This window comes from Amphibalanus amphitrite, unplaced genomic scaffold, assembly GCF_019059575.1.
Source record: "Amphibalanus amphitrite isolate SeventyFive unplaced genomic scaffold, NRLGWU_Aamphi_draft 000417F_arrow, whole genome shotgun sequence".
NCBI lineage: Eukaryota > Metazoa > Arthropoda > Thecostraca > Balanomorpha > Balanidae > Amphibalanus > Amphibalanus amphitrite.
In genome coordinates, this window is record NW_024881911.1 from 763 (window position 1) to 242872 (window position 242110).

At 50.7% G+C, this 242110-nt stretch overlaps 12 protein-coding genes across 35 annotated transcripts; 5 read left to right on the forward strand and 7 right to left on the reverse strand.

The window, feature by feature from the left end:
- Positions 1-19083: 19083 nt before the first annotated feature.
- LOC122390989 (prolow-density lipoprotein receptor-related protein 1-like) lies at positions 19084-72138 on the reverse strand (the record flags this gene model as incomplete). The annotated part of the gene is made up of 7 exons (XM_043384497.1): positions 71949-72138; positions 29061-29421; positions 27062-27194; positions 26491-26648; positions 25741-25917; positions 20274-20426; positions 19084-19197 (listed from the first exon to the last, which is right to left on the reverse strand). Coding segments are annotated over exons 1-7 (1159 nt in total), but the record flags the coding sequence as incomplete, so codon positions are not given.
- A 6843-nt stretch (positions 72139-78981) lies between these two features.
- Positions 78982-81463, forward strand: LOC122390970 (WAS/WASL-interacting protein family member 3-like). Its single transcript, XM_043384445.1, has 4 exons — positions 78982-78997; positions 79362-79492; positions 80039-80639; positions 81064-81463. The coding sequence occupies exons 1-4, from the start codon at positions 78982-78984 to the stop codon at positions 81186-81188; spliced, it is 873 nt and encodes a 290-aa protein (XP_043240380.1). The 3' UTR covers positions 81189-81463.
- Positions 81464-91332: 9869 nt separating this feature from the next.
- Positions 91333-102057, forward strand: LOC122390974 (formimidoyltransferase-cyclodeaminase-like). Its single transcript, XM_043384448.1, has 11 exons — positions 91333-91508; positions 91871-92054; positions 95138-95228; positions 95456-95722; positions 96152-96314; positions 96636-96743; positions 97187-97275; positions 98913-99054; positions 99984-100145; positions 100564-100746; positions 101200-102057. The coding sequence occupies exons 1-11, from the start codon at positions 91455-91457 to the stop codon at positions 101380-101382; spliced, it is 1626 nt and encodes a 541-aa protein (XP_043240383.1). The 5' UTR covers positions 91333-91454; the 3' UTR covers positions 101383-102057.
- A 627-nt stretch (positions 102058-102684) lies between these two features.
- Positions 102685-122052, reverse strand: LOC122390978 (cyclin N-terminal domain-containing protein 1-like). Of its 4 annotated transcripts, XM_043384458.1 has the most exons (7): positions 121864-122052; positions 121473-121665; positions 108067-108236; positions 107572-107752; positions 106945-107113; positions 106547-106657; positions 102685-104298 (listed from the first exon to the last, which is right to left on the reverse strand). In XM_043384458.1, exons 3-7 carry the CDS (start codon positions 108149-108151, stop codon positions 103882-103884), a joined length of 963 nt encoding a protein of 320 aa, XP_043240393.1. In that variant the 5' UTR covers positions 108152-108236; positions 121473-121665; positions 121864-122052; the 3' UTR covers positions 102685-103881. The 4 variants fall into 4 exon arrangements, with proteins under 4 accessions (XP_043240393.1, XP_043240396.1, XP_043240394.1 ...); XM_043384461.1 differs by lacking the exon at positions 121473-121665 and having other exon boundaries at positions 121864-122047; XM_043384459.1 differs by lacking the exons at positions 121473-121665; positions 121864-122052 and adding an exon at positions 111783-111886.
- Positions 109652-131901, forward strand: LOC122390976 (tripartite motif-containing protein 2-like). 2 transcript variants are annotated; one of them, XM_043384450.1, is made up of 10 exons: positions 109652-109861; positions 124235-124344; positions 124777-124881; positions 126481-126635; positions 127268-127435; positions 128375-128515; positions 129018-129125; positions 129633-130674; positions 130948-131033; positions 131350-131901. In XM_043384450.1, exons 1-10 carry the CDS (start codon positions 109731-109733, stop codon positions 131500-131502), a joined length of 2199 nt encoding a protein of 732 aa, XP_043240385.1. In that variant the 5' UTR covers positions 109652-109730; the 3' UTR covers positions 131503-131901. The 2 variants fall into 2 exon arrangements, with proteins under 2 accessions (XP_043240385.1, XP_043240387.1); XM_043384452.1 differs by lacking the exon at positions 109652-109861 and adding an exon at positions 113892-114001.
- Positions 131902-132308: 407 nt separating this feature from the next.
- On the reverse strand, positions 132309-136701 carry LOC122390977 (probable serine hydrolase). Of its 5 annotated transcripts, XM_043384453.1 has the most exons (5): positions 136540-136645; positions 136082-136102; positions 135276-135410; positions 134981-135112; positions 132309-134135 (listed from the first exon to the last, which is right to left on the reverse strand). In XM_043384453.1, the coding sequence occupies exons 3-5, from the start codon at positions 135400-135402 to the stop codon at positions 133372-133374; spliced, it is 1023 nt and encodes a 340-aa protein (XP_043240388.1). In that variant the 5' UTR covers positions 135403-135410; positions 136082-136102; positions 136540-136645; the 3' UTR covers positions 132309-133371. The 5 variants fall into 5 exon arrangements, with proteins under 5 accessions (XP_043240388.1, XP_043240392.1, XP_043240389.1 ...); XM_043384457.1 differs by lacking the exons at positions 136082-136102; positions 136540-136645 and adding an exon at positions 136656-136701; XM_043384454.1 differs by lacking the exon at positions 136082-136102 and having other exon boundaries at positions 132318-134135; positions 136612-136646.
- On the forward strand, positions 135314-143959 carry LOC122390980 (ribonuclease P protein subunit p25-like protein). 5 transcript variants are annotated; one of them, XM_043384467.1, is made up of 5 exons: positions 135314-135336; positions 137759-138077; positions 138479-138598; positions 138854-139021; positions 143699-143959. In XM_043384467.1, the coding sequence occupies exons 2-4, from the start codon at positions 137803-137805 to the stop codon at positions 139014-139016; spliced, it is 558 nt and encodes a 185-aa protein (XP_043240402.1). In that variant the 5' UTR covers positions 135314-135336; positions 137759-137802; the 3' UTR covers positions 139017-139021; positions 143699-143959. The 5 variants fall into 5 exon arrangements, with proteins under 5 accessions (XP_043240402.1, XP_043240398.1, XP_043240399.1 ...); XM_043384463.1 differs by lacking the exon at positions 135314-135336 and adding an exon at positions 136965-137098; XM_043384464.1 differs by lacking the exon at positions 135314-135336 and adding an exon at positions 137005-137488.
- Positions 139060-143691, reverse strand: LOC122390975 (uncharacterized protein K02A2.6-like). The gene is made up of 2 exons (XM_043384449.1): positions 142582-143691; positions 139060-142063 (listed from the first exon to the last, which is right to left on the reverse strand). Exons 1-2 carry the CDS (start codon positions 142675-142677, stop codon positions 139331-139333), a joined length of 2829 nt encoding a protein of 942 aa, XP_043240384.1. The 5' UTR covers positions 142678-143691; the 3' UTR covers positions 139060-139330.
- Positions 143841-149067, reverse strand: LOC122390981 (MOB kinase activator-like 4). 9 transcript variants are annotated; one of them, XM_043384473.1, is made up of 7 exons: positions 148173-148198; positions 147033-147212; positions 146792-146873; positions 145915-146078; positions 145481-145690; positions 145156-145267; positions 143841-144494 (listed from the first exon to the last, which is right to left on the reverse strand). In XM_043384473.1, the coding sequence occupies exons 3-7, from the start codon at positions 146840-146842 to the stop codon at positions 144372-144374; spliced, it is 660 nt and encodes a 219-aa protein (XP_043240408.1). In that variant the 5' UTR covers positions 146843-146873; positions 147033-147212; positions 148173-148198; the 3' UTR covers positions 143841-144371. The 9 variants fall into 9 exon arrangements, with proteins under 9 accessions (XP_043240408.1, XP_043240412.1, XP_043240406.1 ...); XM_043384477.1 differs by lacking the exons at positions 147033-147212; positions 148173-148198 and adding an exon at positions 149046-149067; XM_043384471.1 differs by lacking the exon at positions 147033-147212 and having other exon boundaries at positions 148192-148224.
- A 2946-nt stretch (positions 149068-152013) lies between these two features.
- LOC122390983 (adhesion G protein-coupled receptor L2-like) lies at positions 152014-172633 on the forward strand. Of its 2 annotated transcripts, XM_043384481.1 has the most exons (22): positions 152014-152183; positions 156883-157074; positions 157341-157535; positions 157791-157847; positions 158447-158583; positions 164516-164684; positions 164987-165124; positions 165364-165524; positions 165639-165765; positions 166028-166252; positions 166451-166569; positions 166803-166890; positions 167112-167318; positions 167659-167776; positions 168548-168761; positions 169003-169152; positions 169440-169555; positions 170020-170276; positions 170576-170667; positions 170941-171183; positions 171378-171615; positions 171884-172633. In XM_043384481.1, the coding sequence occupies exons 4-22, from the start codon at positions 157826-157828 to the stop codon at positions 171892-171894; spliced, it is 2832 nt and encodes a 943-aa protein (XP_043240416.1). In that variant the 5' UTR covers positions 152014-152183; positions 156883-157074; positions 157341-157535; positions 157791-157825; the 3' UTR covers positions 171895-172633. The 2 variants fall into 2 exon arrangements, with proteins under 2 accessions (XP_043240416.1, XP_043240415.1); XM_043384480.1 differs by having other exon boundaries at positions 157341-157847.
- A 781-nt stretch (positions 172634-173414) lies between these two features.
- LOC122390982 (probable ubiquitin carboxyl-terminal hydrolase FAF-X) lies at positions 173415-210627 on the reverse strand. Of its 2 annotated transcripts, none has more exons than XM_043384479.1 (52): positions 210475-210627; positions 200500-200675; positions 199720-199933; positions 198094-198206; positions 197473-197585; positions 196462-196596; positions 196001-196157; positions 195460-195644; positions 194854-194992; positions 194465-194556; positions 194144-194309; positions 193721-193927; positions 193269-193438; positions 192611-192711; positions 192174-192274; positions 191675-191889; positions 191260-191374; positions 190897-190992; positions 190321-190532; positions 189844-190084; positions 189372-189554; positions 188935-189067; positions 188483-188601; positions 188128-188282; positions 187870-187975; positions 187231-187305; positions 186717-186891; positions 186254-186380; positions 185877-186030; positions 185498-185599; positions 185018-185125; positions 184710-184826; positions 184192-184318; positions 183694-183917; positions 183305-183459; positions 182917-183090; positions 182622-182763; positions 182080-182233; positions 181734-181884; positions 181273-181390; positions 180714-180876; positions 180129-180304; positions 179619-179815; positions 179037-179197; positions 178036-178211; positions 177618-177773; positions 177174-177274; positions 176670-176898; positions 176187-176399; positions 175718-175861; positions 175304-175455; positions 173415-174344 (listed from the first exon to the last, which is right to left on the reverse strand). In XM_043384479.1, the coding sequence occupies exons 2-52, from the start codon at positions 200572-200574 to the stop codon at positions 174314-174316; spliced, it is 7545 nt and encodes a 2514-aa protein (XP_043240414.1). In that variant the 5' UTR covers positions 200575-200675; positions 210475-210627; the 3' UTR covers positions 173415-174313. The 2 variants fall into 2 exon arrangements, with proteins under 2 accessions (XP_043240414.1, XP_043240413.1); XM_043384478.1 differs by having other exon boundaries at positions 180714-180888.
- A 15014-nt stretch (positions 210628-225641) lies between these two features.
- LOC122390984 lies at positions 225642-227549 on the reverse strand. Of its 2 annotated transcripts, none has more exons than XM_043384483.1 (2): positions 226904-227549; positions 225642-226525 (listed from the first exon to the last, which is right to left on the reverse strand). In XM_043384483.1, the coding sequence occupies exons 1-2, from the start codon at positions 226985-226987 to the stop codon at positions 226022-226024; spliced, it is 588 nt and encodes a 195-aa protein (XP_043240418.1). In that variant the 5' UTR covers positions 226988-227549; the 3' UTR covers positions 225642-226021. The 2 variants fall into 2 exon arrangements, with proteins under 2 accessions (XP_043240418.1, XP_043240417.1); XM_043384482.1 differs by having other exon boundaries at positions 225642-226530; positions 226903-227354.
- Positions 227550-242110: the final 14561 nt, after the last annotated feature.

A 242110-nucleotide genomic window follows, 5' to 3' on the forward strand; every position in this document is an offset into this window, starting at 1 on the left:
TCTTTCAGATAAATATTACTTGCCTTACAATTTATGTAAAAACGTTTCATTTTTTATAAGCCGACCTTCAGAGTCCTAAAAATACATCAGCACTACAATCATTGTAAACAAACAAATGGAGCACCACTTGGCTATGTTCCAAGGCGCTTTTTAAGTTTATCTGGTGGTTTCCGTACTCTTGTACAGTGGATCTTATTAGGATCTCCAGACGTAACTAGATGGTGTTGAGCCTTAGTCGAGTCCATGTCAAATTCAAGGAGAGGTCACTACCGAGCTGGGCCCGATGGGGAGGTGGGCGGGGAGGGGGGAGGTGGCGAGGTCACGGTGCGGGTGACCTGTCAAACAGCCCCGGCGCGGTGGGGCACTGCCGTAGGCAAATGGCGAACTCCAGTGTTGTTCCATATCGCGGTGGTGGGCCGGGCGGCCGGTTAGCTTGGCAGCTTGGAAGGAAAGGATAATGAGGCATGGTTTTGCTGTGGCCGGTTCACCTACTGTTACTTATGATGCACCCAGAGTAATGCAAATGTGGCGTTGATAATGCAGCTGGCAATGGAATGCTAGCGAATGCTCCGAGCGCCTAGCTATAAGGATTAAGATTATTTATGTCTCCTGAAATTTTCGTTGAATATAATTCAAGCACTAGAGAGATCGTATTCGTTCGCCAGTTTTTTGACCGGCTGGCGTTTCTTGCGTAGAGCGCGCCCTTGGGCAAATATTTAGGTATAACGCAGGTGATTTTTTTTTTTGCTGGTAAGACGCCTTTATGGTCAAATCAAGCAGTGGCGGCGGAACACCTTTAATGAAGTGGGGGCACTACCGACTTTTGGTTCCATTCTTTCCATGCAACGCCCATAGGGCTAATGTTACAATGCCAAAATCAAACGGGGGCACGGTGCCCCGATTCCCCCCTCCCCGTTCCGCCACCACATGAAATCAAGTCGCTAAGAGACGATGAGGAAAAGTGGACGAACGCCTCATTTCTGTGCTTGAAGTGTTGAGTTATAAAAAGCTAAAAGATATTTTACGTGTAAGCTAAAAAACCAATAAGATCAGTTAATAAAATATTTGACCCGAAATTAACTTCTGTTTTGTCTGACCATGATTGCATGTATGACCCCGGTCCAGCCTGGTTCAACTCGGCCCAACCTGGTTCGGCTCCCCCTATGTTAATATAAATTTGGCCCGAACCTTTTGAATGGAAGGAATCACAAGGACAGAGTCCCCGCTAAGCTGAGCTTGTTAAGCGTTGAAACCTGCCATCTACCCTCCGATCAGCAATTCCTGGTCTATTGCAGACTATGGTTTTGAGGTTTAGTCTATGGCAAAATGGTCTGTGGTTTAGAGTCCAAATTTTAACCCGCGCACCGACGGGGGTCTGCGCCAACTTCGCACCGACGGGGGGGGCGGATGACCGCCCCCCCCCCCTGAGATCTCGAGAACGAAGCAAGATAGCGACAAGCGGTAAACGCCATCGGATACGCACGGCCAAGATCTACAATTTTTACTCAGTTCATTTTCAGGTCAGGTCAAAGATGACGTCACAGGGGTCGAAAAAGTCAAAATGGCGGCGCTAGATATGGATAGAGCTTTTCTCGAATAACTTTCGAATTAGTCAAGATAGGAACAAACTAAGGGCATCATCGTGATCCTCTCGTCAATCCGCATCGAATGATATATATGGTGGCCTCGAAAGGTCAAGGTCAAAGGTTGACCTCAGGTCACGTGACCTCGAGGTCATCATGTATATCATTCGATGCGTCTTGACGAGCTGAACACAATGAGACCATCCACGCGTCTGTATCTTGTTCCTGTACGGAGTTATTGGCCAAAAACCTTTGGTGACCTTTGATGACGTCACATGACCTCACAGCTGCCCAACAGCAAAACAGACCTCAAGGTAGTGAAGGTTGATCGTATATGAAGTCATGTATGGTATATGGGGCCATTCCGATCCGTTTAAGTGGTAAAAACAGGGAGTTGATTTTTCCCCCATTGACTTATAATGGGGAGGTCGCGAAATTGACCTGACCTTAGGTCACCGATATCAAAATTCCGAGATAGACAAATTGTAGCTACTAATGACCTAATAATATCCTGCGACTTTCAAATGCCTCCGACATCTACTGTAGCTCTGGCACGGTGACAAAGTTGCAAAAAAGTGACTTGAGGTTGGGTCATTCAAAGTGACCTGGTGACCTGACCTTAAAAGGTAGGAGGTTCAAACTTGCACACCATGTGTAAAATTGATGAGGTTATAGTCATACCAAATTTCGGTTTTCCCGCTATTCGCGAAAAACCTCAGGGGGGGGCGGATATCCGCCCCCCGTCGGTGCGCGGGTTAACCCGGCAGTTGCTGGGGTATTTCGCCACCCACCGTTTGCTGGGGGGGGGGGGGGCGTTAAACGCCCCCAGCCGATAACTCGAGAACCAATAGGCGCAGCGAAACGCACGAGGCGGCAAACGAAAGAGCGCGACGAGACGCTTCAGATGAGTACTTTAAAGTTGAATTTTGAGGTCACAGGTCGGGTCAAGGTCAGGTCAAACACCCAAAATCGGGCTTTCAGTAGCATGGACTTCAGGACTTCGCAATGGGCGCCTCTCGCCATAAACTCTGTCAGAACGGTGCACAATCCATCTTATAAGGCCTACAAGAGTGTCAGCTCCATGTAGGGGTCAGTCAAGCATAGGTCAGGGTCAAGGTCAGGTCAACCGGGTAGGCACATATCCCCGAAAATCAAAACTGATATTCGCAGCCTGTGACACATGTTTTATAGGTAATTTGGGGCGTAGAACACGATGGTGACATTCATTTTATCATATGTGTACGTGTTTGGCTCAAAAAGTTCAATTTAATAAATTCATGTATCATGGTCGTGAAGTAGTCACGAAAAATTGCCAAGGTTCAGTTCAAGATTATGGAAAATGCGGAACGATAATCAATAATCGAAGATAGCCATTTGATTGATCATGGTATTGGCAGTCTAATGGCGTTTACGGAATGTCTGTATGTTTATTCTGTGATTTTATATGATTTTTTGAACATATGCCGTTTTTGGTCGAAAACTCAGAAATCATGACGTCACTAAAACCTCGATATCTCAAAAATTTTCCTGACCGATTTTTTTGAAACTTTGTCACAATAAGCTTCAATCAATTCCCTACAGGTACCCAAAATTTGGCGCGCCTGCGGCGCGCCGTTTTTATGCTATGGCCCGGCGAAAAAAGTGGGGGCGTTTAACGCCCCCCCCCCCAGCAACTCGCGGGCGTGCGCACATAGCCGCGCACGGCCGGTCACCTCGCTGACTTCGCCCGGCAGCGGCCTGCCACCAACCACAACCATACCCGTCAGGAGGCTGAAAAACGTCAAGCACACGTCGTGTTTCGAACCCGGACTTTTGTAACCGGGACTTGCGCCTTCACCACATGGCACATGGAGTCCAACGCTCTACCGACCGAGCTACCGGGACGGGCATTTACCTTGGGGTTTCGCCTCGTGACATTGACAGACGTCAGACACTTTGGCCGAACTTTAGCCGAAACACTGAGCAAGCTGCGCAGGGCGATAGGTGCTCGTAGCGTTGAGGTTGGGTAACCTGTGAGCTGAACGCGATGTCGTGAGTTCGAGCCCCACTCCCGGGTCTGGTTTTATCTAGACACAACCAAAACCTTTCCTTCTGCAACACAGCTAAGCACGATGACATCTTTCCCCAATATCTTTCCCCAATATCCTCCCCAAAAGTCAAAATTATCGCTTATAAACGTTTAGCTAAGTTTCAATTTTAGGAAAATATTTTTGGTCATTTGTCTGGAGCCATTTCAACTCTTTTTTCTTTCTGATTCTTTTCGACCCGATAAAACCCACCAAAACGGAACGTGCCAAATGAAAAATATCTATCTCAAATAACAGTTTAGAAAAGCCTCATCATGCATCATGAAAAGCAGCATGCAACTATCGACTGAAAAGTTGCATGCTATGAATACGTCCTAGATTGTTTCAATTATCCTTGTTCAACATTTTGGCTGGAACTGACGCTGCCTTTGGCTTGCCCGTTTGTTTGAGATAATGATTCCCTTCAGTCGCGTTCTTGCCGGTTCCACATGAACACTGAACAGGATACCACCATACCGGAGTGAACGCACCCGCAACCATCATCCTGATCCCCTCCCCTCAGCCTCGGCGCAGTGGCGGGCGGCCCTGGGCGGCCCACTCCCGGCGCTACGCACGCCCCATGCGCCGTGATACCGCGTCACTCCCCCTCCCTCCTTCCCCCACAATGACCGGTGACCTCACTTCCCTCGGGATTTGGACTCGCCCTACCCCGACCGTAGCGCCACGTGGTGGCTCTGGAGATCTTAAATAGACCCACTGTACGTCGTTTTGTTGGATGTTTTGAATCCCTTAAGATTGACTTATATCATATTTAATAAGCATGTGACTGAAAACAATCCGAAGTATCCAGGACTCAGGAGGCTGACAGAGGTCCTGACTGACTGCTGATCAATATCAATATCAAGTTGAACTTGAAGTTATGAAATTTTGGTTGATAAACGCAAGTTGATCGGTCTCATAGATCAGCAAGAAAAAGTAAAATTAAAAGAGCTTATTGGCCGAAAACAAGCTATAATATTGCAGATCTTTGAGCAATACTGAAGAGCGCGCTGAGCAGGATCATGCCAGAAAATGTTGACTGATGAGCGCATATTGATGTATTGGTATGAATATTGAATGATAACTTACAACAGCAAGATGAATTAGTGCTAACTACCAAGTTAAAAATCTAGAATGAATGGACTTTGGCAGCTTTACTATGCTTAGATGCGATGCAGATTGTAATGTGCATCACCAGCATCATGTACTCAGTGTCTGCCAAATGAAACATGCAATCATTCCATTGCTACTGGAGGAGAAAGCTTGGATCACTAAATCCACTTTATGTTGATTTTGATGTTAATCATTACTGTATTTCTTGAAAAAAGGATTGTTATAAAATTGTCAATGTGACAATCCATGCAACGATGTGATCATATAATTATAATGTGTTCATAGTTATTCGTGATAGTGATTGTTGGTCCATACAATGGCAAAGCTCTCAGTCTTAGCGTTTCTTCCTGTGATGGCCAGCAGTGACTCAGAGCTTAGAAGTATTAGTTTTCTTCACAAGGCTGGGATAAAAAGTACTGAGGGTAATCTTCCACCAAGGAACTCTACTTTGACATGTTATGAGATGTAGGCACTAGGTAGGTGCTTAGTTCCTATAGTCAGCAGTTGAGTAGGTTTAGTCGGGTTAGCTTAGATTCGGTTATATTATGTTTTTTAATTTGCCAGGTGTCCATAAAAATGTGACCTGAGCAATAAGCATACACTGTAAACCAAATTGACAAGTCTTGTGTAATATAACCAATCATCTCTTGGTATGTTTACCAACTGATACTTTTCAAACAAGCCGTTGTCTGGTGCATTGCTTGTCAGATGACAACTACGAGTCAATAGTTACTATGCACACCAACTTCTCAGTATCCAGACCAACTCTACATTTGTTTCAACGTTTGTTTCTTAACCAGTTTTGGAAACTTGTTGCCGCATGGTTATTTAACCGGCGCCTAACTTGTACTGGTCAGCTGGTCAGCATACACATGGTCAGCTGCGCCCGTGACGTCAGACTTGGCGGACCAATCAGCGGTCGCCGTCCGGCCCCGGCGCGGCGGTTTCAAACCGTTCAAACCAGCAGTTGTCGCGCGGCCGCCGTGCAGCATGGATCAGCGACGAGGGCTGTTCCAGCATTTGTGCAGTAAAAAGTGAAATCTGTGAACTGTGGTGTTCGTGCTGTGAGTGAGGCCCGCTCTGGCCTGCGGGACGCACTAATCGTGCCTATACCCGCGGTCGAGACGCCTCCCTTCCCCTGCGCGCGCAATGTAAGTGGGCCAGACCTTTGCATGCACATGTGAGCAGATGTTTTGCGGTCGGTGTTTTTTTATATATAAATACATTTATTTGCCTTTAATTCAACTCTTTGTATTTTTAACTTAACTGATGGACATATATGGGCTGTAAAAGCTAATCTGGTTGGCGATCATGCTTTATTCGAATTATCTGCGTGATCGTGCAACTGCCATGATTGTTATGGTCAATGTGGAAATATTCGTCATACGGGCATGTTATACTTCTGGCTTGATGCGATGCACAAAACCATGTTCTTCCACATACGCAGCAGTTCTTGCTTCAAAGACTTATATGCTGACGGTGCACGATAGGTATACCTTATACCTCATGCATTTACCACATCCATTCGAAAATATGCACTTGGAATTGTCTCCAGTCAATAGTATTAATTACATACTACGTGATGTAGGTACGTGACCGTAATAAATACTAATGATTCCAGAAACTTCCGAATGGATGTGGTGTATGCATTCATCGATTATATAACCCATCAGTATTTCGTTTCTTGTCAGCGCAAGCCTTTGAGCAATAACTGATGCCAGTCATGATTTTGTGCACCACTTCCAGCCAAAAAATGACCTGTCCGTATAGAAAATATTTCCTGAATCAGTATCGTGGCAATTGAAAACGAACGCGAATCGTAAGTTCTTAAGGTTATCAACGCAAACAAAGCGATTGTAAGGAAGAACAAGTTCGAACTGAGCGTTAGTACACTTACTTGTTGACAATTTGTAAACTAGCAATGCCCAGTCAAAGGCTAGTTCATCAACAAACCAGGGGTTGTTGAACCGACAAGGAAACGGCTATGCCTATCCAGAAGTTGGTAGGTTCACAAGGCCCAGACTAGTACTCAACAAGGTGACGCCTATGCGAATTGGAACCAAACTTGTAGACAAACTGTTAGTTTGTTGGCCAACACGCCTGGGGTTGGTGAATCGACAAGGTGACGCCTATGCGAATTGGAACCAAACTTGTAGACAAACTGTTAGTTTGTTGGCCAACAAGCCTGGGGCTGGTGAATCGACAAGGTGACGCCTATGCGAATTAGAACCAAACTTGTAGACAAACTGTTAGTTTGTTAGCCAACAAGCCTGGGGCTGGTGAATCGACAAGGTGACGCCTATGCGAATTGGAACCAAACTTGTAACAAGGAGCCAACTTGTAGATTTGGTTTACAGTGTACCTGAATAACATGACAGCTGACCTAACCTCAATCATCACACATATTTGCAGCCTACCCAAGACCTGCATAGCAGTAGCACCCAGTTATACGGTAGGTACTCACCCTAACTCAATCTTACCTGCTAACCTTCTACTTGCCAATAGTTAGCTCACCTTGCCAAGCTGCATCCAGGGAAACAGTCAACTGAGGAACTGGCTCATTGGGTGGCTGGTGTGAGTCTGTGCATTTAAAGTGTTTCTTCTCTGAAGCTGCTCTGCACTGCTGTATGTCATGTTAGATTAGGGGGCTTATTGCCTCTGTTTTCAGTCGCCGGGGGATCGTGTGGTGCCGCAAGGAGAAGGGTGGCTCGAATTTACGTGTGCAAGATGCCGAGAGCCTCCACAGGATCCTGGGCGGCCGGCGCTTTCCCCCGCGGCCGCGCGATCGGGGCCGGCCGGCGCCCGCCGATGCGGTGGGCGCGCGCCGGCGGACGGATCTGTCGGCGGGCGCCGGGGCGGCCGCGGCGCCGGCGGCCGGGCGGGCTCCGCCGGGGCCGGCCGGCGGCGGCGGCGGGGACTCGGGCGGCGCCTCGGTTCCGGCTGCTGTCTCATCGGGGATGGACTCCTGTGCGATTGCACAGTCGGCTGGCGGGGGCCCGGAGGCGTCAGCCGACACCGGACCGGCTGGTCGGGACTGACGCCGAGACGATTTCGTCGAGCTGCTGACACGTTCTAGTGGTAAGCGGTGATTGCGCAGCTCGCGTGATGTCGATGACTCTTTGCCGGGCGCGCGAGCGGGACAGAGTCCGTTGGCGTTGGACATGGGTCTCGGCAACGCCTGCTCTGGTGTTGGTTCTCGCGGCCGAGGCTTCACTGCCGCGCCCTGAGGCGAGTGACGGCGAATGTCCCGGTGCGGCCGGACTGGACGGCTGCCGGGTTGGCCGACGGGCGGCACAGTTTGATTTGCTGGCCAAGTAAGTGATTTTCTTAATGCAAGGTAGTCAAAATGTTTGTTTCACGCCTATGCTGTGTTAGATGCCGTATTGTTTGTGTTTAATGATCGCGGAAAGGTGTGAGCTTTGGAGGACGGAACTAGATAGTGGAACCAATGCCACGTGGTATTGTTTTTTTTTGTGTTTACCCATTAAATGGAACAGTGCGTTAAGGTATTATCGGAAAGGTCACCATAGACAGTGGGATGTCTCAAGGGATGAGATGGATTTGCACTTGTACGATACATGATAGAATAGCGGTGCGACCGCAATGTAAGCTGAAACTGCTGGTGTATGTGTTTGTTTGTTTTTTTTTTCTCAAGTACATATTTTCGTTAGCCGCCGCCCAGGGGCTCATGTGTGAGTGTGGTAGATTAGGGTGGGTATGTCGTGGGAGATAGTTTACAAGGAGTTGGGAGTAATGGGGAGAACGGGTGATAGTCGTTTGCTCTGGAATGAGAGAGATGTTATCAAGTTGATTAGCCTACTGTTCATTCGTTTCTGGACGCCGTGCCGTTTGACGAGATTACCGCTTGACACGCAGATTTGCCGATATCGAAATGACGGCAGACTTTAGGGGAATAGAGCGCATATCCGTTATAACATTCAATGTACGTGGGCTGCGTAATCGTATAAAAAGGCGAGCCTTGTTTAGACATGTCAGAATTAAGTACAAACATAGCATTATCGTACTTCAGGAAACACATTCTACAGCAAGTGATGAGCTTAAGTGGAAGAGTGAGTGGAAAGGTGAAATGTGTTTTTCACATTATAGTGAAGGTCAAGCGGGAGTAGCAATGCTCTTTCCAGTCAGTTATCCCCATACCATTTGTAAGCTGTTTGGAAACAATGGTCGGATACTCGGCGTGCAGGTAGAAAGTGGAAACGTTAGTGATCCTGTTGTCATTGTCGGAGTATATGGGCCTTCGGCAGACATTCAAGCAGAAAAGTGCAGTTTTATAACGGAATTGCGTGAACTATTGCTAGGTGTCGAAAGTAGCGTCCTTTTGCTAGCAGGCGACTTTAACATTAAGCTTAGTAAATTGGATACCGATAGCGACGTATTCCGTTGCACCCGAGCGAGTAATAAGTTACAAGATTTGCTATCCGAATTCGGTTTAGAAGACACGTGGCGTTTCAAGCATCCGGCAGCTCGTAATTATACCTGGCGTAGAGCTAATCCGATGCAACAATCGCGCATTGATTATATCTTCGCAAGCAGTAGCCTTATTGAAAACAACGTAGCTGACGTAAGAATTGATACTGGTGTTCTTAGCGACCACAGTGTTGTGTATATTGATATTCAACTCAGTGTTGAGCGCCGCGGTCCGGGCATCTGGCGATACAACAATTTGCTTCTGAGCGATGAGAGCCATGTTGATGCGGTCCGGGAAGAAATTAGTAATGCTCTTCGAAATCGTGGCAAATATTCTGATGTCGCTAATAAAGGATTAAAGATAGAAATGCTGATGAGCAGTATACGAGTTATAACAGTAAAGAAAAGTAAACAAGTGGCATATGATCTGCGGAAAGAAGAAAATCGCCTGTATACCAGAGCGAATGACCTAGAAAATACCGTTGCAAAATCGCCCACGGTTGACGTACTCAAGGAGTACGAAAAGGTAAAGGCTGCGTTAGACGACATCAAAGAGCGAAGGGGCAGATCAGCAATCCTGCGGTCTCAGGCTGCGTGGATTGAAGAAGGGGAAAAATCGTCAAAATATTTCTTGAGAATGTGTAAGCGTCGTGATGCGCAACGACATATTACGACGTTAATTTCGGATGACGGGAGCATTATACGAGGAAACAAATTGATTTTGGATGCTTGTGTTCAACATTTCAAGGCGCTGTATGAGTCCAAGCGTGAAAGGACCCGCGACTTAAATTCATTCTTTTCAGGAGTTGATATTCCCCAATTATCCGAAATTGATAGGATGGAATGTGAAGGGCCAATCACAAAACAAGAGTGCAAGAATGCGTTGGAGAAAATGGCACGTAACAAAGCTGCTGGAATTTCTGGGTTCACGGCAGAATTCTTTAATTTCTTCTGGGAGGATATAGGCGATTTAATAGTTGATTATTTTAATGATGCATATGTATCAGGAGAGTTATTTATCACTCATAGAAGAGGAGTATTAACGTTGATACCAAAAAAAGGAAACCAGATGAAACTCGCAAACAAAAGGCCAATTTGTTTACTTGATGTGTTATACAAGATTATAGCAAAGGTGATGGCAAACCGGTTAGGCAAAGTTGTCGGTAAACTGGTTAATAGCAGCCAAACTGGATTTATGAAAGGACGTTACATCGGAGAAAATGTAAGGCTGATATCTGATATCATAGATTATTGCACAATGGATGATACTGAAGGAATTTTATTGGCGCTGGATTATCATAGTGCTTTTGATTCTATTGAACATGATTTCATTTTTCATACTCTTAAGTTGTTTAATTTTGGTCCTCAGTTCCAATCATGGGTCAAACTTCTATATTGCAATGCACTGCTCACAGTTAAAAATAATGGTTGTACGTCTAACTGGTTTCAGTGCAGGCGCGGTACATTCCAAGGCTCACCGCTTAGCGGACTGCTGTTTAATCTCGTTGTTGAGCTTCTAGCAATTAAAATTAGGTCTTCAAAAAATGTAAAAGGGCTTGTCATAAGTCAGTACGAAGTGAAATTAAGTCAATACGCTGATGATACGACCTTGTTTTTGAGGGATTCAGCATCGGTCAATAATGCTATTGAGATCCTAACAGCGTTTAGTGTATTGTCAGGATTGGAATTAAACCTGAAAAAATGCAATCTCTTGTGGTTAGGTCCACTTCGTCATAGACGAGATTCATTGAACGGTATAGGGGCGGTTGACAAAATTAAGATATTAGGAGTATGGTTCAGTGCGTCTGAATCCTGCAACGAAGACAATATTGCTCCTGTTCAGAAAAGGATAAGAGCCGTCGTGAATGAATGGTCAGAGCGGAGCCTTACGATAAAGGGAAGAATTGTTGTTACGAAAATGCTCTTGGTTTCTCAGCTGGTATACGTTGCTTCATGTTGTCCGATTGCACGTGTAGATTTACATGAGATACAAGGTCGCATTATGAAATTTATATGGCGAGGGAGACCGCCGAAAGTTGCCTTAGGTACCCTATGCCAAAGTATAAGTCATGGCGGGTTGAACGCGGTAAACGTAGCACATTTTTATTCGGCTCTGAGACTCACATGGCTCACTCGAATGGTGACGTGCACAGAATCTACTTGGCGTGCTTTGTTGCAAGCTCGTTTAGGTAGTTTTAACTTGAATGATGCGCTTAGAATTCGAAAGGGCAAATATTACATTGATCATTTAAGGATACCAGAGTTTTATAGGGAAATAATGTTATCTTATCAGGACCTCTGCCAGAAAATACCTATTAGAACCTCTTCAGAAGTTAGAATGCAGAGTTTATGGAACAATGACCAGATCACAGTTGACAATTTACCTGTGTTTAGAAAACATATGTATGATGTTGGCCTAAAAGTTATTAATGATGTTTCGGACGCGAATGGAAACATACTTAGCGTTAATGAAATTAAGCATAAATATCCGGAATTAAAAGCAAACTTTTTGGCCATTAGGAGCGTCTTGAGTGCTATTCCAACGGAGTGGAAAGTCGTTATGAGAGAAGGTGGAGGTAGGCACGATATTCGTTCAGAGTTAAGTGAAATCTATCTGTGTCAAAATCAAAAGTATACAGAACTGAAGAACTGCAAAAGCAGCCAGTTTTACAGTTGCTTTATTGAACAACGTGAACCAACAGCTATACGAAGGTGGGCACACTTTGATATTAACCCTCAATGTTGGAGGGAAATTTACGAACTGCCTTATAAGTGTACCAGGTCGACGAGATTACAAGCTTTGCATTTCAGAATCGTTAACAGGTATATCCCAACCAGGAAATACTTGTGCACAAGAGGCGTGGTCGGCAGCCCGATTTGTCTCAAGTGTTTTGAAGTTGATGATTTGCAACACTTTTTTGTGGAATGTATGGATGTAAAAGAGCTGTGGAAGGTCGTTGTTTCCAAACTGAAAAATTTATTCAGACTTTCAAGTAATTTTGGCTGTTACCAATCATTAATATTAGGTTCCCCTGCAGCCCCACCCATAGTAAATCTGATAGTGTTATTAACAAAGCAGTACATTGTTAACTGCAAATTAAGTATTAATGACACAGTACAGGAGCCCGGTGTTTTGCGTCTGTTGAGTGTTATAGCAGGATATGCGCAAGCGGAAAAAAACATAGCCAGGGATCACAACAGATTAAATGATTTTGAAGAAAAATGGAAAGCATTGTTAGACGGAAGTGGCAACGTGACATTTTAGTGATGGCAATTGGCGGCTCGGCTCCGAGCTTCGTTCGCCGCTCATGAGAGTGATGCGCCTCGTCTCGCCGAGTGCATGATGCTTGTCTGTTTGCGGCGGATTGCGGGTCGAAGCGTTATGCCGTGTGATTGTCATGGTTAGTGTAATAAAACTCCCAACTGAAAAAAAAAATGTCATGTTAGATGCTCAGAAAATGTGGGAAATGATTACTAAGCTACTTTAGTGCTTTGTTAATGCTCGAGACATGAACAAGTACAGATCCTGCACTTGCAGGGTACAGCTATGAGTTAGGTGCTAGGTGAGTATGTTATGTGAAAGTGCTGTTCCCTGTTTGACCATAGCAAGTATACCAACAAGCACAGGGTCACAGTTATATTCAATCTCCAAATAAACATACAACAAAAGCGGCCATATATCCGAACACACCACAAAGAACTTAAGCCTTTGCAGGCACAAAAATGCTTTGATTTACAGGACAGGTATACAATATATCCTCTGTTCTTGGGGATCTTGCTGCCAAGTTGAGGCACGATGACTGAACTTCAGAATTGATCAACCTTTTCTTCTTAGCCACTGCTAGTTATATACGAGATAGACCAAATGCTTGTTTGTAAACTGCCTTGAAAATTTAATGATCCACCTTCAATTCTGACATGAAGGCACAAATAAAATAGTTCCCTCTCCTTTTGGAATACACAAAGCAAAATATTTAATAACTTCTAGTGGATGGACAAGAGCAATTAGCATACACTAAAAAATATTGACGAGCTATGTGTCAAAACAAGGGTCTAGAAACAGTCATCAGGTTGTCAATGCTTCCGGTACCTACCACTTGACTAGTTACCGCTTAGTTAGCTTACAGGCTGAGAACTATCCAGATCGTTATGATCCGGTATTGTAATGATACCCTAGGTGTACCTTTGTTTTGAAGTGCCGAATTGACTATCAAGGTTGTTTGACGTTTGTTTTCGCCTCAATCCGAAACGAGGAAGACCCTCATCAAATTATTAGGTGAAAGCCAGCCTCAGGATGATCAAAATACTAGGGGTAGTTTTGTCATAGTAATCTGTGAAGGGTGAGGAACAAGCCGTAGCAATGCACTCGTCACTAAACCAGCCTGAGATTATTCTCCAGGTAGCGGCTGCGTTTCCCTACTTGCTGAATCATGTTAGCAACTTTCCATTTCCAGACACTTTTTACGGCAAATAAATTGTTGGGTTATTTGGAAGGTGAATGACAATTTTATTTCTATAAGTCAATACATTTGTATTTCCGATTGCCCTAAAACTTTTTTTTTAATCGTTTGCGGTAGGTTTTTATTGTTCGCAATAAAGTTGCGCACCTGTGAATCCTTCACTTAATGCGTTCCCGGCTTCCCGGCGCCAGTTGCGCTGTGCCGTGCCGCGTTCGGTCGGGGGTGCGTGCGTCTGTGAAGTGCGAGTGTTTATCACTGGGCAAACCTGTATCGTTTCCATTTGTGCAGTGTCTAGTTATGAAGAATTGCTTGTCGATATATGACCTGCAGTGATCGACGTTCTGATTCAATAACTTGCCATAAGCCATTATTCTCAACTAAATCGCGCAGAGACGTTTGCAAAGTTGTCGAGGGGGGGGGGGGGAACAAGAGCGATTTTAAATGAATTGCTCTCCATGCAGTGCAATAGGACTTAGGTTTAATTTTTCGAAAGTTGTGGAGCCGCCCCCGGTGTCCGGCCTGGCCAACTCTCTCAAGAACCGACAGCTAACGGAACACTGAAGTTTCACTACGACGATTTCCGCCAAAGTTATGAAGAAAAGGCAAGTGCAAGAAGTACATAACTTCTCTTGGTAATCAAAACTTAGGTTTGGCAAATTCCAAACCCTAAATCACTACAACTGTGGATATAAATAAGCTGGTTATTGACGGCCAAGCTCTGGCCAATCTGAGGTTCAGACCTATCATCAAGTTCATGAGGCAGCTGCGGTTGGGCGGCTCACGGGCTCCACTGCATAGGCTCAGACAGGTACTCTGCAAAATGTCTTCTGTGTTCTTAGGTTCAGATCTATCGATATGTGCATGCTTCTGATTCGATTGATAACTGTAAACGGGCGCTGGAAGTGAAAGGTTCGCTTGATATACGAAAGGTGCATTGCAAGAAAGCACATTATTTCAGAAATACACTTTCATTTTATCTTGAGCGTTTTTGGAATGGGCTGGATGAATTCGTCATCAAACCGGTAAGGGATTTCGTTTGAAGACCACCGATATTTAAGAATATGATGGTCTTCAAACGAATTCGCTGGCAAATTCCATGACTGGATTGGGCGGCGTAGGATCTGCTGGTCATTTGACTATGGGTTGATTAGGGCCTAGTTTTGACCTAGTTTGAGCTTCATTCGTTAAGTAGAAACAAGACGATGCTTCTTTTTAACATCGTCACTGAACAAGCCGCCCTCGTTTTGACATTGTTTTTCGTTATTATTGTTACTAGGTACTTTGTTATCATACACAGCATTAACGAGGACCTGCTTCCAAAACAAGGCAGAAACGCTCCAGCTATTTTTGGGACGTGGTAAAAACTAACCGACACCTGGTAACTGTCATCTGACGAACACAAAACAAGCCAGGGGCTCGCAGCGTGTGTCAAAAGTAGGATGCAAAACTAGTCTGTACCCCCGACATTTAGCGTTGAGAATCATTTGACGAGGGGCTAGTCAATATTTTTTACAGTGTAGCTTCCCTCGAGTTTTGCTCAAGTTAACTTCTGGCACTGATGAATTACACTGACGCTTATTCGCTTCATATTTTGTAACAAACGCGCTAAAACTGCAATATAACAACACTATATGCTTCTTGACAAAATGCAAAAGTAGTAAAAATTTAGCCCTGGTGGCATTCATTCTTGGTGGAAACGTAATTACAAAATATTTTATATGATTTCAAGCTTTTACGACTAGACATCTTAATTCAAGGAAGGTAAGTTTTTCGGCTACTAGTCGTTTATTGTTTTCGTTTCTAACGAAACGAACGTTCAGAAACGAAAACAATAAACGACTAGTAGCCGAAAAACTTACCTTCCTTGAACAAAATATTTTGTAGCAACTATTGAATTCCGGCCGAAAACAGTGCACGGTTTAAGAAAGAATCATTCCAATGACGGTCCATTCTTGCGGTCCTGAAATCGCCACTATTTCCGGCCTCTCCAACGCAACTCGTTGTCCAGACGTAAATATGCATTATTCGTTAGCTCAGATTTTCGTCTCAATCACCAAAAAGGAAAACGTCCATAAGACCTAAAAACGTCGATCATCCTTCATGTAACACAAACATGAATAAGGGATTTTCTGCATCGCGACAGCATGATAGATGTCCGATGAATGCAAAACGACCATGCAGTCATGTACTTACATGGTCGACAATGAAACATGCCCGTCTGTCTGTGAACCAAAGCAAACATCCTTGCGATCTCCACAGCGCGTGCAAATAATACAAACGTAAAACGAGCATCACTGAAATGCTCCTGGTGAGTCATGCGGGGAACTCTGTCAGATTTCAACTGAGACGAGTCGGGCGGACCGATGGACCGGGCCCGTAAGGCTTGGGTGACGAGTCTGGGTTTCAGAGTGAGGCCTGTGTGACCCGTGCTCGGTCGGATGGCGGTGGTATCATATATATTACACACAGCCGGTAGTGCATGAGGTCCTTCGAGCATGGTCAGGAAAGCTCTCTTCGGCCGGCCCGCCGTCGTAAGGTATTATCAACACCCGGGGTTAATGCGTGTTGCTATCCCCCACTTCGACAAGCCGCATGACCTCGCCCTTCCAGAATCACGGACTTTACATGAGTAAATGTGAAACTGATCGTGAAACTATAGGAAGTCCATGTCATTTCCAGCACCCCGGATGCATGACTGGTCGCGACCTCTGACCAAAATCCCTACTGCCGCTTCAGACCACCAGGATGGTTGACGTGTCACGGGTCAGCTCGCTTGCGCTCCGATCAGAGACTGCTGATGTTTAGTCTGTCAACGGGGGCTACTGGGCGAGCGCCGCCGCCGTTCGCGGACGTCGCATTGCCACTGGTTGCCGTTTGTCGCACGTCGTTGTGGGTTATGGCAAACACCGCTGTCCAAACGTCGTAAGGTAGTCAGCGGTAGATCGGTGCGCTCCCGCACGGCAAACGAGGGCGCCACTAGGTGGCAGGCTCCCCTCTGAGCCCCCAGTGGTGACAGCGAGTCAGCCTTAGCAGCAGAGGTCGCTTCGCTGCAACGTCTCTCTTTCACCGGTGCAGTGTTGGCGTAACAACAGCTGCAAAAATAACAACTGAGAGAGTAGCACACACGGTTGACAGGTGACTTCACCAATCACCGTCCATCACACTTTGAGCAGATGCCGTCACCTTTTGACTCGTTTAGAAGCTGAACTCAGTGGACGTTGCACTGAGGCAACAGGCTACCCCAGTTCCCCAGCGGGCTGTCTGAGCGTTGGATCGTCGGCCGCAGTGTCAGATGCCACTCAGCCGGCCGGCGGCCGCTCTTTACGGCTTCACTTGAGCTCGTGTCACACAATCTGTGAGGGCCAGTTCAGACCATCAGCGGTGATCATGGCAATGGCTGGTGGCAGCGGGCCGGGCGCCACTGGAGGAGCGCTTGCAGCGGCCGCCGCCCACACCAGCAGCGCCCGGGGAGCAGCTGTTCTCCATGCAGTGCAGTAGCCGGCAGGAGCTACCGGCGGCGGCCAGTCGGCGGCTGCCCACGCCAGTCCCAGACGATGACACAATCTCCGCCGCCGTAAAACGCTCGTAACATTTGAAATAGTGGGACTGCTCCATCTAAAGCATGGCCTCAATGTTTATTTCACTTGCTCCAAGGACTCGGAGATTTGCTTTTGGGCATATGATATACGGTATTCGTACTTGGAGGTGATCGTTCAATGCACCAGAGCCTGCAGAGTGCAGACTGTGACATACAATTCGAACGATACGAGTAGGGCGCCGGTGAAGCCAGTTTCGGCTCCCGCTAGTGTGACAGCAGGTAGAATACCACACCTTCTGGCAGACCTAGGCGGATCATAATGAATGTGACATGACTTACATAATGACAAGGCCACAGTTGAAATCGGCTGAGCCGGCCAAACGCGCACAAAATCTTATTCCGCCCTGACAATAAAAAAGTGCAATGCTCAATTTCCAAGCTATTAAGCGCAAAAATACTTCGCACACAGGGAACGACGACTTCAAAGCTTAGCGTGCATTTTAATCGGTCGCTGAACCATCACAGAAGCAAGTTATGTTCTTACGTCACCCTGCAGATGATAATTAAAGTCGAGAGCGTCATGAATTGACGGGCTTCGTAAGTGTTATGTAAATTTCCAGACCAGTAGAATAAGTCTTTTTCATGATGCCCTACACATTAGAGCCGTCTCTGCGAAGATGCATTGGATGATTGGTGAACAATATTGGTATGCAGTTTATTTGTAGTTTGAGGCATCCACGTAAAAAAAGTCCGCGACACGCGCGATGGCACGAAGTGATTGCAGCGGGCAAACTTTGTGCATCATTATAACATTATTATAAAGGCTCTCTGAATCACTACCCGTGTGTGCCCGGCTTGATGCTGCTGTCACTATCATCATCAGAGATCTTCTGGTCAAATAACTACCCCTTTATATGTATAATGCGCCCCTTGAGGGCGCAATCTACACACATTACGGCCATTAAATCTGGTATGTATCTGTCAAGTTAAAAAATGATGTCCATCTCCGTTTGGCTTGTAGCCGTGACAAAGTGGCGCCCTCATTAAGTGGGTTCGAATTTCTTGCCCGTGCGAACTGCGCACGTGAGCGTTGGTACACTTAATTTCTAGAGGCATTCGGTTACACATAATTTTTGTAGCCCTGATGTGCTATCGTAATGCATAGCTACTTCGCCATCCTACAATTCTGGCAAAAACGCAATGACTGTATCGAACATTACCAGTACAAACTCCATAGATAAACAACAACGCGTGCAACGATCATGATAAGATCGGTCGGTTTATTTGTAAGTTGCAATAAGACAAGTTGGGTTTATGCAGAGCCGGTGGCTGTTTAGACTGCTCATTTTCATGATGACGCCATTGCTGCTGGTTAATCGTTCGGTGTCAGCAGTATCAAGCGCCACTCGCCGCCGGTCCGGCCGGGCGCCATAGCCCTGAGGTCAGCGGCGACAGACTCCGATCGCCTCCCCTCCCAGCCACCCCCGCCCCCGCCCCCGCCCCCGCCACCGGACACCAGCCGACGTCAGCTGGAGAGGGGGGGGGGCACTGCTGCCACCCCCACTCGGCACAGGGCGGAACGGTGCAGCCAACGACGAGCTCCTCATGACTGAGTGCTGACGGGATGAGGCTTTTCCCGCTGTGGATGGATAAGTCCTGAAATGACTCGTGAAACAAACCCTGAAACCCACGCTGGGTCGGCTCGTGTGCTCAGTGCCCGTGTGTGCGTGGGTGCGAGTATGGGACGGTTTGGGACCGTGGTAAAATGGAGGACAAGGATTCTAAAAGCACCTCTAAATCTTCAATTCCCATGCACCCCTCATGCACCCCTCCAGACAGCACCCTCAGACAGCACCCCTCTCGGCGAGCCCGTCCGGCGGGCGGCCGGGACTCACCTGGCGGGCAGTTGCGCTCGTCGAGGCCGTCGGCGCAGTCGTTGACACCGTCGCAGCGTTTGGAGGAGGGCACGCAGCGGCTGACATCACAGAGAAGCTCGTCGGGCCGGCACACTGCGACCAGAGACCGCCGCTCTCAGGGTGTTGCCGGGAGAGTGGGGCACCGCCCTCATATCACCGTTCACAAGTCACTGATCAGTTGTTCCGGTGGTTAGGCGGAGTGGTTACTCTGGTTGGTGGTCACCGGTCATAGGTCATAGGTCACAAGGTCCTAACTAGGTCAACAACTACATACAGGTCGCTGGTCGGTGGTCACTGGTCAGAAGTAACCAGTCATCTGTCATTATAGCGGAAGTCATTAGTCGTCGCAGTAGCACCTATCTGGTATCCATCCACCACGGCACGTGCCACCGTTCAGTTGCCGTTGCCACTAGGATCATGCAGCCATATCGCAGCTCAGTGCACATTATACCCTATACCGCCCGCATCACAGCGTCCTTGCAAAGCATTTCATTGCACCAGATACTGCAAGCAAAAAAGCAACTAAAAAAACAAATATAAGCACTAAGTCTAAATAATGCTGTAAAAACGTACTTAAATAAAATGAAACAGCGCATGCAAATTACTATCTGTTGCAGTGATATTTTATGCAGACCTACAACATTTACAAATATATGCATCGAAGACACCTGCCTACATTTTTAATATAATCTATGGTCTTCACTGGACAAAGACGTCCATTTGTAGTAAAATTACGCAATAGTGGTGTGTGGGGAGGTGAACAGAAAATGTTAAAGAAATAACGAGAGTGAACAAAAAGACTAAAAGTGAGTGAGTTGGAATGGGTCTGAAGACCAGTAAAGGTGTCATTTTTAGCCGCCTATCCAAAACAAGAGAGAGAGAGAGAGAGAGAGAGAGAGAGAGAGAGAGAGAGAGAGAGAGAGAGAGAGAGAGAGAGAGAGAGAGAGAGAGAGAGAGAGAGAGAGAGAGAGAAAGAGAGAGAGACGGAAATGGAGACATAGACAGACAAAGACAGACGGGGAGACAGAGACAGGGACGGAAACAGGGACGGAGACGGAAACAGGGACGGAGACGGAGACAGAGACCGGGCGAGACAGAGACAGAGATAGAGACAGACAGGTAAAGAAATGGGAGATAGGGAACAGGGCAGGGGAGCGTTGAGTTCGTACCTTCCGACTGCGGACAATTGAGCTCGTCCTCGCCGCCGGCACAGTCGGGCGTGCCATCGCACTGCTGCACCTCACAGATGCGGCTGCCGTCGTTACAGACGGCCACGTTATCGCCGCGGCACATGGAGCCGACGCCGCCCCCGATGGACGGCCCTGCGGGCACCGCGGCCGCTCAGAGCCCAGAGCGCGAGCCGTGTGCGGACGGACGGACCAGGACGGCAGAGCGACCGAGCTGCGGTCCTTGAGACGGCAGGTGCAGCCCAGAGCGACCCAATGGCCTCAGCCCACAGCGACCTAACGGTAACCGAAGAACAGAGCGCCAGCACCGCGAGCAGCGGCGCTTCTGCCATCTACATTTGAGCCAAGTGTTCATCACTTGATATCTTTGCCTTTTAAGGCAAGGATGTAGTGATAATATAGAGATGCAATAAGGAATGCATACCTAGATATATTTTTGGGTACTGCAAACATAAAATATTACTCAATATTGAATTTATGAAAGGCTTGGGCCGATCGAATTTTAATTTAGGCGATTGCTTATAGGGCTATATGGAGATTGCTTTTCAGTGATATTTTCTAAAGGAACTACAAATCCAAAATTTCAAGAACTGAATAAAAGTTGACAAAGATTATCATCGTAAAAGCACTACGAAAATATCGAACTTTCATGTTTAAAAATGATTTTAGGACTAAAGTACGTATCGCTAAAGTACGTAGGACAAAAGTACGTATGCAAATGTTCGTACGCAAATATACGTAGGCGATAAAGTTCGTATGCCAAAAGTACGTACGCAAATGTTCGTACGCAAAAGTACGTATGCAAAAGTACGTAGTGCATAAAGTACGTATGTCAAAAGTACGTACGCAAATGTTCGTACGCAAAAGTACGTATGAAAAAGTACGTAGTGCATAAAGTACGTATGCTAAAAGTACGTACGCAAATGTTCGTACGCAAAAGTATGTATGCAAAAGTACGTAGTGTAAAATGTACGTATGAAAAAAGTACGTACGCAAATGTTCGTACGAAAAAGTTCGTATGCAAAAGTACGTAGTGTATAAAGTACGTATGCCAAAAGTACGTACGCAAATGTTCGTACGCAAAAGTACGTATGCAAAAGTACGTAGTGTATAAAGTACGTATACCAAAAGTACGTACGCAAATGTTCGTACGCAAAAGTTCGTATGCAAAAGTACGTAGTGTAAAAAGTACGTATGCCAAAAGTACGTACGGTTCGTATGCCAAAGTACGTAGTGTATAAAGTACGTATGCTAGAAGTAGGGTATAGTAGAATAAGTTGAGCCACTTTTTCTTTATTGCTGCTCTGTTGCCATACTACAGGGAAGTCATGATAAATTCATATACCAAATAATATAGCTTTGTCCATTTCGCCCATTTACTCATCGAGAAATTTTGCTATGCCTTGTAACAAGTGCTCATTAAATAAAGAATAAGAAAGGTATTACACATTGATCAACTTAACCCAAGGGTGGGGTACGTACTTAATACCCTGCGTACATTTGCTATACGTACTTTTGTCCGTGACGTACTTTTGTCCACACGTAAGGTAGACCGGGGCAAGTCTCCCCGCCGAGGTAAAACGCCTCACCGATGTTTCTCGGAACTGGCAGGGTTCTGGGGAAAGATCCTCTCTTCTGTTAACCCGGCCGGGCCCGGGGGGTAATTCCAACCACGGCAGCCCGGGGAGGGGCGTTTTTCGCCCCCTGTCTAACTCCGTAAATAAGAGAGCTACGCAAACAAAAGCAATACCAAACGAAAGGTCCTTATGAGACGCTTCTAAAGCACCCAAAATTTTTGACCTCAGGTCAATTTTCAAGGTCAGAGGTCAAGGTCAAAGACAAAAACCGGCACATGTGTAGTGATCTCAAAGTGAGCGTTCTAGAGGACGGCAGGATGCATAAAACTGGTAAAATTGGGTGAAACGAAAGAAGGGAATCATCTGAGAATTCCGAAAATGTGCTCAACATCAAAGGTCAAGGTCAAGGTCATGCTCAAAATTGACCTCAAACTTACACTTTTTCGTACATCTTGTGTGTCAACTTCCAAGATGTTTTGAAATGTTTTGAGGCTTATCAGGTCCCTATTTGTGGTTCATCTCACGATACAAGGCTGCTCAAAGGTCAAGGTCACAGAAGAGAGTCCTTGCTAGAGACTATTTCACTGATTCAAGTTATTAACCCGCGCCCAGATGGGGTCTGCCGAGCAACGCGGTCTGATGGGGGGGGGGGCCATTTTGGCCCCCCCCCCTCAGATCTCGAGAACCACGCAACATAGCGACAAGCGGTAAACGGTGTTGGATAGCCCCAACGGGGAACTACCTTGTGACCCAATTTCATTGACCTCGGTCAAACCGATGACGTCACAGGTCAGGTCAAAGGTCGAATTTTCACCGTTTACAGGCATTTCAAGAAATGCGTTGTAAAATCGTGTAAAATGCATTTCATTGAAAATCATCGATGGGGAAATGTTCTTCAAACACATATTTTGCTATTTGAGGTCACTGATACCAGGTCAGGTCACAGAGGTCAGGTCACTGGGGGGTCACAATATGAAAGTGTCGTGTGATACATGTTTTATGGTCCATTTTACATGACAAATGCGATTATGTGGGTCAGACAGACTTTAGGGCCAGCTTAGGTCACGTTTTGGTCAAGGTCAGGTCAAGGTCAGGTCAAGGTCAGGTCAAATTAGGTCAAATTTCAAAGTTGATATTTTTGCATAAAATGGGTATCGATTCGATGCAGCTCGTCACGGGGAGTTCAATGGTGGTCTCCGTTTTGCGCTACGAGGTCTATAATTGCTAAAAATTGAGTTCAAAAATTTGACGTCATCAATTTTTAACAGTTTTTTCGCTATAACTTGGCCAAAAAAAGAGGTATCGATCTAAAATTTGGTATGTATATCGAAGAGCGCAGGGACTATCACATATATTCCGGTTTTTTCGAAATTCGAAAAAATTTTGGAAATTTTTTGAGTTTTTCTAAAAAAATCAATTTTTTGATTTTTGGGGGTCAAAATCCAAAAATTTCGAAAATCCGAGATAGCAGTTTTGTAGCGCCGTCTTTTCTCTACACAACCACATAAAGAACTTTAAAATTGCTTGTTAACTGTAGAATTGGTGAGCGTTTCAAGATGTCATGTTTTTTGCTCATTTTTACTCGAACATGACCTCAGTTTGACCTCAATAACTCCTGACCTGAGGTGACCTGTGACTTGAAATTTTGTGTGAAGGTGTCAAATTGATGTCCGGAAAGGTACCCAAAATTTGGCGGCGCTGCGCGCCGCCGTTTTCTCGCTATTTAAGAAAAACCACAGGGGGGGCAAAATGCCCCCCCCCATCAGGGCGCGGGTTAATAATAAATAAGACAATTTTGCCATCCGGAGGCTCTAAATAAAGGCTTAGAGGAAAATAGATGCCAGATTCGTGATCAGCGGGTACGAATCCATCATAAACGACTTTTGATGTGTCAAGGTCAAACAAAGGTCATTCGAGGTCACATGAGGTCAACATAAAACTTGCCCTTTTCCAAACAAAATATATATCATTCGACGCGGCTTGACAAGACAAATGCGATGGTACCACTGCCGTAGCTCTAGGACCATTTTTGTCGAAGTTATTTGCGAAAAACTAAAACCACAGCTCGGGGTCGTTGACCTGACTTCTGATCTCAGGTCACTAAAACTATTTTTGCATTTTTTTCTAGGTCAAATGCTACACAACCGTGCTCGTAATTTGTCTTTATCTTTAAAACTCTATTTTTAGCAGCTATTTGAAGTTCGCGTCTGTGACACCGAAGTTTGCCGTGCAGGGGTCTAGAAAAATCGACTTTGTGACGTCATCAATGGGGCTAGGTCCAAATTTTTTATTTCAGAAGATGCCAAATTGATGATAGAAAAGGTACTGAAAATTTCGCTTTCCTATCCCTAAGCGTTCGGGAGCTATCGCAAATATTCGCCAGGAGGGGGGGCGAAAAACGCCCCCCCCGGTCCCGCGAGGGTTAATCTAGTGTATGGGGCTTCTTGCCTCAGGCCGTGGGGCGTTTTGCCCTGGGGTTGGGGCAAAATGCCCCATTTGCAGTTGCTTCACAAAGCACTTCCTAGCTGGGAGTCCGATCATGTGAATGAATTTGAGGGATGGAATTTAAAGTAAAATGTCCAAAGAACACATTGAGCACAAATTTGGCCTTCCAGGTGATGTAGGACAAAAGAAGGTACCTATGTAGCGAAATAAATTATCTGGGGCGTCTTGCCCAAGGCTACCCTACTTTATACCCTACGTACATTTGCTATACGTAGGCTTTTGTACGTGACGTACTTTTGTCCATACGTACTTTATACCCTACGTACTTCTGCGATACGTACTTTTGTCCGTGACGTACTTTTGTCCATACGTACTTTTTACCCTACGTACATTAGATATACGTACTTTTGTCCGTGACGTACTTTTGTCCATACGTACTTTATACCCTACGTACTTCTGCGATACGTACTTTTGTCCCTGACGTACTTTTGTCCATACGTACTTTATACCCTACGTACTTCTGCGATACGTACTTTTGTCCCTGACGTACTTTTGTCCATACGTACTTTATACTGTACGTACTTCTGCGATACGTACTTTTGTCCTTGACGTACTTTTGTCCATGCGTACTTTATATTGTACGTACTTCTGCGATACGTACTTTTGTCCCTGACGTACTTTTGTCCATACGTACTTTATACTGTACGTACTTCTGCGATACGTACTTTAATCCTACGTACTTTTGCTTACGTACTTTTCTCCTACGTACTTTAGCGATACGTACTTTTGTCCGTAACCCTTTAAAAATGTAGGCATCCGTTGAGTCGGTGGTCGTACTTAATCTGCCGTCCTGGTTCGCTCGAGGCCGTCAGACATGCACTGTAGCGCCACCAAGGCAGCCAAGGTAAGGTTAGCTTCTATCGGCGGCCAGTCACAGCCATCGTGCACCAGGCCATCGTCCTGTGACAGTTAGTGCAGGTGAAACTGTACACACTCCAACGTGCGGGCGGCCTGCCGGCGCACTACGCACAAACCAAACCTACAGCACATCAACCAGTCCATTAGGCGCATGCAAACTTAAAAAAGGTAAGTAGCGATCGTCTATGCAAAACAACATTCCCATTCAGTTGGCGTTAAGCGTTCGTGCCGGTCAGCTATGTAAACTGGGCGCTGTGCAGGCTCCGTCCATGACCTTAGTGGCTCTCCCATGACTTAGCACCGAGTCCTGTCAACACTGCCGGTCCCGTTCCCGTCATACACCCGCTAACGGGTTATGCTCCCCAAACAACGTGCTTTCGGGCCCTCTCCCCATCGGCCGACCTAGCCTCTTTCCCCTGACCAGCTAGTACACCCAGTGGCCGTCTTCTAGCTCTCTGAGCTGGCCTGGCCGGGGCCGGGGTGGAGCCGGGACCGGGACAGGGCCTTACCTCCCGGCCCGGCCGGCGCGGCCGTGGTCAGCGGACAGCCGAGCTCGTCCGAGCCGTCGGGACAGTCGGTGCGCCCGTCGCAGCGCGTCTCCTGCGGCAGGCACTCGCCGCTGCGGCAGGCCAGCTCGAACTCGGTGCAGGCGCGCGGCGGTGCCACCGACGGCGCCGTCGGCGTGGCTGCGTGCAGAGCGACGCGACCCGTCGGCTCCAACATAGTCGCCGTATAGGGGACGCCACCATGCACAGGCGACCACCGCACGGAGCCAACGCCACACAGCAAAACTACCAGGGCAACTGCTACTGCTACTACTATGACTAGACTCAACAAAACAGCGCTAGTGAACACTAGTTTGCTGGAAACATTAAAGAAATGCAAATAAGACAGCCAGAAAACACAAGAGCAAGCATCACGTCTCACACGCAAGGAGGGAGCTAAGAATCAACTAAAAGTTACAGCGGATTTAATTCAATAAAAGAACAGACGAAATCTCGGTTTATCTTTTTGTTGCTGGTGGCGTGCATTCTATGTAGTGCAACCACTAATAACATGCACCTGCCAGCCGAGAAGAATGCTTTCAATTTTCCTTCAAACTTCAATGAAATAATACCATCAGTGTTTCTATACGACTACCACGAGAACCAGCGCGGCTACGTCAAAAACGTTTCCAAAATCTACTATATAAGCACATAAAAGCACAGCCGAAAAAGAAGTGCGCGAACTACCGGACCGCGAAGTCACCGACTGCTCACTTCCGAATCGGCGCAGCTGGAAGTCGATGAATGCCTTTCCGCCGAGCTGGCGCCGGTTTCGCGCCAGCTGCAGCAGCCGCTGGAACTCTGTCTGGTCGTCGAACGCCTGCGAGGTCAAGTCGACCGTGTAGTCGCACGAAGAGGCCACGTAGCCCGGACTGCCGCCGAATAAGTCTGTCAGTTCGTCATGGCCGGGGGACCAATGCTCCTGCGGCGCTGCTAAACGCACTGGACGCTCCACTGGTGCATCCGACGGTCAGTGGGAGTCAACTCAGCAGGCATTAATTCGGCACTGGAACAACCCATTGACATCATCGGGGCACAGTAGGAGTCACCTCGCGTCTTATCAACTCGGAATATCGGACAAAGTGAACAGGGGCAAATGGTGGACCGTTTTGATTCTAACTCCAGCCATCCTGCACCTGATACAGAAGTCATTGAGAGTTGATGCGCATAACTATGATAGGAGGATGTGGAACCAGAAAGGACACGCACGTCTAAAACCAGCCCCAACGCCTCGATAGATGGCTGTATACTGCGGAGAGTCGTCTGTGTGTTACTGTTGACCCACCTGGCCTGTATGACGGTGGCCAGCTGACGTCCGGTGGTGTCTACGTAAAGCTGCTCCACGGCCTCCCGCAACCAGTCGGCCTGTTCCACCGATAGACACTCCTCTCCTACCGTCAGCGTCAGCCGGTAGTATACTGCCGGAGGGGTGAAAGGAGGCACGGTCAGTGTACCGTCAGTGGCAGGCGGTAGAACAATGGCGGAGGGGGAGAGAGAGAGAGGGAGAGAAAGAGAGAGAGAGAGTGTGAGAGAGAGAGAGAGAGAGAGAGAGAGTTGCCATGGTTAAATCACTGCTCGCATTAGACGGTACCTAGGTAATAAACTTACGCATCAGAGATATAAGCTCTGATATGGGGAAAGCTTGAAAAGATGTTAAAAAAATATGCACTGTCGGTGTATAACAAAAGCAAAGAAAGTGAGTAGGACCTAGGGAACTGGAAAACTATCAACTAAAGCGCGTCCGGTGTCCCCCGTACTCAGTAGGTAGGTAAGCGAACAGATCAGTTTAATGCACGAGTCAAATATTTGATCTCTATTTTCAGACTAATCTGTTCTTCAGCATCATTGTGTTTCGCGTGAGTTTCCACGGAAAATTGCTGAATTTATAGCAAAAGTTAAAGAGGATCAAACTATGTCAGGGGGTCGGACGGGATTAGCAAAGACCGTTCGAGAATAAACAAGTCATTTGTATTCGAGCTGTCCCAGTTAGAGCTAAGCCGTCAGCGAGATGGCTACAAAACTTGGCCGTCCTCCCCCCCCCCTCTGGCTCCTCGGTGCTCCGCAGTTGAAGTCTACCGATTACGGAACCGAGCTGGCGGAGACAGCAGATCGCATAGGTCGGCCGTCCACGGCTGCTGGCGGCTACAAGTTTAATCCCGAATGTACTCACGTGTGCAAGATCGAATATCATTATATGCATAAATGTTCACATGTTCTCTATCTATGCTACGCAGATGCCACTCAGACACCTAACGCGCCACTCGCGCCTCCCGTATCATCTGTCTTGCGGTGCAGTCTGCTTTCAGGCGCTGACTACTAGTGCCATCTAGGAGCAAGGCTGTAAGTAGGGATAACGTATCGAGCCGGCCGCTTTCACAACGCACGCCGATACGAGAGAAGTTCTGAAATCGTGCTGGCTAGTTGCTCAAGCTTTACGGTGATATAATGAGTGTTTTGTATGCGAACCTGAAGAGCCTACGATTCAAAAAAAGCGTCATCGATGCGATTTTGATGGCTGTGCTGTCTGTCCTTATTTTCGCTTTTGGCAAGTCAAGAGCATTTGAATTTGTTTGTTTGCCATCTATGGCAAACAAACAAATTCGTAAGACCTATAGGTCTTACGAGTAGATGCACATCAGTCGCTTTTACATTTTGTTCGGAATTACAAAACCATAGTAATCGCTAGTTATAGGCCTGGTGTCCGTAGGACTTTGTAGGTATTCTTCTTAGGTACTTTATATGATTGAAGCCTTAGGCACATCCAAGTTAGGCAAAAAGAAATCGACCCCCGACCAAATTTAGTTGGCAGGTTATGGAAAATCCCTGTTAGGAGTAACTTCTAGCGCTCTGTCACCTGACTTCCCTATTCACCCACAGACTCTGTATGATAAAGGGCAGACTCTTGGGAACCGTCATCTCGGACACCATCCGACCGATCTCCCTCGATTCGGTTTCACCCCTCCCCCCCCAAAGATATTGCTAATTTTTGGCGAACCGATATATTTGTCAAGTTCGCCTATTCGATTGGCTTTCAGGACACAGTCTTCTTCGGCATCTATTGCGTTCGGGATCGTGTTGCCCGATCAACGGATGTCAGCCAAGTCGCAGAGGCAAAACTTACCCAGCCCGGTGGGGACGGGCGGCACTTACCCAGTTCACTCTGTTTTACTGTACCCAGCCCGGTGGGCGCCGGGTGACACTTACCCAGCCCGGTGGGCGCAGTGGACACGGGAGGCTTACCCAGCCCGGTGGGCACCGTGACTGTGGGCAGGGGCGGCACTTACCCAGTCCGGAGGGCGCCGTGGGCACGGGCGGCTGCGTGGGCCGCACACCGACGCGCGGAGTGACACCGGGCCCGGAGCCCTCCACCAGGTCCTCGTCGTCCGTCGGCATGGTGGGGTCCGGCTGCTCGGGCAGGCCGTCCCCGGAGCCCGGACCCACGCCCTCGCCACCGTTATAGTCATTGTAGTCGCCGTAGTCGCCGTTGTAGTCGCCGTTGTAGTCGCCATTATAGTCGTCTGGGTATTCGTAATCGTCTTCGTCGTCCGGGCCGGCGAGATCCCAGAACTGGCGTTTGTGTCGGGTCCGCACTGGACTGAAGGAGAGGGGCGCCGCCTCATCGAACGTCAGGTCACTGTCAGCGCGCTGCAACACAAACACACGGGGTCAGTGTCGGCCCGCAGCAACACAAACACACAAACACTCAGCTTAGGTTTATACTTGGTGGTAGTGTGAATTGACAAACAGGTTCAATACCGATGGCAAAACAATCAATTGATCTGACATTTTCACTTTAGCACCGAATGCTGACTTTGTTTTTAATGAACAGGCGCGCACACGACACCTATTTCTCGCCCTTCGTGAGTCACACTCGGTGACCGCGCGGCGGGCGGGCGGCCATCGAAGCCGGATCGGTCGTATAGAAAGGTCACCTTCGCGCCCAAGTGCCACAACGTCTCCTAGCTGCGACAGCACAGCACATGTACTAGCTGCACAAAGTGCACGGTGATGGTGGAGCGATGGAGCGCGCGTTGGGTTGGGCTGTTGGGTGGTGGGGCGGTGTGGCGCCCTCCCCATGTCGTATATCAGTGTGCAGGTGTGTGAAAAACCGGTGCCTGATGGATGTCTGAGGAATAAGGGGACTCTCCCTGATACACGAGAGAAGCTATCCGCCAGCAGTCTGAGAGCTCCACGATCCATTGACACTAAAAAAAAACTCGTCTTTTACATACACTCTGTTCTACAATCCACCATACTCTCAAGTGGCTCTCAGTTATCAACACTCTTGGTGCCTCTGGGAGCTCCCATCTACACTCAGAGAGTTCCTACGGGCTCTCCGAGAGGTCCCACCGACACTGTGAGTCCTAAGGTGGGAGGGACGCCGCCGTCCTGGCGGGAGTGCCTTGGCAAATCCCGGTGACAATGCTGATGGGAGCCGACGATACGACGCTAGAAGTCCGGACAGCCAGTTGGCTGGCGCGAGATAACACGTCTCTGCCGCGCCTCTCCGGGCTCGGCAGGCAGAATGGAGCGAGCAGCGGGGATACGACGGGGACGAGACACAGAGAGTGGTCGGAGACAGCACGGTGGGGACGGCCAGCCGAGAGAGACTGTGGCGGTCGGCACACGGTTCCACGCCACGGCGTAAACAGCGACCGCAGCCAGCCCGACAAAAGGCCGGCAACACGTCACGGGTCAGCGCTCGGCGACGGCAGAGGTCAGCGATGTCAGAGGTCAAGGTCGTCCGGGGTGAAGTCGAACAACAGAGTTGCCAGAGGACATTACCTGCCTACATCACTCGGACGTCTGAACGAAATCCTTGTTCGTTCGATATTTCACACAGGCGTATGTGTTAAATCCATTCGTCGTTTAATGCATTAAACGGTCAAGAAAACAGAATCCGGGAGAGGACATGATTTCTGATAAGCACTTCGGTGGTAGATAAGATAAGCGGTGAGTTTGCAGTTAAACGTTACCTTATTATGAAATCAAAGTGCCATCAATTAGCCCAGCAAAATATTTGTATGAGTAGCTCGAGGCAACAAATAAAATCGATAGTGATGGGCTAATTGATGGAGCAGCACGCTATGGTCGGTGCTTTAACACTCGGCCGGCCATCACAACATACGGAGCTGACCGAGTGATGGCGGAACCTAGCGTGTCGCCGTGCACTCGTGCTACTGCCTGTGATGACAGCGGTACCATTCAGCGTGCAGAAACCGTCCGATATACTGCGCTTGCCGTAACGCCCTCGTCACTTAGCTGCACGCGATGAGCAGGGGTGCGTACTGATAATTGTGATTTGACTGCGACGTAACGGCAAAAAGAGAAATGTTATCCAAAATAAATTGCAACCATGGTCAACAGTGGCCCAAATTGATCCCGGGGATAGACAGGGCCAAGTGATTCGGGGACGAAACACAAGGACCCTATCGACACCACACAACTGAAGGAAAGAGAGGAGAGCCTAGCAATACTGAGCACGATGCACAAGAGTCTAGCAAGTAAGTAAGGGCCTGATCGTGACAGCCTAGCAATTTATTGGCGGAGTACGACAAGCCTTAGCTAACGAACCAGAGATGGATTTCGAGGGCCCAGCAATCCAAAGTCGGTGCACGAGAGCCTATTGCTCCACAGTTGGTGCTCCAGAGCCCAGCAATCCCAAAGTGCTCAGCGGATCTACACTACTAAGCCGCAGTGTAGCTCAGCAGTCTCGCTACACTGCAGGGTGTCGATCGCGTCGGCCTGTCGGCGGTGGCCTGTCAGCGACGATGGCGCGGCGGTCCGTCGGCGGTGGCGGTGCGCGTCCGTCGGCGGTGGCGGTGCGCGTCATTAGGCAGCGCCGCGCGCCGCGACTCCGGTCATTTGGCAGGTCATGTTTATGAATGACGATAGCCGCTGGAGCAGGGTGAACAGGCTCCCTCAGACGGACCAGGGCCGCCTATCGGCCGGACGGCGCTCGGTACCCTGCAGACCTGCAACCTCGTCTGCACGGCTCCGTTAGGACTGCTGCCGTCCGGACAGCTGTCCCTTCAGGACTGATGTGCTGCACTGCAGCAGCTACCCCGTGATAGCAGCTGCTAGTTCTGAAAACGGCTGCTCTGTTAAAGCAACTGCCCTGTGGCTGTGACTTGTGAGAACAGCTGCTCACTGAGAAATTCTTTTCCGCGCGAAGATAGTCATGATCCAAATAAGGGCTGTTCTCCTCTGAGAGAATTGCTGCCCCGCCTCTCGTGAAAACAGCTGCTCTGCGCGAGGACTTCTCCGCTATGTGGAATGCATCCACATCCCGTTCCATCTGAGGTGCAAGGACGGTAGCAGTGCCGATTAGCTGTCCACATGGGACCACGCCACCCACGTCCCAGCAGCCTCCAGGGTGCCTACCCTACAAAAGACGTACCTCAATTCATTACTTGTAAACACACACCCACTAATCTCCTACCGCTCTGAGACGAGGACCGGCAGCCAGCCGTGTAATATCCATATGACATCAGCCCATTACACGCTGACGGGAGCACAATCGACGACGTGAGCTCGACGGAGAGACAGCCGAGCCTCCACAGCGTCAGCGGCATCGATTTTACCCGAATCTCTGCAGACACCCAGTTTCAGCCGGCAGACACTGGGTTTCAGGGTGCAGACAGGGTGCGTGGACACGCTGTGTAGGTGTCAGTATCCGCTGCATGCGCGTCCGGTGGATACGTAGCTGCTGCAGGTGTCCGGTGTGTCCGGTGGACGCGACGTTTCTAGGTGCGTCCTTGCCGTGCTGTCCGCCGGGCGGTGACGCGGGAACTGACGTGCAAGAATTCAATTGGTAAATGAGCTATGGCCTGTGGTCCATATTTCTAGTCGAGCTGAGGGACTGGCCGCTGCCAAAGACAGCCCGCCGACATCTCGGTAAATTAGCTACAGTACAGCCACTGCCTGTTAGTGGCATGTGCAGCATTTATACAGAGTTTAGATAACCTCTGATCGCCTGCAGCAGGTGATAGGCGAAATGTGCCCAAATATGAAGTGAAAATAAAAATGGAAATTAGGATATCAACCAAGTACCCAGTACCTACGGAGTGCTATTTAAACATCCTCCCATCATCTCGCAGTCTTGCCTAAGAACTCCTTCATTGTAAGACGTTTTAAATACAGGTAAATATATCGTGTCGTGAGGCTGAGTTTCAGTGGTCCGTTGCAGAAGGCGTGGGGAAGTCGGTGCTGTGTGTGCGGCTCCCACCTCAGCGGCCGGTGCTCGGTCCGCGCAGAGTCCGTGATCCCCATACAGACTGATCCCTCCCCTTCCCGCCCCTCCACGGTCAGACAGCGGTTCATTACATGCTGATGAGCGTCTGGTCTGATACTGATACCGGTCGGCGGGCCGGCCCACCCCTTCCCTGCCCCCCCCCCCCTCCGACATCCGCGGACGGCCGCGAGGTAGGTCAGTACCAGCGGGTATCACTGCTGTCTGGTAATAGATGGCACATCTTATGCTCAGGGCTCGCGTTAAATTGGTTAAACTAGCTAGTATCGATTTATTCTGATTCGTCTGGGCGTCTGACGCTGAATTTTGCATCGATTTTCTTTTATTTCGTCTGGCCCTCGGACGACGAAGATGAAGTCAGCCAAGTGTGCCTATATCGCGAACAAAGCCCGTCGAGCCGTCTGGTCTCCCTGTGAGGCGACTTCAGACGCAGTGTGACATTAACGCCGCAAAAGACAACAGTGGCGCATATCGCTGGGCATTATGTAAATGGCAGAATTATGCGTATTCATAGCGCAGTGAGCCGTCGAGCGACGAGCCGCCGCCGCGCCTCTCGCCGTTTGTCATAGTTAGACTCGCGCTACCGAGGCAAAGCACGCGCCGACAACGCCCCCGGCCGCCCTTGGTCGGAATCAACGGATCACTGTCAGCAGAGGGGGGAGAGGGGGGCTGACACTCGGCGGCTCGCACCTCGCGGCCCATTGAGGCGGAAACGGAGCGGCTCACAAGCCGTAACATTGAGTGAGGCGGGAGTCTGAGTCCCTCAATTACACTGATGAGACGGAGTGAATTCCCTAGTCTGAAGTGGAGTGGGATTCCGTCCCCCTCCTTTATAACATGAAGTGAAGAGGGAGTTATAGTCTCCTCCCCAGACAGTCAGGGAAGCGGAAGTCGAAATCTAAACAGGTCCGCATAGGCACTCCTGCATCAGCCGCCGGGTGAGAAGCCTCGCAGGTCAGAGTAGATGAATTCACGAGCAGCAGTACTGTGTTGATACGCCAACATACACACCGCATAGTGCTGGTGCAGGAAGTGATCAATCAGGTAGCTTGCATAGTACGGTTGCATCTGAGTGACTGCTACCGAAGTTCGTGGACCACCAGCATTGTCGAGGTGACCCGGCGGACCCAATATAAACCGACAGGCCAGCCGGGGAGGCGCGGACAGTGCGATTTAATCGGCCGGATTCGGAGGTTGCACAGTTCCCAAGGCTTCCTCTTTGGTGTCGACCGGGTCCGTCCAACGGCGCAGAATGGAAGAAATGAATTGGTCGGCGGGAGCTCCGAGAGGTAGCCCCTTAGAGTCTCACTGCACTGGCAGACCCTATCAGTGGAAATTCCATGGAGACCCAGCACTGGGGCATCGGGCCATTATTACGACAAGGAAGCCCTCTGACGGATCGCAACCGGCAACCGAACGAAACGAATAGGTACCGGGACTCGACCGCATCGCCACCGCCAACTGGAGCATAATATGATCGTTTTGCGACTGATCACTGAGTCATGCCGGCTCTCGGATGCTATGGATGATATCAGCACTAGACACAACACAACCATGCATCATCATCCATGAATCATACCAGGAACACGGTTCTCCGAAGCTGCTTACTGGATCATACCAGCTTCAATAGCATAGTGCGTGTAGTACATAGCTATTGTGATATTTAAACCAGTATAACGCCTTTTGTGGCGACTAACGGAGCGAGCGAGAGGGTGGGCCTTGCACGTGCGAAATTGCGAGGGGGTACCTCCAACTGACCTTGTGCACGGCACCTTACTAACCGGTCTCTAGCGATGTGCCAAATTTGAGCACAATCGGCCCAGCCGTTCTCGAGATCTTGAAGCGGCACCCTGCACGTGCGCACGTGCAAAATGGGTCCCAACTGACTTGTGCACGGCACCCTACTAACTGCTCCGTAACCGTGTACCAAATTTGAGCGCAATCGGTCCAGCCGTTCTCGAGATCTGGAAACGACCCCTGCGCGTGCGCACGTGCAGCAGCACCCCAACTCTGGCACATGGATATGCATTGCCTAGTGGGTGCCTACCTATGTACATGCCAACTCTCAGCGCAATCGGCCCAGTAGTTACCGAGATATTGCAACAATTACAAAAGTGACACCTCTTCGTTTTGCACGTGGCACGTGCATAAGGGGTCACCCACATGCATCGGGAATAGTGCAATACTTGGTAGAAGGAATGAAACTACCCTACAAAAATCCGCGTGTAAATCGGTCAAGTGGTTGCTGAGATATAAGCCTCGCAAAAGCGTGACCACGGCCGGCCGGCCGGCCGGCCGCTCATACTCAGAAATTTCCGTTAAAGGGACCCTCCCACCTTCAAAAAAGTTAATGAATTGGCATGAAAGTGATGTCGCTCGGTTCAGAAAGAGCAAAAACGAATATCTACCAAATTTCATCGAAAAATATTCACCGGTTTTCAAGATATTAGACTTTTACTTTTGTTTACTTTTTGGGATCTCCTCTGTTCCTAGCGACTTTATTTGAAAGTGCGGCATTTGTTGCGCGCAAAGCAGCATATACCACCGCGTGCTACAAAACGTTTTAGTCAAACATTTAACGGACGTTCGAAAGCCTGATGACGTCATCAGATTCCCGTAATGGTTAAGAGATAGGGACCACGCTGGTCCCACCCTGCAAGTAAAGGGAAGACATTTCTTGAACACCATAAAGCTGCGGGGTTTGCGACCAGGATAAATGGTGGTTTCTGAGCCTGGCCGCAAACTTGGCTATCTCAACTCAAAACTAATGTTAAGGTGGGAGGGTCCCTTTAATCTAAGGAAAGACTACGCTCGCTTCGCTCGCTCCGTAAAGACACCCTGACGCATTTGGTTTCGTTTAGGAAGCTGTGTTATATATCCTGTTCGCAGCACACATCCGACTTCATCTGAACTGTAACAAAAATCGTCACTAAACACGGGACATCCCCGTCAGTACCGGTAGTGAACTGCCGAGGCTACTTGATCCGGGACTTTTACCAGTAGTCAGCTCAGGAGTCGGAGGAAACTCTCCTCACTGAGCAGCTGGAGCGGAACGACGAGACGATAAATGAGACGAGAGGCAGCGTTTAAGACAAAACATGTTAATAATTATAATCTCCCAAGCATTGATGATAAGCAAGCCCTAATCCCTAGTCCATTCATTCTCCCTCCATTTACACTCAAAGGGAACAAATAGTTCGTCACTCACATATAGGTACACCAAAGTTCAAAGCTGCGTTGCATGGATGTTGTAAATTCAAAGCAATATCTTGCAATACAATATCAAGCAATACCTAGGGCTAATAAATCAAGACAGCACGTGTTCAGCCTCTGTGACGTCATGCAGTGGTCCAGTCGTCAGTGGCCAAGTTGTGAGGACTGAATGGTCCTGCATAGTCAGTGTTTTTATGGTTAGTGGTCTGTCGGGCGGGATCCAGCGGTCTCGGTACGGTCGCGGCATTCCAGCAGTCAGTGGTCCAGTGGTCAGTGTCGGGCGGACGGGACCCTGTGGTTTAGAAGTCAGTGGTCCTTCAGACGGGACCGGTGGTCTCGGTCCGGTTCTGGTCCGGTCTCAGGCGCGCCATCAGTCCGAGTGCCCGGGGCTGGACGGGAGGGAGCCGGGCCGCGTGCCGACACGCCAGCACACATAGCTGCACACGGGAGGAGCGCGACGCGCTGTCAGCTCGGCGGTCTCCGGGACACGCCCCGCTCACTGTCCGGAACACGGTGACGTCGCAGCTCAGCCGGCCAGTGACGTCATACCTAGCCATGGACTCACGGCTCAACGAGGACCACTTAGAGCGACTTCATTTATCAGCCGTAGACACAACATCTACAATCGCAATGTCTCACTAATTGACGTCACACTGCCTTACTGCCCGTCATATGTATGACATACTGCACGTTCGCGTATACATGGGTAAGCGCAGCAGCCATGTGCTCCCTCTGTGTCCATACTGCCGACTGGGCGTCACCCACAGGACCTCTCGATGAACGAGACAGTGAGACACATCAAACGGTTCACCAACACGAGCTTTCATCGAATTGCTTAACTTGCCTCCTATTGTACTTGTTGCACCCGTCTCCAACCCAATCACCGATGGGGAGATAGATCTCCAGTTCTCCACAAAATTCCAGCATATGCGATCGAAGGCCGAGCAGTTTAACTTCCCTTACGTAGCGATATGCATCGTGTAGTGTGACGTCATCCCAGTCCACTGATCTCATCCGTTTATCTTTGCTCGTAAACAGCGCCCAGTGTAAGAATGATGGGATAGCCAAGCATATTGTTTAGCTTGATGCAATTACGTTTAGCCGGTATTTATCCAATTAATCAACGCGTAAACCATGCATGTTAAGCGGCAAAAGTCATGGGGTGTGTCCTTCGTTCCGTCATTCGCGGGTGTGCGCTCGCATTTCAATGAGGCACATTGAGGTTCTGCAGCGTCACATTCATCCAACTGCAGTGCGGCGGTGGTCGAGCTGCACGACCACGCACGTGCGCCGTTCTCAGGGCCGTATCGCCGTACCGCCCACACAGCAACGGCCTGCACGGCCCTGCTTCAGGCGCAGTGTGTGCTCCGGAGCCGCCGGACGGGTGGGATCAGCGCCGGTGCAGTAGCGTGGCAGATAGGTACAGGTCACAACCGCTCCGGTAAGCTGGGAGGCAGCTCAATTCATGAGTTCAGAGCCGTTCCAGAGTATGTAAGTACTGCGGGACAGATCAGTGAGCACCTTCATCCTAGAACCACGTAAACATAAGTGAATATCATTCCTAAAATTATAGGTACGACGTGCGCCATAAACTAATACACATATTGCGGTCTATTTTGTGGTCTACGAATGCACCAAACAGCATCGCAGCTCTGGATGTTTTCTTGAAGCAGGAAGGAGGGAGTGGGGGAGGCGGCGCGCGAGGAGCAATGGTGAGATGGGTAATGGCCATCCCGTGGAGAGCGGCCATCGCGCCGAGCCGCCTCGCCCAGGGTGGTCCTCCTCTAGACAGAGCGGCGGACAGTGGGCAGAGCAGGGGAGGCGTGTCGGCGCCCTCCCCGCCGACGGAGAACCCCCTCCCACCGTCCAACGGGGAGGGGGGGGGGGGGAGAGGCGGGGGAGGAGAGTGGTAACCTCGGCTCAGCCACAGATCGCTATAGCCCGTCATCAGACTTCTGTCGTCTGCATAACTATGTACCAGTGGGTTTAGCTGAAATTGACAGCGCCGGCCAGCCGGGCTGGGACGCCTCAATACAGCACAAACATCTGCAGATGACGCACTCGCCCATTTCCAGGACAAACACGACGGTCAACCCTGTCGATTTCCCGGGCAAACACCGCGCCACTGATCCACCAAGCAAAAAGGAGTTATAAATAAAACATGGTAAAATAATCGTGCATATTGCAGCAGACGGTCTTGGCATGGCCGGTCACCTCACATTGCTCTGATTACTAAATAACTTAAATAAAATAAACATTTTAGCGTTTAAGCAGTCCTTCCAATATAAAACCTCTTTCGCAGGAGATATCAGTCGGATAGAATAACACTGAAAAAAACGTAAAACAAAACAGTGTAACTTTCAATATCATCCTACAACTGAAATCGAAAGAAATCGAAAGTGTGGAACACAATCACAATGTTGACGTGGCCAGTATGGAATAATGTATGGCGAACAGACTGAATTAAATTCATAGTTCATGACAATTTATAATTAACTGACATGTCTGCATGCAAGGGATGTTAATGAAAAATGCAGAATGCACCACCACCTAATCAATGCGTCATGAAAGCATGGATCTCCATTTCAACGTAGTATAAGCCTGATACTTTTAAGCGATCCAACAGAAATCCCCGTAAATCCCACCAAGCCACCGTTGCTTCCAAGCGGTCATCATCACCGGGCTCAAAGCACCTTGGAGAATCCGGCCAGCACAGCGTAAAGATGAGCCGGGCCGGGCCGACCCGGTCGCGCCGTCCGCGGTGCAGCCATTTGGCTGGCATCGTTTATGTAGTGGTCGGTTAGCCATTTCAGCGGCGATCGTCAGCCCCATCCCGATGGAAATCGACCCCGGAAACTCGACCACTCTCCGAAATCCACTCAAACGCTAAGCGCTCTCAGGGGTGAGTCGGCAGAGGCGTCGCCGGAACGATCAGTTGAACATGGTGTAGGTATATACTTTAAACGGTACCGTAAACCGTGGGGAGCCGCGCGGTCAGCTGTACCATGAGTTATGCTGGATATAATAAGCCGAGTCGTAATGTTAGCCATGCACGCACACGCACAACGCATACACATAAATCACACGCTGTGTCTAAGCTGAGGCGCCGGCACCCATCGTCTGCAGCATCAGCATTTCCACTTCCCATTTCTTGTTTTTATCTCACAATCACGGAGTGGATCCGATCAAATTACACAGTCTTCCAAAACTGCAGTATATCATCCCGTCTCAGCGGAAAACGATGCCGTTTGAGCATCAATCATCATGAAAGCTGTCTGTGTGGACAGGCGGGTAAAAAGCTGCGCGGCACGAGGCTGCCCGGCCCGGCTGGACAGTGGACAGCCGAGGGAACAGGCCCGGCTCGGCTGGGCGCGGCTCAGCTCAGCTGGGTCTCTCGAGTCCAAACTCACCCGGCTGGGGCTGACTCCCGCGCTGCATGCAGCGTGACACAGACGCGTGTCCCAGGGCGGATAAAATGCCGAGAACAGATAACCGAGGTATCGGCAGCCGAGGATAGAGAAGCCGGGGAAGAGGTGCAGGGTAGCCAGAGACTTAAAGCCTGCAGAAGACCGCTAATGGAGGCTGCCGATAAGCCCAAGGTCCCAGTGCGAACTTAGATGGGTCGGCAAGACCGAAAGTGTGGCATCACGACTGCACTGACAGTCCCGACGGGGGCTGGCTGAACCAGGGAGCTTTTGTAGCACTCCAGCTAAACGATCTCCATCCTGCATAGCGGACAGCACGGCGCGGATGTCCGCGCTGTCGCCAGCACGACGCGGAGAGCACGGCAGTGCGGCACGACCGCCGTAATAGCTGCGGGCACGGCGCGACACAGGACCGCCTGGAGCGCCCGGGTCCACGAAAAACACGACCATTCCGCCCCCCGCCCCGGCCGAGTCCGGCAGGGGAGCTTCCGGCGGCAGACGCGGCCATTTTCCATCGCTGTGGCCGGCAGCAGCCAACAGCCAGAGGACAGCAGGCAGCAGGCCGCAGCTAGCAGACAATAGAAGCTGCCAAGTGTCAGCAACCAGCGACCACCTTAAATTGTGTTGAACTTGCATGTTTTGAATTACGAACAGATTAGTGATCTAAACGTTCAAATGAGCCTCGTTAGCATGCCCTATGCTCTCTTTGCGAAATAGGTTATAGGTAGGTACCTATCACTGGTCGACGTGTGCAGTTAACCCCTCAAGATCCTACAGATTTCAAGTCACAAGAGTCACAGTGACTTATCAGATAACACACCCAATATCATAGTCGTCTCAGTCATGTAAGCTGTTGTGCTGTGCCTACATACACAGAACGGACACAGAGTACAGACTGGTAACGCACTCCAACAGCCGGGCAATGAGGCTTGAGCGTGCTGCCTCGTCGGTAAAAGCCGACAGAGAAGGACACGTGGGGCGGAAACGGCCGGCCTCCCGCCGAAGTGGTCCGACAGGAGGGTCCCGGTCGCTCGTCTGTGTAATGACGTGGCCACCGCGACGCTTACGTAGTCGCGCAATCCTGCCGTGCGGCTGTGTGTTCTTACAAGTGCATATCTAGGTACGTTGCGCTGCAGACTTTGAAACATGCCGTTTTGTTTATTCAGCTGCACGAGAAGTCCAGAAAATGCATGCAAAGACTCTAACTAGTTTTCATTCAGGATTCTAAGCCAAAAGAGAGGGAAACATTTCAGACGAGATTATGGAATCCAAATAGGTGCAACGGAATGATAATTGGATCAATAGCGCCCAACGACAAGTATATAAAGATGACTAAGCATACGTTCTAAAAACAGATTTGTCTATCTGAGCCGGACACACGGTCGTGTGATGGGTCTGTCAGAGGCCGCCGCGGAGCTCTGATGCCACCCCCGTCTGTCGCGGCCGCTGCCCACCGCACCCACCGATCCAGCGTGCCCATCTGCATGCTGCCGACGGCACTGGGCGTCTCTGCCGGCCGCCGGTCGGAGGTGCGCGCGGAGGGCTCACAGGGCGGCTCAGCGGCCGGCGCCGGCGGCATACTGAGCCCGTGTGCCGGCGTCAGCGCGCTCGCAGTTACAGCGCACTGCAGACGGCCGCTGCAGCCTGCACAACGGCTGACGATCTGTCATGATTCGCATGCTCAGACGGTCAGACCGCGCCTCTCAATCGTGCCCGCCGGCCCTTACGGAGGCGAGGGGCTGGGCCCGCCGCGCGTCGAACAGCCTACCAGCCGCCGGCCACCGCACGAGCCAAGGCCCGGCGCGAGCCGCCATTCAATGTGCCGATCACCCGCCAGTGAAACGCTCGTAGCTCGGACCACGCACTTCAATATTTGGCAAGCCGGAGCTGCGCTGGTGGAAGTAGTGTGCAGTTCGGGGATAGACTTATCGTAGGTACTCATTTTCAAGAGATGATAATGAGCGCTTCGATTAAAATAACATTTTTCCGATCTTCCCACAAAAAGACCGGAAAACTCGGGTACTGTCAGACCTTTTTTGACAATATAAATAGTTAGAGAAAAGCAAATCGAGGTCTCACGGTGCAAAATGACTCAATTTTGGTACCACTTGCATAGAAAGTACAGGCATTGAAAAATCCGAGTGGCGAGTGCCGCCTGTTTACTGCAGGATCTCGACTAGCTGAATCGCCTGTAGCCTGTAACTGGCACATTGCATTACGCCAGTTTCAGAAAAGAGCGACCCACTCTCCCTGTGGTCCCCTCCGTAGGGGAGAGTGGGGTAATTTGGCCGGTGGTGTAAATTGGCCGCCCCACCTGTACGATGTCTAATAAAAGTGAGTGAAATAACTCTAGTCTCTATTCATTTGTCATGGGTAGAAATAACTGGAGGACAAATGTCAAAACTTTACCCCTCGTAGTTTTATTCAAAATTAATAAAACGTTAATTTCATTAGAAAATGGTAAATTTTACTTCTGTTTACAAAGTTGTATAACATGTAGTATTTGGGCTCAAAACGAATTCAGACATTATAGCGCCACTCTTGGGAGTGTTTCGCGGTTCCAAGAGCAATTTCATCTAATTCCGTACAGCCGTGATGACTTTATACACAAAAATTTTCAGAATGGCAATATGGGGTAATTTGGCCGGGACTAGCGGGGCAACTTGGCCGGTGCGCTCATGGTCACTATGCTGGGACGGCCGAGTTTTCATGGTCAATTGTACCATAAATGACATGATTCATGACCAACTTTGACTACTTTGATGCCTTACTTCCGATTGGTCAACTGTAAGAGCATGTGACGTCATCAAAGGTTACCAAACGTTTTTTGCTAATAAATCCTTACATAAAAATGGTACAGCCGCACAAATGGTCTCATTCTGTTCAGCTCGCCAAGGCGCATCGAATGATATGCATGATGACCTTGAAATCACGTGACCTTGAGGTCAAGCGACCTGAGGTAACGTGACCTGAGGTCAACCTTTGAGCTTGACTTCTCGAGGTCAACACATATACACGGGCGTAGGAACGTCATGAAAAGTGGGTGGGCCACCCTGTCAAGGGGCCTCCTTTTCCAGGGGGCCTCCTATTTTCAGGGGCCTCCAACTTTTGCCTCGTCCTGCTGGCTGCTTTCAAGTATGACCTCTAAATCTAGCTTCTGAGATCGGGCAGATGTACCCAGGGGCGTAACCGCTTAAGCGAACAGTGCGGAAAGTCCGCACCATTTTTAAAACTTGTTCTCCCTCCGATTTTTTTAGAATCTATTTGCCGCAAGCGGCGCATGACCCCTGAAAACCCTTACACAAATGTCTTCCTCATAGGCGCCCTCTTTGGCATATAAGCGCCCTATGTACAGTCATCAGAGACATCCCTATATGTCCCACAGTCGCCCCGTTGTTGCACACAATGTGCGCTTATCATAGGCGTCTCTCTTTTATGGACACTTGAAGGCGCCTCTCTTTGCCATGCCGGCGCCCCTGTTTCTTATGAATGCACCCCCATGGCATTGATCAATTGCATTTGCAGACCTCTATTGCATGTGGACGCCCATATATGTAGGCCTCAGAGGCGCCCCTCTTTCGCATTGAGGCGCCCCTATGGGCTTCATAGGCGCCCCCTCTATTGCACGTAGGTGCCCTACTGTCTCAGAACCGCTCCCCTTTGGCATGCCGACGCCCATCTTTCGTACGGAGGAGCCGCTGTGGTTCTTAGAGGAGACGGCATGGTGCTCCCAGACGCAGATGGGGCTCTCGGAGTCGACAGTGTGGGACCTTCAGTCGCTGATGGGTGCCCGCCAGATGTGGACCCTCGAAGACGCCGGTATGGGGTCCTCAGAGATGCCGGTATGTGGCCCTTAGAGACACCGGTGTGAGCCCTCAGATACTTCAGTGTGAAGCCCTTACAATTGCTGGTGTGGAGCTATGAATGCGCTGGCTTAAATCCCTCAGAGGCCCGTACATGGACATTAGAGCTCAGTGAGAGCTTGTGTGGTGCCTTCAGTGGCCTTGTGGAGCCGTTAGACATCAACATGGTGCTCTCAGGAGCCGGTGAGTCCTCAGAGTCACCAGTGTGGGGCCTTCCGAGCTCCGAGATACTGGTGTGGGGCCCTCAGAGGTGTCGGTGTGGGTCCTTCAGCTGTACCTATAGAGCCTTGAGATGCACAGGTGTGATGGCCCACAGAGGCGCCGGTGTGGGACCCCCAGAACCACCGATATATGGCCCTAAGCGACACTAGTATGACCCTCAAAGGCGCCGCTGTGTGGCGCTCATAAACACTGGTGTGGAGCCATCACAGGCGGGTGGAGCCGTTAGAGGCCGGAAAGGGCCCTTAGATGCCTACAAGGAGCCTTCAGAAGCCGGCGTGGCACCCTTATGGGGATAAGCGTGTCTACTTAGGAGCCCTTGAGGTGCTCTCATGAGCTCTGTGGGGCCCTATCGAGCCGAAATATAGTCACGGCCAGTTGCCGCCGCATGGCTCTTCGGACTATCATTCTCAGGGGCCTCATCTGCCTAGTTTGAATGGAAGGGCCTCTCAGACCATCAGTCTCATGGGCCTCCTCTGGCTAGCATAAATAGAAGGGCCTGTTAGACCATCAGTCCTAGGGACCTCCTCTGGTTAATATAAATAGAAGAGCCTCTCAGACCATTAATCTCAGGGGGCTCCTGTGGACAGTATAAATAAAAGGGTCTCTCAGACCACCAGGGGCCTACCTAGAAAAGTGTAAATGTGGATAGAGGGCCCCCTCAGATTCATTAGGAGTGGACTTCTCTATCAGTCTCAGGGGCCTCTTGTGGCCAGTATGAATATAACAGCCTCTCAGACCATCGGTCTCAGGGGCCTCTTCTGACTATTGTGGATAGAGGGCCCTCCCAGACTACCGGTTTCAGGGGCCTCCAGTGGCCAGTTATATGAGCAGAAGGGCCTCACAGCCATCATCACAGCCATCAGCCTCGGGGGCCTCTTCTGACTGGTGTGAATATGAGGGCCTCTCATACCATCAGTCTCAGGGGCCTCCTCTGCCTAGTGTGAATATAAGGGCTTCCCTGGCCATCAGTTTCAGGGGACTCTTCTGACTGGTGCCGGATTGAGGGACCTCCCAGACCGAAAGTTTTGGGGGTCTCCTGTAGCCAGTATGAATAGAAGGGCCTCTCAATCCATCAGTCTCATGGGCCTCTTCTGCCTGGTGTGATTATAAGGGCCTCTCAGGTCATCAGTTTCAGGGGCCTCCTCTGACTACAGTGTAGATGGATAGACCTCCCAGACCATCAGTCTCAGGGGCCTCTTCTGACTATTGAGGATAGAGGGGCCTCCTCTGACTAGTGAGGGTAGGGGGCCTCGGCTAGACCGCCAGTGTCAGGGGCCTGTTCTGACTAGTGTGGATGGAGGGGCCTCCCAGACCACCAGTCTCAGACCTCTGACCAGTGTGGATAGAGGGGCCTCCCAGACCGCCAGTGTCAGGGGCCTCCCCAGACCAGTGTGGATATTGGGGCCTCCTCAGATCCACGAGGGCCTCTCAGCCCTCAGGCCATCAGTCTCAGGGGCTTCGACTGACAAGTATGAAGAGGGCCTCCTTGGATCCATCGCGGCCCCTTAGAGTCCGTGCGTGGGGATTCGTGGAACTTATTTTTACCGAGTTTGCTTATTCTGGAAGGTGACGACGTCCTCTCAAATCGAGACGAGGGGCCTCGAGTAAAAAGTGGGTGGGCCAAAACACATGGTTGGCCCCCCCACCTCGAAAAGTGGGTGGGCACTTGCCCACCTGGCCCCCCCTGTTCCTACGCCTATGCACATATATGTTTCGATGCGGAATGACGCGAGCATTACGATGGTACTCGAAGTTTTGGCCTAGCTTGATTACTTCAAAAGTTATTCGTAAAAAAACTGTCTTCGCATCTAGAGCCGCTAATTTGGCTATTTTGACCCCTGTGACCCCATGAGTCAACCTCCAAAATGTGGTAAATGCGTCATAGGACACACGTCATTGCTGAATCTGAAGCTGACTCGCAATATAACAGAAAATCCCGACCGCAAACTAACACCGGCCAAATTGCCCCACACCCCCGGCCAATTAACCCTGCTAGTGGGGCAATTTGGCCGCCTTGCAGACCTTTGTAATACGTCACAATTTCAATATAAGTAATTACTCCATCATTTCAAGGTCACTGTCCAGTAAAGTAAAATGAATGCGACACCTGCCAGCGTTGAGAAAATGCAGAAATGTGTCGTCAGTTTTAAGTTACATCGTTTTCTAAAAAAAGCGGCCAAATTACCCCACTCTCCCCTACCTCTCCCTGTGGTCAGTCTGTGCGCGGTCCCCTGTATAGCTCGAGTCTCCCCATCCCGCTGACACGGGCCCTCTGCCGTGTCTCGGCGCCTGGTCAGCCGTCGGGCGCGGTGGCGGGACGTGGTCTTTTTATCTGTCACGGCGCGATATTAATGTGCGCCCGGCCTGGCCTCTATGCGCGCCGGCCGGACCTGACCCAATCTGGGCTGATCCGTCGCCGAGCTCATTGTGACGCGCAGCGCGCCATCTCCGCCCTCTGCCACTGGGCGCCAGATACGACGCAGACGCGCCGCCCTGCGCCTCAGAAGACGCAGACGCACCGGGTCAGCTCAGGCTATATAGGGCTAGGTATGGCAGACACAACAGATTAGCCACAGATCGGCTCGGCTGTTCAAGATTTTAATATTTTTCTTTAAGGTGTGAAAATGTCTTTATAAGGTGTGAAAAATAACGAGCTGACTTCACGGCTATTGTATCCTTGTTTCATGCAAACATTTCTATAGCTATACTTTGCATTCATTACTTGCTGCAAAAGCATAGAGGAACATAGCTTCTAGCAAGCTTCTGTCTGCATTTCGGCCATCCTGATAAACTATCAATTCAGAGCGGGCGGAGCTGTGCAGCGTGCAGACAATAGATGCACAGCAGACCGCCTCTCTGGTGCAGCGGGTCGGGGTCAGACGGTGAGGTCGGAGGGAGGGGAGGGAGTCTGCCGTCTGCCCGGCCGGCCGACGGCGGCTGACTCAGGCGGAGCAGACGGTGGCCGGCGGCGCGCGGTCAGCAGCAGCGCCGGGGTCCGGCTGCACCGGTCTCCCTGTGACCCGATCCGCCGCCGCCTCCGGTGGCTGCGGCCGGCCGCACCCCAGCTGAGGCCTGCAGCATCCCCGCGCGCAGGCCGCAGCTCCCACACCTATAGATGCAGCCGGGCACTCCCCCAGCTGACTTCATCCCCTCAGCAGGGTCCGCAGCTCCCCTCTGCAGCTCTCACAGCGCTGCGGCTGGGCTAGCAGCTTCCCAACTGAGGTCGGTCACTCCCCCAGCTGGGGAGAGCCGCTCCTCCAGCCGAGGCCACTTGTATTTCAGTCAGCTGGGGCTGAGTTGTCTGAAAACGTCTGGAGCCGACTATTGCCCATGCCCATGCCCGGAGTCCATGCCCACGCCTATGTTGATCGGCCTGCACCGACCATACATATTTAGTACGGTGCATGTTCGCTGTGCACAAAGTGCAGTGAGGAATATAGCGTACATGCACAATGTACACATTGTAAGTAGGTACAGTATACGGCATATTTGCAGTGTCCCCAGCCGGCCGATGGCCGTCCTCCCCAGCTGAGCCACTCAGCAGCTCTGAGCCTTTGACAGTCTGCCGGCGGACGTACCGGTCCAGTTGTCAACGTGCAGACGAGATCGAATGGCACAAAGGCGACCGATACCCTATCGGCGCTTCAAACACACACGCCCATCGCGCGTCAAATTTCGGCATCGCACTTCTATATCGGCATCGCACCACACTACATCAACACTCCAGTTGCTATGCAACTGTGAACAATGCAAGAACACAAGCAATGGTTATTGAACGCATCAATGCGCTTCAGTTGGAGATAAAGTAAACAGCATTTCCCTTCGTTCAAATAGTCTTAACCCTCGCCCGCACATGCCATTTTCCCATCCTAAAACGCACATGGGGGGGGGGGGTGGTTGCCACCCCCCGCGCCATTTCGTTCCTGTTGGAGATAGAGCTTAGCGGTAAAGACCAAAAAGATTCTTTGGGAAGAGACGAATCCAATGATACCCAGTTTTACCTTCTCAGGTCAGTCATTGACCTCCCAGGTCAGGTCAAACTAAAAAATGTTGCTGTTTTGGGTCACCGTTGGATATCAAGTGCGCTGCTTATCAAATACCGATGACGATGCTGTTTTCTGGTGCCAAGCCAGCTAGAACCTCTTTGTCACACTACCCGACCAGAATTTTGCTGCTGAGGTCATTTCAGGTCAAGTTAGGTCAAGGTCAATTATATGTGTATGTATGTCTGTGTGTGTCTGTGTGTATACTGATGTGTGCACCGATTGTTTTTGGGTCAATATTACATGAAATCATGATCTGAGAAGCTTTTACCAAAAATGCAATCAAAAAACTTCACAAAAAGTAAATTCGGCTTGCCTAAAACGCAATTATCTTAGATGACCTAGGTTGACCTTGACCCTGACCTTGACCCCTGTACATCGTCGAACAACATGTTCCATGATAGGTGGGAGGTAAGACTGGCAAAAAAGGCCGAAATCAGGGTGTCAAAAGCTCACAAGGCCCATGGCAAACGCAAGATGTTGAGAATTGGCCATTTGGGTCATGACATGACCTCAAAAACAAGGTCATATCTCCGTCGACAGACTTGTAAGCGATTCAAAAAATTCAATCAATTCAATCACGACTCACTTGATGAAATGACCGATTCAATCATAACTCAATCAAACAGTCTGATTTTCCAAGCGATTCAATCACGACTCATGGACCTTGTGATTCAACTCAATCGCGACTCATCCCATTATCAGTGATTCAGGGAATGACTCAACTCATGATTCAGCTCAACGCGATTCAATCAACATGTTATATATAATATATACATATGTGATATCAATTTAAGAAATTTTTGGAAACTGATAGCAAACTGATACCAACCAAATACACTGGGAGAATACCAAAAAACATAGAAAAGTACTAAGTCTATACTGAACTCAACAAAATTGTAGGTATTGATATAAATATGGTGTAAAGATGATAATTTAAGTACAGAATACACAAGTTCTGTTACAAATGAAGCTACCAGAGGACTTATAAATTTATTCATCTGCCTGACGCTTGCAAAAGGAAACATATGCAAAATTTCACAGAACACTACAACATATTATTATCAGCATCTTCGAAAAGGACCATAATTTGCAAATCAACTGTGATACCCAAACTAAAATAGCTGGTGATCAGCCATATCAAAAAATATTGATTGATACTTTATGAAGCAGTGGTAAAGCCGGTTAAGTATTACACAGGACTAGACATTTTCGGCGCGCTACAAGTTTTCGTAACTAGGTATCAAGACTACGGATTATGGACACTTACGAAGCTATTCAATAGTTACGTAATAAAAATTTGAATGCTCTCATGATAAAACTACCTCAACCATCCATATCTTCAAGGACAAAAAACAATTCCAAGCCCCCCACGACACTATAACTTCATACGAGGCGGAGATTTGTAATGGCCTGGCTACACTATGCGTTTTTTGCGTGCGTTTTTTGCTTTTGCGAGTTTGCATGATTTGCGTAATATGGTTCTAGAAAGAAACGATATTACGTTTTTGTTATATTTTTTTTATAAAAACTTTTAATTATCATAAAGGCCTTATTAAGTTTTATATAATATACGCAAAACACGCAAACTCGCAAAAAAAAAAAAAAAACACGCAGAAAACGCATAGTGTAGCTAGGCCTTTATACGCATGCGCTAAGTGGGCAGCCATCTTTTATTCAGCAGCAGACCTATATAAATGCATAGTTTATATTTTTCATTCAATTAAGCATATTTATGTATGCGTGTAAGTGTAAAACAGTTTTTTATTCTGTCCAATCTATTAAAGAAAAAATTATCGAACCCAGTACTAGGTAGTTGTAGCGTATATTGACGCAGCTGCGGCCTGCGACATAAAAGCATATTCTGCGTGGTTTGCATGTGGCAAATATTGCGAGCAGTCTGGCAAATCTCAAATCCAAATTTAGCATCGAATGCAAAACTGTTAGCGGTCCTCAAAATTAGAAGGCGAAGAACATCAAACGGATCAAGATTGTTTGTTCAGCTATGAAAACAATAGTTTTTGGGTGATAGTGGAGGTGAAGTGAAGGTGGTTGAGTTTTTAATACCTAGTAGGGTATGTATCTACTTTTCGCCATTGTATCTTTACTTTTGTGTAATTGAGAGCCACAGCAGTATGTGACAGATCCATTAATGCTCGTAAGCCAAGGTATTCCAATTATTTATGTTGATAGGTAAACGCTGATTCTGCTGGGAAATGTAAGGTGAGTTAGAAGACCATGGGTTAGATCAAGCAATTTGTGACCCTTAGCCCAAAATCAAATCAGTAACTAAGGTTACCAAATTATAATGTGAACATGCATTGTGTATTCATCAATATGCTTTGCCTGCTCACAAATGTCCTGATGAAACAGGGTATTGTAAATATAAAGATTAACATGATATCTTAAACATGTGTGTTGAGCAATGTGCGCCTGCTTACTGCTATTGCTAACTTGATTACTATACTGATTTTAGGGCAATGGAAAAAACATGCATTTTTTCATCTTCATGCATTGACATGTATGTATAATTTTGTGCTTACAGTTTGATTAAAAACTTAAAACAAAATTTTTATGTTTTTTTTTCAATTATGATAGCGGTGCGCATTTATAATACTGACAAAATACCTAAAAATGTTGCAGTGCATTGTGTGTGTCTATGATGCAAATGCCACATATATTTCTACATAATGTAGTACTAAATATGGTCATAGCTTCAATTTCCAGTACATGCTGATTGAATCATTTTGTTGATTCAATCAACTTGAATACATGAGTTGCCGACTCAATCACTTGTAGTTGCCATGTGTGACCGATTCAATCACAACTCATATGGTGACAAGCGGTGATTCAACCGACTCAATCACAGTGAGTCGGCATTTTCAAGCGATTCATAAGAATCGATTCAATCAGAGTTGAATCGCTTACAAGTCTGATCTCCGAAACCAAAAATCACAGAAACTTGAAATTTTTAGTGGACATCAAGAAAGGATAGAGGAGCAGCTATACGAAAAATCAGCCTTCTAGCTCTAAAAATGTTAAGTGCAGAGCAGAAAGACTGCCTGGGGGGGGGGGTGGCAACCACCCCCCCCCCCATGTGCGGGCGAGGGTTAATTGAAAGGCTGCGTTCAATCTATTGACTCGATATCAATAAGATCGACTGGCTTTGGGTCATGGCGAAAGTAGCGCCAAACCCCAGCAAATTGTCTGTTCTTACAAACCCTGCAATGCATACGGTGGGGAAGGAGGCGATTTGGCGGAATCTTCCGAGTTTCTCCACCTGACTCGGCTGGGCGGTTGGCATCGAGAGCCGTTTGGATTGGCCGTCTAACGCCCATCGGCATGTGCCTCCTGACTACGGCGGGTGCGGACTGCGGGCCTTAGGTTTACCTGTACCGAGCTAACCGATACTGATACCGACCTTCACCAGTGACCTCTCCGTCACAGACCTATGCTCGGAGGAGCATAACCGGTCAACGGTTGCCACCCAGTCCCACCCCCATAACGGCGAATTCGCGACGAAGGTTTCTAATAACCCATCCACCGTCCGTACTTTTTGACCAACCATCAACTCGCCCCCGGGCCGCGGCCAGCCGGCCTGCCGAGCGCTGTCTGTCTCTGCCGCCGGCTCGGACCAGGTAAGCACACGCCGGTGCCAGACCCCATGGACGCTATATACGGCCGAGACGTTACGACTCGGCCTAGTGCGGTAATCTTATCAGCGAGTCGCTGCGACACTGAAGGATCCGCCTCGCCCGGCGCGCTGCGACTATCGGCCCCGCAGCGCCGCGCCGGCCGGTCGCGGCGCGTATACCCGCACGGCGACAGCCCGGCCCCGATAGCTGGCTGCCGCACTATCGGCCCGAGACCGAGCGACTCCAGCCAGGAGCGGCGACACGGTGACTCCAGCCCTGTGAGTGACGACAGGACCCAGCGACTCCAGCCCTGTGAGCGGCGACAGGATCACCGGCTCCAGCTCCGTAACTGGTGACATGCCAAATGGGAGACTTTAGTCCTGTCAGTGGCGACAGGACAGGCGACAGACTCGAAGACTTCAGGATGATTCCAGTTCAGCACCCCTCTCTTCGTGACTGACGGCGGGCGTCGAGCGGCTCCGGCCCCTCCCCCTGTGACTGACGGCGGGAGGTGCTGGCCTGTGACTGACGGTGGGAGCAGGCAGTTCAGTCCCCTCCCTCCCCTCCCCTGTGACTGACGGTGGGAGCAGGCAGTTCAGTCCCCTCCCTCCCCTCCCCTGTGACTGACGGTGGGAGCAGGCAGTTCAGTCCCCTCCCTCCCCTCCCCTGTGACTGACGGCGGGAGCGGGTAATCCCTCCCCTGTGACTGGCGGCAGGAGCGGGTAGTTCTGCAGCCACCTCCCCTCCCCTGCGACTGACGGCAGGAGCGGGGGTAGTCCCTCCCCCAGTGACTGACGGCCGAGCTGAGGTGGGCGCGAGAGCCGCACCCTCCAGCCCGCTGTGACGGATCGACGCCGACCGGAAACGGGAGCAGCGGCAGACAGCTGGGCCAGACGCTCACAGAAACACACGGCGGCGTCCCAACAGCCCGCCCTCGTCAGAACAGAGCCGCCGCGAGCTGGTCGGACCGCTGTAGACGCCGTTCGCCGCCAGCTCCGAGCACAAGCATCGTTCCAGAGGCAGGTGTACCCTGTTTTCAGCGAGTCGCACCGAAAATGCGTGCATAATATTACGAATCGCGACATGTCACGGTTGCACAAATGTGCGTACACGTACATTCATGCACACTGCTGCATTAGACACTATTCAAAGTTCAGCCCTTGAGTTCGCTCCACATCAGGTGGCCCTGACCGTTCCTTCTGAACTGCGACTCGAGCATATGCACTTGTTTACTGTTGCTGACTGTTCGGTCGAGTTGGGGCGGGCCCCTGTATCAATATCAGTATCAGTAGTTGACAATGGTGTCACTCTCAGGGGGCAACTCTCGACGTTAGGTGACGGACAGACAGTGTGCCACGGCTGACCTTGGCTATCGATGCTGGGCGGCACGTGTAGGTATACATATACCGCAAGCGCGGCAACATTTCAGTGCCGGGGACATATTGTCGGTGATGCGTGAGTTGTTATAAGGGGTAGAAGAGGGAGGGAGGGAGAGAGAGAGAGAGAGAGAGAGAGAGAGAGAGAGAGAGAGAGAGAGAGAGAGAGAGAGAGAGAAGAGAGAGAGAGAAAGAGAGAGAGAGAGAGAGAAAGAGAGAGAGAGAGAGAGAGAGAGAGAGAGAGAGAGAGAGAGAGAGAGAGAGAGAGAGAGAGAGAGAGAGAGAGAGAGAGAGAGAGAGAGAGAGAGAGAGCGTGCTGTGCGACTGACTGTATCGAGGCGGGCTGAGGAGGCGCCGGCCAGATGAAACGAATATTGACATCACCATAAGTTGCCGCCGCCCTCGGCCGCGGGGCTGATGACTGAAACCAGTCAAAAGATCGCCAACCAATACCCACAATCCCATCAAACCAGTCGTGGGGTGGGACGACGGTCCCTCCACGGGCCCTTCTTCTGCTTGCCCCTCTGAGGTCGCCAGTCTAATGACTGCGCACTGAGCTAGCTAGCCCCCAGCGCCACGACAACGCCCAGATCAGTATATCGGATAGCCGGATCGCTGGGCGGTCGTCTGTCCGCCCCGCTCACATACTGTGGGCGTAGTGAATGGGCCAACTGAGATAAAGGTGACGGAGCACACGCACACCTGCAGCCTCCGGACACCCCGGAAGGCTATCAGCACCAGAAACATACGCCGGGCGTTCCGCTGTGGCAGATAAAAGCTTCCTCGAACCGCGGTCTGTGCTTGAATCGGCTTGGTAAACGGCTTACGAATTACCGGTATCTATTGTGTGCTCAATAGTGTAAAGGCCTCTCGTATCAGCATTGCTCCATGGTATTTGTAGATGAAGAGAGGTTCACGTCGATGAGTGGCAATTATCTTCCCGATTCTATGAGCGTTCCGCAGTATCCGATGATTGAGACGGGACTTGGAGTGCCAGACGGTCAATACTCATATAGTTCTTCTGAATGCTTGAGACGAGGTGTTAGTATCACTGATGTTAATTGTCGGACTTTCGTCCCCGTCTTGAGTTGAGATGTTAGTTTCACAACGTTTCGGCCAGTTACTTCTCCGGCCGTCGTCAGGTGTTCTTTTGGCCCTTAGAAGGACCTGGATGTTGGTGGCGTTGCGCCGTACGCGTCATACCGTTCGAAAGCTCCTGTAGTCAGCGGGAATCGAACTCGGGTTTCCCCGGTGATAGTCCACGGTTCTAACCACTCCACTATCGAGGCAGACATCGTTATGGAGCTGGAAACTTGGTGTCATTTATCCCCCAGATGTTTTTGTGATTTCCTTAGTAGTGGGAGCCATATTGGGCTGATGTCAACGCTTGGCTTGCTGATGGGGTTGCTAGCCAGCGCCATGTGTGCGGCTTCCTTGATTTTTCTGATTTTCCAGTGTGGCTCCTTGTCGATGATGGTGGTATCATCCCAAGCAGGTCTGTGATCTCCTTCAGACCATGCATGCTCCGCCACACCGGATTTCAGTGTTTCGCCTCGGATGGTGGCCTTCCTGTGTTCTTCGAGCCTGACCGCCAGTGGGCGGCCAGTCTCGCCCTTGTATGACCTGCCGCAGCTGCACGGGATGTCGTATATGCAGTTCTTTGTTTTTTCCTTGGTGGTTGGCGGTCTGACCTTTGTGAGTGACCTGCGGAGGGTGGTGGTGCTTCTGAACACCGTCCTGATGTTGTATGCTCCGCAGATTCGCCTTAGCTTCTCTGACAGTCCTCTGTTGTATGGGAGGGATACTGTCGCGATGGGCTTATCCCTTGGTTGTTGTTGGGATGCTTCCTTGGGTTTGTGTTTCATGAAGCTCGTTGGGTATCCGTTTCTCCTGAAGGTGCTGGTAAGGCGTGACATTTCCATCTTTCTGGCTGCTTCGTCTCCACAGATGTTGGTGGCTCGGGTCTGCAGGCATCTTACGATACCTTTCTTGACTGTGTCTGGGTGGTGTGACTTGAAGTTGAGGTAGCGGTCGGTCGCTGTTGGTTTGCGGTAGACCGATGTTCTGAATGCTTCCTCAGATTTCTCCACTATCTCAACTCAAGACGGGGACGAAAGTCCGACAATTAACATCAGTGATCGGTCAATACTCAGTATCACCGTTCCGTGCTTCTATCCTCAGGATACTGAAATCCTTCTCCTCCACGCCGCAACCTCCCTCCGGGCTGGACAGGCAACTTTATCTCATGCGGGCTGCTCCCTTGGAGCGGCACCGCTGCTCCCGAGGGAGCGCACCCCGTAGCCGGGTGCAGTGAGTGCCTTGGGGCTGGGTGGCCTGTCCTCTGGACGGGCTCAGCTCCGGCGACTCACTACGGTGCCTGCCCAGACCAATGTCTCCCCCTATATCCTATCATCCTCCCGGCTCTGAAATGGTCTAATTGGACCGAAAGGGCCTAACCCAACAAAACAAACAAACAAACAAACAAACAAACAAACAAACAAACAAACAAACAAACAAACAAACAAACAATACTCAGTATATGTAGTTTCCCTGCCTGGCCTCTGAATACGCCTCAGAATCTGAGAAGACATACCCATCCGACCCTCGCGTGGTCGGTGACAATAAACCCTGTTCGGTGACACTGTCATTGGACCAGGAAGAGTTAACAGCTGAACATGCACATCAGCCGCTTCGGTGATGGCAAACAAAGCTCAGCAACTCAGTACCCGTTAGAAATGCATCTATCACTATTCATTAAAATCCATCAATCACAGCATTCGTAATACATATACGTTACAATTACAAACCAACAAAGGATGTACGGGTATCTAACTACCATTTGTCTACCAGTGCACCGTGGGGACTTATGCCATCCTAGCACGCATTAAGTGGCAAGTTAAAGTATTTCGATTTCCACTTTTTTGTTATTCATTCCACGTAGAATTGTCCAGCGCATCCGAATCACACCTTAAATCGTCTGTAAAATGATTGTTTATGCCTACAAAAACTCTCAAAGTGTAGCTTCGTCCTGACCAGCGTCGTGCTACCTGCATACAGCGAAAAAGCACACTACAATAAAACGCCCTCTCACTCGTTTTCCTGAACAGCAGGTTATAGTTGCGACATGTTTTCATTATCTTTGACTTATAAGGAAGATGATGGTATGCACGAAAATTTCCAAAATTCATCCAAATGTATAATTTTTGACCGAAATGCTAAAAATGTTAAAATGCTTCTTGATTCAGAGAGTTGACAAGCAAACTATTGCCTTACAAAGTTTGATACGCGGTGGTACGCGTGGAAATGTATATCAAAATGTTCTCCAATGATTTCTGCATCGGGGGCAGCTCTCATTTTTTGCCGAAATTTGCCTAAACCAGTCACTATGAGACGTCAAAGCAGACGGTGCCGCGTGGTTTCTTACGCCCCGCCGGGCCGCGCCGCGGCGGGTTACCCGACCGCAGCACACCGCCTGGGGGTTTCCGGTCAGTATAGGAGTTGGGAGGAGGGAGGAAGGGGGTGATACCATGTTGACATTATTTTTCTATCGCCAAATGTTCTTTTTGAACAAAACAACAACACCCTTGCAACGCTGCGTCCATTTTATTGGCTATCGCCACCAATGTTCACCTTATTGAACTTCAGTACAGAGCTTTGATGTAGGTAAATCGAAAAAATGCTGTAACTTTGTAAAGTGAGGTTGGAGGTTTTTGGGTGCTAATCACGAATTTCAAGCTAGTTTTGATCAAGGATGATGTTTTCATGCTAGGCCGGGTCAGGTCAGGCCCGACCAGTAGGTGTCTTGCCGGCTATCCATAGAAGGTAGGCGTCGATTACCTTTGACGGCTTCGTAGCATGTTCCGTTAGGCACCAAAACTACTTAAATCTTCAAATGGGTGTTAAGTTCGAAATAAGCTCCAAGCACTTATCTAGAAAAATCGTATAACTTGAAAAAAGTCAACTAAGGTCATCTAAAGTAAATGACCTTGATTTGACCTTAACGTGACCTTAAAATGCAAAGAACAAACAGCATTTCATACCTTGGAGAGTTAACAACCACAACAAGACTGAAAACGCGCCGATAATGTGCGCTGATAAGCGCCAAATCGATAACAGCCTGACATGGTCTGGTGAAACAGGTCACAGGTCAAATTTTTATTAAGGTCAAGGTCATGAAATTTTAAGTGTGTGAGTAACATTGATCGAATCGAAGGTATAGAAAGTTTCGTCGTGATCCTCCACGTTTTGCTTGAGTTAGTATGCGAAAAGTCGAGGACAGAAGTCTGTGCGACCCCCTCCCCCTTTAAGTGCAAGGACTAACAAAGTGCAAAGGCTAAGCCCGAAATGCCTTTTTGGTGATTGGGCTAGACATGAACAAATATCTACTTCTAAAACGATTGTAGTTTCGTTCTACTTTTTAACGCTTCCACGCCCACGATGCATTGCTAGCCGAAAACGCTTCAGTGCTAAGTCCGTGGGGAGGGGGCGGGGGAGGGATGGGGTCAAGCAGGAGAGCCAACCATGTTGTCAGGGATCATACACCCTAAGCCTAACCATTTAAAGGTGAAATAAAATTAGTTAAGGTAGCGGAGGATGCGATATAAATAAATTCGTGCTAGGATCGATAAAAACCCCACAGTGCAGTGTCCAGTAATACCAGTGATGATAGAATAACCACGATAAAATATGTTTTCCATTTTCACTGTTAATACGAATCGTAGTTCGAACGCATATTAACATGCAATATCCATTGCACATCAGCGAAATCAGGAATCGGTAAACGAACCTGGTATAATCTCAACAGAGCATCAGCTCCAAAACGATCCAACACATTTATCGCAGTCGATAGTGAAGCACTAGGGTTACCCGCGTGCTCCGCAACGCGAAGGGGGATTTTTTGACCCGTGGGTATTGGGTTGGTCTGTGTCGATTTGGTTGGTAGATATCCATTTCGTTCGATTGCTTTTTGACGGCCAAGCATTTTGTAAGAAAACAAAAAGATACATCGCATCGAGGTGCCCGTGTCGTATTATCATGCGTTCTACTTTAGAATGATTCGAAAACTGGCGTGAAGTCTTTTGAGGGCCATCGATGAATTTCGCTAAAAATGACAATGTAATGGTTTGGAACATTTACATTTTTAAGGATACTGTTGCTAATCATGCAAAAATGAAGAGTGAATATTGGACAGAATTGAATGCTCTATCCAATGGTACCATATTCAATTGCCAAAGGTATCAGGTTATGCAGCAAACCCCGTGTGATTAATAAAGTGGCACAAAATTGACAAACACCATTTTCTCCTGTGATTTGCACCACCTTGATTTGGATCAATCAGCTTTTCACAATTTTTATATGAGAGGCGGTACCTTTCTCTTGCAAATAGGCGTTGATTCAACTCGCTCCATTTAACGGTCACCTAAAAATAAAATTAATTCCCAAATCCCTCAAAAACCGCAATTTTTCAAATAAAAGTGCCCTCTCCGGTGCACGTGGCGCGTGCTATCCTCTGCATTGCACACCATTCAATAGCCCGTTCAATTCTGTACACGATGCTGTTTTCCCCATGCCGGTCGGACCCCTGGTCACCAAGATATTGCACGGGAACTGGACCCGTGTCGGCCAAAATTAGTCGTTTTCGCCCGATTTCGCACGCCGATTTATACATGTAAAGTCTATGACGCGAATTTGCACTTTTTGAGCACGCGCCACGCGCTCCCTATCAATCCGATCGAGCTGAGACCCCTCAAAGGCACGTCGCGCATCCTTGATCTATAAGTTGTGCAAATTTCAGGGCGCTAGGTGCAACGGTCTGGCCTGTAGTCCACGCAAAGCACGACCAAGTCGGGACCTCGGTAACGGACAGACGCACCCTCCTCAAATAGTAATATAGACAAGCGGCTGCGCCACTTGCTTTGCTGCGTGGTAGAAAAATTGCGGCACCAGCCAATTTGCTTTCGAATGGTGTTTGATTCATGTCGATGTGTCGTCTAGAAGCATAGATATGGACGGAAATGTGAAGAGAATTTAAAAAGAACTGTTGGCAACACCCTGAACTGAGGGCGTTGTTGGATGAAATTTGGGTGATATGGGGTCAAGACGGGTCAAAGGGGTCAGCCCCGGTCACTTTGGGTCAGGCCAGGTCACATAGGTCACCTCTCGTCCGCTGGGATCAGCCCGGGCCACTGTTCTGCTTTTGCCTCCACCACTACCCCTACCCCTACCACTACCCCTACCACTACCCCTACCACTACCCCTACCACTACCCCTACCACTACCCCTACCACTACCCCCACCCCTACCCCTACCACTACATCTACCCCTACCCCTACCCCTACTACTACCCCTACCACTACGCCTACTTCTACCCCTACTACTACCCCTACCACTACTACTACCACTACCCCTACCACTACCACTACCCTACCACTACCACTACCACTACCCCTACCACTACCCCTACCCCTACCCCTACCACTACCCGTACAACTACCCCTACCAACACCGCCGGGTCATGTCAGGTCACAGAATAATTGGATCCAATCAGTACTAAAATATCAGACTTAAAGTGTTCCCAGCCCTGCCCCTATTCGTGCCATTCCATTACGCTTAATCGTATTTGTCGGAAATGGCGCTTTGTGGCATATGTGGCGCATTGCGACAAACGCGGCGCATTTTCACCCGGCGATTGAGCATGCATCTTGGCACCAAATTGCACCCATATCGGACTATATTTGACAAAACTGTGCGATTTGCGACGAAGATGGAGCCTTGGGACAAATGTGACGCATTGCGGCAAACGCGGTGCATTTGTAAATACCTATCAAAAACTGCACCCATTTAGCAACAATCAACACATTCTCTCGCCACTTTTTATTCAAATTAAAACTTGCCCATCCGCCAATGCGAGGCACCCGCCGCCGATCGGCATGCATTTAGTCCACAAAGTTTGTCGACCCCGGCTCTCAATGAAGATCTACGAACCGATCAAAATTTCATTGGCGTTCTTCCAGCGCGCGCCACGTGCCAACCGTGCACCCCAGCGAGTCGGAACCTAGAAAAGGCGCTGACCCGCTCTGTCACCTAGAAGGTGTGCAAATTTCAACCCCCTACGTCGTACCGTCTGCCCTGAAGCCGTAACAAATTGAACCCACTACACGGCGTGGCGGACACACACACACACTCACAGACAGACGGATTCTGTTAGAATAGTAAGTTAGACAAGCGGCTGCGCCACTTGCTTTGCTGCGTGGTAGGAAAAAATTGCGGCACCAGCCAATTTGCTTTCGAATGGTGTTCGATTCAAATCGATGTGTCGTCTAGAAGCGTAGATATGGACGGAAATGTGAAGAGAATTTAAGAAGAACTGTTCTGAGGCCTTTGTTGGATGAAATTTGGCTGATACGGGGTCAAGACGGGTCAAAGGGGTCAGCCCCGGTCACTTTGGGTGAGGCCAGGTCACAAAGGTCACCTCTCGTCCGATGGGATCAGCCCGGGCCACTGTTCAACTTTTGCCTCCACCACTACCCCTTCCCCTACCACTACCCCTACCACTACCCCTACCCCTACCACTGCCCCTACCACTACCCCTACCACTACCACTACCCCTACCCCTACCACTGCCCCTACCACTACTCCTACCCCTACCCCTACACCTACCACTGCATCTACCACTACCACTACCCCTACCCCTACCACTACTACCCATACTCCTACCCCTACCACTACCCCTACTACTACCCCTACTACTACCCCTACTACTACCCCTACTACTACCCCTACTACTACCCCTACTACTACCCCTACCACTACTACTACCCCTACCACTACCCCTACCACTACCCCTACTACTACTCCTACCACTACCCCTACCCCTACCCTTACTACTACTCCTACCACTACCCCTTCCCCTACCCCTACCACTACCACTACCCCTACCCCTACCTCCTACCACTACCACTACCCCTACCACTACCACTACCTACCACTGGGTCATGTAAGGTGACATAATAATTGGATCCAATAATTTTTTTAAATCAGACTTTAAAAGATCTTCTAGCCCCGCTCCTATTTGTGCCATTCCAATACACTTAATCGATTTTGTCGGAAATGGCGCTTTGTGACAAATGTGGCGTGTTACGGCAAACGCGGTGCATTTTCACCCGGTGATTGAGCATGCATCTTTGCAGCAAATTGCATCCATATCGGACCATATTTGACAAAACTGCGCGATTTGCGGCAAAAAAATGACGCCCTGAGATAATTGTTGCGCATTCCGGCAAACGCGGCGCATCTGAGCCTGTTGGTTTAGCATGCATCCTGGCACCAAGTTGTACCCTTATCGGACCATATTTGACAAAACTGTGCGATTTGCGGCAAAAATGACGCCCTGAGACAAATGTGGCGCCTTGCGGCAAACGCGGTGCATTTGAAAATTCCTATCACAAACAGTACCCATTTAGCGACAATCAACACATTTTTCGGCACTTTTCATTCAAATTAATAACTTGCCCATCCGCCAATGCGAGGCACCCGCCGCCGATCGGCATGCATTTAGTTCACAAAGTTTGTCGACCCCGGCTCTCAATGAAGATCTAGGAACCGATCAAAATTTCATTGGCGTTCTTCCAGCGCGCCCCACGCGCGAACCGTGCACCCCAGCGAGTGGAAACCTTGAAAAGGCGCTGACCCGCTCTGTCACCTAGAAGGTGTGCAAATTTCAACCTCCTACCCCGTACTGTCTGCCCAGTAGCCGTAACAAATTGAACTCACTACACGGCCTGGCGGACACACACACTCACACACTCACAGACAGACGGATTCTGTTCGAATAGTAAGTTAGATGTGCTGAATATTGCCAGTCGCACCTGCAGTTCGAGTCTGCTCGATCGCATCCGACTAACGGTCGTCAAGTTAGATGTAAGTGAATCCTAATCTATAATCTAAGATTCGGAATCAGGTGAGCCCCTACGATTTGGACCAAACTTGGTCAGTGGATATAGTTCGTCTTTTTTTAGTTTGACCCTCACTGTAAACGTCTTTTTGAACATAGCACGAGAATTGCTAGCTGAATTACTGAGAAAACTGGTTGGCGCACACTGATTTAACCAGATTTCACAGACGATCAATTTCATCAAATTTATTTACTATTTCACAGACTCGTAAATCGTATCTGCCAATACCTACAGCCTCACAGGGATAGACGACTTCTCAGGACTTATGTCTGAACTAATAAATAAATTGCACGGCGCTTAACATAACGTTAAATCGTCGATGTTCAAAACTTATTTTTGAAAATATTATTCATATCTACAATACAATGTGCGCTTACCAGTTTTCTCAGTAATTCAGCTAGCAATTCTCGTGCTGTGTTCAAAGAGACGTTTACAGTGAGGGGCAAACTTAAGAAAAACGGACTATAGTACGTAACGTCCTGATTACGATGCACCCAAAATCTAAGCTCGGCCCGCCATATTTGCGAAGTTACGGATGTTTGAATTTCAAGGTCATTCGGGAGAGCCCCTACGATTTCCGTCAAAATTTGTGTACGGACACTCTATATGCTCCTCATTACGAATATCACAAAATTTAGGCTCGGCCCGCCATATTTACGAAGTTACGGAGGTTTGAATTTCAAGGTCATTTGGGTGAGCCCCTGCGATTTCCGTCAAAATTGGTATACGGACATATTACATCTTCCTCATTACAAATATCATAAAAGTTAAGCTCGGCCCGCCATATTTTTCAAGTTACGGAGTCACAAAGTTACGGAATTTCAAGGTCATTCGGAGAGCCCCTCCGATTTTCGTCAAAATTTGTATGCGGACACATTGCATGCTCCTCATTACGAATATCGTAAAAGCTAAGTTCGGCCCGCACTATTTCAAAAGTTACTGACGTTTGAAACTCACTGAAATTCAAACATCTCTAACTTTTGAAATAGTGCGGGCCGAACTTAGCTTTTACGATATTCGTAATGAGGAGCATGCAATGTGTCCGCATACAAATTTTGACGAAAATCGGAGGGGCTCTCCGAATGACCTTGAAATTCCGTAACTTTGTGACTCCGTAACTTGAAAAATATGGCGGGCCGAGCTTAACTTTTATGATATTTGTAATGAGGAAGATGTAATATGTCCGTATACCAATTTTGACGGAAATCGCAGGGGCTCACCCAAATGACCTTGAAATTCAAACCTCCGTAACTTCGTAAATATGGCGGGCCGAGCCTAAATTTTGTGATATTCGTAATGAGGAGCATATAGAGTGTCCGTACACAAATTTTGACGGAAATCGTAGGGGCTCTCCCGAATGACCTTGAAATTCAAACATCCGTAACTTCGCAAATATGGCGGGCCGAGCTTAGATTTTGGGTGCATCGTAATCAGGACGTTACGTACTATCCACTGACCAAGTTTGGTCCAAATCGTAGGGGCTCACCTGATTCCGAATCTTAGATTATAGATTAGGATTCACTTACATCTAACTTGACGACCGTTCCGACTATCCACAGACGTGCTCACTGTTCAAATATGCTGAGTGTTTTTCTACGACCAATGATCCATGAATCAATGACATATCACCTGGGCTGCCGGAACCCAGCAGGTTGACTGACCTATAGACACGTTATCTACACACATCGTTGTCAGAATCCGCGGCAATCTGCCGATAACGACTCGCTGAGGTGTGCGCACAACGGCCGACCTGCGCTGTGCCGGGGCTCCGACCGGCGCACAGCACTATCGCGGTGCTATACTTTGACCTGCGGTGGCGGCGCTGAGCCCCGCGCCACTCGAATCGCGGCACATGTGGGTACAGTGAGCACTGAGCACAGTGAACCACTCGATGTGAACACGTGCAGACATCAGTCACCGAGACCGGAATTCCTGCCGGCGTCATTAGTAGAAGCAGAACAGCCTGACAGGTGTTGCAGTTGGAAAACAGAGGACTCTTGATTGAGGAACAGCTGAGAATTGCGACATAAGCTAGCTTGACGGAAGTATCATAAGCAGCGGCGCCTCTTGAAGGTGCCGGGTAGATAGATACGTCTGAACTGAAATTTCAGACCAAGTATCGCCGAGCGAGAGACACCAGCTCAGCTCAGGAGCGAGACAAACGGTGACGCAGTCTCTGAGACAGTGGAGACGATGGGCGCCGGTCTGTGGGGATAGGGCTGAAACGGTGGGCGCCCCAGGGATTGGACAGACGGTGGGCGCCGCCTATGAGACTGATTGGGCGCCGTCTCCGGGACGGGGCAGACTGTGGGCGCGCCGTCTCTGGGACAGTGTAGACGAGCGGCGCCGTCTGGGGACCGCCGCAGACGGCCGGCGCCGACCGGTCACTATCGGCGCAGCCAGCGGGCCGCGCCGCCCGCAGTGGCCCGGTCCCGGCGGCGCTCCGAAATCGGACAGCAAACACCCACGCGGTCGGCAAACAGACAGAGCCAAATAAATACGGCGGCTCGGCGGCGACCGATCTGTCAGCGGCGGCCGGACGACGACAGCTCGGCGGCGCCGGTGGCGTCCCGGCTACCCGGCGCCCGCCGCCCACCCCGCATTGGCCCGGTCTGGCTGTCCCGGGGCCGCCAAGCTGGAAAACTAACAGCATTGCTCAGCGATCACAAAGTGGAGTCAAGACCACCATTCGTCTTGGCATTTTCCAGCGGTTAACATTTCGTTTCCAGAAGACGCTGCACCCGGCACCACCGCCTCTTACGTTGTCCATATGAGCATTGTGCAATTGCGATGTGCTGAGCTACTGCCCGCACAAACTGCAAGCAGCTGCGACTGGCGACTGCAGGGGCAATTATCAGCAGATTGCCAGATTAATCATATCATCGGACATGGCCGTCTGAAAGGCACCGACTCAGTCCGGACAGCTGACTGTCCCTCCCACATCTCCGCTAAGAAGGCTATGCGGAGTGCGTGACAGGGCGGATGCGGTCTAGGGACGCCCTGCCCCTGTCGCCGGCGGGCCCCGCTAAGGGCCGGCGCGCTGCCGCTGCCGTTTACGGTGAGGCCCGCCCGCGACGTCAGAGGCCGCCGCGCGAGCTCAAGGCTGCCGTTAGCGCGGCGGCTGAGCTACGGCGACGTCGGGCAGCCGCCGCCGTGAGAGTGAGAGCTGTTGCTGCCCTCTGCCCAGCTCGGCAGACGGACTGCTGACCGGCGCGCGACCTTGGCCGGCCGCTCGGGACAGCGGACCGCCAGTAGCCGACACGGCCTGCACTGTGCCCCCCATCAGACCAAACCAGACATGAGCGCTGCAGTCTGCACCCACACACCGCATTCCCAGCAAAGTAGGCTTTCCACTAACACTCTGGACACTGTCATTGCACGCCCACACACTAAAAGCTACCATCACAAATCACTAACACTGAACACAAGCGGGCCACTTAGCTTCCGCTCTCGTTTTCGATGCGACTGCACTAAACTACTCTGTAATGGAAAGCCTTGCGCCGGTCCTTGACTCCTTCCCATCCCCAGAAGACCGCAGTGGCCGAGTACGCGTGGGTGTTTGACGGACGCACGTTCCGCGGAGGGGCCGGAAGTGAGGGCTGTCGGCTCTCTGACTTCGCGCGTATCACCAAGCGGCGTAACTTACGCCGGGTCACGCCCGCGGGCCGGCCGTTGGCACAGAGGCCGCGGCGCGGGGCGTCGGCCCCACAGTTCAGCCCGGCCAGCCGGCCGAGCGCCGCTACACATGCAGTGGACGGACGATGTGACCCGTAGGTACAGAGGAGGGCACGTGGGACCGACAGGCCGGGATAGGGGTAGGATTTGACAGCCCTCGATTGGAGATTGGATGACGATCTGTCCTTGCCGTCCTCAGTATCAATTATTTGCATCCTTCCTTGCAAACCCATTGGCTGGCGGTCACCTCCACCAAACAACACATGGTGACGCTGGACCGGCACGGCGGGCGGTCCCCAACGGACGCTTCTGTCCTCCTACCGCGGCCGGGCGGTCTCTGCCGCTGCACGGCGCACCGTTACTGGTCCACACAGTCTATTGTCCAAGCTCTATCCCAAACAATCCAACCTCTTTAATGATCTTCTCAACTGGTCCTGCGACTTTTGAATGAAAGGTGGAAAGCAGTGCTGAAAAAATTATGTCATGCATTAGGTGCATGTTTCTTGAGTCATAAATTGCTGCACCTAAGAAGTAAACGTTCCGATTTTATAACGATCTGGTTGCAAAGCTTATTTACCAATGTAACAAAAGTCATGTTTGCATTACCGCCACGGGTATCGAATAAGTTGCTCTGCCAAGCAAATTAGCCATGATGTTTATCTAACCACTAGAGTAGATATGTAAACAAAAGCTCATGTTGAATTAGCCATCCATGGCCCATCACCATTCCGGAGAGGGGGAAGATATGAAGGAAGGGGGGGGGGGTAGCGGAAATGGTCGTGGGCACGCGTTTCTGAACTTACGAAAAGCCAAAGGCTGAGGGGAGGGCGAGTGGCCAGGGGCTTCGGCGTCCCAGGGCTTCTCTGCTGGCCTACAGAGGACAACACGTGACACTCCGCTGCACCCCCTCCCCCCTCCCTCCCGCGAAATGGGGCAACGGAGCGAGGCCAATAGATGACGGTCACTCCACACTTGAGCAAACCTCACTGCATATGCATTGCTTAGGTGAGATCAGGAAGCATCTATACAGCATGATTCATGATTCTATAGAAAAAAGCGTTTCGCAGTTTGCGGTGCCATTTTGGCTCAGACAAAAATTTATTTTGAACAACAGTTCGAAAGACGGTTATCATTTCGGTTACAGCTCACCCTTTTGATCTCTGCTGTTTCAAGTGCTCAAGTGTTAAAGTGGTTGTAGTTTCATATTTCCCCTCCTTAACTTCCAGTGCCCCGTTTAACATACCCTAGATATGTGCCCGTCTAATGTTGACCCTGCATAGCAGGGCGGAAACCACCGTGCGTCATTGGACATGGCTCATGACGGCGGTGGCCGTCTGTCTGTTTGTTATTGTTTGAGCATGATAACCGTATGGTGGTCACTGGTCACCCCACAGCTCCTGAGCCGTGGGGTTCCTTGAAATGGCTATGGTAGAGAGTAACGGCAGCTCCGGTGCCAAGGCTGAGGGCTTCTGGGTCGGGTATATTGGCCGCAGCCCGCCCCGCGGCAGCTCTTGAAACCAGTGCTGGTCGCAGCTTGTCTCTCCGCAGCTCCCCAACCATGGGTATGCTTATAGGAGAGCGGGGTGTCCCGCGTCAGCTACTGAGACCAGTGTCGGCAACAGCCCTTTTCTCGGCAGCTCTTGGGCGGAATGCTGTCCGCAGCCCATCCCACAGCAGTTCCCTTGTCGCGGGTGCACTGGGGGAGCGGGGCAGACCGGAGATGGCAGCGCCGGCGCGCAGTGAGCCGCCTCCTCCCTGTTCCGCCCCGGGCAGAGGGGGCGGCCCGGCCCGCTCTTACCAGACGCACCCGGCGGGGTCTGAGTCTGCAGCCTGGGACCGGCAGCCGGGACACCCCATGACGCGCCCCGGCGGCTGTGTAACCAAGTCAGATAACTTTGACTTACGACACATCCAAAAGGCAACTTTTGGCGCCTCGCACTACTGGTCTTCGGGGATGCAGTGTTTCGCAGTGAAGAAAATGCTCGCAGTTTTCAGAATACCAGATCGGACCACCTGACGAAACTGATCATTGTCTAATGCCTTTATAGCTGCTAGATGGTTCACAGGGACGTCAGAAAGAGAGGAAATGGTGACTCTCTTAACTGATGTGTCTATAGCTGTCCTTCGCTGAGTTCCTTCGAAAGTCCGGGAATGTTTGCCGGTTACTTAGAGCCACTGGCCAGCTCAACGCCGTGTCCCGATTCAAAACGAATATGGCGGCCCTGGAGGAATAAAACCGAGTCCATCGAACCCAATCGAAACCACCGGCAAACTGACCTTTACTCAAGGCAAGCAGCTCTTCTGCGCTTCAGGAGGCAGAGGTAGTTATATTAGAACTCAGCTCAGGTACCGGGTGGAGCTGCATTATTGGGAGTCGTATGTAAACCCACGTTGCATGCACATAGCACAAGTAAGAGTCCTGTAATTAATTCGGCCATAGAAGTGAGAGACCGAGTCATACTCAGTTGCTGGGCAACGCTGAGCTGATGACCATTTGCCATTCGGGAAGATAAATCAAAGTCAGTATGCCGGCAGTACTAAAGTTATTAATTAACATCAGTGAAGACACGATGCAAATTAAAGAGCCTAATGTGCAGAGACTCATTCACCTTGATCTTATGTCCGGTAAGAAAGCCTTTAATCGGTAACATCATATAGTAGGTATATACCTACCTCAAAGATAGTAGGCTGGTATACCTATCTTGTTCATTCATTTCATTTTCAGCTCGGCTGAAAAGCCACGAATTGTGTGGATGCCGTTGTACCTTCATATAAATGCTGTAAGTTAGTGGTAAGATTGCAAAGCAGGTCCATCATCGCCGATATCACCAAGATAAATCGAGCATGAGCACTTTCATGGACATCATCTATGTCAATACCTACGCTGCAGTCTGGTATCCGATCTCATTTCCTCTGGTATCGGATTAAATGTCACAGAAGCCGGACCTCCCGAGAAAATTTGATGGCAATGTTGTAAGTATTGGCTGGCATTCCAGACTTATTCTTGGTGGAGGCCTTAGGTATGGCATCTGCCGACCAGAGCTTAGAGAAATATTACATTGCGACGCCCACATCAAACGAGAGCTGCGAGATTGACACTCTTGCAATCCCGCAAACGCCTCTGGAAATCATTCCAGTGACAGAGTTGCGACACTATCTCGAGACGGCTTGTTTTTACCATCTGACCAACGCGACGGCGTCATCTCAGCTATGAGCTCCACCGCCACACGCCAACCCTCCCCTGCCGGCGCTAACCTCTCTCACCACAGCGGCGGGTGGGCCGCCGTCGCTTCCTGTGTGTGCATAGCGGGCGGCGGCCGGCGCACGGCGGGCCGTGCGGCGGCGGCACCTGGCGCCGGGCTCTCCCGGCCCAGACGGCGGCTCCCCAGACGGCCGGCGGCGCCGTGCACAGCCGCTGCACCGTGCACGGCGCGGCCTGCTTTTAGTCCAGTCACTGGTGTAAACTGGACCGGCGTCATTTGAGCCGCCGCCGAGTATACATCGTTAATGACGAGCCCATTCATCGTGCGCCTGGACTGCTCTGAGGTCTGCGCGGTCGGCGCGGTCAGCGCGTGGCGCGCAGCGCGCTGTGGCCCGACAGACGGCGGAACAAACTGCCAGGGAATGACGCGGACGAGTCCTGAAGGTCGTCAACATGTAGCCAGGCGTCTTGCTAAGAGCATTCTATACGCCATCGCTTCATGAGTAACCGATATCTCCCGCCAGGACAAGGCATCCCCTCATGGGTAGCGGGAATCTCTCACAAATACACAGACGCAGCACTGCTCAACATCGGTCCGAGCCCCACGTATCGTGCCGGGCACTGATGTCAGATAGCCAAACAAGGCCGTTGGCGCGGGCGGACCGAGTGCGATGGCAACTAACAGTCAGAAGTCGGTATGTAAAGAGGCTGATAACCAGCAGGGTTGAGTGGTTAGGGATGCAATATTCCCCCAGCAACATCCACAACAGACAACAAGACAACGGGCTGATACGAAGCTCTCGAGTCGCTGCAGCACCACTGCATGAGACATGGCAAGCTCTGGCCTCTAACCCGGCATGAATATCATCAGCTGGCACAGGGTCTACATCGTAGGCATTTCGGATTGCAGTGAGACACATTTTTCACGATATATTTGTGAAACGTTTCGCGTGCTAAACCGTGTGAAGCTCCAGGTCACGTCCAGTGGGACTGGACTTCGGAATCCATCTCAGACCCAAGGCGCACGCATAGGTGCCACCGCCTCACTCGGGAGGCAGATCAGCAGAAGTGGCTCGGATCCTCGGCCCACCCCGCGCAGAACAATCGGGCGGATCATCGCCCCCGGGGAGAGCGATGGGAGCGCCGGCCCGCGGCAGAGTGACGGGAGCGCCGCCCCCGCCGACGGGCGCGGCTTTATCGGCACTCGTCCGTCGGTCGCGGCAGTCCAGTGGCATTTACACCTCCCGACGGCACTGGAGTCAATGGTGAGCGGAGATTTACTCCGCCGCTCGGTGTAAGCCAGCCCATACCCCAAATGGCCGCTAACGAAAGACCGTAAACCAGCGCACAGCCAAATATGGTGTTACAAACGGCAACAGATTCCAAGTGAGCTGTCATCATGCATCGGTCTTTAAAGGAGAACAAATGGGGAGGCGAGAGAGGCATGCTGAACACATGAGGCAGCGAGCGACGGTTGATGATGTGCTGACAAGAAGTGATGGCCCACTTGACCCGGTCAGCCGCGGGTGTCTAGCGCTCCAGCTGGATGACCTGCAGCCTCTGCAGCTGCCCAGGGATGGCCAGCGAGCGATTCTGCAACTTATGACCTTATGGGACATGGCGCGACAAGAGCGTCGTAATCCCACATTTTAATCAAGTTGTCATATTACCTCTTATATTCGCAAATATAAAGACAGTTTCAAAGTGATCGAGCATTCGTGAAGGAGCGATCACACCGGACGATTTCACAGCACGGTGTTTGGGTTTAAGAATGTCCCGCAGTGATTTCCGACCCCATAAGGCCAGATGTCCGGCGTTGTCGTCGCCGATCGCCCGCGCGGCCACCTGCAGTCACCGCCTGCTGCGCTCCAGCGGCGACGTTTATTAGTGTTAGCATGCTTAACTGTGTTATGACGACCTGTCAGCCGTCGCTTATCTTTCCAGAAGCTGAAATGAGGCCGCCCCTACCGGAGCGGTCCTTCTGGAGCACTGGACAGGGCGGCATACATCCGCCGACGTGCTGCGTCCTGCGCCGGCCGGATAGTTTTACAAGTGGCCATGACCGGCCTTTCAGGGCACATGTGGGGTGACACCAGTCGTCCCTCGGCACAGCCGATACCTACACCGGTCCTGGTCAGCAGTCTCTGATCTGTCCTCCGGGTCCGTTATCTAATCTTCACAGATGTAACAACTGACCAGTTTCTTAATCTACAAAACACAAATTTAGATAAATTTAGATGTTAGTTGCGAATTTTGCAAAGTACGGGAAAATGACGTTCAAATAAGCCCGTTTCAACAGTAACGAATAAATAAGCATGGTAGATAATTAATTCATTATAACATGGAAGGAAAGGGTAGAAACAACCCGCGAAATTACTTATCCATGAAATGCAATAAGAAATATGGAGAGAAATATAGTTGCAAGTCTTCATAGAGGCACGTGAGACGTGACTGAAGGCCTATACCTATATCTTAGCAGTTAGCTCGACTTCAATGGATACTGGATAGCCCAGCAGGTAATCGACCCTGTAAGATTAAGCGTGCTTCTCAACTCTACAACGTCCGAGACAGACCAGCCTAAAACGCCGTCATCTACCCACATATCACTGACCACCGGTCTCCTGAGCTGCTGGTCTGACTCTGTCTTCAAGCTGCTTATCATATTCGTTCCTCAGCTGCAGGTCTAGCTCAGTCCCCAAGCTTCTAGTCCCCGTCTTTCCCTTCAGCTGCAGATCTAGCTCAGTCCCCAAGCTTCTAGTCCCCGTCTTTTCTTCACCCGCTGGTCTCGCTCTGTGTCCCCATTGAGCTCTAACGCTAGCCAGGTCGGTCGGCCGGCGACTTCAGCTGGCCGGGGACGGTAACACCCCAGTTCGGTCCGCCGGTCGCCGCTCCGTCGGCGTCGACCGACACCGGAATCGGACACCGCCGCCGCCGCCCCGGGGTGACCCTGGGGTGACCGGGGGTGCCAGGGGGTGCGATCCCCCCTCCGGGCCAACTGCGCCCGCGACCGTGGCAGAGCAAGGGGTCGACGACCGTGACACATAGGGGGGTTTGCAACACAATGAAACGGCGACACAGCGATGTAGAAATCAGCAAAAGATACCGACGTCCTGAAGAGAATGACATTGAGATAACCGGAGAGGGCACAAGATTTGAAGGGTCGAGTGCGATTGTGTAAGACTATCGAGGGGTGACTGACCGCTGTCAAAGTGGAGAGGTGCCCTTCGGTACCTGATGAGGTCCCAATTTTGGTAAGCGTAGGCTCAGAAAGCTGTCGGGAGTGTTGCTGTGATGTGGTGACATGGGACTGACCTGGGGCGTCCGAGCAGCGAGCGCCAGGCCGGCGGCCAGCAGCAGCAGAAGCGGCCGCACCATGGCCGCACCGGAGAGGAGCTCTCGTCAGGCGGAGCGTCTCTGAAGAGCAGCAGAACAGTGCAGTCTGAACAGTAGTCGGCAGCGGCGCGGCGCGCTGCCCGCCCTCTCACTGTCGGCCGCGGACTGCTGCGGACTGCCGCCGCCCCCGCCTTCCTCCTCCGGGCGCCGCCGCGCTCAGCGCCATCTGCCGGGCCGATTCTGCGGCGCGCACGGGCCCGCCGGAACAGCTGCAGACGTGACCTGTCACGGCGGCCGTGTCACGGGGCGGTCACGGGTCGCGGGCCGCCGCCGGCGCCGTGTCCCGGCCGCTGATGACGCCGGGGACGCCGCGGGCGCGCCGTTGCCGGGCGGCCGGCACCCCGCCGCCGGGCCGGCCGAGCGGCGCCGACATTAGCTGGCCGATCGATGCGGACCGCCGAAATTCCGGGTCTGGCCCGGGCCAGCGGCGGGCGAGACGGAGGCGAGAGGCCCGGCCGCCCGTCCTCCCCGCCCCGCCGCCGACGCTCCCCACCGAGCCGCCTCCGGGTCGAAGCTGCCGGCCAGATCGCTGGCGACCTCACCGACGGCTTAGCACTCTGATTCATATCAACAATAAGTTTGATCTTTTGTGCAATTCTTATTGATTGAAGACAACTTACGAATATTAGTGGTGCATTACCAGAAAACCTTCAATGCTGCCTAACGTTAACCTTATCAAGAGTTATTCTGTGTTGGACACTTCTTACTAAGACAAGTGCCCTCAGCGGTGTGATGCGCTATGCTCGTGCATGTGCACCCATGGATCTAACTAGCCAATTGGATATTTGATGAACCAGTACAATGACATGGTGTAGGAAAGTGTGTATCAAACTCTTTGGGATCCAGGGGGTAGCATTTAGGGCAAATGCTATCCCCCGACGCAGTGTCCTAAATCGATAAAAACTTATTTTCCTCAAATAAAAAGAACATTGATCAGCTTTCGAATCGAAAAAGTGTGTTTTGAATTGCACACCGACGAGTAGGGAAGCGGAAACCAAGGAACTTCTTTAGGTTATGCTTTCTTTCCCGCAGCGTCCAAGACCACGATTCTAGATCCACCATTGTATCAAATATTATCTTTATATTTGGACTTTGGACGCATGAATATTGACAACGATCCATAGACCTGGGAAAGGGAGAAGAACATTTTCCGAGTCCATAGGAATGCCTACGGTTTTAAAAACTTAGATATATGTCTATGCTTGCTTCATTATTGACAGTTCACAGTACACACACTTGTCAACCACCGAACTTTCCAACCACGGCATACGGTATTTTGGAAGTGTATTTATGCATAACACGTTTTCTAATCTCGTTCAGGCGTACAGGTCTCACGGGTTTTAGTTTAGCGGTAGGTTTTGCACTAGAAAATCTGGTGTACCTACTTCAGGCTATATCTTCGTCGTCTTAAACTTTTAACCCGCGCCCAGATGGGGTCTGCCGAGCAACGCGGTCTGATGGGGGGGCCATTTTGGCCCCCCCTCAGATCTCGAGAACCACGCAACATAGCGACAAGCGGTAAACGGTGTTGGATAGCCCCAGCGGGGAACTACCTTGTGACCCAATTTCATTGACCTCGGTCAAACCGATGACGTCACAGGTCAGGTCAAAGGTCGAATTTTCACCGTTTACAGGCATTTCAAGAAATGCGTTGTAAAATCGAGTAAAATGCATTTCATTGAAAATCATCGATGGAGAAATGTTCTTCAAACACATATTTTGCTATTTGAGGTCACTGATACCAGGTCAGGTCACAGAGGTCAGGTCACTGGGGGGGGGGGGTCACAATATGAAAGTGTCGTGTGATACATGTTTTATGGTCCATTTTACATGACAAATGCGATTATGTGGGTCAGACAGACTTTAGGGCCGGCTTAGGTCACGTTTTGGTCAAGGTCAGGTCAAGGTCAGGTCAAGGTCAGGTCAAATTAGATCAAATTTCAAAGTTGATATTTTTGCATAAAATGGGTATCGATTCGATGCAGCTCGTCACGGGGAGTTCAAGGGGAGTTCAATGGTGGTCTCCGTTTTGCGCTACGAGGTCTAGAATTGATAAAAGTTGAGTTCAAAAATTTGACGTCATCAATTTTTAACAGTTTTTTTCGCTATAACTTGGCCAAAAAAGAGGTATCGATCTAAAATTTGGTATGTATATCGAAGAGCGCAGGGACTATCACATATATTCCGGTTTTTTCGAAATTCGAAAAATTTTTGGGAATTTTTTGAGTTTTTCTAAAAAAAATCATTTTTTTTATTTTTGGGGGTCAAAATCCCAAAATTTCGAAAATCCGAGATAGCAGTTTTGTAGCGCCGTCTTTTCTCTACACAACCACATAAAGAACTTTAAAATTGCTTGTTAACTGTAGAATTGGTGAGCGTTTCAAGATGTCATGTTTTTTGCTCATTTTTGCTCGAACATGACCTCAGTTTGCCCTCAATAACTCCTGACCTGAGGTGACCTGTGACTTGAAATTTTGTGTGAAGGTGTCAAATTGATGCCCGGTAAGGTACCCAAAATTTGGCGGCGCTGCGCGCCGCCGTTTTCTCGCTATTTAAGAAAAACCACAGGGGGGGGCCAAAATGGCCCCCCCCCCATCAGGGCGCGGGTTAAGTGTTGAAGATGCGATCGACTTGTTGGTTCACAAGCCGGCCATGATCGTGTAAAATGGCTTCATCGTAGATCGATTAGTTTCGAGATATAACCGGAAATGTAAAAGCACAAAACCTACCGCTTAACCTTCGCCCCAGTGGGGGGGGCATACTTACCACCCTGTCGCGTTTTTTGCGTATAAATAAAAAACCGCGGCGCGTAGCGCCGCGCCGCTTCGGGTAGCTTTTGGTACATCAATTTTGGACAATGTGTGAAATTTTTGACCCCAGGTCATGTCAGGTCAGGTCACCAGGTCAAGTTAACTGACCAAGCCTAAAAAAAGTTTGCAATCATGTCCAGCCTGCAGTGTTTGTCAGAAAGGTTTTAAACTTAGTGGATTGTATGATGTTATGGGCGCCTACAATTTGTATATCTCGGATTTTTTATATCCGTGACCTAAGGTCAGGTCAGTGGCGTGACCTTTCCATTACAAGTCAATGGAGAAAAATGAAAATGCCTCTAGATCCGTGTGTACGCATAGGAAAAGTCCAAATATTTCAGAATCACAATGATTTGGACCACCCGTGATGACCAAGGTGTCATTTTTGCTGATAGCCTCTAGAAAGATCATCCGAGGTCATTTGAGGCTACAAACAGATTTTTGCCAATAACTCGCGATTGGAAAGAGAGAGAACGCTGGGGATGGTCTCATTGTGTTTTTCTTGCCGAGACGCATCGACTGATATGCAACATGACCTTTTCCGGTCAGGTCATGACCTTGACCTGAGGTCAAATTTTCAAGTTGACCTTTCAAGGTCAAATTATAGTTCATTCGACGCGTCTCGGCGAGAGGAACACGATTCTGGCAATAGAAATGTCGTGGCTTTTTGTTGTCGAAAGTTATTGTCGAAAAACTCTTTGTAAAAACAGCTATTTTTGGAGTTTTTGCCCTCTGGAGGCTAAACCCGTGACCTGAGGTCAATTTTGATAATGATCTTTTCAAAAGAATAGTTCAAGAGCTATCGATTGCTTTCCCATGCGTTTTTCTAGCTACCATAGTTCCGGAGATAACGGCATGTTTTCTGAAAAATATAATGACAATTCGCAAATTTTGACCTTTGATGACCTCTGGTGACCCCAATATTGCTCTAAGATGAAAAATGACTGAAATCATCATCATCATCATCATCATCATTTATTTAGCATCGCATTGTGCGACGTACGCAAATACTTTCAAACGTACGCATTGAGAGCTATCGACTGCTTTTTACCGCGTCTTTCTAGCCCTCTTAGTTTTTGGGTTAGAGGTGGGTGGTAACATTTGCCCCCCCCCCCCCCCACCACTAGGGCGAAGTTGGCCGAGACCGCCACTGGGGCGCGGGTTAATCTCGCGAGAGCCGTACATTATGTAAAAGTGCAAAAGCTACCGCTTAATCTCGCGTGAGAGCCGTACATTACATAGCTATATAAGTAAGACCAACGCACTTGTGTCAAGGCGCGTCAACTGATATAGGTGCTTTCTGTTTGATCACGGTCAAGATTATATTATATTATATCTTATGTTAGTGATTATGATCTAAATATGATACATTTAGGACGTTTCGAGTTTCGACAGCAATTTACCTTTGTCAGCAACTGCAGATACAAAATGCAAAGTCACAAATCACAAAACAATTGTGGTTTCATTTTGAAATGAGATTGGAGACTTAAGGTAAGTACATTTTGTATTAGTTACTGACGATGGCGCATTGTTGTCGAAACGTTTAAAATATATCAGTCTTATATTTTGCTTATTATGTTTTATTTGTAACTCTTGGTCATCAGATTTAATACATCAGGCATCATTTGGCTCTAAACGTTCATTTCGAGCCTCAGAGAATAGCGAAAATGGCTGAAGTAAAATAGCATATTTGAATCAGTGAAATGCCCTCTAGCAGGATACTAATTTACCTGACCTTGACCTCGGGGACTCCCTGCATCGTTACATAAACCACAAACAGGAATATCCTCGACTGCCCAGCCAGGGTATGGATTGGTCAGCGATAAAAGTGAAGTTACGAAAAAGTATTGTTAGCCTAATAGTGCCATTGGTACAAGGATTTAAACAACAGTCATTTAAGTTTGTGTTGTGTTGTTGGTGATCATACAGCCTGTCACATCAGTATAAACGCGTATTAACATAGTAAACGATATCGAGGTCGTCATTTTTTTTAGTTTTGTTCTCGTAAACTGGGTATGAAAAATAAAGGTTTTAAATTCATTCCATAGTGTTGTTAAAACGAAGAACACCAGATCATGCAAAAAGTGTTTCCGATTTCGACATTGTAAAGCTCTTTTACGCGTGTGTTCTGTGTTGAGTGTCGCCTGTGATATCGGTCGGGGTGTCGCCTGCGATCTCGTTGGGTGACGTCTGTCACCTCTGGTAGCCCACTCTGATCTGAGTGCGGCTGGCGCACTGTCTCCGCTCGCTGCCAGTCTCGATAAAGGCCGGAGCACAGGACACGGTGCCGCTGCAGGCTCACCAGACTGCCGGAGAGCGGTGCCAAACGGCGCTACTGCCGCCATCAGCCGGCGCTGCGGCCCGCTCCGCCTCGACACAGGACGCCAGGTCGTCCCCCATCGATATTCATCGCGAGAGGAGCGACACTGAACGGCGGCACGGTGTCAGCGAGACGAGCGAGACGGCCGACACCGGGCGGCATCACTATTCAACGCCGGCCGCGGCCCGCGACAACAGGCTATGGGATGGCCTCCGAAATTGACAGCCATGAACGCCCCGATGGAGGCCCAGAAAGCGCCTCACAATGCCCTGAGAATTACATTATGTTGTCACCGCTTAGCAGAACATTTTGCGCATCATTCATCGTCACCATGTATATCAAAATGCATGCATGTTGCGAAGTAAAGGCATTAAACCTGTGATAAAATAAGGTACCGCATCGAAAAAAAGATTTATGCCTATAATATATAAGTAATCTAATATATAAGTACCTAATCCCCTAACAATCCCTCGAGAACAAATAGTGGCATCGAGTCTCGTGAGACAGTGTTCGAAAGCTTAAAAGTTTTCAAGTGCACTAAATAGGTACCCACCTACAGTCATTCGATACACTCCAGTCCCCAAGGAGCTAAACACGATGATAAAATCGGTTTGCATGCAAGCATCATATCAAAAGCTTTAAAGGGACTATCCCACCTTCGAAAAAATCCCGTTTAGGATTCGGAAATGTTACTTAGGGCATTGTGACGAATTCTGCAAGTTTTTACGCGTTTTCATTGTATACTTTTTGAAATATTGCGACTTTTATATTTCATCGTGACGTCATTTAGATCGGATCTGTGACGTAATGAAGGATTTACTTCATGCCAATGAAGGGGGAAATTTGGCAGCAAATATATTTGCTTTCAAATATGACGCGGCTCATACAATAACAAAAGTGTCTGATTGTGTCTGATTGGGCATTTTGTAGTTGGTGGTATGATAGTCAATGTAAGTATGTTTGACTTCCTGCATGTAAAATTCAAATACTAACATCACAATTCACATAGGAAAGGAACATATTTTCACCATAACTTTTAAAAAACTTGTGTCAATTTGGAATACAATTGAAGTGAACAAGTGTGAAATTTGAATGAAAATAACCAACATTCCTGACCTAACCTTACCTACTTAGACTTTCCTAAAAAGTTTGTAATACCCTTAATACCAACCTAAAACCCCCATGCCAGATGTCTACAACATACAAACCTTTCAACCAGCCTACTACAGTAACACCTCACAACCTATTCCATTCTGAACCTATTGATTGGGATTTTTGTATACCTACTTTTACTCATTGCATCCTAGCTTGCTATTATAGCAAACATGCAGGTATTTAAAGAAATGTTTTGTTTTTCCTTCTTAGCTGTTGAAATTTCTTGAATGCCAACACAACACAACACACCATGCGCACATGACAGAGGTCTCCGTCACTGCGGAAGGAAGATCGCAATGCTGCTTGGAGGCTGTTGACAGAAAGTGATCAGTAAGTTATGACCCTATGCATAATGCTACAATTTTTTTTTGTATACAGGGAGTTGGTCAGAGATTGAACATGTCTCAGCATCATATATTTGAATGCTGATAATTATGTATACGAGCATTGACCAATCAATTGAAACTAGAAAAGTAGATAAGTGCTTAACAAAATGGATTGGTGAAGATTAGATTGCCTATATAAAGCATGCAATGTTGACTACATAACATACTGCGTAAAATGTAGTCTGTTCCATATTATGTTTGCGCCTATGGTCAAAGCTGCTTCTTCAATTTTCTTCTTCGTTCAATGTAGGGATGTAGCCAAGGGGGTGGCCACGGGTGTCATGGTCTCCCCCAAAGGCGAGAAATAAAATAAAATAAAATAAAGATAAATAAAAACAGCTGTACCATACCCCCAAAAATAGTGGGCCAAATCCGAGTTTTCCTTTTTTGGAGGGGTACGACACTAGGCCGCGACCTGTGGCCCCTCCCTCAGTAAAATCTTGGCTATGGCTCAATAATTTGAGTCTATGCTTTGTCTATGACTATTCTATACAGGAGCTATGCAATCCTGTTTTCTTTCTAGGTTCATGCTGTTCTGAGGTGAAACATTTTCCTGGCATGGTGGCACTTTGTCAGTGTGGGGTGAGGTAGGCATCCACTGTGATGTGGCTGACCCTGTCGGCTCCCACTCCCCCTCTGACCCGGCCATGCGTCCCGCCAGGTTGTCGTGTTCCGCCAGCTGCTGCGCCGGCGTTGGCAGCGCACAGCCGCTACCAGCTGACACGCCGACCGGTGCGCGGCGCGCGTGCGCCGGGCGCCGACGGCCGCCGTCTGGCAGCAACAGCGCTGCCAGTGACTCGCGCTGCTGCTGCAGAAACTGGACAAGGATCGTAGAATCCTGGCGTGTTTTTGTAACGTCCATTAGAGTGATTTAGACGCAGCGTGTAGAAAGGACTCGTTTATTGACGTGTGACTTTCTGACAGCTCAGTCACCTGTTGACGGCGGCGCACAGCGTCACCTACCCGCCCTACAGCCGGCCCAGCAGGGTGAGTAGTGAGTACCAATACCCGCCCTGCAGCCGGCCCCAGCAGGGTGAGTAGTGTGTACTGAGTAGCGCTCAGAGTTAGCTTGAAGTTGTTTAACATGATGCACTGTTCTTCATGAGTCGTCCCCATCGCTGCTTGTGACTTGCAAGTTCCTTCTTTTTCGGCAGTGCGTCCCAATTATATCAGCGATTTTCACCTCTGAGAAGTGTAGTTGCCGTACTAGTGAAAAAGCGTGTATCTTTGAAATAAACATTCCGTTTCATCTGCCCACTACCACTAACGCCCCTCTGCCCTCTCCTGCAGCGGACGGGGAGACCCACCTGACCGCTCCTTCCCCCTGTTTTGCTGCAGGCGGGGAGGCCCGCCCTGCCGCCGCCGCCACTGCCCCAGCCGCCCGAGCCGCCGCCGCCGCCGCCGCCGCCAGCGGAGGACCGGCCGTCTAGTCGCTCCGGCCGCCGCTCGCCGGCCGTGGAAGTGCCCCGGCCGCACGGACACTCAGGTACCTCGCGATCGGCACGGAGCCACACCACGGAGAGGAACCTACCTGCAGTGTCATCCAACACCCCCGCTGCGGCGGCCGTCTCCCCCACTCCGCCGGCGCCGCCCGCCGCTCCGACTTTGGCCTGGCTGCCGGCCCTGGAGCGTCTGGAGGTGCGCCTTCAGATCAGCGCGGTCACCGTCACCGTTCCGGCCGGTCCAGAGAGCGGCGGCGGGGCGGCCGGGGACGCGGAGCGGACGGCGGACCCGCTCCCGGCCGCGGCCGGCCACCACCCGGCGCCGGTACCGGGCCGGGTCCGCAGCAGCAGCGACTCGGGCCACCGGTACTGCCTGCACGGACAGCTGGTCTCTGTGCTGCCGTCAGTCCGACTGGACAGCGCTGCGCTCAAATCGGCCGCCCTGCCGACAGTGCCGGAGGTGCCCGTCCGACTCACCAGACCTTCAGCGGCCGCAGGTCAGTCGCGGCCGCCGCACGGCCAGCTCATACCGGCCGCTGAGGAGGGCTTTTCCATAAAACTCTCAGTGCTAGTGATTTTGGCATTGGCATGGGGGCGGGTATTAGTACTCACTACTCACCCTGCTGGGGCCGGCTGAAGGGCGGGTAGGTCACGTTGTGCGCCGCCGTCAACAGGTGACTGAGCCGGTGTACCGATCCAGGACCTCAATTATGATTATAAGTAAAACGGGATGTAGGGATGAAGTCAGCTTGTGCTCAAGACTGACGTCATGAAAATCGACACGTGAATATAGCGGGCATGTTTGCTCCCTGCCCTGCTGCCGTGCGGGCGTTCGAATCTCTCCCAGTTTGTCGGCCCGTGTGTGTCTGTCCCGTCCCCCGCGTGTCTCTCCGCCGGGTGACGCCGCTCTGTCTGTTCCAGCCGGCTCCCAGCTGCGCTCGCCGAGCCAGACGCAGCAGGTGATGTCGCCGTCGGTCGTGGTGCGCGACTGTGCGCCCATGCCGCGTCCAACGCCTCCCCCCCCCCCTCCACAACGCGCGCTGTAGCGCCTGCCGAGCGCCGGCTGCTGCCGGGCCCGCCGTCGTACTTTTATGGCCTTGCGCCGTCAGTCGCCAGCTGGTGGTGGCGACCCGTGATCGCTCGCGTACGTTCGCCGGCGCGCCCATTGCAGAGAAGGGGTTCGCGCATGTCCATTATAGAGGGGCGCCCTTGCGGAGGCGGTACGCGCTACGCTGTAGACACTACTGCTTGTACCTGGTTGGGTAGCTCCTTAGCACATTGTTTGTTCATGGATGTAAATACAAGTTACATGACTGATGAGTGTAATGCTTACATTTTTGAACTAAGAAATGCCACAGGGCAGGTTACCTCGGTGAGTTTCTGTTATCAACATACTGAACATAAGAGCAGAATAATTATCCATAGAGCGTTAAGGATTTTAGTCACCGAATTCACCTGTCAGTAATTGCATATGGTGGCACCATGAGCATGAGTACCTTGCCTTGTCCGATCCTTTTCACAACAAGCAAGTAGAATCTGGGAAAAGCAGTGCTCTAAAATTGGATATTGGTTGGGTGTGCCGATGAAGAAAAAAATCCTAGGATGAGAAAAACAGAAAGAAAATAACTGCAGTATTTTTGTAAAATGGTGTAATGCCAATTTTTATGCTAACTGATAAACCAGGATTTCATGTCAGGATCTTGACAGGGTGTGGAACAAAAGGATGTGGGTGCATCAACTGTCAAGTGACAAGTGAGCTGGCTGTTGGGAATACATGAAACTCTTTTCAGAGATCAAGTAAAGTCGGTCATTCATATTTTAGGGATAAAAATATTTCCCCATTAGGTGTGATTTGCCACCAAAAAGGCTGAAAAATGAAACACTGGGGAAAAGGCAGGGAACTTACAAAGCATGCGCATATGTAGATAACTGATGATTGTCTCTGTTCAAGCATGATCTGAGTCTGCAGCCTGTTCTGTTCCACATGAGTTACCGGGACAGCATCACACATGAATTTCTGCGTGCTTTAAACAGAAATGCCTTCATTTCCTTAAAATATATTCATTTTTCACACAAAGACAACAAAAATGTACATCTAGGTGGGTGCTGTGGCAAGAAATTACATACAAATGTATTTTGCCATGTAGGTACCCTTCTTTCACAGCACAATCATCAATCATAATTAAGAGCACCAAGACGTTCTTTGCGACTTGCGAGCCCAGCCGTGTCAGACCAGCTGATGCAGGGGCTCTGTCACAGGGGGCACAAGGCCCAGTGGTTATGTCACAGCACAATGTTGTATAACCTGCTATTCAAGAACACTTAAATCTTGAAAAACCTGTAGCTCTCTTTTGTCGCCTCACTTTTCGCACTCTTGACAAATCAGTCGGATCAAGACTGAAACTTGAAGAGGATAAGCTCTTTTGTGGGATGTACTTGAAGTTTTTGGTAAAAAAAGTACTATTGACAGCTTTAAGATGAAATATGCAAGAAAACTAAGCCATCTATAAAATCTAGCATAAGCTTAAAAGCACAACAGAGCATTTCTTATTCAACATGCAGCACTTCCGCTTTCATCCGCCATCAGCAACTCAGTTCAAAGAATGATACATTACATCACTAAAATTTATTTCAAAACACCTCTGCATGGTGTTTACACAAACAACAGTTCTTTACTAGGCATGGTCGACCTCAGGCCACCCACACTTCAGCATACAGGGTATTATCAATGTTTAACGGCTCAAGGTTAGTCGTCTTGGATGCTCAGAAATAAAAAGGTGAACATTCATTGTCTCTTCCTTAGTTGTCACCATCAATAGATTGTGGACTCCTCAGAGCATGTCTTGATTATGGAGTTGAAACAGCAGTGAGCAAATCATTTATCATTTTGATACTATGATTAATTTTACAGAGTTGCACACTTGAACTTGACACCTGCCATTGATAAGTTCATGGCTCTTGCATTCTTCAGTCACATTTAGGACGGCCTCTTAACTATTTAAATACAAAAATAAAAATACTACAAGAATTAGAAGACTATTAGAATTAGTTTGGCATATCAATTTATTTCTCCACCTCGTGGCACCGGAACGAATGGGCGCTGTTCCAAGAGGCGTTGTTATTTTTCAAGGTTTCGATAAAAACAAGTCGACAGATACAGAAACTTCGGAAAAGGCGGAAACGTCACAGGTTTTAAGTGCCAATACCAATACATTGTGGCACTTATTTGCACAGATGTCAAAATCAAACACAAATTTCTTTGCGATGAAGTAATTGCTGGAGAAACGGTTTTCACGGCTCTGATTTTCAAAGAACGCCCATCAAGATGGCTATCTCAACTCAATTCTAATGTTAAAGGGACCCTCCCACCTTAACATTAGTTTTGAGTTGAGATAGCCAAGTTTGCGGCCAGGCTCAGAAACCACCATTTATCCTGGTCGCAACCCCCGCAGATTTATGGTGTTCAAGAAATTTCTTCCCTTTACTTGCAGGGTGGGACCAGCGTGGTCCCTATCTCTTAACCATTACGGGAATCTGATGACGTCATCAGGCTTTCGAACGTCCGTTTAATGTTTGACTAAAACGTTTTGTAGCACGTGGTGGTATATGCTCCTTTGCGCGCAACAAATGCCGCACTTTCAAATAAAGTCGCTAGGAACAGCGGAGATCCCAAAAAGTAAACAAAAGTAAAAGTCTAATATCTTGAAAACCGGTGAATATTTTTCGATGAAATTTGGTAGATATTCGTTTTTGCTCTTTCTGAACCGAGCGACATCACTTTCATGCCAATTCATTAACTTTTTTGAAGGTGGGAGGGTCCCTTAAGGTGGGACAGTCCCTTTAACAAAAGAATGATCGTCTAAAGAAAGTTTATTCCATGCTTCGATACTTTGGGGATCAAAATGTTGACCAGGGCCCAATCTTACCAAATGCCGTGAATGTGCATTCACGGCATTTGGTAACTTTCAGAACTATTCCACATTCACTAATTCATTCGTTCAGGCAACATTCATAATCATTCACGCTATCAAAATAATTAGCCAAGATTAGCTGAATGTAAATAAAAAGGGTGTCTTTGATATCAGTGCCGTTAACTCCACCCAGTGCTGCCAAATCCTATTCACGGCATTGGTAAGATTGGGCCCTGGGAGTCACTACGACGCGCGAGGTCTTTAACCCGTGCCCCACTGGGGGGGGGGGGCTATTTATAGCCCCCCTCCCGTTTTTCTGCAATAACTTCCAAACCGCTTGACGTATCGACGCCAAACTTTCAGTACCTTCGGCTGCATCAATTTGACACCTTGTGTCAAAATTTGAACTTCGTAGCTACCATAGGTCGGCCGGAAATGACGTCAGAGTAACGTCATGTTCGGCCGATTTCGACGCAAAACATCGAACCACGGCAATCGCTCTCAAGGGCTCAGTTTTTAAGCTAGATCCAATTTCTTTGCATGAGAGGACTCAGAATAGACTGTGCTATCAAACTGCCATCTCGGATTTTCGAAATTTTGAAAATTTGGAAAATTTTATATAATAAAATTCAAAATTTACATTTTTACATTTTTTTCAGAAAGTTTTTGACTTTTCGAAAAAAACCGGAATATATGTGATAGAACGCGTTATTATGACTAACTCTAGCAAGTTTTAGCTAAATATCTTCAAAAATGGCTAAGTTATACGCATTATTGCAAAAAATTCACAAATATTAATTTTTCAAATCAATTTTTCACCACGTATTTGACATCGTACGCCAATATAAATAGCACCATCGTGTTCCTGAGCTCAAACTGCATCTAATAGCCACTTTTTTTTGTTGAAAAATTTAAACTTCAAAATTTGACCTTTTTTGACCTGAAAGTGACCTGACCTAAGCTAAATTCGACTCAAAATGACCTCGAATGACACAGACGACATCAAATCCGAAATCTTTGGCCTAAATGGACCATAAAACATGTGTCACGTGACCGACGCATGATATACAGATACAGATACAGATACAGGGTATCTAGAGCATCTGTTCATGAGTGTGTGAACCAAAAATGAGCCTAGCGGCCTAGCCTGATCTGACTTGTAAGACGGCGGCCAGAGCCCAAAACGTGAACAAGCCAAAATGCTAATAATTTTTACTTTGACCTGACCTGTGACGTCATCGGTGACCTCGAGGTCAATGAAATTAGGTTTCGCTCGACAGTTTTTCCGGGGCTATCAGACGCCGTTTGAATTTTGACGATCAGCCCAGTAGTTTCGGAGTTAGGAGGGGGGGGGCTATGAATAGCCCCCCTCCCCCCCCCCAGTAGGGCGTGTTATACGCAAATCCCAGTGGGGCGCGGGTTAATCCTCCGCGCCCCGCGGCCGAGAGGGGCGGGTGCCGCCCCCTACTTTTTTGCGATTGCTCGGAACGGGCTGGCGAAAGTGAGTTGTGAATTGGCATCAGACCTTTGTTTCAAGCCGGATCTTGGGACGCCAATTGTACATTTGCAGGTCAAGTCACTGAACTTCGACGTCATGAGTGAGCGTGCGCGCAGCTCTAAAATGTCGCATCTTTGCAACGACTTCAATGCCAGGGGATATTTCAAACTTACAACTTACAAGACTTTGGAACCTCTCAAAACCTTAAAACTCGTATACCTCAGTTTTTGTTTTTGTCTTGAGGTCACTTGAGCTCAGGTCGATCACCTGACCTCATCATTATAAGTAAGTGTAGTAAATATAGAAACCCTAGGCCTAATTTTGGCGTCGGAAATGATTTAAAACTACCTCAAGTAAAATGAAATCACAATGTCATACACTCCTCCCTGCAAGGTCCGATGCTTAGCTTTCTCACTGGTGGCTTTGTGGCAACGTCAAAGTCACTACAACAGCTATCGGAGCTCAACGTCAATACGAGTTCAGCGTTCAACTCGTAACTCCTAATAAAAAACTATCAAATCGGAAATGCTACCAGTGGACTCAGAAGGCCTGCCGAATCGAATGATATGCAATATAGCCTGCTTTGATAAGTTCTGTGACCAGACTTTGACCTGGCCTTGACCTGAGGTGGCTGACCTCATTCAAACGAAAGGTATACATCATCCAACGCGCCTGAGCATGACAAACACGATAATGTCCAAGTCGCAGCACTACGATCATATTTGGCCAAATCATTCGCAACAAACGACACCCCATCTCGGAGTACCTACCTACTTGACCTGACCTCAATGGTCTCCGGTTGACTTAAGACATCAAAATCGGGTGTTGCAACTTGCAAGCATATACATAAGTGGTTCATTATGAGCGGAGTCGGTAAATCACATGCTCAAGTCTCGATTCCAAGAAACACCCGAAACTGTGGATAAACAGCACTGAAAAAAAAATTTACTCAGGCCTGGCATTACTCAGTAATAACTCATGAAGAAACTCAGTGAATACGATAGTGGTGCTCACTTATTGGCTGATCTAACTCACATCACCAGGGTGACTTCGTTATGCGTGATTTCTGAGTGCTTAGTTTCGTGAATTCGAACTGAGTCGGAAATGAGTTTTGCTTGGGCAAATCTAGTTTCCTGCGCAATGCATGAGTTCTCGCGAATTCACGTGCAGTTGTGCGTGAGGTACCCCCGGCTTGAAGATGCGCGCATGCGCGGCAGGGTGAGTGTCCTGCGTGATGCGTGAGTTCGCGTGATGAGTATTATAGCCGTTGCGTTCGAAAACCGCGGCGCGCGCTTCAGTCCGTTGTGGCGCGGTGACTCGCGTAGTTCACGTTGAATTGTTGAGGCTATTGTGAAATTGTGCGGGAGAGTGCAGGAGCGGGGAAGGCGTGCAGCGAAGGATGGGACGGGTAAGTTATCTGTGAAGAGCTCGGTGATTGTCGATGAAGCTTTTATCAATCGCATGCGCCGCGGAGAACAGGGAGGTGAACTGATGGACCAGCAGACATTCCCCGCCGGCGTCAGGAGGTCGGTGCCAACCGTGAACGGCGGAGCAGATCGATCGAGAAACTGAGGGATACCTACCCGGCATAGTTCGAAAAAGAAGAGGTGAGTTATGTTATATTTAAATTTAACCCTTGCATGTGTGCGGCGTTTTCCAGCTTCTAATGTGTAGGGGGGGGGGGGTCGGTTGGACCCCCCCCCCTTGCCGTTTAGCCCCTGATCGAGCTAGAGCTTCGCGGAAAAAACGAGCGTGTTGCCCGTGACGAGAGGAAGCCGATGATACCCAATTTTAAGGTCCTAGGTCATTGGTTGACCTTCCAGGTCAGGTCAATGACCCAAAGTCGGGAAAATCGGGACCTATTAGAAAGTCGTAAAGTGTGGCTGCTAAGGGGTTTTTCGGGGTACTGATCACGAATATCGTGTTAGTTTTGATCACAGATGATGTCTTGAAGCATTTAGACCAGGTCGGGTCAGGTCAGGTCAGGTCAATCAGTAGGCGTCGTGACGGGTATTCGTAGTACGTGTCAACCGCCTCTGACAGCTTCGTAACATGTTACGAAGGCACCAAAACTACTTCGTAAATGTTCAAATGGTTGTTAAATTCGAATTCAGCTCCAAAAACTAGCCTAGAAACATGTAAAACTCGAAAAAGTGAACCGAGGTCACCCGAGGTCACCAAAGGTCAGTGACCTGACCTGACCTTCAGGTGACCTTGACACCCACCCTAATGCATGGGAGCAACATCAAATCACATGTTTGAACGTTTGAAACCACGAAAAGCTTGCAAACGCGCGGCTAATGCGAGCCGACGTACGCCGAATCGCGATTCCGGCCAAACATGGTCTCGGAAAAGAGGTCACAGGTCAAAGGTCATTTGGGTCAGGGTCATGAAAGTTTCAGGGTAGGTGTAAAATTGATCAATGCGATGGTATTGAAAGTTTCGTCGCGATCAGCCGCTTTTTACGCGAGTTATTCGCGAAAAACCATGGGGAAAGGGGGTCAATCCGACCCCCCCCCTACACATGCGAGGGTTAAAAAAACATGTTTGTGGGATAATGTTGTCCTTATCCTAAAAGAACGTTCATTTGACCCTTTTTACTTCTTTAAACAAGAACTCCGTCACGACCCGATGTTTTTTTTTTGGGGGGGGGGCGAAGGTGGTTTGAAGTCGATTCTTTCCATGCAGCACCCATAGGCACAATGTTAAAAATGTAAAATATTGGGGGACACGTCCCCCGTACCCTTCCCCCCCCCCCCCCGGTGGTGGAGCCCATGGTCTTAATTCCGCTCGCTGAACCATTTAAGATTCTTTTGTCTCGTTTGTGCTTATTATTTTTCCACTGTTATTATTTTTTCCGACTGTTTTTTTTTTAATGCCTACACACATATTTTCGTACACTATTCGATTTCAGCGAGCATTTTCAACCTTCCTTACATATTAGATTATTAGATACCGCGGCGAGACGCGTTTGGACGTGACATGCTTATTTCCATTACTGTTAAGTATAACACATTTTATGTGATTGTTTCAAGCTGATTTTAATATTGGACGCCCATGGAAGTGTTTTGCGAGACTAAAACCCGACTGTTAAGGTGACCATCCGACCTTGACCCGCGCTGTGCTGGGTGGCGTTTTACGCCCCCCACCCCGCCCCCTCAGGTTTTTCGCGAATATCTAAGAACGGCGGCGCGCAGCGCCACCATTTTCGGCACACCTGCTCATACATTTGTTTCTCCATGTGAAGAAATTTTAGACCCAGGTCGTTCAAGGTCAGGTCACGTCAAATGACTTAACATCGGAAAAATTTCAATGGTCGCTGACGATCGCACCGTTCGCAACGTGCCATGGAAACCGTTCGATATTTTTGTCATTTTCGCTCAGGGAATTCACCGCTCGATTTCACACCAGTTTGAGGTAAAATGTCAAAAAAATATCGAACGGATTTCATTGTATAGCGTTTTTGATACTGTCCCATCACCATGTCTCAAGTATCAACCTTACGGCATGTACATATAAAATATATTTGCTAGTGCAATAAAACACCTCATATGTGTTCAGCTTGACGGTTTGGATCGACTGATATGCAACATGACCTGGTCAGGTCAACCTAAGGTCAAGTTTTAAATATGGCCTTTCAAGGTCTAATTATAGTTCATTCGTCCCGACGAGAGGAACACTATGCTAACGGCAAAATAAATGTCGTGACTCTTGAGTGGAAAGTATTACAGAAAACATTTTGGTAAAAACGGCTTTTTTAGAGTTTTTGCTCTCTGGAGGCTTAATTGTTGACCCTGAGGTCAAATCTGAGATCAAACGCCAGCAAAAAAAAAGTCGAAAGGGCTTTGACTGCATTTTTCCGCGGGCAGCTCTTTTGGTTCCGAGTTAAGCACCAGTTTTTCGAAAATATTGAAATAAGCAAAATTTGGCCTTTCCTGACCTCTGGTGACCTGGCACTTGACTTGACCTTAAAATTACCCAAGTATTTCCTTAAATATCTTTAATGCTTTTTCGAAAGCCGCTTACGGCGTGTTGCTACGTGGCCCAACCCCAACAGCCGAGTTAGAAGAGGGGACGTGAAGACGACCCCCTCCCCCCAGTACATCACGGTAAACTCAGAGCACCAGCACGGCGCGGTTTAACATTAATTTTGAGCTGAAGTAACTTGATAACTTTTGATATTTCAATCACCTTGCATGCCCTATAACTTCCGTTTCTCTTACTGGCAAAAGAAAATCTGACTTTTTTTATTGTGTTTTCAGGGAACGGCCCATTGAGCCTCCTCTGCATCTTGGCGGAGAAGGCGTCAGTGGTGGCGTACACGGGTGACGAAAATTTGGATCACCCCTATCATAACAAGTCCGAAGAAAACGAACGGTGCCGCCTCATCGTGGAGCGAACGGAAGTCTTGTGGGGATCCATGGTTTGGAAGGGAGTCTTTTGCTGTGGGCGACGGCGCACTTTGTGCTCAGTCAACAAACGGCGCACAAAGTGCGAAACACGCTGTGGTTTGTGTGTATCCATGTGCTCCACACACCATTCAATGCTGAGCGCCAGCCACCTGTAGCCGCGAAGACTGAGGTCGAGAAGCTGGCAAAAGAGTGAAGCTGAGCTGACGTGGAGTCGATCCCCCCCCCCCCCCCCGACGCAGTTTGGCGTGTGTCAGAATTGAAATACAGCGCAATGCGACCGTTTCTACAAACATGTATTTCTTGTAAGGGCTGGGGCGAATAGTGCAAGACTAGACGTTGGTCGGGCATGGTATAATACAGATATGTATGCTGGTTTTGGGCAATGATTCGTTATATATTGGCCAATCCCAATATATAGACTAGCTGCCTGGTAGTGGCTGTTGTATGAGCATCATGCATGCATATTGCATAATGCTGATGTGGCAGCTGTTATCATGGGCGGCGAGCCTATACATTGGCTTGAGCCAATATAAAACGAATCAGATCAGCCGTTTCAGGCGGCGCCTGAGTAACACCCGAGTATCGTATGAGTTATCGACGTGAGTACGTCCTGAGTACAGCCCTAGTTTTCACTGAATAACCGATGAGTTCCAACTGAGTTATGGCCGTACTACCACCTGAGTTATACATTAGTACCAGCTGAGTTACATGTGAGTTACTTCCTAGTTTTTCATGAGTAATGACTTACTAATACCTGAGTTTGGCCTGAGTTGTCTGAGTAGGACATGAGTTACGCATGAGTACTTACTGAATTTTATCTGAGTTTTACCATCGGACAAAATGGCAACTCACTTTGTTACTCACATGCTACTCACTTGCAATGAGTTTTGCCCGAGTTTTACCTGCGTTCCGCCCTGAGTTTTACCTGAGTACGCGGATTTAGAGTGAGTTTTACCATTGGACAAAATGGCAACTCAGTCATTACTCAGAAAAGTGAGTAAAAATTTTTTTCAGTGAGTCGCGCTGAGAGGGGGGGAGGTGTCCGCGGCGGAGCGGGGTCTGGTCGCCACGGAACCAATCACCGGGCAGCTAGCTGAAGGCACCGCGCCCACACCTCCTCCAGATGGCCGGCGCTCGTCCAAATACGGACAGTGGCGGCTCCACGCCACTGCCCAAACGAGGGGCGAACTAGGGCCTTTTATCTACCTGGGCAAGCGGTATTTTCGCTAACTAGCCTTCTGTGTACAACAAATAACCATTATAAATTTTACATGCTTCAAGGTAATAAGATGATTTACGCGAGAGCCTGTCAAGTAATGGTAATGTGGCTTGAATCATGTGCGCGTCTGAGCGAGCTGGCGACGCGATTGGTCCTGGTCCGGAGAGGGGCTCGCTGGCTGATTATGCGCCTGGCTCGGTGGCGGACGGGCAGAGAGCGGACGCAGTTCACCGGTCCCGTGCAGGTTAGACGGTGTGCGACACGCAGCCGCCATGAGCAAGATCGTGGAATGCGTTCCGAACTTCTCCGAGGGGCGGGACCAGAAGGTGAGTCAGTTACACACGCGTACCAGTGCTCGAACCCGCGCGAGATCTTTCCATGGATGAAATATTATTTTGTTCCCCACTGAATCCGTACAAAAACTTCGCTATTATTATGGCAAAGAGATAAGCCAAATCGCTTATTTGTTGCTATAGTGCTACTTTTCCGACAACCTTTTCGACTGATTATTTCTTGCAAACAGTTTCAGATGATGAGTGCTTATCTGCTTAGACAATGACCCATTTCCTCGACTATTTTACCGATTCGATCAGCAAACTGCATGTCCGTCTATAGAGAGGTAAATAAATGAGCTATAGTTTCATGGTCGACTGCTGAAGGCTGCGGTCTGACACGCGCCGTCCCGCAGGTCATCGACGCCATCTCGTCAGCCATCTCGGGCACCGCCGGCGTCACTCTGCTGGACGTGGATCCAGGCCGCTCCACCAACCGCACCGTGGTCACGTTCGTGGGCGACCCGCAGTCGGTGGTGGAGGGGGCGCTGAACGGGGCGCGCGCCGCCGCCCGGCTCATCGACATGACACGGCACAAAGGTCAGCCATAGGGGGACATACCAGACCTGGCGCCGGACACGACGGTACCGACTCGCGTCTGATGAAAATGGCCAGAAGGCACCAGATCCAGATCACCTGATGTTGCGGGACAATGCAGGATTAATTTGATGGCACCAAATCTGGTGGTGATGACCTCAAGGTACTGGACTGTCGGATATTATTGTGAATTGAACGTGCGTCGTGTGGGTATCCATCCAGAGACGATAATACTGGAGCTCACGGGTAAAGAGTAGGATATTACCAAGATGATGTCGACCTACTGGTGGCTGCCTTGTGGTGCACAACCTGCAGCCTCGCGCTCGGATTTCAAGCCGTGTGTTACGTAAAACTGCAATTTCCCCAATCGATGCATTATCCAGCTCCTGCATAACTATCATAGCTTTAAATAGGAAGATAAAAATTCATGATTGATGGTTGTACTTGTACCTAAGTGGAGCGGCCATCCTGAAGCCTCCCCCGCTGATTGAACCAACTACCGCCTAGTCATGAGACCGTCATCTCATCCACTAAATACTAAAAGGTCCTTTATAGATTTGGGTGCTTGTTGGTCAGTAACATACGAGTACTGGCCGGCTCAAATGCTGGCATCGCCGAGATTAATACAGTCATCATAAGCAATATGTCTGAAATGTGATCCGAATGCATTACAGAGTAAGCCAGCCTACTCCTTACTTTCTTCTTATCTACACTTCAGGCTGCCCCGTTACACTTAAACGGTCGTGAATTAAATGCACTGTTGATGCGACACTAACCGCATGGATTAAATCCTTTAACTCGGACTCCGGCCAGGGTATTCAGACTTTTGAGAGCCAGTGTCATGAATGCTGTTCTTGAAGATGTGCCCAGTGCCCACGATAGTTGTTCAAGCGAAGGCTGCACAGTGCACACTGCACAGTTCACAGCGCACAAGCGATTAGCGAAGGTAAAACATGCTTGCTTTTTCGACGATAAACGTATAAGAAAGAACATACGGGTAATGCATTTGTCTGTGTCTGTGTTTAGGTATCCCCGGCCTGCGGTGTTGGTCGCCTGCCGATGTGTGTCGCTGCCTGGTCCCGGGCCGCCAGGCTGACTGTCCCCTGTGACCACACCCCTCCCTGCTCCCCCGACCCACCGAGACCAGAGCAAGGACCCGCTTCTGGGAAGCTGATTCGGACAATCAATAGTGGGTCGCGACGGCGGCTGGCGGCGGAGGCGGCGGTGACGTGGCCGCGGCCGCGGCCGCGCTCCGACACTGACCCTGTTGGTCTGTCGGTCTGTCGGTCTGAATGTCTGTTGGTCTGTTGGTCTGTTTGTTTATTATCCTGTCGGTCTGTCGGTATGTTGGTCTGTCCGTCTGTATGTTTGTTTATCGGTCTGCCTGTCTGTCTATTGGTCTGTCGGTCTGCCGATTCGGCGAACTGTCGATCTGTCTGTAAGGCGGTCTGTATGTTTGTTTGTTGGTCTGTTGGTCTGCCGGTCTGTCTGTCGGTATGAAGGTCTGCCGGATTGGCTGACCAACTGTCTGTCTGTCCGTCTGTCCGTCTGTCCGTCTGTCCATCTGCCTGTCTATCTGTTTGTCGGTTCATCTGTCGGTTTGTCTGTCTGTCTGTCTGTCTGTCTGTCGGTCCATCTGTCGGTCTATCTGTCGGTCTGTCTGTTTGTCTGCCTATTCTATTGCCTGTTTGTCTGTCCGTCCGTCTGTCTTATCTGTCTGTTTATCGTTAACTTGTCGGTCTGTCGGTCTGTCTGTGGTTTATCAATTTTCTGTTTACCTTTTTACGTGGTAAACTGAAAATGATTTTTTCTATATGACCTTTTTACGACGTTCAATGTCAACGGATAAAAAGGAATGAAAGCCTTGCGTATTATTTCACTCTCAGCTTGACATGATCACAATGATTGAAAGAGTTTTCCATAGACACGACGAAAATATCAATGTTTGTAGCAAAACAGACATTTGCTATGAAAAGTCGTTTACTTTTGTTGCGAGGGAAACGGCAAATTTTAATGAATTTCGGTCACTGCGGGGGGCATATGCACCAGCTGCCCCCTGGAACCGTCCTGGATAAAGTCAACAGGCGGGAGCGTCGATCCAGGACGGTGCCAACAACCACTCGCTGATCTCCAGAAGTAATGCGATCTCCCTTCAATTCCATCCCCAATTTGATTATATTTCCCATGTTCCAAACTTCCAAGCCGCCTCCTTTATACACGTCACTGCTGAAATCGCTGTTCAAATCGCTCGCGACTTCCCCATTACTTATATGCGTCAGAACAATCGCCAGATCCTTTTGTCCGACACGCCCGTTTCTGCAGAGACCACTGCAAGGTCAGCGCATCTGCTCCAAGCAAATGGAACTCTGTGGGGAGCATGTGATGTAACTCGTCAGCTAAAGAACACGAAACTCCAGCTGGCTGAAGGAATGTATTAGGCATCATGACATATGCAATATTCATGCATGCATTTGCTTCAAACAAGTAACGATAAATTCTGAGCGGTCATGAATTCCATGGGCGGTGGGTGATGTATGCCGTTGGGCACAGCCGACCATCCGTCTGCGGAGGGCGGGTCGCCTCCAGGAGTGGTCGGTAATGCGCGCTGTTTTGTCGGACTCGCCGGCAGAGAGCAGCGCTGAGAGTCACTCAATCACGGACGGTGCGCATCGATCACAGCACCAGCCAGCCACCGACAGAGCGACACACACACATCGGCCCGTCAGCGGCCGTCATCGGCGCCGGCGGCTCTGCGGCCGCCCGGATCGGGGGAGGGGGGCTCGGAAAGACACTGCGGCTCGCAGGGGAGCCCTATGACCAGTCCAAACATCAAATACATAGTGTGAATGCTTCGACCAGTACCTAATGATCGTGTTAGGAGAACAATCAATTAATGTGATATGAACACACCACTTGTTTCGTAATGTATGTTCTTGAAGCAGCAGATGCTGCTATAGTGATTTTAACGCCAGAATCCAACTCTCCGTTTTCTCGAATCCTTTTAAAACATCACCATACAAAGATACCACCCCTAGCCTAGTGGAGTGTATCGGCTCCTCTGACGAAGTCTGCTGCCTTGTTTCCAGGTAAACACCCGCGGATGGGAGCCCTGGACGTGTGCCCTTTCATCCCGGTCAGAGGAGTGACTGAGGACGAGTGCATCCAGTGTTCCAAACGGTCAGCAAACTATACACGCATTATCCATATATGCTGCATAGTGCATAATTCTGGAAAGTTTACGATACTCCCCTACAAACTGACCGAAAGTTACGATGAGAAGCATGCGGAGAAGTAATAAGGATCGACTGACGAGCCATGGTTAACATTCAGATGGAGGATATGAAGACAATAAAACTGCGTGTATATGACCATCGTAAAACCATGAGGCGCGCGTGTGTCTGCAGATTCGGTGAGCGGCTGGCCGCAGAGCTGGGCGTGCCGGTGTTCCTGTACGGAGCGGCCTGCAGCCGCGGCGAGTACCGGCGCACCATGCCGCAGATCCGCGCCGGGGAGTACGAGGCTCTCTCTGACCGACTGCAGGACGAGCGGTGGGCGCCCGACTTCGGGCCCGCCCAGTTCGTACCGAAATGGGGCGCCACCGTCACCGGCGTCCGAAAGTTCCTCATCGCGTACAATGTCAACATCCTCGGCACCAAGGAGCAGGCGCACAGGTTAGCGGAGCTCGATGGACGAATGTGTCTATCTTCAACAATCACCAGTCTAAAGGGAACGTTCAGATCACCCTTTTGCTTACCGATCGCAAGGGTCACACATATGACGGCATGACCGTTATTGCACTGCATTTCCCATCGCTGTCTGATGATTTCTCTGATCTAATTATCGCACAGTGAGTGACATTGGACGCTGTTGCTGCTCTGTGGATAACAGGGTGAGACTGCATTTCATCTGCATACCAAATGGAATAAATCACAAGTCGCATTACTGCCCAGTTAATAGAAACGAAGCTAAAGCGGCGCTCGATCGCTTTGGCAGCCAGCATGTCGCGTTCCAATCGGAAACGACCAGCGCGATGTGATTGCATGTATTGTAGGAATGTATACTGTATAGTATGTGTGTTATATGTAAGTCGTTCTGGCCAGGATCGCGCTGAACATCCGTGAGGGAGGTCGCGGGCCGAGCTCGCCCGGCCGTCTGCGCTGCTGCCAGGCCATCGGCTGGTATCTAGATGAGGCCGACATTGCCCAGGTCTCCATCAACCTGACCGACTATCAGGTCACACCGCTGCACGTCGCCTTCGAGGAGGTGCGTGTACCCGTCGGCCGTCGGTATCGGGCCAGTCTACCGACAGACAGATGTAACAGATACAAATTGTGAGTCATTGCTCAATGCTCAGTGAGTCTGATCAGTGCACTGATTACGGCACATGCACATTGCACAAATTATTATGAATGATTACGTATGTGTCTTCTCAGTGTAAAATGAGCGACGTCGCGCTGAAAGACGCCGGCTTAACATTGTCTGTAGGTATTTGTGCGTGTGTCACGGATCTGTGTCCTTTGCAGTGTAAGACGGACGCGGCGGCGCTGAAACTGGTTGATTTTACGCTGTCTGTGTCTTTTGCAGTGTAAGACGGACGCGGCGGCGCTGAAGCTGGCCGTGGCCGGCTCGGAGGTGGTCGGCCTACTCCCCCTGGACGCTCTCCTACAGGCTGCCGACTTCTACATACAGCGGGTGAGTCAGTGACACAACAAAGTGAGAAAAAAATAAGTGAGGTTGAAGGACCACCGCAGTCGCACCCTGATAGCTCGAGTGGGTGTATGAGTATTATCAGTCTGTTTCTAGCCAAACTCGTAGATTATGTAAAACGGTGACTTGTATGAAGAGTAGCTAGACCGACCTTTGCTGCGGAAACAGTGGATGACTCAGAGAGAGTTATCATGGGAGTCGCTTCTTCAATGAAACCATGAGATGGGTAAGGGGCATCGGTTTGTCTTTACCCAAACAATAAATTTGGAACCGGACAATCGAAGGCATCAAAATCCAGGTATACAGAGTTAAGTATATCAGCTGTGACACCACGTTGTCGCAGTGATATGTTTTATTTTTCACATTTGTCCCGCTGCCGCGTGCAGAGCTGCCCACGCTGACCCTCGTGTTCATACGCCCGTCTACAGGAGAACCTGTTTATCCTGGAGGAGCGGCAGAAGGTCCGGCTGGCCGTGGAGCGGCTCGGTCTCAGCTCAGTCTCTCCGTTCGACCCAGAGTGAGTACCCGATACCCCCCCCCCCCGATCCCATCCTGCAGTGTTCATTAGCGCAGCCAGGGCAGCCGGCGGCCAATCAAGCGGGGTGAGGGTGGAAAAACCGCCGACTGGTCATGCTTGGCTGGAAGGGCTAGCAGGAAGCAACTGTACGAGGAGCTCTAAATAAACTTCCACCCTGGCATCTGGTGCAAGTCAAAAAACAAAATAGTTCCCGATGTCACTGAGTTTTATCCGCGCCCTGCTCGCAGAGGGGTCGTGCATGAACGTCTCCCCTGTTCGCGTGTTTTGGAGCACGGCTAAAAACAACACCGCTGCTTTTTGCAATGTCCATCTCCCTCTGCACATTGCATGTGTCCACGAATGACGTGAAAAAATCGAGTATAAACTGTGTCACTTACAAGGCCAGTTAATCAGACTAGGCACTGCGCAACGTGACTGATGATGGCAGAATTATTAAACAAAGCAATCATCATAACTGCAGCGCTTTTTTTAATTTTACTTCCGGGGTATTGGGAAAGTTACAAGCTGGCAATTAGCCAGATCTTCGTTTTACTTTACTTAAATGCCGGCTATGTTATTCCGGCCCAAGGCAATATCAAGAACAAAGTTTACGTTAGACCGGCTCATGTGAAGACTGATTGAGCTGCTTTGGAGCGTTCCATACTCACGATTACGAAACGGCAATACCTATGAAACACGCACGTAATGATTCTGGCATATCGGACAAACCATTCAAATGAAACGAATCCATAAATTTACAATTGTTCAAAGTTCGCCTCGAATCGACAACTTATGTCTAGTGGTCGACCTTCTTTAGATCAAATGATATTTGTAAAATATGTCTTTCTGTGAGGCCGATAAAAAGCAGCATGATTGTGAACAGTTCACTGGCGTAGAATCAGTTGACCAAAAGCCGTGGCAGATAAACATTCGGGTAAAAATCGGAAGGCTCTAAGTGAAAATACGTACCTAAACTGATACGAAAAGCAAAAAGTCGGGAAGATTTGGAACATAGATGAAGAGTACAGCTGAAGCTAAGATGACCTTGGACCCTGGATAGCAAGCAGCTCAGTACCTCTGGCACCTACGCGACCTGCCCTATGTAAGAGCGCACATATATCGTGTGATATCCAGAGCCATCCCCGCTCTCTGATGCTGTACGTTTAACTTGGCGCGATCTTCAGTGACCCACAGCGCCACCATCCCGAATATCGGAGACTCGACCCAAATGACCGATGACCGAAGCCGTTCTGACGCCACATTTGTTCGAATGTTTCTGGCTCTGGTCGGGCAAAGTTGTGTGATGGCCTGTCAAAGAGCGCCAGTTTCTTCTGCGCCAACGCTTAGCTCTCTACATACATTTACGCCGCAGCTCTCAGCCAAAAATCTTCCACCGACGAGGCTTTGTCCCTGGTCGTGACGATACCAAAGTGGGGTAGCCGTTCTCCGGATTACGATGGCAGTTTGAGTTTGATGTTATTGTTCATGGTCGTGTGTGTTTTGTTAGCGCCAGTCTCAGTGTCGATGCCGGTGGTCAATATCGTTGTCGGATAGAGGTCAGTCCGCCCGGAGCACCCCCTCCCCTCCCTCGCCCCTCAGCAGGCTCGCCCGACACTGATCTCAGTCCCTCCCGGCAGTAAACGGATCATCGAGTACTGCCTTCCGCCGGCGAGCGGCGGCCGGCTGGCCGCCCTGCCAGTTTCCCAGTTTGTCCGAGAGGTGGCAGCACGCAGCGCCGCTCCAGGGGGCGGCTCGGTCGCCGCCCTCTGCGCAGCTCTGGTGAGTCACCTCAGTGGATCATAGATGTGGAATTATTTAGTGCACTATCTTGAGCCAATCTTCAGATGACAGATATTTCTACAGTTATCAGAGCTCCTTTGCTTTAACAACGATAGTATGAGTTGCATGGGAAAGCGAGAATGGTGAATAAAATACCCAAATGTGACGTTGCGTCAATCAGCATTTGGGAGGTGTCGTCAGTCGTCACCTTAATAAGTGGACGGGTGTGGGCTGCCCGGGCTGCCGGACAGATTCAATAGCGACAACTGCGCCCATCACGTCTGGTCAGAGCAGCCGTCGCAGAGCGCCTGAGCCGGGTGATCTCATCTCAATGTCCACCCCCGACACCCCCATCCGTGCAGGGAGGGGGATGACGCGGACGGTGCGGCGGTCATGACAAGACATTGACTGCACGTCACAGCCAGACATACACTGATCTCACCCCACCCGAGCCTGCACGTCACGGCCAGATATACAGACACTGGTCTCGCCGGGTGCCTGGAATCGCACGTCACAGACACATGTTTACCACAAACTGACCTACATGTATGCATACTTCTACATTACAGCAGTGCCCTGATTACAGTCATGCAAAGGCCGGCCTCAGCCGTCCAGGACTGCGCGTGACAGCTAGACATGCATCACAAACATACATTAATACATTCAGCAGTCTCTTCATCCGGAATTACAATTCAGATTTATACCGACCTCAGACCACCCTGTCCGTTCGACCGTGGCTGCTCCTTTATTATAAACTGTATCGCCAACGACAAACACTTTCTGGATTTTAGCAATGAAACCCGAGCTTTAAATCCACAACCTTGACACTTCACAGTCCTCCCAGTAATGTATATTGATCCATCACACTAAGTCATTGACCGTATCCGAATTGTGAACTCTCTCCCTCACCCGCTGTCGTTATCCGCCAGGGGGCGGGTCTGGCCAGCATGGTCGGTAAGATGACGTACGGAAAGCGCCAGTGGGAGCACCTGGATGCCGACATGCGCCGGCTCATCCCCGTGTTCCATCACGAGGTCGACCAGCTGGTGAGGGCCGTGGACGACGACACGGACGCTTTCGGCGACTACATGGTGAGAAGACTGAGACGATGACAGTACGCGAACGGTGCACAACGTAACGCTGTCACAGGGGTGGGTGGGTGGGTGGGTGGTTTGACGCCCGGTTGGTCCAGTCACGGCCCGATTGACCCAGCCTCGTTATGGCTGTTTCAATGCGATTCGGTTCATGAGACCGATTGGATATAAAATAAACGTAGATCTGGTTCGACCAGAGAACAGCAGGTCAGGACCCGGAAGTTTTGTGGTCAATGGGTTGAAACCAGACGAATCGTGACCAAGTAGGCCTAGGTCTTCTTTGACTTGGACCTGCTGGGTCAATGGCTGGTTTAACTGTGATTGGGTGGGTACAGGCCCAGTTCGATCGCGTCCGGTGCTCTGTGACCATCACAATGGGTCAGGGTACTGTCTGACCATGGCCCGGTACCGACAGGCGGCGCTGAAGCTGCCGCGCTCCACCGAGGCGGAGGCTGCCGCTCGCCAGGCGGCGCTGCAGGCGGGTCTCCGCTCAGCAGTTGCCGTGCCACTGGGCCTGCAGCGGCGCGTGGACCGGCTCTGGGAGCCGCTCTCCGAGCTGGCGCCGCTCGGCAACATCGCCACCAAATCGGACCTGCAGGTTAGTTACCTTGCCGGAGTCCCGGACCTGCAGGTCAGTCACATCGCCACCAAATCCGACCTACGGGTCAGTCACATCGCTACCAAATCGGACCTGCAGGTCGGTCACATCGCCACTAGGTCCGACCTGCAGGTCAGCCATGGGTACAGCAAACATGGATACCAATTACCAAATATGGGGATACCTCCAGAGAAATTTTATTTGTGTGCTGAAGTCGTCAGAGATCATGATTAAAGGGAAAATATACCGGCCATGAGACGGTAACTGCCGAATTGCCGTATCATTAATGGCTGTTCACCCCGAAGGAGAGTCTTAGCGAGAACCTGCCGCCACCTGGTATAAACGGACATTCGAAAGAGGTTCGGTAACTCATCTCATCTGTTACGTGTGATACCTAATTCCGGAGCCCTTTGTGACCGTGACCGTGACCGGGGCCGGCTCTGGGGTTGACAGGTAGCGGCGCGGTGTCTGGAGACCGCCTCCTGGGGCGCCTTCCACAACGTCTCCATCAACCTGAAGGAGATCGAGGACGCTGCGTTCCGGGAGCAGACGCTGCAGGAGACGCGTCAGCTGGCCGACCGGGCCACCGCGCAGAGTCGACAGGTGCTCGACACGCTGGAGAAGCGCAGCGAGTGACCTGGCCTGGGTCAGCCAGCGGGCCGAGTGATCTGACCTGGGTCAGCCAGCGGGCCGACTGACCTGGCCTGGGTCAGCCAGCAGGCCGACTGACCTGACCTGGGTCAGCTAGCGGACCGAGTGACCCGTGACCTGACCTGGGTCAGACAGTGGGCTGAGTGACCCGTGACCTGACCTGGGTCACAATAACCCTCCGGTGCTAGTGACCTGACCTGATCTGGGTCAGCCAGCTGACCGAGGGGCTCCGTGACCTGACCTGGGTCAGTCAGTGGCCTGAGTGACCCCATGATTTAACTTGGGTCAGCCAGCGGTCCGGTATCCTCAGAATACACTGCCACTGGGTGTTTAGGTCAGGTTCAGCTCAGTCGGGTCTGATCAGGTGCCCTCACGTGTCGTACATCATAAAACAGCGGACTGAGTAACCCTGTGACCTGGCCCTGGGTTGGCCGGCGGTACTCGAACGCTGATCTAAGACGACGATCGCTTCGAGCGGTGGGCCGATCCTCTACGGTATGGGCTAGATCGTGTTAAATATTTTCTTGCTTACATTATGTATTCAGAGTGGAATTCGGTGAAGAGTATGGGCTGAAATGTGGAGCACCAGGGCGGCGCATTTATACCGAGTGCATTTATGGAGTGTGCGTTCAATACAAAATGCGAGTCGGGGAGATCAAACTTTTTATTTATCGTCTGAGATGACAAGCAGCAGCCTTTCCTCTACCGTCCAACAGCCATTTGCCATCGAGAAAACCGCGAACCTTTCAGTTTCCTATTCTCTGGATGCCAAGCGACCGAAAAGACCGACTTGGCAGGTAAGTAGACTGCACATTGCACAAGGTGTCCTCAGATTTTGTGACTTAAGCGAATTTGTGGATTTTGAAAAACGGTTCACCAAGCACGGCACTATCCACAGTTAGATTAGGAAAGCATCTTAAATTGATTAATGATTCGTCTCTTTTGTCCATAAATTTCGACGTTGTCGCTTATTTCAGTTTTAACTGCACCAGCAAAACTACAGTACCTATTCAATATATAAAGCTCAAACACTACCTGGATATCCGACTGAACTCAACGGGTACCTGACATTCGATGTAAAGTAGAAAAGGTCATCGATCCCTATAAATAGCTGTTGAACACCAGCTCACGCTACAAAACTGCTACTGACATTTGTGGATACGACGCATTTACCCAGCGATGGATGCCAGAGCCCGAGCCCGGGCTTATAAAAACGTTTAACAGAACGGACTGAAATCGTTTGCGATTCGAACAGAGCTCGACTGTAAAACACACGACAGGCATAAATAGCCGGAAATAACATTTATTGATAAATAAGGACTTTTTAAATAATATGTGAACGCTTAATAGTGTGTAAACATTCATCATTGTTCTAAATCAGAACACAGCGCAGATCACAACGAATCAACATTACAACAAAACAACTGTTACCTATGATAGCGGCAATAATGTAAACAACAAAATCAAAGCACATCACCATAGCCAAATCGAAACGAGTGTGTGCATTGTGCAACCTGCGGCGGCTTGCTGGGCATAATAAAGTTTCATCACTTGGCACACAAAATAAGTAATACATGCGAATAATCTGGGCCGACAAGATGTCGTCACGGAGGTAATCGTTTACAACTGTGAGTCTCAACAACTGAGCGACGTCGGGAAACGGGGGTCTAACACTGCACAACCCGATATCACAACCGGGAGTCTTTTTTCCGAGATCAGTGGGACCGTTCTCCATTATCACGCATAGCGACGTCAGGAGACGTCGACAAGTCATAAACACCGGAAAATCACGGAGACACAGGCATCATCACGGGGACACATGAAAATCACGGCGACACGGGCAAATCACGGAGACATCGGCAAATCACGGAGACACGGGCAAACCACGGAGATACGGGCAACTCACAGAGACACGGACGTATCACGGAAATACGAACAAGTCACGGAGACAAGGGGACGGGCACATCACAGGGACACGGGTTGACGTTATATCACAGACGGAGTCACATTGGAAGCATATTTTTCAACTACAGCCGACAAGTGTTCAGATGTTATCGGATAACTCACGATTTAAGGCCTATACAAACGCCTAAAGAGAATCAGCCATAGCCGGTATCATCATCAGCACGTAAATAAATGGTTATCTTGCATCGAAAACAGAACAGGCAATCACCGCCATTCAGTTCAGAACACAATGTAGCGAGATCAGCCCTTCGCTGATCTCGCTTCGGCAGACCTGAGACCACCAACTCGCTACCGCATTCAGGTTCGCACTCAGTAGTTCTCACGTTGTTAATATCCGCTCGCCAGCCGCCCGTCCGCCCGGCCGGCTGTCGTGCTGCCATACTACCAGCGGCGCAGAGCACTGGTCGGCAGCAGGTCGGCCGGCTGCCGCGCTCACGAGCTATCGCACCGTGCTGTCAGCGGCGCAGGGCGCTGGCGGGCGGCAGGTCGGTCAGCTAGGCTGCCGTTCTGGAGGCAGTGTTAGCGCTGGCGGAGGGCGCTGGCGGGCAGCAGGTCGGCCAGCACCACCTCCGTCAGCTGGCGCAGGTCCTCGGCCGGGATCAGCGTCAGCTCGGCCAGCAGCACCAGCACCGGCTCGCTGCTGGCGCGGCGCACCAGGAAGGTGGCGGCGGCCAGCGAGGCAGCGGCCAGCAGCGGCGCGTCGGCCAGCACGGCGGCGAACTGGCGGCGCGCCGGCCCGACGCCCAGCTGCGCGCGGCCCGTGGCGCGCCGGTAGACGGTCAGCAGCAGCTGGTCGCGGCGCGCGCAGCAGGTGCGCAGCAGCCGGACGGCGGCTGACGGCAGCGCCGGACACAGCGGCTCCAGCAGCGCCGGCTGCCGGCGCGCTGACGTCGCCAGCAGCGTCTCCAAGGCCTCCAGCGCGGTGGGGCCGCTCACCTGCCGCACCGGCCGCCCCGTGTCGGTGGCCGCAGCCGCAGGCAATCATACATTGCACAGTACTGTGAAGGACTCATGCGAGTTGCCACATCACATTGGAGCATATACATTATACAGTAGGTACGGATTTAGGAAAATGAACTGGCCAACGCATGAACTCGTTTTCCAACCGATAAATATCGTTTTCCAAACAATAAACCATTATGCTGCTATGCAGGTCGAAATCAGTGGTAGATGCCGACTTTCCAAAGAGGCACAGCATGCACGAAGAATGTCGATGCATTCTCCCCTAGCGATATTTTTATAACGGCATCCATCTCTTCTCTTTCTTCATCTCCCACTACAGCGTTTCCGTTCTAGTGGAATCGTCTGATCTCATTTTTTTATATAAAACGGCAAAATCGGACAATGCCATGGCTTATTACGAGCGAGCGAGCGCAGCGGGCGAAGTGAGTCTTTTCAATATAACGGAAAAATCTCAGTATGAGCGGCCCGGCCCGGCCCGGCCCGGCCTGTAACGCTTTTGAGAGGCTTATATCTCAGCAACCGCTGGACCGATTGGCCTGCGGTCTTTTTTGCTGGGTAGCCCCATTCCTTCTACCCCGTAATTGACTACTTTTGATACATCTTAGTGACCGTCGTGGCACATGCCACGTGAAAAATCAAGGGTGTTCAAGCTGTTTTGCAAAACTAGTGATTTTGAGAGGCCCATATCTCAGCAGCCGCTTGGGCGATTGTCTTGCGGTAATTTTTATAGGGTAGCTGCATCCCTTCTACCAAAGGTCGGATATTCTTGATCTATGTGAGGGACCCCCACTGCACGTGCAAAATGCAAAAAGAAGAGGTGCCAAATTTGTTCCCATTTCAATAACTCGGTAATTACTGGGGCGATTTCGCTGAAACTTGGCATACAGGTAGGCACCCACCAGGCAATGCATTCCCATGTGTTGCGGTTAGGGTGCTACTGCACGTGCGCACGAGCAGGGAGCGCTCCAGATCTCGAGAACGGCTGGGCCGATTGCGCTCAAATTTGGTACACGGTTGGGGACCAGTTAGTAGGGTGCCGTGCAAAAGTCAGTTTGGACCCCTTTTGCACGTGCGCACGTGCAGAATGCCGTTTCCAGATCTCAGGAACGGCTGGGCCGATTGCGTTCAAATTTGGCACACCGCTAGCGACCGGTTAGAATGGTGCTTTGCACAAGCCCGTTGGAAGTACCCTCTCGCCCTTGCGCACGTGCAGGGCTCACATCTCGCTCGCTCGTTCTTCGCCCAAAAGGCGTTTTACTGTTTTTTTACCAGTAGCATATTGGAGTACGCACTCCAAAGATAAAGGTAAAACTGTCGAAATGTGTGCCAGTAGGTATCGAGAACAGCCTCTCAACCGAGGCTCCCGCAATCGCAAAAAAAAACGGTTCCTTGTTACGGCTCATAACAAATTGAATTGAACGTGAGCTTTTCATAACAGTAGTCGGCCCCGGGTCCACTATAACCTCATACCCGGTCAGCATTGACAGTACCCGGTTATAGTGACCTCGGGAGCAGTGAACAGCAGCTGTCTCTTAAAAATATATCCGGCCAACTTATGTATAGTCAACAAAATATACTGGCCAATCATTACGGTCAAGATGATCGCATTAGATATATTCAACGCATTTTTTGTATAGACAGAGACATTGTATAGTTACAGCGTATAGTTATATATTAGTGTTACTAAATGCTAGTTAGTTATAAAGTCAAGGGCGAACATTTTATAGTACCGTCCAAGTTCAATCTCAACAACATTTATCGTATACTGTAGCATTTATATAAAACATCCATTGACGCATCAGACGTAACAACTGGGCGTTAAACGTCACATTTGGAAGGCTGCAGCAGCGTCCATACCGGTAGTTTTAACCTTCATTGTGATGCATAAAGTTAAGCCAATTACATCAAATTCACTTATCGAATTTAATATTTCATTGACATATTTAGTTGAGATTTTCCTTTCATGGCAGCAGTATTTAGCGTTCGATTTATTTTTCATGCTTCGCTTTTGTTCCCGTTTCAAAGCATCCAATGTTCTTCATGTTTGGTGCTTGGAAGTATAGGCATGCAAAGCTTCATATGGTTCCAAGAGCCTATTTTTATCACTCCAGATTAGTCGCCGTTTTTCTTATACCACCCGTCAACCGCGAACTGGCTGGCAAGGAACCCGGCGATTAAACATAATCAACCGGGGGATCTCGTCGGGACAACGAGAACTTACCTTGTACTTCAGCGTTTTGAGGATGCGGACCTCGGAGTTCACCACGCTCTCCAGGCTGTAGCAGTGCTTCACCTCTCGCAGAAGGCTCTTGACTCTCTTCGTGGTAAGGATCTGTAACCGGCCACAGACGCAGACATATGACATAAATGGCGGGCCATGATCAAATAAGGGACCATAGCGGGAATTAAAGCCCATTGAGAAAAACACCTAAGCCACGGTTAGAGTTCCAACTGTAAACTTCAGTTTCGCTATACGACGTTATTGAATTAAAGAAAAAGGCCCGGTCTTTTAATTTCACATTGACGTTGCATCATATGATACCAGTTTACATTATTAACGTTCCCGTCAACCAGCGTTCCAATGACCCTGTGATTGCATCGGTACATCAATATCCGTACCTTGTAATGAAGAGCCAGCTTAGACGAGATTTGTATGCATGAAAGCATCCTCAGAATGGCCTGGCTTCGTATGCGTTCCAGCAAGTTCTTCCACTCTTTTTGCCGGCTGTCCCGTTCCACCTTGGTTACGATGTACTGGTGCATCTCCGCCATATGTGTCTCCATAAACCTGGGGAACACACAAGCACACAGCCGACCGTTATATACCGCCTATTCAGACTGAATGCAAACGAAATCTTACTTACAAATTATTATCACTAAAGATAAAAAGTCAGGTCGACCACATCCGCAGCTGAAACGACGTAAGAGCGACTTCTGAACTACATATTCAACCAAAAGTTATCTTTACATTTTCCCGTTTATATCACCGCTGTAACTTCCACGAAAGTTCGACGCGACAATTGAACCGGCGCGTTATGTGCTCAGTCTCAAAGCAGAACAAGGGATCATCATTATCATTACAGGCCAGGATTTATCCATAAATCGTCATACATAACTAAATTTCGTACCATTTTACTATGAACTGATTGAACTTGCCGAGGTGGTCGAACTGACTGGTCTGACTGAACCGACTGAACCAACTGAATGTGCTGATCTGCCCACTGGCCGAATGGACGGCCCACTCACCGCTCGAAGAGCTGCAGCGCGCGGAAGAAGACGGAAGGGGGCTGCCCGAGCCGCCGAGTAAAGTACAGCAGCAGGTGGCCGGTCTCCGGGGCGCCAAACACCCCGTAATGGGCCAGCAGGTCATCGGCAGGCAGCGCGGCCGGCTGGCGCAGCGTCTGACCCCACTCCAGTAGAAGCACATCTGGGAGAGCGATACAGAGATCACGGTCACTGTGTCTGTCACAGTGGCCAGTCACACATACAGACAGGTCACAGTAACACACAGACATGGGTACAGACACACAGACACAGCGTTCACAGTTACACCAACACGGCGGTCAACCACACAAACGCAGGGGTCGCAATCACACTGACACAAATGTCACGGTAACACAAACACAGGGGTTACAGTCACACAGTCACAGGTACAGATACACACACACGGGTAACCTTTTCATCGTACGGTTTAAAACGGTATAAACGGGCGACTTTTCGAATTTCGAGCGGTCCACTCACCCAGAGCCGAGTCGTCGATCAGTTTGGAGTGATCCAGGGAGTACTGCGCCGCTCCGTCGGTACTGCTCTGGGCCGGGTCGGCCATTGTGGCAGTCGGGCACTTCCTGAGCTTGGTGGTTTGGCAGGTCAGGTCAGGTCAGCAACGCACAGAGCGATCCGTGACCTCAGACCTGGAAGACAGAACGCGACGTTTAGAGTATGTGCTAAAGTTCAAGTCCATGGGATATGTTCTAGATAAACAACAGTCCTATTTTATCCCATATGAACCCTCGTGCTCTTAGCTTTTCCGATCTACCGTCTAGCATTCAGCTAAGCTATTGTGGCAAAGTAAGGCTGAGAGACGCTCAAGTTTAACCATTGCTGGTGCAGTGGGAGGGTGACATGACCTCCCGGCTCCCATGAGGCTTTTGATACCGTACCGTTTGCCAGTGCCAGCTGAAATATTCAGAATCCTTCGAAGTAGGTACTCTTTGCCGTCACTATTGTGCCAGATTAGGATAACATAAATGACATAAGTCACGTGCTTTAGGAAAGAAAATGGGACTCGATGTACAAGGTTATTACAAATCAAAGACAAAATGATATTAGAGATATGACTCGAGATATGGAGCCCTATTTTTTCCTCGGCACGTGACGCACATTTAGGGATGTCTTTTCATTTGATGGACACGAGACATATCGCAACGGTCACTTCCACTTACACAGGTCACGGAGCTACAACGTCATGAATGGCCGACTGGCTTCAGAACAACTTTGTCATCAATAACAGCCTGAATGGCATTTGATCAGCAAAAAAGTCAAGATGGACAAGATGGAATGGAAAGAAGATGGACGGGTAGTCATCATTATACCGTCCATTGACATCTTTGATGGATGGATCCTTTTTTTGCCGCCCTGCTGCGAATGGCTGGCGGTCTGCCCGGACACTGGAGAAGTGGAGATGGTAGCGTGGAACTGGTGGTCATGGTATGGTTCTGATGCTAGTAGGCAGGTATAGGATGGGTATGGAGAAGATACCGACGGTCCAGCCGGCTTAGAAGATAAGTGGCGGTGGGATGCAGATTAATCCCATTAGACGACCCGTGCTTCTCTCGTAATCGTCAGTGGAAGGGTAAGGCGTAAGGCCGGCCCGGAAAACGGTTTGAGCGATCGCGATGCTGACTGCAGCGACGAACAGCGAATTCACACCTCTGGCACCAGACACCTGCTGGTAGCAACCCGAACTAGGCCTGGGCGGCCACCGCCTCCCAGCACACTATTTGTTTACGCTCACCCAAGGGAAGCTGACAAGAAGGGAGGGCCGGTGGGACCATGACCTGCTCTGTGCTCGGTATTCAGCCTGAGGTACGGTACAAAGCAGCCGGTAAGCGTAGCGAGAGTGGAGCCGCGACTTCCCGTCCACATTTCTCACGTGGCGCCGTCCCGTCTACGGTCGGCGCTGGAGCGCGGCCCGTGTGTCCATCTGAGCTGTCTGTCCAGCGGCGGTCGGCGCCGGGCCCGCTCCAGGTCGGCCGCTGACGCCGCCCCTGGCACACCGTCAGCTGATGGCAGCGGCTCGGCGGCGCTCGGCGGCGGCCGGCGCGCCGCAGTATTGACGCGGCCGGCGCGCGGACGGACGAGTGCGGCTCGGTGCGAGCTGAGCGGGCCCGGTGCCGGCGGGCGGCATGGCCGAGCGGGGCGACCAGCCGCCGGCGGAGAGCCCCTCTTCGGAGGAGGGTGCCGCGTCCGAGGCGCCGCCGGCCGCCCGGCCCATCGAGGACCTGCTCAACAAGATACGGCTGGCAGAGGAGGAGAGGTGAGTTACGCGGGCCGGCGCGGGTCTCCTTCCGCCGGGCGGCGGAGCTGGATCACGGCGCCAAGATGCCAGAGCCGCGATGTCCCCCCTGACCCCCCCCCCCCCCCTCCTACCCGACGCTGACCGGAGGGATCCATAATTCCACCCCGACCGAAAGGGCTAGCTTGACCACATGGTTCGGGTGGTCCCATGCCCGATTACATTGATAAGTGTCTCGTCTCACTCACCAACTCCTTTGTCAACACCCTGATAACCAACACTCGCGCGAGAGAGACTCCAGCGAGCGTGGAATGTGAGCGTCGATAAGCAAAACAAACGAAAGGATCGGCCCAAACCTCGAGATAGGAAGGTTCCGTCTCGAGAGCATCAGCATCGATTCACTGGGGACCAAATACGAGCACATAGTGTTGGCTGATAGCTAGCACGTGTATTGACGGGCTAGTGTTTACCTTCCACTCGCTGGACCCTCGAGAACTGGACATAAGCCGGTCATGAGTCACGAATACGGAAAACGGTCGCCGCGCGGCCTGCGTCACGCCGCGGTGTGAACGGGACTCGAAGGTGAGGAGCTGAGGGACCGGTCGGACATTATTTGCAGAGAGACGGACCGGTCGTCGTGCCCCCCCCCCCCCTCACCCCCGTCCTACCATTAGCCTCCTCAATCGATGTAGCCCGTGAGGAGTCGCCCTGCACCGCCCTCTGACCACTGACCGTGCGGTAGGGGCAGCGGGTCTGTCTGCTCCGCCTGCTCTCCCAGCCTGCACAGTGCACAGCGCCGCACTCCCGGCGACTTCACGGTCGGCCGGCGCGGCGCGGTCCGACGGCATGACAACAGTCCGGCCGCGGGCGCTAATCGTTCCCCGAGCCAGCACCGTCAGCAGCGCCAGCGCCGTGCCGTGACCGGCGGATCGTGGGCCGCGCCGGACTGGCGGGAGGGGCGAGCACGGACTGCTGAGGTCGAGATCGATCAACTGAGCAGACCCAGTCACCATTACACCCGCCTCTGCCGGCTAGTGCTGAGCAAATGTTGACCGAGCCTCTGCCTGACCGCCGCTCCTTCAGCGCCGCGAGCGCCCCCTCCCCGCTCCCAGGCCCAGCCGTATGGGTATGCAACAGTGGCTGCTCTGGCTGGCTGCACTGCAGATTATATCAGAGATAAGGCGACCAATCAGCAATCGGAGACGACGAAGGAATGTAAGGAAAACAACACTTTGTCACGGATCAGGAGTGATTGACGCGAATGGGAAATAGGTACGTGAGTTCCCACGACCAAAAAGGAGCAGCTCGTTTTTACCGTCAAATCGTATTTCTTACGGTGCAGCTTTGTCGTCCATCCAGTGAGCTATGCATTAGACTGCACGAGAGACCTATGCAACCGCGTTATAGGACACACGCACGCATAAATCAAGGTTTTATAAGCATAGCCCTGATAACAAGGTAAAGAAGACGGCATGCGGCCAGTCAACACCGTTTGGACTGGCATGCACAAAACAAAGAGTGGTGGACCGCCTGAGACGGTCTTTGTCTGGGCTGTCTTTGTCAAGCAGCGTCGGATGCGCAGCGCGCCGGGCCAAGGCTGTCCGGCACAGCTCACCCTGGACGAGCTGATAGATAGTGGACGCCGCTTCTCACTTCCGTCGCCGCCAGATATCTGTCCGGCACGCATTTCCGGCGCCCAGGATATAGAGAATGGACTGTCCGAGACAGTCTAAGGAAGACACAAAAAGAGGAGGGACCGACAGAGACAGAGATAAGGACTGACGGACGGGAGGGACGGGCGGGGACGGCGCATCCGCCCCGCCGCCCCGCGGGGTGGACCACTTCAGACACCAGTACAAGTAGCGCGGCGGTGACTAGCACTCACTCGGGACACTAAGCAGTCTCACAGCTTCCAGCGGACCGTACCGTGAATCTTACTCACCACACGTGTCTCCTCAGAGGCAGCAGCCCCCTGCCACCGTCAGTCAGCAGCACCACAGACACGGACCACGCCGCCCAGCCGCCAGGAGTCTGACTCCACGCAGCGGTCAAGGTCAGGCCAGGTCACGTGACCTGGCACTTGGCCATCTGCCAAAACGCACACAACAGCGTGTGGCTGTTATGCATTCAAATCGCTGTCGTCATGTATTCGAATAAAAATAATGCTAGCTAGTAGCTGGGTAGGAAGTATAAAGATGAAAATATTTTGAATTGCCATGAACAGTCATTCCGTGAGAGGTTACCAATAACCCAAATATATACATTATACAAAGTCATTGCAAGGCGGCAGGACGGAGCCTCCCCACTTCCAGTCGCCAAGCGACGACCGGCCGTCTAACAACCGGTGGCCGGAGCAGCTGTAGTGTCCGACAGTTGCGGACGGTGTCTGTGACACGCCGGTGACCGGCAGCTGCAGCTGCATATTTCGTCCGCCAGGCGCCACCTGCAAGTGGAGTCACACCACGGGCGGTCGGCAGCTGTGGAGTCGTGGACAGAGGCCCGTCCCGGTGAACGGTAGCTGGGAGCGGAGAACGAGAGCTGGGTACAGCGCCGTACGCTCCAACCGTGTGGTGGGACGGAGCTCACATTTTCTCAGAGCTCACACCAGGGCTTTCCTAGCTCCGGGGGAGGCTTCACCTTTGTGCCGTTTGAGAAACCTGTGGGAGCTGGCAATTCGGGGCAAAGGCATGTCGTAAAATTGCATCCAAGGCCCTATCTGCGATGGAACTAATTGCGAAGGATCATGTCACTCCTAAGCAGGACAGCACAATCATCCCTTTGCCATGTCTGCATTGCAATTTATCGAAGCAGCGTCACTTCTCTGTTGTGGCAGTGTGGTGTGGCAGAGTCGCCATATAGTGTCGCAGGTGATCGGCCCGACCGCCCCTCGGCCGCCGCCCGGCTCGGTCGGCCGCCCCAGTGCTACGTCCAGCGCTCCGCGCTCCCTGTGTCGCCCGGTATCACAGTGACACTATCTCGGAATACTAACGGCGCCGGCCGCCGATCCGGCCGCGATAGCAGCGTATATTGGGGCCGGCCAGCGTGCGCCACCCGCCGACTGGCACGGCACTAAATTAAATAGCCCGTCACGCCGTGCACGAGAGACGGTGGGTAGGGCGGCCGGCGGCTCTTGGGGCGGCCGGCGGACGGCCGAGCCCAGCTCCAGCGGCGCCTGCACGTTCTAGCCTCGCCTGCACGTTCTAGCCGCGCCTGCAGGTTCCAGCGCCGGTGCCGGTCCGTCGTGAGGCCAGTGGCTGGCCGGACTGCGGCTGGGAGCAGCCGGTAGTCACGCCGTCCGGCTGGAACGCTGCGTCAGCGGATACTGAGCCCGATAGGGCAGACAGGTAATGACGGAGGCGTGGAGGAACGTCGCCGACGGACGCACGGCGGGCATCATACGAAATGACGCACGGATTACCGAAAGCCAGTGGCCGCGACACTGACAGAGCGATGGCTGAGCTGAATCCGGCGTTTTTACGTCTGTATGATTTAGCTGCATCAGGCGCCGATACGGCGGTGCTGAGCTGGGGCCGGCGCTGGCACGGGGGCGGTCTAAGGACCGAGAAATCAGCTACACCTGATTTAGCTGAGCTGGATCCTACATGATATCACACTGGATCCAACGCTGACACAGCGATAGCCCGATAAGCTGGCGCAGCCAAGCACCCTGTGTGAACTCACGCCTTTCACAGCTGCAAAGACATTCCCCTAAATAGAGGGTGACTGGTAATCACTACAGGTTCCTTTGTGAGGGATAAAAGCAAGGCCATAGAAACTACGATAAAGACCCAATGCAGTGTGACTGCTGTGTGGGTGTGACCCGCCATACGACAAAGGCTGTCAGGGGACCAAAGTGCAGGCCCCGACTGCGCGTGTGCGTATGTGTGACACCGGCAGTGGCCCTGAGCTGTCAGCCGGTGTGTGAGGTCAGCTGAGAGGCTTGGAGGGCGGGGCGGTCCGTTGGCTGACCGCCGCGGTCGGCCGCGTCGATCAGTGACCACGGAGATGTGCCGCTGACTGCGTGTGTGTCAGTACGTGTGACGAGCGTCTGAACTGTGCGGCAGCGATGCTGACCGACTGGTGGCGACGCCCGGGGACTGTCCCAGGTCACCGGCTGGCGCCGACCGCCTCCGTCCCCGTCTGGACACCGCCTCTGCCCTGGTAATTTTGCTGTGCAGTGTGTAATGCACCCTCAACCCCAGCCATTTAACCCTCACCATTTGGACATGGCGGATCTTTCTATGGGTTCCATTACTTCATCATTCACTTTTCGATTCCCTCGTAATCAGCTACCACGTGGGTTCCGGAAGTGTGAAGCCTCACGGACACCCGGGGTTCCCGTGGAGCTTCACTTTTCACCCCTCCACCAGCCGGGTAATTCCACAGCCGACACACCTATTAGTAAGCCTCAGCGCGGCCCTGTTGTGTGCGTGTCCTCTGCTGTGTGACAGCTGCAGCCTCTCGGACTGGCCTGCGTTAGGCTGGCTGGCAGCCCACACTCGATGTGTTATGGGAGGCGCTAACGCTGCTGTTTGCCTCTGCCAAATGGCTGCTAATGACATCAAGCTCAGTTCAGGACTCTGCCAGCGATAGCCCGTGATTGACATTGCAGTGTGAACAAACTGACGTGTCACGTAGTATGAGCCGGCTCAGGACCACAAGGCCATTCTGAATCACCTTCACCAGGTGTTGAAAATGAAAGGTGCGTTACTGCGCACATGTATCATTCAGTTTGGACGTTTTGTACCCAGTCACGTAGTGAACGCCGCGTTCGGGACATAAGCTCGGCCGTGACAACGACTTAGTCTTGGGTAGAGCGGAGGCCAGTACGCAGTTGGCGAAACCCGCCGGCTGTGACCTGAATAACTCCCTGCTATCCGTACCGAGCTCCATGTATCCGAGATGATCTGGCATGGGCGCGCAAAGTCGCCGGCTCAGCCGGGTACCTTGCGACACCTTGTTTGTCATCCGGCTTACCGGTCCCACTGCCGCTCTCACACTCACTGCCCTTCCTGCGGGACTGTTAATCCCACCGACCAGCCGGGCCCCCTGGGACAGATCTCAATGTCCCTTGAGATAGCAGATCCAACTGACTGGGCAGGCTCCGTGGGACAGCAGATCCCACCGACCAGCGGACTACCGTGGCCCGTGGGACAGCAGATCCCACTGACCGGGCTGCTGCGGGACTGTTAATCCCACCGACCAGCCGGGCCCCGTGGGACAGCACATCCTAATGACCGGGCGGGTTCTCATGGGACAACAGATCCACCGACCATCGTGGGACCTCCATGGGACAGCAGAACCCACTTCCACCCGGGCGCTCATGGGACAGCAGATCCCACTGTCCTATGGGACTGGAGATCCCAATGTCCCATGGGACTGTAGAGTGTAGATCGCACTGCACCGTGGGACTGCAGACCCCATTGTCCCGTGGGACTGTAGAGTGTAGATCGCACTGTTCCGTGGGACTGCAGACCCCACTGACCCGTGGGACTGCAGACTAGGTCCCACTGACCGGGTTCAGCGGCATGCGCTAGCATCAGATGGGAGTGACTATAATAGACGGCGGCTCTTACAGTTATAGCCTATATATTACAGTTATAGCCTATAACTTATAGGTCGTCACTCATTAGCCGGGACATGCAATGAGCATCAGGCCGGGCGATAGGCTTGAACCAGGAAATAGAGTTTCAAACCAAACCGGCAAGGTGTCTGACCAGACCAACACGAGTTGCCATACCGGACCTGGACGGGGCAGCGTGCCTGGGAGAGTCGACACTGGCGTCGTGCTGTGGCCCCGACACCGTCCCTGCCGTCCGGGAGAAGGCAGGGAAGCCTAGCCGGGCTAACACCGGCTGTATATTGCCCGAGAGATGACATCTTCTACGACAGATGCGTGAGCAAAGTAAATGCGCATTGAAAACGGATTGGTGGCCGATTGGCGATACTAAGGCTGGGGGGATCCAGAGCGTCGTAAGCCTCGTCGCAGCTGCGACGTGTCGCAAGTTGTGTAGTAAGTCGTTTTGGAGGGATCAATTGATGAGTAGCGTTACTTAAGAAGTAAAGTCTATCGCAAAGTGCCTGATTTACGACACAACTTACGAATTTGAAATAGCAGTCGTAAGTTGTGTCGCAAGTTGATATGGCCTTGAGGGAGAGGTCACAGGTCACAGGTCATTGGGGTCATGGTCACGAAATTTGCATGGTACGTGGAAAATTGTTGAAACTTGAGATCCTGAAAATTTCGTTGCAATCCGTTGCCGCTAACGCGAGTTATAAAGCAAGAACCAACGGTTCGTCTATGAGGCCTCAATCCGCGCCAGCGAGAGTGTGAACATGGTGCATAATATGTTATATTCACATTTATTGGGGTATTCATGGATATGAAGTAGCCTAACACCATTCCAGCAACTACTGGCGAATCCAGAAAGGCGGTCTTGGACGTTGCGAGGGGCATCCCCCAAAAGATTCTCCAAATTCTAAAAACGATGTGTCCCAGATGACCCCCATGACCTCGAATTGATCTCTGTGATGACCCCAAGTTGACCTCTGTGACCTGACGTGTCCCAGATGACCTCCAATTGAGCTTTGTGATGACCCCAAGTTGCCTGACGTGTCCCAGATGACCTCCGTGACCTCCAATAGAGCTCTGTGATGACCCCAAGTTGACCTCTGTGACCTGACGTGTACCTTGATGACCCCATGACCTCCAATAGAGCTCTGTGATGACCCTAAGTTGACCTCTGTTACCTGAAGTGTTCCAGATGACCTCCGTGACCTCCAATTGAGCTCTCTGATGACTCCAAGCTGACCTCTGTGACCTGATGTGTCCCAGATGACCTTCAATTGAGCTCTGTGATGACCCCAAGTAGACCTCTGTAGCCTGACGTGTCACAGATGACCTGCGTGATCTCCAATAGAGCTCTGTGGTGACCCCAAGTTGACCTCTGTGACCTGACGTGTCCCAGATGACCTCCAATTGAGCTCTGTGATGACCCCAAGTTGACCTCTATAACCTGACGTGTCCCAGATGACCTCCGTGACCTCCAATTGAGCTCTGTGATGATCTCAAGTTGACCTCTGTGACCTGACGTGTCCCATATGACCTCTGTAACCTCTAAGTGACCCCTCTGATGACTCCAAGCTGACCTATCTGACCTGATGTGCCCCAGATAACCGCCATGACCTTCAATTGGGCTCTGTGGTGACCCCAAGTTGACCTCTGTGACTTGACGTGTCCCAGATGACCTCCGTGACCTCCAATTGAGCTCTTTGATGACCTCAAGCTGACCTCTGTGACCTGGCGTGTCCCAGATGACCCCATATTGAGCTCTGTGATGACCCCGAGTTGACCTCTGTAACCTGACCTGCCCCCAAGTTGCCTTCTGTGACCTGACGTGTCTCAGATTACTTCCGTGGTCTCCAATTGAGCTCTGTGATGACCCCAAGTTGACCTCCGTGACCTGAAGTGTCCCAGATGACCTCTGTAACATCCAATTGTGACCTCAATCTCCAACTCTACTAACTCTCTGTGACCTCATACTCTCTTAACTCATTTCTTCTAAAGCATCGCTTCTAGATGCCCTATAGCGCCACGAATCTCCTGTGATCGATCCCAAAATTCATGGCAACTCACGTGAGCGTTAGCAACCACAAGTCACCCAGTTGAGACAAAGCTTCAGAATCAGAGAACATGCTTGAACTGGCTGTCTCATAAGCTCGCAAACCAGAAGGGCGAATGTTCCTTTATGCTTGATAGAGTTTTCGACCTTACTGACGCTTACTACGGGATCAGCTGATCGTGTAGCCTTTTAAATTCTCGAGTAAAGCGGGTATTTAAACCTTGTCGCAGCTACGTTCTGTCGTATCCTCCGACAAACCCCTCTTTCCTCAACATCCCTCCTTTTTCGCTACGACACAACTTGCGACGGGACATGTGTCGTAACTTGCGACGTGTCGTAAATGGACTTGCGACGCCCTGGATCCCCCCGGCCTAAATGTAAAATCCGTGCATATCTCATGAACATTTCCTTGTTCATGCATGAATTTGCGGCAATTTTGCATTAGCCGGTCGATGACGGGGTTGTTGGTGAAGCCAATCATTCAAGCTGTTTTTATTGCACCAGTCATTACTGAACCGTTAACTCCAGGTGGACCGGACCGTCCATCCTATAGACAAACACCCGATCCCACCACCAGGTCACCCAACATCTCTCAGAGGTATGGGAGAAGAGAGACGCGTCGCGTCGGTTCGTCCTCGAGCTCCAGCGTCTCAGACACAACTGACTGACTCAAGGAAAGGCACCGGGCAGACAAACACTCTCGAAAAACTGTCGGAACAGCCGAGAATAGATCTCCCTGGCGATAGGTGGTGAGCCACAACGGCCGGCACGGCGAGCGGTCCGTGCCGTCCGTGAAAGCAGGGCACCGCTGAACGTTTGCGGACAGCGGTTTCTGATGGGAGCCACTGAAAGGAAAACTTGTCTGGTCTGCATTACCAATCAAAGTGTGTCAGAGGTGAACGCGAGACGGATGATGGATGGTAGGCAGATAGCGATCCATTGAGAACATGACATTACACCGTGGCGGTGCTTGGTCCGGCTGTGCTCTCCCGTCACACTGGTGACTTGCCATCTCCGTGACACAGCTGCCTGTGCTTGTTTGTTTATATGTTGTTTAGGTGTTTCGGACCTTAGGTACGGACTATTGCGCAGCTGCCTGTACTACCCTGGACGCTGGTGCCGGTCGGACCGGACGGTACGGTGTTATCCAGGGCACGGGGACGAGGTGCTCAGCGGGCGGGCATCTGCTGAGCCCGGAGCTGTTCTCGGGACCGATCTCAGCAGGAGAGACAGCGGTGGAGACAGGGAGAGACAGTGGCGGAGACAGGGAGAGACGGAGAGAGAGAGAGAGAGAGAGAGAGAGAGAGAGAGAGAGAGAGAGAGAGAGAGAGAGAGAGAGAGAGAGAGAGAGAGAGAGAGAGAGGCGGAGACAGGGAGGGACAGGTTCGGAGACAGGGAGGGAAGACCGAGAGGTGATGTGACGGAGACGGAAAGTGACCGCACTGAACTGCTTACTTTCAAAGTGTTATAGATGCTCACATGTGTGCACTGTGCGGTGTGTAGCGTGCATGTATGTGGGGTTATAAATGCAGTGTCGACTACCCACCGATGCCGATGTAAGAATCCAGCTTCAGTCACGGGTGTCACTTTCCGAAATTTATTGGTAGGGCTATAATGGTTAATTTTAGGATACCAAAACCATTCTTAGCATGCAGCGCCATGGGGTTAATGTTAAAATTCGGAAATTATTGGTAGGGCTCAGGCCCTACCAACTACCAAGCCTATACAAAACCCATGGCTTCAGTGCCACACCGAGTTTTGAACAACTCGCACCAGACGGCTGCAGTTCAGTCATACCGAGGTGGGTGTTTGTGGCGGTGTGGGGTGGCGGTTGCCGCCTCCGCTGAACTCTCCGCCCCCGTGGGAGGCGGCGTCACCTCTCCCACGGCTCGGCCGCGCCCCCGGAGGTGAGCGGCCTCGCGGCACCCGACTGGACCGGCCTGGCCCGAGCATAACTCCGGCCCGGGTCGAGCATAACTCCGGTCCGGGGCCCGAGCCGACCATGGTATACGGCCACCGACAGCCCGGCCCGCCGCTCCGCCGCCACCATTGCATTGATCGACTGCGGGGAGCACGGACATGTGACGTGACGCATTCAGAGCGGCTGCCGTACTGCAAACAGGGGAACGTGACGAGTTTACCAGCTGACTCAGCCCTTATGGCGCAGTGTGGCGCCGGTACTGACACCGGTCTGTGTGTGTCCGGAGCGGAGCAGGTAGCAGTGTGTAGTGCCGGTATACACAGGTCACAGATCTGTGTTTGTCAGCACCGGTCACACTGGTACCGGTACAGGCCCGTAGTACCGGCAAAAATCCCACCGTCTTGCCGCCGCTCCCGGGCGGAACAACTCCGCAGCGCGCAGGTGGGGGCAGTAAAGAGCGCCTCAGCGCCGTGTCCGGCCGGCCGGCGGCACTGCGGCTCGGCGGGAGGACCGGGTAGGTACCGACCGGCCCCGGCGGCCCGCCTCCTCCCGTCACCTTGACTGGTGGGAAGGTGACGCCGAGCGATGGGCGTGGTCGGGCCTTGGACGGCAGCGGACCACCGCCGGGCCCGCGGAGCGACGACGAACGACAGCACGCCGGCAGCTTCCCTTAGCCACAGCGCATCAGAAAATATTGGTATCTCGTTGATACTATTGCAATCAGGCTTTGCTTTGTCTGGTTGCCTCCTATCGCGCAATATATGAGAGTGCACCTCGCCTAAAGCGTGGCTGGTCACTGACCAAGAATCACTCGAGCAACGGCGGAAATTTCCGGACTTACACCAACCGTGTGATTCAGAAACTGGACCGTGCGATGCGGCGGAGGTGATGGCCCGTCGATCCGTTCATTAGTTCATTTTCACACCTCGACCCAGGGCCAGTGAACACTCGACAGTCAACCTTTGTGAGCTAACTCTTCCCGGACGGAAGTACGATGCGAACTATCCATGCGGTGGATATAGGAACACACGCCACGAGGCCAATCGACCGGCCATCCTCGTTGTGTCGTGCGGTCGAACCTGGCCGCCGTCCAGATGTCACGATAAGTGGCCAGCTGCTCCTCGATCCCGATATCGACCGACATCTGAGAGAAAAGTTGCGATGAATCCGGCTGGCGGAGAGAGCTCGTCGCTTTGTTAGGCTGGAATATGTGCGTTCGCTCTGTGCTGGCATCAGGCGATGCTTATTGGTTTCAGCGATGGGTCTCCAGTCGTCGTGACTGTGCATTGTTTGAGGGCTAATCACCGTGACTGTGGGACTGCACACTGTCCAGTCGCACTGACTGCGGACTCTGGGCTGTCCAGTTGTCCGTGGCCGTAGAATGTGCTTTGTGCACCGTGCAGCCGCTGTGGTCCGTGGACTGTCGGGTGCCCTATACCGCCGTAGCGATCACGATCTACCCCTCGTGCTGTGCCGCAGCGGTCGATAGAGACGCCCAGCCTGGGGCGGCGCCTGTGCGACCCACCCCGTCCGCACTGACCCGCGCCACCGACCAGCCGGCGCCGGAGCCGGCCGCCGAGAGATCACGTGCGGCCCGGGCCGTTAGAGACAAGTCGGAGATGACGGAGCGATCATTGCCGGATCATCGCATACTGCACTGCGTATCAAGACAAGTCTGGATGGGCTCCACACTCCAGTCCACTTTGTCCGAATCCGATGCATAGCTGCGGTTTCCCACTTGGACAGCTCACAGCAGTTGTCCGTTCAAAATGTGTGGCTAGCTGATTGGTTTGATTGGTGGGCGGTACCTACTCGAGAATTCGACCTGTCGAGACCGTGTTTGAGTAAGTAGCTGAGCACTGCAGTGAGCACGGAGCTCAGCAGCGTCCGCCTAATGCCGATTCATCGCTGGATTCACTTGACTCAGCACCGGTTCATCATCGTGTCGGCAATATTCAGCGATAATCTACCACTGATTCGATTCGACCGGACAGTATCGGACGTCGGTTCAGCAATCGACCCTGAACCCAAACCGCGACCGACTGAGCTCAGCGCCGAGTCGGTCCTGAGCGCAGCACTCGCCACTCACTTGGCCACAACACATTGATTTTCCAGCCGTGCCAATAGTCACGCCGACTTTGACCTTGATTGATCGCAGTGGTTCGTGAGTCCGTGACAGTGGCCCGTAGGAACACTTTGACGTAGCGACCGCCGGTAAAATTGACATACGAATGGGGCCTGTCTTGTCGGCGCCACCGAAGGTCCGTGTCTGGTGGCACAGCCTGGAAAATAGGCGGGAAACATAAGTACCTACTCAACAGTCAACAATATTGATATGTGTGTGGGGGGGGGGGGGGGGCGTCGTGATTGCTGATTCGTGGGGATGACGGTTTATATAGCCTTGGGGATGACGGATTCCATGGTATCAACATCAACATGGAAAACTGAAATAATCGATTCGACCGATTCGACAGTCTTACCTTGCAGCTGAGGCTTACGAAGAGCCGGTGCCCATTCCTGAATCCAAAATTTATGTTTTGGTATAGGTATTTATCTATTGCGTAGACACCATCAATTTTCTTCGACTTGACCAAGGCCATCAGACCTATAGCAAGGCCCTTTCAACTTGACCATAAACATTCTGAGACGGATCAGGGAACTTTTGAAGTGCTTCCAAGTTCCATCGGGTTGATGAAATGGGCGTTTGTTTTCCCTAATTTGATGACGTACGTGTTTTATCGAAAAATTTGAGATTCTTGCATATCTGATAGTCAAATATTTCTTGCCAGAAAGTGCTTATTTTCTCAATTTTTGTTAGCTTTTATGACAAATGAATGCTTCTTTCCAGCCCAATATGTTTGTGTATTTCTTGCAAAATCGGAAATGCCTGTTCCTCGAAACGAAAAAAAAAACTTTATATGGTAGCAGTAGCTAAAAGAATATGAGGCCAGATTCACTGCGCTTGGGCTTGTTTATGCACAACCTTGAACGTCTGTTGTCAACAAAGCACATCAAAAACCCTGCATCAAAATGCATTAGAAGCTGCATTTTGCAGCATTTTTACATATCGTGAGATTTTGATGTGTTATTGATTAGGTCGTTGGCATTTTGATTAATGTCAATGTTGGGTGATAAATTTTATGCAGGGATGAAGGAGCCCCAAGCTTTAATATGAATTTTGCAGGGCATTGCAAAACATTTTCATGTCACTTTATTTTGTCTTCATTGCATTGTCAATTATACTTGTTAACATTTCTTACAAAGGTTCTTTCATGATCATCATGCACAGGCAATAGGCTTACAGTGCCTAATCATGTTGTACTGCCTCTCTCTGACAGTAGGCCACTGGGCACCGAGTGATCTCCCTTGCTGGCCCTGCTGAGTCTCCTGACCTGTATATCATTTTGGATGATAGTTTGCAAGCACTGGCACAGCAGTTCAGTACAGTATCCATCAAATTGGGGCCTGCACCGCTCTGGGGCCATTCGGGAGAGGTGCCCTCCGGGCGTATTTTGCTACCGTAACGAGTGTCACTGCATCACCAAAAAATAGATAATAGAAATTGCCAAAATAATAGTCTATAATTTCCTAAATTTTACAAGCTACAAGACTTGGAAATAATATTATTAAAAAGTCCCACAGTTTGTGTTGCAATCTCCAAACATGCACCCTGATGCCACCTCTCCCTAATGCCCACCCACCAGTCATTACTCCACACCAAATCTGCACTGGCAGATCCAGCCCAGAGTTTTGGGAGGGGCAAACAGTAGCATTTTAGTGGCTTTTTCCATGCACTGTATGATAGGCATAATAATGCTAAAATTTTGCCATATCAATTTGGGAATTGTCCTGTTTGCCCTCCCCTGGATCTGTCACTGCAAATCTGCATCACAACACTGGGAACTAACGCTAACACCTCACTACTTACACTGGCCTGAATGACCCTGCACTGATGAGATCTTGTTGAGATTGTTATGCTTTGCCATTCAAATGATTTTGCACAACAATCAAGAAAGCAGGATAACTATGTAGGTGACTACCTAATGCAGACTTCACTGTGGGGATTTTGCATGGGCCATAGTGGATGGATCCCAAGATGTTACCTAATGTAATTTGTTCCATTCAGCCATGCAATGGCTACTCCATGCTTCATCGATTAGATACCAATGTAATTGAACTAAGTTCAGCAAACTTTAATTCGACATTTGGTCCTCTGTTTGTCAGCTTGAGCCCATCCTTCATATTGGAATAGAAGTGACCATGATATGCATTCAGTGGACATTTAATTATTATGGTACAAGGACAAACTGTGTGGTAGTCATATCAATGCAGAGGAGCATGTCAGTCTCAAAGTAATTACCAAAGGGTAGAAGCCAGTCAGACTGTCATTGGTTGTCACTGGGCTAAGTAGGCCTAATAGTGTGCTCTCTCCAGAACCCAATTTCAAACCCTCTGCAGTGGCAGACCCAGCTCAAGCTTCATGTTTTGCAGGACCAACTCATGATCGACCCAGGCCAGTAGCTGTTGTCTAGCAGTAAATATTGTGTGGCAAAATGGAGCTTGCATATTTTTTACAAGCTGCATAGGTGTTAAGAGGTGCTGTGGCTGACTACCTAATGACTACTTACAAGTTGCATCATGTTGGATGTCAAAGGAGACAAATCTTCTGAAATTTTAAGAAGCTTTGCCCTCATTGACCCCTGAATCCTCTTAGTTCCCTTCCAGTTTCTGTCTGGTTGCTAACTAGACAGACTTAAGTAAGTTAGATCAGTCAATAACAGATAATCTGTTGAGTTGATATTGGTTGTGTTTGCTGTTCTGTTTTCCTGACTGTTTTTCTTTTTTACCCAGGTACAGACTTGGAAGGAAAGTAGCCAGTATGAGCTCGACGCTGGTGGAAACGGTCTCCATCAACTATGACGATTTCAACGAGAGCTTCCTGACGTGCGGTACCTGCTTATGTGAGTGAGCTGGTGACACAGACAAACTGATAGGCTTTGAGTTCTCTATGATTAAGTGTATACTTTTTGGGATTGATTGTCATTAATTCAGTATTTCTTTTGTTGACGTTTTAGATAACAAGGTAGTCATCCACGAATAGTAATACTCCAACTAGAAGGAGAGACTTTTCATCGAGTATTGAAGAGAGGTTTTGGCATCTGTCGTCCTAAAATTCAGATAGTGATTCATTCAAACCACAGAGATCTCATAATATTATAAGATCTCGGTTCAAACGATCCCCCCCCCCCTTTGGCCGACCATATTCTGCGCTGGCCATGTTCAGTGATTTTGCGATCGACCACCATTACTAGCGTGAGCTGAATGTTATAACATGTGGAGCAGGAGGACCGGGTTATCCACTGACAATTACGGACCTATGCCATCATTTTCAGGTACTTACAACGGCGCCGAGCACACGCCCAAGCTGATGCCATGCTCGCACACGGTGTGCCTCGAGTGTCTGTCGCGGATCGTCACCTCCAACACACGGGAGCCGGGTGAGTAGCCAGTGAGACCGGACTCGGGGTGACCGGGGACGCGGCTTAGGGCTAGACTGGTGGGCTGAGGGGTCAGTTTCACGAGAGTGGAGTTATTGGGTCAACTGGCTGAGGGCTTGGTGGGACAACCAGTGGAAGCTGAGGGCTCTCTCAGTGAATGATCCAGCGAAGTGGAAGACTTGTGTCTTTGAATGTTATTTTTGTTCGTTCTTTTGTGTCGCTTGTTCGTTCCTTATTTTTCCGTACGTTTTTTTTTTGCTCTTTTTTCCCTGGTGCATTTTCTTTCTTTGCTGTTTCTTCTTTGTTCTTTTCTCTTTCCCCACGTGGATTTATTACCAGGAGTGGCGATGACTGAAAACCATACGCGCTATTGCTGTGGCCTGGGTCTATTATGGGAGCTGGACCACCCGAACCGATCCTTTGCTGTCTCTTTGTCCGGCGACTGATCCCCCCCCCCCCCCCGGCCGGAGGGGTGGTGACTCCGCCCCTGTTGGCTGTCCCGTCTCGTCCCGTCCCTCCCACCGCGTTCCATGCTCGCTGGTCCACGGGTCGGGACCGGTCGAAGTCCGCTCGTGCGCCGCTGAGCGCTAAGCGACGGCCCTAGTCGATACAGTCCGGCCGCCGCTGGCCGTCTGCCAGCCCCGAGCTGACGTCAGTCAGTCGCCCCTCCTCCTGACGAACTCACCCGCCGGCAGGGTGCACTAAAACGCCGACCGGGTTTGCTAAAATAATGACCCGTGCCTCATTCACCAACACAACTAACTAGGAACTGGGTTCTACTTAAATATCGAACATATTCTATCAAAACACCGACTGAAAAATACTATAACAACGCATACTGCCCCCCCCCCCTCCCTTCGCCTCCTCCCCTACACAAACACCCTTCTGGGGTTCTGAAGTGCACACGGTTTCTCCGACCGGCATATAACGGATGGTGCTAAGTAGTTACAACTTCGATCAAGACGCATCCACAGAGTGCGCTACAATTACACCGCCCGGCATACCAGGGATATGTGCTTTCTGCTTTGCGCCGTTATTTCTAGGCAGTAAGCACCTATATGCATACACCTGACTCCGGAAGTTTTCAGAGAAATGCCTACACCGCTCCGGGCCGATCGTAGGCACCGTGTTTCCTCCGCCGACAGACTTTGGGCCACCATTATCCGCTCGTCCGCACTGTGTACACACTGTTGGCGCTGTCAGACGCGGGCGGGGCGCCGTGCGAATCCGCTGCTCAGTCGCGTCCTAGCCAGAGCTGGAAGCGCGCTGCCGCACCCCGGTCTAACGTCCGACCATGTACCTTGCCGCCGGACTCGGTAGTGGTTGTGTGTGGTGTGTTGGTCGATGGCGTTTTCCCGCCATGTCTCGGCCGGTGGTATTCTGCTGTCCTATTAACCATTGTTGGCCGATGGTATCCTGTCATTTTGTCAAGTATCGAACGATGATGCTGGCTCGCTATGCATCGGGCGATGTTGTTTTGCCTTCTCACCCGGTGATGCTGTCCCGTCCTGTATCGGCCGCTGTTCCCCTGCCATCCCGTCCTGTATCGCCCGGCGCCTCTGCAGAGCACTCTGTCTGACCTGAGCCCCCCGCCAACAGGAACCCTACGCTGCCCGATCTGCCGGGCGCTGATCACCCTCCCGACCGGCGGGGTGGCGGCGCTGCCTCCCAGCTTCGTCGTCAACCAGCTGCTCGATCTGATGTCCCGCCAGCGACGCGAGGTGGTCCCCAAGTGCTCCACTCACCAGACAGAGGTCAGTGGTAGCGATCACAGCAATCGGCACGCCCTAAAGCCCCAATAAACAAACAGGGAGGAGGGTGGCCGCTGGGCTGAGGTCACGTACTCTGGGTGACCGTGTGGTATATGTACGGGTTGTGGCATCGTGACCGATTCCGTCCTGTGGCGTGGGGGGGGAGGGATCAGTTGTTTAGCGGCTGGTGTTCTTCGGGAAATGCTATGACCAAGGCCCGCTATAGTTACTCTTGTTCTTTGGGACTTGTGCAACATTTTTTTCGCAAATGCACAGGATATGCTTGTTGTTCTATGAATATAACGGCACAGGACAAAGGGCCTGCTCTGTCTGTGGGATACGTGGCGCAGGACATCCTTGTTCTGTGAGATCTGTTTTGCTATGACTGCGGGACGTCCTCTTGTTCTGTAGCTGAGTCCTGCAGTGACATGATGCTTTGCTTTGACCAAAGGACCCTGCTATTCTTTGAGACCTGTGACACTGTTTTGCCGTGACTACAGAGGCACAGGACCTGCCTGTTTTATATCTAACTAATTGTTCTGCTGTGACCACTCAGAACCTGCTGTTCTGTGAGACTGACACCGTGTTCTGTGACCACAGGACCTGTTCTATGACTCGTTCTGTGGTGATTACAGGACCTGCTGTTCTGTGAGACCTGCGACACGGTGTTCTGTGCGCTGTGCACGGAAACGGGCCACGGCGGCCTCAGTGACTCCTGCGAACACACCATCGTACCATTCTCCATAGCCATCAAACGGATGTCGGAAATACTCCTCTACAAGGCAAACGAGTGCATCTCAAAGGTCAGTCAGCTCGGAGAGACAGATCGACTCAGCTTTGTGAGAGCTTATTGGAGCAACTGTAGTGTTAACTTTCTTGTATTACCACTCAGGAATGTCCGGATAATACGCTCATTTCGTTTTCACCCATGACATGCTCTTTTCCTATCAGACCATACTACCATGGCTTAGAACAGCTGAAGCATGTTTGCTGCGACACACCTGTGTATCCTGTCTCTAGACAGCTTGATCTGGTGTTACAGCTCCAAAAGGTTCATCTGACGGTCACGATTTAACCCGCGCCGGGCCGGGGGGAGGGGTGTTTGAACACCCCCCTGCGGTTTTTAGCACACCTGCTCATGCATCTTTTCCACACATGTTGTGAAAATTTCAGACCCAGGGCTTTCAATGTCAGGTCAGCAGGTAAGGTCAAGTGACCTCACCTCAGAAAAAGTTTGAATCCTCGTCATAGCTACACCGACAAAACGATCGCCTCGAAACTTCCAGCGATTGATAAGAGTAACAGTATGTACAAAATGTATATCTCTGGAGTTTTGATATCGGTGACATAAGGTCAGGTCAGTTTTGCGACCTCTCCGTTATAAGTCAATGGGAGAAAATTGAAATGCGCCTAGTTTGGACGAATGATGTTAAAAACCCTCACAAACATCGGTTTATAGGTAAACATGACACACTGAATCGGAAAAATGCACCTGTGAGTTGTGACCCCTCTGTGTGCCCCTGAGGTTAAGAGGTATTTGTTGAGGTATCGCCCCCCCCCCCCCCTGGCCAGGCGCGGAAGTCGCGGAGCACCGGCCCGACGCGGGTTAAGAGGTATGTTGTTTAACGCTCATTTGGCACTCCCCACCTGTCTGACCTATGTCGGGTAAGTTGCAGTCCTGTCTTAAAGTCATGTTGTGTGTCGTTCGTGCGTCCGTAATGCTAACGGTCTGCCTATTTCAGCTGGACCGTGCCAAGACGGCGGTGCAGGCCGAGATCCACGAGCTGGAGCACGGCGTGGACGCCACGTTCGAGCAGATCAGCACCTCGTTCCAGGAGGTGATCGACAGCCTCGAGCGGCGGCGGGCACAGCTGCTCAGTCAGGTGAGTCGAGTGGAGGGTCCAGCAGCTGCTGAGTCAGGTGAGTTCCGTGGAGAGTCCAGCAGCTACTTAGTCAGGTGAGTCGCAGCGGGTGCAGCTGCTCAATTAGGTGAACCGAGTGGACCACTCAGCCACACTGAGCGTAAGCAGAGCGGTGAGCCAAACCAAGTGAGCTGAGACGGGCGCCGGTGTCGAATGGATGGTTTAAGGCGCAATTTGTGATAAAAACTATATCGATTCCTCGATTATTGTTTTCTCTCTAATCAACTGTTATATCCTGCTGCTACCGTAGGACCAAAATGGACTCAAACTTCATATTCTTTACCTTCCATATTTATGTTGTCGGGCAGATTGACTTATAGGACCTGGTTTCGTCATGGAACTCATCAGTTTCATTGGGGCCCAGAGTGGCTTCCGTTTCTGTCACAGCTGCTTGCCTTTTCAGCCCGCGTGTTCAGTCTTCTACTGAGACGTGGTCCTTAGTGACGCTGTTCTTTGTCTTCAGGTGAAGGAGACCCGTGACGAGAAGAAGACTGTGCTGGAGGACCAGTTGCGGCTGATCGACTCGGAGCGCAGCAAGGTGCAGAGCCAGTGCGACGGGCTGCAGTACCAGGTCAGTACCAGTACCTGTCCCACGGGTCAGTACCAGGTCAGTGTTGGGTCAGTGGGCTAAAACACCAGGCGCAGAGCCAGTGCGACGGGCTGCAGTACCAGGTCAGTACCAGTACCTGTCCCACGGGTCAGTACCAGGTCAGTGCTGGGCCAGTGGGCCGCAATATCAGGTCAGAGCCAATGCGACGGGCTGCAGTACCAGGTTAGTACCAGTTACAGGGTTACTTGGCGGCGCTGAGTTTACGGATCAGAGCCAGCTTGCGACGGGCAGCAGTACCAGGTCAGTAGAAGGCTAGTACCGAGCCAGTTAGTCGGTTGACAAGGCTAGTGGTCGTTAAATGTCACATTGCGGACGATGCGTCGTTGTTCGCAGCTATTTTATCGTCCCGTAAGCGACCTATCCTGCTAGGACATTCAGTCCTGACTATTACGTGCATTACATCGCTCGTGGAGCGTCCATTGACCTGTGATTTCTCCACTCCACTGATATATTTTTCTCTTGTCTCAGGTTCAAGTCCGGAACATCACACGTCAGATCAGTGAGCTCAATCAGAAGCTCGACTCTGTGAGTCGCCTGAGCGAGCCCCGAGAGAATGGCTTTGTACGCTACGAGTACCAGCACAACTCGAGTCCCGGTGACCTGGCGGCGGCTCTGGCCGCGTTCGGCCGGGTGCGCACCTCGCGCACGTTCCCGGGCCTGTGTCAGCTGGGAGAGGTGCACGCGGCCGCCCACCTGCGGGCCACGGTCCGTCTCACAGCGCTCGACTACCACGGCGAGCGGCAGACGGCCGGCGGCGACCCGTTCACGGCGCGGCTCACCGATCCGGACGGCCAGGAGTCAGCCGTGCGCATCACGGACCTGCAGGACGGCACGTACCAGCTGACGTTCCGGCCGCGGCGCGCCGGGCCGCACGCGCTCGACGTGCGCCTGTTCGGCCGGCCGGTGGCGCGCGCGCCGCTCCAGTTCGACGTGTCGCAGCACAACGACCCGGTGCGCTGTGTGGGCGCCCGCGGCGACGGCGACGACCAGCTCTGCCAGCCGGTGGGAGTGGCCGTCGCCTCCGACGGCTCCGTGTACGTCACTGACACGGGCAACTCGCGCGTCAAGGTGCTGGACCGGGAGCTGCGCGTGACGCAGCACATCCTCGGCTCGGGTCTGGAGGAGCGCGGTGCCACCGGTATCGCCGTCACCGAGACGGGCTCGCTGGTGCTGGTCAACTGGCGCTCCCGGCAGCTGACCGAGGTAATGCCCGACGGCCGGCTGGTCAGCCAGTTCAGCCACGACGCGCTGCAGGCGCCCATCGACGTGGCCGTGTCCCGGGCCGGAGAACTGCTGGTGGCCGACAACGGGCTGGATCAGGTGCTGGTGTTCAGCAGGGACGGCCAGCTGCTGCGAACTGTCGGCGAGCGCGGCCAGCGGCCCGGCCAGTTCCGGCTGCTGTCGGCCGTGTGCGTGGCGCCCGACGGCTGTCTGGTGGCGGCCGACTCTCGGATCCAGGTGTTCTCTGAGCAGGGCCAGCTGCTGCGGGAGATGATCGCCGAGCCGAGCGGTGAGTGGACGACGACCGCGCCGCGAGAGCAGTTTAGAACCAATCTTCTGGCTGCTGAGCATTATTGGACTTTGTGTGGTGTGCATTTTTACATTTCTAATTTCCAATGTAAAAATCAGTGATAGCGCTGAAAGCATCATCCACCTAGTGACCTAAGTAATCAGTGAAGATAGGTATGGAGCAGCTAATGGGCAAAACAACTATAGGTGATATGCTGATGACTGATGTACGGTAATGGTATTGTTTATAAATGTGCAATATGCTGTGTTGCAGTTCGCGGGTATTACGGCGGCGTGACCTGTGACCTCCTCGGCAACGTACTGGCCACAAGGACCGAGAAGTCTCGGCATTACGTACAGGTAAGCCACACGAGCATGCACAATCACATGAACTCGGCAGCTCGCACCAGCCAGTCTGCTGTGTCAGCGGAGAGCGGAATTACTATAACGGAATGGATTTGCTCAACAAACATCTCATGAAAACTGGCGTGTTTGGAACCCTGACCAAACTGACAAATATGTTCATCGCCCACGCCCCTTGTGTACCGGCTCTTCGTCTGTACGCCCTCTAGTGGCGACCCCCGTCCGTCCGTCTGCTAGTGCCCGCTCCCCTCCCGTCCCCCGGTGGCCTTCCGCCCGTCTCGTCTCTCACTAACATCCCTGGCCTGCCCATCAGGTGTTCTCCCTGGACACGGGTAAGCTGCAGTTCTGGATCGACTCGGACGGCAGCCGGCTGCGGCGGCCGGCCGGTCTCGCCTGCTCCGACGACGGCTCCGTGCTGGTAGTCGACCTCGGCAACAACTGCCTCAAGCAGTACCGCTACCTGTGACTGGGCGAGCCCGGCGCGCCGCCGCCGCCGCCGCCGCCGCCGCCGGACCGCTGCCCGCCGCCCATCCTCGGTCTAGTCTCCAGCGTACTTAACTGTGCCTGTTTCCTGTAGAGGCGGCGCCGCGCCGCGCCGCCCCGACTCTGGTGACGACAGCTTTAACGTCGGCCGCTGGCGCGACGGCGTCGCCGGGCGGCCGGCCGCTCTGTACTTACTGGCGGTGCCGGACCGCGCACCGCCCGCCACCAACAGCCATCGAACTGCACGCCACGTTGTGTTTGTATGTTGTGTATACTGTATACTGTTCATTTCATGATCCGGTGGATGTTTGATATAGCCATTCTGTTTTCTGTACGTGCGGCAATGTGAGATTGGACGCAAATAGACTATGCGCATTATGAAGGCGGTCGGATTTCGAGTGCTCTACTGGGGCGGCGGGGTGGTGAAGGACGGTCTGGGTGCAGCAGAGATAACCCATCGTTTGGGAGAGGATGGTCTCACTCTCGACTGGGCTGGGGCCGTGGGTTTTTGGAACACTGACTCGCGGGCCACTAACTGCTGGGCTTGAGTTATTCGCAGGCAGGATTATGGCCCACGCCCCCACTGCAGTTACCTCGGTAAAATTGATGCAATTGACGATCACAGTTCACATTTTGCACGATTTGTCGTTATTACGCCAGCGGTCGTGACTTCATTCGGGAATCAATGGGCATCTAAACTGGATATACCAGGTGGGCACTCAGTTTGGCACAGAGTGCCACTGGAAAACCTCTGAGCAGATACTCGTGGGACAATGAAATAAGCAAGGCATCATGCTGGCCGTGACACTTCACGTGATATATTGGACCACAGCTACACATACGGTTGGCACAGAACCACATTGATAAATATTCCATTGTGCTTCGACTTTTGTGAGACATAACGACATGGAAAACATGTACCGAGGTAAAAGGATAATTAATCAGAACACATGCTGCTTGGCTGATGCTGATGGACTTTGTCACGAAAGTATATAATAAAACACTGGGAAGGAAAAAGTACTTTTAAACGGGCCGTTTAGCGGCGTGAGGGGCTTGCCAAGGCCGCAAGTCCAAAATACTCGAAACTCCTGATTTTCACATCGCAATCTGTTCGACTCTAAGCTCCCTGAAAATGACCCAGGAATGCACAGGGACTCCATGCATACTATAACTGATAGCCATGTCTGAACTGGGAGACACGTAACACGGAGATGCCGGGTGACCCGTCTCAAATGGCACACGTAAAATGCGCCCATCTAACCTGACATCTTCACAAGACGCAAATCTAGCGCGTCATACACCATCACAGAACAGTGGTCCGTGGGTGAACACAGAACGATAATAAAACAGACCGAACGAAACGAACAGCGTCCGTCGAAAAACAGTCGTGCCCGCGCATCCACCGAAACCTACGCCTAATGTGACTGACCAACAGTCGATCGCGGTGACGACTGTACGTAAAAATGTTGTGTCATCATGAACATACGATTTACAATAGTGACAACTCACTAACGTATGGTGTGGTCTGAAATTAACATCAATTCAAGCGGTACAGCGCGGCGGTGCGATTCGGAGCACACTATCGCCATCCGATCACGAGGGAAGTTCGTAACCATTACAAGCTATGTTCGTCCATTACTTGATAAAAGGCCGTGCGGTGTGCGGTCCTTAAATCTAGTCCCTGATGGCGCAGCATTACACAATCGAGCAGCGTGCGATAAGTATAACCATCTAGAGTCATCTTCATATAAAGAGGCTCGAGCGTGTCACGCACAACGAGCGAGTCACGACGAACTTCTATTGGTGCCTATCGGGCCGCCAGAGCGACCGGCCCATGTCAGCTGCCCACTCGTCAGAGCCCGCTGCGGCCGGTCGCTGCCGCCGTCGTCACCGCCGCCGTGTCCGGCTCGGCCGTCAGGAACTCGTTGATGATGGGCAGCACGCGCTCCGGGTGTGTCAGGTGCACGTGGTGTCCGCCGGGCAGCCGCTCCAGGCGCAGCTCGGGCACCGCCTGCCGGTACGTCTGGATCGCCTCGGCCTCCTCCTCCGCCGAGATCCACGTGCCGCCCTGTTCGGCCAGCACCAGCAGCAGCCGACAGCGCAGACGGCTGGCGAACTCGCGCCAACCCACAAAGTCCATCGACTGGAAGGTGCGCGTGCGCAGCCGCAGGTCGTAGGTGGACTCGTAGAGGCCCGTGTCGGGGTTGCGGCGCGCGCCCCTGGCCAGCAGCGCGTCGGCGGCCGTCGCGTCCACGTCCCCGCCCAGCACGCTGATCAGCCGCTGCTGTAGCGCCTCGTACGTGTACTGCGGCCTCTCGTTGGTGGTCATTTTCCTCTGTACCTCCAGGTAGGAGAGGACGGCCTCGCGCGCGTTGGCCGGGTGCTGCTCCACCGGCCGCGTTATGAACTTCACCAGGTCGAGGATGGTGAGTGAGGCCACGTCCTCTGGGAAGCAGGCGGCATACAGCACGCCCACACCACTGCCCATGCTGTGACCCATGATGGAGAACCGGCTCCAGCCGTAGTGGTCGCGTACCATGCGGACCACGTAGGTGCCCAGTGCGATGGCGCTGCCGATCATCGGTCCGGGAGGCAGGTGACTGGACCGACCGTGACCTGTCGGAGCGCGGAGAGGTCACAGGTGGGACATAACGCACAGAGCGGTCACCAAAACAGCAGAGAGCGGTCACTGCTAGGGCATCTTTACACAACACAGACTAGTCGAGGAATGATCGGCATCGTCCAACAAACGGCATCCCTTTTTATGTACTTAAAGGGACCCTCCCACCTTCAAAAAAGTTAATGAATTGGCATGAAAGTGATGTCGCTCGGTTCAGAAAGAGCAAAAACGAATATCTACCAAATTTCATCGAAAAATATTCACCGGTTTTCAAGATATTAGACTTTTACTTTTGTTTACTTTTTGGGATCTCCGCTGTTCCTAGCGACTTCATTTGAAAGTGCGGCATTTGTTGCGCGCAACGCAGCATATACCACCGCGTGCTACAAAACGTTTTAGTCAAACATTTAAAAATCGTTAGATATCTGTGATGACGTCACACATTCAGAGGGGTATTCCTATGCATTAGCCCCTCTGAATCAAAATGCTGCAATTTTGAAATTCAATATTTCCGATTTAAGGCATTTCTCGATGTTGTGAGTGCCGAAACCGGTAATTGTGAGCCAGGGACCCCATTTTGGCTATCTCAACTTAAATCTAATTTTATGGTGGGAGGGTCCCTTTAATAGTGTATACGTCAGTCACGAAAGACATAGACTAAAAACGAAAACGCACAAAAAACATCAACAAAAGATAGGTATACACACAAGAGCTTCCTAGAAAGCTGTTAGCATAAGGTGGGAATCTAAATAACGCATCGTTGGGTACAGTGCGGTGATAGGCCGCGGTTGTCGGCTGTGACCGTTCTGCCGACAGTGCCGACCGCGCGACGGGCGCTCACCGGGCAGGTCGATGTTGACGCAGCGGTAAGTGGGCGGCAGGTGCGTCTGGATGGCCTCATAGGTGCCACAGTTGTCGAGCCAGCCGTGCAGCATCAGCAGCGGCCGGCCGTCGGCAGGACCGCTCTCCCGACCTGCCGGCCGAGGTGGAGCCAGATAAAACATGCCAGCCATAAATCGATCAAATCAAACCAATCCTGTGACTTTTGCATTTAGAGCTTAACAATAATCACTCAGTGTAAGCAAAGTGAGTCACATATTGAACCTGTTACTAACAGGTATGCAACGATATCTCACCTGCAATGTGGCCCCAAGGCACTGGTATTTCAATTTCTCGAATGGTACTCATCCTTCTAATGTAAGTTTTAATTTGCAGTGTGCGTACAGGTGCAAGCCTGTAGAAGCCGTTAAACAAATAGTGCATTAAATATCCTGTAAAAGAGAAGCAGAGTTGGAAATAGAGCAATGCCCTAAAACAGAATCCACATCACACAAAAGGTTGAGGCCAACAGAAGACCATTTAAAATGTTCAACAAGTTCTATGATAAACCGACCCTTAACTAAGCATTCAGCCGCATGCCATTGACATTTTACCACATTATTTCCAAAACTAAGCACTGTAGGGTGACACCTGAATCAGCGTGGAAGGGTGTCGCCAAGAAACATCAGAAGCAGCTCTGAAATTTCAAATTTAATGTCACCTGACTTGTCAGGGTTTATGCCTTGCTTGTCAGCATCAGGTAAAGGCCAAAATCAGGGATCTTCACATTTTGATTTAGGGCTCCAGTGAATGCAGTGTCACAGATAAGGGGTCAAGTTTTGGCTTGAACACTAACAAGAGGTTTCTGAAGCTACTCCAGCAGTGTTGATGTCATTTAAGGAAGTATTTAGCAAGGTTCGTGCCAGAGGAACTGACATGCCAGTGAGTTGTGAAAATTTAACTTGAAGTGAAATAGGTCCCCTCACCTTCTTATCAGATACCTAACAAAAAAATTGTACATTCAATGGGGGTATATCCCATTTTATAATAAGAAAAGTAGGCTGCCTTCTATAGGTAAATTGAAATTGGAATAGGAATACTATAGCGGCAGCATGGAGAGCACCTTCTATTCGTTGATTCTTAAAGGAAATAGTTCACTTTTAACATGGGGTTTGTAACTGGAATAGCAGTTTTGTTGCTTGCGCTGAGACTAGCACAAATCAGAAGCTTTTACGGCCCAACGATCACCCTAGACGAAGATATTCCATTTTTTGTTTCGAAAAGAGTGCCTTGCAGAGGAATGCGTGCCTTGCTGAGGAATGCAGTCACGTCATCGTCAGCCAATCAGAATGCTGCTTACAGCCGATGGGTTTGTCCTACGCAATATGATTGGTCAACGCGTAATAAGCTTCCGCGTCAAACATTATTTTATATAGAATATAGTTCTTCTTATACTAAAATATAGAAAATAATCTTTTTTTTTACAAAAACGTTTGGTTTTATTTTCTGATCATTTTGAGCATAAAAAACATAAATCCATAGCAAAATACTAATTTCAGGAAAGTGAACTATTTCCTTTAACCGTCTCGCGTGTTAGCACCAGGGTACACTAGGGCCAAAAATAAAGCACTTCAATGCAATTCAACTTCGCACGATGAAGAACAATTGGCCATCGATGATGCAGCCAAGATGGGTACCTAGCCTATAAGAAACGGTGCGATGCAGCAGTCACCGTGATGCAGCAAATCAAGTAACCAAAAAGTTCCTCTTCAAACAGGAGCCCCATATGATATATGCAAGTAAATAAAAAGAGTTTTACCCAAAATCTATCCTAGGGTGCCATTCATCAGCCAGTCTTAGCTCAGCTACATTTTAGCCAAAAAATTATATTTTTCATTGCTTGTTTCATTGCTTTTTTGTCTAATCCGACGTCAGATATTCCTATTGCTGTGTTTTAGATGTTGTGGTTTTGAATGAAGCAGGCGCGCTATTATTGTAGCTATGCATGAGACCATTGAGACGTATCGTGATCGTACGAGACGCCCACAGCAGCGCGCGCGCGTTGGGTGCTTGAGAGGCAGTTAATTATTGATTTGAAATAATTTATGAGAGGAGTTGGAGAGGTGATCTCTGATTGAAGGTACTGTGAACGGTTAAGGGTAAAATTATAGGAATATAATGTTAAGTGTAGTGGCTGACAAAAACACTATGCAGGAAACTCCAAAAAAATGAGTGACTCTCGTGGCTTTTGGTGCGAGATGATATCTTTTGGTTCTAACGGACCATCTCGGCTGGCTGTCCTGTCAATTACCACCCAGGTTTTTCTTTGATATAAGTATACTATTGGGCACAAGCTGCAGGGGGTGGTCTCGTGAGTCGTGAGGACAGGCAAATTGAATAGGTAGGTATCTAATCACGGACCGGGAGCAACTAGCAATAATAGCTATTCATTCTGTGAATTTTCTTAAGATGTCAGATTGTCTGCAACTACAGCCAGCTACATTTTTTAGTGCTACTTTTCACAGCTAAGGTAGGTAGCAGTGTAGTATAGGTACCTGCTATAACTACACGCATCCGTGATCGGTGTACATGGTATTAACGATACAATGTCCAGGTGCTATTTATGTTTCAAATGATGTTCTATGTGCCTCTCTAATCAGCTCTGCAATTATTATTCCAGTATGCAAAGGTGATCAAGATTATTCTAATGTTTTTACTGTTTTTGACATCTTTAAAGATGAAATTCAAAATGTGCCATATATGAGCCAGAGCCTCACACATCAATTTATCACATTCCCAGTTCCCAGAGGTCAGAGATCAGTACACCGAGGTTGGCACGCGGATATGGAGCACTACCGTCGCGCCGAGGTGGTGGAGCAGCCGCTGGAGCCCGCCCAGCTGCCGTTCCGCCATCTCCCCGACGACCTCGTCTGGATGAAGGTCAAGGCCACCAGCCGAGTGGCCAACATGGTCGGCTACGTGCAGACCCAGCTGAAGACGCACGACCACGTGTTGTGGAGCGGCCGCGGCCAGGCCGTCTGCAAGGCGATCCAGAGCGCCGAGCTGCTGAAAAAGGCCGTCGGCGAGCTACACCAGGAGACACACTGCTGTTACCACAGGTTAGTATCGTGACTTCTGGTGAGGGACTGACTGGGATCGGGACTTAGAACGATTTCCATTGAATGTCAATTATCTCAATCATTAAATTATTTGTCTGTCCTAAAATATTCGCCGAAAACCTTGTGGAGGTTCACTGTTCATCCCCCCCCCCCATCTGTTGCTGTTCTGTTGCTGCCAGCTGTTGTTTGGCACCATGCCAGCGTCTGCTCTTTCATTAAAAAGATGCCGAACTGCCACGTTACTGCCATTAATAATACGAAGATGATGGACAAAAGTTAATCGTTTGGGATAAACGATAAATGTCGGCCTCCCAAAGCAGCATCATTGCAGCATTACCGTTTGATCTAGTGTGGACGGCGACGTTCAAACACGCCGTATAACCGTACATTTTGTTTCACAGATCTACAGAAGTCTGGAAGCCAAAGGAAAATGAAGCGCTTGACACGTTGAAGGTTAATAAGGACATTCCAGCAATTCACATACTGCTATCCAAAACTCCACTTAACCCAGATAGCCCCAGGTATGTCATCACCCATCATTGCTTTATTATTCATACTTTCTGAACACGTAAGCTAACAGGATTTCCTTTAACACGATTGTAAGAAGTTCTCACACTCTGGAAGCTGGTGCAGCAAACTTTCAGGATTAATTTTGTGTCCTTTTGCATCAGTAGTGTGTGGGCACTGTGCGCTGACCGCCGCTGCACTAGACGTTGACCGCTGCATCAGTGGTGTGCGCACTGCGCGCTGACCAGTGACCACCGTCTCGCTGGCAGCTACCAGCCGCCGCACCAGACGGCGCCCTTCTGGTCGGCGGCCGGAGCCGAGGAGACCACGACACAGACCAAGAAGCCCAACCGGACAACACAGGAGGCGGCCGGCGGCGGCGACACCAGCCTGAAGAAGCGCCGGCGCAGAGGGCCGCCGGGAGCGCGGTGACAGTGACAGCTGTTGTGTTCTCGCGTATCAAGCAACAGCTCACTTTTCTTCCTGCTTCCTCGTGTATTCATTGTAACGCGCAATTCCCCCAATACCAACTCAGTGCCGCACCATTCTCCTATCTCCGGCCAACAGCTGATCGCAGTCAGCTGCTCCTGACCCCTAGTGCCATCTAGCGCAGCTGATCGCCATCAGCCGGTGCACACTGCCGGTGCCAGTGCCATCTATCGGCAAACCCAACATCGTCCCCCTCTGAAATATACAATGCATAGGTACAGTACAGAACGCAGCGCAGAACAAACACATACAGTCGCTCAGTGATAAGTCAGCCTATCGGGCTCCCGTCTGCTACGCTCCGGGTACCGACGAACTGGAGGCACCGCCACCGTCTCCGCCCGGCTCGGCCCTCCCACGTCTACAGGCCACAGAACATCTGCATCCTCATTTGCTGGTAAGGACCGCGCAGTCACTAGTCGCCGGGCATGCACCCGCTGACCGTCCGACAACTGATAGCTCACTGGCCCTGTGCGCCGCACCACACGAAGGACCTCACCATACACACGCGCCTTGGCTACCGGATCTCTCACACGCACCAAATCTCCGACTTCCCATGTGGGTAACAGAGTTCGCCGACAACGTGCATTGTGCCTGTTTACATACCGGCTTTGATATGCATTCACACGATCCCGCACGCGAGCGTCGTTCACATGTTCAGCAGGCACTACACTCGAGTCTACACGCGTACGCATTCGTCTGCCCCCACGCATCGCCTCGAATGGCGAAATACCAGTAGCAGAATGAGGCGTGCTCCTGTACACCTGAAGGAATGATCGGACATGAGCAGCCCTTGGCTTTCCCATCAGGCGTGCCGTCGCCACAGACTCCTTGATAGTGCGATTTAATCTCTCGACCATCCCACATGTCTGCGGTGAGTAGGTAGAGCTACGTGCATATGTAATATTGTAAGAACGCAACCAGTCCTGAAACTCCTTAGAGCAAAACTGAGGTCCATTATCTGTCTGGAGCTTGGAAGGTACTCCTTCCCGTGAGAACACGGCTTCTAGAAACTCAATCACCTGGGTAGATTTCACCTCGGAAACAAACGCCACTTCAGGCCAACGACTATACACATCGACTAGAACCAGACCAAAACGCTCACTAGCTGGACCGGGCAGGGGTCCAATGATATCACACTCTAGGTGCTGCCACGGCCCGGGCGGTAGAGGTATTGCCTGCAGAGGAGGACTACAGGGCACTGCCGACTTTGAATGAACCGCACAAAGCTGGCAAGACCGCAGCGCCTCATCAACCTCCCGGCTAGCACCCGGCCACCAGTACCTGTCACGTAATCTACGTTTAGTTCGCACCAAGCCCTGATGCGTCTCGTGGGCGAGCTGCACCACACGACGTCGCAAAGTCGTCGGCACAACCAGTCTGTCACCACAAAAGATCAGCGAACCCTGGCAACTCAACTCCATTCTAACCGAAAAGTATGGCTGCAGCTCGGGTTCTGCCGAGCATCGGCGAGGCCATCGCCCTGACTGTATATGACCTCTAAGCAACTGAAAAGTACTATCATCTGCACTATACTGTCGCCATTCAGACTCTGATATGGCGTTAGGAGCACCATTGTCACTGTACAGCGCTGCTATCTCAATACTATCGTCATCCTCCCACTCAGAGTCCCTAACAGGTAGGCGGGACAGACCATCCGCCACGCCGTTCTGGGCCGATCGCACATACTCAGTGTCAAAACTGTACGCCAGAAGCCTCGCTTCCCAGCGCGCGATACGTCTCCCTGCACGTGTTGAACCTTTGGGCCCAAATATCGTACACAACGCCTGGTTATCTGTACGAAGTAGAAAACGGCGTCCCCAGAGAAACGTGTGCCATTTCTCTACCGCCCATACACAACATAAGGCTTCCTTCTCCACTGTGCTGTACGACCGCTCCGCTGCAGAGAGCGAACGTGAAGCGTAAGCGACCACACGCTCCTCACGACCCTTGAACTGACTAATGTAAGCCCCGAGGCCTACGTCACTTGCATCAGTAGTGACTACAGTAGGTAAGCTCGGATCAAAAAGTGCTAATGATGGGGACCTAATCACCGCCTGTTTGACCTCACTGACCAGTCTAGACAGATCAGTGGACCACTCGAATGGTTCCCGCTGGACCGCTCGCCGTAGCGGTTCGACCATCGTGGAAAACTGCGGTACGAATTTAGAGTAGAACCCGACAGCGCCAAGGAATGACTGCAGTTTGGCAGCACTGTCTGGCTCTGGTGCCTCAGTCAGTGGAGCAAGACGCTCAGGGTCCAGTTCAACCCTGCCTTGAGAGACGATGAAGCCCAAAAAATGAATGCTCCTAGCACTCTGCACGCACTTCGCATGGTTCACTTGTACGTTATGTCGCCTGAAAACCTCCAGCACCTGCGCTACTCGGCGATCGTGCTCTACTTGAGTCGCAGCATGAACTACTACGTCATCAAGGTAGACCTCTACTCCATCTATACCGCGGAGCATATCGTTCATGATCCCCTGGAATGCCGGTCCACTGGACGCGAGACCAAATGGACACCTCACGTACCTAAACAGCCCTTCGTGCGTGATAAATGCCGTCAGATCCCGCGACCTTGGGTGTAATTCCACCTGATGGTACGCATCCTTTAAATCGAATACTGAGTACACAGCAGACCCATGAAGACGCGAGAGCACATCATCCATATGTGGGATCGGATACGCATCAGTAATGACAGCACGGTTGACCTGTCGCATGTCAACACAAATCCGAATAGACCCATTTCTTTTCTTTCCCACTACAATCGGAGAGACCCAAGAACTCGCATGTATACGCTCTATCACCCCTTGTGATTCTAGTTCTCTGAGACGAGCACTAACCTCATCACGAACCGAGAGAGGAAGGCGCCTCAGGCCCTGTCGTACAGGTGGAATCGTCGGGTCGATCGTGACCTCATGCTGGTACCCACTGATCGGTGAGCTGACACTGTCTCTGTGAGCCGGCTCGGCTGTCTGACTGGAAACTCCACTCTGTTTTGCAGACACAGCACACACTTCAGTATCTACGATATTGACACCAAACTCTCTCATAAGGTCAAGTCCCATCAACGGCCTACCATGTGGCACCACATACACTTTCACCATCTTTGTGACGTCACGGCAAGTTACATTTACACTGCATGTACCCAGCACCTGCAAGTATGCACCTCCATATGACCTTAGTGGGGTGTCACTCCTCTCCAGCAAGGCATCCTTGACCAGGAATTTAGGTACCACAGACACTGGAGACCCTGTGTCCACTACCATTTCACCTGACCTGCCCTCAACAGACACTGGTATTGTCAGCTGTCCCCTCTTTGTAGCACATATAGACATAAGTGTCACTGCATTTACACCAGCCACTGTTCGACGACCTCGACAGACACCTGCCAGATGATTACGCTTCCCACAGTTCTGACAGATGTGCCCCCTAGCAGGACAAGCGGGGGACTTAGCATAGTGTCCCAACTGCCCACAGCAAAAACAAGTGGGTTCCCTCTCCCTCAAACCTGGCTGAGTAGCAGGCAGAGTAGATCTAGTAGCACTAGCGGGCTGATTTGCTGTAGAAGCTGCCTGCCTGGGCGGTGCTCGTGCCGGCTGGGCATGGAGCCCAGGTCCAGGCCGTCTCGCTGAAGCAGCTGGATGCACTGGCCCAGCTCGGGCACCTGGACCGGAACCACCCCGTCGACCACCAGGTTGCTGGAGAAGCCGAACTTCTGCAGGAGACCTGTGCTGCAACGCCTGGGCCTCCCTGTCAGCTGTTTCGACTGTTTCCGCCAGCTGCAGAGTTTTGGTAAGAGTCAAATCACTCTCCATCAGCAAGCGTTGACGTAGCTTGCCAGATACTGTTTTCTCCACGACTTGATCACGGATAAATTCATCAGTTTTGTCACCATAGTCACAGGACACAGCCATTTGTCGTAGTACACTGACCCACTGGGCTGTGCTCTCAGAACTCAACTGACCTCTGCTGCGGAACCGATAACGTTCTGCCACTATATTTGTCTTGGGCACAAAGAACTCTTGCAGCTTCCTTTTCGTATAAGCCATTTCAGTTTCATTCTCTGTTTTTACCAGTTCAGGCAAATTCTGGTAAATCCGTTGGCCCTCAAGGCCTAAGCAGTGCAGTAAAATGGCTTTCTGGCGCCCTGGGGGAAAGGTATCACCCCCCATTGCAAGAAGGTAATTATCAAAAGCAGCTATCCACTGCACCCAGGGCACTCGCGGCTCACCTGGGGTGGGCAAGAAGGCAGGTGGGGCGCCAGCCAGTAGATCCATATCAATATTCGCACCGAAAAATACAGATCTTGAGAAGCAGGAGAAATATCAAGGCACACCAGCAGAAAGTAGTGCCACAGTAAAGCAAAGGCAGTTCGATCACTCGTCGCCACTTTTGTTGTGTTCTCGCGTATCAAGCAACAGCTCACTTTTCTTCCTGCTTCCTCGTGTATTCATTGTAACGCGCAATTCCCCCAATACCAACTCAGTGCCGCACCATTCTCCTATCTCCGGCCAACAGCTGATCGCAGTCAGCTGCTCCTGACCCCTAGTGCCATCTAGCGCAGCTGATCGCCATCAGCCGGTGCACACTGCCGGTGCCAGTGCCATCTATCGGCAAACCCAACAACAGCTGCTCCCGAGGGTGACGGGACAGAGCAGAGGGCCGTCTGCCGGGCCGAGCGGCGGCGCGCCGGTCGACCGCAGCCCGGATGGTTGGACGATCGGGGTGGGGGCTGCCAAACGACTGCCGACAATACCACAAACTGGCGACTGTCTTTGTATTTATTGGCGATAGAAGCCACGAGTGAAAAGGATCTTATGTTCGCAGATGCACAGAAGTGATACGAAATGACAAGGTGTGTTCAATAAACGATGAAGTAATTTTTAGCGACGCGCTTAGAACAGAAGATGGCAGTTCACGAATAGGTTGGGAGTTGGGACCACACTTTGCCCAGTCTAAGACGACATACCACATATCAACCAAGTACAAACCACATAAAACCCCGACAAGATGCTCACAATCATTCAATCTCGCTCTTCAACGATCGCAATGCCGCTGGTAATATAATTCATACGCCGGAATCGACTTGGCTCGTCACTAGAGCCGGGGAGAGCCCACCTTTTCCGAGTCCGATCGGGCGGCCCGTCTGCAACACTGTCGGTTGCACTGAGGCCAGGGTCGCGATACCGCCGGTCACACCTCTGCCGGCACCAGATCAGCCGACACGGGAGCAGGTCAGCGGCCCACATCCCGTCACCAGCGGCGCGAGGAGCGCCTCCGCCGTCCAATTACACCGCCTCACGCCTCCGACTCCTCAGCGGGCGCCTGGTCCTCCAGGATGGGCACGTTGAGATTCTCCTTGGTCATCAGGCCGTACTTGGTTACGAACGTCGTGAAGCGGCGGCACAGGTGCGTCTCGCTCTGTAACGTCGGGTATGCCGTCAACATCAGTCCCGGGGGGAGGGAGACGACAACTCAAGAAAATGACTGGCGTATGTCATTGCTGTGGACGGTCGGAGAACGAGAAATATGCCGATAAATATTGAGTCTATTTTGCATTCGGTAAGTATCACCCGGTTTTTGCTGTGTCAAGGAACCCCAGAGTAGGAACACTATGCAAAGTCGCCGGCAGTACTGGGCAGGAAAATCATTTCAAATGTATAAAATCGTACTAATTAGATAGATCTTCGAAATTTAGAGAGGTGTTTTAAACACAAAAGCAATAAAATCGAAATCGCTAGCAACAGTCAAACCGTGATTTACAAATTGCAGATGACAAACTATAATGTTTTCCTGTCGTCGGAACCCGTAAAATTACTGTAATTACTGTACAAATAACATATGTATTATGTATTTGTTGCTGATCATAAGTGGCACGAGTGATCCTTACACGCACTCTGTATATTAGAAAGTTAGGAATGCTTCTCAGAGAAGTAAAAAAAAAAAGAAAACAATGTAGGGCAATTATTTCTGAAGCGATAAAAATATGTATGGTACACGCTAATGCTATTTGTAATCCGTTTGACAGCAGTGTTTGACAATATTGCGACGAGTTGCGTTCAGTTAGTTGGCGGTTCGTTACCTCGAACTCGTCGAAGAGCTGCCGGTGGTGGAAGTAGGCGTGCGCGAAGATCCGGTACACCCGGCGGCAGACGGAGCCCAGCTTTGACACGGACGACTCGCGGATGCTTACCCTGCCGCAACAGACCGGGGGATCGGATAGGTCATACCAGACGCTCACACCATAACCACAGACAAGCACTGAAAGCTCGTCTTTGTACTGAAAGCGATAACACCGAACACGTTATCGGTCAATTTCCGGTGTCACCCGAAGTAATCTCCAGCGTACTGGTAACTCGGCTGTAACGCCCGTTAGCAGCTGTTTCCGGGGCGCCCCGGTCACCCACCTGCTCGGGAAGTACTTGTTGCTGTTGAGCAGGCAGGCGGCGCCGTCGAGCGTGTGGCGCGTGTAGTCGATCGCCGAGCACTCCTTAGGTGTCTTGTGCGCTGCGCAGAGGAAGATCCACTGCTCGGTGGCCGTCATCTGGGTGCATGTGTCCGGCTGACAGCCGAGCTGCAGCTTCACCGCCAGACCGTTCAGCTCCATACAAAACTGCCTGAGGAGGCGCGCAACACGCTGTCATACGGCTGAATCGTAGGTGCGAGAAACGGGCTAAAAACATCGAAAAAGGGATCAGACACCGAGGACGAGCCGCAGCCCGTCGTCGATTTTTACGGTAGCATTACCAATGTTTGTCGCATGGGGGAAGTCGGAGCCATAGCACTCGGCATTGGGCCGACAGCCCGGCCCCGCGCGGCCGGTCGGTGCCTGCCGACTGACCTGAGGTGTTCGTACTTCCAGACGCCCTCGTCCTGCTGCTCGGGAGCCGTCAGAATGGCATCGACGGCGGCCGGGTTTCTGCGCACCATCTGCTGGATAAACTGCTGCACGGCCAGCGTGCTGTCCATCTCCTCAAACAACTCATCCGGCCAGCCGTAAAAGTCCTGTGGAAATCCAGAGCAGGGAAATGAACAGCCTATTCAGATCCGCTTGACACCTGATTTCAGAAAGCAGGTATCAAAGGACCCTCAAAGCAGAGTATAACTTTGACTTTCCTACTGCTGGGATATGGTACAAATGGTCAGCTCTATTCCCAGTAAAAAAGATACCCATTCAAATTAGTGCAAGCAAAAGATGCATTCCAACACATTAGCTATTGAAGCTCCAGAAGCATTATGTTGAAAGTTTCAGATTATCTGCTTTGGCAACTGCTTTACAAAACTGCTACTAAAATGATGTTTTACATTACATGTTACTTTTTCCTCCTTCACTGCAGCATCAACTTCACATGCCTTGTGCATGTGAGTGCACATATCAAGCTGACAATATCAGGCATCCAATGTCAAACAGCACTTTATTATTCTTCTAGGATGATAAACTAAATTTTATGACGATTTCTCAGACCATTTTATGACAAAAAAATTATTATGACAAAAAGTCAGAAAACAGTAGCAACTAAAATGATTCTATTCTATAAGCCTTCATATCTAGTGATTCAACCAAGTCTTTAAACCCAATTTAAAGATTGGCACTTAAAAATTATTAAACTTTCTATTTAAACAGATTCCTCATGGCACAGATGCAACTACTGACAAAAAAGTGTTATCTAGTTGTTTGTATCTATCAGATGAGTGAACTGTACTACACAAAAACTTACTGCTTGTTTGGTTCCAGGTCGATTCCTTCTGATGATTGGTGCCTCAGTCATAGTGATAAGATCCTAACAATATGATCTGAAACTTTTGCACAGGTGTCAGCACATTTGGCATTATTACCCATTCCAAAATCAGTTCACTCTATCAAAATATCAACCAAAGGCAACTCATTTGTTATATATTTTGGTGGGATGTGGGCGCTGATCAGCCATCATTTTTGATCAGCACACTGCCAACCTGCACCTTCTGAAATTACTTAGCTTCCTTGGCTTCTCATGTCAGAATTCATGGTGCATGCTGTGAGACATAGCAACGAGAGGCTAACTTCTGCCAGAAAATAACTAACACTTGCAGGGAAACTAGCAGCATGCTAATACAGATTAACAAAAAACAGTGCTCTGGTGCTTCCCTGTAGTAACACATCTGCCAATATGAATAGGTAGGGAATGAGGCCCTTCTCCAAATATGAGATATTGTTGATCATCATCATTATAACACATCAACGTTACATACCTACAGTAAAGTTTATAGGGTCAGGATGTGAAACATATCCATAACAAATTCACTTGGTTCCTGAAATATATCTGGATCACAAGATTTAGCATCACATACTGAAATGTTATGCCTTTAATCTTAACTTGTCTGCAGTATTATTGAAATTCACTGCCATAATACATATCAATATTGATATCGCAGAAGATCCTGATCCTACACTCTGCAGCAAGCCCTTAAAGTGACCATCCCACCTTAACATTGGTTTTGAGTTGAGATAGCCAAAGTGGTGGCCATGGCCTGCAAATACCGGTTTGGGCACTCACAACATCAAAAAATGTTTTAATTCGGAGATATGGAATTTCAAACTTGCAGTTTCGGATTCTAAGGGGCTAATGCATTGGGATGCCCCCTTAGAATTTGTGACATCAGCGGTGATCTAACGATTTTAAAACCTTATACTAACATCTTTGAGAAGCAGTGGTGGATATATGCTATTTGCACGCAACATCTGCCACAAACGCCGCACTTCCAAAATGAAGTCGCTAGGAACAGCGGAGCTCCCAAAAAGTAAACAAAAGTAAAAGTCTAATATCTTGAAAACCAGTGAATATTTTCCGGTGAATTTTGGTAGATATTTGTTTTTGCTCTTTCTGAACCGAGCGATATCACTTTCATGCCAATTCATTAACTTTTTTGAAGGTGGGAGGGTCCCTTTAAAGCATTTCAACAAAGAATGAGATTAATATGTCCTAATGCCCCAATACCGAAACAGACAATGTAGACCTATATTTAGCTATATACCCTGATATTTAGGGTCAACTTGTTTATATAGCCTTGGGTCAACTTTACTTTAAAATGGAAGAAAATGCTCTTAAAAATAAACTCAACCCAGCAGCAGCAAACACACCACAAACGTCTCAGGCCACACCGAAAATGTAACAAAACAAATGATCAAGGACAAAGGAAACAAAAAGATTATTTCACTGCCAACTTTACAGCTGACCTATTACTCAACTACTAGGCTGAGGAAAAAATGACACAAGTAGGTAGGTATTGCAGCATTGCCAGCATATGATATAATCTTAAGGGAAATCTGGAATATTCTGACCTCATGTGACCTGCATAGCCTTAAGAAGTAAGCCGAATTCGCCAACCCTATTGGTTTGCTACAGGGGGCGTCGAAGTCTAGTATGAAAATCTGGCAATCCCCGGCGTGATGTAACGTCGGGGATGACCGACGGCACCTGGCAGTGAAAGATACGGCAGAACAGCTATTTTTGAAAAATGATTAAAAATACTTGTGTGCTGTTATGACACATAAAACACTTATGTGTCATAAAACACTTATCAGCATGTTCCTCATAATGTGTAGCGCTATGATTTGTATCGGAATTGTTTATGCATAGCTGTGATTTGTATCGGAATTGTGTCGCGTCAGCCAGGGGCGTCGCCACGGATTTTTGACTGGGGGGGGGACGGATTGGCTGACTAAAAACCCAAAAGTTAGTTAGTTTACCGCACAATTTCAGGCCTATGCACTACTTGTAACGCATACACAATACACATGTTCTCATGTTCTCGCGTGGATGCGTTATTAGTCACACTCTTTTCTAACTCTGCATGAATTGGCGGCGCGAAGCGCCGCGAAAATTGGCAAAAACTCTCGGCAAAACAGTCCCAAAGCGCATAAATTTTGCATCCCGCGTAATAAGTTTGATACCAGGACAGTTAGGGTCTGGTCACCAAGTCCAGCAGCCCTGCCTCTAAAAAAATCGTGTGGTCCACTGTAAACCGGATACAGATAGGTACAGCTTTTTTCCAACTTCTGTGCAGTGTAGCTGCAGGACTGCGGGGTCGGAGTCGACTTCGGTCGTAGTCGACGGTTTTGGTCGGATACGGAGTTGGAGTCACCAAAATCGTAACAGACTTCAACTCTGAAGTCAGAGTCAACGTCATCCCCGAGGATGGGTCGAATAAGAGCTGGAGATTCTGTTGGCTGTGATGATTGTAGGGGTCATGGTAAGACCAATGTAGGGGCATACTGAGCATTACGTCCTCCTGGGCTCTCTCAGACCAGGACGAGGTCCTCTCACCCTCAAGCATCAAGCGTTCAAACTAAGCATCACATCACATTTTTTTCACTCCGATGCGGGCCGAAGGAATCCCGTGGTCGGAGATGGAGTGGGGACTCCGAGCGTTTTTTTTTTAAGCCGGAGTCGGAGTTACCAAAATCATCTACTCCGCAGCCCTGTAAGCAAGGGTACAGTGTCAGCAATTCACAGGTTCAACTTGTATACGAGTAGGTATCCGCAATTTCATCCCAAAACGACAATACACCAATGTCGTAGGTCACTTTTTAAATCATTCATGGGGATATTTTTGCGGGGGACGTCCCCCCGGATTCCTCGACTGGGGGGACGCGTCCCCCCCGTCCCCCCCCCCGGTTTCGACGCCCATGGCGTCAGCGGCCACCGGGTCGGCACAGACGGCACAGTGCAGACTGGCTGTGAGCCGGCGGCCCGGCGCTAGCGTGTGCTGCGCATTGTTTTTGTGCGGGTTAAGGAGGCGCATAGGAGGCCAGCGAGGCCGGAACCGTGCGCCGCCGTCAACCGATTGGTTTAGCCTCGGACCGGCTGACGGGGGCGTATCCGCCTCGAGCTGGTATGTAAGGCGGCGTGGAAGCAAACGGGGGCTTAGTGCCTGCAACCCGAAGTGGTGGCAACACTGGGCACCCGACCGCTCTTCACGCTACTGGCATCTGGCTCGAGGTAGGTTCCGACCCCGCAGGGATTGTCGCGGGCTCACGGACATCCCTTAGCTAGGTTAGGAGCATCCGGGAGGAGGGTTAGGTTAATTCGCGTGGCGTAGGGTAGCGTTAGGGTAAAGAGTCATGGTTTACGAATATATCACTCGGCAGTCTTTTATCTTGATTTCGGCAATTTGATTAATGTGAATAAATGAATCGATAGCGTCTTTTGATAATATGAGATGAGTCGAAGGAGAACGGAGTTTGAGCGGAGTCAGATTCATTCGGTACCTTAGTTAGTCATCATGGCTCAGGAGCTTAGCTCCAAACCCACGAGGGTTCGCTACCAACCGCGTGTGCCCCAAAATGGCGGAGTTATTCACCTGAACCACGATGCATAGTTTAGTTCAATTAGTGTAGAGGACAGTGGCCCGGGTGGCAGACGGGTAAAAGGCTGGGAGACGTCCCGGCCGACCACTGATCCCCTCTGCGAAAGATGAGGGCACTGAGGGTGTTGGGAAGTTGCGACATTATTGAGCTGTGCAAAGGCTCACTTATAATGTCATAGGTAAGTGACCTGATCAGGATCTGACCAGGATCTGACCTAAAAATGTGCTAAAAATGTGGTTGAATCACATGAGCTCACTGAGGTCATCATATTTGAAACCACGTTGGGTCTTTCTCCATCAATGGCCAGGCAATAGGCATGTCAATGTGTGCCTGCGCCAGGGCATATAAAAAAACGACCTGATAAATTCGACACCAGTCTGGTCAAGCGTCTCCAGTGGCGATCATACCGGGACGCATGGGGCTGCGGACGCGGCATAGCCGGACTGTAGGGGCCCGTGTCGTCCGGAACGGTAAAGATTCGGTCCGGGCCGTAACTACACGACGGCCGCAGTCAGGCACGCGCCATCGATCCGGGCCGCACCGACCGAGGTTGCAGCGTCGATCGCACCGCGGTAACAGTGAACTTGGAGCGCGTGTTGCCCGGCGCCAGCCCGGCCAACAAACCACTCGACCGAGCCAGCGGTACCTCCGCCGCCGTTCGGCTCTATACCAGGATCCTATACGGTTCTCATACACATGTTCGAAGACTCATTGGCGGCGGAACGGGGAGGGCACCGGGGCACGGTGCCCCCTTTGATTTTGGCATTTTAACATTAGCCCTATGAGCGTTGCATGGAAAGAATGGGACCAAAAGTCGGCAGTGCCCCCTCCCCCTTAATTGAAGCCTGAAGGTGTTCCGCCGCTTCTGAAGACGGGGCATTGTTCTTTAAAGTTAAGACGATCATAATTATGACAAAACGGGTCAATCGCTGCCGTAGAAGATGCAGGTGATGAATCTGTTTACGTAACATAAGGATTTTAATCAAAAACCTAATGAACAGGCCATCAAAACACATTTATGACTCTTCGGTAATCGTTTCGTATGCCTACCAATTATAAGTTCTCCTCCGAATTAAAAAGTGGCGCATACATATTCTATTAAGTACAGCCCACCGCTAAAGTAATGTAGGGTTTCACCAATCTCAACGGTTGGTTTTGACTGGCGATTGTTTAATGCGGAATGATCGAAAAGAAGATGTCAATAGCTAAAGTTGCAGCTGCAAGGGTGACGATACATATAAGCTACATTCAAAGTTTCATTGTAGTCTGGCTAATCGTTCCTAAGCTTCAGAAGCAGAACAACCCATGACTGAAACCCCACATTACTTCTGCTGTGGACTGTACGTTTAGCAGCAAAAGGAATACTCTCGCGATTATCCGTCTCTTATTTACTATCCGTCCGTCCCCTGCCGTCGTCCCCTCCGAGTCCGACCATCCCGCCCGGTGTTCCGTCCGTGCGGCACCCAGCCCCGCCCCGCCCCGCCCCGCCCCGCCCCGTGCCGTGCCGTGCTGTGCCGTGTCGTGTCGTCCCGTTAGGTCACGGTGGCGGCGACACGGCCGCGGAGCGGTGACGCCTGTTTGGCGCGGTAGCCGGGAGACGGCCGAGCGGAGCCACAACACACCCGCTGTGTTATGGTGCTGCCCGGGTGACCAGGCCGGCCCCGCGACGGCACCGGCCCGCGGCCCTCACACCGCCCGCCCGACCCGACCACCTCGGCCCGCGGCACCTCGGTCAGCGGTCTGCCCGACGACAGAACCCACAGGTAAGTCAGCAGACGGCGCGACAACTGCAGGAATGGCTTGTCTATATTGATCAAATTCAAATGCGATATGGTAATTTATACCAATTCATTAACGCACGTTGTTCGCGCTTCAATTTGACCCGTTCAAAAAGCTTATCGATGAATACTTCATTATGATCCTGTATTGTAAAACTCAGCACACAAACGCAATGTCCAATTCCATAGTCCATAACACCGAGCACATAGGTGCCCTCAAACGTAACGTCGTCAGCGAGGCGCGAGCGATAGTATCGGCGGCGCGAAGAGCCGCGACTGTGGTTAGACTGACCCGCATAACACCCGAGCACTGCGGGTAGCCTAACGCACAGGCATCGGCCAGCCGCGGCTGCGGCGAAAGGCATTAGGGGAAGGTGGGGTAAGACGGACCAGCTAAGGTTTAAGGCCGCATATCTTGCTACACTGCTCTCGTAATTCATATTATTTATAGTCTTCGGAATGCTCAATCCTTCCTCTGTTGATATGTGTAAAGACTAGATTTCAAATTAAAGACATCTAGGTGGTGGATGCTCTTAAAGAGGGACATCTCAAAAACTCAGACAAGAAAAAACGTGGGGTAAGACGGACCACCCAGCAGTGCCTGCTATCCGTTCATGTGTGTTACACTTCTGCTCTCTACTCTTGTAAGAAAAAGTAACCAGAATGGTAAAATAACAAAATGAGCCTTTATTCTTTACTCATGTGTGATGGAAGTGCAGCTAAAAGCTGGGAACATGTGTGTTGATTGTCGTTTGGCATGAATGCATGCTAACTGAGCACTTGCATGCATGGCTCACATGCAACAAAGACTCCTTCCTGAAAAATTAGCTTACTTAAACTTGTGTCAATGTTTTGGAAAAGAACTTTCCATATGCAGGGTACAATGGACCACCACAGGGTAAGATGGACCACAGTGGTCCGTCTTGCCCCAAATCTAAATTCTGTCATTATCATGACGTATATGTCAAATAGCCCAACATTGCAAAACCTTGCCTTTCCTAAAGTGTGACTATTAGAGGTGGAAATGAATATTAGTCATTAGTCAAAAATTAGTCGACTAACGTTAGTCAAGCACTTTTTTAGTCAGTCAAAAGTCAGTCAACCAAAATGTTTGTTAGTCATTAGTCAGTCATTAGTCAATGATTTTGTTGCATATTAGTCGACTAATTTGTCGTGGTTCGTGAGGTGACTTAACCCTCGCCCTGGCAGGTGAGGGGTCGATGCGACCCCTCCCCCAAGAGTTTTTTTGCGATGCGCGCTGAACTATTAGTCGGATCGTGCTGAAATTTTCAATAGTCTCTGGGGTATCCTTTGCACAACTTTTGCTAGACAAAAAAAAAATCGGGTCATGTCAGTTCACCGAGCTATGACGTCATAATAAGTACAACCTCCAACCGTTTCTAACAAAATCGTACATACCGTAACTGGACGTGATCTCATCGACAAGAACGAAACTATTCCGTGTGGTTTATGATGTCAGAATTTGACTGGACATGATCTTTACATTGTATATTGACCTTTCTAAGGTCAACCAAGATGATCTCGCATGTCCACACGCTGACCTCAGTGATATGAGCTGTGTTTAGTGTCCGTAGTGAGGTTTCTTGAGGTCCTGAATCCGAATCTGCGGTTCAATTTTCACCTAAACGCCTTCAAAACTGTTCCTACAAGTGGCAGTGAACTCCCCACTTCCCCAGGTCTCCGGTTGACGGGCGGCCGCTGCTGCTGCCGGTCAGCGAGCATAGCCTTGCGGCTTTTTGGGCCAGGTACCGTGGTACGTGACGTCATTGAAAGCCTTTTTTATCACCATAAAAAGTCATAAAAAAGTCAACAATATGTAATTTTGCAGCTGAGGAATACGCTGTTCTGAGGAATACGCTCTTCGAAGTTGCAAGTCTTTATCTTTCATAGATGCACCAATGTTGACTCGATTAGTTGGAAGGCTCCCGATATTCGCAAACGTCCTCGCCGGCGGCGGGCGTGACCTCTCGTGTTCCCGGGGAATACGTCACGCCAGTAATGACTGAAATGCAGTCAACTATACCTCATTTTGTTGGTAATTCGTTGCGAAACGCGGTCGTGAAAGTTTCATGTCGCTATCTTTCATAGATTTGCCAATATTGGCTAAGTAATTTGGAAAATTATAGTTTTTCCACGAAATTTGACCTTTGACCAATGACCTGTCATAACTGGGTCAAATATTGACCTATGGTAAAAATATATCGGCCAATCGCGAGTACTCGTTGCGACCAATCGACTGGTCTTTGTTGCGAAACGCCACGACGCTTAGTTTCGAAACGCCAGAAGGGTCGCATCGACTCTCTCCCCCCCCCCCCCCCCAGCCAGGCCGCGTTACGAAAAATGCCCTGCCAGGGCCGGGCGAGGGTTAATCCGCGCCCCACTGGGGGTCGCCGGCCGAACGCGCCCGGCTGGGGGGATAAATTTTACCCCCCCCCCCCTCCCCGCCTGTTATCTCCCTAACCAGGCGTCGTAGCGGCCGACAAGATAGGTATCTTGCGGTGGCTTCGCATCGCGTTGGCCATAACATGATTAGGAGAAAATTTGAGATCGATTTGTGTTTTTCCGGTGTCGATCGGAATTATTTACGCAGTGCTAACAAATTTCGAAATTTAGTCAAATATTAGTCAAAATCAAGAAAAATGGCGTTAGTCATTCATTAGTCAGTCAAGCCTTTTGAGACCAAAGATTAGTCAGTCAAAAGTCAGTCAACCAAAATTGTCATTAGTCATTAGTCAGTCATCAGTCAAGATTTTGGAAAACGTTAGTCATTTCCACCTCTAGTGACTATAACTAAGTTTATAACTTTGTTCTTCACAGTTAAGTGCAAAATAGAAACTAATCATGCAAGAAAGGCGCCGTAATTGAATCACCCGTAGATCTCTTATATTAGATCGGTTTGACGAAAAACAACATTTTTCTCAATAACTCAAAAGCTATGCATCCTAGCAGCATGAGCTCAAGGTGGCCATTGTTACGAAGGAAAACAAACATAGTGAGTGCATAAAGCAGTAGATACCAGCAGCGGTTCAGCCGGGAGGGCTGATGGTCCGTCTTGCCCCGCTGGGCCGTCTTACCCCACCTTCCCCTACCTGCTGTTTCTTATCGCCACGCCAACATAGACACAGGAACGGGGGGCACTGGGCAGGGGTGGAGAATTAGGGGTTTCGGGGGTGCTCGAGAATTCAAAAGTCAACATATAATAATGCTCCAGTGGTTGCTTAAATTACGTTTGAGACACAAACTGCTTTGCGTAGGTCGCGAGGAGAGTGATGCTGTTGAGAAAACGTACCCATATATGCTTTTCTACACAAGAATTCGGCGCTTCCATTAGCCAGGTGCGAGAAAAGCACCCCCTGGGATTATGACAATTCTCCGCCCCTGGCACTGGGGCAGTGGGGGCAGCTTGCCTCCCCCCCCCCAACTCTGGGGCCGTGGGGGCGGTGCCCCCACAACTTTGAGACCGAATAACGTACTTTTTATACAAATGTTTCCTTTTTTGTTGAAAAAGTCAAGAGATGAAAAAATAAGTGGCCTAAAACCGTTGGGCGTTGAGAAAGCTAGATTTGGAGGTACCGTATGTTGAACTCTATTATGGTGTGCCCCCCCCCCCCCCCAGTCTGAAAGTAGTTCCCGCGCCCCTGATCGCCAATGCCTTTTCCGGACGTCAGTTCGTAATGGTCTTTGATGCAGCATGTAGATATCGATTTCGCGTCTCCATTCCATTCCACCTTGTTTCATTTTCAAATATTATCCGACTTAACACAACATCACGTAGCAGCATGTTAATGCTGCTCGTCAATGACCGTTGAACGATGTTGGCATGATTCCTAAAACTGGACACATGCAGACTGACGTTCATTAGATACGTCGCCGATATTATATAGCTATAAAAGGATCTAATTTAACAAAGTTGAAAGTATTGACGAAGTGTCATTTCTAATCTTCCTCAAGTAAATGATAGTCATTCGTATTCGTTTCGGGCTACACTGAGATAAAAAATTGTTAAAAACCAAATATTTCGGCTTTATTAACTGCATGGTTCAGTGGTTTTGAACCAAAACCAGTGAACAAGGCTACTCAATAAAGCCGAAATATTTTGTTTTTAACCATTTCTTACCTCAGTATAGCCCGAAACGAATACGAATTACTAAAGTTGAAAGTGTCTGCTAAAAAGCATAAAGATGTTTAAAGAACAAATCGACATGAAGTCTCTTCAAGATGCATAATTTTTGTCGATAGGTAGAAAAGCTATATTTTTTTAATGATTAGGTATGGACTGCGCCAAGTATAGCGTTAGGTACGAACATCACGTCCTGGCTTAACTCAGATTTGTTTTTCATTGGAAAAACACAATTCTAAAGAATAGTGTTTTACCTAACTATTGACAACAAACCTTCGGTTATGTTTGTTGCATGTTACCGATGTAACATCACTCTTCAGAGTTCACACCGCAGGATTTAGGTACAAGCCCGAAGCAATAAAAAGGTAAACCGAGCTGCAGAAGCTGGTTTTCCGGTCCTTTCGTCTAATATCTGTAATTGACCGCAGAATAATGCGTTATAGCTACATATATTGGACCTGAAAACATTCCCATTAAATCGAAATGATTTCCGGTGTGCCTGTGTTACTGCTCTCAGCAGGTGGCATTTGCCCGGTCTTTCAGCACCGATGGGGACGAGTCCCCACCGTTTGTACTGGGAGGGTCTGACGGTTGACTACCGCCTTCTGCCTATACGGCTCCGGCCAGCGAACGGCACGCTGCCTCAGATGAACTCCTTTCGAAGGTGAAGTTAGCTCCTCTGTCAGTCGGAGCCATGGACGTTCTCAGGCTTCTTAGACGGAGAGGCGTTTTCAGGTAGTGTATTACGCTATTTAAGAGGAATAGCGAGTCATGCAAATGGCGCGCAGTCGGTATGGTTTGTTTCGGTGTCGGACGTCGGTGTGTTTGTGTGTGATGATGGATGAGTTTGTGTGCGTGGCGATTTGTGAGATGAGTGCTGGTATAAAAGATGTCCTTCACTCCATCCCTCCCAGCTCTTATCCCGTGCCTATCATATTGCCATGGCTGGCTGTAAAGTGCCGGACGTTTTCGATCCGCCTGACGTCGTTCACCCATTACAGACAGCGTTTCGTCAACGACCAGCAGTTGCGGTCACACCAACTCAGCACACCGCTCCGTGAAGTGATGCTCCCGCCATGAGCCACGAAGACTCCACTCCGTCACCGGCTCACCGTCCCAAGACTAGCTCGACCGTTTGTGGCGGCGACTCGACGTCACCTAGCCAGGACTGGTTGGTCCGTGTTTTCGGACATGAGGTAGGCAGATTCTGTCTATTGAGTGAGAAAGAGAGAGAGAGAGAGAGAGAGAGAGAGAGAGAGAGAGAGAGAGAGAGAGAGAGAGAGAGAGAGAGAGAGAGAGGCGATGAATCGTGAGCCAGTGCATCAGATGGAGTGAGAGTATCCTTGATCCTGTCCCGAACCATCCTAACCATCACCCACCGTGCGTTCATCGTGTAAGACCTAAAATGCTCACTAAAAGTCGTGACACCCGTCCCTTCTTTCTGTATTTAGTTGTGCCGACTCCTGCGCCGACCGACGAGGTTACCATGGCCATCAAAGCAACATACGGTAAGTGCAATGCGATCGAACGGCGGGCGGCAGCACGGTGCGACAGCATAGCACGTCCAGTAACTCAAACGGAGCACACAGCAGTAACACAGACGGAGCACACAGCAGTAACACAGACGGAGCACACAGCAGTAACACAGACGGAGCACACCTACCTCAGTAGGTAATTTAAACACAGATCACACAACACTTGCCGGTTATGCACAAATCTCTATGCCCCAGCTGACACTGCTAATCCCGTTAGGATAAGCACATTGGCTGCATGTAACACCTGTGTGATGATTTTGGACGAGCCCGAATGCGTCATCGATTTGCCCTCGATAGCAGAGTTTCGGACCTGAGTGGACATAACGAGATGTTTCATAATGCATTAAAGTGGTAAATGGTAATTGTGAATGCATAAAATACGCTATTTAGAACTGTCGTTGTCAGTTTAAACCCCCTGCACGTATTGAAACTCCACCGTTTAGAGCGCAATGTGCGTGCTCAGCCCGCCGATGCATCGCGGTGGACCCAGTCATTGACCATTTACATCGGAAACATCCGCCCGTCTGACTGCGTGTCTGCGGCGCTCACTGTCCACCGGCCACTCTCCGCAGACGACAAGTATCCGGTCACCACCAACTACTACTGGGCCAACATCGACGTCAACATGACGTCCACCCAGGGCGACGACACGTGGACCACGGGCCAGGGACCGGCCGGCTTCGAGAACTCGCTCATTCTCCAGCAGGGGGTCAGTCGGGAGGATTGGAGGACGGGAGGAGCCGGCTCCGGCTGTGGGGCGAATGGGGAATAGGGGATACTAGGGTGACCCGCGTGCTCCGCAACGCGAAAAAGGGGTATTTACGATCGGCGGGTGTTTGGTTTTTCTTGTGTCGGTTGGGTTATCTATCCATTTCGGTCGATTGCTTTTTGATGGCTAAACGATTTGGTTTGGAGAAAAAATATCCATCGGATCGAGGTGCCCGTGTCTGATAAGCATGCTTTCTGCTTCAGAACCTGTCAATAGTTCAGGGAACCTGTCAAATGTGCTTTATAATTGAGGTGCGTAGTTTTAAGACAAATGAAAGGCGTAGATAATTTTCGCTAAAAATCGTTTTGCAGAGGTTTAAAACATTTATATTTTTAAGAATACTGTTGCTTGTCATGCAAACGTGATGATTGGATCTTGGAGAGAATTGAATGCTCTTTCTAATGATAGCATTTTCAATTGTCAAGCGTATCAGGTTAAGCAGCAAACCCCGTGTAATTATTTAGTGGCACATTATGGACAAATGTCATTTTCTCCAGCAATTTGTTCCACCTTGTTTTTGATCATTTAGCTTTTCACAATTTTTCCATGAAAGGTGGTACATTTCCCTTGCCAATAGGCGTTGTTTCAACTCGCTCTGTCGGGCGGTCACGTAAAAATAAAATGAAATCCAAAATCCATTTAAAACGCACTTTTTAAAATGAAATTGCCCTCACATGTGCACGTGGCACGTGCCATCCACTGCACCGCACACCATTCGATAGCCCGTTCGATTCTCTACACGATGCTGTTTTCCCCGTGTCGATCGGGCGCACGGCTACCGAGATATTGCACGGGGAACGGACCCGTGTCGGGCAAATTTAGCCATTTTCGCCCGTTTTTGCCAGCCGATTTATACAGGTAAAGTCTATGACGCGAATTTGCACTTTTTGGGCACGCGCCACGCGCTCGCTATCGATCCGATCGAGCCGAGACCGCTCAAAGGCACGTTGTCCATCCTTGTTCTATAACTTGCGCAAATTTCAGCGCGGTAGTTGCAACGGTGTGATCTGTAACCCGCGCTACGTAGCACCATGTCGCGACCTCGGTTACAGACAGAAACTACGTCACCTCAAATAGTAATATAGACAAGCGGCTGCGCCACTTGCTTTGCTGCGTGGAAGGAAAAAAATGCGGCACCAGCCAATTTGCTTTCGAATGGTGTTTGATTCATGTCGATGTGTCGTCTAGAAGCATAGATATGGACGGAAATGTGAAGAGAATTTAAAAAAGAACTGTTCTGAGGGCGTTGTTGGATGAAACTTGGGTGATACGGGGTCAAGACGGGTCAAAGGGGTCAGCCCCGGTCGCTTTGGGTGAGGCCAGGTCACATAGGTCACCTCTCGTCCGCTGGGATCAGCCCGGGCCACTGTTCTGCTTTTGCCTCCACCACTACCCCTACCCCTACCACTACCCCTACCACTACCTCTACCACTACCCCTACCCCTACCACTACTACTACCCATACTCCTACCCCTACCACTACCCCTACCACTACCCCTACCACTACCCCTACCACTACCCCTAGTACTACCCCTACTACTACCCCTACCGCTACTACTATCCCTACCAGTCCCCTACCCCTACTACTACTCCTACCACTACCCCTACCCCTACCCCTACCACTACTACTACCCATACTCCTACCCCTACCACTACCCCTACCACTACCCCTACCACTACCCCTACCACTACCCCTACCACTACCCCTACCACTACCCCTACTACTACCCCTACCACTACTACTATCCCTACCAGTCCCCTACCCCTACTACTACTCCTACCACTACCCCTACCCCTACCCCTACCACTACCCTACCACTACCCTACCACTACCCCTACCACTACCCCTACCCCTACCCTACCAACACCGCTGGGTCATGTCAGGTCACAGAATAATTGGATCCATTCAGTACTAAAATATCAGACTTAGAGTGTTCCCAGCCCTGCCCCTATTCGTGCCATTCCATTACGCTTAATCGTATTTGTCGGAAATGGCGCTTTGTGGCATATGTGGCGCATTGCGGCAAATGCGGCGCATCTGTACCTGTTGTTTGAGCATGCATCTTGACACCAAATTACACCCATATCGGACTATATTTGACAAAACTGTGCGAGTTGCGGTGAAAATGACGCCCTGAGATAATTGTGGCGCATTGTGGCAAACGCGGTGGATTTGTAAAATCCTATCACAAACTGTTGCCATTCAACGAAAATCAACACATTTTTCGCTTTTTTTATTCAAATTAAAACTTGCCTATCCGCCGATGCGAGGCACTCGCCGCCGATCGGCATGCATTTAGTCCACAAAGTTTGTCGACCCCGGCTCTCAATGAAGATATACGAACCGATCAAAATTTCATTTGCGCTTTTCCAGCGCGCCTCACGCGCGAACCGTGCACCCCAGCGAGCCGAAACCTAGAAAAGGCGCTGACCCGCTCTGTCACCTATAAGGTGTGCAAATTTCAACCCCCTACGATATACCGTCTGCCCTGTAGGCCGGCTAAATTGAACCCACTACACGGCGTGGCGGACAAACAAACAGACAGATGGATCCTGTTCAAGGGGCATTCCACGTCAAGTGGGACAAAAAATAATCATTTTGAACCTCACCTCCTCCGATTTTTGCGAAACTTTGTGAAACTACTCATCTACATGTGAAAAGAAAGGAGACATATTTTTGTCAAGATATGACGTCACGTTTCCGAGATACACGTCATCAAACATTGACTTAGGCAAGGCACATTATCATCTTTAAAGCGTCATAACCATTGAAGTTTTAGACATATCACCACGAGACAAAGTGTGAAATGGAGGGGATAGGTCAGGCTTTAATTTGAGGATAACAATATTGACGTAATTAACTAATTAGTAAACTTAATTAAAATTCAAAAAACAAATTTAGGTTTTCTGAAAAATGGGTACCCTTCGATTTTGCTGATTTTTACATATTTCATTCTCCTATACATTAGCTACATCATATAAAAAATCCAGAATGGGCCGACGTCTACGTAACTGTCTTTTGGACTTCGTAATGTCTGGCACTCGCGTGTTTCGTTTTAGCAATCAAGGAGAGGCGCTACCCGGAGATGCTTCTTTCTACCCCAAACCAAAGCAAACCTAACCTGACCTGACGTGACCTGACCTAATCTAACACGCGTAAATATGTACAGCCCTCACGGTAGTTGCCGACTGGCCAAATGCTACCTAGATACGAACATTAGCCCTCACGACAGTTGCCGGCTGGCCAGATGCTACTTAAAAAAACAAATGCGTGTTAAACACTTCAGGCTGACCCGCTGCGAGCCAGCGACCTTTAGATTTCGAGGTAGGTACACTCGGCACACTTACTGCTAAGCCACGAAGATAGCTGGTCATCGTAAGCCAGTTTTTTATGATGAAATTGGGCATTCTCCGGGCAGCGCCTCTCTTTGGTTGCAAAAAGAAAATACGCCTGACTCTCCCAGCGCTAGGGAAGAAAAGCCCGGTTTAGCCAAAAAAGGTAGGTACAAAAAAACGGAATTTGAATTGTAGGTGGGGCGGCGGGGAACTTTCTCGTGTGCCAATTTCATGGCCCTAGATCAATATATTCAAGATCAAATGAGGTTAAACGTGATCAAATTTGCTATAGTGACTATTTTGCGTTTATACGCTCATAGCTCTAAGAGATACTGGCCGATTTTCCTATTTCTTCCTTTATACGGCATTTGTAGTGTTATGAGAATCTCTAGCTAATCTTACCATAAATTTGGCAATTAGTGACCTGCTAAGAGTAAGATGTCGCCGGCAGAGGCGGGGATCGGCCGACGCGGGAAACGTCATAGTCACATATTGTGTTTGCACCCTAATAATTTAATTTTACCAGTTGATTTTCGTATTTATTTGACCATTAGATTGCCTGTACATTTTTAAGCCTTCACACAAAATTTGACACAAATCGATCATAATCAGCGGTAAGAAGCGCAGTGCAAAGCTGGAACCGTCCCGCGCCGGCACAGTCTACCATTCAGGCGACAACGGCCGGCGCCGGCCGCCGAGCCGCTCCGGCAGGAATGTTTGACTTTACACCGCTAATACTTGAAAAGTTGTGGACCGATTTACCTGTTTCTTGCACGGGAGGATTTGCAATTCGAGTCTGGACAGATATTGAAAGTTTGACGTTAATATGATAATTATGGCGTGAGTTATTGGCGATAAACAGGTGGAGTTAGCGAAATCGGCCCCTTCCACCGCCCATGCTACGTTGCACTACTTGTTGCTATATCATCCAAAGTTATCGTTGGCCCACTCTAATTTTCTCAGCACGTGTGCCTTACGTGTAGTGGAAGACAATATCTAAATTTGAGCAAAATCGAAGGGTACCCATTTTTCACAAATTACATTTTAAGAAATTAATTCAAAATAAAATAAATTCAAAATCACCAAAAAATGTTAAAATTGTCAAAATTTACTAGCATTACTCCTTATGTACACGTTTCAGTTTGTTTGAAATTAATAGCTTCAAAAATGTTGAAGCTATAGATCTTTCAAGATTGCAATACACGTCCAATTCTGCTCAAAAAGCAGAAGTTTAGCGACTTGTATCTCTGTAGCCCGAGGGCATATGACAAAATCCTTTCACCCTCAGAGGTTTCACCCAATAGCCAATAAGTATACCAAGTTTGAGCAAAATCGCAGAGGTGGCCGATTTTGGCTGTCCCGGTTGACATGGAATGCCCCTCAAATAGTAAGATAGATACCGGGTGGCCCAAAAAAAACGTTCCGAACTTTGGAGGCCTATATCTCAAATTCGAGTGCAAATACCGAGCCAAAATTTTCATCACGTTTGCGTCACTTCTTTGCGCATTGGTATGCCAAATTATAACACTGTACCATCATTTTCAAGCCAGCAATCTTATGTTGAATCAAGTAAGACGTTTTTGCTTTTTTTGCCGTTGTTGAACGGAAGTAATGATTGGCTTAGACGTACCATGTTAGAAAAAATACAAAAAAAAGAACGGCTTGAATGATACCAGCACGTGTGTTGCTATTTTATATATTTTTGTCACACTTATGTGCCAAATATTCAAATACTACGCCAAAGTTGTGTTAATGGATGCCATTCGTTTCAACACAAGTCCTGTTTCGAGGCGAAGGAGTGGCACGGTGCATGGGTTACTGCTGATCGCCCTCCCTTTAAGAAGATCATATAGTAAATCGACCGAATAAGGAAAAAAGCTAGAGGGAATGTGTCAACCTGAGGCCTGAACCACCAATGAGACTAGTTGCCAGTAGCAGTCATGGCTGTAGGTCGTGGTGCCGAGATGGAAGTGGCCCGTTCACTCACATTTTTGGTAAACATCAGAGCAAAAAAGTGATTTTTACATGGCATGCTTGAAACACGAACCGTTTAAAAAGTGATTGACCGAATAACATAAAAATCATACCATTCACTGGAAATATATGTCGCATTGACTATTGGAAGTTTCAATGTTGTATCTTTATCACTTTCTGAGAAATATTGATTTAAAATTGGGAACGTTTTTTCTGGGCCACCCGGTATAGGGCCTTGGAATATGGTAAGATGATGATTTATGTAAAAATCAAGTAAGGCCTGTGGCCGATATACTTGAAAACGCTAAAACAATATAATTTTGGCTCAGCATATTTTTGAAAAGGAGGAAAGGTCATGACAATAAAGAAATACTTGATTTTTACATTAATAATGATCCTCCAACAAGCACTAAAACAGATACAACTCAAGATGATGATTTAGTTGATTGGATGGGATAAGTGAGACAGGGCTAGGACGGCGAGGGAACGCAGTGGGGCCGGCTGAGACGGTTGCTGGGATGGTGACCGGCCGACCGGTTCTGATTCGGCCCTCCGCCGGCAGTGTATGTCCCACCAGAAGTGGGCCAACCGCCGGGAAGCGTGCGCCCATAACCCCAACAACTGCACGAACGGCTTCTCCTTCAGCATCTGGGCGCGCATCGAGATGGAGGCCATCGAGACGCTGTTTAACGGCACCGTCAGCACCCACCGGCGCTACATCCTCAGCACAGGTCAGATAACTACAGCGCTATATTATCCTCAGCACAGGTCAGATATACACAGCACCCATCGGCGCTACATCCTCAGCACAGGTCAGATACCCACAGCACCCAACGGCGCTACATTCTCAGCACTGTAGTCAGATAACTACAACTCGCTCGCATTTAGGTAGTTAGGTGTTTGTAAGTTCACGCTGAGGATGAATGCATATTTGTCTTTACCCCAAAGTCGTAAATATCTACGTGATTACGATAGTCATGTGACGTTACTCCGTTTGGGAGGGAGTTGTCTAGCCCCGGTCGACTGTCGACAGGCGGCGACGACCAGGGCTCTCCGGGAGTAGCCATCTACGTCGAGGGCCACTCACTGCACGCGCTGGTCTCCACGGGCGCCGAGTACTGGGACGTGTCCGTGGTCGGCCAGGTCATCTCGCAGGAGTGGATCAACATCGGTGAGAAACGGTTTGCTTTCGGTGAGAACCGGACTGTTTTCAGTGAGAACGAGCTAGCCTCCGTAGTCTGGGCCCTGGGGCCAATATCCAGAGGAAGCCGGCACTTGAACACATTGTTGGCCCTAACAAGCAGGTCTCCGTATACGTAAAGTTTTTTTTTAGTTTGCCCGCCAAGACGAGTGTTTGGTTTAGCCTCAGTCGGTCGCCGCCCGCCGCTGACCCCCGCCGTCTGTCCCCAGGTGTGCGCTGGAGCAAGACGGAGCCGTTCGAGGTGCCCGGCTCCACCAAGACACTGCCCGGCCTGCAGCTGTACGTCAACAGCGTCCCGCTGGCGCGCGTGGCGGTGCCGGCGCCGGCACAGGCGGCCGTCAAGGCCATCCTCGATCCCGTGGAAGTGATGGTGAGTGAGATGGTGAGGTCTGGGTGGCCGCAGACGGCCAAATAGGCGACCCCGGACCAGCGAACAGTCCCTCCGCCCTAGTAAACGTGCTCTGACCGCTGACTGAACCTCCAGGTCGGCTGCCACCGGACCAAAGACAACTTGGCCTACCGCGACTTCTGCAAGGGCGAGTTTGACGAGCTGGCCATGTGGACGCGCCTGCTGCCGGCCAACGAGTCCATCTACTTCCTCGGCGGATACGGTGAGAGAGAGAGAGAGAGAGAGAGAGAGAGAGAGAGAGAGAGAGAGAGAGAGAGAGAGAGAGAGAGAGAGAGAGAGAGAGAGAGAGAGAGAGAGAGAGAGAGAGAGAGAGAGAGAGAGAGAGGGCGACTCGCGTTCTTCGTGACTGAGTCGGGAGTGTCGCACATTGGCTCATTACAGAGTAGTTGTGTACCAATTTCCGAGATATATGAACGTAACCGTGCTGACACTGTGCCCATACCGTCTCTCCGTCCGACTCACAGACGAGCAGGACAAGGAGACCACGATGAACTCACTGCTGGACGAGTTCCAGCGCTGCCCCAAGTGCCGCACCGACGCCAAGATGTTCCGCGCCGCCATCGACCGCGTGGAGAAGGCCATCAAGACGCCGCCGCCGACCACGGCGCCGGTGGGCAGCACGGCCGACTCCGGCGGAGCGGAGACGGCCACCGCCGAGGAGGCGGCCGCCCCGGCCGACCTGCCAGAGGGTGAGTGATGGGCCAACGCTGACCCGATCGGGTGGAGCAAGGGTGGGTGCTGGGATTGCACTGTTGGAGCTGAAGGAAGTCCTCTACAGCACGGGTAACTGGGTGATTGACAAACGCCATCAGTTGGGGTGGGAGCTCCCCGCGATCAAGGCTGCTTGGCTGTCGAGAGGCAGGGTCTGAAGCGGGCCTGACCGCCAGGCACGCCGCTGGCCAGCCCGGAGGAAGTGAGCAAGGTGCGCACGCTGGTGGACCTGGTCAAGATGATGACCTCGGAGGCCAAGGACCCGGTGACGACCGAAGAGCTTCCCCTCTTCCTGGTGAGTGCAACGCCGTCAGAGGGTCATCGTGGCAGCCGTAGTTCGTGGCCATCAGTGCGATCCGACCCAATCGTTTCAGTGTATTACACCGTGTTCTGTCAGGACCGCAATATTCTTATACTCACAGGCAGCATAGTTCCTGTTAGGTCGGTCGGTAGTCATTGACCACCCGATGACTATCACTGAGCATCCGATGACCGTCACTGTCCACTGACCGGTGGTATTTGCCGCAGTCTTTGAAGCAGGTGGTGGGAACCGCCCTCGATAAGGAGACGCTGCCCCAGTGGCGCAACATCGAGTACACTTACAAGGAGGAGGGAGGTGAGACCTCGTGCTGGAGTAGCCAGCAGGGCCCTCGCCCAGTAATGTACGGCCAAGGGTCTCCCAACGTGGCACCATTTAACGTGGTATAAAGTATTACGCATATAATATGCATGCCTTGGCAACATTCGGTTGTTTATTAATGGTCGTACTCCGTGTGTCATTTTCGTACGATGTACCCGACTGTAGCGTGTATTCTGTACCGTCAATGTCACCGACAGGTGCCGCCTCGGTGGTCACGGGCTTCGAGGACTGGGCGCTGGAGCTGGGCAGCAACACCGAACTGAAGAGCCTCAAGGATAACCTCGTTCACCACGAGAAGGCCAACAACATCGAGATGGTGCTCCAGCGCACGGCTAATTTCCAAATAAGGCAGAAGCCCGTCCTCAATTACCCGATCGGAAAGACAGGACTCAACAGCGTCCGATGTAAGCACTGCTGGCTGGTGCTCGGCGTACAACAGGCCTTAAGTTTCTAGTGTTTACAAAATATTGACTTTTTACAGCCTGTCTGCTTATTTGGCTGCTAACTGTAGATTGAAGACTCATCTATCTCCGTTTGCGTTTTCGATGTTACCCGGTCTAGGCATCTCCGTTTCCCTTCCGTATCCATCCTGACCGAGTCGCATCCATCGACTTCGCAGCTGCTTCCTCAGAGTTTCATTGATCGTGTCGTTCCGTGACCACATCCTCCCGTTCCGATCGTTCATTCTCGGTAACTGATCTAGTTTCTGATCCTACACCCTCTCGTCCGTCTCGTCTTTCTCAGTGGCCAGCGAGCTGTTCCACAACCCGGATATCGACGCGTGTAAGTTTGTCGGAGTGACGGTGGTGTACGTCTTCTACCCCACCCTGGGACACGTCTCACCGCAACGCTACAGCAAACTGTGAGTAACGCCGCAACGATACAGTAAAACTGTAACCCAGAGATCCTCACTCCGTGTTACTTGTACAGTAATTGGGCACGGCTCGTTTTAAAGGGACTATCCCACCTTCTAAAATGTTGTTAAAACCAGTTGAATTGTGCCCGACTTTATAGATTGGATGACCAGGAACACGGTTCTGGCATTTATTTTTCATTAAACATCTTAGGCTTCCCATATTCCAAACACAAACTTTCAAATATGTGACGTCACAGCCCAAAATTACCTCCTTCCCCAGGCCACATTACTGTCATAAAGCTGATTCTTTTTACTCTGTAGGCACCACAACAAAGTTCAGACCAAATTTTAAGCGATTTTTCAACGAACAAACCCATTTAAATCAGAATGACTAAAGGAGGTGACGTCACACTAACGGTCGCTCCATGTTGAAGATAGGGCCTTGTACAAGGCCCATTTTCAAATGAAGGGAACGAATTTCTTCAACACCCAGAGGCCGCGGGGGTTGCAGCCTAGATAGATAGTGGTTTCTGAACCTCGCCGCAAACTTGGCTATCTCAACTCAAACCCCATGTTAAAGGTGGGATAGTCCCTTTAAGCCATTCTAGAAAAATGACCACCGAAAGTTTGGTTAACAACCAGCTGTTACCTCTAAACAGCTTCTCTGCAAGCTATCGGTCAACGGCCGTCGTTGCTCAATGCATCGGCTGTTAAGGGCAGGAGGCTACTGGTTAGTTCAGTGGCCGTCGCCAGCTATTGAGTCACGCTCTCGTTCAGGGACATCAACGCGGCCGACACGGACCTGGAGCTGGAGGGGGGCGTGGTGTCGACCAAGTACGCGCTGAGCTCGGATAACCCGGAGCTGGTGGCCAACTGCAGTCCGACGGCCGAGCAGCTGCGCAAGTACCCCCTGCAGACGTCCATCAGCCACACCAACCCCGTCAAGGCCAAACGGGGCATCCTCTTCCACGAGGGAGAGATCGACACCGGGGTGAGTGCCGAGTGCGAGCGATAAGCGGCGGACAGGCTGGGACTTGAAAGTGATAGCAAACCCAATCTGAGTGAGCTCGGCACGTAAAATTCACACTGTCCGGGTCAAGAAGAAAGAACAGAATCATTTGGAATAAAAATAAATACGTGACCTTTTACATGCCTACCACCTACTAAATGAGCATTTGAGAGACAGCTCAAGAAACGTTGATGCCTGCTAATGTCGTTCCTTTTTGCGCCAGATTCTGCGCCGCGCCTGCGTCTGGTGGAACCCGGACCTGTCCGACTACGGAGGCTGGGACACGGACGGCTGTAAGGCCGTCGAATACAGCGACTTCCACACCCGGTGCGCCTGCGCCCACTTTGGCCAGATGGCCATCATGGTGCAAAAGGTACGTCACAACTCACAAGAAACGCGGCACGGAGACGGTGTACTATTGTGCCAGTTATGATGACGGTAAAATACCTACCAGTTGCAATGTCATATGAGTTCAATAAGTTGATTGATATCGATTCTCTTGAGCATCAACCCAATCGGATAATTTTCCAGGGAAGACGTGCTTAGCGCAAATAACATAGACATAAACATTAGACTCATAGACGGTAGTGAATATGTATCTGTACCTTTCATACAAAACACAGATCATTTATGCTTATCTTGATTATTTGCCTTCCTCAGGAGCCGCCGAAGATCGTTGATTTGGAATTCCTATGGCTGAAGATAATCAAATATATCTGCTACACGATATCAGCACTACTTCTTATTATATTTATTGTCGTCGTAATAAAGATCAAGTAAGGCCCGCAACAGACCGAATCACCGCCCGATGTTATGGAATATGGTTATGGAACTTATATTCCTGTTATAATGGCTGAAAGAATCAAAAGATTCGCTTCCAATCAGTTTTAACTAAAATTAGGAACGTACCCACAAAGAAGCATGGAGTCCTTAATTCCGTTCATTAGTGCCCGAGTAGGTATGTAGGTATGCGTAAAGTACAATCATCGCAACAATTTTAAATGTCATATTTTGATACGTTTAACCAACATTTCCTTGGGAAAGACGTGTCACCCACGACACATATATTTCCTATTCACAAAATATGTAAATCAAATCACCTTTCTGTCATCGTGGACTCTTTCTCGTCGCCCTCTAACGGCGCCACTGAGCGGTATACTGCGCCGCGCGGCTCCGGAGTGTTGCGGCACAGCCTACCCTGCCAGTGTGTGTGACAGCCGTCCGTCTCGGGCGCCGGCAGGGCGCTGCACGAGATGTTCCACCTGATGCGGCTGAACACGGCCATCGGCCTGCTGTTCGGCTCGGTGCTGATGGTGCTCACCGACATCCCGGAGATCCGCGCCGACCGGCACACGTGTACCGGGTTCGCCGGCGGCATCCACTTCTTCTACCTGCTGGCGGCCGCCATGGTCACCATGGAGGGCATCGCCGACTTTATCTCCGTCACCAGCGGCGCCATCGGCGGCAAACTCAAGTCCTACGTGGCCTTCTCGTGGGGTGAGTGAACCCACTGACCACCGAAGTATGCAGTGGTCCCGCATTACAGTTAACGTGTTGCTATAACTTAAATTATTTTACGGTTCATCAATCGTCTTTCGTCATTCTCAACCTGACTGAAATTAAATAAATAAATAAATATAATGTGTCCCGATATTCCTATCGAACACCACTGCTCGGTACTCCTACTTGAAAAAGCAGCCTCTATATAGACCACACATACAAATGACCGATCGTCTTCATATGACATCCAGTCGTCCGGTTATTTTATGCAGTAACCCATGACCCTGTGCCGCCAGGTATACCGTTCTTGTCACTGGGCTATGCAATGCTAATGCATCTGATAGACTACGGCACCGACCCGCGGTGCATGCTCGGCTGGCCCGATCAGGTATGGTATGGAATAGCGCAGTCGGATCAGATGGGTGGGCGCTGGACAGTGGGCAGCCCGTGCCCCGTGCTGCAACCCCTTTGTGTTCAAATTTAAGAGCTCAATTTTTAAGATGATCTCTGTTTTTAACAGGCTTCGATTTTTTAAGGTAAATGTTAAATTGTTTACGCCGATTGGAGCCGCTTCACTGCGAAACGTCATTACGAAACGCCCAGTAACCTGTCTGCCATTAACCGTCCGTTTTAACCCGTCCTTATGCGTTCTCCGTCTCAGGTGAAGATGACCATGTTCCTTCCGATGATCGTGCTGCTCGTCTTCACCTTCGTGATGACGTGTCTGGTGAGCTGCAACATGCAGGCCTCCCGGCTCAGGAAGGAGAACATCGTGGCCGAGCAGCTCACCGTCTGCAAGGGCTACGTCTTCTTCTCATTCTACTTCTTCTGCACGTGGATCGTGGGCCTGATAGCCTATCTGCGGCTGGGCCTTAGCATCCCCAGCTTCTATCCACTGTTCCAGGTGGGTCCTCAAGACAGTGCCGACAAATTGTGACAAATGGGGTGGTATCGAATGTAGCTTGTGGAGTATGTGTGTCGTACTTGGGCAAGTTACCATAAAAGCTATATATTCCATGCATCCATATTCCTCCATTGTTGCCAAGTTCTCGCACTGGCAGAACCAAGCCCTAAATTCCCGCGAACCGTGCCCGGCAGATACTTAACTCCACGGGAGGTATTATCTTCTTCCTATTCTGCGGTATTGGCTCGGAGCGGTTCCGACTGCTCATCTCGGGCAAGTCGGACCTGCGGAAGAAGATGCTACTCTCGTACACGGTGTCGGAGCAGCTGAGCGAGTCCCAGCAGAACCTGGTCGAGAAGGAGCCCAGCCGACCGGCCACGCCCGAGGACGACGAAGAGTTCGACCCGGAGGCCATGGGACCGCGAGGACCCAGTGAGTGCGCGGCGGCACGCCCGGGTGCCTCATGTTTGAGTCGAACGTTAGGGCGATACCATGGGCTGCATTTAGAGCGCTTTGGGTGGTGAATGATGGCGGGTTATATCGTGGCTGTAGGAATGTTACCTGGACTCTGTATTTTGCTGCTTATGTTCGCTTCCGCACTGTTGAACTCTCTGATTCACTCGGTCAGTCTATTTTCCCATTTCCCTCCACATGACCAACGCTGTCTGTCCCCCACGCTAACATCTCTGTTCTGTTTCAGTTGTGGCGTAACTTGACGTCAGTTCGTCCTACAACTGACCAACGGCGACCTGCGATAGACCGGACCCGTGCCTCGGCCATCGACGGCTCGGGTTATTTGTGTGTGCAATGTGTGTCTTCAACGTGACTCAACGCTCCACGGCACGCCACGCCACACTCGAAAACGAGTAGCGTGTGGCGCTGCTGTGAAATCGAAACGCTTTACCCGTGCTGTTTAGTATCTATTGTATGATTTTATCCGTAGGATTTCATCGGTTTCGCTTGCTCTTTCCTATTTCAATATGACTGGCTGTATTATCAGTATTGTGAGCGCACCGTTCGGACAGCGGCGGTTATCAGACTCCGACACTCACTGTCAACGTCATCGGATAGACATGCGGTCAGACCGTCTCGAACGGTTCGCGCGTTCAGACCGTCTCGAACGGTTCATGCGGCCCCCGTCCCCGTTATCAGCTGGGGGTCCTCGCAGTCACTGTCACTGTCACCTGGCAGTGAACGCGCACTTGAAACGGTCCGCGCGGCCACCGTCACTTTTATCGGACGGTGAACGAGGTCTCAGTCATTCGTCCTCGGCTGTCTGTGGTCGACCATTACGCAGTGTTTGGCGCAGTGTCTGAGCCGTCACGACCACCCCACGGCTGACCGTCAGCAGCTGTCCGTTTTCAGGAGACGGTGCTAGCTCGGCATTCGCTCAGTTGTTTGTTGTAATTGTTTCAGAGGATAATATAGTTTTATTAGCAGCAATGAGAAATGTTTTTTGATCTTTTACGCTCGGACCAGAGCAGTTTGTTTGCCCAGGCAGCTAGAAGAATGTGTGGATCTTGCGCTCATTAAAACTATGTTTTTGCTGCTACACGCCCCGCTCCGGCTTGTGGTTTTCCCAATCCCCTGGACAATTGATCACCCAGTAGGATCACCCTATATATTGGTCCTGAATAACGAAGAGTCGAGGAGCGGCGGTGGCCTTTGGAAAATCGTCATGACATTTGCATGTTGGGTGAAAATAAGGTCGCCAGAGGCCGCATCTACGGAAGTTCGACGTAGTTGAGGATAGGCGCCGCGGACCGTGAAAAAGGCAAATGCGATGATATTTCAATAGACTATCAACGGTGTGACCTAGACGGGTCATAAAACGCCAAAATGACCCTTTTCTGGTAGAGCCGTCATCCTACCGAATTTCAACAAGCCAGATTAGCGCTCGCATCATCGACACTCGCATAAAATCTGCGTCCGGTGCCGATTTACGACCATGCAAGCGGTTTTGTGCTTTTGGCGTGTTTCCTTTTCCATCATCGATGTAAAGCTAGTCCATTTAGCCATGGCTCATTAGGTCGCTTATTTACCGAGCCATCCATTAATTAGTTAGTTCAGAAATGAATGTATTTTGGCGTCAGACTGACGCAAATCATCGAGATAAAAGCGAGCGGTCCACGACCATCCGTTTGCCCAAAAACACTCCTCAGAATATAATAATTACCGGGCAAAACTCAGCATACGCCAGCTTCTTATCGGCCACTGTACAACGGCAAGTCTTCGTTTTGCGCGTATCTAAATAACACAGACTTTATTTCATTAAGAACAGCATTTTCACTCATGGAAAATAATTCTTAGAAAATCCACGGACAAGCGGCCATGAAATTAGCGTCACATCGCGGCTGGTCTGCCAAACAAAACTTCATGTCGCGACCGATGTGCGCCGCGATCGACGAATCTCCCGGTTATCGACTAAAACAACAGAGGTATACTACGATATTTATCATAATACCACAACTCATGTTGCGCGGGCAGCGTCCGATGCGGCACAGCCGCGGCCGGCGGCCGGCGGCGACCACTGCATCGCAGTCAGGCGGGCCGCCGCCACTGTCTTCAACACACTCGGTCTCTGGTTCTCTCTCTCGCTCGCTCTCGGCTGCGCTCCCTGTCACTCCGGTAGGGCGCGTCGCCCGGCCGGGCCGCGCGGGCGGCGCAGCGCCGCCCTCTCTTGCTCATCGCTCTCTGATCACAGCACCGTTTGCGCCATATTGCAGGCAAACAACACTGCTAATATATTACTCCAGTCGCAATAAAACCACTGATAAATAGTAACTGTTCGACGCGCTCTCTCTCTCTCACTTATGCTACCGCGCGTGGACTAGAAGCGATCGGCACGGCGCCGAGCGGTCCGGGGGCGAAGCACGACTTACAAAACCGTCCGCCAGGTGTCGGCGCTGCGCCGCTCGGTAGTAAGGCATAAATCACAGTAACGCTTCGCGGTGCCCGGGCCCCACTGGCGGCGCCACTGAGAGGGCAGACGTGCCGAGCGTCCGACAGAAAGAAACGGGGGGCGGGGCGGGGCGGGGCGGGGCGGCAGCGCAGAGGAGAGGAGAGCGGCGAGCGTGGGGCCCCGGCACAGTCACGGAAATGCCTGCGGGCTGGCGGCGGGCGCGTGTCGTCAGTTGTCGTTCGCATCGGGTGACTTGAAGCTGAAACGGGGACTGGGCGTCACAGCGGTGCCAGCTGGGGCCGCGGCTAGTTAGCGAAACGCGCAGTCAGTCACTCCGCGGCGGTGACAGCATATAACGCCGCTCTGGCCTCTGTGTTTGGCGGGGTGACGACGGTAGGAGACAGGCCGGAGGACAGGATGAACGGGGCCTGAGTCACGGCCGTCCGCGCCGTCTGGTCACCAGTGTCATCCATACTCCACTGTTCCTCAGAGCGGAATTTGACGCTCAACTATGACACTTAAATACATTTACGATTTACGATATAGCTAGCTGCTTTCACTCATCAGTTCAGCCACGATTTAGAAAACATGCATCTAAGCTAGAAACACTTCGGTCATATTACATTTGATTTAGTAATCTCATGTAATTTAGTAATCTCATAACCGCTTAACACAAGCGGCTTCATTAAAAAACGAGAAAAAATCACTAAAACTTACACATACAAAGCCCTGAAGTGGTAATGGATGCATAAATTGGTAACCCGTGACAGTAAACATGCATTTCAAACGAATTTAAGGACTGTTAGAAACGTTGATTGGTGGTTAATGAGCTGAAAACGATGCTGTTGCGAGTCCCAATATTTGGCGAAAAAAATCGTTTCAGATTCTTTCAGCTAAAACATGACCCTTTTAACAGGCGATCTGAATCATATAATAATTTCGTCCCATACCAGGCTATGTTGGAGATGCAAGCAGTGCAAATCAAACAGATCACGAAGTCATCAATTGACAGAATCGAAGTCATCACGAAGTCATCAATTCAGTCTTGACGAGGTCTAGTCAATATGTCAATGTAGGCAACCTTACAGTTTATCAGAATCAGAGCACCTGCAGCCGTGAGGCAGCCTGTTACACCAACCGCGCCAGTGGGTGGCGACAGCTCCCTCGCTGACCCCGCCGTCACATCCCCGGCCCTACCGCCGCGCCGCGCGGACTCACCTGGCTGGTTTGGGCGGCTGCGGCTGCGGCTGCGGCGGTACGTGACCGGCGGCCGGCGGCGGCGGCGGCGGCGGCGGCTGGGGGCCCCCGGCCGGGTCGGACGGGTCGCCGGCCGGCCGCTGAGAATCCTCCTCTAGCTCGTCACCCTCCGGCTGCCGCGGACGGTCAGACGGTCAGACGGTCAGGGGGTGGGGGTCAGAGACGTTTTCACACACAAAAACAAAATCAAGCAATTGGTAGCGTCGTGTCGCAAAACGGTAAATTTCGGTAATTCACTCGAGCTCATCCAATGTCAGGAACACATAAAGCACGCAAGGCCTATAAATAAATACACCATTTATATAAATGCCCGCACCACAAATCCATCAGCCTATTCATCGGCCCTCCCAGTGCGAGCCGTCGAGTGCAACGTACCTCTTCTGGGCAGAGTTCGTCGGCCTTCTCGAGGCACATGAGCGCCGAGTGGCTGCGCTCCAGGAAGTACCCGTTGGACGTCTCGTTGCTCTGTGTGGGCGGAGACCAGGTGTAGCCGTACTGCGGAGTCGACTGGAACGGCCGCTAGGGACGGGAGCACGGGGGACGGTCAAATGAGCCACTTAGTCTTGTGCGGCTGGCCGGCTGATTCTAGTTGCCAATTGTTAATATGTGAGTGAATTAAAAGGGTGCATAGCAAAACGTACCCACTTACCATTATCAGATCACTCTAAGGGGCCCTACCAAAAACACAGCTAACATACTTCGCCTCCACTATGAACGGCATATAAACCTGGTAATTGGCAAATAATAACAAATAAGGCAACGTCCAGGTCTTACAGCACGTTAAACCCCAGGATCACCTCCAGGCCGTCCCCGCTGCTGACCGGTCGCTGCGGCGGACACTCACCCTGTCCAGCTCCTCCTTGAGCCAGTCGACAGCCTCGTACCACTTGCGCCGGAACTCGGGGCTGGCGTGCAGCACGCGCTGGCCGACCGGCGAGCGCGAGAACAGCTCCACCAGACACTTGATGCACTGGTAGGCGCGCTTCTGGTAGTGGTTCTTGAAGCGCTGAATCGTGTCGAACAGGCCCTCGCGGCCCTCCCGCTCGTCCTGAGTGCCCTGTCGCAGACGGACGCGTCAGGCACACAGCAGTGGTCGACAAGGTTCGGACCGGGGATGTACAGTGGATGGAGTGTGAAAACTTTCATATTAAAATTGCAACACAGCAGCCGCTGCAGTGCGACGAACTACAACGTCACTTACCATAGCCAACTTTCCGCATACAGTCATCCCTCCCCTGTTATCCAGCAGCCCGCCTCCAGCCCTGAATTCCCTTGTCCCACTGTCCGCCGTCAGCCCTCCCTTCCCACTGCCCAGCTATCCGCCCACCTTGAGCGCGTTGAGGATGCGCTGCGTCTGCCAGCTGTCCTCGACGAGCAGCAGCTGCAGCAGCAGCTCCAGGTAGGGGCGCAGCTCGTAGTTGTAGCTGTACGATATCTGCCAGAGCAGCTCCGTCAGCGCCATGCTGGAGAAGGCCGGGTTCTCCCAGGTGCAGTAGCGCAGCAGCTGGCCCGTCTCCTCCACCGTGCCGGCGTCCTCGATTATCTTCTTCAGGTAGCTGCAGGGTAGTGGAGAGAGCCGTTACTGGATAGACTCAGATGACAGTGTGCTTCTCATACAGACAGCCCAACCAGCCCAGTGATTCATTGCCTAACAACGCCAGCCGACAGCCGACATGAAACCAACACCCCACCACACAACAGACACTGGAGGACACCAACCGCGCGCTGCCCGGCCGCTGACGCCGTCAGTCTCTGCCTGCGGTACTATCAGTCACGTCCCGACCCCACTCAGCGGGGTCGCCAGTGCCGCGCCGCCGGGAGGTACTCTCACCTGGCGCGGGTGAAGAGGATCTCGTCCACGGCCGGCTGGATGGGCATGATTGGCGTCGGGCAGTCGGGGTCGCCGTGCGGGTTCGGCAGCGGCGCCACACCCTGAGCGGCGAGAGTCAGCGGTCAGCGGTCGTAAAAAGGATGTATAATGGTACAGGGAACAAGCATGCATCGTACAGCGAGCCTGTATTAATAATTAAACAGGCAGCTTTGCTTTCCTGAGTGCTTGATTGTTCAACATTAGCCTCGACAGACATAAATACAAAAATATTGCGGATGGCATTACAGCTGGTTCAGATTAAATATTCATTACCAGACAGAGAACACTATTCCAGCTCTAACGTGTCTGTTATATCACGGTATCGGTAATTATCAGTGCCCGTTCCCTCCCCTCATCATCCCTAGTATCCACCGTGCGGTGCCCGCGCCGGGCCGGGCCACTGACCGGCTGAGAGGAGGTCATCTTTGAGCTGATGTCGCAGCAGCGCACCAGCAGAGCCACCGTCTGGTACAGCTTGCTGAGGTCGGCGTACTGGAACTTGATGGGCGGCCCGGGGCCCTCCTCCAGGGCCACCAGCATCAGAGTGGCGGGAATCTGCAGCTGTGGGACCGGACGAGGACACAAGGGGTCAGTACGGCACACACACGGGCATACCGCTGATCAACAAAGGGTCGCAGCTGTGGGACGGGCCGGAAACACGTTACACCGCAGACACCAAGAGTGAGCAAAAGCAGCCGTGGTGCAGTGATAGTTAGGAAGGATCGGCGCCAGACAAATGGTTCTTGTGAAAGATTTCCACTACGAGTGCAGTAATGCCAAGAAATGGTTCGCATGGTGTCGCATCCAGGCCCCGGCTACCTACCTTGAGCAGGTGGGTGCGCTCGCGGATCCCGCACGAGGCATACAGCAGGAAGAAGCTAAAGTACTGCGGCAGGTGGCGACCGTGTTCGGCCACGTCCTTCTTCAGCAGGCCGAGAACGGCGTGCACGACTGCTTCTGAGAGGGAGCCGACGCCGCCATCCGGACTGCCGCCGCCCTCTGAAAAACAGACAGACAGACACACAGTCAGACACGGTCAGCTTAGACCGCTTCTGAGAGGGAACCAGCGCCGCCCTCCGGACTGCCGCCGCCCTCTGGAAAACAGACAGTTACACAGTCAGCACAGTCAGTCTCTGAGAGGGGGCCGACGCCGCCCTCCGGACTGCCGCCGCCCTCTGCAAAACACACAGTTACACAGTCAGCACAGTCAAATACAGTCAGCCCTGACTGCTTCTGAGAGGGAGCCGACGCCGCCCTCCGGACTGCCGCCGCCCTCTGGAAAACACAGACAGACACACACAGTCAGACATAGTGACGGCCCAGACTGCTTCTGAGAGGGAGTCGACGCCGCCCTCCGGACTGCCGCCGCCCTCTGGAAAACACAGACAGACACACACAGTTCTGACATAGTGACAGCCCAGACTGCCTCTGAGAGGGAGCCGAGGCCGCTCTCCGGAATGCCGCCACCCTCTGGACAGCAAACGGTTACACAGTCAGACAAACAGACGGACCGCCTCTGAGGGGAGCTGACGCCGCCCTCCGGACTGCCGCCGCCCTCTAGAAAACAGACAGACAGGTCCAGACGGACAGATCAACGCTAAGTCCTATCTACCTTATGTACTGCACGCGTTGTCGCGTTCTAAATGAAGATCCCGCCTCATTCGAACTGACCCCGCCCTTTCACCACACAAAATCATATACAGGCAAGATACTTGGCTGGCTCTCTAGACCACGTAGACACACATTAACAGGTCACGCTTCCGTCCACAGCTCAGCTCCCTCCCCCAGTCTTCACCGCACACAGCACGGCGCTCGGGTCCCCACCTGATGTCGACAGGCCGTTGGTCTCGGGCGCCACGGTCGGCGTCTGGCAGAGCGTCGGCGCCGGCTGCTGGGTCGAGTGACGAGCCAGCAGCACCAGTAGCTTGGCGAACGTGGAGCGCACCTCCGAGCTGGGACACTCGAGCAGGTACTCGCAGAACCGGCTGCGGCGGGACGGGAGGGCGGTCAGTGGTGCGAGGAGATGGGGACAGGTCAGCGTGTGAGTGTCACGGCGATCGGCAGTCGCCGAGAGGGGAAGTTAGTGTTGGACTGGAATGAACCATACAATGTAGTGCTGGACGTCTCTTACACTTTTTAAGGCCCTTGGACCTTATCCTGTAGCAATTTCATTTGAGAAAAAATCAATCATTCACCCTGGACCTTCAACTGAGCGAGAGAAAAAACTATTTGCAGATGATGATGGCGCTGCGCTCTAAAACAACATCATAGACGCGACATGTTGCACCGAGGGTGGTCATGCATTTGCAGCACTTAGGTACATCAACCATCCAAGTGCGGGTGCTGATTATGGTTTCAGTGAAGCACCACGTCACTCTCTGCCGAGAACGGCCGTCCCTTCCCCACCTGCCACCGTTGACGAAGAGCACGTGCTGGGCCAGCCAGGAGCGCGCGGCAGCCGAGTGGGTGAGGTGTGGCAGCAGCGCCTCGTACCACTCGCACGTAGGGCCGCGTACGGCCTTCTTCATGTGCAGGCCCACCGTGAACAGGAAGCGCGCCGCCAGCTGAACAGACATGAGCGCCATCTGCTCCGAGTCGGAGCTCTGCGGCACGAGCGGGGCCGTCAGGGAACGGGGGCGGACCAGCCGCGGAGGCACACACAGACAGTCAGTGAACGACACGGGACCGAGTACCAGGATAGTGGTAGGAGCGGGCTGAATTACTGCTGGGCTGTGGCAGTTCTTTAACTTCACCATATCGACTCACAGTTCGACGTCACGTTTTCCAAGTTCTGGCACTAAATAAATGAAGACGCAACGTGCATTTAACCAACCGCGCAAGTAAGAAATGCTGACCTTTTTGGCGTGCTGCGGCAGCACTGTGAGCATGAAGTGAGCGTGTGGGGAGAATTCTTACCGGTTTGACGTGCTGCGGCAGCTGTCCGACGCTGTTGCAGCCCACCAGCTTGCGGATGAACTGGACAAACTCGCCGAAGAACTGGTTCTTGGTGTGCAGGAAGCGGATGTTTTGCCGGCGAATGCTGCGCTGTATCGGCGCCGGCATTTTGATTTGGCTGACGGAGGCCATGTCCGCTGTAACACAGTCGGCAGCAGCGTCAAACATGGACAGTGAAAGGGCCTGCGGTAGGGCAAAACAATATGGAGTGTGTCTCAGCATGTCCATCAAAAAATAAGCGCACAGACGATAAATCCTCAGGAACATCAATATTTGATGAAAAAGTTTGCACCATGCCAAATCCCAGATCTACGTCTCCTACAATTCATTGCGCGGATCTTAGATACTTTAACGAAACAACTAAGCGAATAACCTTAATTTGAGAAAAAGTCAAACGATAAGTCTCAGTGATAATAGAAAGACAAATTTATTGTGCTTAAATTTGTCGATAAGTGATAAGTCTTCGCCAGCCCAGCTTCGGACGACTACCAACTACAACCACCCAGCAGGCCGACTAGGCGCCCATCGGACCGGGCAGGTACTGACTGATTGAGAGCTGCTTCATCTGGGCGGTGAGCTGCGGTCCGCCGTCGGCAGAGGCCGAGCCGGCGGCCGGCGGCGGCGGCGCGTCCGTGTCCGTCCGGGTGTAGAACAGGATGTAGGCGTTCCACCAGCGCTTCTGGCGCCGGGACGACATCCTCTTCATCATCTGGTCAAACACCTGCAGGTGTGACGGGTCATACTAACAGCTGGCGCGCCGAGCGGGAACGGGCGGACAGGGAGCCGCAGAGCCGACTCACATAAGGACCGAAGAGAACTCGGAAGCATGGCGCGAGGCCGGGAGCTAGGCCCAACAAGCTTACATAAACCAAGCAGTAGGTATAACAGCTCCGTGCACAGTCGCACAGTGGGCCTCACTCTCACACATTCGACAACCGTCGCAGCCGTCAGACATATATTAAAGCTTTCGTTTCACGACGAATTCTTATTTTGATAACTATTCTAGCCTCTAATATACGGAATAACTCGCCGACGTCCCATCCACACATTATTTCGACACCAAACCAGCGCGGCGGCGGGTCGCGGCGCCGGACGAGCGACTCACCTCGCCGACGTACTCTCCGCCGAAGCACTGCGTCTTCATCTCCTCGTCGTCCTCCATCCGACACTCGGACACGTCGTAGTCGTCAAACTTGTACCACTGCCGGCCGCCCTCGGCGTTCCTGCAATCGGCGATATGTTAGACATTGGTTACGTAGTATGTATCTTTAGACGTACGAGTGTGTTACCTGTGTATTACGTAGCTGGTGTGCAATGTGCATTACCTGTGCAGTAACAGTATGCATGCAGCAGTGTAGTAATTGCCTGTGCAGTATCACATCACGTAGCTGTACATAGTAGTGGCCGCCGCTGGCCTGGCCGCTGTGCATTACTGGCTGTCCAGTATGTAGTCTGCTGTAGGTGTTATTACCTGTGCAGTATGTAGCTGTAGTAGTGGCCGCCGCTGGCCTGGCCGCTGTGCATTACTGGCTGTGCAGTATGTGGGTCTGCTGTAGGTGTTATTACCTGTGCAGTATGTAGCTGTAGTAGTGGCCGCCGCTGGCCTGGCCGCTGTGCACCACGATGCCCGTCAGCTCGTAGGTGGAGCACACGGTGCGGGTGAGCTCCTCGGGATCGCCGTCAATCAGCTCCCCCTCGATCCGCGCCAGGCCGCGCACTGCGGCAGACACACGGGGTCGTGTCAGACCGACCACCGGTGGCGCGGCGCCACACAGTCACTGAGCAGCCCAGAGACCACCGCCCCCCCCCCCCCTTCCCTCTCCTCGACCAGTGTTGGACTCAATGTCCAGCTGCCCTCACCCTCCGCCCTCCCTCGCCGTCCATCATCACATATCCTCTCCTCCTCACTCACCGGTATAAGGCTCCATGTCCAGCTGGCGCGGGAACTCAAAGTAGTCGTTGAACTTTATTGCACACTCCCGCTCCCAGTCGTAGTCGAAGCGCTTCAGCTGGATGCACAGCGTCGGCGGCAGCTTCTTGATGCAGGTTCGCTTCACAGTGTCCACCTGGCGACGGCCGAGAACGGTTGGTCGTTAGACGGCAGGGGACCGAAGGTCACAGGTCGAGGGACGGTGTTCAATCGGCCTGGAGGCTTTCATGGTCAGATACCAGCCAACTGTCGTCCAAATACTCTGCCCTGAAGAGCGGAAAGCGGGCGTTCTGTGTCGATGCGTACACACCATCAATAAATGTGGGCCTAGATCACGAAGCAGGGGCTGGGTCTGATATTCGGAATCCGTACAAATTGCTAATCCCGCATACAAAGAATCCCTGGGGTTCGGAAAAAGACATTTTCAGTAAACAAACCCAAAACGCCATCGCCTGCCCCGCCTTCGTCCCAAGTACGGTGCACGCGACGCAGGCCGACCAGACGGCGTAAGGTTGGAGGCTCACCTTTCGGTTGCACTTATCACAGTGGTAGGCGTTGGCGCCCTCCAGTAGATCACCCTTGACGTACTGGTCCAGCGACTCCGTCAGGCTGGTAAAGTTGCGAATGTCCACGTTCAGAACGGTAAACGGATCCTCCTTGGAGTACCTGGCAGGACGGAGACGCTGTCAGTGAGCCGTAGCACTCTCGCATAATACAATGAGGATGTTAATGATTTAGAAAAACACAACGGCGGTCATTGAGTGCTCACAGCCAACATAAGTATCGCCATCGAAGGGAGGGAAAGGACACGACACGTACCTGTGCGGGCACTGTTTGCAGATTTTCTGATCGGAGAAGGTGCCACCGAGCACGCGAGACATGACCAGCGGCTGGGAGAGCGCCTTGAGCGCCTCGTCCACAGAGTCCACCAGCGATATAAAGAACTCGATGGCGTCGTGCTGCTCTCTGAGGTTCACCGGCTCGCCCTGCAGTCTGGAAACGGATAGCGGAGATGTCTCAGGGAAGTGCACGTCGATACAAGAGTACACGTCTGGTAATGTGTGTGTGGGGGGGGGGGGGGGCATGTCAGCATACAGGTAGTCCATGCAGATCAGCGGCCCATCCCCGTCCCGTCCTGGTTCGGAGTATTGATACCCAAATCGCCCCGACACTCGACTATAGCTAGGCTGCCCGGCACCCCACTCACTTGAAGTGTTTCCAGAGTCCGCGTGGGATGTAGTACTGCAGCTTGCTGCCGGCCAGGTGGCCGAAGATGGCCTGCAGCCACTTCAGGATGCCGATGTTGTAGTCGCGCTGCGTCTCGGTCCGACGCTCCTCCGTGTCCGTCTCGCTGAACTGGATCTGTTCGGCCCGACAGACAGAAAGGTCAGCAGATCGGTCAGCATTGTCCACACGCGGCTACAGAGCCAACACGCACACTGTCCGGCGGACCGGAACTGTGGCACACGACACACAGCAACAGCCAACTGCAGGTCACACAGCAATGCAGGTGATTCATGATACACCATCATCCACCCAACTCACACTACATAAACAGCATGTCGGAACAGGCTGGCGAGCACCCTCAGTTCTCACCTCGTTATCGGCGCGCTCCTCGCCGGTAAAGTCCTCGTCGGGGTCCGTGCACGCCCCCTCGGCGGCCAGCACGCCCGTCCGCACGCGCTCGATCATGTAGAGCTGCTGCAGCACCGAGTTCATGTAGCACGTGGCGCCGGCGTTCTTGAGGCCGACAAAGCCGCCGGCGGGCCGCTTGCCGACGGGCGGCGTGTACTCCCACTCGGTGATGGGCTCCTCGCGGTCTGAGGATGCGGGCAGCGCGTTAGGTCACTCTACAGACTGTCCCCGGGTGGCGAGTGGGCTGAGAGGGCATGGATTACTAACGATTTTGAGACTGGCCCAGTAGACATGAAGACCAGGCGCCCTGGGACGCTCGAAATGTGGCAGGTCAACCAAACTAGGGTCTCAAAACCAACTCCAATGCGCCGGCAGCAGACAGAGGCACACAGCGTTGTAGAGAATCCACATCTCACGACACCGAGAGACCGAACGGGGGACGGCATTATATCGACTCACCGCTGTAGTACATCTCGATGAGAGTGTCGACCACGAGACGGAGGTTCTGCACACAGCCGGTACACAGCGCCACCAGCACGTCGAACGCCGCTACGCCGGTGGCAGCAGAGTAGCAGATGGGCGTCGGCTGGCGGACGGGGAGGATGTCAGCAAAACCCACATAGGGTCGGGGACCATATTCGCGGTCACAGAACATATTTTTCTATGCACTGATGTAGCCAGAGAGCGTCGTGTACACAACAGTGCGCTCGACCTGGTTGAGGCTAATCTAACCAATGTGATTGAACCATGAACCATTCCACTCATAAAAAGCCACATTCGAAAGTTCGTGGTCTATCATTTTCTGTTTATTCTTCAAACCAACCATTTCATGCGTATAGGACATTAGCGGATTTCAGATCCACAACAATCAGGAACGGAACTGAGAGCAATTTGGAAGAATGAGGAACGGACATTTCAACAAATCCTCAGCATCCCAGTCGTGCTGGAGCGGTGAGCGGAGGTTCACCGTGACTCACCAGCTGGTCGGGCAGCTCGCCCGTCGTCTCCAGCCGGAGCAGCATCACAGAGTTGGTCAGCAGGAAGTTCTCCAGCAGGTCCGTCACCAGGGTGCCCGGGTCGCTGCCCACCGCCAGCTGACGGAGAGGGAGGGTAGCTCGGTCAGTCGGGTAACGGCAAGTACCAAATGGAGCCAGCACGACGAACCTCTGAAGGACCATACCATAACCGGCACCACAACTCTTCCTACCCTTCCCGATTACAGTTCGGGTAAAACAACTGAATCACTGTCTGGCAGCGCGCTCTATGCTGCGCCGGCGACGCCCACCTTTTGTTCGGGTGTGAGGAAGGCGAGCAGCTCGCGTGTGACGCGCAGGTGCCCCTCCATCAGCAGCTCATCCACCGGCTCCGTCACAGACGGGTCACGGTGCCGCTCCTGAGGTGAGGTTCGGGCGGAACGTCAGTCAACAACGCACACAGTAGGAACACAGCGAGCACACATTAGGGTCGGACGGGACGACACGGTGCCGCTCCTGAGGTGAGGTCCGGGCGGAACGTCAGTCAACAGCGCACAAGAGTCTAAACACAGATCTACAGCCGCGTCTTGCCGAGAGCAGGCTGCAGCACATACAACGCGCACTTCTCACGCCAACCAACAACAGATCGTTAACTGACGAGCAGGGGTACCCGCAAACCCAACATTGTCTGACCCAGGGCACTTAAGGTCTGGCCCATTCCGTTCCTCTAGCTCGACTACCCTCCACACGCCATCTGCTATGCGTATGGTCCATGCCTCCCGATAACCCACCTTGACGTGCTGCAGCCAGGCGATCTCTGCGTGCAGCAGTTTGTCCACGCCGGGCACGGTGACTCCGTGATGGCAGGCGCACTCGAGCAGCCGGCACAGCAGCTGCGGCAGAGACGGAGAGGACAGTCCAGTCAGTTGCACGGGCTGAGACGTTACCTGCCACTCGCCAGTCACCCGCGGGTAATGCCAGCGGAACAGGTCACCAGCGCATGAAATACAAATAGACACTCGACCCCCAGCGACGACTACCAGACTGTCAGGCTGTGCAGCCTACATTGTATGGATATCACGGCTTTGGACACCCCAATTAATGTAGAAACACTCTGATAAGGCGATGCTGTATAATTGGATCAATACGCATCGCACTGTGAGGCCTCACCTGAAAGTACTCCTGAGAGTTGGGTGCATTCTCTTTGGCTTTGCTGTTCAACATAGAGAACAGCAGGTTGATGAAGAAGATGAGCCCGCTGCTGTTGTTGCTGCAGCGCATGGCGATAAGGGAGAACTGCTCCGCCGCACACACACGCACAACGCTGCAACGGAAGCACGCAGTCAGAGAGGCATTTCTCGAGCACGGCCACATCCAGGCCTGAACAAACACCTCGGGAATAAAGCTGCATTGAAACAAAATGTTCGCATCAAATCCTGACCATGATAGCAAGTTACCCAGCGGCACCAACAGCGATCACTTCAATCAGTTAGACTTGTTTTCACAGCAGCAGGGGGCAGACAGGGATATGAGGCGTTGCCACTGACCGGTTGCGGCAGATGAGCACCAGGTCGACTATGAAGTCCTGGAAGTAGGTCTCTCTAGTGAGGGCCTCCAGGATGTCGGGCCGCAGGCACAGCGCCACAGAGAACGTCTCCAGACCCTCACGGCACACTGCCAACACGGAACACAGGGGTTAGTAATCAGAAAACAGAACATCTCCAGACCATCCTACAGATCCTCCTGGCATACTACCAACACAGCCAGTGTAACATTAGAAAACAAAACCCAATGTTCGGTAATATGAAGAATTGTAACACGCAATGACCCCTTACTATTGAATCTTTAATTATATTTTTGTATCGCGGATCTGAATAAATCTCCCAAGGTACTCCCTGGTCAACGGCTGTCCCTGTTCCTGTGTTCTCTTCCGATCCCACCATCAGTAAATTCTCCCCATCCCTGCTATATCTCCGCCCCGTCCCCATACCCTCTCCCCGTCCCTCTCACCGTCCAGGTCATGTCTATCGCTATCGGCCGGCGGCGTCTCGGTGTCCACGGCCTGCAGCAGCTGGCGCAGCTCGGTCGGCTGTCGGTCAGCGGCCTGCAGCTGCTCGCAGCTCGACGCCCACACCAGCTTCATCACCAGCTGGATGTGACCCAGCTCCGGGATCACAGACGTGATCTGGCGACGGGAGCGGCGAGTCAGCGAGTCAGCGAGTCAGCGAGTCAGTGAGTCAGTGAGTCAAAGGCCAGCTGCATCGCTACCCAACAAGTAACGAAGTTCCTGAACGGGACTGAAGGTTTAGCACTTGACAGACTGTTTCGTCGACATTTATGACTGAACATGTGACAAAAAAGGGTTTTCAGCTGACTCTGAGCAAGCTATGACCCGATCTGCGAAATGCCCGACTGTGTGACCCTTGGCCGTGGCCGTGGGTTAAGTACGGATAGAGCGGGAGGATATCTTGAACCTGCTGTGTCCTTGTGATCTCCACCCTCACCGCCGGCTCCGTGCACTTACCGTGTCTCCCATTTTCTGTGCCACCGTGATGGCCACATTGCGCAGTGTACACTCGGAGCCGGGCAGGATCACCGCCTGTCGGCAGCAGAGCGCACACTGAGCGGGGCGGGCGGCGGACGGACCAGCGGGGTTAGGTACGGACCGAGCAGCGCCGGCTGGGTTAGCGCGGATCATAGCGAGACATTCGGACGGCGAGACAGGGCGACAGTAGTCAGCAGCGGGACACATACGAGACAGAGGCCAGCAAAGGTCGAGCGCGGCACTCGCAGGCATAGTGGTTGAATGGGACATTACAATCACGGGATACGGGGAGGTCGTTTAGGAACCAGAGCAGCCGCTGGTCAACCGTTCATCTTAACCAGGGGCCGAGCAAAAAAAAAAGACTCGTTAGGGACAGTTTGTTCCAAGCTTCAGAACCCGGCAGTCATGATCTAAAGCCTGGAAACATATCTATCCTTGCACTAAACTGCAAAGCATCAGTTCAAAAGTCTATCCGGTCGCCATCTCGGACTGTTTGTTGTCCGATTTTTGAGTGGTAGCTCAGGGGCGCCGGGCAGTCTCTCGGTCCCCGGCCATCCTCGGTTAGTTGACGGCAGGTCACACAGGTGAACTGGAGAGAGCAGACAGACACACACATACCTGCTGCAGAGCCGTGTCGCCCGTCTCGCCCGTCAGCTGGGCAGAGGCGAACCCCACGGTGGAGAGGACCAGCTTGGTGAGACGCAGCACCGTCAGGAAGGCCAACCTGCCGACGGAACGACGCCAGTGTTACCATAGCGGAATTACAACACTGAGCGGTAATATTGCATAAGTACTGTCACAGCACCCACTAATACGCCCGCCACCAAACAAGCCACGGGAAAAAGAGGGACGCTTGGGAAAAAGAGAGACGCTCACCGTCGCGTGGCCAGGTCGGCGCCCGACAGGAAGTTATTCTTGTTCAGCATGTCAAGGACGACTGTTCCGCCGCCGCTCTTGAGAAACTGGCGGTGAAACTCACAGCACTTGTCCGAGAGGGGCCCGTCGGCGGGCATCAGAAGACTGTAGAGCACCTGAGGAACGAACGGGAGGTCACGGATCGAACAGGGGCGCAGTGGCGTCAAGACAAATTACGTCAAGAGAACAAGTCGACCCACGACCCGTAATGCATAACTATATGCAGCTTTCCGACTTTATATTCATGGGTAATGCACAGCTCAAATTATATAACTCCGGTCATCAGTCAGTGGTCAGGGACAGGAGTCTGACTGACCTCGAGTGAGTAGAGAACCTGCGCCGGTGACGGCGAGAAGAAGATGCCTTCCAGTGAGCAGACGGGCGCGTCGGGCCGCCGCTCGCCGGCCTCCTGGCACGCCGTCTGCAGCTGGTCGACTGGCGAGGGCGGAAAGCGAGCGGTTAGATCGGGACACGGCACATGAATTACAGGTGGTCTAGCATTGATATAGAAAGTCATCCTTCGACGAATGCCCAAATATCGCTACACGAAATGCAGAACCATATAAGTTGGACGCGAAAATCCATAGAACTTGCGAGCATCTTAATTCCCACCGCAGTTTGGCTGTGGACAAAAAAAAAATCGACCCGCCAGCCCTCTTCTCTCTAATTCAACTCTTCCTAGCTCCGGACGTGACCTTACTACCCTCCCTGGTCTCCGGCTACCCTGCCGAATCCCCGCTGCTCCCCGCTCTCCGGCCGCCGCCTTACCGGTGCTGCGTCCGGCGGGCGCCATCTGCAGCACGCTGCGAGCGGCGTCCCGCAGCGGCGCGTGTCCCACGCGGCAGCCGAGGTCGGCCAGACGCAGCAGGAACTCCACGTACTTCTCCTGCTGAGACAGGATCTGCCGAACATCAGCGAACGGAGACGGTCAGGAGTCTGGCCGAGTGGGTGGTCAATGGCCGTGGACAAGTCATGGTGGGTGTTCGCAGTGCAAATGACGAGTTACAGCGACTGCGGAGTGCAGCTGTCCCGACTTACAAACCCTATTCATATCATAAGTTGTCGATGAAATTAGCTACGCTGAAACATCTAGTCTAGTTAATTTCGATGATATCCCAGGTTAGGGAAGTCGGCTAGCATGTGATATACAGTGGAAGATGCGTGCCGAGCCGCGATGACTGACTGCCGCCGGCTGCCGGACTCACCACGCCGGGCAGGCCGCTCTCTGCCTCCACATTGGGTCCGTCGCACGGGTGCTGCGGGGACGGCGCAGAGCTGTCCGAGCTACTGTCCGGAGACGAGGGCATGTTACCACCTCCGCCGCCACCGCCGCCGCCGCCGCCCGCCGTGCCCGCGCCGCTCGTCGAGCACAGTTTGGCAGTCAGCACCTGCGGGAATAGTAGGGACAGCGTCAGAAGGAGGCATGGACGACACAGAGGATCAGCGACCCGCTACTCAGCAGTTCTGTTTATCTTGTTACTGCCGATACAACCTATTAGTAATGTTTCTGAGGATAACCACATTTCAAAAGTATCATAAGTCGCAAAATGTTACGTCAAACGCAAAACTCGCAAAAACGCAGTTTTCAGCGCGGCACTGACGCAGCGTTCCCACCCGGGCCTGACGAGACTAGGTACCCTCTGCTACCGCAACACCCCACCCCGGCGGTCCACGTACCGTCTCATCCCTGATCACAGGGATCTCGCCAATGCACTTCTTGTCCTCGGCGTGGTCAATCGTGTCGCCGTTGATGTAGAGTTCCACTTTGAACGCCTGCGGACTGGCCTTGACCTTGTGCAGCACGCGCCGGCGCACCGACGCCAGCGTCTCCTGAGTATGCGACTCGACCGTGAAGTCATAGCTGCGCCCCTGCGCCGGCAGCCGGATCACCAGGCTCACGTGCTTGCCGTGGTACGCCCTAAAAGACAGACGGAAAGAGTCAGAGTAGGTGTCATATTGACACTCATTTCACGTCCGCATCAAATAAAAAATTTGCCTGTTGCCCTCCATTATCGCTGTAGATTGACCTTACCCTTAATCGAGATACTCGCGCACATTCGTCACATATTTTGGCGATCTGCCGATAAGATTCCAGCACTTGCCAAGTCCTGGGGCCACCCTCTCCCCTCCCACCCCTCCACCGGTCTACCCCACCTGAAGAGCGGCAGGAAGACGCGCTCGTCGCCGTACTCCTTGTCGCACTCGACGATGTACTCGCGGAGCACCTTGAGCACGCGGCAGAGCACGGTGGCCACGCGCTGGAAGGCCGGCGACGAGTCCCGCTCCCGTTCCAGCAGCAGCAGCGTGTCGTAGCTGGCCCGCAGGCGGTCCATGCAGTTGGCGATGAAGTCGGCGTGGATGTTCTTCTGTGGAAGTGCACCAGATTACAGTCAGAAAACCGACAGTCAAGCCAGCCAAACGAAAATACTACACGACGCTCACAATCTCTATAAGTATCAGCCTACAAAATGTATAATACCATACTTTTCTCGGTGATAGAAATATGCCGGTGACTGATCATTTACCGGCCGTTTCACTCTCACGGGCCATATGTTCCGCCACCAACCACCAAACGTTTGTCTGACCGGTGAGGTAATACAATTACTGCATAACCGCGCACACCTGCTGAGTCTGCAGCTGCGGCCCCAGGTTGGTGTACACTGTACACCCGCTCGCGCAGCAGCCTTATTGGCTGTATTCTGCCCGAATGGCGTGCAGCGCGTCCCTTACCTGCTGTGTCTGGAGCTGCGGCCCCAGGTTGGTGTACACCTCGCGCAGCAGCTCGATGGCCTTGTTGGCGATCTCGTCACTGCCGTTCATCACCACCTGGAGCAACGGGAAGAGAACATTCTTCAGTCGCTATCGCCATCAATGTCACAAGACGGTGTGAACAATGAACAGCGAATGACCCTACACAGTTCACACACCACTTCCTACCGCGTGGACAGACGCCAGACCAGCCGCCGCCGATATCAAGGGACAATCAAGTTACAATGAACAGCCCATCATACGCTGAAGACAGGTTTCACTCGCTGACCAAACACCAACAGCGCCGCTGCCAGAGGACCACGCCGTCTGTGTGCCGCCACTCACCCGCCAGATGTAGTCGAGTCCGATCAGCTCCTCGTCCTCCATCAGAAACGTGCGACGCTTGGGTACCAGCTTCCCCGCCTTCTGGTTCACCGCCTTGAAGAACTTGTCGAAACACCTAAGAGACACAGCACACTCGTTACAAATGACAAGGCAACTGGCGATCACTCACGGCCCTAGTCGACGAGGGTCCTTACCGACTTTGCAATGAGGCGATAGTCATGAATACACGGAGACCACATGCGACAAAGGCAAAATGTCACAGGCAATTTATTATGCCAAAAGCGGGTGCACGGGCTTCAACAACCGCGGTCCGCCGAAGTGTTGGCCAGGAGTCCACCCAATGTCAGTCAGCGGGTCCATCCAGAGGTCAATCCACGAGCCCCACCCAGCATCGTCGGTCCGTGGCGCGACTCACTTGATGCCGCTCTCGGTGAGCAGCGCTGGGTCCAGCTGCAAGATGTTCTGCTTGAAGAACTCCTGGTTGATGTTGGGGTCGAGGTCGGGCTCGTCGCCCATCAGCTTGCTGAACCACTTGAAGCAGACCTCGCGGTCGGCCGGGAACACGGCCCGCTCGGCCAGGCAGGACCAGATCTGGTGGGCCTGGGGCGCGCACAGCCACAGCTGGCCGTCCTGGATGGCGTAGTCAAGACAGGCGTCAAAATATGCGGTATGTACGTCAAGGTGTAGTAGCGACTGGCGTATTACAGAACAGCCACAGTGAGCGATACAGGAGGGTATACAATATGCTAACAGAGCCGACCATTCTACAGACGATATAAGACTGTATGCGGTCGTACGCCTTCACCATAATTCAAGGTCCGCCTCAGTAAGGTACAAAGTCACAGATACCGTCACAGTTACAGCTAAGTCGAGTAGGTACCACCCGCCGGGACCCACGAGAGCCGCTCGCTCACCTTGAGTAGGAAGCGCAGGAAGTTGAGTCGCTGCTCGATCTGCTGCATGTGGTTGTAGCGGCCGTCCGGACAGTACGTGTTCACGTCAATGTCCGTTTTCGCTGCCGGACCAGTCGACAGCGTCAGGTCGACGCAAAATAACAGCGGATATCATGGCGTCTTACAGCTCGGCCACACGCTCGCGCAAACCTATTCATCCCGTTCTAAAACGCACGGAAATGTGAGTGACAATGGCGTCCCAGTCAGCTAGAATGTAAATTCCCCAGGAGAAGCACTCACTGCTGCACAAATAAAACTTTAATATTTACCCAAGCAAACTATATAACACCAGCTAGAGCAGGATGCTTGTCGGGCCTGTCGGAGGATTGCCTACCAACATCCATCCTAACACTGCCGAACTCTGTCCGTTACTCGGACTTGTCCCCGCGTCCACTCACTGCTAGCCAGTTCGCGCATCCGCTGCACGTAGTTGGTGAGGTTCTCCGTGATCACCACCACCAGCGAGTGCTGCGACTGCAGCTGGTTGATGATCTCGTGTCTGGAGACAGACGGAGGGCGCAACGTAAGAGGTCAGATACCCAGAGGCATTATCGGGTCGGATAGGAGGGCAACAGGGAGGCAGAACTGGTATGACTTGACCAGTAATAGGTAACTTGCACTGCACATACGCCTCTCACAAACGTTGGTTAAGTGTTTGTTTGTTGATTGGGGCTTTAGGGCGCGCCGACTGCTAAGGTCATTTTGCGCCCATAACGTCGTACTAATAAAACAAGTGTGCCACAAGAAAGAACCTTCTAGATACTAAGACTAGAAAGTAAGACTCGATATAAAATAGCAAGGTAAGATAAAACAGCGCAAAGGTGTCGTCCTAGACAATGGTTGGTTAAGTGGATAGCAAACCGCCGATACATCGTCTGAATGCTGATTTCGAGTTCAAATGACGGCACAGACTATCGGAGCACCAGCGCCCAGACTGCCCCGCTACTGTCGCATCACAAACAGCGCACTTAAGGGGTAGTCGGATGACACCCTCAGCTGCTGAGGTGTCCCAGCCGGCACTCCTAGCTATCACCAGGTACCGTCTCTGACACTCACCTGTGCGACCCGTGCTGTGAGTTGCGCTGCGTGTGTGAGTAGCTGGGCGGCGCCTCCTGGTACAGGCAGCAGATGTCGCGGATCTGTTTCAGCGTCGGCAGCACCCACTTGTCCGACTTGAGCTCCTCCACACACTGGTCCAGCCACTTGGTCTTCTGGGCGTCACGGTCCTGACGGCAGCCGAGGACAGTCGGTTAGACAACGGTGGGGGTGAGTGGTGTGAAGGTGAGCTGACGCCAGAGCAAGCACACACCGTGTGTATGATGTGTGTATTCTGAGGACAGATTCTGGCCTCAGAAAGACACGTCTCACACCGGACCAGCACATCTGACAGAAGACAGCCACATGTGATTTCGAACCAAGCACTCAACACCGTCGATGGTTACTTACTGACAACAGACCACAAACACAATGTCTGTCAGACATTGTGTTGACACCTGTCGCCGGCTCACCTGCGAGCAGCTGTAGTCGAGGATCTTCATGTGCGCGCTGAGCGCCTGGTCCATGATCTCCGTCGGTACGTCGTCCGAGTGCGCCAGGCTCCACAGCAGGTTCAGCACCTTGTGCGCCATCACACCGTCCTTGTCGTCCTCCGCCAGTCGGCGGATCAGCTCCAGCAGACGCTCGCGCTGCTTCTTGGTGGCGTTCGCCCACGAGGCCTGCCGATTGAGTGGGGAGGTGGGTCAGTCGGAACAGAGCATGGCAGGTCAGGTAGGATACAGTGGCAGTGGGAGGTACGACTATGGGCATACCACATTTATCAGCCCCGACGGATATCAACCAAGGCATTCCGATCGAATAGCAGCCTCTACAAAGCTGAATAGCGAGCAGATATATCGGATCTCAGCGTGATATTTGCGGGGTTCGGAGCTCACCTGAAACCGGCCGAACAGATGGTCCAGCTGCTCGGGGGAAAAGTCCCAGGCCAGCTTGGCCAGCAGGTCGTGCACGTTCTTGACGATGGCCTCGTGCTTTCCCGACTGGGCCGCCCACAGCGAGTCGAGGTCCTCCAGCGTCAGCGCCTTCTCCTTAATTATAAACCTGGCGACAGACGAGAAATGTTAGAAGCAAAAAATCGCATTGAAGACTAAGCACTAAGCAGTGCTAGTGAAAGCTCTGCATCCTGCCAAACTTTGCCGTTACTCCAAGGCCGTGTGCCATGTGACACTGAGCAGCTGGTGAGATCACCGACTCACCTAATAATTTTCTCGAGCTTTTCCACATACTGCGGCTGATGCAGCGAGTCCCGCAGAACGATCTGCAGCACCTTGTTCTCCTTGATCCATTCCTGCGGAACACCAGAGGAAAGCACGACCCGTCAGCACAGTCGGTACAGACACATGAACACGGTGAAAAGGCTGCAACATTGACCGCATGAACCACAACGCCGATCAATACTTATGATACAGGGTGAACCATTCATTATTGGATGTACAGTTTCTTGCAAATAGCTCAATTATGTACATTGTACATAGCCCTTAACGTGGCACAACCCACAAAAAAACGACACGAAGAGCCGCAGAGACAGAGGCAACGGGGTGAAAAGCCAAACTAAGTTCGCCCCGCCCGGAGCCAGGGTACGTACCGCCATTTTGTCGGCGGTGAGCCACTCGTCGTCGTCGCCCACGCCGCGGCCGTACGAGTAGTTGGCCATGTTGCCGATCACCTTGTTCACCTCATTCAGAGCGTTCATCTTGCCGTTAAACGACGATATTTGCAGCAGCCTGTCGGCGCGGCGCAGGGTGAGGTCAGCACACAGCACGCTGGGAACGGGCGACGGGGATATCACGGCAGCCGGCGGCGGCAGCACGACCCTTAGGACGGACAGACCAGGGAAATCCCCCACTTGATAAAATAAGGCTCAGACGACGGAAAATCTACCGAGCAAATCATATTTTACATGCTACAACCAAACAGCGCATGATTCCGTGGCATATACTTAACGAATAACATAATCGAATATATAAACGAATAACGTCGGCTGATGCAAATGAAAATATTTACCAAAAGCAGACCGCCGCGCACGGTATAACTCACAAACTAGTTATAACTTATTCGCAGTTTCCGTCGTAAGTTGGAGAGCATATTACGCACTAGCAACTATTCAAGCAAAGTTCAGGTTTACCATGACCCCCACCCCCCTTCCTGGCCCGCCGGGTAACGCGCATACTGCGTATAACGCCGACCTCACCTGAGTATCATCTTGAGCCGGAACATCTCTAGCGACTTGACCGTGTCCTCCTGACCGGGTGCGCGGCCGGCCAGCCCCTTCAGCAGTTTGACGATCGATGAGAGAGCGTCGTTTTTGGCCTCATTCTTGGCCTCCTTCTTGAGCTCGTCGTCGGAGAGTTTCTCGAGGAAGGTGGGCACGATCTCCTGCGGGCGACGGGAGGACGCAGTGGTTAGCCATGGCTTGGTGTCAGCTGCTGCGGCCAGTGGCCTAATCCAGCCCTAACGGCACTGGTGACAGCCGGATGTGCCCTAACCAGCTGGTAGAGGTGGAAATGGAAACCTAGACTATCCCTCAAAAGGACACTTGATATGAACATCATACCACCGAAAAATAGCTCATTCATAAACGCTCGATGCTCCAGCCTCCAGACACGGATTGTCATCCACTAATAACACCATCAGACGACGAACCGAATGGGAAGAACCCCGCTCGCTCCAGGCTCCCCTTGTTACCACCCCAGCTGCAGTACAGCGGCCCGGCCGGGCGTCGGTCTACTCACCACGATGGGCAGTATGTACTTCTCGATGGTATGCACGGTGAGCAGTTCGTAGCACATGCCCACGGGCCGGATCAGCGCGAAGATGGTGATGACGGTGAGGTCTCGGCCGCTCTGGAACCTCTCCAACAGCAGACGGAACCCACCCAGCGACCCGAACCTGGTGAGGAGGGGGAGACGAGGCGTCTTAGAACTGAGCGGAGGCATACTCCTTTAGACTAAAGGCAGCAGAAACAGAAACCAAAGAAACCAGAGTTAGTCTTCACCAGCTATATGAATGCTCAAAGCTTATTCGCAAATGCATATCTCAGTTTTAAAAGAAGCCATGAATTTAGCTGATTTGAAGTAAAAAGTGTGCGAACTGCGAAATACGTATATCGTACGTTATTTTACGCTCTTGTGACCAAACATTGAACGTTATCTTAGGTGTGTCAACAGACCTAGAGCCGCACCACACCACTCACAGGTTAATGAGGTCGACGAGCCATCCGCGCGGCATCCGCGGGTCGGGCGGCCGGGCGAAAAGCACCTCCTCGGGGGCGCCGCCGCCGCCCGGTGGCACGGACTCGGAGGCCCGCGTACTGTTAAACGTGTGGAACCTGGCGGCGAGCCGGGTCACAGTCAGTCGCCGCCGGGACACAGTCAGTCGCTGCCGGGTCTTTAGGTCGCCATCGTTCTCAGAGGAACGGTTAAACGCGCTATCAGGGGTTTAATCAGAGGTATCAATAAAGGCAGGTAGAAAGCACGGTCGGCATCATGTCACAGTTTGACATTCGTCACGAAAGTCATAGGCAATAGCGTGGGATATTCTGCATCACGGTTAGGGTCCAGGTAGCGGTCACGACAGGGCCACGGTCAGGGTCCGGGTAGCGGCCATGGTCGGGGTCCCAACGGTCGTGGTCAGGTTCCCGGCTACGGATAGCCGCGGTCACGGTCACAGAGGGACGCGTGGCATGTCGCTCTTATCGGTGAGTAAAGCGGGACGCGGCAGCGAACCCACTCCCACTCCCAGTAGCCCGTCCGATCAGCGGACGGGGCGCCCCACCGACACGGGCGGCCAGGGGTGCCCGTGGTCGGCTCACGGGCCGGCGGAAGTGAGCGTACCGCTGTGAGCGCCGGCACGATACGACCAAACGCGGCTATCGGCGCCGTACATCGCACACCGCCGAACTATACCAGCTGGGCCGGCCCGGGCGGTGGGGCGTGCGGCACCACAGAGCGGGGACAGCATTGACCGGGCGAACAGTCACACAGCGCGAACCGGGGCAACAAGGACGGAGCTTTAAATGCCGAAATGAAGTTTGCTAGCCAAAAATCCCTTATCGCGCTAACATTTCAGTGTAAATTTTGATTGTTCCAAACATTTAGCATTTGCAGCGTTCAGCGCAGCCCGATTTGGCAGGCCGCACCCCATTCGCTCTGCGAAATACACAATACGGTTTCAATGTAGAGCGCAGTCGGCGGCCCGAACTCACTTGTTCTGTGGGTTGAACACCATGGCGAGTAGATCTAGCAAACAGAACCAATCGTCGTTCAGCTTTGTCACACACAACTCGATGAGCCGCTCACAGTTTTTGCTAATACATTTCTGAAAGCAGAGATGATATCAGTTACGGCCACGATCTGTTACATAATCACCAAAACACTAAATACGTCATCGCCCAAGCGACCGGCGCCAAACATTCCAGGCCTACTCAGTTCGAGACGATTTGCCGAGTCACTAGTCGGCCCATTCTCGAATACATTTCACAGTTCATTAAACGCCGGCGGCACGGCGATGGGGGGGGGCCGAGGGGGAGGGCGGGGGAGTGCCAGCGCCAGCCAGCCAGAGCGGTGTCTGACCGGAGCCCTGCTTCACTGCACGCCGCTACCCGCCGCTACCACGCATTGGCGCTCGGTTTCCATGGAAACGTAAGCACAATCTAATTTTGCTTACGTTTCCATTGAAACCTAGCGCCAGTGCCTGGTAGCGTCGGATCGCGGCGTGCTGTGGAACAGTGTCCGGGCTCTTACAGCATGGGTCTACTGGCACAGAACGACACAAAGGCCCCACCCACGAGATGGTCGCTTCTGTCTGCTCCAGCCGCGCTACTCACGTGTATCTCAAACTTCCACCCGCTGACGGCGTCATCCGTGAGAATTTTTGTGAACGACGTGGTCAGCCCATCACGGAAGAAGCGCTGGCACGGCTCGCTACGTGTGTCCAGACCTGAAACAGCCGTGGACGGACGACCCGTCAGTATCCGATGAATTCGCCCAGTGCCCACTCTGGTTGGGCACGGACCATTTCAATTCCCTATACTATGCCTTTGTCATTTCCCTCATTCCTCAATAAGATTTGATATCAACTCAGCCCAGCTCGGTAAGGCCTCCTGAAGTCCCCAGACAGCCTGCTTGCTGGCTGCCAAACACGGGCACACAGGGTAAAGGGGTACGTCAGCCAGCGGCGCCGTGCGGTCCGTCTGAGGTGAGGCGAGTGCCGGCCCTGGCACGATAACACTCCGCCGACAGCGATCGATATTTATCCGAGAGGACGGCCGGCCGCGCCACTCGGGCATCAATCCAGGCTGGCACCGCCAGAGCGCACTCTCCTCCTACACGGTGCAGACGATTAAACGCGCCTACCATCGATCTCCCACTCACCCAATCCCATCTGCCGAGCCCGTTCCAGCAGTTCGCTGCTGTCGAAAGCCCGGAAAACCCGCGGTCTCAGCCCGTGACCCTCACAGCCCCTCCGCCGGCATCAACGCAGCCCGTTTACCCACGTCCCCTGCCCTCCGGCGGCGCGTGGGCGGAACGTTCCTCTCCGCCAAACGGCCGACTACAAACATCTCCTCGGTGCCAACGGCGCCCTGTCCCCACCGGGGTGCCCGCTGGATGCGCGGCAGTCGCCAAGCTACTTCACTGCCTAACGCACGGGCGACCCGTTCGACCTGGCTGCCCAACGGATGTGACTTTCAGCCCGAAACAGGGGTGGGTGACCAAGGACGAGGATGGGGTAGTCACTGAGGATAACATAACCGTATTACTGAGAGCATACTGTAATCACTATAGAAAGCAGGACTGATTGACCTTCCACTGTTGACAATACTTTGAACTCACGTCGTTATGAGCTACATGACAGAAAACGTTCATCCCTCGAATAGTGCAGCATCTGAAGATTTTCTATGGGAATTATGTTTTCTAGATTCAGAATTATTTTCCAAAAATATTTTCAGAAAATCCAGAAATTATTTTCAAATCCGGAATTATTTATTTGTGATGCTGAGAGAAGCTGTCGCCACGACCGCCCGAGCAAATGTAAGCCGTGTTGCTGCATATCTGTACATCTGAACAGCTGTACTGCACATCTAAGCAGCACATCTGTCTATCCCCGGCAGTACTCCGGTGAGACACCCGCTGGTGAGACTGATAAGAACGCTCTATCCTCACACCACATCAGGGCGCGGGGCACGGGACATACCCGCCCGCTGTCGCCTCAGATACCAGATTACAGCAATATCGCGCTAACTTCAGCTGAGTAAAAACGCTATGGGTTACTTCTAGTTCTGCCACTACTACCACTAACTGTTACGCCACTTTCATCGATGTGCCATTTCACTGATCACATGCCCGCACTGATCGACTACGACCAGCTGATCACAAAACGAGCCTAGTCAACGCAATGCACTAAGCACGCGAGCCGCGGCCGTCGGCGAGCGCTCGTCCCGTTCGGCGCTCACCTCGCTTGCAGAGGTCGATGGCGGCGTTGAGCAGCACCTCCAGTTCGCCGCCGGGCAGCACCGGGATCACCCAGCGCGGCCGAGAGATCATCTCCTCGAGCCGCGCCAGTTCAGCCACCGGGAACTCGGGCTCGGCGTCCGAGGCCGGCTCCGGGCCGCCGTCTGCCGAGCCGCCGGCCGCCGGCGGACCCGCGGGAGGCTCAGAGTCGCCACCCTGCAGGAGGCAGCAACCACGGTCAGCGCTGATCAGCCTGGTGCACCTGTCACCCAACTGCAAGGACAGTGATACCACCGGGAGAGGCAAGGCCCTCCCTCTAGCCCTGTGACACTCCCATCTCATTCAGCGGCACACCGACCGTGGGAGCCGCAAATCCCTACCCCTCCCAACTTCACATTTTGCGCTGCGGGAATTAGAAACTGGCACACAGATTACTTCCCTCATTCCTAGGGGTGTACAAATAACCCTGTCAGACTGACGAGATCAGGCTGACGAAAGTTCGTACCCCCGGACCGAAGTGTACCCTCAACCCCTCGCCCCACTCACTCCGGCAGATGCCACGGGGAGGCCAACGCTCCGCCGTTATCGCGTGCCGGCAGACGGGACCGCGCACGGAAACGACAGCCTTCCGTCTCCCAGTCTCCGCCGGCAGACGAGGCGCCGTCGGAGGGCCGGCCGCGCCGTCACACACACCCAGCGTTCCCACGGACACGTCTGTCCCCCTCCCGCTCCCCCGGAACACACCACGTGCTGTCGGCCGGCGCGCCGTGCTGGCCACTGACCGTGTTGTTGTTGCTGGGATCGCCGCCGGGCCCGGGCGGCTGCTCGGCCGGGCCGCCGCGCATGGCGACCGTCATACGGTTGCTGAGTCGGGCCAGCTGGTCTCTGCTGGGAGCGCGGCGCGCCGGCACGCTCGCTCGCTGCTCTCACGCCGGCCAGTCCCCGTCTGCCGTCCTGCCTGCCGGTCAGTCACAGCCGTCAGTCGGTGATGGAGATGATACCGGCGAAGATCGTCAGGCTCATCCCGGCCTATCTATGTAGGTATCAACCTATCCCAGCCTACCTAGTCTGTCTAAGTGCTTGGTGCGCGGCTCGCGGCCACACCCATCGTGTCGCCGCCGCCGCCGATGGATGGCGCGGCCGATCGCCGACGGCGGCGGCCGGAGAGCAGAGTGACGTCACACGACGCCGGGAGAGCAGTATGACGTCACCCGATGGTCGTAAGCGACGTCACCACCGGTCGTTTGGCACCGTCGCTGAGCCGGCTGACGCACGAAATCCGCGCCCGCGCTCGAGTGACGCGGTTAGGGATAGACAAGGGCGACCGTAAGCCATGATTAGCTAACGGCACGTTTTAGTCTATTGTCAAGGTCGTGTTATTGCATTCAGCGCCAGGAATTATATTTATTTTCATTAACTGTACTTTAATTATCTACGCTTCCATGAAAACTGAACGTCAATACTTGATAGCATCAGGTAGCAGCGTGTTGTGAAAAAGGGCCAACTTGTGCCAAAAAAGGTGGCACTAAGCACCGTTTTTAAGTTTTCTTTTTTTAATGCGATGGCGCTCAATCCCTGTCCCTCGCAGCTGGGATTAGGTTAAGTGGTGGTTTTGAATGGACCCACGTCCTCCGTTGTAGGCCATTAGTCAGCTGTAATCGCGGTGCCAAATCAACTGTTCGCGCTGTGACCAACTGTTTGGACTCTTATCGCTATCAACCCCATAAGTCAGACCGCGATATCGGGGGCAACAGCGGAGCATTTCAGAAATGCTCAATATGGCACTGTTCACAGTAACCAGTGCGCAACAGTGCGCGGTTCAAAATGCAGGGTGCTCCACTTGCAGACTTAATTTCACCAGCCTATTGATGATGCATGCGCCTACCGCTGACAGTTTGTTTTTGTTTTGAACTCACAAGAAAACAACTTCAACAATCCCTTCCCTTTAGTTACCTATAACCAGCCAAGAGCTCAACGGGTACCCAATACACAATATGTTAGGCTGTCTCGTCCCCCCCCCCCTTCACCAACATTGTTGTTCAATAGAGCTGAACACTTCCATGTTTTAGTTAAGCTAGCTTCTAGATCTGAATATGAGCAATCGGCCGGTTTGGAGGTTTATAGGTATCTCGTTTAATGAATTGGCATGAAAGTAATGTCGCTCGGTTCAGAAAGGGCGAAAACGAATAGCTACCAAATTTCATCGAAAAATATTCACCGGTTTTCAAGACATCATACATTTACTTTTGTTTACTTTTGGGATCTCCGCTGTTCCTAGCGACTTAATTTGAAAGTGCGGCATTTGTTGCGCGCAAAGCAGCATATACCACCGCGTGTTACTACACGTTTAAGTAAAAGATTTAAAATCGTTAGATCTGCGCTGCCGTAACACATTCAGAGGGGGCATTCTAATGCATTAGCCCCTCTGATTACAAGTGCTGCAACTTTGAAATGAGAATTTTTCGATTTGAGGCATTTCTCGATCTTGTGAGTGCACAAACCAAGTGCAAGCCAGGGACCCCATTTAAGCTATCTCAACTCAAAACTAATGTTAAGGTGGGAGGTCATTTTAATCTAAGGAAAGACTACCCTCGCTCGCTCGCTCGCTCGCTCGCTCGCTCGCTCGCTCGCTCCGTAATAAATAATAAGAAGGTATAAAAAATAGCAAACATTAAAAATCGTGGGAAAAGAAATCGATAGCTCTTCATCAGCCCATTCAAAACAAATAATCCGCGCCCAGCTGGGAGTCCTGGATTTCCACATCCTGCTGAGAGGTGAACACTGAACAGTAAACACCCTCCCCTTTCTAACTCGGCTTCTGGGCCACGTGGCGACACGCGGTAAGCGGCGTTCAAAAGAGTGTCGAAAATTATGAAGAAATTACTTTAGTCCCTTTTAGGTCAGGTCAATGGTCAGGTCACCAGAGGACACCGAAGGTAGAATTTCACATCTTTCCAGGTCAAAGTTCCATAATTTTCTAAGACCCGGCGCATAGTGCAGGAACGGATAGAGTTACAGCGCCACGGAAAAGCGCATTCGATAGCTCTTTATCGCTCATTCTGAGCAATTCGCTAAAATTTGATTTGAGCTACAGGGTGTCCCGAAATTAATGCGCGGTTGGTGTCACACTGTCACATTTTATGCTATCCCTCCCGAGTGCTGAAGAAATGCAATTCTGCCGGCTCCGGCATCTGGGGTAACTTACTGGTCACACGATAACATGACACCAGTGGCTGACCTGACCTCGGCCGGTAATGGGCGCGAGAGGCCGTTCTTGTCCATACAGGCAACGTGGAGAGACTGCATATGGCCAATAGTGAAAAAGCACAAACCACTGCTTCGCCACCGCGCGGTGGGGGTGGCCAAGGGAGGTGCGACCCAGGCTCGGGCTGCCTGGGCGTCAACTCTGCGACAATTAGGTAAACGCTGGATGGCCCGCAAAATATCAGGAGAGACACTCAAGAACGGCATAGGTCGAGGGCGAGAGACTGCCTTAACCCTATTACTGGTGGGCTTTCTGGACTACGTTAACTGGTGGGAGGGGGGGGATTCACCCCCCCCCCCTTGATATCTCGAAAACTTAAAAGTCCGATCTTAATGGGACAAAAGCCATTCGATCGCCCTCATCGTAAGATTTACTTTTTAAAAATCAAAAAAGTCCAAAATAGGGGGTCCTGGAAGCAAAAAATTTCGAAAAAAATCGCGTTTTACACCTTGGGGCATTCCACGATAGATCGTACCAGGCCCGTCGCCCTCATCCCTCAGATTTGAATGAAAATTGGTACTAGGGGTAATCATAGGCTCCAAAAACACCTGCCAAAATATCAGACTTCTCAGATGAAAACTTTTTGAGTTATATTGCATAATATTTTCTAAACTTCAGATTGTAAGGGTGAGTTTGATTAGCTATAACTCAAAAACGAGCTAAGCAAGCAACAAACGGTAAACAGCTTTGAACTAACGATGAATAAAAGATTAATACAGCTTTCTTAAAATTGGAAAGAAAAGCTTTACCTATTGAAAAAAGTCGTAATATTTTTTTAAATTGTCTATAATTGCCATTGGGACCAAAATTTTTGCCATTTTTATTTCTTCAAAATAAACTTCAGGTCATTTAAAATCGACATGCAAAAAATTAGAAAGGTGTTCTTTTTATAAGTTCCTCATTTTAATGCATACAAAATGGGTTTCCGAGGGGTCGGTACGACCCCAGCTCGCCGTTTCGCCTCTAATGGATCTAGAACCTTGCGGAAAAAACGAGCATGTGCGCTGTTACAAGATGCATCGAATGATACCACATTTTAAGGTCTCGGGTTCATTGGTGAACCCTGAGGTCATTTCAAGTGACCCAAATTACGGGTCCGGTTTTTGATAGATAACTTCGCAACAAATGGTCGCAGAGCCGCGATTTTAGCATCTTTGTGTTTGCCTAGCTCCGGCGCGTCGAATGGTATACTGTTTGTTCTGGTGAGGTCAGCATAAGTCGCTGACCGCGGGTCAGCACACTACCGTGTATTTGGCTCCACTCTCCGACCGGACGGCCCAGCCGGCAGCCAGCCCCCGGGCATCACGTGACCGCCCCGAGTCCGCGGCAAAGACAACCAGCGCGGCGCTGGACAAACAGCGCCGCCACAGAGATGGTTAACAGTCGGGTCAGGCCACGAAGCTGGGTGAATGAGATCATATTGCACATCATTCGATTCGCAAGATCTTCCCTAGTCCATTGGTAGCTTTCCCGTCTCTCTAGCTCAATTTGATCGAGAGTTATTGACGAAAAACTCTTATGACCCTAGTGACGTACGAATGACGTCACGCAAGGTCAACAATGCAAAAGTGAGGCACAAATGACTTCAATTGAACTTTCAGTAACCAGTGATGTCACTAGGCAGTTTTACCACGCCATTTGCAGGCTCTCTTCCCGAAATCACAATTTGAGACCATTACGGTGACGCAAAATAAGTACATTTATAGAAAGAACAGCTTCCTAATTTTTTGCATACTACTCAACAATGATCCAAAAATGTTTTTAAGAATATAAAAATTCAAAAAAAAATTGGTCCCAAGGGCATAAAAATCTAAATGAAAGGAAGCTCGAGGTGTTTTATATCAAAAATAGTTTATACTTAAAAATTTAAAAAATGCATATTATTCTTTGTTTGAATGCAACTGCAAGTTCAATGCCGTATAGCATTTGGCATTTGGATTATCCGTCTTAGAGTTACAGCCCGCCAAACTTGGCGCTGCAACGCAAGATCCAAAACATGTTATACACTATAACTCAAAAACTACTCATCTGATATGCCTGAAATTGTCACAGGAGGATTCAGAGCCCCTGATTACCCCTTAGACCAATTATCGTTAAAATCCGAGAGATAAGGGTGTCAAATTGGAAAAAAGTGGTACGATCTATCGTGGAATGCCCCCCTTATCACTAGAAATGCTATAACTTCTTTATCTTTTTAACGATTTTGATAAAACTTCAGGGGACCCTTCTTCATGAACTTGTCTATTATATATATTCCGGCATTTTGGATATTTCAAAAATCATAGGCGGATTCAGGTAACTTAACTTGGGATGATGTTTTGAGTTTTTGCCATGGTATGTCATAAGTCTAATGACATGATGGCATACATATACCATGTAAAATATGCAACGTGAGCACAAAATACACGTTTTCGTTAAGTATAGGCGGGTTCAGGCATGCTAAGACTGGGAGGCAGTATATTGAGATTACCCCTCCCCTCCCCTTTACCAGGTACCTGGGTCCGCCTATTCCAATTTTATTTTCATTGTAGAATGACGTCACATAGTCTTTAGGTGCATACATATGACGGGGGGGGTGCTACTGATCACCATAACAAACCTAAGCAAGTCGCTGCTTAGCGGTAAATGTCGGCACAGTCAAAGCTGGGCCAAAACTACCCCCGAGAAACTCGCCCTGGAGACGCCTCTGCGCAAGCTAGAAACTCAAAAATTTGACACAGTGTGCCCAATGAACGGCAAGGAAAAGTCACCAAATTTCAAGCCCCTAGCTAGAGTGGTTTTCCGTCGAGAGCAAAAACAGGTACCTCCAGAGCCGTTAGGCTACAGCTCGCCAGAGCTTGGAGGGACAACACAACAACAACAGGGGCGAAGATCGTGGTTGCGAAGCCGACCTTTAGAAAGCATCATTCAACATGGGCGCTAGTAAGATACCTGACTGAGAGGCATCACCCAGCATCCAAATCGACCACCCACCGGTATTTGAAGACTACCCTGAAACTGAAGCTGCTCAGCTCAGGATGCAGACCTGGCTTACCGTGGTCTCGAAGTGCAGGCAGCTGGATTTCGCCAAGGCCCACAAAGACTAGACCATTCAGGACTGGAGATGCGTCCTTTTCAGTGACGAGGCGCCCCTACGTGCTCTCTTAAGTCCCTAACCGTCCCGACAACCAGGTGTGGTCCAACAGCAGCTCTGAGGAGCCAGCTATCGAGAAGGTGAAAGATCCGCGGAAGATTCTCGTTTGGGGCATGGTAAGCTACAAAGGCCTCTCTGAGAGCTTCACCAAGCGCCGCGACGACAGACCGTGTTTGCTGATCTCTATGTCATCGAGGTCCTGAAGAAGACTGCCGCCACAAAGATGCAGACGAAAAAGGAAAATGGCTAAACACCAAAGCCAAACTTGTGCCAGACATGTCCAGAGCCGTTTTCCAGCAAGAAAGGTCCCAGAAAGGGCCATCACGCCAGGAAGTCTTCTGGACGATCGTCAGAGAAGAGCTCAGCAAGCTTCCACCGGCCAGTTCAGAGAAGACGCTGCTTCAGAACGTATAAACGGCATGGCGTAGTTTCAAAGGAGACTCTGGACAGCCTGATGTGTGACACGACAGAGCGTAAAAGGCAATGTGAATGGCAGTACGACTGAATGGGGGCTATGATAACATACAAAGCCATGAAACAAATTCAAGTCCTTTACAAGATATGATGATAGAAGAACCGCGCATCAATTTCGGGACACCCTGTGAGGTTTAGCCTGCAGAGGGCAAAAACTGCCAAAATAGACGATTTCGCGGTCCGGAAACCAAATCTGAACGCAATCGGCCCAGCCGTTCTCGAGATCTAGAAACGACCCCTGCACGTGCGCACGTCCAGTAGTAACCCAACTGTGACGTAGGGATATGCATTGCCAGGTGGTTGCCTACCCACATGCCAAGTTTTGGCGCAACTGGCCCAGTAATTGCTGAATTATTGCAATTGTTACAAAACTGACCCATCTTCGTTTTGCACATGGCACGTGCATTAGGGGTCACCCACGTGCACCAGGAGACAGGAATAGTCCAATACTTGGTAGAATATTTGGAGAAAGAAAGCTATCCTACAAATATTACCGCAAGTAAATCGGTCTAGTGGTTGCGGGGGAATAAGCTTCGCAAAAGCGTCCCCACGGCCGGCCGGCCGGCCGCTAATACTCAGAAATTTCTGCAATTCTACGTAAAGCATCCTCGCTTGCAATCATGATGTCACAATGTCACATGACCAGCCTGACCTCATGTGATCTTAAGAAGAAAAAAAAATCCTAGACATGCAAGTTGTGAAGCTTCAGGAGGTTACTATGTTCTTACTGTCATTCTGTTTAAGCTCCTCTGGCACTAACGGCGTCGCGGAGTTACGACATTTTAGGAACAAGCGGGGGTCCATTCATGACATCAACGCTCAGTGACCTAGCCTGACCTGAAAATGGGGTTGGAGTCAAAAGATCCTGTTTGAATCAAAGGCAAGGTCTGCCAGCTTTAAGCTCTCGGAACTTGACCCAGCACGACCTTCAAAGTCCAGTGACTCCTGGTCATCAGCTGCACCCTGTCCATTGCACATGAGTAGAGTTGCCATGCTTCTGAAAAAGCTTGCACATTTGGCATGTTTGTCCCAAGCATGAGGCATTCTTACTTGTTCCATTTTGCTTTTTAATGGTAAGGTCTTAAATCTGAGCTGACCCCAGGCCAAAGAAAACAAAATGAGGTGCATGAGTTGTTGAAACTAATGCTCTCATACAATTCACAGAATTTCACAGTTCAGGGAGATGGTGCAGGTATTGTTAAAGTTTTCGGGCATAAGTACCTATTTTACTTGACCTGGTGACATGACCTTAGGTTGCCTGCATACATTTTTTACACCTATAAATGTGAAATAAAACATAAGTGTACCTACATGAGGTAAAAATGGTTCATTAAGCCATGTTATGTGAATTAAGAAATACATAATATTTAAAGCAATAACAAACATTTTTGAAAGTATGTAGGCATTAGGTACCTTAATACATAAAGGCACTGTAGGTATGGTACCTATGCAAAAAGTAGGAAATCGTGATAGATGTATCTCCTATAAATATTTTGACATGTAATTATTATTTTCTTTGCCATTTCTTTAGACTGTGGTATTCCATGTAATGGAAAATTTAGTGCCATAATAGTGTTCCACAACTTTGGTCCAAAGCAACTTCTGGTACCTACATAATCTATATTATTTTTTAGATGAACTTTGTTTTAAATGTTTGGGTTGTTAAATCGTGTAATGACACAGCATGAATGCCAAATAGCTTTTAATTTTGGGTGGGAGGCTGTTGCATACATTAACATATCTATGCATAATAAGCATTGCTTGCAGTTTTGCAATATCTTTAGACTTTCAAGACATAATATTCAGAGTTCAACATCTAATTGAGTGTTATATAGTGTGCACAATAGTGGCTATGTGCTCACCATCTCTTAGTAAACACCCGAGAGATCTGTTAAGGCACATCTAGTTTCTATGGAAGTCAAACCAAATTATTCAACATTGTTGGCTAGGTATTAATCTTGCAAGCACCCAACCTAGTAAATAAGTTTTAATATAGCTTATAAGGGTGCAAGTTGTTCACAAGCTCGCAAGTTGTGCAAATCAAACAAAAGACATTTAGTTCATTTGTCTTTTTGCATGTCTCATATGTTGATATATACTTACATCAAGTCTAAATGTTTCATGTAAAATAGGTCAAATATAGAATATGTTGACACCAGGTAAGCATATAATTTACATCTAAAATAGATAACATGTTATGAATGTAAGTAACAGGCAAGAATCCTATGCAATTTAATTTGTCGAACAAATTAAGAACCCGAGTCTCCTCTTCAAGCTCGCTACACATTCATAAAAAATTACTAAGGCAGCGCATGACCACAATATCAACAGAATGCTCTGACTCAATTATCTAGCCCCTTACTTGATATAGCTTATTAGGCTCCTACTGCAGAAACTATAGGCCAGGGAGTTGATAGATTCAAAGCTAACCCTAGTGGCTAGAATCACTGCAGCAAGCAGAAACAACTGCAGCAATAACTGTGTCCCGAATCTAAGATAAAAGCAGAATAATTGACATTCAACACAAATGAAAGGCTAATTCAACATTTTAACCCGCGCCCTGCTGGGGGGGGGGTGTTTGAACACCCTCCCTTGTGGTTTTTCGCGAATATCTCAAAAACGGCGGCGCGGAGCGCCGCCGTTTTTGGTACACCTTACCATACATCAATTCTACACATGTTGTGCAAATTTCAGACCAAGGTCATTCAAGGTCAGGTCACCAGGTCACTTGAAGTGACCTCACCTCATAAAAAGTTTCAATGTCTGTCATAGCTACACCGAGTGACCGATCGCTTTGAAACTTTCAGCGATTGCTAAGAGCAATAGCATGTACAAAATGTATATCTCAGAATTTTGATATCGATGACCTAAGGTCAGGTCAATTTTGCGACCTCCCCATTATAAGTCAATGGGAGAAAATTGAAATGCGTCTCTTTTGGACGAAAGACATTATAAACACTCCCAAACACTGAATTACAAGTGGTTTAGACACACTGAACATGAAAATGGTGTCCGTGACCCCTGTTTATGCCCTGAGGTCATCTTAGGTCACGAATGGTATCTAACAGTTTTTCGCAAATAACTTTTGATAGAGGCATGCTAAAGCGGTGAAAACACCTTAATGTGTTCAGCTCGACGATACGGATCGACTGATATGCAACATGACCCTTTCCGGTCAGGTCATGACCTTGACCTGAGGTCAAATTTTCAAGTTGACCTTTCAAGGTCAAGTTATAGTTCATTCGATGCGTCTTGACGAGAGGAACACGATGCTGGTAAAAGTAAGCTCGTACAATGCTTGGGTCAAAAGTTATTGCAGAAAAACTTTCCGAAAAAATCGGCTATTTTTGCAGTTTTTGCCCCCTGCAGGCAAAACCGTTGACGTTAGGTCAAATCTGAGAGAATTACTCAGAAAGGGCGTTAATAGGGCTATCGAATGCGCTTTTCCGCGGCGCTGTAGCTCTATTGGTTCCCGAGTTATGCGTTGGCTTCTTGGAAACTTTCGACATTCGACCTGGAAATCGGCGAAATTTTGCCTTCAATGACCTCTGGTGACCTGACCTTTGACCTGACCAAAAAATTGACGGAAGTGATTTCGTCATTATTTTTGACGCTCTTTCGAACGCCGCCTTCGGCGTATCGCTACGTGGCCCAGGAGCCGAGTTAGAAGGGGGGGGTGTTCAAACACCCCCCCCAGCAGGGCGTGGAAATCCCAGCAGGGCGTGGAAATCCAGGACCCCCAGCCGGGCGCGGGTTAATGAAAAATTAGCATTAGGAAATCAAAACATTCCCCACCTCACAGTACCACATACCCCATAAAGCCGGAATACATTACCGGCGCACCAGCATCGAGCGATTTACAGACGACATCTACGAAATACTCACTTGTCGTTGCTTAGAAATTTATGTCCAATTAATCTTCAATGGTGTTGATGCTTCGCAAAGATACATTCACCTTCAGCACGGTAAAATATCCCATACAACTCATCAACACCACACACGCTGCAGTATTCGGCTGCCGTGTTTGTCTACGACGCGGATGCTTACTATTTGTATTGATCACCGAATAATATTTATATTTACCCAGATTCAACTCTCTTTGCGCCTTGATGAATGCATATTTTTATTTATTTTAGAAGTATTTTGCAAAAACTAAAAATAAAAGGGATGTGTTTCGACATCCCTGGCGAGACTACTTTCATTACCATGGATGTCAACGATGTCAACAGATGGCATCGCACCAAACCCATGGCGATGCCGGTTGGCCGAAATTTTGTTATCTGTTGTTTTCCAGTTGTCTTCAACAACTCTACGAAGCGATCCTAAATATCAGTGAACAACAAGTTTTACCGGAAGCAAAAATCAGATAAAGCTTCAGTAGTAGTCAGTCTGGTATTTACCATCTCTCAGTATCCAGGCTGCTGTAGCCTCGCTAACCAATAATCCCAGAAGCCCCGATCCACTCGTGGCGGCGCTACCAGAGGTTTTGTAGATGACGCCACCATACAAGCCACCATACAAACAGCACTGGTCCTTGCGGTTGACGAGCTTGTGGACAAATCATAAAAATGGTAACCGGACAAAAGATCGTAAAGCAGATGATCGTATGGCAAAAGATCGTAGGAAGTTGATCGTATGCAAAAGATCGTAATGGATAAAGATCGTACGACACATGATGATGACGGATGACCAAGTATACGTAGGTACTACCAGTGGCGGCGGATTCGATTTTGGCGTGGGGGGGGGGGGGGGCAAGATCCCAGTCGAGATGATGGGCCTGTTCCAGCGCCTCCAGAAACCTCCAGCAAGCTCCAGAAAGCTCTAGAATCCTCCAGAGAGCGTTCCAGCGCCTCCAGAAAGCTCCAGAAAGCTCTCGCCAAAGCTCCAGAAACCTCCAGTAGCCTCCAGAGAGTTGGGAGGTCCAAATTTCTCTGGAGGCTCTGGTCTACAATCATGGTGCACATGTGACAATCACGAATGTAAACAAAGGACTTTTGACTGATTATTTTACAACTTGAATGTAAAGAAAATTACATTGCTATAATTTTGTAAATCTTTCTTAATAAAATTGAAAACAAATTTTGCATTTCAAGAGAGAACAATCGTCATTCTTTTAGTATATGTGATGCCAATCTCCAGAAATCTCCAGATTGCGTTCCAGCGCCTCCAGTGAAACCTCTGGTAGAGCCTCCAGTCAAGAATTTCTACTGGAGGCGCTGGAACAGGCCCGATGTCATAGGCGGATCCAGAAAGGCGTTTTCGACGCTGTAGGGGACATACCCCCCCCCCCCCCAAGTGTCCAAAATCCAAAAACTCCTCGGATTTCGATTCCTTACGGACCTACTGCTGTCTGCTTAACAGTATAAAGCAAAAAAACATTTCGATAAAAGTTTTGTTATTAGGAAACATAAGGTACGTTTTGTCTATTTCGCGCGATGCAAGGGGAGGGGGAGTAAATATTTGCTTTATATGCTCGCTCCCTGGATCTGCCAGTGGACGATGTAACGATTTTCGTATTGCTGTAGCCTGTATTAGAAAAAAGCTCCAATGGGAAAAATTGTGCCATAGCCCATAACCCGATCGCAAATCAGATTTGAAGAACGGTGCCAAACCTTTTGAAGTAGGCGAGCGCTATTCTTCAATGAGGTAACTCGTTACCATTTCCTCTGTTCATTTTACGTTCGGTTTCCGTTTAACCCGCGACCTGGTGGGGGGGGGCTATTTTTTGCCCCCCCCCCCTCCAGACTTTTCGATATATCTCCAGAACCGCTGCGCCGATCGTCACCAAACTTTCAGTACCCTCCCGGACATCAATTTTACACATTGTGACCAAAAATTTTTCCAAAGGCTATGATAGGTTGGCCGGAAATGACGTCAGAGTGACGTCATGTTCTGCCGTTTTCGACCCAAAAAAGGGTTTCGCGGGCAGAGCTGTCAGGCCTATAGCTTTGCAAATACAGAAAAATGATAGAAACATAAAAGTTGAAGAATCGACAGGGCTACAAAACTGCTATCTCAGATTTTTGAAATTTTTGGTTTTTGACCCCCAAAAACCAAAAAATATATTTATTGGATATAACAATCGAAAAATCCAAAAAGTTTTTTGAATTTTGCAAAAACCGGAATATATATGATAGTCCTTACGGCCTTCCATCCACATACCAAATTTGAGATTGATACCTCTTTTTTTGGCGAAGTTATAGCGAAAAAACTGTTCAAAATTGATGACGTCAAATTTTCAAACTCAATTTTTAGCAATTCTAGACCCCGTAGCGCAAAACAAAGACCACCATTAGACTCCCCGTGACGAGCTGCATCGAATCAATACCCATTTTATGCAAAACTATCAACTTTAAAATTTGACCTTTTTTGGCCTGACCTTGACCTGACCTTGACCTCAACTTCACCAGAAAGTGACCTAAGCCGTACCTGATAGTCTTATAACCAACACCATTGTGTTGGAAATGAAAAATTGGCCATAAAACATGCATCACACAACCTTAGTAAAGTTGGGCTCATGTGACCTGACCTGTGACCCTTGGTGACCTGACCTGTGACCTGACCTGGTATTGTCAGTGACCTCTAATAGCAACATATCTACTAGGCAACTGACGCCCTATCGCTGATTCTCGACAAAATGCGTTTTCCTCGGTGTTATAGCGCATTCCCAAGAAGACCCGTGAACGGTGAAACATTTCATCTTTGACCTGACCTGTGACGTCATCGGTGACCCCTAGGTCAATGAAATTTGGTTTCCCTCGACAAATTTGACAGGCCTTTCGAACGCCGTTTGAATTTTGCGGATCCGTCCAGTAGTTTCGGAGATACGAGGGGGGGCAAAAAATAGCCCCCCCCCCCCCCCACCAGGTCGCGTTATAAACAGACCCCACCAGGGCGCGGGTTAACCTTCCTTTAAAAAGCATTTCTAAAACAGATATCAACTGAAACTAGCTAAGGACTGTCTCGATGGGTTTATCCTACAGTAAGTCCACAGCAAGGCTTAACTAAGGCCCAAACGCTCGTCAAGCTGGGAACGGAGGGCTGAGATGAGGGAGTCGAGCGACGGACTAGGGTGAAGGAATTCGGTGGACTGGATGCAGAAGCTCTGGGGGGGGGGAGGGGCGTTTCTTTATTAAGACTTTAGGGTGCGCTGACTGCGGTAAGGTCCAAATTATCACACCAAATTTTGCCACGACATCTACCGGTTCAGGCACTCGAGAATCAGCGGCCAGTGATATCTGCAAAGACGAAGCATTTCCAACCCAGCTTCAGCCTAGTGTGGGCGCCTCAGCCCTCAGGTGGCTTTAATTACAGTTGCACATACCAAACGACCTCAGTGCAGCCAGTCTGTCGCCGAAACCATTCGGAACTGACTTCAACGAAAAGTGAGACAAGGTTAGTGCTATCGTTAAGTGCCATTACAGACTTGGACCCCGTTGGCTTGACCCACTGGAAGGTGGTAGTTATCGGACGCTGCGGGGCATACTCATTTTTCCAAAATGCCTTAGATTTTGCTTTCGTGTTCGATGCTCTGTATTGCATTCTATAGCCAGCCTTTAGCCAGAGGGGGCCCCACTAATGATCAGTGCCCTAACCCTCAAAAGTTTCCAACGTTAATTTTTACTTATTTAATAGTGAATACTGAAATAAAGCGGATACTGAACTGTGAACATCCAGTTTTTACACTGGCCCCACACAAGCCTCCGAATGCCCAAAGCAGATCTCTGATGACTGGCCTTTGGGTGTCATACCGTGCATTGGTCAATGTGGTCAATGTGTACGACCTCGGCGTTTACCATTTTACTTGCACTGGAAACTGTTGCGCTCGAAAAAAATCAGGGGAGTGGCTTATTACGAGCGCTCATCAGTCCTAACTACCCGCAAGCGAATGGCTAGCCCTTCCGTCTCCGCTCGCTTGCGATTTGGCATTCATGTAGGTACAAAATAGCGGCAAACGACCACTGAGGGTGTGAGTTGCGGTCTCTTGCACACTAAAAATATCTCTAAATCGAATCTGAAAAGACAAAAAATGCTATAAAGCGGAAATGGTTAGCATTTACACATATTCAAAAGGCACCGTTGGGAAAACTGTAAGAGCGCATAGCTGCAATATCATGCAGGCTATGGAAATTTTCCTCATGTTTAGGGCACAAATTATGGAGGGGCAAGAATATACGTTTGTCCCTCCTCCAGAAGTTTCTTAGGGAACGATGCCTCCTCTGCCGCTCCGTATCCGTCGCCCCTGTAAGCGGTCACTGAAGGCCTGGGTTGCCGCTGCGTCACGTTGACGCTTATAATGTCTCCAAAACTAGGTTGAAGAGAGGAAAACTTGAATTGAACGCGAACACTTGTCATTTAAGAAAGGCAACGTATGATAGTGTATATGGGCATCTGGTTACATATATAAGTTTTCTGATTATTCCGATGATCGAACGGAATAATCAGGTATATGTTTCTTGTCTAAGTTTTGTCACAAATTATGGGGGGGCAAAAAGATACTTTTGCCCCCCCCCCTCGAGTTTGCCAGGGGGGCAGCTGCCCCCCCTGCCCCCCCCCCCCCCCCCCCCCGAATCCGCCGCCCCTGGGTACTACGTAGGGCAATCAATAGTCCTACGTTATACGTATCGCAAATGTTCATGCAGTGTTATTAGCACGGTATATGTGGGTATATAGAGAACTGGTTATTAGTACGAGCGAGCGAGCGCAGCGAGCGAAGCGAGTCTTTTTTCAATATAACGAGAAAATCTCAGTATGAGCGGCCCGGCCCGGCCCGGCCTGTAAGCTTTTGAGAGGCTTATATCTCAGCAACCGGTGAACCGATTGGCCTGCGGTCTTTTTTGCTGGGTAGCCCTATCCCTTCTACTCCGTAATTACTACTTTTGATACATCTCAGTGGCCGTCGTGGCACGTGCCACGTGAAAAGTCAAGAGTGTTCAAGCTGTTTTGCAAAAGTAGTGATTTTGAGAGGCTCATATCTCAGCAGCCGCTTGGGCGATTGTCTTGCGGTAATTTTTGTAGGGTAGCTGCATCCCTTCTACCAAAGGTCGGATACTCTTGATCTATATGAGTGACCCCCACTGCACGTGCAAGATACAAAAAGAAGAGGTGCCAAATTTGTTCCCATTTTAATAACTCGGTAATTACTGGGGCGATTTCGCTGAAACTTGGCATACCTAGGCACCCACCAGGCAATACATTCCCATGTGTTGCGGTTAAGGTGCTACTGCACGTGCGCAGAAGCACGTGTGCACGTGCTTCCAGATCTCGAGAACAGCTGGGCCGATAGCGCTCAAATTTGGTACACGGTTGGGGACCAGTTAGGGGAAAGTGGGGTAAGACGGTCAGGGTAGGTAAGACGGGCACCCCTTCTGCAGACCAAACCAATAGCACCACGAGCGAGAAAAATTAGGACCAGAATTGCTTTTCCCACTACACACCACCATTGAAGTTTGGTGAATTTGTGTTCAGTCAATAATCTTTTATTTTGATTTCTTTAAAACACGCGTTTCATTGAAAACATCAATAATGTATTGTGCAAGCTTTTGTGTGCAGCACTATACCTAGAGTTAAAAACTCGCAATCACTTGTGGTATACACTCATATGCCACCAGTGTTCATTTACCGCGGATTTGCTTTGTCTGCATCAAATTGTACACACACAAAAATTGTGCTGAACTTCTGACATTGAGTTTGGGGTAAGACGGGCAACTATGAATCCAATGGGTCTGTAATGGTGAAAATAGTTTTTGTTGCTGTAGGAAAAAAAGAAGCATTTCTAATAAGAATATGTTCGATTCCGATACTCACAGACATGTTAGCAATATTCTTTCGGCACAGTTTATTCTCGAATAATGAATGTGAAAAACAGTTCTACATGGCTTCTGAACTAGGGCCTATATACGAGCATACGCCTTCTGCACGAATCTCGCGTATATCTACTGCCATTTCCGAAGCACTTGAGACCAACGAGCGACTGTATCAATGCGGCTAATCTCGGGCATTTGTTGCGAGCTGTGCTGGTCGTTGAAAGAAGATGGCCGTCTTGCCCTACCCATGTGACCGTCTTACCCCATGGGGTGGGGTAAGACGGGTTTTTGCAAGGTTTTGCAAAAAAGCTGCAATTTATTTGTTGGATCAGGTCTAAGCCTCATCTTCCGGCAAATGGAAGTAAAATGTCTAACAAAGATTTTCACTCAGTTTCCCGTTTCTATGATGTTTCTAACCGGCCGAAAAATGGCTCCAAAGTTAAGGTGCCCGTCTTACCCCACTTTCCCCTAGTAGGGTACCGTGCAAAAGTCAGTTTGGACCCCGTTTGCACGTGCGCACGTGCAGAATGCCGCTTCCAGATCTCAGGAACGGCTGGGCCGATTGCGTTCAAATTTGATACACCGCTAGCGACCGGTTAGAAGGGTGCTTTGCACAAGCCCGTTGGAAGTACCCTCTCGCCCTTCCGCACGTGCAGGGCTCACCATCTCGCTCGCTCGTTCTTCGCCCAAAAGGCGTTTTACTGGTGTATATTATGCTTAATAGGAGTTAGAGAAGTTTTAACATGCAATGGGCTCGATTGGAACGGTTCCCTTCAGGCCAAGAGGCCTCTAAATTCCGATGAAATTAATCACCTCCCGACAGGAGCGCGGGTACTACTTTCAGACTGGGGGGGGGGGGGGGGGTTGCACCCCATAGATGATAGGTAGTAGAGATCAACCTAGGGTACCCCAAATCTAGGATTCTCACCGGTTTTAAGCCACTTATTTTTCATCCCTTGGCTTTTCAACAAAAAAGAAAACACTCGAAACTTTTTTACCACCTCCTGGAGGATTCATTTTTACCGAACCCGCAAGACAAGAGTATATTTAAAGGGTACCTCGCTGCTACCATTATGTGCATGGTAACGGTACGTGGGTAAATTGAAGTTATTCGCCAGCAAAGAGTATTATTACCATGTAAATATCAATATTACTCTCGCAATCCTGGACAGGACGAAAACTCTTTCCTCCTAGGTATTGTGACTCGTGTGCAGGTGGTCGTTCCATGAGTGGATCTTGTTTACCCTCGTGAATATAATATTTGAAAGAGTATCAATCAGCCAATCAAAAACGAGATCGGCCGTTTGAAGGTTGAAGGCCGCGCGCATCTGTCAGTTTTCCGCCGTTAGTCTCCGAGAGAGGGTGTGCGCAGTGTCGGTGTGGCGCGAGGTGGCCGTTGGTGATTGTGCTTGTGTGCTGTTCATCGCCTATAGAGCCTCTGCGGACATTTTATTGTAAGTACCGATGTGATGGAGCATTACGTGCTGTTGAGTGGTGCTAGTTTGATCTGGCTTACGGATCCCGCGCACGGCCACGTGGCAGAGTGTTGTAAGTAGGTACATAAACTTTGTTGTGATGCATTTTGTTGGTGACTTAGAAAAAGATATATACTGTAGTGATGCAGTTTTATTATCCCACGTAGACGGGCGACCACCCAGGAACGCTGCCGTTCACTTCAAATGTTGTGGGCTGTGCCTTATCCAATTTGAGGGAGCTGAATTCTTATTCATATTCAAGCATTCATTTTGAGTATTCGTATTCAAGTTGCATTCAAGTTGTATCGTGATGTTTGTTTACCGCGTGTGCATCGCTGAACGCGTATGAATAAGTGGAGTCTCACAATGTCCATGGCTGCAGTGAACCCCTCGTATTGTTTGTACGGAATGCCAAATATGTATTGTTGCTCTTGAAGCATGTTTTTTAGTTGATGAGCTCCGGTTAACAGAAGCTTCGCGAAGCTTCTGAAGAGCGTCTGTGGGTCCGTTACCATCCTCTGGGGGGTTTACACTAAAGGAAAGCGTAAACATTACCATGTCACTAAGGGTAAGCCAGAAGAATATGCTCTCTGTAAGGTGGTAAATCACAGAGTAGATGGCATGCTACTCTTTAGAGGAGGGTCACGTTAAAAAGTTACCCTTCCACAGCGTGTAACTTCGAAAATGTTGCCCTCTAGACGAGAGTAAATCAAAAGAGTTTACCATACAGAAGATGGTAAAAAACGTCTGTGTGTCACGTTACCCCTCCCTGACGAGTTTACTCTCCATGAAAGAGTAAAATTTACCATCTGGAGGGTGGTAAAAAACGTCTGTGTGTCAAGCTATCCGTCGAGACCGTTGTGACGCATACCGTACTTTTGACGTTTAAAGTTTTATAGTGTTTCGAGCTAGCCTGAGCTAGGCTGAGTTGTCTCACCTTTCAAGTGATCGGCTGTGATGTATCACATTAGTGTTGCAGTGTACTTGCGTTGTTGTTTCGACAATACAGAGCATACTTATGAAGACAGTGAATGTTGGTTGGTTGTATTATAGGACTGCGTATAGAGAATAGGTGTTAGTGTCTGGTATCCGTGTCATTGATGTGTAATGTTGCGCTCACCTTATATTTTTCATTGATAATTTAAAAAAATAGTGGGGATACAAATCCACTTTTCCGCCTAATTTTTAAATTTTCATGTCAAATAAGGTGCCTCCACGGAGAACACGATACGAGTTTACTCTGTATGGTAGGGTAAACCATTACCCTTGCAATGACTCCTTGCAAGAGTGTAAAATTTACTCCGATGTGAAGGGTCAGTTGGATTTTTTACTATTCTCGTCGGGGTAAACACCCAAGGAGTACAATTATTTTACCCTACTGACGATATTTTAGGGGACGTGTTATTCTCGGGACGAGAGTAAATTGAAGAAGTTACCACTTGGGAAGGAGTAAATACAAAGTTTTTACCCTCTCGAGAGTGGTAAAAAACGTCTGTGGACGTCTTACTCTTTCCTGGAGGGTAAACTCCCCAGGAATGAGTATATTTACTCCATGGTGGTGGGTAAAATCAAAGTGTTACCCTTCAGCCAAGAGTAAAACAACGGATTTACCATCTGGGAAGGAGTAAATACAAAGTTTTTACCCTCTGGAGAGTTGTAAAAAACGTCTGTGGACACCTTACTCTTTCCTGGGGGGTAAACTCCCCGGGAAGGAATATATTTACTCCGTGGTGGTGGGTAATACCAAAGTGTTACCCTTAAGTCAAGAGTAAAATAACGGATTTATCCTCTGGAAGAGAATAAATTAGAAGAGTTTACCCCGCGGTACGTGGTAAAAAACGTCTGCGTGCCTCGTACTCCCTCCCAGCGGATTTACTCTCCAGGGGAGAGTTTACTCTCCAGGGGAGAGTAAAAAAGTTTTCAGTGAACATTTTCAAAAAAGTGCGGTATTCCGTCTTAAAGTTGTGGAGGGGGGCATCGCCCCCACGGCCCCAGAGTTGGGGGGAAGCTGCCCCCACTGCCCCCCCCCGGCTCCCGCGCCTATATGCCTCCCGAGAACCTGCTTAGCCCAATAGTTTTCGTCATCGTCTCGGGCCTGATGAACTAAATCATAACTTGTGTATGCATGAACTACAAATTGCGAAAATATTTGCAGCAATGACTGTTTGTCAGAAATTCAAATGGCTATAAAATCCATTACTCGTAACTTGTCGGTTGTTAAATCGTTATCATCGTCATTACCTATAAAGTTGCCAAGATTCAAAGTTTCTACCTGTCATCACAAGCAAGTAGGTACCAAATCTCCCGACGTTTCGCTTTATTGCATGGGTGGAGAGCCTGCCCCGGCCCCTGGCCACCCCGGCCGTGGCCGGGGCAACTTTCATCCTACCCCAGCGCGGCCGAGGTACCTAACTTTTCCACTCTTGTAAATCCTAAAATCTGTCTCCATACGAGAAAAGAAAACTCTCGTTCTTCGGATGTTGACTGCCATGGGCGTAATATTGCAAATGAGGTAGGTAGGTATTTATTTATTTATTTAATTCACCATAGGTAATCGCCAACCCTAGCCGACCCGCGTGTGGTCGCCAATGCCATGAGATTGCTCTCACTAATCGTGTTCAGTTTCGAAAATTTGGCACGCCTTCGGCGCACTTTTTCAGAACCACTGCCTTCGGCTGGCCTGCCACCAACCGCAACCACACCCGTTTATGAGCGTACCCGTCAGGATGCTCATAAACACCAAGCGTCCGTCACGCTTCGAACTCGGACTGTTGTAACCGGGACGTATGCTCTCGCCACGCGGAGTCCAACGCTCTAGCGACTGAGCTACGGGACCGAGACCGGTCGATATCCCTGGATCGACTCCCTGTTTGTGGAAACATAATGATTGTAGATATAAATCGTGATTTTTTGTGCACGTAAATAACTTTACGTGTGTCCGTACTCCGTATATATACGGATATATACGGATATATCTACTTGTGAAAGTGGAACGAAAACGTTTAATGTAACCGACTAGATATATAGGAACGTTTACGCCTATAGGGGAAGGTGCCCAAATTGCGCCATGCTTAGCTTAATCAACTATTACTCGTAAAGGGATGGGTGGAGAGCTGGTTAAAGGGACCTTCCCTCCTTCAAAAAAGTTTATGAATTGGCATGAAAGTAATGTCGCTCGGTTCAGAAAGAGCGAAAACGAATATCTACCAAATTTCACCGAAAAAATATTCACCGGTTTTCAAGATATTAGACTTTTACTTTTGTTTACTTTTTGGGATCTCCGCTGTTCCTAGCGACTTTATTTGGAAGCAATAGTTTGGCAGCTGAAAGTGCGGCACTTGTTGCGCGCAAAGCAGCATGTACCACCGCGAGCTACAAAACGTTTTAGTCAAACATTTAAAAATCGTTAGATATCTGCGCTGACGTCACACATTCAGAAGGGTAATCCTATGCATTAGCCCCTCTGAATCAAAATGCTGCAATTTTGAAATTCAATATTTCCGATTTAAAGGGACCCTCCCGGCTCCCACCTTCAAAAAAGTTAATGAATTGGCATGAAAGTGATGTCGCTCGGTTCAGAAAGAGCAAAAACGAATATCTACCAAATTTCATCGAAAAATATTCACCGGTTTTCAAGATATTAGACTTTTACTTTTGTTTACTTTTTGGGATCTCCGCTGTTCCTAGCGACTTTATTTGAAAGTGCGGCATTTGTTGCGCGCAAAGCAGCATATACCACCGCGTGCTACAAAACGTTTTAGTCAAACATTTAACGGACGTTCGAAAGCCTGATGACGTCATCAGATTCCCGTAATGGTTAAGAGATAGGGACCACGCTGGTCCCACCCTGCAAGTAAAGGGAAGAAATTTCTTGAACACCATAAAGCTGCGGGGGTTGCGACCAGGATAAATGGTGGTTTCTGAGCCTGGCCGCAAACTTGGCTATCTCAACTCAAAACTAATGTTAAGGTGGGAGGGTCCCTTTAAAGGGACCCTCCCACCTTCAAAAAAGTTAATGAATTGGCATGAAAGTGATGTCGCTCGGTTCAGAAAGAGCAAAAACGAATATCTACCAAATTTCATCGAAAAATATTCACCGGTTTTCAAGATATTAGACTTTTACTTTTGTTTACTTTTTGGGATCTCCGCTGTTCCTAGCGACTTTATTTGAAAGTGCGGCATTTGTTGCGCGCAAAGCAGCATATACCACCGCGTGCTACAAAACGTTTTAGTCAAACATTTAAAAATCGTTAGATATCTGCGATGACGTCACACATTCAGAGGGGTATTCTTATGCATTAGCCCCTCTGAATCAAAATGCTGCAATTTTGAAATTCAATATTTCCGATTTAAGGCATTTCTCGATGTTGTGAGTGCCGAAACCGGTAATTGTGAGCCAGGGACCCCATTTTGGCTATCTCAACTCAAATCTAATGTTAAGGTGGGAGGGTCCCTTTAAGGCATTTCTCGATGTTTTGAGTGCCGAAACCGTTAATTGTGAGCCAGGGACCCCATTTTGGCTATCTCAACTCAAATCTAATGTTAAGGTGGGAGTGTCCCTTTAACGTCTTCTAATTCGTAAGCTGATTAATTTTCTATAAAAAAATGCCATTACCAGTTACCACACTTCTAAAGTCAGCCGTGAATTTTATGTTGAATTTCTAGTAAACTAAACCCTTGCAAAAGGCGCAATTAGTGCAGCCCTGCCCTAAAAGCGCCAGTACCATGCCCCATTTCCGCCACTTTCTAAAGACCTTTCAAAAAAGCAGATTTTGAATAACTTATTCACGTCAATGATTATTACAGACGATTTTCGCATCCTTAAAGGGACCCTCCCACCATCAAAAAAGTTAATGAATTGGCATGAAAGTGATGTCCCTTGGTTCAGAAAGAGCGAAAACGAATATCTACCAAATTTCACCGAAAAATATTCACTGGTTTTCAAGATATTAGGCTTTTACTTTTGTTTACTTTTTGGGATCTCCCCTGTTACTAGCGACTTTATTTGGAAGCAATAATTTGGCAGCCTTAAAGTGCGGCAGACGTTGCGCGCAAGGCAGCGTATACCACCACGTGTTAACGATGGTTTTAGTCTAAGATTTAAAAATCGTTAGATCTCCGCTGACGTCACAAATTCTAAGGGGGCATTCCAATGCACTAGCCCCTCAGAATCCGAAAACTGCAAGTTTGAAATTCCATATCTTCGAATTAAAGCATTTTTCGATGTTGTGAGTGCCCAAACCGGTATTTGCAGGCCATGGCCACCAATTTGGCTATCTCAACTCAAAACTAATGTTAAAGGAAAAGGGCCACCTTCGTGAAATATGAAGATATCGTTGTTTTTCATTTTGACATTATTATTTTTCATTTTCTTTTTAAAACTGGTGCCAGAAGTGCACAATTCGCTAAAAAGTATTTAAAACTATTTAACATATTGGTACTATGTTGATACTCTCTACGGCACCTACTGTATGATGGCATAGCGATGACGTCACACTCAAGCCAATCAGCGTTCAGAAGACAGACTCGTCGGATTGTGTCAGATAAGCTGATTGGTTAAAGCTGAGCTGGTTGGAGCTGATTGGTAAAAAACCAAAGCCTCGCCGCGAGTGGCTGTATTGTCGGATAAGAACGCATTCCTGGGATAAGGACGCATTCCTGGCGTATTTTCTTTTAAAATTGCCGATAACTACGAATGGAGGCCGAAATCGGCCGTAAGGAGGTAGACAATTAGGTTTTCGGACACGGGCTACAAGATGGCTATCTCAGTTTCAATCCCCATGTTAAAGGTGGCCCTTTTCCTTTAAGGTGGCAGTGTCCCTTTAAATTTGGACAAGGCGATTTTTTTTTTTGTAAGTAATTTAGGTACTTTTGATGACAGCATCGCCAGCTCTCTGCAAGTTTTATGTCAGAAAATCGAGGAAATAAGCGTTTTTGAGTACCTATTGAATGCATTCGACAGAGACACTTATAAGCATGTGCTGCAAAAACACAGTTAGGTACTAGCATAGCATAAGCACAAAATAGTTAATATCAAGTCGAAAATAAATAATGACTCACTGCTCGTCTTCATCGCTTCGGATGACCGGTGGAAAAGGATATAATCTTCCGGTTAAAGGAATCAAGACGTAACGAAAAAGGTTATACGTGATTCTACTTTGTCTATCAAATGGCTATCTCGTTTTTTTTGAAAATTTCGAATTTTGGCCCAAACTTTTTCTTTAATAAAACTGACTTTTTCGGGAAAATAATTATAAAATCCAAAATTTTGAGTGTATCGAAAAAACCGGAATATATGTCAGAGAAATGGTCTATGTGCACCTACATACCTACCAACTTTTAGAAGAATCGGTTCACAAATGTGGGAGTTATTCAAAATTTTATGACGTCACAACACACAATTTTTTTGAAAAATGAATTTTTTGGAAGTTCTAGACATTGTACGGAAACAAAAATAGCACCATTCGATTCGGCGTGAAAAACTGCATCAGATAGTCACCTTTTTAGGCCTTACAGCCAACTTCAAAATTTGACCTTACTTTACCTGACCTTGACCTGACCTCGACCTGAAATTCATTAAGAGGTGGTCCATATCACTATTAGTAGTTGAGTGTGCCTATTGAATTATATGAATAAAATGACCATAAAACATGCGTTGCACATGCCCTTTTATATACTTTGTTTTTGGTGACCTTACCTGACCTGACCTTGACCTTGATCTTTAAATGATATTGTATGCAAAGAATATTGTCTTGGTAGCCTAAGAACACGTCTTGGGCAATCAGCCTCAGTCCATTCTTCGGCAACTACGGTGCAAGGCCGATACTGTAGAAACTTGCATTTTGTACCCTTGACCTGACCTTGACCTGACCTCTGACCTATTTAAGCAAAACAATTTGGGCTCTTAAGATCCGCCTCGTTGAGAGCTTTCGATTACCGTTTTCCCCGTCTTTCTACGACCATCGGTTCGGAAGTTAGACAGGGGGGCAGAATCTGCCCCCCCCCCGCCAGCAGGGCGCGTTCATGTGCTTGACCTGACCTTGACCTGACCTGTGACCTTGAAATTCAACTGGCTGAATAGCCCAGCGGGGCGCGGGTTAACAAACAAAACATCCATTATTTCATTTCCATGGGTCAGAATATGGGTTTGTTTATGATGACGAGCAACAACGTGAGCATATCGTCTTTCCGACAATCGGTCGCCGGCCGGGATAACTTTTTCAGACATTCTCTACCCATGCGTTATTGGCTGGTATGCCCAAGTAGGTACCTATATAGACTAATCTATCGTGTACAAATAAATACCTAATACCGATGCAAAAGATTTTTGATTAACGTCTTTCGTCTAAAGTCGTCATTGCTACATTTGTTGCTACCGTGCACAACTTAAAAATGATTTTTGTCATGTGCTCCTTTTTGTGTTTTTTCTTTGGCATTGCAACCTTATTAGTTTACCCCGCCGGCTGTTCAGTGAGAGACTGCAGGACTGTCTCCTTTTCCGACCCAAGATACCATCCGACCGATGTGGCATGAGGACTGGCGAGAGCCCCGTCAGCCGCTTCGGTGCACTCAATCGCTACTGACTGTCAGCTGCGGTCAGTGGCAGGGGTCGCCAAACAGCTGAGTGGTTTAGCCTGGGAGCACCCAAACTGAAACAGCTGAACGGGATTCGTTGGTATGCCTATGTCTTAATAAAATAAAAAAATAGGACTTAGGTTATGTTTCGCCCCCTAATACTCAAGCAAAGGAATGTTGTTGGCTACCTATAACATCTATTTGATAGTTTTATTAGCAAACTACAAACATACACGATATAATGCGGTCCTTTTGTACATCACTCTCCCCCCCCCCGCCCCAACACACTGAGGAGAGATTTACCAGCAGAGCCAACCGGGGCACCCCTCACTCTATCAACCTCGCCCTGATAGCTACCAACCCGTACGTCTGAAGAGTAGGCGATCCGCCTTAGGCAAGCACGCCGCGTCTATTACGACATTCGCGCCTGTTTGTCACACACACCACACAGCCGTTAGAGTCAGATCGTCGCACAAGCTTCGCCACACTACGCCAGTGCCGTGGGACTGCAGGGGCTCTTGAGAAGGGGACGGGGCAAGACAGCAGTGCCATTCGCAATCAGCTCCTGCAAAGCGGCTAGAACAGCTGGCGGTGCTCGACAGTGGGCCCACGCTTGGCTAGCTCCTTGTAATACGAGTACACCACGAGGAGCAGATACCAGAAGAAGCCGTAGACGCCCAGTATGACGGCCAGGCTGGTGTAGATAATCGCCTTGGCCATTGTCCGATCGTTCTCCGACAGCTCGGCGATGGTGTTCACGTCGATCACCACGGACGGGTCGTAGAACGCGTAGAAGATGGCCACCGTGCTAACGAGCATGTAGAGGCCGAACAGGACCACGAAGGCGAGCACGAGCGGCCGGCTGGAGCGGAACACGCCGACCACCAGCGCAGCGCTGATGGCCGTGAACAGTACCGTGGTGCACAGCCGCGCGACGAGCAGCGCGCGCGAGTGGTACAGCAGCCGCTCGGCGTCCCGGTGCGGGTACAGCTCCCCCAGCTGGGTCAGCAGCTGCTCGCTGCCGACGTCCAGCTTGTGCAGCTCGATGGCGGACGACACCATCGACAGGACGCCCAGGACCTGCGGGGCACACAGACGCCGTGACGTCAGTGATGGCTGCACACTGCACGGCAACGTCATTCATGAGGGGAATAAACAAGGTGAACGACATCGCTTACGTCAATACGGTGGACCTGCAACACAGGCGACGTAGCGCCCTGTCGCCCTTCGCTATTACGGGAGAGTTACCAACCGCTAACCACAACGCCTTACTCATCGGAAGACCCGAAGACATGCCTAGAGAGTCAGAGACGGTATCGCAATGCCATGAAAAGTGAACTATCGTAACAACACGATGTTCTTAGAGTTTCAGGAACACGGTTCCGGTTGCGCATTTGTGCAATGAAGACACACTGAGTACCTACCGAGCCTATTAGCTCGTTCCTGCACAATACTGACCGTGAAGACGATACCGATGATTTTGGCCGCCTTCTCGAGTCTCATGGTGCCGCAGCAGCACCGGCAGCTCTTGAGCACCATCATGAGTTCCTGAGTCGGGCACCACCAACTACCAAGAGCAGAACACCTCTCACTAGCTCGGATTCAGGGAGACTGAGCCTACACACACCGAGCCGCTGCACGTTTCAAGCAGACGTCGGCAGCGCTTGTGACCGCCGCGCTCCGTCTGCGGACTGTCAGTGGCTCGGCGGTAGGACGCCCGGCTGTACCCGGCGCTCCAGGCCGTGTGATTATGGCTCGCGGATCGTGCTGCAGCGCCGCGGCCTTGGACGGTCGGCGCGGTGGCGCAGCGCGGCCGGCCGGCCGGGGTCCGCTGGCGGCCGGCCAGTCCTCAGTGCGGCGGCTGCAGCCGCGCAGTGTGACGGACGGTACACCGGGTTACCGTCAGAGGTGCGTGCGATCTGCAGAGCCGGCCGGGGAATAGCACAAGGACGATCGGCGCACAGCCGGCAGAATCGGGGACACTGGCAATGACCCACTTGTCACTGTCCACTTTGCCGGTACAGAAAGGAACGAGCACTTTTGATGGCTTTGTCAATGGGAGCATATTTGTGGTCCCCTATAGGTGTGAGGATAGATGGTGTGATGACATACCTACACAGTTAACTGTAGTCCGTAATGAAGGCAGAAACAAAGCCAAAAGAAAGAAACAAAACCTGGCTAACAAGACAATATAACCATGAAACCATAAGCCAAAGGCGGAAGGATTTAATGGTCTACTCCATCCATCTCCCAATGAAGCCCGATGCCAGGCCCGTGAACAGTGTTGTGTATGACAAAACCAATCCATCGCAAAATCATGTCGTCATTCAAATACCATACAATCAGCTCAAATCTGCTGGGAGTCATTGGTAACACCGCAGCATGCGGCGCGTGTGTAACTAGGTATGAGCCGTCTAAAACACGTCCACATATATACCAAATGCTCGCTGGAACATTCATCCAATTGGCAAAAGCAATGTTTACTTGGTACTACGAAGTTACGCATGCTTTGCTAAATTTAGGCTTTGTTTAATGGTATTCGTATCTGAAACATTTCACAGCTCTGTCGGCCAGCTTAATGTTTACCTCCGGTTGCATCAATAAAACTAGACGCATTCTAGCGTCTCGTCTATGATAAGCCACTTAAAGCGCTTACTTCCGCTTGGAGCGAGCTCGGCTGCGGGTCTTGCATGTGCTCGGCCACGCTCCCGCCCAAAATGGGCTAACTCGGGCGGCCCTGGCCGAGATTCAGCACCACCGTATATGTATATATTGTACTTTAGCACTGCTAAACGTGGCCCGATCCCTGCTCCACTGAGACTTACGTCTGCCTCCCGCTCGGGCCGGCCGGTTAGGCGGACATGGCTGGCAGCGCCCGGTGCGGCCTGGCAGTGGTCTGTCAGGGCAATGGGACAGGGCAGGCCGCCTATCTGTCATTCTTGGACACCCGAGGGGATCCAACAGCACGGCTTCAGAGAAAACCACGACGACGCAGTGCGTTTTTAGAATTCGATAGAGAGGAGGATCAAGTTGCAACCCGAGCACCGTTGGTGGCTGGGGGAGTTTAAAGGGACACTCCCACCTTAACATTAGTTTTGAGTTGAGATAGCCAAATTGGTGGCCATGGCCTGCAAATACCGGTTTGGGCACTCACAACATCGACAAATGCTTTAATTCGGAGATATGGAATTTCAAACTTGCAGTTTTCGGATTCTAAGGGGCTAGTGCATTGGTATGCCCCCTTAGAATTTGTGACGTCAGCGGAGATCTAACGATTTTTAAATCTTTTACTAAAACGTTTGGTAGCACGCGGTGGTATATGCTGCTTTGCGCGCAACAAATGCCGCACTTTCAAATAAAGTCGCTAGGAACAGCGGAGATCCCAAAAAGTAAACAAAAGTAAAAGTCTAATATCTTGAAAACCGGTGAATATTTTTCGATGAAATTTGGTAGATATTCGTTTTCGCTCTTTCTGAACCGAGCGACATCACTTTCATGCCAATTCATTAACTTTTTTGAAGGTGGGAGGGTCCCTTTAACGCCACTCCTTCTTTGCGGATAGATTTACAAGTCAAAGATGCATCAAAAGATGCGCAAAACTATATCCTATCTATACATCTTTTCGGTTTCTCTCTGTGCAAGTTGTTGACAGAGCCGCATTTTATTTCAAGAGCCGCATATTCAGCCTTCAGGCCATGCTCAATTATCTGGTCACTGGAATTCTTATTTTTAAGCCAATAGTAGGTTAGTAGGGGAAGTTGGGGGAACGCCGAATACTTTTTTTCTGACGCCCATAGCACGCAAGGGAGACAACATAAGCTATTCTTGTTGGCGTCATTCGAGAGGTCAGTCTTTTGCCTTTCAAACATACGAGGCGCATTCGATGAATTCGCATACCGTTAAGCGCAAAAACTAAAAATATCAAAGAAGTGACTTTTTCGGCGTTGCCCCGGACTGCGGGGAAAGCCGAAAATGGGAGAAAGGATCTACGGGGAATGCTGACATTGATGTTTTGCCATTTTATCTCAAACTTTATCCAGAATTCATCAAAGTTTACACGCGTTTAAGATCTTGAGGATGCTTGGTGCACACTGGAAGTTATAATTGTGTGATAAAATAAGAAAATGCCAGGTACATCATTCCTTATAGGTAACAGGCCGTTGTGTCGGTTGAAAAATTTGTGTGACTAAAAATACGCGTTGCTATTCTACAGCAGTAAAGTCCACGTAGCGTGCTTTAATTAACGTGCGTAATTGCACGTTTTCGGCATTACCCCAGCCAGCCATACTTTCATTTGCAGGCCTATTTCTTTTCAACGTGCTGTATGAATTTCAAATAGGCAGCACACTTATGCAAAGACATGCTGAAGATTACTTGGCCGAATTGGCCAGACAAACGGTAGCATAATGAGTGAGAAATGCAGCTTCAAAGGCGCATGTAGTACAAGGGAAACGTACCTTGAAAACGCTCTTGGCGCCTTCACAGCCGAAGCATTCCGAATGACGACTCGTAACAAACATGCGACCAGTATAGCGCCTTTGGGGGCGACTAACGGAGCGAGCGAGAGGGCGAGCCTTGCACGTGCGAAATTTCAAGGGGGTACCTCCAACTGACTTGTGCACGGCACCCTACTAACCGGTCTCTAGCGATGTGCCAAATTTGAGCACAATCGGCCCAGCCGTTCTCGAGATCTGGAAGCGGCACCCTGCACGTGCGCACGTGCAGAATGGGTCCCAACTGACTTGTGCACGGCACCCTACTAACTGGTCCCTAACCGTGTACCAAATTTGAGCGCCATCGGTCCAGCCGTTCTCGAGATCTGGAAACGACCCCTGCACGTGCGCACGTGCAGCAGCACCCCAACTCTGGCACATGGATATGCAGTGCCTAGTGGGTGCCTACCCACATGCCAACTTTCAGCGCAATCGGCCAAGTAGTTACCGAGATATTGCAACAATTACAAAACTGACACCTCTTCGTTTTGCACGTGGCACGTGCATAAGGGGTCACCCACATGCATCGGGAATAGTCCAATACTTGGTAGAAGGAATGAAGCTACCCTACAAAAATTACCCCGTGTAAATCGGTCAAGTGGTTGCTGAGATATAAGCCTCGCAAAAGCGTCCGCACGGCCGGCCGGCCGGCCGGCCGCTCATACTGTAGTGCACCGCCGCACGTTCTCCGACGCGGCGCGGCACTACCGCCGCTGGCGACTGGCGAGCGCTCCGACGCGGGGCGGCGCCACCGTCGACCTCAACGTGGCGCTGCTGTCGCAGCTGACGCGAGGCGCAGGTTCAGCGATATCCGCCAGATGGCTCTGCTCCACTTAATCATTTTTTATGTCCGATTTATTAATGTTTTAGAAATGTATGTTCGTGCGTATGTATCATAATGTTCATCGTCGTATGGGCATTCACGCACTCTTCTAGAAAGTATCTCTCGCTCTGATATACGTTTTCTCACTGCTTTGTACTGTCCTTAACTTTGCCAAAACGAACTATGGTTTCATCGTTGTGTTCACTACATAGCTTGCTCATGCTGTTTCAAATACATCGCTATCCTTGGCCGATCTAAGTGTTTGGGGGAGACGGCTCCACATCAGGGAACTTCCCAGCCCGTCGTTGTGTGGAATCCCAAGTTGCGAATCCCAAACACTGGAACGGCTTCATCCGGCTTAGAGCACGACTCGCCACGGCACCAGCCACAAATGGTGACCCCGACGTGATCGGTAGCTCAAGAAGTCATCGTCTCCGCCTCGGCAAGAAGAGGTCATCTTTGACCTGGCCTCCCCATCGCCTCGGCAAGAATGGGTGACCTTCACCCGGCTTCCGCTGCCGCGAACAGTGAATAGTGCGCTGGTGACGTGGTGAATAGTGCGCTGGTGACGTGGCCTAGCCTCAGCGCAACGAGCGCCTAACGCAGTGCAGCGCAGCGAGCGCCAACGCAGTGCAGCGCAACGAGCGCCCAACGCAGTGCAGCGCAGCGAGCGCCAACGCAGTGCAGCGCAGTGAGCGCGGCGAGCGCCTAGTGATTACCGACAGTCTTTCAGTGTGCCTCTAGTGTTAGTGTTTGCTGTATATAGTGACTATGCCGTCACCCATCGAGCCGGGGAGTGCCGCCCAGGACGCGCCGACGCGGCCATTCGCGTCGTTCCGGCTGCCGGCCTACGCACCTGAAGAAGCCGAGCTCTGGCTGGTGCAGGTCGAGTGTGCCTTCGCCGTCGCCGGCATCACGGATGACCACGACAAGTTCCGGCTGCTGGTGGCCAACCTGCCTGTGCATGTCGCTTCACAAGTTCGAGACGTGATAACAGCCGAGACCGGTTCGTTCTCAGAACTAAAAGGGGCCCTGAGCACGCGCCTGGCCCAGTCGCGCGCCTCACGCCTCGAGGCACTCCTCCGCGACCACCAGCTGGGCGACAGGAAGCCCACGCAGCTGTTGCGCAGCATGCAACACATGCTGGGCAGCGCGGGCCACGACCTCGGCCTTCTCAGGACGCTGTTCCTGCAGCGCCTGCCGCCGACGACCCGCGCCGCCCTCGCGCTGCTGCCGGAGGCCACTGGCATTGATGACCTGGCCAGCGCGGCCGACCGCTTCCAGGAGGCCTCTGGCGGCGCCGCCGTGACTGCTGTCTGCACGCCGACGGCCGGTGTCGCTGCCGCCTGTGGCCCGCCGGCCGGCCCTGGGGTCACGCTCGCCCCGCCGGCCAGCGCGGTGGCCGCCGCCGGACCGCCCGCCGCCTGCGGGTGCGGTAACGCCGGCATGGCCGCTGCCGTCACCGCCCTCACCGCTGCGGTAGCACGAATCGAAGCCGTGTTCCAGCGGGGCGGTGCCGACGCTCCTCGGCGTGGCCGCTCCCGCTCCCGTCCGCGCCGACCCGCACCTGCCTCGTCTGGCAGTTCTCAACCGGCATCGGTGACACCTGATGAAGGGTACTGCTGGTACCACCAGAAGTACGGCGCGGAGGCCCACCGCTGCAGACCGCCGTGCTCCTGGTCGGGAAACTAGCCCGCCTGTCCGCGCTAGCGCCAGCGGAGACGGGCCGGCCAACACTGGCGCCCCTCTTCTATGTCACCGACCTTGCCCGGAACTGGCGGTTCCTCGTCGACACCGGCGCACAGGTGAGTGTCGTCCCACCACGAGTCGTGGCCGACGGCACCACCGTGCAGCAGCCCGACGCGCCTCGACTGGAAGCAGCCAACGGCACAGAGATCAAGCTCCATGGCGTTATTTCGACTTCGGTGCGTTTCGGAACAGTGGACTACCCGTGGACTTTCATGGTCGCTGACGTATCGATGCCGATCTTGGGAGCGGACTTTCTCGCCCATCATCGTCTGCTGGTGGACATGCGCCGTCAGCTCCTCCAGGCTGAACACGGCACGACGTGCGCCGTGGGAACCCGAGCCGACATCGGCTCCGTCGGTGTGCGCATGTGCGCGGCGCCCACTCTCGCAGACTTGTTTAGAGAGTTCCCTCGAGTGACGGCCACATCTGCGCAACTCCTGCCCGTGCGCCATAACGTCACTCACCACATCGTGACACGTGGACCTCCTCGTGTGGGGCACCCTCGGCGTTTGCCGCCCGACCGCCTCCGCATCGCCCGTCAGGAGTTCGACAAGCTGATCAGCCTCGGGGTCGCCCGCCCATCCAAGAGCAGCTGGGCGTCGCCCCTCCACATGGAGCCTAAGAAGGAGCCCGGACAGTGGCGCCCGTGCGGCGACTACCGCGCCCTGAACGCCGCCACCGTCCCGGACCGGTATCCCATACCGTTCCTGCAGGACTTCTCCGCGAACCTGCACGGCTGTACCATCTTCTCGAAGATCGACCTCGTCCGCGCGTACCATCAGATCCCGGTCGAACCCGCTGACATCCCGAAGACGGCCATCGTCACACCGTTCGGGCTATTCGAGATGCAGCGGATGAGCTTCGGTCTTCGCAACGCCAGTCAGACATTCCAGCGCTTCATAGACGAGGTGATGCGCGGGCTGACGTGCTGCTACGTGTACATCGACGACATCCTCATCGCCAGCACGTCCGTCGAGCAGCACCGCCGTCACCTCCGTCAGGTACTGGAACGTCTCGGCAAGTTCGGCGTCACGATCAACCCAAAGAAGTGCGTGCTGGGCGTCAACCGCATCAGCTTCCTCGGTCATGATGTGTCCCCGGACGGCATCGCCCCGCTGCCGGAGAAGGTCGCCGCAGTCCAGGAGTTTCCGCAGCCGACCACGCAACGCCAACTGCGTAGGTTCATCGGCCTGGTGACCTACTATCACCGGTTCCTGCCTGGTGCTGCCGGCCTCCTCCGACCACTTCACCACCTGCTGGACCAGAAACGCAAACGCGCGGCGCCGGTGGAGTGGACGCCAACCGCTGAGGACGCCTTCCAACGCGTGAAGGCTGCCCTGGCTCAGGCCACGCAGCTCGCGCACCCCACTCCCGGCGCAGCGCTGAGTCTGCAGGTCGATGCCTCTGACACCGGCGTCGGCGCTGTCCTGCAGCAACACTCGCACGGGACCTGGACGCCGCTGGCTTTCTTCTCGAAGTCACTCCAACCAGCAGAGACACGCTACAGCACCTTCGGCCGCGAACTGCTCGGGGCGTATCTGGCGGTCAAGCACTTCCGGCACACTCTGGAAGGCCGCCAGTTCGCCATCTTCACCGACCACAAGGCCCTCGTGTCGGCAGTCTCGTCCGGGTCAGCCAGCTACTCGCCGAGGGAGATCCGGCACCTGGACTTCATCTCCCAGTTCACCACTGACATCAGGCACGTGCCTGGGAAAGAAAACGCAGCTGCGGACGCTCTGAGTCGAACAGTGGCGATGCTCTCAGCACCGTGCCCGCCAGTCGACAACTTCGACGAGCTCGCAGCCTGCCAGCAAGAGGACGAAGAGCTGGCGCGCTTCCGCTCGACAGAGCACGGGCTCAAACTCAGAGACGCCCGGCTCCCCAGCGGCCGCACGCTGGTCATCGACGAGTCCCAGGGTGTACCGCGGCCGTGGATCCCGGCACCGCTCCGGCGCGCCTACTTCCGGCACGTGCACGATCTGGCCCACCCGGGAGTGCGCGCCACCGTCGACCTGGTCACGCGGCGGTTCGTGTGGCCGTCGGTGAAGAAGGACGCCGCACTCTGGGCGCGCACCTGCGTCCCGTGCCAGCGCACCAAAGTCCACCGGCACACGACAGCGCCGCCCGCATCGTTCCCGCCACCTGCCGACAGGTTTCGACAAGTGCACGCCGACCTGGTCGGCCCGCTGCCGCCGTCTGAGGGCTACTCGTATCTTCTGACGGTGGTGGACCGGTACAGCCGCTGGCCGGAGGCGATCCCGCTGCGTGGCATCACGGCGCGAGAGGTCGCCCGGGCGCTGATCTCCGGCTGGATCTCTCGGTTCGGCGTCCCGGACGAGATCATCACCGACCGGGGCAGCCAATTCGAGTCGGCGCTCTGGGCTGAGCTGTCCACTCTCCTGGGCTGCGCGCGGCGCCGGACCACCGCGTACCACCCCCAGGCCAACGGGATGGTGGAGCGCCTGCACCGGCAGCTTAAGGCCGCGCTGCGCGCCGCCGCGCCCGCCCGCTGGACGGAGGCTCTTCCTTTGGCGCTGCTCGGAATCCGCTCGGCGCTCAAACAAGACCTGGGCTGCAGCACTGCCGAGCTGGTGTACGGAGCGCCTCTACGCCTACCTGGTGAACTCATCACCCCGTCCGCCACCGCGCCTCCTACGCCGGAATCATTCGCCGCCGAGCTTCAGCGCACCATGGCGGCACTGCGCCCGACGGCACCACGACCAGCACCAAGCGCGCCGTCGTACGTGCCGCGCGCGCTGGACCACGCCTCGCACGTGTTCGTGCGCCACGACGCAGTGAAGCCGCCGCTTGCCCCGCGTTATGACGGACCATACAAGGTGCTACACAGATCGGCGAAGACGGTCACTGTGGACCGAGGCGGTCGTTCCGACGTTATCTCCATCGACCGAGTCAAACCGGCGCACTTGGAACGGCCCCCACCTGCTCCAACTCCGACAGCATCGCCGTCTGCGGTCCAAGACACGGCGCGTTCCGCCGACTCGGCAACACCGGCCTCCGGCCCAGAGCTCCTCCTGCCAGTGCCTCGCGCACCGAGGCCGCCGCTTCCGCCACCGCGTGGCGACCTGCCGCTACAGCCGCCGCCTCCGCCCGCGCCCCCACCGCCGTGCCTACGGACGACCCGCTCCGGCCGTGCTGTACGGCCACCAACGCGTTTTCTTAACGTCACGTTCGCAGTGCCGTCTCTAGGGGGAGGGTGATGTAGTGCACCGCCGCACGTTCTCCGACGCGGCGCGGCACTACCGCCGCTGGCGACTGGCGAGCGCTCCGACGCGGGGCGGCGCCACCGTCGACCTCAACGTGGCGCTGCTGTCGCAGCTGACGCGAGGCGCAGGTTCAGCGATATCCGCCAGATGGCTCTGCTCCACTTAATCATTTTTTATGTCCGATTTATTAATGTTTTAGAAATGTATGTTCGTGCGTATGTATCATAATGTTCATCGTCGTATGGGCATTCACGCACTCTTCTAGAAAGTATCTCTCGCTCTGATATACGTTTTCTCACTGCTTTGTACTGTCCTTAACTTTGCCAAAACGAACTATGGTTTCATCGTTGTGTTCACTACATAGCTTGCTCATGCTGTTTCAAATACATCGCTATCCTTGGCCGATCTAAGTGTTTGGGGGAGACGGCTCCACATCAGGGAACTTCCCAGCCCGTCGTTGTGTGGAATCCCAAGTTGCGAATCCCAAACACTGGAACGGCTTCATCCGGCTTAGAGCACGACTCGCCACGGCACCAGCCACAATACTCAGAAATTTCCGTTAATCTAAGGAAAGACTACGCTCGCTTCGCTCGCTCCGTAATAACTGTAGTCAGTTAAGATTCAGAGCATCACTGACAGGTGGCATCCATGTCGTGCGGTTTTCGAAATATCTCGAATTTCGGCTTTGCCCCAACTCCGGCATTGCCCCAACTTCCCCTAGAGATGTCAATATCGGATACCAACTTTTTGGTATACCTACCTACCGATACCAAACCGATACCGACTTGGTTGATTTGGTATTTCAAGCACATGGAAATTTGGTATTTTGTTGGTATTGTGAACCGTCGCTAATGTAAAAGAGGCTGCGAATTCGGTAAAAATTGGTATTTCCCTCAGTTTCTCAAGTGGTTTGGTTTTGGTATTTTCCTATGGTTATTGTTGGTATTTGGTTTGGTATCGGTATCACGATTTTCTGTAGGGGAAGCCGGGGGAAGCCCGGGCGCGGGGGAAGCCCGGCCACCCCGTTTCCGGCTAAATTATTCACAATAAAATGCTCAACTGTTTGTCCTTTCAGCGTGGCAGCTAAGGTAACGCCAGCAAAAAAGCTAAGGCTGACAAAAATTGCATATTGTTAAAGTTATAGCGCAAAAATGATATTTTAAGGGTTTTTAGCTAAAAAGTGAGATATGTTGCACTGTTAATGTTATACCATACAGTACTAATATTTATACGAATGCTATGTAAGGACCGTTTAAGTGTTTGTAGTGAGGGGTGACGAGTCAGGCTGGCTTAAGTATGACATTTTTTTCGAATATCGCTGTTCTAAAATAAAAATTAGCACATTGGGGTAACCCCGGGCGAGTGGCCAAGCTTACCCCCAACCGAGAGCAATGCCACTAAACCACTGTTTTCCATGAGATTATAGGTACTGAGCAGGTTTGGTTTACACCTAGATCAAAGATAAATTTCGAAAATAAACATGTTATCATAGACAAAGCCAGTCATGTCACTTTAGGTCAACTAGGGTCAAACTACGTTTTTGCAGATAACGCGACAGACAATGAAGCTAGAGCTTCAAAAATGGTGTCGTTGTGTTCTTCTTTATCAGCCGAGTCGAATGATATGCAATATGATGCATTAAGGTAAAAAGAAAAATAAATTTTAAGGAATTTTGAAATACACATTTTTTGTCAATTTTGCATCACGATTTTCATCGACCTGTACTGTATATGTAGTAGACGCTAGCTAAAATACCAGTAGTGACATAAGCTCTAAGATGTCAAGAGCTAATCAGTACCTTAATATTTCACTTTCCGTTAATATTTGGAAAACACATAATGGTTTCATCAACTCGTTGTAAGGCGCTGGGGAGGTGGCCGGCGTTACCCCTATGCCGGGCTTACCCCAGAAAAATCAACACTTTTTTAAAACTCGATTTTCTCAACCTTATACTTATTCCACGAAACCAAATTTTTGGGAAAACACGGCCAATGAACTTAGCTAGCTAGCAGGATATCAACATTTTATACAGCACGTATGGTATGTAATAAAAATGAAAAAGAGCTTACTATGCCGGGCTTCCCCCGGCTTCCCCTAACTGACATCACTAGTAGGTAGCCTGCCGAAGTACATCACATGGATAATAAGTCTTTAAAGCGCTCTGGAGTTTCTGATCTACAAATGATCAAATCTCACAATGCTGGTCACGGTCGGTCACGGTCACCCATACCTGCCTTTATGTTGTCGGTTAGGAACTATCACAGTGCCTGCATTTCGGTACTATAGTGCCGAAACATCAGATCCCTGCATTTTGGCACTTAACCTAGGTAGTGCCGAAATGCAGTATATGATAAGCATGCTTATTCCGTTTACGCCATCTAATGCATGTAGGGTGGGGATAACTGGGACGGGGGAGAAGTGGGACACCTTCAATATCTGGGTGACCGATTGGACAAACAATTTTGTTTTTGGTACGTGAAGAATCATTGACCTTTTCCTCGAAAATGTAGAAACAATGCCAAAAGTTATAGGGGAGAGTGGTGCAGGAGGCCCCCCCTTAAGCTCAGTTACTATTTTTAGACAACTGATAATATTTAAGCGCTAACGTGTGCATGCGCTGTGAGCATGCATCATTTTCCCATACATATTTGCATTCAAAATGAATCTAGGGGGTACACAAACCGTAAATTTTAACATTTTGGAAAAAGTTGCAAAAGGGCCTCTTACACTATGGGTATGGTAAGACGCCCCCCCCCCCTCGGGCGTTTTAAAAGTCAAGTCGACTTGTAAAAGACGCTTTGCGAACACAGCTGCAAGGCCTTTTATTTCGAAAAGCTAAGCAAATACGGTGTTATCGAAACCAATAACACTTCCAAAGCGCTCGAACAATGCGAAAACTAGCACAACCAAACGCTGATGACCAACGAAAATTGTAACTATAACCTCTAAGAAAAGAAACAGAAAAAAGAAACAAAAACAAACTCCTTGAAAAAGAATGCCACGCCTGCCGCAGGTGCAGGCGTTTTAGCATCGGGGGCGTTTTTTATCGGGGGGCGTTTTATCATCCTCGAAGGGAGGGCCTCTTAAAAAAATACAGTGTTTTAACGTCCACAATATTTATGGTTTATGAGACATTTGCAGCGCACCAGAACATGGTCTATTCTGAAGCTAACATGTGACAATTTCGATGAGAAAAGATTGCATTTGATAGCCATTGGTTTTTTCAGATATATAAGGGTGATAAAGATGCATATATCTAGCAAGTAAAGGGGCAAAAACAGAAACAGGCTTACCAAAAGTCGCTGCGACGCAACTGATACCTCAGGTTTCGTGAGTTGTTGTTTCAAGAGGGCTTCTGCTTAACAAGAACATTAAAAAATAAATAACATTATTGGTTTGGTAAAAAAAGCGATGGGGCCTCTTACCGACCCTGGGCGCCTTACACGGATCTCCCCTATTGACCATTAACTTCACACCATTAATTTTGTTTTTGCATATTTTCTCATGAATTTAGTCGGGTCACGTCACAACCAAGCGGTTTCCTTTTCCAGCTGCCTGTCACAGAGATATTGAGTTGGGGTCTAAAATGTGATTTTTTTTGCATTGTACTCTAATTCAATTTGCCGTTTACTCAGCAATGTGAAGTGTTCAGGCCGTTCACCATTGGATGTCAGTGAAGTCATGTTAATTAGGTATGCAGAAACGTTTTTTATGTGTCTGTTATACCTACCTACTTTTTGTGTGGGAGAGCAGTCGAAATAAAAATGACGATGGGGAAAACTGGGACAACGTGCCTAAACATTGTCTCAGTTCTCCCGCATACAAATGCATGGAAAGATTTTCCAGGATACTCAGTGCTGTCAGTTTAGTTCAAAAAGATAATCGGGGTGATTTCTTTAAGTGTCAATTTTTAAAACATCTTCTTCTTCGTGATGGGTCATCAAATTTTAATTGTATTCCATTTAAATCACATTTCTTGACCAGTCCCAGTTCCCCCCATCATTTGTCCCACTTCTCCTGGACGTGTCCCAGTTCACCCCATTGCATTGTCAACCTTTCCTAAAATTCAAATTTGAGAAGTAGGTAACACGTGAACAAACACGCATAAAACAGCAAAGAATGAAGTAGATATAAACCGTTTACCAGTAAATGCATTCAATTTACTTTAATCTTAAATATTCTATTTTTTACGATTTTTCCAAGTTGACGTCAAAATAATGTCCCACTTCTCCCCGGTCTCCCCTAGGGATCTGATCTGAATCTGATGTCTCGCGCCGACCACTAAGGGGGGACATAGGAGGGCGCAGCCGTTTACGTTTACACTCGTCCATCGGCTTTGGCGGAGCCTGTGTAAATCGCAGACCAATGTAAACAGACGCTTCCCAGACTTTACATAGCGGTCGGGAGAGCTGCATACAATACTACAGTGCACATCTTTACCCGACACTGTGAAGCACTTACTGCTCGGCGCTCGCACAGGGTCGTCTTGCTCCCGGCAGGGATAATGGCGACCAACACTGTAAAAAAAAATGTCACGAGCCAATTCTATGACAAGGCCAGTGGGTTACACGGTCGTCCATTGTATGTGCCTTGCTGTTGTATATAGGGACATTATCAGCCTGAGCGTTGTTAGTTAAAGAGTGCCCTCGTAAAACAATTGGTTACACCCGGCGACTCACTAGGGTGCCTGCCCAGACCAATGTCTCCCCCTTTATCCTATCATCCTCCCGGCTCTGAAATGGTCTTGCCAGACCGAAAGGGCCTAACCCAACAAAACAAACCAAAAAATTGGCTTCAAACGGTAACCTGACAGTGACGTACCCAAGGGGGGGGGGGGCACGGGGGCCATGGCCCCCTCCTGAGCGCCGAAGGCGCTCAGGGGGCCCCTCAGGCCCCGGTATATTTTTTTTCAAACACTGGATAAAACGTCTTTTACTAGGAAGAAAAAATGATATCAAAGTTTCATTTATGTGCCCCTGGTTACCCGAGGGGCCCCTGATGACCCGATGGGCCCCTGCAGTCATCCGAGGGCCCCCGGTTTTCTGGGGCCCTGGTCGCCTAGGGGGCCCCTGGTAGCCGGGGCCTGGTCGCATGGGGGCCCCTGATTGCCTGGGGTCCCTAGTCTCCTAGGGGGCCCTGGTAGCCGGGGGCCTGGTCGCATGGGGCCCCTGATCGCCTGGGGCCCCTAGTCGCCAAGGGGGCTCCTGGTAGCGGGGGCCTGGTCGCATGGGGGCCCCTGGTTGCCTGGGACCCCTGAGGGCCCCTGGTCGCCTGGGCGGCCTGGGGCCCCCGGGTGATCTAAGGGCCCCTTCAGAAGCAGGTGGCCCCCTCCTGGGCGAAATCCTGGGTACGTGCCTGTAACCTGATAACTTAAATGCTTCCCTAACACCCCTTCCTGCTTAATACTTATTAACAGTTTTCGCGCTGTTTCGGAAAACTACGCATAGTCTCATAATTAAATCCGCCAGAAGCTTGTCGCACGCCAGTTACATGCGTGTTTCATTATCGTGTCATATTATTATTATGTCGGCATGAGGCACCGCCCTGCACGTCCCCGGGCCCGGTTGTGGTGCGGACGAGCTCCGTTATCGTGTGGTCCAGTGGTCATTGGAGGCCCAGACCTGAGACCTTGCCCGTACTTCGGCCGTTGCATTTGTGCCGGAGCTAGCCAGCGTAAAACCAGCTATGGCCGAGACTTATTTTGCTGGCTGGGGACACTTTATCAGGAATGTTTTTGCTTTATACTGTTCAGCAGTATAAAGGAATCGAAATCCGAGGAGTTTTTGGATTTTAGAGACTTTTTTTTTGGGGGGGGGAGGTATGTCCCCTACAGCGTCGAAAACGCCTTTCTGGATCCGTGTCCGTCTATGACATCATCTCGACTGGGATCTTGCCCCCCCCCCCCACGCCAAAATCGAATCCGCCGCCACTGGCTGGGGTAGTTCTTTCCGTTCTTTCTGTAAAATATAGAAAATAATCCTTTTTAATGATTCATTTTCTTTGCTGATCATCATTTTGAGCATAAAAATCATAAACCCGTTGGAAAAACTAATTTCGAGAAAGTGAACTACTCATTTACCTCGCGTTCGATGTCTCTCGGACGACGAAGATTCTACGTCATCCGGCCAATCCCGTCCAAGGTCAGAGGGGGCTCGTCTGCAGTTCTGGAACGTGATTGGCCGGACGGCGTAGAATCTTCGCCGTCCGAGAGACATCGAACGCAGGGTTACTTTATGTGAACTTATGTGAACTTTACCGCGCGTTCGATGTCTCTCGGACGGCGAAGATTCTACGCCGTCCGGCCAATCACGTTTCATAACCGCAGCCGAGCCCCCGCTGACCTTGGACGTTATTGGCCGGACGGCAAAGAATCTTT

Excerpts from the sequence above, each read along its gene's own strand:
- LOC122390980 (XM_043384467.1), top strand. The coding sequence starts at position 137,803 with ATGGAGCACTACCGTCGCGCCGAGGTGGTGGAGCAGCCGCTGGAGCCC. Across the intron at positions 138,078-138,478 it reads ACACACTGCTGTTACCACAG|ATCTACAGAAGTCTGGAAGC; the intron begins GTTAGTATCGTG and ends TTTGTTTCACAG. Across the intron at positions 138,599-138,853 it reads CTTAACCCAGATAGCCCCAG|CTACCAGCCGCCGCACCAGA; the intron begins GTATGTCATCAC and ends TCTCGCTGGCAG.
- LOC122390982 (XM_043384478.1), bottom strand. The coding sequence starts at position 200,574 with ATGACGGTCGCCATGCGCGGCGGCCCGGCCGAGCAGCCGCCCGGGCCC. Across the intron at positions 190,085-190,320 it reads GTCTTCCTGCCGCTCTTCAG|GGCGTACCACGGCAAGCACG; the intron begins GTGGGGTAGACC and ends TCTGTCTTTTAG. Across the intron at positions 183,091-183,304 it reads GGACTCTGGAAACACTTCAA|ACTGCAGGGCGAGCCGGTGA; the intron begins GTGAGTGGGGTG and ends ATCCGTTTCCAG.
- LOC122390977 (XM_043384457.1), bottom strand. The coding sequence starts at position 135,402 with ATGCACTATTTGTTTAACGGCTTCTACAGGCTTGCACCTGTACGCACA. Across the intron at positions 135,113-135,275 it reads GCCTTGGGGCCACATTGCAG|GTCGGGAGAGCGGTCCTGCC; the intron begins GTGAGATATCGT and ends CTCGGCCGGCAG. Across the intron at positions 134,136-134,980 it reads CGTCAACATCGACCTGCCCG|GTCACGGTCGGTCCAGTCAC; the intron begins GTGAGCGCCCGT and ends GCGCTCCGACAG.
- LOC122390981 (XM_043384477.1), bottom strand. The coding sequence starts at position 146,842 with ATGACTGAGGCACCAATCATCAGAAGGAATCGACCTGGAACCAAACAA. Across the intron at positions 145,691-145,914 it reads TGGAAGTACGAACACCTCAG|GCAGTTTTGTATGGAGCTGA; the intron begins GTCAGTCGGCAG and ends GCGCCTCCTCAG. Across the intron at positions 145,268-145,480 it reads AACAAGTACTTCCCGAGCAG|GGTAAGCATCCGCGAGTCGT; the intron begins GTGGGTGACCGG and ends CTGTTGCGGCAG.
- LOC122390976 (XM_043384450.1), top strand. The coding sequence starts at position 109,731 with ATGGCCGAGCGGGGCGACCAGCCGCCGGCGGAGAGCCCCTCTTCGGAG. Across the intron at positions 109,862-124,234 it reads CGGCTGGCAGAGGAGGAGAG|GTACAGACTTGGAAGGAAAG; the intron begins GTGAGTTACGCG and ends TTTTTTACCCAG. Across the intron at positions 124,345-124,776 it reads GACGTGCGGTACCTGCTTAT|GTACTTACAACGGCGCCGAG; the intron begins GTGAGTGAGCTG and ends CATCATTTTCAG.
- LOC122390978 (XM_043384458.1), bottom strand. The coding sequence starts at position 108,151 with ATGGCCGACCCGGCCCAGAGCAGTACCGACGGAGCGGCGCAGTACTCC. Across the intron at positions 107,753-108,066 it reads GATCGACGACTCGGCTCTGG|ATGTGCTTCTACTGGAGTGG; the intron begins GTGAGTGGACCG and ends TCGCTCTCCCAG. Across the intron at positions 107,114-107,571 it reads GCGCTGCAGCTCTTCGAGCG|GTTTATGGAGACACATATGG; the intron begins GTGAGTGGGCCG and ends TGTGTTCCCCAG.
- LOC122390975 (XM_043384449.1), bottom strand. The coding sequence starts at position 142,677 with ATGCCCAGCCGGCACGAGCACCGCCCAGGCAGGCAGCTTCTACAGCAA. Across the intron at positions 142,064-142,581 it reads TCTGCCTGCTACTCAGCCAG|AGTGGAGTTTCCAGTCAGAC; the intron begins GTTTGAGGGAGA and ends TCTGCAAAACAG.
- LOC122390984 (XM_043384482.1), bottom strand. The coding sequence starts at position 226,987 with ATGATGGTGCTCAAGAGCTGCCGGTGCTGCTGCGGCACCATGAGACTC. Across the intron at positions 226,531-226,902 it reads CATCGGTATCGTCTTCACGG|CGCAGGTCCTGGGCGTCCTG; the intron begins TCAGTATTGTGC and ends GTCTGTGTGCCC.
- LOC122390970 (XM_043384445.1), top strand. Across the intron at positions 79,493-80,038 it reads TGGCAGCAACAGCGCTGCCA|GCGGGGAGGCCCGCCCTGCC; the intron begins GTGACTCGCGCT and ends GTTTTGCTGCAG. Across the intron at positions 80,640-81,063 it reads CAGACCTTCAGCGGCCGCAG|CCGGCTCCCAGCTGCGCTCG; the intron begins GTCAGTCGCGGC and ends TGTCTGTTCCAG.
- LOC122390974 (XM_043384448.1), top strand. The coding sequence starts at position 91,455 with ATGAGCAAGATCGTGGAATGCGTTCCGAACTTCTCCGAGGGGCGGGAC. Across the intron at positions 95,229-95,455 it reads TGCATCCAGTGTTCCAAACG|ATTCGGTGAGCGGCTGGCCG; the intron begins GTCAGCAAACTA and ends GTGTGTCTGCAG. Across the intron at positions 99,055-99,983 it reads CCGCCCTCTGCGCAGCTCTG|GGGGCGGGTCTGGCCAGCAT; the intron begins GTGAGTCACCTC and ends GTTATCCGCCAG.
- LOC122390983 (XM_043384480.1), top strand. The coding sequence starts at position 157,745 with ATGCTCACTAAAAGTCGTGACACCCGTCCCTTCTTTCTGTATTTAGTT. Across the intron at positions 165,125-165,363 it reads GCAGGAGTGGATCAACATCG|GTGTGCGCTGGAGCAAGACG; the intron begins GTGAGAAACGGT and ends GTCTGTCCCCAG. Across the intron at positions 166,253-166,450 it reads CCCGGCCGACCTGCCAGAGG|GCACGCCGCTGGCCAGCCCG; the intron begins GTGAGTGATGGG and ends CCTGACCGCCAG.